Source organism: Schistocerca gregaria, unplaced genomic scaffold, assembly GCF_023897955.1.
Source record: "Schistocerca gregaria isolate iqSchGreg1 unplaced genomic scaffold, iqSchGreg1.2 ptg000169l, whole genome shotgun sequence".
In the NCBI taxonomy this organism is placed as follows: Eukaryota; Metazoa; Arthropoda; class Insecta; order Orthoptera; family Acrididae; genus Schistocerca; species Schistocerca gregaria.
Window position 1 is genome coordinate 7500734 of NW_026061724.1, and position 278148 is coordinate 7778881.

At 27.0% G+C, this 278148-nt stretch overlaps 9 long non-coding RNA genes across 10 annotated transcripts; 4 read left to right on the top strand and 5 right to left on the bottom strand.

Annotated features, from left to right (window-relative positions):
- Positions 1 to 60779: 60779 nt before the first annotated feature.
- LOC126302196 (uncharacterized) lies at positions 60780 to 214240 on the bottom strand. The gene is made up of 2 exons (XR_007553112.1): positions 213360 to 214240; positions 60780 to 61047 (listed from the first exon to the last, which is right to left on the bottom strand). It is a non-coding gene; the product is annotated as an uncharacterized LOC126302196 (long non-coding RNA).
- LOC126302202 (uncharacterized) lies at positions 61153 to 201004 on the bottom strand. Its single transcript, XR_007553119.1, has 2 exons — positions 200541 to 201004; positions 61153 to 61464 (listed from the first exon to the last, which is right to left on the bottom strand). It is a non-coding gene; the product is annotated as an uncharacterized LOC126302202 (long non-coding RNA).
- On the top strand, positions 71658 to 196061 carry LOC126302208 (uncharacterized). Its single transcript, XR_007553124.1, has 2 exons — positions 71658 to 71868; positions 195299 to 196061. It is a non-coding gene; the product is annotated as an uncharacterized LOC126302208 (long non-coding RNA).
- LOC126302200 (uncharacterized) lies at positions 75975 to 90129 on the bottom strand. Its single transcript, XR_007553117.1, has 2 exons — positions 90058 to 90129; positions 75975 to 76285 (listed from the first exon to the last, which is right to left on the bottom strand). It is a non-coding gene; the product is annotated as an uncharacterized LOC126302200 (long non-coding RNA).
- LOC126302199 (uncharacterized) lies at positions 76084 to 90527 on the top strand. Its single transcript, XR_007553116.1, has 2 exons — positions 76084 to 76139; positions 89911 to 90527. It is a non-coding gene; the product is annotated as an uncharacterized LOC126302199 (long non-coding RNA).
- Positions 94181 to 125455, top strand: LOC126302197 (uncharacterized). Of its 2 annotated transcripts, none has more exons than XR_007553114.1 (2): positions 94181 to 94845; positions 125376 to 125455. It is a non-coding gene; the product is annotated as an uncharacterized LOC126302197 (long non-coding RNA). The 2 variants fall into 2 exon arrangements; XR_007553113.1 differs by lacking the exon at positions 94181 to 94845 and adding an exon at positions 109301 to 110439.
- On the bottom strand, positions 129513 to 144999 carry LOC126302203 (uncharacterized). Its single transcript, XR_007553120.1, has 2 exons — positions 144902 to 144999; positions 129513 to 130258 (listed from the first exon to the last, which is right to left on the bottom strand). It is a non-coding gene; the product is annotated as an uncharacterized LOC126302203 (long non-coding RNA).
- Positions 134508 to 150031, top strand: LOC126302207 (uncharacterized). Its single transcript, XR_007553123.1, has 2 exons — positions 134508 to 134648; positions 149948 to 150031. It is a non-coding gene; the product is annotated as an uncharacterized LOC126302207 (long non-coding RNA).
- On the bottom strand, positions 168591 to 185357 carry LOC126302201 (uncharacterized). The gene is made up of 2 exons (XR_007553118.1): positions 184666 to 185357; positions 168591 to 169050 (listed from the first exon to the last, which is right to left on the bottom strand). It is a non-coding gene; the product is annotated as an uncharacterized LOC126302201 (long non-coding RNA).
- Positions 214241 to 278148: the final 63908 nt, after the last annotated feature.

The following is a 278148-nucleotide window of genomic DNA, read 5'->3' on the forward strand; positions in this document are numbered from 1 at the left end:
ATCTGGAAGACCAGTAGTAGTTTCCGATGCACATCTGGTGGCATTCTGTATTCTGTGGACTATCAGAGTGTTGATGAAACACAGAAATTGCATCGGTATTGAATACAACAGGCACCATGCTCACTTTCCTCCACAGGATTAATGTCTCAAACAGTCTACGCTTTGATCGTTCCCTGGAAGACCAGTAGTAGTTTCCGATGCACATCTGGTGGCATTCTGTTATCTGTGGACTATCTGAGTGTTGATGAAACACAGATATTGCATCGGGATTGAATACAACAGTCACCATCCACACTTTCCGCCATGGGAGTAATGTCTGAAACAGTCCTCGCTTTAATCGTTTCCTGGAAGACCAGTAGTAGTTTCCGATGCACATCTGGTGGCATTCTGTAATCTGTGGGCTATCAGAGTGTTGATGAAACACAGAAATTGCATCGGGATTGAATACAACAGTCACCATGAGCACTTTCCTCCAAGGGAGTAATGTCTCAAACAATTTACGCTTTGATCGTTCCCTGGAAGACCAGTAGTAGTTTCCGATGCACATCTGGTTTCATTCTGTAATATGTGGACTGTCAGAGTGTTGATGAAACACAGAAATTGCATCGGGATTGAAAACAGTCAGCATCCGCACTTTCCTCCATGGGAGGAATGTCTCAAACGGTCTACGCGTTGATCGGTCCCAGGAAGACCAGTAGTACATACCGATGCACATCTGGAGACAATCTGTAATCTGTGGACTATCTGAGTGTTGATGAAACACAGAAATTGCATCGGGATTGAATACAACAATTCCCATGGTCACTTTCGTCAATGTGAGTAATGTCTCAAACAGTCTACTCTTTTATCGATCCCTAGAAGACCTGTAGTAGTTTCCGATGCACATCTGGAGGCATTCTGTAATCTGTGGACTATCAGAGTGTTGTTGAAACACAGAAATTGCATCAGGATTGAATACAACAGTCACAATCCGCACTTTTCTCCATGGGAATAATGTCTAAAACAGTCTACGCTTTGATCGTTCCCTGGAAGACCAGTAGTAGTTACTGATGCTCATCTGGAGGCATTCTGTAATCTGTGGACCCTCAAAGTGTTGATGAAACACAGAAATTGCATCGGGATTGAATACAACAGTCACCATGCACACTTTCCTCCAAGTGAATAATGTCTCAAACATTCTAAGATTTGATCGATCCCAGGAAGACCAGTAGTAGTTTTCGAAGCACTTATGGAGGCAATCTGTTATCTGTTTACTATCAGAGTGTTGATGAAACACAGAAATTGCATCGAGGTTGAATACAACAGTCACCATGCACACTCTCCTCCATGGGAGTAATGTCTCTAACAGTCTACGCTTTGATCGTTCCCTGGAAGACCAGTAGTAGTTTCCGATGCACATCCGGAGGCATTCTGTAATCTGTGGACTATCAGAGTGTTGATGAAACACAGAAATTGCATAGGGATTCAATACAACAGTCACCATGTGCGCCTTCCTCCATGGGAGTAATGTCTCAAACAGTCTACGCTTTGATCGTTCGCTGGAAGACCAGCAGTAGTTTCCAATGTACATCTTTAGGCATTCTGTTAACTGTGGTCTATCAGAATGTTGTTGAAACACTGAAATTGCATTGGGATTTAATACAACAGTCACCATGCGCACTTTCCTCCATGGGAGTAATGTCTCAAACAGTCTACGCTTTGATCGTTCCCTGGAAGACCAGTAGTAGTTTCGATTCACATCTGGAGGCATTCTGTAATCTGTGGTTCTTCAAAGTGTTGATGAAACACAGAAATTGCATCGGGATTGAATCCAATAGTCACCATGGGCACTTTCCTCCATGGGAGTAATGTCTGAAACAGTCTACACTTTTATCGTTCCCTGGAAGACCAGTAGTAGTTTCCATTGCACATCTGGTGGCATTCTGTAATCTGTGGACTATCAGAGAGTTGATGAAACACAGAAATTGCATCGGGATTAAATACAACAGTCACAATCCGCACTTTTCTCCATGGGAATAATGTCTAAAACAGTCTACGCTTTGATCGTTCCCTGGAAGACCAGTAGTAGTTTCCGATGCACATCTGGAGGCATTCTGTAATCTGTGGACCTTCTAAGTGTTGATGAAACACAGAAATTGCATCGGGAGTGAATACAACTGTCACAATCCGCACTTTCCTCAATGGGAGTAATGTCTGGTACTGTCTACGCTTTGATCGTACCCAAGAAGACCAGTAGTAGTTTCCGATGCACATCTGGAGACAATCTGTATTCTGTGGACTATCAGAGTGTTGATGAAACACAGAAATTGCATCGGGATTGAATACAACAGTCACCATCCGCACTTTCCTCCATGGGAGGAATGTCTCAAACGCTCTACGCGTTGATCGGTCCCAGGAAGACCAGTAGTACATTCCGATGCACATCTGGAGACAATCTGTAATCTGTGGACTATCAGAGTGTTGATGAAACACAGAAATTGCATCGGGATTGAATACAACAGTCACCATCCGCACATTCCTCCATGGGAGTAATGTCTCAAACAGTCAACGCTTTGATCGTTCCCAGGAAGGCCAAGAGTAGTTTTCGATGCACTTCTGGAGGCAATCTGTTATCTGTGGACTATCAGAGTGTTGATGAAACTAAGAAATTGCATCGGGATTGAATACAACAGTCACCATGCACACTTTCTTCCATGGGAGTAATGTCTCTAACAGTCTACGCTTTGATAGTTCGCTTTAACACCAGTAGTAGTTTCCGATGCACATCTGGATTCATTCTGTAATCTGTGGACTATCAGAGTGTTGATGAAACACAGAAATTGCATCGGGATTCAATACAACTGTCACCATGTGCACCTTCCTCCATGGGAATAATGTCTCAAACAGTCTACGCTTTGATCGTTCCCTGGAAGACCAGTAGTAGTTTCGATTCGCATCTGGAGGCATTCTGTAATCTGCGGTTCTTCAAAGTGTTGATGGAACACAGAAATTGCATCGGGATTAAATACAACAGTCACCATGGGCACTTTCCTCCATGTGAGTTATGTCTCAAACAGTGTACTCTTTTATCTTTCCCTGGAAGACCAGTAGCAGTTTCCGATGCACATCTGGAGGCATTCTGTAATCTGTGGACTATCAGAGAGTTGATGAAACACAGAATTTGCATCGGGATTAAATACAACAGTCACAATCCGCACTTTTCTCCATGGGAATAATGTCTAAAACAGTCTACGCTTTGATCGTTCCCTGGAAGACCAGTAGTAGTTTCCGATGCACATCTGGAGGCATTCCGTAATCTGTGGACCTTCAAAGTGTTGATGAAACACAGAAATTGCATCGGGAGTGAATACAACTGTCACAATCCGCACTTTCCTCAATTGGAGTAATGTCTGGTACAGTCTACGCTTTGATCGTACCCAAGAAGACCAGTAGTAGTTTCCGATGCACATCTGGAGACAATCTGTATTCTGTGGACTATCAGAGTGTTGATGAAACACAGAAATTGCATCGGGATTGAATACAACAGTCACCATCCGCAATTTCCTCCATGGGAGTTACGTCTGAAACAGTCTACGCTTTGATCGTTCCATGGAAGACCAGTAGTAGTTTCCGATGCACATCTGGAGGCATTCTGTAATCTGTGGACTATCAGAGTGTTGATGAAACACAGAAATTGCATCGGGAATGAATACAACAGTCACCATGCGCACTTTGCTCCACGGGAGTAATGTCTCAAACAGTCTATGCTTTGATCGTTCCCTGGAAGACCAGTAGTAGTTTCCGATGCACATCAGGTGGCATTCTGTTATCTGTGGACTATCTGAGTGTTGATGAAACACAGAAATTGCATCGGGATTGAATACAACAGTCACCATCCACAATTTCCGCCATGGGAGTAATGTCTGAAACAGTCCTCGCTTTAATCGTTTCCTGGAAGACCAGTAGTAGTTTCCGATGCACATCTGGTGGCATTCTGTAATCTGTGGGCTATCAGAGTGTTGATGAAACACACAAATTGCATCGGGATTGAATACAACAGTCACCATGAGCACTTTCCTCCAAGGGAGTAATGTCTCAAACAGTCTACGCTTTGATCGTTCCCTGGATGACCAGTAGTAGTTTCCGATCCACATCTGGAGTCAATCTGTATTCTGTGGACAATCAGAGTGTTGATGAAACACAGAAATTGCATCGGGATTGAATACAACAGTCACCATCAGCAATTTCCTCCATGGGAGTAACGTCTGAACAGTCTACGCTTTGATCGTTCCCTGCATGACCAGTAGTAGTTTCCGATGCACATCTGGAGGCATTCTGTAATCTGTGGATCATCAGAGTGTTGTTGAAACACAGAAATTGCATCTGGATTGAATACAACAGTCACCATGCGCACTTTCCTACATGGGAGTAATGTCTTAAACAGTCTATGCTTTGACCGTTCATAGGAAGACCAGTAGTAGTTTCTGATGCATATCTGGAGGAAATCTGTAATCTGTGGACTATCAGAGTGTTGATGAAACACAGAAATTGCATTGGGATTGAATACAACAGTCACCATCCGCAGTTTCCACCACGGGAGTAATGTCTCAAACAGTCTACGCTTTGATCGTTCCCTGGAAGACCAGTAGTAGTTTCCGATGCACATCTGGAGGCATTCTGTAATCTGTTGACCTTCAAAGTGTTGATGAAACGCAGAAATTGCATTGGGATTGAATACAACAGTCACCATGCGCACTTTCCTCAACGTGAGTAATGTCTCAAACAGTCTACGCTTTGATCGTTCCCTGGAAGACCAGTAGTAGTTTCCGATGCACATCTGGTGGCATTCTATAATCTTTGGACTATCAGAGTGTTGATGAAACATAGAAATTGCATCGGGATTGAATACAACAGTCACCATGCGCACTTTTCTCAACGGGAATAATGTCTCAAACAGTCTACGCTTTGATCGTTCCCTAGAAGACCAGTAGTAGTTTCCGATGCACATCTGGTGGCATTCTGCATTCTGTGGACTATCAGAGTGTTGATGAAACACAGAAATTACATCGGGATTGAATACAATAGGCACCATGTGCAATTTCCTCCACAGGAGTAATGTCTCAAAGAGTCTACGCTTTGATCGTTCCCTGGAAGACCAGTAGTAGTTTCCGATGCACATCTGGTGGCATTCTGTAATATGTGGACTATCAGAGAGTTGATTAAACACAGAAATTGCATCGGGATTGAATACAACAGTCACCACGCTCACTTCCCTCCATGGGAGTAATGTCTCAAACAGTCACGCTTTGATCGTTCCCTGGAAGACCAGTAGTAGTTTCCGATGCACATCTGGTATGATTCTGTAATCTGCGGAATATCAGAGTGTTAATGAAACACAGAAATTGCATCGGGATTGAATACAACAGTCACCATCCGCAATTTCCGCCATGGGAGTAATGTCTAAAACAATTAATATAGTAATGAGCTTTATATCAAAAGAATTAGAAATAAAATCATAATAATAAATATAATTTCAACCACCAAAATTTAACATTCATGCAATAGAAATTAAAATAGCAACATCACCAATACGATTAGAAAGTGCAGTTAATATACCAGCACTATAAGATTTTACATTTTGATAATATATAACTAAACAATAAGAAACTAAACCTAAAACATCTCAACCTAATAAAATTCTAATTAAATTAGGACTAATAATTAAAGGGGATATTTGAGGGATTTGGATATAATTTCCCCATCAGAAGTAGTCGTTAATTTACTATTATTTGGTTTAAGAGACCATTACTTACTTTCAGTCATCTGATGAATTTCAAGGTGTACTAATTTTTTTTAGTTACTTTAGATTGACCCTCTAATGTTATTTATTTTAACTAACTCCTTAAATTATCTTAGATAATCACTTAATAAATAAATTTACTGAAGTTCTTTCAATTACAATTGGTATAAATCTGTGGTTTGCTCCACAGATTTCTGAGCATTGTCCAAAGAATAATCCAGGTCGATTTATTGTGAATGTTCCTTGATTTAACCGACCTGGCGTTGCATCAATTTTAACCCCTAATGCAGGAACTGCTCATGAGTGTAGAACATCTGATGCTCTTGTTAATACTCGTACTTCTGTATTTATTGGTAGGATTGTTCGGTTATCTACATCTAGTAGTCGGAATCCATCATTTTCTAGGTCTTGTTCTGGTGTTATATAAGTGTCAAATTCTACGTCTATGAAGTCTGAATATTCATATCTTCAATATCATTGTCGTCCAATGGTTTTAATTGTAATTATTGCATCTACTGAATCATCAAGTAAATATAATAGTCGTAATGATGGAAGGGCAATAAAAATTAATGTAATTGCTGGTAAAGCTGATCAGATTGTTTCAATTAAATGTCCATGAAGTATATTACGGTTAGTATAGGCAATAAATAATATATAACTTAGGGCATAACCTACAATTACTGTAATTAATAATAATACGACCATAGTATGATCATGAAAGAATGATAATTGCTCCATTAATGGTGAAGCTCCATCTTGAAGAGATAAATTTGATCATGTTGCCATTAATAAATATTTTCTAATAAAAGGTCAAACCTTTATTTGTAGAGCTTAAATCTACTGCACTAATCTGCCATATTAGAATCTAGAGATTAATGGTAATTCTGAGTAACTATGTTCTGCAGGAGGGTTATTTTGTAGTCATTCTGTTGATCTTCTTATGTTAGCTCTAAATATAATTGCTCGGTTTGTAATCATTCTTTCTCATATAATTACAATGAATATAATGATTCCTACAATAGAAATTGTAGACCCAATTCTTGATACTACGTTTCATGATGTATATGCGTCTGGGTAGTCAGAGTATCGTCGAGGTATTCCTGCTAATCCTAGGAAGTGTTGAGGAAAGAATGTTAAATTTACTCCAATGAATATAATTGTAAATTGGATTTTTAATCATGTATTATTTATAGTTAATCCTGTAAATAGTGGATATCATTGAATGACACCTCCTATAATTGCAAATACTGCTCCTATAGATAATACATAATGAAAGTGGGCTACTACATAATATGTATCATGTAATACAATATCAAGTGATGAATTTGCTAATACTAATCCTGTTAATCCACCAATTGTAAATAGGAAAATAAATCCTAGAGCTCATAATAATGGTGGATTGAACTTGAATTTAGTTCCATATAATGTAGCTAATCATCTAAATACCTTAATTCCTGTAGGTACAGCAATAATTATTGTTGCTGATGTAAAATATGCTCGTGTGTCAACATCCATTCCTACTGTAAAAATATGATGTGCTCATACAATAAATCCTATTAGTCCAATTGATAGTATAGCATAAATTATACCTAATGTTCCAAATGATTCAATTTTTCCTCTTTCTTGACATACAATATGTGAAATAATTCCGAACCCCGGTAGAATTAAAATATAAACTTCTGGGTGTCCAAAGAATCAAAATAGATGTTGATATAGAATTGGGTCACCCCCTCCTGCAGGGTCAAAGAATGATGTATTTAAATTTCGATCTGTTAATAATATAGTAATAGCTCCTGCTAAAACTGGAAGTGAAAGAAGGAGAAGTAATGCTGTAATAGCTACAGATCATACAAATAAAGGTGTTTGATCTAAAGTTATACTTTCTGATCGTATATTAATTGCTGTTGTAATGAAATTCACTGCACCAAGAATAGATGATACACCTGCTAAGTGCAGTGAAAAAATAGCTAGATCTACAGATGCACCCCCGTGTGCAATAGCTCCTGCTAGAGGAGGGTAAACTGTTCATCCTGTACCAGCACCATTATCTACTATAGAAGATGTAAGAAGAAGGGTTAGTGAAGGTGGTAGTAATCAAAAACTTATATTATTTATTCGTGGAAATGCTATATCTGGTGCACCAATTATTAGTGGAACAGGTCAATTACCAAATCCACCAATTATAATAGGTATTACTATAAAGAAAATTATTACGAATGCGTGAGCTGTAATAATAACATTATAAATCTGGTCATCCCCAATTAGAGATCCGGGTTGGCCAAGTTCAGCACGAATAAGTATTCTTATTGATGTTCCTACTATTCCTGCTCATGTTCCAAATATGAAGTATAAAGTACCAATGTCCTTATGGTTTGTTGAGAATAATCATTTTTGCGGTAAGATGGCTGAATTTTAGGTGGTAGACTGTAAATCTACTTATGAGATGTTTTCTCTCTTATCATATTTAGGTCTTATATTCAATTATGATTCTAGACTGCAATTCTAGAGGTGTAAAATTTTACTAAGGCCTAAAAGATTATTCTTTTAATTATAACTTTGAAGGTTATTAGTTTGATTAACTTAAGTCCTTAGTATAATGAAATTAAGGTTGATGTTGAAATCAATCCTATTGTTGAAATTATTACTGTTATAGGAAGAATGATTCTTGATTTTTGGGACTTTATCTTTATAGATCACAAATTTTCTGTGTATGATATAATTAGAGCTGAGAATCTAATACGTATATAGTAGTAGAGTGTAATTGTAGTTAATACAACTATAATAGTTATAATAGTTGTTATATTGTTTTCTATTAATGATTGTATTACAATTCATTTTGGTAAGAATCCAAGGAATGGTGGTAGTCCACCTAAAGATAATAAAGATAAGAATATTATGAATTTAATTTCGGTTTTTATATTTCTGGCTGAATAAATTTGATTTATGAAAAATAAATTTATTTGCTTAAATAATAAAACTATAATTAATCTTAATAGTGAGTAAATAATGAAGTATAGTTCTCAGATGTTTTCTCTGACTGTTAATGATCTAATTATTCAACCTAGATGTCTGATTGATGAATATGCTAAAAGTTGTCGTAAGGATGTTTGATTTAAACCTCCTATTGCCCCAATAATAATTCTTAAGATAATAATTGTTCAAATAAAAGTTCTTAATTGAATACAATAAGATAAGACCATTATTGGGGCGATTTTTTGTCATGTTATTAATGTTAAACAATTATTTCATCTTGATGCTCCTATAACTTCTGGAAATCAGAAATGGAAAGGTGCAGCTCCAATCTTTAATAATAGTCTAGATCTAATTATTATTGATGGGATAAATTCTGTTTCCCATCCCATGGGATATTTTATTTGAATCAGCAAAATTGAAAATAATAATATTGTCGATGCTATTGCTTGGACAATAAAATATTTAATTGATGATTCATTTATTATTATATTTTTATTTCTTGTTAGGAGCGGAATAAATGAAAGTAAGTTGATCTCAAGTCCTATTCAAACCCCAAATCAGGAATTTGATGAAATGGACAGGATCGTTCCTATCATTAATGTTGATAGGAAGAGAAGTTTTGTAGAGTTGTTGGTCATTAAAAAGGAGAGGATTGATACCTCTATAAATGGGGTATGAACCCATTAGCTTGTTTAGCTTACCTTTTTACATTAAGGTGTATGATGCACGTTAGTTTTTGATACTAAAGGAGGTAGTTTAATTCTATCTTATGTAATTTTAATTAAGGTAATTTTATTTACTTTATTTACCCTATCAAGGTAACCCTTTAATCAGGCACTTCATTTATTTTATATATATAAATCGAAAGTTTTTTTTTGAAATTCTTTTATGTATTATTTTGTTTAATTAGGATTAATTTATCCTGCTCATTTTATTTTTTTATATATATATATATAATAAATAATTTATATTAATATATTACATTTAATTGAAATTAAAGTATTATAAGTTCATCTTACCATTATCAATTGATTATTTTAATGCAATTATTTACCTAGGATTATAGCTACTAATGTTTTTAGCTTAAAATAGGTTATTATAATATAATATATATAATAATATGTAATTTAATATTTAATATTATTATAATTGGATATAATAAATAAAATTATTAATTTAAATATAAAATATTATAATTAATATAAATAATTATATTAATTATAATAATATAATTATGTAAATTATCTATAATTAGATTATTTAACTAATATATATGAAAGTTAACTTAATATAAAAAAAAGAATTCATATTAATAACATATTATATTAAATTACATAATTGTATAAAATATATTTATTATATTATTTAATCTTTCTTTATTTATTAGTGAAAAGAAAGATTAAATAAGAAAGAATATAATACATTTATTGCTATACATGTTCCATATTAATCTTTAATTATATATAATAGAGAAGTTGTTGTGGTCATACATAGGGGCGTTTCTTTTTTTTTTTTGTTAATGTTTGTGGTTTTTTTCTTTTTTTTCTTTAAATATTTGAATCTTTTATTTTTTCCTGAATTAATAGATTTAAAATTTTCTTATTTTTTATTTTTAAAAGTTTTATTCTTGCTTGTTTATTCACTTTTTCTTTGTATTATATGTAAGTTTTGTTAGACTAAATGTTCTTTTTGCAGTAATTTGATTTAATTATCAAGTGATTTTGGATTTAGCAATTGATTTAGTATCGGCATAATTCGTGCCAGCAGCCGCGGTTATACGATTGATACAAGTGAATATTATTGGTTAAAACAGTTGTTTATATTATTAGGGTTGAAATATAAAATTGTAAGGTGAAATGTTAAAATTTATTTGTGGCCCTTTTTATGAATCTGTGAAATTTAAATAATAAACTAAGATTAGATACCCTATTATTTTAAATGTTAATTATATTTACCAGGGTACTATTAGTTAAGGTCTTTAAACCCAAAGAATTTGGCGGTATCTCATTCCATTCAGAGGAACCTACCCCATGATTGATAATACACGATTTACTCTACTTAATTTATTTGTTTGTATATCTCCGTTATCAGAGAATCTTTTTACAGTTATAATTCTCAAGATTTATAATTATAAAATATTTCAGGTCAAGGTGCAGCTTATAGTTAAGAGGAGGTGGGTTACAATAGATTTTTGTTTATAACGGATTTGATAGTGAAATACTGTTAATGAAGGTGGATTTGATAGTAATTTAATTTATTTAATTTAACTGATATTGGCTCTGAGATGTGTACACATCGCCTGTCGCTCTCATTATTGATTATTCTATTTTATTTTAAAGTAGCTTCAATTTAGATGAGATAAGTCGTAACATAGTAGATGTACTGGAAAGTGTATCTAGGAAGAGTTTCAAGATATAACTTATTAGTAAAATGTTTCATTTACACTGAAAATTTTTCTGTGCAAATCAGGATATCTTGATTATTTATTTTATTATATTTATTTTTTGTTTATTTAATTATTTAATATAAATAATTTTATTGAATTTTTTCTTAGTATATTTTATAGAATTGATTTTTTAAATTATAGTTTATTGGTAATGTAAGTGTTTTATGAAATATTATTTTAAATTTTTTTAAGTAGATTTTATTTATTGTACCTTTTGTATCAGGGTTTATCACAATTTTAGTATTTATTTTACTTGTCTCGATTTGGGTTGATTTATAAATAATTTATAGTTAATGTATCATAATTATTATTAAATTATTTATAGAAATGAGATGTTAATCGTTTCCCAAGATATCTAGTTTCTTAAGAAAAAATTTAATTTTTTAAAGTTATTTGTTTTTATTTAATTTTTTAAGTAAAAATATTAACTTATTTATTCTTTAAGGGATAAGCTTTGAAGTTAATAACCTATAATTTATTTTATAGAAATATAATAGTAAGCTTTAAACCAGCTATCTTTAAGATTACGTTTTAGTTCATTATTTTTTATTTTGATTTTATAAATATTTTAGGTTTTTTATTAAGATTATTAATTTAATTTTAAAATTTTTGTAATAATGATAGAATTAGTATATTTATTTGTATGAAATTTTTACCTTGTGAACTTATTATAAGGAACTAGGCAAAATTGATTTCCGCCTGTTTATCAAAAACATGTCCTCTTGTTTATATTTTGAGGTCTGGCCTGCTCACTGAGCGTATTTTTAAAGAGCCGCGGTATTTTGACCGTGCAAAGGTAGCATAATCATTAGTCTCTTAATTAGTGGCTGGAATGAATGGCTTGATGAGAAATCAACTGTCTCTTAATAAATTTTTGAATTTAACTTTTGAGTCAAAAGGCTTAAATTCTTCTTTAGGACGAGAAGACCCTATAGAGCTTGACATTTTACTTTTATATAGTTTTTTGTTTGTCTTTCTATATTTATTGATGATGTTTTGTTGGGGTGACATGAAGAATAGATAAACTCTTCATTATTATATCATTTATTTATGTTTGTTATTTTGATCCATAATTTATGATCATAAGATTAAGTTACCTTAGGGATAACAGCGTAATTGTTTTTGAGAGCTCATATCGACAAAGCAGATTGCGACCTCGATGTTGGATTAAGAAAAATTTTGGGTGCAGGAGCCCAATGATTAGGTCAGTTCGACCATTAAATTCTTACATAATCTGAGTTCAGACCGGCGTGAGCCAGGTCGGTTTCTATCCTAAGATTGTTAATCCATATTAGTACGAAAGGACCATATGGTTAAAATATTTTTTCTTATATTGATTAATATTAATTTATTTACTATTTTGACAGATTAATGTGTTGAAATTAGAATTCATTTATGTAGATTTTTTCTACAAATAGTATTGATACTTTATGATTTATTTATATTTATTTTGAATTTTCTTTTTTTGGTTATTTGTGTTTTAATTAGTGTTGCCTTTTTAACTTTATTAGAGCGTAAGGTTGTAGGTTATATTCAGATTCGAAAGGGTCCAAATAAGGTAGGTTTTGTTGGAATTCCTCAGCCATTTAGAGATGCTATTAAGTTAATTTGTAAGGAGCAGCCAATTCCTATTATATCTAATTACCTACTTTATTATTTTTCCCCTGTTTTTAATTTAATGATTTCTTTAGCCGTTTGAGTAATTTTTCCTTATTTAACTTATATGTGTTCTTTTTCTTATGGATTTTTATTTTTTTTATGTTGTACTAGATTAGGTGTTTATACTGTTATAATTGCTGGTTGATCTTCTAATTCAAATTATTCATTATTAGGTTCTCTTCGTTCTGTTGCTCAAACAATTTCTTATGAAGTAAGTTTAGCTTTAATTTTATTGTCTTTAATTATTTTAATTGGTAGTTTTAATATGTTTGATTTTATAAACTATCAGCTTTATTGTTGATTTATTATTATTTCTTTTCCTTTAGCTTTAGCTTGTTTTGCTTCTTGCTTAGCTGAAACTAATCGTACTCCTTTTGATTTTGCTGAAGGGGAATCTGAGTTAGTTTCAGGATTTAATATTGAGTATGGTGCGGGTGGTTTTACTTTAATTTTTTTAGCTGAATATACTAGAATTGTCTTCATAAGAATGTTATTGGCTTTAATTTTTTTGGGCGGTGATTTTTATTCTTTTATATTTTTTATTAAGCTTGCTATTATATCTTTTGGTTTTATTTGGGTTCGTGGAACATTACCACGGTTCCGTTATGATAAATTAATGTACTTAGCTTGAAAAAGTTTTTTACCTTTATCTTTGATTTTTTTTATTTTCTTTGTTGGTTTAAAGATTTTATTTATCTCATTTGTTTAGTGAAATTTTTTGAGAAAAGTTAATAGAAGAGTTAAACTTCTAATTTTATGTTTCCAAAACATATGCTTTTCCTAAGCTAATTAACTTTATTCCTTAATTAATTTATCTCATGCGTTTGCGACATGGACATTAATTAAGAAATATGTGAAGTAAATAATTGTTAAGATTTGACCTGTTATAATATAAGGTTCTTCAACAGGTCGTTTACCAATTCACGTTAGTAAGCATACAACAACTACTATAATTCAGAATAAAATTTGATTAATAGGGTAAAATTGAATGCCTCGGAATGGTGTTTTATTATAAAATGGTAAAATTATTAAGATTCTAATTGATAAAAATAATGCAATAACACCTCCTAACTTATTAGGGATAGATCGTAGAATTGCATATGCAAATAGGAAATATCATTCTGGTTGAATGTGAACTGGTGTTACTAATGGGTTGGCAGGTACAAAGTTATCTGGATCTCCTAATAGGTAAGGATTAATTAAACATAGTATAATTAATAATGATGTTATTATTACAAATGTAATAGAATCCTTAAAGGTAAAGTATGGATGGAATGGAATTTTTTCAATATCTCCATTTAGTCCAAGAGGATTATTAGAACCTGTTTGGTGAAGAAAAAATAAATGAATTGCTGCTATAGCAGCAATAATAAATGGTAATACAAAATGGAATGTGAAGAATCGATTTAATGTTGCATTATCAACAGCGAATCCTCCTCATACTCATTGGACTAAATCTGTTCCTAAGTATGGGATTGCTGATAATAAATTAGTAATTACTGTTGCACCTCAAAAAGATATTTGGCCTCAGGGTAAGACATATCCTATAAATGCAGTTGCTATAACTAAAAATAAAATCACTGTACCAATTATTCAGGTATGTATATATATATAAGATCCATAGTAAATTCCCCGTCCTACATGTAAGTAAATACAAATAAAAAATATAGATGCTCCATTTGCGTGTAAGGTTCGGATAATTCAACCATTATTTACGTCTCGGCAGATGTGTACTACACTACTGAATGCTATTTCAATATTTGATGTATAATGTATAGCTAAAAATAGTCCAGTTACGATTTGAATTACCAAACATAACCCTAATAGGGATCCAAAATTTCATCAAAATGAAATATTTGTTGGGGCAGGTAAGTCAATTAAAGAGTTATTAATAATTTTAATTAAAGGATGTCTTAATCGTAAGGGTTTATTCATTAGTAATTATCTTATTTTACGAATAGGTCCCTGATTAATATTGGTGATTTTAACAACTGCTAGTAGTGCTAAAAATAAATAAATTATTATTATTATTGTAATAATGAATGTTGGTCAATTATATAATTTTTCTAAAGATATTGTTATTTCTTGATAATTGATTGAATTATCAATATTTATAGTTTCGGTGTTTTTGAAAAAGTCTATAAATATAGATATATCTAGAATAATTAATATTAATATGATAAATACTCACATTATTAATGTAATAATTATAGTGATTGATTTAGGCTGAAATATTTCGTTTGATGCAATTCTTGTAATGTAAATAAATAATACTAGTATACCACCAAGAAATGTTAAAAATAAAATATATGATAATCAATATCTTTATATTATTGTTCCTGTTATTAATCCAACTAGGAAGGTTTGAAGGATAATAAAAAGCATTATTGATATTGGGTGTCTTAATTTAATAAAATTAATATTTATTACATTTGATAATGATATAATTATTATTTTGATCATTTCAGGGGTTAGTTTATTTAAAATACCGGTTTTGGGGAGCTTTGGAAGCTTTTCCACCTCTGAAGTTTTAAAAGTGGGGGCTGGACTTATTTCCGGTTTACAAGACCGGCGTTTTTTTTAAACTATTAAAACTAATGTTTATATTCTCTATTTTTACTTCTTTATTGATTTATTTTGCTGGTGTTTATGTTTTTTCTTCTAAACGTAAACATTTATTAATGGTTCTTTTGAGATTAGAATATATTGTTCTTTCTTTATTTATGTTAGTTATTGTTTTTCTTATTGAGTTTGATTATGATTATTTTTTTCCTGTTATTTTTTTAGTTTTTTCTGTTTGTGAGGATGCTTTAGGTCTTTCTATTTTAGTTTCAATAATTCGTTCTCATGGTAATGATTTTTTTAATTCTTTTGGTTTATCTTTATGTTAAAGTATTTATTTATAACTATTTTTTGATCCCTCTTTGTTTATTAAATAATTGTTGATGGTTGGTTCATTCTTTAATGTTTCTGTCGGGTTTTGTTTTTATAATTTGTGTTTATTCATATGCTGATTTGAATATAATTAGATATTATTTTGGTATTGATTATTTTTCTTTTAGTTTAATTTTACTTAGTTTTTGGATTTGTTCTTTAATAATCACTGCTAGAGGTTCAGTTTATTTAAGTTCATATCATTCTAATTTTTTTGTTTTTATGGTTTTGATTTTAATAATTATGCTTTATTGTTCATTTGCTAGATTAAGTCTTCTTTCTTTTTATATTTTTTTTGAGGCTAGATTAGTTCCTACTTTACTTTTAATTTTGGGTTGGGGTTATCAACCTGAGCGTTTGCAGGCTGGTGTTTATTTAATTTTTTATACTTTGGTTGCTAGATTACCTTTATTATTAGTTTTATTTAAGGTTTATGATTTTTCTAATACTTTATATTTTCCTTTATTGGTTGATTTTGGTTCTTATTATTTTATGTTTTATGTATTTATAATTTTGGCTTTTTTAGTTAAGATACCTATGTTTTTGGTTCATTTATGACTTCCTAAGGCTCATGTAGAGGCCCCTATTTCAGGTAGAATAATTCTTGCTGGTGTTTTATTAAAGTTAGGTGGTTATGGTATTTTTCGTGTTATAAAGGTTATTTCTTATTTGGGTTTAAAGTTTAATTATTTTTGATTGTCTTTAGGTTTATCTGGGGGTGTTATTGTAAGATTTATTTGTTTTCGTCAGGTTGATTTAAAGTCTTTAATTGCATATTCTTCTGTTGCTCATATAAGAATGGTTATTGGTGGATTGATGACTATGAATTGATGGAGTTGTGTAGGTTCCCTTTCTCTAATGGTTGGTCATGGTTTATGTTCTTCTGGTTTATTTTGTTTATCTAATATTATTTATGAAAATTTAGGTAGACGAAGATTATTAATTAACAAGGGTATAATTAATTTGATGCCAAGAATGGCTTTATGATGATTTCTTTTAAGATCATCAAATATGGCTGCTCCTCCTTCTTTAAATTTGGTAGGTGAAATTAGATTATTAAATAGAATTATATCTTGATCTTCTTTTAGATTCTTTGCTTTGATTTTTTTATCTTTTTTTAGAGCTGTTTATACTTTGTATATATATTCTTATTCTCAGCATGGGAATTATTATTCTGGTGTTTATACTTGTTCTCTTGGTTATTTTCGTGAATATCATCTTTTACTTTTACATTGATTGCCTTTAAATATTCTCTGTTTAAAGGGTGAATATTTCTTTGTTTAGTTTGCTTAAGTATTTTAATTAAAAATATTGTTTTGTGGAATCAATGATATGAAGTGTTTCATCTTAGGCCATGAATTTATTTTCTATTTGTTCTTTGAGTTTTTTTTCTTTGTTTATTTCGAGAACTATAATTTTTATTTTAGGTATTTATTATTTAATAATTGATTATAGAGTTTTTGTTGAGTGAGAGCTTTTCAATTTAAATGGTTCTATAGTTGTTATAACTTTAATTTTGGATTGAATATCTCTTATTTTTATATCTTTTGTTATATATATTTCTTCTTTGGTTATTTATTATAGAGAGGATTATATATCTGGTGAAAAGAATATAAATCGTTTTATTATTATTGTTTTAATATTTATTCTTTCTATAGGTTTTTTAATTATTAGTCCTAATTTAATTAGAATTTTATTAGGTTGAGATGGTTTAGGTTTAGTTTCTTATTGTTTAGTTATTTATTATCAAAATGTAAAATCTTATAGTGCTGGTATATTAACTGAACTTTCTAATCGTATTGGTGATGTTGCTATTTTAATTTCTATTGCATGAATGTTAAATTTTGGTGGTTGAAATTATATTTATTATTATGATTTTATTTCTAATTCTTTTGAAATAAAGCTCATTACTATATTAATTGTTTTAGCAGCTATAACTAAGAGAGCTCAGATTCCTTTCTCTTGATGACTTCCTGCTGCTATAGCAGCTCCTACTCCTGTTTCTGCTTTAGTTCATTCTTCTACTCTTGTTACTGCTGGTGTTTATTTATTAATTCGTTTTAGACCAATATTGGATACTTATAATTGTGGTTGATTTTTACTTTTAATTGGTTGTATAACTATATTTATGGCTGGATTGGGCGCTAATTTTGAGTTTGATTTAAAGAAGATTATTGCTCTTTCTACTTTAAGACAACTTGGTTTAATAATAAGAATTTTGGCTATAGGTTATCCAAAGCTTGCATTTTTTCATTTATTGGCTCATGCTTTATTTAAGGCATTATTATTTATATGTGCAGGTTCAATAATTCATAATTTGAAGGATTCTCAGGATATTCGTTTTATAGGATCAATTGTTAATTTCATACCTTTAACTTCAGTTTGTTTTAATGTTTCTAGTTTATCTTTGTGTGGAATACCTTTTTTAGCGGGATTTTATTCAAAGGATTTAATTCTTGAGATGGTTTGTTTAAGATGAATTAATTGTTTAATTTTTTTTCTTTATTTTTTTCTACTGGTTTAACTGCTTCTTATTCTTTTCGTTTGTTTTATTATTCAATATCTGGTGATAATAATTTTTATTCTAGATTTTCTTTTGATGATAAGGGTTATTATATTTCATTTGGAATAATTGGTCTATTGTTTGTTGCTGTTTTTGGTGGTAGTCTTTTATCTTGATTAATTTTTCCTATTCCTCATGTGATTGCTTTACCTTATTATTTAAAGTTTTTAACTATTACAGTTGTTATTTTAGGTGCTTATTTAGGTTATCTTATTTCTAATTTTGATTTTTCTCACAATTTATTTTCTTTAAGTATACTTTCTTTTGTTAGATTTGCTGGTTCTATATGATTTATACCTTTTCTTTCAACTAAGTTTATTAGATATATTCCTTTAAAAATAGGTTATTATTCATCTAAGTCATTTGATTATGGTTGAGGTGAATTACTTGGTGGTCAAGGTTTATATAGATTATTTATTTATTTAATTGGTTATATTCAAGGTTGATATGATTCTAATTTCAAGATTTATCTTTTAACTTTTATTTTTTGAATATTTATTTTGGTAATATTGTTTTTCGTTTACTTAAATAGCTTATAATTAGAGCGTGACACTGAAGATGTTAAGGAAGTATTTTTACTTTTAAGTATTTATAAATATAGATATATTATTTTTACAGTGAAAATGTAATGTTTTATTTAAACTATATAAATTTTAGAAATGTTAACGGAGTTTAACAGCTAATATAAAAAGTTAGCAGCTTTCATATTGGCTTTACATTTCCTTAATTGGAACTATTATAGTTCAATTATATTATTAACAGTAATACGCCTCTTTTTGGCTTCAATTAATAAGATTAAGGGTAGTACATACCAATCTTCCAGGTCGAAACTGACTGCAATATTTCGCTTCTTATTCTATTTAAGGTTGATTGATAATATCAATACTTTTTGAATGCAACCCAAATGTTATATTTAACTACAACCCTTTATTCTGCTCATTGTAATGCTCCTTGGTTTCATTCATGGTATAGTCCTCCTAATAGAACTAGAATAAAAAATATTGTTGATACTGTTCAGATTATAATGTCTGAAGTTTTAAAAATAATTACAATTGGTAGAATTAGTGCAATTTCTACATCAAAAATTAAAAAGATTACTGCGATTAGGAAGAATCGTATTGAGAATGGTATTCGTGCTGATCTTTTTGGATCAAACCCACATTCAAATGGTGATCTTTTTTCTCGATCATTAATTAATTTTTTTGATAGTGTTGTTGCCAGGATTATAACAATTATTGGAATAATAAATCTAATGAAAACTCTTGTTGATAGAATTAGAATTGTTTTTCTTGATTTATATCAAGCTTTCTGATTGGAAGTCAAATGTACTATTTATACTAGAAAAACAATTATCTACCTCATCAATAAATAGAGATATATAAGAATAATCATACTACGTCTACGAAGTGTCAGTATCATGCTGCTGCTTCAAATCCAAAGTGATGTCTTGGTGAAAATTGATTTATTGAGTGTCGAAGTAGACATGTTGATAAAAAGATTGTTCCAATAATTACGTGTAAACCATGGAATCCTGTTGCAACAAAGAATGTTGATCCATAAACTGCATCTGCAATGGTAAAAGGTGCTTCTCAATATTCATATGCTTGAAGTATTGTAAAGTATAGTCCTAATAACACTGTGAAGAATAATCCTTGTAGTGCTTGAGTATGATTAGATTCCATTAAACTATGATGTGCTCATGTTACTGTTACTCCTGATGCTAAAAGAATAGCTGTATTAAGTAATGGAATTTGTATAGGGTTAAAGGGTTGAATTCCTATTGGAGGTCATAGTATTCCTAGTTCAATAGTTGGTGCTAATCTTCTTCTAAAGAATGCTCAAAAAAAGAAACGAAAAATAATACCTCTGATGCAATAAATAAAATTATTCCTCATCGTAATCCAATTGATACAAATCCTGTATGTAATCCTTGATATGTTCCTTCTCGTACTACATCTCGTCATCATTGAATTATAGTTAGTAGGGTAATTCCAAATCCAATTATGAATAAGTTAATATTAAATAGGTGGAATCATTTTGCTAGTCCTGATACTAAGACTATTGCTCCAATTGCTCCTGTTAATGGTCAAGGTCTATAGTCTACTAAGTGGAATGGGTGGTTTGAGTGAGTTGTTAACATAGGTTTAATATACTTCTCTAGAATATAGAGTTCTTAGAATTGAGAAAACATAGGCTTGAATTATTGCTACTGCTGATTCTAGAATTAATAGAAGTATTTGTCCAATAATTAGTAATGAGATTAAGTTTATTGCTATAGATGGTCCTGTGTTTCCTAATAAGGTTAATAATAAGTGTCCTGCAATTATATTTGCTGCCAACCGTACTGCTAATGTACCTGGTCGAATAACATTACTAATTGTTTCAATTAGTACTATAAATGATATTAATGCAGGCGGTGTACCTTGTGGTACAAGGTGTGTAAATATATGATTAGTATGGTTAATTCATCCAAATAATATAAATCTTAGCCATATAGGTAGGGCAATTGCAAATGTTAATGCTAAATGTCTTGTTCTAGTAAAAATATAAGGGAATAATCCTATGAAATTGTTAAATAATATTATAATAAAAATTGAGATGAAAATGAATGTGGTTCCATTAAATGATTTTGGTCCAAGAAGTGTTTTAAATTCATTATGTAAGGTTAAATTTAGTTTATTTCAGATAATGTTAATTCGTGATGGTGTAAGTCAAAATAGTGATGGGATTAATAATAGTCCTAGAAATGTTCTAGTTCAATTTAATGATAAATTAAAGATGTTAGTTGATGGGTCAAATGTTGAGAATAGATTTGTTATCATTTTCAATTTAAGTTTTTTATTTCAATTGTTCCTTTTTCTGCTCTTTTAATAAGGTTAGGTTTAAATGAGAAGAAGTTTATTTGATTAAACAAGATTAATGTAGCTGAAAATATAATGAATAGTGAGAATCATATAAGAGGGGATATTTGAGGGATTTGGATATAATTTCCCCATCAGAAGTAGTCGTTAATTTACTATTATTTGGTTTAAGAGACCATTACTTACTTTCAGTCATCTGATGAATTTCAAGGTGTACTAATTTTTTTTAGTTACTTTAGATTGACACTCTAATGTTATTTATTTTAACTAACTCCTTAAATTATCTTAGATAATCACTTAATAAATAAATTTACTGAAGTTCTTTCAATTACAATTGGTATAAATCTGTGGTTTGCTCCACAGATTTCTGAGCATTGTCCAAAGAATAATCCAGGTCGATTTATTGTGAATGTTCCTTGATTTAACCGACCTGGCGTTGCATCAATTTTAACCCCTAATGCAGGAACTGCTCATGAGTGTAGAACATCTGATGCTCTTGTTAATACTCGTACTTCTGTATTTATTGGTAGGATTGTTCGGTTATCTACATCTAGTAGTCGGAATCCATCATTTTCTAGGTCTTGTTTTGGTGTTATATAAGTGTCACATTCTACGTCTATGAAGTCTGAATATTCATATCTTCAATATCATTGTCGTCCAATGGTTTTAATTGTAATTATTGCATCTACTGAATCATCAAGTAAATATAATAGTCGTAATGATGGAAGGGCAATAAAAATTAATGTAATTGCTGGTAAAGCTGTTCAGATTGTTTCAATTAAATGTCCATGAAGTATATTACGGTTAGTATAGGCAATAAATAATATATAACTTAGGGCATAACCTACAATTACTGTAATTAATAATAATACGACCATAGTATGATCATGAAAGAATGATAATTGCTCCATTAATGGTGAAGCTCCATCTTGAAGAGATAAATTTGATCATGTTGCCATTAATAAATATTTTCTAATAAAAGGTCAAACCTTTATTTGTAGAGCTTAAATCTACTGCACTAATCTGCCATATTAGAATCTAGAGATTAATGGTCATTCTGAGTAACTATGTTCTGCCGGAGGGTTATTTTGTAGTCATTCTGTTGATCTTCTTATGTTAGCTCTAAATATAATTGCTCGGTTTGTAATCATTCTTTCTCATATAATTACAATGAATATAATGATTCCTACAATAGAAATTGTAGACCCAATTCTTGATACTACGTTTCATGATGTATATGCGTCTGGGTAGTCAGAGTATCGTCGAGGTATTCCTGCTAATCCTAGGAAGTGTTGAGGAAAGAATGTTAAATTTACTCCAATGAATATAATTGTAAATTGGATTTTTAATCATGTATTATTTATAGTTAATCCTGTAAATAGTGGATATCATTGAATGACACCTCCTATAATTGTAAATACTGCTCCTATAGATAATACATAATGAAAGTGGGCTACTACATAATATGTATCATGTAATACAATATCAAGTGATGAATTTGCTAATACTAATCCTGTTAATCCACCAATTGTAAATAGGAAAATAAATCCTAGAGCTCATAATAATGGTGGATTGAACTTGAATTTAGTTCCATATAATGTAGCTAATCATCTAAATACCTTAAGTCCTGTAGGTACAGCAATAATTATTGTTGCTGATGTAAAATATGCTCGTGTGTCAACATCCATTCCTACTGTAAATATATGATGTGCTCATACAATAAATCCTATTAGTCCAATTGATAGTATAGCATAAATTATACCTAATGTTCCAAATGATTCAATTTTTCCTCTTTCTTGACATACAATATGTGAAATAATTCCGAACCCCGGTAGAATTAAAATATAAACTTCTGGGTGTCCAAAGAATCAAAATAGATGTTGATATAGAATTGGGTCACCCCCTCCTGCAGGGTCAAAGAATGATGTATTTAAATTTCGATCTGTTAATAATATAGTAATAGCTCCTGCTAAAACTGGAAGTGAAAGAAGGAGAAGTAATGCTGTAATATCTACAGATCATACAAATAAAGGTGTTTGATCTAAAGTTATACTTTCTGATCGTATATTAATTGCTGTTGTAATGAAATTCACTGCACCAAGAATAGATGATACACCTGCTAAGTGCAGTGAAAAAATAGCTAGATCTACAGATGCACCCCCGTGTGCAATAGCTCCTGCTAGAGGAGGGTAAACTGTTCATCCTGTACCAGCACCATTATCTACTATAGAAGATGTAAGAAGAAGGGTTAGTGAAGGTGGTAGTAATCAAAAACTTATATTATTTATTCGTGGAAATGCTATATCTGGTGCACCAATTATTAGTGGAACAAGTCAATTACCAAATCCACCAATTATAATAGGTATTACTATAAAGAAAATTATTATGAATGCGTGAGCTGTAATAATAACATTATAAATCTGGTCATCCCCAATTAGAGATCCGGGTTGGCCAAGTTCAGCACGAATAAGTATTCTTATTGATGTTCCTACTATTCCTGCTCATGCTCCAAATATGAAGTATAAAGTACCAATGTCCTTATGGTTTGTTGAGAATTATCATTTTTGCGGTAAGATGGCTGAATTTTAGGTGGTAGACTGTAAATCTACTTATGAGATGTTTTCTCTCTTATCATATTTAGGTCTTATATTCAATTATGATTCTAGACTGCAATTCTAGAGGTGTAAAATTTTACTAAGGCCTAAAAGATTATTCTTTTAATTATAACTTTGAAGGTTATTAGTTTGATTAACTTAAGTCCTTAGTATAATGAAATTAAGGTTGATGTTGAAATCAATCCTATTGTTGAAATTATTACTGTTATAGGAAGAATGATTCTTGATTTTTGGGACTTTATCTTTATAGATCACGAATTTTCTGTGTATGATATAATTAGAGCTGAGAATCTAATACGTATATAGTAGTAGAGTGTAATTGTAGTTAATACAACTATAATAGTTATAATAGTTGTTATATTGTTTTCTATTAATGATTGTATTACAATTCATTTTGGTAAGAATCTAAAAGAAGATCAAGATATAATTCTATTTAATAATCTAATTTCACCTACCAAATTTAAAGAAGGAGGAGCAGCCATATTTGATGATCTTAAAAGAAATCATCATAAAGCCATTCTTGGCATCAAATTAATTATACCCTTGTTAATTAATAATCTTCGTCTACCTAAACGTTCATAAATAATATTAGATAAACAAAATAAACCAGAAGAACATAAACCATGACCAACCATTAGAGAAAGAGAACCTACACAACCTCATCAATTCATAGTCATCAATCCACCAATAACCATTCTTATATGAGCAACAGAAGAATATGCAATTAAAGACTTTAAATCAACCTGACGAAAACAAATAAATCTTACAATAACACCCCCAGATAAACCTAAAGACAATCAAAAATAATTAAACTTTAAACCCAAATAAGAAATAACCTTTATAACACGAAAAATACCATAACCACCTAACTTTAATAAAACACCAGCAAGAATTATTCTACCTGAAATAGGGGCCTCTACATGAGCCTTAGGAAGTTATAAATGAACCAAAAACATAGGTATCTTAACTAAAAAAGCCAAAATTATAAATACATAAAACATAAAATAATAAGAACCAAAATCAACCAATAAAGGAAAATATAAAGTATTAGAAAAATCATAAACCTTAAATAAAACTAATAATAAAGGTAATCTAGCAACCAAAGTATAAAAAATTAAATAAACACCAGCCTGCAAACGCTCAGGTTGATAACCCCAACCCAAAATTAAAAGTAAAGTAGGAACTAATCTAGCCTCAAAAAAAATATAAAAAGAAAGAAGACTTAATCTAGCAAATGAACAATAAAGCATAATTATTAAAATCAAAACCATAAAAACAAAAAAATTAGAATGATATGAACTTAAATAAACTGAACCTCTAGCAGTGATTATTAAAGAACAAATCCAAAAACTAAGTAAAATTAAACTAAAAGAAAAATAATCAATACCAAAATAATATCTAATTATATTCAAATCAGCATATGAATAAACACAAATTATAAAAACAAAACCCGACAGAAACATTAAAGAATGAACCAACCATCAACAATTATTTAATAAACAAAGAGGGATCAAAAAAATAGTTATAAATAAATACTTTAACATAAAGATAAACCAAAAGAATTAAAAAAATCATTACCATGAGAACGAATTATTGAAACTAAAATAGAAAGACCTAAAGCACCCTCACAAACAGAAAAAACTAAAAAAATAACAGGAAAAAAATAATCATAATCAAACTCAATAAGAAAAACAATAACTAACATAAATAAAGAAAGAACAATATATTCTAATCTCAAAAGAACCATTAATAAATGTTTACGTTTAGAAGAAAAAACATAAACACCAGCAAAATAAATCAATAAAGAAGTAAAAATAGAGAATATAAACATTAGTTTTAATAGTTTAAAAAAAACGCCGGTCTTGTAAACCGGAAATAAGTCCAGCCCCCACTTTTAAAACTTCAGAGGTGGAAAAGCTTCCAAAGCTCCCCAAAACCGGTATTTTAAATAAACTAACCCCTGAAATGATCAAAATAATAATTATATCATTATCAAATGTAATAAATATTAATTTTATTAAATTAAGACACCCAATATCAATAATGCTTTTTATTATCCTTCAAACCTTCCTAGTTGGATTAATAACAGGAACAATAATAGAAAGATATTGATTATCATATATTTTATTTTTAACATTTCTTGGTGGTATACTAGTATTATTTATTTACATTACAAGAATTGCATCAAACGAAATATTTCAGCCTAAATCAATCACTATAATTATTACATTAATAATGTGAGTATTTATCATATTAATATTAATTATTCTAGATATATCTATATTTATAGACTTTTTCAAAAACACCGAAACTATAAATATTGATAATTCAATCAATTATCAAGAAATAACAATATCTTTAGAAAAATTATATAATAGACCTACATTCATTATTACAATAATAATAATAATTTATTTATTTTTAGCACTACTAGCAGTTGTTAAAATCACCAATATTAATCAGGGACCTATTCGTAAAATAAGATAATTACTAATGAATAAACCCTTACGATTAAGACATCCTTTAATTAAAATTATTAATAACTCTTTAATTGACTTACCTGCCCCAACAAATATTTCATTTTGATGAAATTTTGGATCCCTATTAGGGTTATGTTTGGTAATTCAAATCGTAACTGGACTATTTTTAGCTACACATTATACATCAAATATTGAAATAGCATTCAGTAGTGTAGTACACATCTGCCGAGACGTAAATAATGGTTGAATTATCCGAACCTTACACGCAAATGGAGCATCTATATTTTTTATTTGTATTTACTTACATGTAGGACGGGGAATTTACTATGGATCTTATATGTATATATACATACCTGAATAATTGGTACAGTGATTTTATTTTTAGTTATAGCAACTGCATTTATAGGATATGTCTTACCCTGAGGCCAAATATCTTTTTGAGGTGCAACAGTAATTACTAATTTATTATCAGCAATCCCATACTTAGGAACAGATTTAGTCCAATGAGTATGAGGAGGATTCGCTGTTGATAATGCAACATTAAATCGATTCTTCACATTCCATTTTGTATTACCATTTATTATTGCTGCTATAGCAGCAATTCATTTATTTTTTCTTCACCAAACAGGATCTAATAATCCTCTTGGACTAAATGGAGATATTGAAAAAATTCCATTCCATCCATACTTTACCTTTAAGGATTCTATTACATTTGTAATAATAACATCATTATTAATTATACTATGTTTAATTAATCCTTACCTATTAGGAGATCCAGATAACTTTGTACCTGCCAACCCATTAGTAACACCAGTTCACATTCAACCAGAATGATATTTCCTATTTGCATATGCAATTCTACGATCTATCCCTAATAAGTTAGGAGGTGTTATTGCATTATTTTTATCAATTAGAATCTTAATAATTTTACCATTTTATAATAAAACACCATTCCGAGGCATTCAATTTTACCCTATTAATCAAATTTTATTCTGAATTATAGTAGTTGTTGTATGCTTACTAACGTGAATTGGTAAACGACCTGTTGAAGAACCTTATATTATAACAGGTCAAATCTTAACAATTATTTACTTCACATATTTCTTAATTAATGTCCATGTCGCAAACGCATGAGATAAATTAATTAAGGAATAAAGTTAATTAGCTTAGGAAAAGCATATGTTTTGGAAACATAAAATTAGAAGTTTAACTCTTCTATTAACTTTTCTCAAAAAATTTCACTAAACAAATGAGATAAATAAAATCTTTAAACCAACAAAGAAAATAAAAAAAATCAAAGATAAAGGTAAAAAACTTTTTCAAGCTAAGTACATTAATTTATCATAACGGAACCGTGGTAATGTTCCACGAACCCAAATAAAACCAAAAGATATAATAGCAAGCTTAATAAAAAATATAAAAGAATAAAAATCACCGCCCAAAAAAATTAAAGCCAATAACATTCTTATGAAGACAATTCTAGTATATTCAGCTAAAAAAATTAAAGTAAAACCACCCGCACCATACTCAATATTAAATCCTGAAACTAACTCAGATTCCCCTTCAGCAAAATCAAAAGGAGTACGATTAGTTTCAGCTAAGCAAGAAGCAAAACAAGCTAAAGCTAAAGGAAAAGAAATAATAATAAATCAACAATAAAGCTGATAGTTTATAAAATCAAACATATTAAAACTACCAATTAAAATAATTAAAGACAATAAAATTAAAGCTAAACTAACTTCATAAGAAATTGTTTGAGCAACAGAACGAAGAGAACCTAATAATGAATAATTTGAATTAGAAGATCAACCAGCAATTATAACAGTATAAACACCTAATCTAGTACAACATAAAAAAATAAAAATCCATAAGAAAAAGAACACATATAAGTTAAATAAGGAAAAATTACTCAAACGGCTAAAGAAATCATTAAATTAAAAACAGGGGAAAATAATAAAGTAGGTGATTAGATATAATAGGAATTGGCTGCTCCTTACAAATTAACTTAATAGCATCTCTAAATGGCTGAGGAATTCCAACAAAACCTACCTTATTTGGACCCTTTCGAATCTGAATATAACCTACAACCTTACGCTCTAATAAAGTTAAAAAGGCAACACTAATTAAAACACAAATAACCAATAAAAGAAAATTCAAAATAAATATAAATAAATCATAAAGTATCAATACTATTTGTAGAAAAAATCTACATAAATGAACTCTAAATTCAACACATTAATCTGTCAAAATAGTAAATAAATTAATATTAATCAATATAACAAAAAATATTTTAACCATATGGTCCTTTCGTACTAATATGGATTAACAATCTTAGGATAGAAACCGACCTGGCTCACGCCGGTCTGAACTCAGATCATGTAAGAATTTAAAGGTCGAACAGACCTAATCATTGGGCTCCTGCACCCAAAATTTTTCTTAATCCAACATCGAGGTCGCAATCTGCTTTGTCGATATGAGCTCTCAAAAACAATTACGCTGTTATCCCTAAGGTAACTTAATCTTATGATCATAAATTATGGATCAAAATAACAAACATAAATAAATGATATAATAATGAAGAGTTTATCTATTCTTCATGTCACCCCAACGAAACATCATCATTAAATATAGAAAGACAAACAAAAAACTATATAAAAGTAAAATGTCAAGCTCTATAGGGTCTTCTCGTCCTAAAGAAGAATTTAAGCCTTTTGACTCAAAAGTTAAATTCAAAAAATTATTAAGAGACAGTTGATTTCTCGTCAAGCCATTCATTCCAGCCACTAATTAAGAGACTAATGATTATGCTACCTTTGCACGGTCAAAATACCGCGGCTCTTTAAAAATACGCTCAGTGAGCAGGCCAGACCTCAAAATATAAACAAGAGGACATGTTTTTGATAAACAGGCGGAAATCAATTTTGCCTAGTTCCTTATAATAAGTTCACAAGGTAAAAATTTCATACAAATAAATATACTAATTCTATCATTTTTACAAAAATTTTAAAATTAAATTAATAATCTTAATAAAAAACCTAAAATATTTATAAAATCAAAATAAAAAATAATGAACTAAAACGTAATCTTAAAGATAGCTGGTTTAAAGCTTACTATTATATTTCTATAAAATAAATTATAGGTTATTAACTTCAAAGCTTATCCCTTAAAGAATAAATAAGTTAATATTTTTACTTAAAAAATTAAATAAAAACAAATAACTTTAAAAAATTAAATTTTTTCTTAAGAAACTAGATATCTTGGGAAACGATTAACATCTCATTTCTATAAATAATTTAATAATAATTATGATACATTAACTATAAATTATTTATAAATCAACCCAAATCGAGACAAGTAAAATAAATACTAAAATTTTGATAAACCCTGATACAAAAGGTACAATAAATAAAATCTACTTAAAAAAATGTAAAATAATATTTCATAAAACACTTACATTACCAATAAACTATAATTTAAAAAATCAATTCTATAAAATATACTAAGACAAAAATACAATAAAATTATTTAAATTAAATAATTAAATAAACAAAAAATTAATATAAGAAAATAAATAATCAAGATATCCTGATTTGCACAGAAAAATTTTCAGTGTAAATGAAACACTTTACTAATAAGTTATATCTTGAAACTCTTCCTAGATACATTTCCCAGTACATCTACTATGTTACGACTTATCTCGTCTAAATTGAAGCTACTTTAAAATAAAATAGAATAATCAATAATGAGAGCGACGGGCGATGTGTACACATCTCAGAGCCAATATCAGTTAAATTAAATAAATTAAATTACTATCAAATCCACCTTCATTAACAGTATTTCACTATCAAATCCGTTATAAACAAAAATCTATTGTAACCCACCTCCTCTTAACTATAAGCTGCACCTTGACCTGAAATATTTTATAATTATAAATCTTGAGAATTATAACTCTAAAAAGATTCTCTGATAACGGAGATATACAAACAAATAAATTAAGTAGAGTAAATCGTGTATTATCAATCATGGGGTAGGTTCCTCTGAATGGAATGAGATACCGCCAAATTCTTTGGGTTTAAAGACCTTAACTAATAGTACCCTGGTAAATATAATTAACATTTAAAATAATAGGGTATCTAATCCTAGTTTATTATTTAAATTTCACAGATTCATAAAAAGGGCCACAAATAAATTTTAACATTTCACCTTACAAATTTATATTTCAACCCTAATAATATAAACAACTGTTTTAACCAATAATATTCACTTGTATCAATCGTATAACCGCGGCTGCTGGCACGAATTATGCCGATACTAAATCAATTGCTAAATCCAAAATCACTTGATAATTAAATCAAATTACTGCAAAAAGAACATTTAGTCTAACAAAACTTACATATAATACAAAGAAAAAGTGAATAAACAAGCAAGAATAAAACTTTTAAAAATAAAAAATAAGAAAATTTTAAATCTATTAATTCAGGAAAAAATAAAAGATTCAAATATTTAAAGAAAAAAAAAGAAAAAACCACAAACATTAACAAAAAAAAAAAGAAACGCCCCTATGTATGACCACAACAACTTCTCTATTATATATAATTAAAGATTAATATGGAACATGTATAGCAATAAATGTATTATATTCTTTCTTATTTAATCTTTCTTTTCACTAATAAATAAAGAAAGATTAAATAATATAATAAATATATTTTATACAATTATGTAATTTAATATAATATGTTATTAATATGAATTCTTTTTTTTATATTAAGTTAACTTTCATATATATTAGTTAAATAATCTAACTATAGATAATTTACATAATTATATTATTATAATTAATATAATTATTTATATTAATTATAATATTTTATATCTAAATTAATAATTTTATTTATTATATCCAATTATTATAATATTAAATATTAAATTACATATTATTATATATATTATATTATAATAACCTATTTTAAGCTAAAAACATAAGTAGCTATAATCCTAGGTAAATAATTGCATTAAAATAATCAATTGATAATGGTAAGATGAACTTATAATACTTTAATTTCAATTAAATGTAATATATTAATATAAATTATTTATTATATATATATATATATAAAAAATAAAATGAGCAGGATAAATTAATCCTAATTAAACAAAATAATACATAAAAGAATTTCAAAAAAAAACTTTCGATTTATATATATAAAATAAATGAAGTGCCTGATTAAAGGGTTACCTTGATAGGGTAAATAAAGTAAATAAAATTACCTTAATTAAAATTACATAAGATAGAATTAAACTACCTCCTTTAGTATCAAAAACTAACGTGCATCATACACCTTAATGTAAAAAGGTAAGCTAAACAAGCTAATGGGTTCATACCCCATTTATAGAGGTATCAATCCTCTCCTTTTTAATGACCAACAACTCTACAAAACTTCTCTTCCTATCAACATTAATGATAGGAACGATCCTGTCCATTTCATCAAATTCCTGATTTGGGGTTTGAATAGGACTTGAGATCAACTTACTTTCATTTATTCCGCTCCTAACAAGAAATAAAAATATAATAATAAATGAATCATCAATTAAATATTTTATTGTCCAAGCAATAGCATCGACAATATTATTATTTTCAATTTTGCTGATTCAAATAAAATATCCCATGGGATGGGAAACAGAATTTATCCCATCAATAATAATTAGATCTAGACTATTATTAAAGATTGGAGCTGCACCTTTCCATTTCTGATTTCCAGAAGTTATAGGAGCATCAAGATGAAATAATTGTTTAACATTAATAACATGACAAAAAATCGCCCCAATAATGGTCTTATCTTATTGTATTCAATTAAGAACTTTTATTTGAACAATTATTATCTTAAGAATTATTATTGGGGCAATAGGAGGTTTAAATCAAACATCCTTACGACAACTTTTAGCATATTCATCAATCAGACATCTAGGTTGAACAATTAGATCATTAACAGTCAGAGAAAACATCTGAGAACTATACTTCATTATTTACTCACTATTAAGATTAATTATAGTTTTATTATTTAAGCAAATAAATTTATTTTTCATAAATCAAATTTATTCAGCCAGAAATATAAAAACCGAAATTAAATTCATAATATTCTTATCTTTATTATCTTTAGGTGGACTACCACCATTCCTTGGATTCTTACCAAAATGAATTGTAATACAATCATTAATAGAAAACAATATAACAACTATTATAACTATTATAGTTGTATTTACTACAATTACACTCTACTACTATATACGTATTAGATTCTCAGCTCTAATTATATCATACACAGAAAATTCGTGATCTATAAAGATAAAGTCCCAAAAATCAAGAATCATTCTTCCTATAACAGTAATAATTTCAACAATAGGATTGATTTCAACATCAACCTTAATTTCATTATACTAAGGACTTAAGTTAATCAAACTAATAACCTTCAAAGTTATAATTAAAAGAATAATCTTTTAGGCCTTAGTAAAATTTTACACCTCTAGAATTGCAGTCTAGAATCATAATTGAATATAAGACCTAAATATGATAAGAGAGAAAACATCTCATAAGTAGATTTACAGTCTACCACCTAAAATTCAGCCATCTTACCGCAGAAATGATAATTCTCAACAAACCATAAGGACATTGGTACTTTATACTTCATATTTGGAGCATGAGCAGGAATAGTAGGAACATCAATAAGAATACTTATTCGTGCTGAACTTGGCCAACCCGGATCTCTAATTGGGGATGACCAGATTTATAATGTTATTATTACAGCTCACGCATTCATAATAATTTTCTTTATAGTAATACCTATTATAATTGGTGGATTTGGTAATTGACTTGTTCCACTAATAATTGGTGCACCAGATATAGCATTTCCACGATTAAATAATATAAGTTTTTGATTACTACCACCTTCACTAACCCTTCTTCTTACATCTTCTATAGTAGATAATGGTGCTGGTACAGGATGAACAGTTTACCCTCCTCTAGCAGGAGCTATTGCACACGGGGGTGCATCTGTAGATCTAGCTATTTTTTCACTGCACTTAGCAGGTGTATCATCTATTCTTGGTGCAGTGAATTTCATTACAACAGCAATTAATATACGATCAGAAAGTATAACTTTAGATCAAACACCTTTATTTGTATGATCTGTAGCTATTACAGCATTACTTCTCCTTCTTTCACTTCCAGTTTTAGCAGGAGCTATTACTATATTATTAACAGATCGAAATTTAAATACATCATTCTTTGACCCTGCAGGAGGGGGTGACCCAATTCTATATCAACATCTATTTTGATTCTTTGGACACCCAGAAGTTTATATTTTAATTCTACCGGGGTTCGGAATTATTTCACATATTGTATGTCAAGAAAGAGGAAAAATTGAATCATTTGGAACATTGGGTATAATTTATGCTATACTATCAATTGGACTAATAGGATTTATTGTATGAGCACATCATATATTTACAGTAGGAATGGATGTTGACACACGAGCATATTTTACATCAGCAACAATAATTATTGCTGTACCTACAGGAATTAAGGTATTTAGATGATTAGCTACATTATATGGAACTAAATTCAAGTTCAATCCACCATTATTATGAGCTCTAGGATTTATTTTCCTATTTACAATTGGTGGATTAACAGGATTAGTATTAGCAAATTCATCACTTGATATTGTATTACATGATACATATTATGTTGTAGCCCACTTTCATTATGTATTATCTATAGGAGCAGTATTTGCAATTATAGGAGGTGTCATTCAATGATATCCACTATTTACAGGATTAACTATAAATAATACATGATTAAAAATCCAATTTACAATTATATTCATTGGAGTAAATTTAACATTCTTTCCTCAACACTTCCTAGGATTAGCAGGAATACCTCGACGATACTCTGACTACCCAGACGCATATACATCATGAAACGTAGTATCAAGAATTGGGTCTACAATTTCTATTGTAGGAATCATTATATTCATTGTAATTATATGAGAAAGAATGATTACAAACCGAGCAATTATATTTAGAGCTAACATAAGAAGATCAACAGAATGACTACAAAATAACCCTCCTGCAGAACATAGTTACTCAGAATTACCATTAATCTCTAGATTCTAATATGGCAGATTAGTGCAGTAGATTTAAGCTCTACAAATAAAGGTTTGACTTTTTATTAGAAAATATTTATTAATGGCAACATGATCAAATTTATCTCTTCAAGATGGAGCTTCACCATTAATGGAGCAATTATCATTCTTTCATGATCATACTATGGTCGTATTATTATTAATTACAGTAATTGTAGGTTATGCCCTAAGTTATATATTATTTATTGCCTATACTAACCGTAATATACTTCATGGACATTTAATTGAAACAATCTGAACAGCTTTACCAGCAATTACATTAATTTTTATTGCCCTTCCATCATTACGACTATTATATTTACTTGATGATTCAGTAGATGCAATAATTACAATTAAAACCATTGGACGACAATGATATTGAAGATATGAATATTCAGACTTCATAGACGTAGAATGTGACACTTATATAACACCAAAACAAGACCTAGAAAATGATGGATTCCGACTACTAGATGTAGATAACCGAACAATCCTACCAATAAATACAGAAGTACGAGTATTAACAAGAGCATCAGATGTTCTACACTCATGAGCAGTTCCTGCATTAGGGGTTAAAATTGATGCAACGCCAGGTCGGTTAAATCAAGGAACATTCACAATAAATCGACCTGGATTATTCTTTGGACAATGCTCAGAAATCTGTGGAGCAAACCACAGATTTATACCAATTGTAATTGAAAGAACTTCAGTAAATTTATTTATTAAGTGATTATCTAAGATAATTTAAGGAGTTAGTTAAAATAAATAACATTAGAGTGTCAATCTAAAGTAACTAAAAAAAATTAGTACACCTTGAAATTCATCAGATGACTGAAAGTAAGTAATGGTCTCTTAAACCAAATAATAGTAAATTAACGACTACTTCTGATGGGGAAATTATATCCAAATCCCTCAAATATCCCCTCTTATATGATTCTCACTATTCATTATATTTTCAGCTACATTAATCTTGTTTAATCAAATAAACTTCTTCTCATTTAAACCTAACCTTATTAAAAGAGCAGAAAAAGGAACAATTGAAATAAAAAACTTAAATTGAAAATGATAACAAATCTATTCTCAACATTTGACCCATCAACTAACATCTTTAATTTATCATTAAATTGAACTAGAACATTTCTAGGACTATTATTAATCCCATCACTATTTTGACTTACACCATCACGAATTAACATTATCTGAAATAAACTAAATTTAACCTTACATAATGAATTTAAAACACTTCTTGGACCAAAATCATTTAATGGAACCACATTCATTTTCATCTCAATTTTTATTATAATATTATTTAACAATTTCATAGGATTATTCCCTTATATTTTTACTAGAACAAGACATTTAGCATTAACATTTGCAATTGCCCTACCTATATGGCTAAGATTTATATTATTTGGATGAATTAACCATACTAATCATATATTTACACACCTTGTACCACAAGGTACACCGCCTGCATTAATATCATTTATAGTACTAATTGAAACAATTAGTAATGTTATTCGACCAGGTACATTAGCAGTACGGTTGGCAGCAAATATAATTGCAGGACACTTATTATTAACCTTATTAGGAAACACAGGACCATCTATAGCAATAAACTTAATCTCATTACTAATTATTGGACAAATACTTCTATTAATTCTAGAATCAGCAGTAGCAATAATTCAAGCCTATGTTTTCTCAATTCTAAGAACTCTATATACTAGAGAAGTATATTAAACCTATGTTAACAACTCACTCAAACCACCCATTCCACTTAGTAGACTATAGACCTTGACCATTAACAGGAGCAATTGGAGCAATAGTCCTAGTATCAGGACTAGCAAAATGATTCCACCTATTTAATATTAACTTATTCATAATTGGATTTGGAATTACCCTACTAACTATAATTCAATGATGACGAGATGTAGTACGAGAAGGAACATATCAAGGATTACATACAGGATTTGTATCAATTGGATTACGATGAGGAATAATTTTATTTATTGCATACACACGCGAGACAGATTTTCTTTTTTTTGAGCATTCTTTAGAAGAAGATTAGCACCAACAATTGAACTAGGAATACTATGACCTCCAATAGGAATTCAACCCTTTAACCCTATACAAATTCCATTACTTAATACAGCTATTCTTTTAGCATCAGGAGTAACAGTAACATGAGCACATCATAGTTTAATGGAATCTAATCATACTCAAGCACTACAAGGATTATTCTTCACAGTGTTATTAGGACTATACTTTACAATACTTCAAGCATATGAATATTGAGAAGCACCTTTTACCATTGCAGATGCAGTTTATGGATCAACATTCTTTGTTGCAACAGGATTCCATGGTTTACACGTAATTATTGGAACAATCTTTTTATCAACATGTCTACTTCGACACTCAATAAATCAATTTTCACCAAGACATCACTTTGGATTTGAAGCAGCAGCATGATACTGACACTTCGTAGACGTAGTATGATTATTCTTATATATCTCTATTTATTGATGAGGTAGATAATTGTTTTTCTAGTATAAATAGTACATTTGACTTCCAATCAGAAAGCTTGATATAAATCAAGAAAAACAATTCTAATTCTATCAACAAGAGTTTTCATTAGATTTATTATTCCAATAATTGTTATAATCCTGGCAACAACACTATCAAAAAAATTAATTAATGATCGAGAAAAAAGATCACCATTTGAATGTGGGTTTGATCCAAAAAGATCAGCACGAATACCATTCTCAATACGATTCTTCCTAATCGCAGTAATCTTTTTAATTTTTGATGTAGAAATTGCACTAATTCTACCAATTGTAATTATTTTTAAAACTTCAGACATTATAATCTGAACAGTATCAACAATATTTTGTATTCTAGTTCTATTAGGAGGACTATACCATGAATGAAACCAAGGAGCATTACAATGAGCAGAATAAAGGGTTGTAGTTAAATATAACATTTGGGTTGCATTCAAAAAGTATTGATATTATCAATCAACCTTAAATAGAATAAGAAGCGAAATATTGCAGTCAGTCTCGACCTGGAAGATTGGTATGTACTACCCTTATTCTTATTAATTGAAGCCAAAAAGAGGCGTATTACTGTTAATAATATAATTGAACTATAATAGTTCCAATTAAGGAAATGTAAAGCCAATATGAAAGCTGCTAACTTTTTATATTAGCGGTTAAACTCCGTTAACATTTCTAAAATTTATATAGTTTAAATAAAACATTACATTTTCACTGTAAAAAATAATATATCTATATTTATAAATACTTAAAAGTAAAAATACTTCCTTAACATCTTCAGTGTCACGCTCTAATTATAAGCTATTTAAGTAAACGAAAAACAATATTACCAAAATAAATATTCAAAAAATAAAAGTTAAAAGATAATTCTTGAAATTAGAATCATATCAACCTTGAATATAACCAATTAAATAAATAAATAATCTATATAAACCTTGACCACCAAGTAATTCACCTCAACCATAATCAAAAGACTTAGATGAATAATAACCTATTTTTAAAGGAATATATCTAATAAACTTAGTTGAAAGAAAAGGTATAAATCATATAGAACCAGCAAATCTAACAAAAGAAAGTATACTTAAAGAAAATAAATTATGAGAAAAATCAAAATTAGAAATAAGATAACCTAAATAAGCACCTAAAATAACAACTGTAATAGTTAAAAACTTTAAATAATAAGGTAAAGCAATCACATGAGGAATAGGAAAAATTAATCAAGATAAAAGACTACCACCAAAAACAGCAACAAACAATAGACCAATTATTCCAAATGAAATATAATAACCCTTATCATCAAAAGAAAATCTAGAATAAAAATTATTATCACCAGATATTGAATAATAAAACAAACGAAAAGAATAAGAAGCAGTTAAACCAGTAGAAAAAAAATAAAGAAAAAAATTAAACAATTAATTCATCTTAAACAAACCATCTCAAGAATTAAATCCTTTGAATAAAATCCCGCTAAAAAAGGTATTCCACACAAAGATAAACTAGAAACATTAAAACAAACTGAAGTTAAAGGTATGAAATTAACAATTGATCCTATAAAACGAATATCCTGAGAATCCTTCAAATTATGAATTATTGAACCTGCACATATAAATAATAATGCCTTAAATAAAGCATGAGCCAATAAATGAAAAAATGCAAGCTTTGGATAACCTATAGCCAAAATTCTTATTATTAAACCAAGTTGTCTTAAAGTAGAAAGAGCAATAATCTTCTTTAAATCAAACTCAAAATTAGCCCCCAATCCAGCCATAAATATAGTTATACAACCAATTAAAAGTAAAAATCAACCACAATTATAAGTATCCAATATTGGTCTAAAACGAATTAATAAATAAACACCAGCAGTAACAAGAGTAGAAGAATGAACTAAAGCAGAAACAGGAGTAGGAGCTGCTATAGCAGCAGGAAGTCATCAAGAGAAAGGAATCTGAGCTCTCTTAGTTATAGCTGCTAAAACAATTAATATAGTAATGAGCTTTATTTCAAAAGAATTAGAAATAAAATCATAATAATAAATATAATTTCAACCACCAAAATTTAACATTCATGCAATAGAAATTAAAATAGCAACATCACCAATACGATTAGAAAGTGCAGTTAATATACCAGCACTATAAGATTTTACATTTTGATAATAAATAACTAAACAATAAGAAACTAAACCTAAACCATCTCAACCTAATAAAATTCTAATTAAGTTAGGACTAATAATTAAAAAACCTATAGAAAGAATAAATATTAAAACAATAATAATAAAACGATTTATATTCTTTTCACCAGATATATAATCCTCTCTATAATAAATAACCAAAGAAGAAATATATATAACAAAAGATATAAAAATAAGAGATATTCAATCCAAAATTAAAGTTATAACAACTATAGAACCATTTAAATTGAAAAGCTCTCACTCAACAAAAACTCTATAATCAATTATTAAATAATAAATACCTAAAATAAAAATTATAGTTCTCGAAATAAACAAAGAAAAAAAACTCAAAGAACAAATAGAAAATAAATTCACGGCCTAAGATGAAACACTTCATATCATTGATTCCACAAAACAATATTTTTAATTAAAATACTTAAGCAAACTAAACAAAGAAATATTCACCCTTTAAACAGAGAATATTTAAAGGCAATCAATGTAAAAGTAAAAGATGATATTCACGAAAATAACCAAGAGAACAAGTATAAACACCAGAATAATAATTCCCATGCTGAGAATAAGAATATATATACAAAGTATAAACAGCTCTAAAAAAAGATAAAAAAATCAAAGCAAAGAATCTAAAAGAAGATCAAGATATAATTCTATTTAATAATCTAATTTCACCTACCAAATTTAAAGAAGGAGGAGCAGCCATATTTGATGATCTTAAAAGAAATCATCATAAAGCCATTCTTGGCATCAAATTAATTATACCCTTGTTAATTAATAATCTTCGTCTACCTAAACGTTCATAAATAATATTAGATAAACAAAATAAACCAGAAGAACATAAACCATGACCAACCATTAGAGAAAGGGAACCTACACATTCTCATCAATTCATAGTCATCGATCCACCAATAACCATTCTTATATGAGCAACAGAAGAATATGCAATTAAAGACTTTAAATCAACCTGACGAAAACAAATAAATCTTACAATAACACCCCCAGATAAACCTAAAGACAATCAAAAATAATTAAACTTTAAACCCAAATAAGAAATAACCTTTATAACACGAAAAATACCATAACCACCTAACTTTAATAAAACACCAGCAAGAATTATTCTACCTGAAATAGGGGCCTCTACATGAACCTTAGGAAGTCATAAATGAACCAAAAACATAGGTATCTTAACTAAAAAAGCCAAAATTATAAATACATAAAACATAAAATAATAAGAACCAAAATCAACCAATAAAGGAAAATATAAAGTATTAGAAAAATCATAAACCTTAAATAAAACTAATAATAAAGGTAATCTAGCAACCAAAGTATAAAAAATTAAATAAACACCAGCCTGCAAACGCTCAGGTTGATAACCCCAACCCAAAATTAAAAGTAAAGTAGGAACTAATCTAGCCTCAAAAAAATTATAAAAAGAAAGAAGACTTAATCTAGCAAATGAACAATAAAGCATAATTATTAAAATCAAAACCATAAAAACAAAAAAATTAGAATGATATGAACTTAAATAAACTGAACCTCTAGCAGTGATTATTAAAGAACAAATCCAAAAACTAAGTAAAATTAAACTAAAAGAAAAATAATCAATACCAAAATAATATCTAATTATATTCAAATCAGCATATGAATAAACACAAATTATAAAAACAAAACCCGACAGAAACATTAAAGAATGAACCAACCATCAACAATTATTTAATAAACAAAGAGGGATCAAAAAATAGTTATAAATAAATACTTTAACATAAAGATAAACCAAAAGAATTAAAAAAATCATTACCATGAGAACGAATTATTGAAACTAAAATAGAAAGACCTAAAGCACCCTCACAAACAGAAAAAACTAAAAAAATAACAGGAAAAAAATAATCATAATCAAACTCAATAAGAAAAACAAAACTAACATAAATAAAGAAAGAACAATATATTCTAATCTCAAAAGAACCATTAATAAATGTTTACGTTTAGAAGAAAAAACATAAACACCAGCAAAATAAATCAATAAAGAAGTAAAAATAGAGAATATAAACATTAGTTTTAATAGTTTAAAAAAAACGCCGGTCTTGTAAACCGGAAATAAGTCCAGCCCCCACTTTTAAAACTTCAGAGGTGGAAAAGCTTCCATCATCGGTCCCCAAAACCGGTATTTTAAATAAACTAACCCCTGAAATGATCAAAATAATAATTATATCATTATCAAATGTAATAAATATTAATTTTATTAAATTAAGACACCCAATATCAATAATGCTTTTTATTATCCTTCAAACCTTCCTAGTTGGATTAATAACAGGAACAATAATAGAAAGATATTGATTATCATATATTTTATTTTTAACATTTCTTGGTGGTATACTAGTATTATTTATTTACATTACAAGAATTGCATCAAACGAAATATTTCAGCCCAAATCAATCACTATAATTATTACATTAATAATGTGAGTATTTATCATATTAATATTAATTATTCTAGATATATCTATATTTATAGACTTTTTCAAAAACACCGAAACTATAAATATTGATAATTCAATCAATTATCAAGAAATAACAATATCTTTAGAAAAATTATATAATAGACCAACATTCATTATTACAATAATAATAATAATTTATTTATTTTTAGCACTACTAGCAGTTGTTAAAATCACCAATATTAATCTGGGACCTATTCGTAAAATAAGATAATTACTAATGAATAAACCCTTACGATTAAGACATCCTTTAATTAAAATTATTAATAACTCTTTAATTGACTTACCTGCCCCAACAAATATTTCATTTTGATGAAATTTTGGATCCCTATTAGGGTTATGTTTGGTAATTCAAATCGTAACTGGACTATTTTTAGCTATACATTATACATCGAATATTGAAATAGCATTCAGTAGTGTAGTACACATCTGCCGAGACGTAAATAATGGTTGAATTATCCGAACCTTACACGCAAATGGAGCATCTATATTTTTTATTTGTATTTACTTACATGTAGGACGGGGAATTTACTATGGATCTTATATATATATACATACCTGAATAATTGGTACAGTGATTTTATTTTTAGTTATAGCAACTGCATTTATAGGATATGTCTTACCCTGAGGCCAAATATCTTTTTGAGGTGCAACAGTAATTACTAATTTATTATCAGCAATCCCATACTTAGGAACAGATTTAGTCCAATGAGTATGAGGAGGATTCGCTGTTGATAATGCAACATTAAATAGATTCTTCACATTCCATTTTGTATTACCATTTATTATTGCTGCTATAGCAGCAATTCATTTATTTTTTCTTCACCAAACAGGATCTAATAATCCTCTTGGACTAAATGGAGATATTGAAAAAATTCCATTCCATCCATACTTTACCTTTAAGGTTTCTATTACATTTGTAATAATAACATCATTATTAATTATACTATGTTTAATTAATCCTTACCTATTAGGAGATCCAGATAACTTTGTACCTGCCAACCCATTAGTAACACCAGTTCACATTCAACCAGAATGATATTTCCTATTTGCATATGCAATTCTACGATCTATCCCTAATAAGTTAGGAGGTGTTATTGCATTATTTTTATCAATTAGAATCTTAATAATTTTACCATTTTATAATAAAACACCATTCCGAGGCATTCAATTTTACCCTATTAATCAAATTTTATTCTGAATTATAGTAGTTGTTGTATGCTTACTAACGTGAATTGGTAAACGACCTGTTGAAGAACCTTATATTATAACAGGTCAAATCTTAACAATTATTTACTTCACATATTTCTTAATTAATGTCCATGTCGCAAACGCATGAGATAAATTAATTAAGGAATAAAGTTAATTAGCTTAGGAAAAGCATATGTTTTGAAAACATAAAATTAGAAGTTTAACTCTTCTATTAACTTTTCTCAAAAAATTTCACTAAACAAATGAGATAAATAAAATCTTTAAACCAACAAAGAAAATAAAAAAATTCAAAGATAAAGGTAAAAAACTTTTTCAAGCTAAGTACATTAATTTATCATAACGGAACCGTGGTAATGTTCCACGAACCCAAATAAAACCAAAAGATATAATAGCAAGCTTAATAAAAAATATAAAAGAATAAAAATCACCGCCCAAAAAAATTAAAGCCAATAACATTCTTATGAAGACAATTCTAGTATATTCAGCTAAAAAAATTAAAGTAAAACCACCCGCACCATACTCAATATTAAATCCTGAAACTAACTCAGATTCCCCTTCAGCAAAATCAAAAGGAGTACGATTAGTTTCAGCTAAGCAAGAAGCAAAACAAGCTAAAGCTAAAGGAAAAGAAATAATAATAAATCAACAATAAAGCTGATAGTTTATAAAATCAAACATATTAAAACTACCAATTAAAATAATTAAAGACAATAAAATTAAATCTAAACTAACTTCATAAGAAATTGTTTGAGCAACAGAACGAAGAGAACCTAATAATGAATAATTTGAATTAGAAGATCAACCAGCAATTATAACAGTATAAACACCTAATCTAGTACAACATAAAAAAAATAAAAATCCATAAGAAAAAGAACACATATAAGTTAAATAAGGAAAAATTACTCAAACGGCTAAAGAAATCATTAAATTAAAAACAGGGGAAAAATAATAAAGTAGGTAATTAGATATAATAATAATTGGCTGCTCCTTACAAATTAACTTAATAGCATCTCTAAATGGCTGAGGAATTCCAACAAAACCTACCTTATTTGGACCCTTTCGAATCTGAATATAACCTACAACCTTACGCTCTAATAAAGTTCAAAAGGCAACACTAATTAAAACACAAATAACCAATAAAAGAAAATTCAAAATAAATATAAATAAATCTTAAAGTATCAATACTATTTGTAGAAAAAATCTACATAAATGATTTCTAAATTCAACACATTAATCTGTCAAAATAGTAAATAAATTAATATTAATCAATATAACAAAAAATATTTTAACCATATGGTCCTTTCGTACTAATATGGATTAACAATCTTAGGATAGAAACCGACCTGGCTCACGCCGGTCTGAACTCAGATCATGTAAGAATTTAAAGGTCGAACAGACCTAATCATTGGGCTCCTGCACCCAAAATTTTTCTTAATCCAACATCGAGGTCGCAATCTGCTTTGTCGATATGAGCTCTCAAAAACAATTACGCTGTTATCCCTAAGGTAACTTAATCTTATGATCATAAATTATGGATCAAAATAACAAACATAAATAAATGATATAATAATGAAGAGTTTATCTATTCTTCATGTCACCCCAACAAAACATCATCATTAAATATAGAAAGACAAACAAAAAACTATATAAAAGTAAAATGTCAAGCTCTATAGGGTCTTCTCGTCCTAAAGAAGAATTTAAGCCTTTTGACTCAAAAGTTAAATTCAAAAATTTATTAAGAGACAGTTGATTTCTCGTCAAGCCATTCATTCCAGCCACTAATTAAGAGACTAATGATTATGCTACCTTTGCACGGTCAAAATACCGCGGCTCTTTAAAAATACGCTCAGTGAGCAGGCCAGACCTCAAAATATAAACAAGAGGACATGTTTTTGATAAACAGGTGGAAATCAATTTTGCCTAGTTCCTTATAATAAGATCACAAGGTAAAAATTTCAAACAAATAAATATACTAATTCTATCATTATTACAAAAATTTTAGAATTAAATTAATAATCTTAATAAAAAACCTAAAATATTTATAAAATCAAAATAAAAAATAATGAACTAAAACGTAATCTTAAAGATAGCTGGTTTAAAGCTTACTATTATATTTTTATAAAATAAATTATAGGTTATTAACTTCAAAGCTTATCCCTTAAAGAATAAATAAGTTAATATTTTTACTTAAAAAATTAAATAAAAACAAATAACTTTAAAAAATTAAATTTTTTCTTAAGAAACTAGATATCTTGGGAAACGATTAACATCTCATTTCTATAAATAATTTAATAATAATTATGATACATTAACTATAAATTATTTATAAATCAACCCAAATCGAGACAAGTAAAATAAATACTAAAATTTTGATAAACCCTGATACAAAAGGTACAATAAATAAAATCTACTTAAAAAAATTTAAAATAATATTTCATAAAACACTTACATTACCAATAAACTATAATTTAAAAAATCAATTCTATAAAATATATTAAGACAAAAATACAATAAAATTATTTATATTAAATAATTAAATAAACAAAAAATAAATATAATAAAATAAATAATCAAGATATCCTGATTTGCACAGAAAAATTTTCAGTGTAAATGAAACACTTTACTAATAAGTTATATCTTGAAACTCTTCCTAGATACACTTTCCAGTACATCTACTATGTTACGACTTATCTCATCTAAATTGAAGCTACTTTAAAATAAAATAGAATAATCAATAATGAGAGCGACGGGCGATGTGTACACATCTCAGAGCCAATATCAGTTAAATTAAATAAATTAAATTACTATCAAATCCACCTTCATTAACAGTATTTCACTATCAAATCCGTTATAAACAAAAATCTATTGTAACCCACCTCCTCTTAACTATAAGCTGCACCTTGACCTGAAATATTTTATAATTATAAATCTTGAGAATTATAACTCTAAAAAGATTCTCTGATAACGGAGATATACAAACAAATAAATTAAGTAGAGTAAATCGTGTATTATCAATCATGGGGTAGGTTCCTCTGAATGGAATGAGATACCGCCAAATTCTTTGGGTTTAAAGACCTTAACTAATAGTACCCTGGTAAATATAATTAACATTTAAAATAATAGGGTATCTAATCCTAGTTTATTATTTAAATTTCACAGATTCATAAAAAGGGCCACAAATAAATTTTAACATTTCACCTTACAAATTTATATTTCAACCCTAATAATATAAACAACTGTTTTAACCAATAATATTCACTTGTATCAATCGTATAACCGCGGCTGCTGGCACGAATTATGCCGATACTAAATCAATTGCTAAATCCAAAATCACTTGATAATTAAATCAAATTACTGCAAAAAGAACATTTAGTCTAACAAAACTTACATATAATACAAAGAAAAAGTGAATAAACAAGCAAGAATAAAACTTTTAAAAATAAAAAATAAGAAAATTTTAAATCTATTAATTCAGGAAAAAATAAAAGATTCAAATATTTAAAGAAAAAAAAGAAAAAAACCACAAACATTAACAAAAAAAAAGAAACGCCCCTATGTATGACCACAACAACTTCTCTATTATATATAATTAAAGATTAATATGGAACATGTATAGCAATAAATGTATTATATTCTTTCTTATTTAATCTTTCTTTTCACTAATAAATAAAGAAAGATTAAATTATATAATAAATATATTTTATACAATTATGTAATTTAATATAATATGTTATTAATATGAATTCTTTTTTTTATATTAAGTTAACTTTCATATATATTAGTTAAATAATCTAACTATAGATAATTTACATAATTATATTATTATAATTAATATAATTATTTATATTAATTATAATATTTTATATCTAAATTAATAATTTTATTTATTATATCCAATTATTATAATATTAAATATTAAATTACATATTATTATATATATTATATTATAATAACCTATTTTAAGCTAAAAACATAAGTAGCTATAATCCTAGGTAAATAATTGCATTAAAATAATCAATTGATAATGGTAAGATGAACTTATAATACTTTAATTTCAATTAAATGTAATATATTAATATAAATTATTTATTATATATATATATATATATATATATATAAAATAAAATGAGCAGGATAAATTAATCCTAATTAAACAAAATAATACATAAAAGAATTTCAAAAAAAAACTTTCGATTTATATATATAAAATAAATGAAGTGCCTGATTAAAGGGTTACCTTGATAGGGTAAATAAAGTAAATAAAATTACCTTAATTAAAATTACATAAGATAGAATTAAACTACCTCCTTTAGTATCAAAAACTAACGTGCATCATACACCTTAATGTAAAAAGGTAAGCTAAACAAGCTAATGGGTTCATACCCCATTTATAGAGGTATCAATCCTCTCCTTTTTAATGACCAACAACTCTACAAAACTTCTCTTCCTATCAACATTAATGATAGGAACGATCCTGTCCATTTCATCAAATTCCTGATTTGGGGTTTGAATAGGACTTGAGATCAACTTACTTTCATTTATTCCGCTCCTAACAAGAAATAAAAATATAATAATAAATGAATCATCAATTAAATATTTTATTGTCCAAGCAATAGCATCGACAATATTATTATTTTCAATTTTGCTGATTCAAATAAAATATCCCATGGGATGGGAAACAGAATTTATCCCATCAATAATAATTAGATCTAGACTATTATTAAAGATTGGAGCTGCACCTTTCCATTTCTGATTTCCAGAAGTTATAGGAGCATCAAGATGAAATAATTGTTTAACATTAATAACATGACAAAAAATCGCCCCAATAATGGTCTTATCTTATTGTATTCAATTAAGAACTTTTATTTGAACAATTATTATCTTAAGAATTATTATTGGGGCAATAGGAGGTTTAAATCAAACATCCTTACGACAACTTTTAGCATATTCATCAATCAGACATCTAGGTTGAATAATTAGATCATTAACAGTCAGAGAAAACATCTGACAACTATACTTCATTATTTACTCACTATTAAGATTAATTATAGTTTTATTATTTAAGCAAATAAATTTATTTTTCATAAATCAAATTTATTCAGCCAGAAATATAAAAACCGAAATTAAATTCATAATATTCTTATCTTTATTATCTTTAGGTGGACTACCACCATTCCTTGGATTCTTACCAAAATGAATTGTAATACAATCATTAATAGAAAACAATATAACAACTATTATAACTATTATAGTTGTATTTACTACAATTACACTCTACTACTATATACGTATCAGATTCTCAGCTCTAATTATATCATACACAGAAAATTCGTGATCTATAAAGATAAAGTCCCAAAAATCAAGAATCATTCTTCCTATAACAGTAATAATTTCAACAATAGGATTGATTTCAACATCAACCTTAATTTCATTATACTAAGGACTTAAGTTAATCAAACTAATAACCTTCAAAGTTATAATTAAAAGAATAATCTTTTAGGCCTTAGTAAAATTTTACACCTCTAGAATTGCAGTCTAGAATCATAATTGAATATAAGACCTAAATATGATAAGAGAGAAAACATCTCATAAGTAGATTTACAGTCTACCACCTAAAATTCAGCCATCTTACCGCAAAAATGATTATTCTCAACAAACCATAAGGACATTGGTACTTTATACTTCATATTTGGAGCATGAGCAGGAATAGTAGGAACATCAATAAGAATACTTATTCGTGCTGAACTTGGCCAACCCGGATCTCTAATTGGGGATGACCAGATTTATAATGTTATTATTACAGCTCACGCATTCATAATAATTTTCTTTATAGTAATACCTATTATAATTGGTGGATTTGGTAATTGACTTGTTCCACTAATAATTGGTGCACCAGATATAGCATTTCCACGAATAAATAATATAAGTTTTTGATTACTACCACCTTCACTAACCCTTCTTCTTACATCTTCTATAGTAGATAATGGTGCTGGTACAGGATGAACAGTTTACCCTCCTCTAGCAGGAGCTATTGCACACGGGGGTGCATCTGTAGATCTAGCTATTTTTTCACTGCACTTAGCAGGTGTATCATCTATTCTTGGTGCAGTGAATTTCATTACAACAGCAATTAATATACGATCAGAAAGTATAACTTTAGATCAAACACCTTTATTTGTATGATCTGTAGCTATTACAGCATTACTTCTCCTTCTTTCACTTCCAGTTTTAGCAGGAGCTATTACTATATTATTAACAGATCGAAATTTAAATACATCATTCTTTGACCCTGCAGGAGGGGGTGACCCAATTCTATATCAACATCTATTTTGATTCTTTGGACACCCAGAAGTTTATATTTTAATTCTACCGGGGTTCGGAATTATTTCACATATTGTATGTCAAGAAAGAGGAAAAATTGAATCATTTGGAACATTGGGTATAATTTATGCTATACTATCAATTGGACTAATAGGATTTATTGTATGAGCACATCATATATTTACAGTAGGAATGGATGTTGACACACGAGCATATTTTACATCAGCAACAATAATTATTGCTGTACCTACAGGAATTAAGGTATTTAGATGATTAGCTACATTATATGGAACTAAATTCAAGTTCAATCCACCATTATTATGAGCTCTAGGATTTATTTTCCTATTTACAATTGGTGGATTAACAGGATTAGTATTAGCAAATTCATCACTTGATATTGTATTACATGATACATATTATGTTGTAGCCCACTTTCATTATGTATTATCTATAGGAGCAGTATTTGCAATTATAGGAGGTGTCATTCAATGATATCCACTATTTACAGGATTAACTATAAATAATACATGATTAAAAATCCAATTTACAATTATATTCATTGGAGTAAATTTAACATTCTTTCCTCAACACTTCCTAGGATTAGCAGGAATACCTCGACGATACTCTGACTACCCAGACGCATATACATCATGAAACGTAGTATCAAGAATTGGGTCTACAATTTCTATTGTAGGAATCATTATATTCATTGTAATTATATGAGAAAGAATGATTACAAACCGAGCAATTATATTTAGAGCTAACATAAGAAGATCAACAGAATGACTACAAAATAACCCTCCTGCAGAACATAGTTACTCAGAATTACCATTAATCTCTAGATTCTAATATGGCAGATTAGTGCAGTAGATTTAAGCTCTACAAATAAAGGTTTGACCTTTTATTAGAAAATATTTATTAATGGCAACATGATCAAATTGATCTCTTCAAGATGGAGCTTCACCATTAATGGAGCAATTATCATTCTTTCATGATCATACTATGGTCGTATTATTATTAATTACAGTAATTGTAGGTTATGTCCTAAGTTATATATTATTTATTGCCTATACTAACCGTAATATACTTCATGGACATTTAATTGAAACAATCTGAACAGCTTTACCAGCAATTACATTAATTTTTATTGCCCTCCCATCTTTACGACTATTATATTTACTTGATGATTCAGTAGATGCAATAATTACAATTAAAACCATTGGACGACAATGATATTGAAGATATGAATATTCAGACTTCATAGACGTAGAATTTGACACTTATATAACACCAGAACAAGACCTAGAAAATGATGGATTCCGACTACTAGATGTAGATAACCGAACAATCCTACCAATAAATACAGAAGTACGAGTATTAACAAGAGCATCAGATGTTCTACACTCATGAGCAGTTCCTGCATTAGGGGTTAAAATTGATGCAACGCCAGGTCGGTTAAATCAAGGAACATTCACAATAAATCGACCTGGATTATTCTTTGGACAATGCTCAGAAATCTGTGGAGCAAACCACAGATTTATACCAATTGTAATTGAAAGAACTTCAGTAAATTTATTTATTAAGTGATTATCTAAGATAATTTAAGGAGTTACTTAAAATAAATAACATTAGAGTGTCAATCTAAAGTAACTAAAAAAAATTAGTACACCTTGAAATTCATCAGATGACTGAAAGTAAGTAATGGTCTCTTAAACCAAATAATAGTAAATTAACGACTACTTCTGATGGGGAAATTATATCCAAATCCCTCAAATATCCCCTCTTATATGATTCTCACTATTCATTATATTTTCAGCTACATTAATCTTGTTTAATCAAATAAACTTCTTCTCATTTAAACCTAACCTTATTAAAAGAGCAGAAAAAGGAACAATTGAAATAAAAAACTTAAATTGAAAATGATAACAAATCTATTCTCAACATTTGACCCATCAACTAACATCTTTAATTTATCATTAAATTGAACTAGAACATTTCTAGGACTATTATTAATCCCATCACTATTTTGACTTACACAATCACGAATTAACATTATCTGAAATAAACTAAATTTAACCTTACATAATGAATTTAAAACACTTCTTGGACCAAAATCATTTAATGGAACCACATTCATTTTCATCTCAATTTTTATTATAATATTATTTAACAATTTCATAGGATTATTCCCTTATATTTTTACTAGAACAAGACATTTAGCATTAACATTTGCAATTGCCCTACCTATATGGCTAAGATTTATATTATTTGGATGAATTAACCATACTAATCATATATTTACACACCTTGTACCACAAGGTACACCGCCTGCATTAATATCATTTATAGTACTAATTGAAACAATTAGTAATGTTATTCGACCAGGTACATTAGCAGTACGGTTGGCAGCAAATATAATTGCAGGACACTTATTATTAACCTTATTAGGAAACACAGGACCATCTATAGCAATAAACTTAATCTCATTACTAATTATTGGACAAATACTTCTATTAATTCTAGAATCAGCAGTAGCAATAATTCAAGCCTATGTTTTCTCAATTCTAAGAACTCTATATTCTAGAGAAGTATATTAAACCTATGTTAACAACTCACTCAAACCACCCATTCCACTTAGTAGACTATAGACCTTGACCATTAACAGGAGCAATTGGAGCAATAGTCCTAGTATCAGGACTAGCAAAATGATTCCACCTATTTAATATTAACTTATTCATAATTGGATTTGGAATTACCCTACTAACTATAATTCAATGATGACGAGATGTAGTACGAGAAGGAACATATCAAGGATTACATACAGGATTTGTATCAATTGGATTACGATGAGGAATAATTTTATTTATTGCATCAGAGGTATTATTTTTCGTTTCTTTTTTTTGAGCATTCTTTAGAAGAAGATTAGCACCAACAATTGAACTAGGAATACTATGACCTCCAATAGGAATTCAACCCTTTAACCCTATACAAATTCCATTACTTAATACAGCTATTCTTTTAGCATCAGGAGTAACAGTAACATGAGCACATCATAGTTTAATGGAATCTAATCATACTCAAGCACTACAAGGATTATTCTTCACAGTGTTATTAGGACTATACTTTACAATACTTCAAGCATATGAATATTGAGAAGCACCTTTTACCATTGCAGATGCAGTTTATGGATCAACATTCTTTGTTGCAACAGGATTCCATGGTTTACACGTAATTATTGGAACAATCTTTTTATCAACATGTCTACTTCGACACTCAATAAATCAATTTTCACCAAGACATCACTTTGGATTTGAAGCAGCAGCATGATACTGACACTTCGTAGACGTAGTATGATTATTCTTATATATCTCTATTTATTGATGAGGTAGATAATTGTTTTTCTAGTATAAATAGTACATTTGACTTCCAATCAGAAAGCTTGATATAAATCAAGAAAAACAATTCTAATTCTATCAACAAGAGTTTTCATTAGATTTATTATTCCAATAATTGTTATAATCCTGGCAACAACACTATCAAAAAAATTAATTAATGATCGAGAAAAAAGATCACCATTTGAATGTGGGTTTGATCCAAAAAGATCAGCACGAATACCATTCTCAATACGATTCTTCCTAATCGCAGTAATCTTTTTAATTTTTGATGTAGAAATTGCACTAATTCTACCAATTGTAATTATTTTTAAAACTTCAGACATTATAATCTGAACAGTATCAACAATATTTTTTATTCTAGTTCTATTAGGAGGACTATACCATGAATGAAACCAAGGAGCATTACAATGAGCAGAATAAAGGGTTGTAGTTAAATATAACATTTGGGTTGCATTCAAAAAGTTTTGATATTATCAATCAACCTTAAATAGAATAAGAAGCGAAATATTGCAGTCAGTTTCGACCTGGAAGGTATGTACTACCCTTATTCTTATTAATTGAAGCCAAAAAGAGGCGTATTACTGTTAATAATATAATTGAACTATAATAGTTCCAATTAAGGAAATGTAAAGCCAATATGAAAGCTGCTAACTTTTTATATTAGCGGTTAAACTCCGTTAACATTTCTAAAATTTATATAGTTTAAATAAAACATTACATTTTCACTGTAAAAATAATATATCTATATTTATAAATACTTAAAAGTAAAAATACTTCCTTAACATCTTCAGTGTCACACTCTAATTATAAGCTATTTAAGTAAACGAAAAACAATATTACCAAAATAAATATTCAAAAAATAAAAGTTAAAAGATAAATCTTGAAATTAGAATCATATCAACCTTGAATATAACCAATTAAATAAATAAATAATCTATATAAACCTTGACCACCAAGTAATTCACCTCAACCATAATCAAATGACTTAGATGAATAATAACCTATTTTTAAAGGAATATATCTAATAAACTTAGTTGAAAGAAAAGGTATAAATCATATAGAACCAGCAAATCTAACAAAAGAAAGTATACTTAAAGAAAATAAATTATGAGAAAAATCAAAATTAGAAATAAGATAACCTAAATAAGCACCTAAAATAACAACTGTAATAGTTAAAAACTTTAAATAATAAGGTAAAGCAATCACATGAGGAATAGGAAAAATTAATCAAGATAAAAGACTACCACCAAAAACAGCAACAAACAATAGACCAATTATTCCAAATGAAATATAATAACCCTTATCATCAAAAGAAAATCTAGAATAAAAATTATTATCACCAGATATTGAATAATAAAACAAACGAAAAGAATAAGAAGCAGTTAAACCAGTAGAAAAAAAATAAAGAAAAAAAATTAAACAATTAATTCATCTTAAACAAACCATCTCAAGAATTAAATCCTTTGAATAAAATCCCGCTAAAAAAGGTATTCCACACAAAGATAAACTAGAAACATTAAAACAAACTGAAGTTAAAGGTATGAAATTAACAATTGATCCTATAAAACGAATATCCTGAGAATCCTTCAAATTATGAATTATTGAACCTGCACATATAAATAATAATGCCTTAAATAAAGCATGAGCCAATAAATGAAAAAATGCAAGCTTTGGATAACCTATAGCCAAAATTCTTATTATTAAACCAAGTTGTCTTAAAGTAGAAAGAGCAATAATCTTCTTTAAATCAAACTCAAAATTAGCGCCCAATCCAGCCATAAATATAGTTATACAACCAATTAAAAGTAAAAATCAACCACAGTTATAAGTATCCAATATTGGTCTAAAACGAATTAATAAATAAACACCAGCAGTAACAAGAGTAGAAGAATGAACTAAAGCAGAAACAGGAGTAGGAGCTGCTATAGCAGCAGGAAGTCATGAAGAGAAAGGAATCTGAGCTCTCTTAGTTATAGCTGCTAAAACAATTAATATAGTAATGAGCTTTATTTCAAAAGAATTAGAAATAAAATCATAATAATAAATATAATTTCAACCACCAAAATTTAACATTCATGCAATAGAAATTAAAATAGCAACATCACCAATACGATTAGAAAGTGCAGTTAATATACCAGCACTATAAGATTTTACATTTTGATAATAAATAACTAAACAATAAGAAACTAAACCTAAACCATCTCAACCTAATAAAATTCTAATTAAATTAGGACTAATAATTAAAAAACCTATAGAAAGAATAAATATTAAAACAATAATAATAAAACGATTTATATTCTTTTCACCAGATATATAATCCTCTCTATAATAAATAACCAAAGAAGAAATATATATAACAAAAGATATAAATATAAGAGATATTCAATCCAAAATTAAAGTTATAACAACTATAGAACCATTTAAATTGAAAAGCTCTCACTCAACAAAAACTCTATAGTCAATTATTAAATAATAAATACCTAAAATAAAAATTATAGTTCTCGAAATAAACAAAGAAAAAAAACTCAAAGAACAAATAGAAAATAAATTCACGGCCTAAGATGAAAAACTTCATATCATTGATTCCACAAAACAATATTTTTAATTAAAATACTTAAGCAAACTAAACAAAGAAATATTCACCCTTTAAACAGAGAATATTTAAAGGCAATCAATGTAAAAGTAAAAGATGATATTCACGAAAATAACCAAGAGAACAAGTATAAACACCAGAATAATAATTCCCATGCTGAGAATAAGAATATATATACAAAGTATAAACAGCTCTAAAAAAAGATAAAAAAATCAAAGCAAAGAATCTAAAAGAAGATCAAGATATAATTCTATTTAATAATCTAATTTCACCTACCAAATTTAAAGAAGGAGGAGCAGCCATATTTGATGATCTTAAAAGAAATCATCATAAAGCCATTCTTGGCATCAAATTAATTATACCCTTGTTAATTAATAATCTTCGTCTACCTAAACGTTCATAAATAATATTAGATAAACAAAATAAACCAGAAGAACATAAACCATTAGAGAAAGAGAACCTACACAACCTCATCAATTCATAGTCATCAATCCACCAATAACCATTCTAATATGAGCAACAGAAGAATATGCAATTAAAGACTTTAAATCAACCTGACAAAAACAAATAAATCTTACAATAACACCCCCAGATAAACCTAAAGACAATCAAAAATAATTAAACTTTAAACCCAAATAAGAAATAACCTTTATAACATGAAAAATACCATAACCACCTAACTTTAATAAAACACCAGCAAGAATTATTCTACCTGAAATAGGGGCCTCTACATGAACCTTAGGAAGTCATAAATGAACCAAAAACATAGGTATCTTAACTAAAAAAGCCAAAATTATAAATACATAAAACATAAAATAATAAGAACCAAAATCAACCAATAAAGGAAAATATAAAGTATTAGAAAAATCATAAACCTTAAATAAAACTAATAATAAAGGTAATCTAGCAACCAAAGTATAAAAAATTAAATAAACACCAGCCTGCAAACGCTCAGGTTGATAACCCCAACCCAAAATTAAAAGTAAAGTAGGAACTAATCTAGCCTCAAAAAAAATATAAAAAGAAAGAAGACTTAATCTAGCAAATGAACAATAAAGCATAATTATTAAAATCAAAACCATAAAAACAAAAAAATTAGAATGATATGAACTTAAATAAACTGAACCTCTAGCAGTGATTATTAAAGAACAAATCCAAAAACTAAGTAAAATTAAACTAAAAGAAAAATAATCAATACCAAAATAATATCTAATTATATTCAAATCAGCATATGAATAAACACAAATTATAAAAACAAAACCCGACAGAAACATTAAAGAATGAACCAACCATCAACAATTATTTAATAAACAAAGAGGGATCAAAAAATAGTTATAAATAAATACTTTAACAGGAAAAAAATAATCATAATCAAACTCAATAAGAAAAACAATAACTAACATAAATAAAGAAAGAACAATATATTCTAATCTCAAAAGAACCATTAATAAATGTTTACGTTTAGAAGAAAAAACATAAACACCAGCAAAATAAATCAATAAAGAAGTAAAAATAGAGAATATAAACATTAGTTTTAATAGTTTAAAAAAAACGCCGGTCTTGTAAACCTTCAAACCTTCCTAGTTGGATTAATAACAGGAACAATAATAGAAAGATATTGATTATCATATATTTTATTTTTAACATTTCTTGGTGGTATACTAGTATTATTTATTTACATTACAAGAATTGCATCAAACGAAATATTTCAGCCTAAATCAATCACTATAATTATTACATTAATAATGTGAGTATTTATCATATTAATATTAATTATTCTAGATATATCTATATTTATAGACTTTTTCAAAAACACCGAAACTATAAATATTGATAATTCAATCAATTATCAAGAAATAACAATATCTTTAGAAAAATTATATAATAGACCAACATTCATTATTACAATAATAATAATAATTTATTTATTTTTAGCACTACTAGCAGTTGTTAAAATCACCAATATTAATCAGGGACCTATTCGTAAAGTAAGATAATTACTAATGAATAAACCCTTATGATTAAGACATCCTTTAATTAAAATTATTAATATCTCTTTAATTGACTTACCTGCCCCAACAAATATTTCATTTTGATGAAATTTTGGATCCCTATTAGGGTTATGTTTGGTAATTCAAATCGTAACTGGACTACTTTTAGCTATACATTATACATCAAATATTGAAATAGCATTCAGTAGTGTAGTACACATCTGCCGAGACGTAAATAATGGTTGAATTATCCGAACCTTACACGCAAATGGAGCATCTATATTTTTTATTTGTATTTACTTACATGTAGGACGGGGAATTTACTATGGATCTTATATATATATATATACATACCTGAATAATTGGTACAGTGATTTTATTTTTAGTTATAGCAACTGCATTTATAGGATATGTCTTACCCTGAGGCCAAATATCTTTTTGAGGTGCAACAGTAATTACTAATTTATTATCAGCAATCCCATACTTAGGAACAGATTTAGTCCAATGAGTATGAGGAGGATTCGCTGTTGATAATGCAACATTAAATCGATTCTTCACATTCCATTTTGTATTACCATTTATTATTGCTGCTATAGCAGCAATTCATTTATTTTTTCTTCACCAAACAGGATCTAATAATCCTCTTGGACTAAATGGAGATATTGAAAAAATTCCATTCCATCCATACTTTACCTTTAAGGTTTCTATTACATTTGTAATAATAACATCATTATTAATTATACTATGTTTAATTAATCCTTACCTATTAGGAGATCCAGATAACTTTGTACCTGCCAACCCATTAGTAACACCAGTTCACATTCAACCAGAATGATATTTCCTATTTGCATATGCAATTCTACGATCTATCCCTAATAAGTTAGGAGGTGTTATTGCATTATTTTTATCAATTAGAATCTTAATAATTTTACCATTTTATAATAAAACACCATTCCGAGGCATTCAATTTTACCCTATTAATCAAATTTTATTCTGAATTATAGTAGTTGTTGTATGCTTACTAACGTGAAGTGGTAAACGACCTGTTGAAGAACCTTATATTATAACAGGTCAAATCTTAACAATTATTTACTTCACATATTTCTTAATTAATGTCCATGTCGCAAACGCATGAGATAAATTAATTAAGGAATAAAGTTAATTAGCTTAGGAAAAGCATATGTTTTGAAAACATAAAATTAGAAGTTTAACTCTTCTATTAACTTTTCTCAAAAAATTTCACTAAACAAATGAGATAAATAAAATCTTTAAACCAACAAAGAAAATAAAAAAATTCAAAGATAAAGGTAAAAAACTTTTTCAAGCTAAGTACATTAATTTATCATAACGGAACCGTGGTAATGTTCCACGAACCCAAATAAAACCAAAAGATATAATAGCAAGCTTAATAAAAAATATAAAAGAATAAAAATCACCGCCCAAAAAAATTAAAGCCAATAACATTCTTATGAAGGCAATTCTAGTATATTCAGCTAAAAAAATTAAAGTAAAACCACCCGCACCATACTCAATATTAAATCCTGAAACTAACTCAGATTCCCCTTCAGCAAAATCAAAAGGAGTACGATTAGTTTCAGCTAAGCAAGAAGCAAAACAAGCTAAAGCTAAAGGAAAAGAAATAATAATAAATCAACAATAAAGCTGATAGTTTATAAAATCAAACATATTAAAACTACCAATTAAAATAATTAAAGACAATAAAATTAAAGCTAAACTAACTTCATAAGAAATTGTTTGAGCAACAGAACGAAGAGAACCTAATAATGAATAATTTGAATTAGAAGATCAACCAGCAATTATAACAGTATAAACACCTAATCTAGTACAACATAAAAAAATAAAAATCCATAAGAAAAAGAACACATATAAGTTAAATAAGGAAAAATTACTCAAACGGCTAAAGAAATCATTAAACTAAAAACAGGGGAAAAATAATAAAGTAGGTAATTAGATATAATAGGAATTGGCTGCTCCTTACAAATTAACTTAATAGCATCTCTAAATGGCTGAGGAATTCCAACAAAACCTACCTTATTTGGACCCTTTCGAATCTGAATATAACCTAAAACCTTACGCTCTAATAAAGTTAAAAAGGCAACACTAATTAAAACACAAATAACCAATAAAAGAAAATTCAAAATAAATATAAATAAATCATAAAGTATCAATACTATTTGTAGAAAAAATCTACATAAATGAATTCTAAATTCATAATATTCTTATCTTTATTATCTTTAGGTGGACTACCACCATTCCTTGGATTCTTACCAAAATGAAATGTAATACAATCATTAATAGAAAACAATATAACAACTATTATAACTGTATTAATCTTTAATTATATATAATAGAGAAGTTGTTGTGGTCATACATAGGGACGTTTCTTTTTTTTTTTTTGTTAATGTTTGTGGTTTTTTTCTTTTTTTTTCTTTAAATATTTGAATCTTTTATTTTTTCCTGAATTAATAGATTTAAAATTTTCTTATTTTTTATTTTTAAAAGTTTTATTCTTGCTTGTTTATTCACTTTTTCTTTGTATTATATGTAAGTTTTGTTAGACTAAATGTTCTTTTTGCAGTAATTTGATTTAATTATCAAGTGATTTTGGATTTAGCAATTGATTTAGTATCGGCATAATTCGTGCCAGCAGCCGCGGTTATACGATTGATACAAGTGAATATTATTGGTTAAAACAGTTGTTTATATTATTAGGGTTGAAATATAAATTTGTAAGGTGAAATGTTAAAATTTATTTGTGGCCCTTTTTATGAATCTGTGAAATTTAAATAATAAACTAGGATTAGATACCCTATTATTTTAAATGTTAATTATATTTACCAGGGTACTATTAGTTAAGGTCTTTAAACCCAAAGAATTTGGCGGTATCTCATTCCATTCAGAGGAACCTACCCCATGATTGATAATACACGATTTACTCTACTTAATTTATTTGTTTGTATATCTCCGTTATCAGAGAATCTTTTTAGAGTTATAATTCTCAAGATTTATAATTATAAAATATTTCAGGTCAAGGTGCAGCTTATAGTTAAGAGGAGGTGGGTTACAATAGATTTTTGTTTATAACGGATTTGATAGTGAAATACTGTTAATGAAGGTGGATTTGATAGTAATTTAATTTATTTAATTTAACTGATATTGGCTCTGAGATGTGTACACATCGCCCGTCGCTCTCATTATTGATTATTCTATTTTATTTTAAAGTAGCTTCAATTTAGATGAGATAAGTCGTAACATAGTAGATGTACTGGAAAGTGTATCTAGGAAGAGTTTCAAGATATAACTTATTAGTAAAGTGTTTCATTTACACTGAAAATTTTTCTGTGCAAATCAGGATATCTTGATTATTTATTTTATTATATTTATTTTTTGTTTATTTAATTATTTAATATAAATAATTTTATTGTATTTTTGTCTTAGTATATTTTATAGAATTGATTTTTTAAATTATAGTTTATTGGTAATGTAAGTGTTTTATGAAATATTATTTTACATTTTTTTAAGTAGATTTTATTTATTGTACCTTTTGTATCAGGGTTTATCAAAATTTTAGTATTTATTTTACTTGTCTCGATTTGGGTTGATTTATAAATAATTTATAGTTAATGTATCATAATTATTATTAAATTATTTATAGAAATGAGATGTTAATCGTTTCCCAAGATATCTAGTTTCTTAAGAAAAAATTTAATTTTTTAAAGTTATTTGTTTTTATTTAATTTTTTAAGTAAAAATATTAACTTATTTATTCTTTAAGGGATAAGCTTTGAAGTTAATAACCTATAATTTATTTTATAGAAATATATTAGTAAGCTTTAAGCCAGCTGTCTTTAAGATTACGTTTTAGTTCATTATTTTTTATTTTGATTTTATAAATATTTTAGGTTTTTTATTAAGATTATTAATTTAATTTTAAAATTTTTGTAATAATGATAGAATTAGTATATTTATTTGTATGAAATTTTTACCTTGTGAACTTATTATAAGGAACTAGGCAAAATTGATTTCCGCCTGTTTATCAAAAACATGTCCTCTTGTTTATATTTTGAGGTCTGGCCTGCTCACTGAGCGTATTTTTAAAGAGCCGCGGTATTTTGACCGTGCAAAGGTAGCATAATCATTAGTCTCTTAATTAGTGGCTGGAATGAATGGCTTGACGAGAAATCAACTGTCTCTTAATAAATTTTTGAATTTAACCTTTGAGTCAAAAGGCTTAAATTCTTCTTTAGGACGAGAAGACCCTATAGAGCTTGACATTTTACTTTTATATAGTTTTTTGTTTGTCTTTCTATATTTAATGATGATGTTTTGTTGGGGTGACATGAAGAATAGATAAACTCTTCATTATTATATCATTTATTTATGTTTGTTATTTTGATCCATAATTTATGATCATAAGATTAAGTTACCTTAGGGATAACAGCGTAATTGTTTTTGAGAGCTCATATCGACAAAGCAGATTGCGACCTCGATGTTGGATTAAGAAAAATTTTGGGTGCAGGAGCCCAATGATTAGGTCTGTTCGACCTTTAAATTCTTACATGATCTGAGTTCAGACCGGCGTGAGCCAGGTCGGTTTCTATCCTAAGATTGTTAATCCATATTAGTACGAAAGGACCATATGGTTAAAATATTTTTTGTTATATTGATTAATATTAATTTATTTACTATTTTGACAGATTAATGTGTTGAATTTAGAATTCATTTATGTAGATTTTTTCTACAAATAGTATTGATACTTTATGATTTATTTATATTTATTTTGAATTTTATTTTATTGGTTATTTGTGTTTTAATTAGTGTTGCCTTTTTAACTTTATTAGAGCGTAAGGTTTTAGGTTATATTCAGATTCGAAAGGGTCCAAATAAGGTAGGTTTTGTTGGAATTCCTCAGCCATTTAGAGATGCTATTAAGTTAATTTGTAAGGAGCAGCCAATTCCTATTATATCTAATTACCTACTTTATTATTTTTCCCCTGTTTTTAATTTAATGATTTCTTTAGCCGTTTGAGTAATTTTTCCTTATTTAACTTATATGTGTTCTTTTTCTTATGGATTTTTATTTTTTTTATGTTGTACTAGATTAGGTGTTTATACTGTTATAATTGCTGGTTGATCTTCTAATTCAAATTATTCATTATTAGGTTCTCTTCGTTCTGTTGCTCAAACAATTTCTTATGAAGTTAGTTTAGCTTTAATTTTATTGTCTTTAATTATTTTAATTGGTAGTTTTAATATGTTTGATTTTATAAACTATCAGTTTTATTGTTGATTTATTATTATTTCTTTTCCTTTAGCTTTAGCTTGTTTTGCTTCTTGCTTAGCTGAAATTAATCGTACTCCTTTTGATTTTGCTGAAGGGGAATCTGAGTTAGTTTCAGGATTTAATATTGAGTATGGTGCGGGTGGTTTTACTTTAATTTTTTTAGCTGAATATACTAGAATTGTCTTCATAAGAATGTTATTGGCTTTAATTTTTTTGGGCGGTAATTTTTATTCTTTTATATTTTTTATTAAGCTTGCTATTATATCTTTTTGTTTTATTTGGGTTCGTGGAACATTACCACGGTTCCGTTATGATAAATTAATGTACTTAGCTTGAAAAAGTTTTTTACCTTTATCTTTGAATTTTTTAATTTTCTTTGTTGGTTTAAAGATTTTATTTATCTCATTTGTTTAGTGAAATTTTTTGAGAAAAGTTAATAGAAGAGTTAAACTTCTAATTTTATGTTTTCAAAACATATGCTTTTCCTAAGCTAATTAACTTTATTCCTTAATTAATTTATCTCATGCGTTTGCGACATGGACATTAATTAAGAAATATGTGAAGTAAATAATTGTTAAGATTTGACCTGTTATAATATAAGGTTCTTCAACAGGTCGTTTACCAATTCACGTTAGTAAGCATACAACAACTATTATAATTCAGAATAAAATTTGATTAATAGGGTAAAATTGAATGCCTCGGAATGGTGTTTTATTATAAAATGGTAAAATTATTAAGATTCTAATTGATAAAAATAATGCAATAACACCTCCTAACTCATTAGGGATAGATCGTAGAATTGCATATGCAAATAGGAAATATCATTCTGGTTGAATGTGAACTGGTGTTACTAATGGGTTGGCAGGTACAAAGTTATCTGGATCTCCTAATAGGTAAGGATTAATTAAACATAGTATAATTAATAATGATGTTATTATTACAAATGTAATAGAATCCTTAAAGCTAAAGTATGGATGGAATGGAATTTTTTCAATATCTCCATTTAGTCCAAGAGGATTATTAGATCCTGTTTGGTGAAGAAAAAATAAATGAATTGCTGCTATAGCAGCAATAATAAATGGTAATACAAAATGGAATTTGAAGAATCGATGTAATGTTGCATTATCAACAGCGAATCCTCTTCATACTCATTGGACTAAATCTGTTCCTAAGTATGGGATTGCTGATAATAAATTAGTAATTACTGTTGCACCTCAAAAAGATATTTGGCCTCAGGGTAAGACATATCCTATAAATGCAGTTGCTATAACTAAAAATAAAATCACTGTACCAATTATTCAGGTATGTATATATATATAAGATCCATAGTAAATTCCCCGTCCTACATGTAAGTAAATACAAATAAAAAATATAGATGCTCCATTTGCGTGTAAGGTTCGGATAATTCAACCATTATTTACGTCTCGGCAGATGTGTACTACACTACTGAATGCTATTTCAATATTTGATGTATAATGTATAGCTAAAAATAGTCCAGTTACGATTTGAATTACCAAACATAACCCTAATAGGGATCCAAAATTTCATCAAAATGAAATATTTGTTGGGGCAGGTAAGTCAATTAAAGAGATATTAATAATTTTAATTAAAGGATGTCTTAATCGTAAGGGTTTATTCATTAGTAATTATCTTATTTTACGAATAGGTCCCTGATTAATATTGGTGATTTTAACAACTGCTAGTAGTGCTAAAAATAAATAAATTATTATTATTATTGTAATAATGAATGTTGGTCTATTATATAATTTTTCTAAAAATATTGTTATTTCTTGATAATTGATTGAATTATCAATATTTATAGTTTCGGTGTTTTTGAAAAAGTCTATAAATATAGATATATCTAGAATAATTAATATTAATATGATAAATACTCACATTATTAATGTAATAATTATAGTGATTGATTTAGGCTGAAATATTTCGTTTGATGCAATTCTTGTAATGTAAATAAATAATACTAGTATACCACCAAGAAATGTTAAAAATAAAATATATGATAATCAATATCTTTCTATTATTGTTCCTGTTATTAATCCAACTAGGAAGGTTTGAAGGATAATAAAAAGCATTATTGATATTGGGTGTCTTAATTTAATAAAATTAATATTTATTACATTTGATAATGATATAATTATTATTTTGATCATTTCAGGGGTTAGTTTATTTAAAATACCGGTTTTGGGGACCGATGATGGAAGCTTTTCCACCTCTGAAGTTTTAAAAGTGGGGGCTGGACTTATTTCCGGTTTACAAGACCGGCGTTTTTTTTAAACTATTAAAACTAATGTTTATATTCTCTATTTTTACTTCTTTATTGATTTATTTTGCTGGTGTTTATGTTTTTTCTTCTAAACATAAACATTTATTAATGGTTCTTTTGAGATTAGAATATATTGTTCTTTCTTTATTTATGTTAGTTATTGTTTTTCTTATTGAGTTTGATTATGATTATTTTTTTCCTGTTATTTTTTTAGTTTTTTCTGTTTGTGAGGGTGCTTTAGGTCTTTCTATTTTAGTTTCAATAATTCGTTCTCATGGTAATGATTTTTTTAATTCTTTTGGTTTATCTTTATGTTAAAGTATTTATTTATAACTATTTTTTGATCCCTCTTTGTTTATTAAATAATTGTTGATGGTTGGTTCATTCTTTAATGTTTCTGTCGGGTTTTGTTTTTATAAATTGTGTTTATTCATATGCTGATTTGAATATAATTAGATATTATTTTGGTATTGATTATTTTTCTTTTAGTTTAATTTTACTTATTTTTTGGATTTGTTCTTTAATAATCACTGCTAGAGGTTCAGTTTATTTAAGTTCATATCATTCTAATTTTTTTGTTTTTATGGTTTTAATTTTAATAATTATGCTTTATTGTTCATTTGCTAGATTAAGTCTTCTTTCTTTTTATAATTTTTTTGAGGCTAGATTAGTTCCTACTTTACTTGTAATTTTGGGTTGGGGTTATCAACCTGAGCGTTTGCAGGCTGGTGTTTATTTAATTATTTATACTTTGGTTGCTAGATTACCTTTATTATTAGTTTTATTTAAGGTTTATGATTTTTCTAATACTTAATATTTTCCTTTATTGGTTGATTTTGGTTCTTATTATTTTATGTTTTATGTATTTATAATTTTGGCTTTTTTAGTTAAGATACCTATGTTTTTGGTTCATTTATGACTTCCTAAGGCTCATGTAGAGGCCCCTATTTCAGGTAGAATAATTCTTGCTGGTGTTTTATTAAAGTTAGGTGGTTATGGTATTTTTCGTGTTATAAAGGTTTTTTCTTATTTGGGTTTAAAGTTTAATTATTTTTGATTGTCTTTAGGTTTATCTGGGGGTGTTATTGTAAGATTTATTTGTTTTCGTCAGGTTGATTTAAAGTCTTTAATTGCATATTCTTCTGTTGCTCATATAAGAATGGTTATTGGTGGATTGATGACTATGAATTGATGAGGTTGTGTAGGTTCTCTTTCTCTAATGGTTGGTCATGGTTTATGTTCTTCTGGTTTATTTTGTTTATCTAATATTATTTATGAACGTTTAGGTAGACGAAGATTATTAATTAACAAGGGTATAATTAATTTGATGCCAAGAATGGCTTTATGATGATTTCTTTTAAGATCATCAAATATGGCTGCTCCTCCTTCTTTAAATTTGGTAGGTGAAATTAGATTATTAAATAGAATTATATCTTGATCTTCTTTTAGATTCTTTGCTTTGATTTTTTTATCTTTTTTTAGAGCTGTTTATACTTTGTATATATATTCTTATTCTCAGCATGGGAATTATTATTCTGGTGTTTATACTTGTTCTCTTGGTTATTTTCGTGAATATCATCTTTTACTTTTACATTGATTGCCTTTAAATATTCTCTGTTTAAAGGGTGAATATTTCTTTGTTTAGTTTGCTTAAGTATTTTAATTAAAAATATTGTTTTGTGGAATCAATGATATGAAGTTTTTCATCTTAGGCCGTGAATTTATTTTCTATTTGTTCTTTGAGTTTTTTTTCTTTGTTTATTTCGAGAACTATAATTTTTATTTTAGGTATTTATTATTTAATAATTGATTATAGAGTTTTTGTTGAGTGAGAGCTTTTCAATTTAAATGGTTCTATAGTTGTTATAACTTTAATTTTGGATTGAATATCTCTTATTTTTATATCTTTTGTTATATATATTTCTTCTTTGGTTATTTATTATAGAGAGGATTATATATCTGGTGAAAAGAATATAAATCGTTTTATTATTATTGTTTTAATATTTATTCTTTCTATAGGTTTTTTAATTATTAGTCCTAATTTAATTAGAATTTTATTAGGTTGAGATGGTTTAGGTTTAGTTTCTTATTGTTTAGTTATTTATTATCAAAATGTAAAATCTTATAGTGCTGGTATATTAACTGCACTTTCTAATCGTATTGGTGATGTTGCTATTTTAATTTCTATTGCATGAATGTTAAATTTTGGTGGTTGAAATTATATTTATTATTATGATTTTATTTCTAATTCTTTTGAAATAAAGCTCATTACTATATTAATTGTTTTAGCAGCTATAACTAAGAGAGCTCAGATTCCTTTCTCTTCATGACTTCCTGCTGCTATAGCAGCTCCTACTCCTGTTTCTGCTTTAGTTCATTCTTCTACTCTTGTTACTGCTGGTGTTTATTTATTAATTCGTTTTAGACCAATATTGGATACTTATAATTGTGGTTGATTTTTAATTTTAATTGGTTGTATAACTATATTTATGGCTGGATTGGGCGCTAATTTTGAGTTTGATTTAAAGAAGATTATTGCTCTTTCTACTTTAAGACAACTTGGTTTAATGATAAGAATTTTGGCTATAGGTTATCCAAAGCTTGCATTTTTTCATTTATTGGCTCATGCTTTATTTAAGGCATTATTATTTATATGTGCAGGTTCAATAATTCATAATTTGAAGGATTCTCAGGATATTCGTTTTATAGGATCAATTGTTAATTTCATACCTTTAACTTCAGTTTGTTTTAATGTTTCTAGTTTATCTTTGTGTGGAATACCTTTTTTAGCGGGATTTTATTCAAAGGATTTAATTCTTGAGATGGTTTGTTTAAGATGAATTAATTGTTTAATTTTTTTTCTTTATTTTTTTTCTACTGGTTTAACTGCTTCTTATTCTTTTCGTTTGTTTTATTATTCAATATCTGGTGATAATAATTTTTATTCTAGATTTTCTTTTGATGATAAGGGTTATTATATTTCATTTGGAATAATTGGTCTATTGTTTGTTGCTGTTTTTGGTGGTAGTCTTTTATCTTGATTAATTTTTCCTATTCCTCATGTGATTGCTTTACCTTATTATTTAAAGTTTTTAACTATTACAGTTGTTATTTTAGGTGCTTATTTAGGTTATCTTATTTCTAATTTTGATTTTTCTCATAATTTATTTTCTTTAAGTATACTTTCTTTTGTTAGATTTGCTGGTTCTATATGATTTATACCTTTTCTTTCAACTAAGTTTATTAGATATATTCCTTTAAAAATAGGTTATTATTCATCTAAGTCATTTGATTATGGTTGAGGTGAATTACTTGGTGGTCAAGGTTTATATAGATTATTTATTTATTTAATTGGTTATATTCAAGGTTGATATGATTCTAATTTCAAGATTTATCTTTTAACTTTTATTTTTTGAATATTTATTTTGGTAATATTGTTTTTCGTTTACTTAAATAGCTTATAATTAGAGCGTGACACTGAAGATGTTAAGGAAGTATTTTTACTTTTAAGTATTTATAAATATAGATATATTATTTTTACAGTGAAAATGTAATGTTTTATTTAAACTATATAAATTTTAGAAATGTTAACGGAGTTTAACCGCTAATATAAAAAGTTAGCAGCTTTCATATTGGCTTTACATTTCCTTAATTGGAACTATTATAGTTCAATTATATTATTAACAGTAATACGCCTCTTTTTGGCATCAATTAATAAGAATAAGGGTAGTACATACCAATCTTCCAGGTCGAAACTGACTGCAATATTTCGCTTCTTATTCTATTTAAGGTTGATTGATAATATCAAAACTTTTTGAATGCAACCCAAATGTTATATTTAACTACAACCCTTTATTCTGCTCATTGTAATGCTCCTTGGTTTCATTCATGGTATAGTCCTCCTAATAGAACTAGAATAAAAAATATTGTTGATGCTGTTCAGATTATAATGTCTGAAGTTTTAAAAATAATTACAATTGGTAGAATTAGTGCAATTTCTACATCAAAAATTAAAAAGATTACTGCGATTAGGAAGAATCGTATTGAGAATGGTATTCGTGCTGATCTTTTTGGATCAAACCCACATTCAAATGGTGATCTTTTTTCTCGATCACTAATTAATTTTTTTGATAGTGTTGTTGCCAGGATTATAACAATTATTGGAATAATAAATCTAATGAAAACTCTTGTTGATAGAATTAGAATTGTTTTTCTTGATTTATATCAAGCTTTCTGATTGGAAGTCAAATGTAATATTTATACTAGAAAAACAATTATCTACCTCATCAATAAATAGAGATATATAAGAATAATCATACTACGTGTACGAAGTGTCAGTATCATGCTGCTGCTTCAAATCCAAAGTGATGTCTTGGTGAAAATTGATGTATTGAGTGTCGAAGTAGACATGTTGATAAAAAGATTGTTCCAATAATTACGTGTAAACCATGGAATCCTGTTGCAACAAAGAATGTTGATCCATAAACTGCATCTGCAATGGTAAAAGGTGCTTCTCAATATTCATATGCTTGAAGTATTGTAAAGTATAGTCCTAATAACACTGTGAAGAATAATCCTTGTAGTGCTTGAGTATGATTAGATTCCATTAAACTATGATGTGCTCATGTTACTGTTACTCCTGATGCTAAAAGAATAGCTGTATTAAGTAATGGAATTTGTATAGGGTTAAAGGGTTGAATTCCTATTGGAGGTCATAGTATTCCTAGTTCAACTGTTGGTGCTAATCTTCTTCTAAAGAATGCTCAAAAAAAAGAAACGAAAAATAATACCTCTGATGCAATAAATAAAATTATTCCTCATCGTAATCCAATTGATACAAATCCTGTATGTAATCCTTGATATGTTCCTTCTCGTACTACATCTCGTCATCATTGAATTATAGTTAGTAGGGTAATTCCAAATCCAATTATGAATAAGTTAATATTAAATAGGTGGAATCATTTTGCTAGTCCTGATACTAGGACTATTGCTCCAATTGCTCCTGTTAATGGTCAAGGTCTATAGTCTACTAAGTGGAATGGGTGGTTTGAGTGAGTTGTTAACATAGGTTTAATATACTTCTCTAGAATATAGAGTTCTTAGAATTGAGAAAACATAGGCTTGAATTATTGCTACTGCTGATTCTAGAATTAATAGAAGTATTTGTCCAATAATTAGTAATGAGATTAAGTTTATTGCTATAGATGGTCCTGTGTTTCCTAATAAGGTTAATAATAAGTGTCCTGCAATTATATTTGCTGCCAACCGTACTGCTAATGTACCTGGTCGAATAACATTACTAATTGTTTCAATTAGTACTATAAATAATATTAATGCAGGCAGTGTACCTTGTGGTACAAGGTGTGTAAATATATGATTAGTATGGTTAATTCATCCAAATAATATAAATCTTAGCCATATAGGTAGGGCAATTGCAAATGTTAATGCTAAATGTCTTGTTCTAGTAAAAATATAAGGGAATAATCCTATGAAATTGTTAAATAATATTATAATAAAAATTGAGATTAAAATGAATGTTGTTCCATTAAATGATTTTGGTCCAAGAAGTGTTTTAAATTCATTATGTAAGGTTAAATTTAGTTTATTTCAGATAATGTTAATTCGTGATGGTGTAAGTCAAAATAGTGATGGGATTAATAATAGTCCTAGAAATGTTCTAGTTCAATTTAATGATAAATTAAAGATGTTAGTTGATGGGTCAAATGTTGAGAATAGATTTGTTATCATTTTCAATTTAAGTTTTTTATTTCAATTGTTCCTTTTTCTGCTCTTTTAATAAGGTTAGGTTTAAATGAGAAGAAGTTTATTTGATTAAACAAGATTAATGTAGCTGAAAATATAATGAATAGTGAGAATCATATAAGAGGGGATATTTGAGGGATTTGGATATAATTTCCCCATCAGAAGTAGTCGTTAATTTACTATTATTTGGTTTAAGAGACCATTACTTACTTTCAGTCATCTGATGAATTTCAAGGTGTACTAATTTTTTTTAGTTACTTTAGATTGACACTCTAATGTTATTTATTTTAAGTAACTCCTTAAATTATCTTAGATAATCACTTAATAAATAAATTTACTGAAGTTCTTTCAATTACAATTGGTATAAATCTGTGGTTTGCTCCACAGATTTCTGAGCATTGTCCAAAGAATAATCCAGGTCGATTTATTGTGAATGTTCCTTGATTTAACCGACCTGGCGTTGCATCAATTTTAACCCCTAATGCAGGAACTGCTCATGAGTGTAGAACATCTGATGCTCTTGTTAATACTCGTACTTCTGTATTTATTGGTAGGATTGTTCGGTTATCTACATCTAGTAGTCGGAATCCATCATTTTCTAGGTCTTGTTCTGGTGTTATATAAGTGTCAAATTCTACGTCTATGAAGTCTGAATATTCATATCTTGAATATCATTGTCGTCCAATGGTTTTAATTGTAATTATTGCATCTACTGAATCATCAAGTAAATATAATAGTCGTAATGATGGAAGGGCAATAAAAATTAATGTAATTGCTGGTAAAGCTGTTCAGATTGTTTCAATTAAATGTCCATGAAGTATATTACGGTTAGTATAGGCAATAAATAATATATAACTTAGGGCATAACCTACAATTACTGTAATTAATAATAATACGACCATAGTATGATCATGAAAGAATGATAATTGCTCCATTAATGGTGAAGCTCCATCTTGAAGAGATAAATTTGATCATGTTGCCATTAATAAATATTTTCTAATAAAAGGTCAAACCTTTATTTGTAGAGCTTAAATCTACTGCACTAATCTGCCATATTAGAATCTAGAGATTAATGGTAATTCTGAGTAACTATGTTCTGCAGGAGGGTCATTTTGTAGTCATTCTGTTGATCTTCTTATGTTAGCTCTAAATATAATTGCTCGGTTTGTAATCATTCTTTCACATATAATTACAATGAATATAATGATTCCTACAATAGAAATTGTAGACCCAATTCTTGATACTACGTTTCATGATGTATATGCGTCTGGGTAGTCAGAGTATCGTCGAGGTCAAAGAATGATGTATTTAAATTTCGATCTGTTAATAATATAGTAATAGCTCCTGCTGAAACTGGAAGTGAAAGAAGGAGAAGTAATGCTGTAATAGCTACAGATCATACAAATAAAGGTGTTTGATCTAAAGTTATACTTTCTGATCGTATATTAATTGCTGTTGTAATGAAATTCACTGCACCAAGAATAGATGATACACCTGCTAAGTGCAGTGAAAAAATAGCTAGATCTACAGATGCACCCCCGTGTGCAATAGCTCCTGCTAGAGGAGGGTAAACTGTTCATCCTGTACCAGCACCATTATCTACTATAGAAGATGTAAGAAGAAGGGTTAGTGAAGGTGGTAGTAATCAAAAACTTATATTATTTATTTGTGGAAATGCTATATCTGGTGCACCAATTATGAGTGGAACAAGTCAATTACCAAATCCACCAATTATAATAGGTATTACAATAAAGAAAATTATTACAAATGCGTGAGCTGTAATAATAACATTATAAATCTGGTCATCCCCAATTAGAGATCCGGGTTGGCCAAGTTCAGCACGAATAAGTATTCTTATTGATGTTCCTACTATTCCTGCTCATGCTCCAAATATGAAGTATAAAGTACCAATGTCCTTATGGTTTGTTGAGAATAATCATTTTTGCGGTAAGATGGCTGAATTTTAGGTGGTAGACTGTAAATCTACTTATGAGATGTTTTCTCTCTTATCATATTTAGGTCTTATATTCAATTATGATTCTAGACTGCAATTCTAGAGGTGTAAAATTTTACTAAGGCCTAAAAGATTATTCTTTTAATTATAACTTTGAAGGTTATTAGTTTGATTAACTTAAGTCCTTAGTATAATGAAATTAAGGTTGATGTTGAAATCAATCCTATTGTTGAAATTATTACTGTTATAGGAAGAATGATTCTTGATTTTTGGGACTTTATCTTTATAGATCACGAATTTTCTGTGTATGATATAATTAGAGCTGAGAATCTAATACGTATATAGTAGTAGAGTGTAATTGTAGTAAATACAACTATAATAGTTATAATAGTTGTTATATTGTTTTCTATTAATGATTGTATTACAATTCATTTTGGTAAGAATCCAAGGAATGGTGGTAGTCCACCTAAAGATAATAAAGATAAGAATATTATGAATTTAATTTCGGTTTTTATATTTCTGGCTGAATAAATTTGATTTATGAAAAATAAATTTATTTGCTTAAATAATAAAACTATAATTAATCTTAATAGTGAGTAAATAATGAAGTATAGTTCTCAGATGTTTTCTCTGACTGTTAATGATCTAATTGTTCAACCTAGATGTCTGATTGATGAATATGCTAAAAGTTGTCGTAAGGATGTTTGATTTAAACCTCCTATTGCCCCAATAATAATTCTTAAGATAATAATTGTTCAAATAAAAGTTCTTAATTGAATACAATAAGATAAGACCATTATTGGGGCGATTTTTTGTCATGTTATTAATGTTAAACAATTATTTCATCTTGATGCTCCTATAACTTCTGGAAATCAGATGCTATTGCTTGGACAATAAAATATTTAATTGATGATTCATTTATTATTATATTTTTATTTCTTGTTAGGAGCGGAATAAATGAAAGTAAGTTGATCTCATGTCCTATTCAAACCCCAAATCAGGAATTTGATGAAATGGACAGGATCGTTCCCATCATTAATGTTGATAGGAAGAGAAGTTTTGTAGAGTTGTTGGTCATTAAAAAGGAGAGGATTGATACCTCTATAAATGGGGTATGAACCCATTAGCTTGTTTAGCTTACCTTTTTAAATTAAGGTGTATGATGCACGTTAGTTTTTGATACTAAAGGAGGTAGTTTAATTCTATCTTATGTAATTTTAATGAAGGTAATTTTATTTACTTTATTTACCCAATCAAGGTAACCCTTTAATCAGGCACTTCATTTATTTAATATATAAATCGAAAGTTTTTTTTTGAAATTCTTTTATGTATTATTTTGTTTAATTAGGATTAATTTATCCTGCTCATTTTATTTTTTTATATTTATATATAATAGATAATTTATATTAATATATTACATTTAATAGAAATTAAAGTATTATAAGTTCATCTTACCATTATCAATTGATTATTTTAATGCAATTATTTACCTAGGATTATAGCTACTTATGTTTTTAGCTTAAAATAGGTTATTATAATATAATATATATAATAATATGTAATTTAATATTTAATATTATTATAATTGGATATAATAACTAAAATTAAAAATTTAAATATAAAATATTATAATTAATATAAATAATTATATTAATTATAATAATATAATTATGTAAATTATCTATAATTAGATTATTTAACTAATATATATGAAAGTTAACTTAATATAAAAAAGAATTCATATTAATAACATATTATATTAAATTACATAATTGTATAAAATATATTTATTATATTATTTAATCTTTCTTTATTTATTAGTGAAAAGAAAGATTAAATAAGAAAGAATATAATACATTTATTGCTATACATGTTCCATATTAATCTTTAATTATATATAATAGAGAAGTTGTTGTGGTCATACATAGGGGCGTTTCTTTTTTTTTGTTTGTGGTTTTTTCTTTTTTTTCTTTAAATATTTGAATCTTTTATTTTTTCCTGAATTAATAGATTTAAAATTTTCTTATTTTTTATTTTTAAAAGTTTTATTCTTGCTTGTTTATTCACTTTTTCTTTGTATTATATGTAAGTTTTGTTAGACTAAATGTTCTTTTTGCAGTAATTTGATTTAATTATCAAGTGATTTTGGATTTAGCAATTGATTTAGTATCGGCATAATTCGTGCCAGCAGCCGCGGTTATACGATTTATACAAGTGAATATTATTGGTTAAAACAGTTGTTTATATTATTAGGGTTGAAATATAAATTTGTAAGGTGAAATGTTAAAATTTATTTGTGGCCCTTTTTATGAATCTGTGAAATTTAAATAATAAACTAGGATTAGATACCCTATTATTTTAAATGTTAATTATATTTACCAGGGTACTATTAGTTAAGGTCTTTAAACCCAAAGAATTTGGCGGTATCTCATTCCATTCAGAGGAACCTACCCCATGATTGATAATACACGATTTACTCTACTTAATTTATTTGTTTGTATATCTCCGTTATCAGAGAATCTTTTTAGAGTTATAATTCTCAAGATTTATAATTATAAAATATTTCAGGTCAAGGTGCAGCTTATAGTTAAGAGGAGGTGGGTTACAATAGATTTTTGTTTATAACGGATTTGATAGTGAAATACTGTTAATGAAGGTGGATTTGATAGTAATTTAATTTATTTAATTTAACTGATATTGGCTCTGAGATGTGTACACATCGCCCGTCGCTCTCATTATTGATTATTCTATTTTATTTTAAAGTAGCTTCAATTTAGATGAGATAAGTCGTAACATAGTAGATGTACTGGAAAGTGTATCTAGGAAGAGTTTCAAGATATAACTTATTAGTAAAGTGTTTCATATAAACTGAAAATTTTTCTGTGCAAATCAGGATATCTTGATTATTTATTTTATTATATTTATTTTTTGTTTATTTAATTATTTAATATAAATAATTTTATTGTATTTTTGTCTTAGTATATTTTATAGAATTGATTTTTTAAATTATAGTTTATTGGTAATGTAAGTGTTTTATGAAATATTATTTTAAATTTTTTTAAGTAGATTTTATTTATTGTACCTTTTGTATCAGGGTTTATCAAAATTTTAGTATTTATTTTACTTGTCTCGATTTGGGTTGATTTATAAATAATTTATAGTTAATGTATCATAATTATTATTAAATTATTTATAGAAATGAGATGTTAATCGTTTCCCAAGATATCTAGTTTCTTATGAAAAAATTTAATTTTTTAAAGTTATTTGTTTTTATTTAATTTTTTAAGTAAAAATATTAACTTATTTATTCTTTAAGGGATAAGCTTTGAAGTTAATAACCTATAATTTATTTTATAGAAATATAATAGTAAGCTTTAAACCAGCTATCTTTAAGATTACGTTTAGTTCATTATTTTTTATTTTGATTTTATAAATATTTTAGGTTTTTTATTAAGATTATTAATTTAATTTTAAAATTTTTGTAATAATGATAGAATTAGTATATTTATTTGTATGAAATTTTTACCTTGTGAACTTATTATAAGGAACTAGGCAAAATTGATTTCCGCCTGTTTATCAAAAACATGTCCTCTTGTTTATATTTTGAGGTCTGGCCTGCTCACTGAGCGTATTTTTAAAGAGCCGCGGTATTTTGACCGTGCAAAGGTAGCATAATCATTAGTCTCTTAATTAGTGGCTGGAATGAATGGCTTGACGAGAAATCAACTGTCTCTTAATAAATTTTTGAATTTAACTTTTGAGTCAAAAGGCTTAAATTCTTCTTTAGGACGAGAAGACCCTATAGAGCTTGACATTTTGCTTTTATATAGTTTTTTGTTTGTCTTTCTATATTTAATGATGATGTTTTGTTGGGGTGACATGAAGAATAGATAAACTCTTCATTATTATATCATTTATTTATGTTTGTTATTTTGATCCATAATTTATGATCATAAGATTAAGTTACCTTAGGGATAACAGCGTAATTGTTTTTGAGAGCTCATATCGACAAAGCAGATTGCGACCTTGATGTTGGATTAAGAAAAATTTTGGGTGCAGGAGCCCAATGATTAGGTCTGTTCGACCTTTAAATTCTTACATGATCTGAGTTCAGACCGGCGTGAGCCAGGTCGGTTTCTATCCTAAGATTGTTAATCCATATTAGTACGAAAGGACCATATGGTTAAAATATTTTTTGTTATATTGATTAATATTAATTTATTTACTATTTTGACAGATTAATGTGTTGAATTTAGAATTCATTTATGTAGATTTTTTCTACAAATAGTATTGATACTTTATGATTTATTTATATTTATTTTGAATTTTCTTTTATTGGTTATTTGTGTTTTAATTAGTGTTGCCTTTTTAACTTTATTAGAGCGTAAGGTTTTAGGTTATATTCAGATTCGAAAGGGTCCAAATAAGGTAGGTTTTGTTGGAATTCCTCAGCCATTTAGAGATGCTATTAAGTTAATTTGTAAGGAGCAGCCAATTCCTATTATATCTAATTACCTACTTTATTATTTTTCCCCTGTTTTTAATTTAATGATTTCTTTAGCCGTTTGAGTAATTTTTCCTTATTTAACTTATATGTGTTCTTTTTCTTATGGATTTTTATTTTTTTATGTTGTACTAGATTAGGTGTTTATACTGTTATAATTGCTGGTTGATCTTCTAATTCAAATTATTCATTATTAGGTTCTCTTCGTTCTGTTGCTCAAACAATTTCTTATGAAGTTAGTTTAGCTTTAATTTTATTGTCTTTAATTATTTTAATTGGTAGTTTTAATATGTTTGATTTTATAAACTATCAGCTTTATTGTTGATTTATTATTATTTCTTTTCCTTTAGCTTTAGCTTATTTTGCTTCTTGCTTAGCTGAAACTAATCGTACTCCTTTTGATTTTGCTGAAGGGGAATCTGATTTAGTTTCAGGATTTAATATTGAGTATGGTGCGGGTGGTTTTACTTTAATTTTTTTAGCTGAAAATACTAGAATTGTCTTCATAGGAATGTTATTGGCTTTAATTTTTTTGGGCGGTGATTTTTATTCTTTTATATTTTTTATTAAGCTTGCTATTATATCTTTTGGTTTTATTTGGGTTCGTGGAACATTACCACGGTTCCGTTATGATAAATTAATGTACTTAGCTTGAAAAAGTTTTTTACCTTTATCTTTGAATTTTTTTATTTTCTTTGTTGGTTTAAAGATTTTATTTATCTCATTTGTTTAGTGAAATTTTTTGAGAAAAGTTAATAGAAGAGTTAAACTTCTAATTTTATGTTTTCAAAACATATGCTTTTCCTAAGCTAATTAACTTTATTCCTTAATTAATTTATCTCATGCGTTTGCGACATGGACATTAATTAAGAAATATGTGAAGTAAATAATTGTTAAGATTTGACCTGTTACAATATAAGGTTCTTCAACAGGTCGTTTACCAATTCACGTTAGTAAGCATACAACAACTACTATAATTCAGAATAAAATTTGATTAATAGGGTAAAATTGAATGCCTCGGAATGGTGTTTTATTATAAAATGGTAAAATTATTAAGATTCTAATTGATAAAAATAATGCAATAACACCTCCTAACTTATTAGGGATAGATCGTAGAATTGCATATGCAAATAGGAAATATCATTCTGGTTGAATGTGAATTGGTGTTACTAATGGGTTGGCAGGTACAAAGTTATCTGGATCTCCTAATAGGTAAGGATTAATTAAACATAGTATAATTAATAGTGATGTTATTATTACAAATGTAATAGAATCCTTAAAGGTAAAGTATGGATGGAATGGAATTTTTTCAATATCTCCATTTAGTCCAAGAGGATTATTAGATCCTGTTTGGTGAAGAAAAAATAAATGAATTGCTGCTATAGCAGCAATAATAAATGGTAATACAAAATGGAATGTGAAGAATCGATTTAATGTTGCATTATCAACAGCGAATCCTCCTCATACTCATTGGACTAAATCTGTTCCTAAGTATGGGATTGCTGATAATAAATTAGTAATTACTGTTGCACCTCAAAAAGATATTTGGCCTCAGGGTAAGACATATCCTATAAATGCAGTTGCTATAACTAAAAATAAAATCACTGTACCAATTATTCAGGTATGTATATATATATAAGATCCATAGTAAATTCCCCGTCCTACATGTAAGTAAATACAAATAAAAAATATAGATGCTCCATTTGCGTGTAAGGTTCGGATAATTCAACCATTATTTACGTCTCGGCAGATGTGTACTACACTACTGAATGCTATTTCAATATTTGATGTATAATGTATAGCTAAAAATAGTCCAGTTACGATTTGAATTACCAAACATAACCCTAATAGGGATCCAAAATTTCATCAAAATGAAATATTTGTTGGGGCAGGTAAGTCAATTAAAGAGTTATTAATAATTTTAATTAAAGGATGTCTTAATCGTAAGGGTTTATTCATTAGTAATTATCTTATTTTACGAATAGGTCCCTGATTAATATTGGTGATTTTAACAACTGCTAGTAGTGCTAAAAATAAATAAATTATTATTATTATTGTAATAATGAATGTTGGTCTATTATATAATTTTTCTAAAGATATTGTTATTTCTTGATAATTGATTGAATTATCAATATTTATAGTTTCGGTGCTTTTGAAAAAGTCTATAAATATAGATATATCTAGAATAATTAATATTAATATGATAAATACTCACATTATTAATGTAATAATTATAGTGTTTGATTTAGGCTGAAATATTTCGTTTGATGCAATTCTTGTAATGTAAATAAATAATACTAGTATACCACCAAGAAATGTTAAAAATAAAATATATGATAATCAATATCTTTCTATTATTGTTCCTGTTATTAATCCAACTAGGAAGGTTTGAAGGATAATAAAAAGCATTATTGATATTGGGTGTCTTAATTTAATAAAATTAATATTTATTACATTTGATAATGATATAATTATTATTTTGATCATTTCAGGGGTTAGTTTATTTAAAATACCGGTTTTGGGGACCGATGGTGGAAGCTTTTCCACCTCTGAAGTTTTAAAAGTGGGGGCTGGACTTATTTCCGGTTTACAAGACCGGCGTTTTTTTTAAACTATTAAAACTAATGTTTATATTCTCTATTTTTACTTCTTTATTGATTTATTTTGCTGGTGTTTATGTTTTTTCTTCTAAACGTAAACATTTATTAATGGTTCTTTTGAGATTAGAATATATTGTTCTTTCTTTATTTATGTTAGTTATTGTTTTTCTTATTGAGTTTGATTATATTTATTTTTTTCCTGTTATTTTTTTAGTTTTTTCTGTTTGTGAGGGTGCTTTAGGTCTTTCTATTTAGTTTCAATAATTCGTTCTCATGGTAATGATTTTTTTAATTCTTTTGGTTTATCTTTATGTTAAAGTATTTATTTATAACTATTTTTTGATCCCTCTTTGTTTATTAAATAATTGTTGATGGTTGGTTCATTCTTTAATGTTTCTGTCGGGTTTTGTTTTTATAATTTGTGTTTATTCATATGCTGATTTGAATATAATTAGATATTATTTTGGTATTGATTATTTTTCTTTTAGTTTAATTTTACTTAGTTTTTGGATTTGTTCTTTAATAATCACTGCTAGAGGTTCAGTTTATTTAAGTTCATATCATTCTAATTTTTTTGTTTTTATGGTTTTGATTTTAATAATTACGCTTTATTGTTCATTTGCTAGATTGTCTTCTTTCTTTTTATATTTTTTTTGAGGCTAGATTAGTTCCTACTTTACTTTTAATTTTGGGTTGGGGTTATCAACCTGAGCGTTTGCAGGCTGGTGTTTATTTAATTTTTTATACTTTGGTTGCTAGATTACCTTTATTATTAGTTTTATTTAAGGTTTATGATTTTTCTAATACTTTATATTTTCCTTTATTGGTTGATTTTGGTTCTTATTATTTTATGTTTTATGTATTTATAATTTTGGCTTTTTTAGTTAAGATACCTATGTTTTGGTTCATTTATGACTTCCTAAGGCTCATGTAGAGGCCCCTATTTCAGGTAGAATAATTCTTGCTGGTGTTTTATTAAAGTTAGGTGGTTATGCTATTTTTCGTGTTATAAAGGTTATTTCTTATTTGGGTTTAAAGTTTAATTATTTTTGATTGTCTTTAGGTTTATCTGGGGGTGTTATTGTAAGATTTATTTGTTTTCGTCAGGTTGATTTAAAGTCTTTAATTGCATATTCTTCTGTTGCTCATATAAGAATGGTTATTGGTGGATTGATGACTATGAATTGATGAGGTTGTGTAGGTTCTCTTTCTCTAATGGTTGGTCATGGTTTATGTTCTTCTGGTTTATTTTGTTTATCTAATATTATTTATGAACGTTTAGGTAGACGAAGATTATTAATTAACAAGGGTATAATTAATTTGATGCCAAGAATGGCTTTATGATGATTTCTTTTAAGATCATCAAATATGGCTGCTCCTCCTTCTTTAAATTTGGTAGGTGAAATTAGATTATTAAATAGAATTATATCTTGATCTTCTTTTAGATTCTTTACTTTGATTTTTTTATCTTTTTTTAGAGCTGTTTATACTTTGTATATATATTCTTATTCTCAGCATGGGAATTATTATTCTGGTGTTTATACTTGTTCTCTTGGTTATTTTCGTGAATATCATCTTTTACTTTTACATTGATTGCCTTTAAATATTCTCTGTTTGAAGGATGAATATTTCTTTGTTTAGTTTGCTTAAGTATTTTAATTAAAAATATTGTTTTGTGGAATCAATGATATGAAGTTTTTCATCTTAGGCCGTGAATTTATTTTCTATTTGTTCTTTGAGTTTTTTTTCTTTGTTTATTTCGAGAACTATAATTTTTATTTTAGGCATTTATTATTTAATAATTGATTATAGAGTTTTTGTTGAGTGAGAGCTTTTCAATTTAAATGGTTCTATAGTTGTTATAACTTTAATTTTGGATTGAATATCTCTTATTTTTATATCTTTTGTTATATATATTTCTTCTTTGGTTATTTATTATAGAGAGGATTATATATCTGGTGAAAAGAATATAAATCGTTTTATTATTATTGTTTTAATATTTATTCTTTCTATAGGTTTTTTAATTATTAGTCCTAACTTAATTAGAATTTTATTAGGTTGAGATGGTTTAGGTTTAGTTTCGTATTGTTTAGTTATTTATTATCAAAATGTAAAATCTTATAGTGCTGGTATATTAACTGCACTTTCTAATCGTATTGGTGATGTTGCTATTTTAATTTCTATTGCATGAATGTTAAATTTTGGTGGTTGAAATTATATTTATTATTATGATTTTATTTCTAATTCTTTTGAAATAAAGCTCATTACTATATTAATTGTTTTAGCAGCTATAACTAAGAGAGCTCAGATTCCTTTCTCTTCATGACTTCCTGCTGCTATAGCAGCTCCTACTCCTGTTTCTGCTTTAGTTCATTCTTCTACTCTTGTTACTGCTGGTGTTTATTTATTAATTCGTTTTAGACCAATATTGGATACTTATAATTGTGGTTGATTTTTACTTTTAATTGGTTGTATAACTATATTTATGGCTGGATTGGGCGCTAATTTTGAGTTTGATTTAAAGAAGATTATTGCTCTTTCTACTTTAAGACAACTTGGTTTAATAATAAGAATTTTGGCTATAGGTTATCCAAAGCTTTTATTTTTTCATTTATTGGCTCATGCTTTATTTAAGGCATTATTATTTATATGTGCAGGTTCAATAATTCATAATTTGAAGGATTCTCAGGATATTCGTTTTATAGGATCAATTGTTAATTTCATACCTTTAACTTCAGTTTGTTTTAATGTTTCTAGTTTATCTTTGTGTGGAATACCTTTTTTAGCGGGATTTTATTCAAAGGATTTAATTCTTGAGATGGTTTGTTTAAGATGAATTAATTGTTTAATTTTTTTTCTTTATTTTTTTTCTACTGGTTTAACTGCTTCTTATTCTTTTCGTTTGTTTTATTATTCAATATTTGGTGATAATAATTTTTATTCTAGATTTTCTTTTGATGATAAGGGTTATTATATTTCATTTGGAATAATTGGTCTATTGTTTGTTGCTGTTTTTGGTGGTAGTCTTTTATCTTGATTAATTTTTCCTATTCCTCATGTGATAGCTTTACCTTATTATTTAAAGTTTTTAACTATTACAGTTATTTTAGGTGCTTATTTAGGTTATCTTATTTCTAATTTTGATTTTTCTCATAATTTATTTTCTTTAAGTATACTTTCTTTTGTTAGATTTGCTGGTTCTATATGATTTATACCTTTTCTTTCAACTAAGTTTATTAGATATATTCCTTTAAAAATAGGTTATTATTCATCTAAGTCATTTGATTATGGTTGAGGTGAATTACTTGGTGGTCAAGGTTTATATAGATTATTTATTTATTTAATTGGTTATATTCAAGGTTGATATGATTCTAATTTCAAGATTTATCTTTTAACTTTTATTTTTTGAATATTTATTTTGGTAATATTGTTTTTCGTTTACTTAAATAGCTTATAATTAGAGCGTGACACTGAAGATGTTAAGGAAGTATTTTTACTTTTAAGTATTTATAAATATAGATATATTATTTTTACAGTGAAAATGTAATGTTTTATTTAAACTATATAAATTTTAGAAATGTTAACGGAGTTTAACCGCTAATATAATAAGTTAGCAGCTTTCATATTGGCTTTACATTTCCTTAATTGGAACTATTATAGTTCAATTATATTATTAACAGTAATACGCCTCTTTTTGGCTTCAATTAATAAGAATAAGGGTAGTACATACCAATCTTCCAGGTCGAAACTGACTGCAATATTTCGCTTCTTATTCTATTTAAGGTTGATTGATAATATCAATACTTTTTGAATGCAACCCAAATGTTATATTTAACTACAACCCTTTATTCTGCTCATTGTAATGCTCCTTGGTTTCATTCATGGTATAGTCCTCCTAATAGAACTAGAATAAAAAATATTGTTGATACTGTTCAGATTATAATGTCTGAAGTTTTAAAAATAATTACAATTGGTAGAATTAGTGCCATTTTTCTACATCAAAAATTAAAAAGATTACTGCGATTAGGAAGAATCGTATTGAGAATGGTATTCGTGCTGATCTTTTTGGATCAAACCCACATTCAAATGGTGATCTTTTTTCTCGATCATTAATTAATTTTTTTGATAGTGTTGTTGCCAGGATTATAACAATTATTGGAATAATAAATCTAATGAAAACTCTTGTTGATAGAATTAGAATTGTTTTTCTTGATTTATATCAAGCTTTCTGATTGGAAGTCAAATGTACTATTTATACTAGAAAAACAATTATCTACCTCATCAATAAATAGAGATATATAAGAATAATCATACTACGTCTACGAAGTGTCAGTATCATGCTGCTGCTTCAAATCCAAAGTGATGTCTTGGTGAAAATTGATTTATTGAGTGTCGAAGTGGACATGTTGATAAAAAGATTGTTCCAATAATTACGTGTAAACCATGGAATCCTGTTGCAACAAAGAATGTTGATCCATAAACTGCATCTGCAATGGTAAAAGGTGCTTCTCAATATTCATATGCTTGAAGTATTGTAAAGTATAGTCCTAATAACACTGTGAAGAATAATCCTTGTAGTGCTTGAGTATGATTAGATTCCATTAAACTATGATGTGCTCATGTTACTGTTACTCCTGATGCTAAAAGAATAGCTGTATTAAGTAATGGAATTTGTATAGGGTTAAAGGGTTGAATTCCTATTGGAGGTCATAGTATTCCTAGTTCAATTGTTGGTGCTAATCTTCTTCTAAAGAATGCTCAAAAAAAAGAAACGAAAAATAATACCTCTGATGCCATAAATAAAATTATTCCTCATCGTAATCCAATTGATACAAATCCTGTATGTAATCCTTGATATGTTCCTTCTCGTACTACATCTCGTCATCATTGAATTATAGTTAGTAGGGTAATTCCAAATCCAATTATGAATAAGTTAATATTAAATAGGTGGAATCATTTTGCTAGTCCTGATACTAGGACTATTGCTCCAATTGCTCCTGTTAATGGTCAAGGTCTATAGTCTACTAAGTGGAATGGGTGGTTTGAGTGAGTTGTTAACATAGGTTTAATATACTTCTCTAGAATATAGAGTTCTTAGAATTGAGAAAACATAGGCTTGAATTATTGCTACTGCTGATTCTAGAATTAATAGAAGTATTTGTCCAATAATTAGTAATGAGATTAAGTTTATTGCTATAGATGGTCCTGTGTTTCCTAATAAGGTTAATAATAAGTGTCCTGCAATTATATTTGCTGCCAACCGTACTGCTAATGTACCTGGTCGAATAACATTACTAACTGTTTCAATTAGTACTATAAATGATATTAATGCAGGCGGTGTACCTTGTGGTACAAGGTGTGTAAATATATGATTAGTATGGTTAATTCATCCAAATAATATAAATCTTAGCCATATAGGTAGGGCAATTGCAAATGTTAATGCTAAATGTCTTGTTCTAGTAAAAATATAAGGGAATAATCCTATGAAATTGTTAAATAATATTATAATAAAAATTGAGATGAAAATGAATGTTGTTCCATTAAATGATTTTGGTCCAAGAAGTGTTTTAAATTCATTATGTAAGGTTAAATTTAGTTTATTTCAGATAATGTTAATTCGTGATGGTGTAAGTCAAAATTGTGATGGGATTAATAATAGTCCTAGAAATGTTCTAGTTCAATTTAATGATAAATTAAAGATGTTAGTTGGTGGGTCAAATGTTGAGAATAGATTTGTTATCATTTTCAATTTAAGTTTTTTATTTCAATTGTTCCTTTTTCTGCTCTTTTAATAAGGTTAGGTTTAAATGAGAAGAAGTTTATTTGATTAAACAAGATTAATGTAGCTGAAAATATAATGAATAGTGAGAATCATATAAGAGGGGATATTTGAGGGATTTGGATATAATTTCCCCATCAGAAGTAGTCGTTAATTTACTATTATTTGGTTTAAGAGACCATTACTTACTTTCAGTCATCTGATGAATTTCAAGGTGTACTAATTTTTTTTGGTTACTTTAGGTTGACACTCTAATGTTATTTATTTAAACTAACTCCTTAAATTATCTTAGATAATCACTTAATAAATAAATTTACTGAAGTTCTTTCAATTACAATTGGTATAAATCCGTGGTTTGCTCCACAGATTTCTGAGCATTGTCCAAAGAATAATCCAGGTCGATTTATTGTGAATGTTCCTTGATTTAACCGACCTGGCGTTGCATCAATTTTAACCCCTAATGCAGGAACTGCTCATGAGTGTAGAGCATCTGATGCTCTTGTTAATACTCGTACTTCTGTATTTATTGGTAGGATTGTTCGGTTATCTACATCTAGTAGTCGGAATCCATCATTTTCTAGGTCTTGTTCTGGGTTGGCCAAGTTCAGCACGAATAAGTATTCTTATTGATGTTCCTACTATTCCTGCTCATGCTCCAAATATGAAGTATAAAGTACCAATGTCCTTATGGTTTGTTGAGAATAATCATTTTTGCGGTAAGATGGCTGAATTTTAGGTGGTAGACTGTAAATCTACTTATGAGATGTTTTCTCTCTTATCATATTTAGGTCTTATATTCAATTATGATTCTAGACTGCAATTCTAGAGGTGTAAAATTTTACTAAGGCCTAAAAGATTATTCTTTTAATTATAACTTTGAAGGTTATTAGTTTGATTAACTTAAGTCCTTAGTATAATGAAATTAAGGTTGATGTTGAAATCAATCCTATTGTTGAAATTATTACTGTTATAGGAAGAATGATTCTTGATTTTTGGGACTTTATCTTTATAGATCACGAATTTTCTGTGTATGATATAATTAGAGCTGAGAATCTAATACGTATATAGTAGTAGAGTGTAATTGTAGTTAATACAACTATAATAGTTATAATAGTTGTTATATTGTTTTCTATTAATGATTGTATTACAATTCATTTTGGTAAGAATCCAAGGAATGGTGGTAGTCCACCTAAAGATAATAAAGATAAGAATATTATAAATTTAATTTCGGTTTTTATATTTCTGGCTGAATAAATTTGATTTATGAAAAATAAATTTATTTGCTTAAATAATAAAACTATAATTAATCTTAATAGTGAGTAAGTAATGAAGTATAGTTCTCAGATGTTTTCTCTGACTGTTAATGATCTAATTATTCAACCTAGATGTCTGATTGATGAATATGCTAAAAGTTGTCGTAAGGATGTTTGATTTAACCCTCCTATTGCCCCAATAATAATTCCTAAGATAATAATTGTTCAAATAAAAGTTCTTAATTGAATACAATAAGATAAGACCTTTATTGGGGCGATTTTTTGTCATGTTATTAATGTTAAACAACTATTTCATCTTGATGCTCCTATAACTTCTGGAAATCAGAAATGGAAAGGTGCAGCACCAATCTTTAATAATAGTCTAGATCTAATTATTATTGATGGGATAAATTCTGTTTCCCATCCCATGGGATATTTTATTTGAATCAGCAAAATTGAAAATAATAATATTGTCGATGCTATTGCTTGGACAATAAAATATTTAATTGACGATTCATTTATTATTATATTTTTATTTCTTGTTAGGAGCGGAATAAATGAAAGTAAGTTGATCTCAAGTCCTATTCAAACCCCAAATCAGGAATTTGATGAAATGGACAGGATCGTTCCTATCATTAATGTTGATAGGAAGAGAAGTTTTGTAGAGTTGTTGGTCATTAAAAAGGAGAGGATTGATACCTCTATAAATGGGGTATGAACCCATTAGCTTGTTTAGCTTACCTTTTTACATTAAGGTGTATGATGCACGTTAGTTTTTGATACTAAAGGAGGTAGTTTAATTCTATCTTATGTAATTTTAATGAAGGTAATTTTATTTACTTTATTTACCCAATCAAGGTAACCCTTTAATCAGGCACTTCATTTATTTAATATATAAATCGAAAGTTTTTTTTTGAAATTCTTTTATGTATTATTTTGTTTAATTAGGATTAATTGATCCTGCTCATTTTATTTTTATATATATATATATATATATATATATATATATATATATATATATATATATATATATATATAATAGATAATTTATATTAATATATTACATTTAATTGAAATTAAAGTATTATAAGTTCATCTTACCATTATCAATTGATTATTTTAATGCAATTATTTACCTAGGATTTTAGCTACTTATGTTTTTAGCTTAAAATAGGTTATTATAATATAATATATATAATAATATGTAATTTAATATTTAATATTATTATAATTGGATATAATAAATAAAATTATTAATTTAAATATAAAATATTATAATTAATATAAATAATTATATTAATTATAATAATATAATTATGTAAATTATCTATAATTAGATTATTTAACTAATATATATGAAAGTTAACTTAATATAAAAAAAGAATTCATATTAATAACATATTATATTAAATTACATAATTGTATAAATTATATTTATTATATTATTTAATCTTTCTTTATTTATTAGTGAAAAGAAAGATTAAATAAGAAAGAATATAATACATTTATTGCTGTACATGTTCCATATTAATCCTTAATTATATATAATAGAGAAGTTGTTGTGGTCATACATAGGGGCGTTTCTTTTTTTTTTGTTTGTGGTTTTTTTCTTTTTTTTTTCTTTAAATATTTGAATCTTTTATTTTTTCCTGAATTAATAGATTTAAAATTTTCTTATTTTTTATTTTTAAAAGTTTTATTCTTGCTTGTTTATTCACTTTTTCTTTGTATTATATGTAAGTTTTGTTAGACTAAATGTTCTTTTTGCAGTAATTTGATTTAATTATCAAGTGATTTTGGATTTAGCAATTGATTTAGTATCGGCATAATTCGTGCCAGCAGCCGCGGTTATACGATTGATACAAGTGAATATTATTGGTTAAAACAGTTGTTTATATTATTAGGGTTGAAATATAAATTTGTAAGGTGAAATGTTAAAATTTATTTGTGGCCCTTTTTATGAATCTGTGAAATTTAAATAATAAACTAGGATTAGATACCCTATTATTTTAAATGTTAACTATTAGTTAAGGTCTTTAAACCCAAAGAATTTGGCGGTATCTCATTCCATTCAGAGGAACCTACCCCATGATTGATAATACACGATTTACTCTACTTAATTTATTTGTTTGTATATCTCCGTTATCAGAGAATCTTTTTAGAGTTATAATTCTCAAGATTTATAATTATAAAATATTTCAGGTCAAGGTGCAGATTATAGTTAAGAGGAGGTGGGTTACAATAGATTTTTGTTTATAACGGATTTGATAGTGAAATACTGTTAATGAAGGTGGATTTGATAGTAATTTAATTTATTTAATTTAACTGATATTGGCTCTGAGATGTGTACACATCGCCCGTCGCTCTCATTATTGATTATTCTATTTTATTTTAAAGTAGCTTCAATTTAGATGAGATAAGTCGTAACATAGTAGATGTACTGGAAAGTGTATCTAGGAAGAGTTTCAAGATATAACTTATTAGTAAAGTGTTTCATTTACACTGAAAATTTTTCTGTGCAAATCAGGATATCTTGATTATTTATTTTATTATATTTATTTTTTGTTTATTTAATTATTTAATATAAATAATTTTATTGTATTTTTGTCTTAGTATATTTTATAGAATTGATTTTTTAAATTATAGTTTATTGGTAATGTAAGTGTTTTATGAAATATTATTTTAAATTTTTTTAAGTAGATTTTATTTATTGTACCTTTTGTATCAGGGTTTATCAAAATTTTAGTATTTATTTTACTTGTCTCGATTTGGGTTGATTTATAAATAATTTATAGTTAATGTATCATAATTATTATTAAATTATTTATAGAAATGAGATGTTAATCGTTTCCCAAGATATCTAGTTTCTTAAGAAAAAATTTAATTTTTTGAAGTTATTTGTTTTTATTTAATTTTTTAAGTAAAAATATTAACTTATTTATTCTTTAAGGGATAAGCTTTGAAGTTAATAACCTATAATTTATTTTATAGAAATATAATAGTAAGCTTTAAACCAGCTATCTTTAAGATTACGTTTTAGTTCATTATTTTTTATTTTGATTTTATAAATATTTTAGGTTTTTTATTAAGATTATTAATTTAATTTTAAAATTTTTGTAATAATGATAGAATTAGTATATTTATTTGTATGAAATTTTTACCTTGTGAACTTATTATAAGGAACTAGGCAAAATTGATTTCCGCCTGTTTATCAAAAACATGTCCTCTTGTTTATAATTTGAGGTCTGGCCTGCTCACTGAGCGTATTTTTAAAGAGCCGAGGTATTTTGACCGTGCAAAGGTAGCATAATCATTAGTCTCTTAATTAGTGGCTGGAATGAATGGCTTGACGAGAAATCAACTGTCTCTTAATAAATTTTTGAATTTAACTTTTGAGTCAAAAGGCTTAAATTCTTCTTTAGGACGAGAAGACCCTATAGAGCTTGACATTTTACTTTTATATAGTTTTTTGTTTGTCTTTCTATATTTAATGATGATGTTTTGTTGGGGTGACATGAAGAATAGATAAACTCTTCATTATTATATCATTTATTTATGTTTGTTATTTTGATCCATAATTTATGATCATAAGATTAAGTTACCTTAGGGATAACAGCGTAATTGTTTTTGAGAGCTCATATCGACAAAGCAGATTGCGACCTCGATGTTGGATTAAGAAAAATTTTGGGTGCAGGAGCCCAATGATTAGGTCTGTTCGACCTTTAAATTCTTACATGATCTGAGTTCAGACCGGCGTGAGCCAGGTCGGTTTCTATCCTAAGATTGTTAATCCATATTAGTACGAAAGGACCATATGGTTAAAATATTTTTTGTTATATTGATTAATATTAATTTATTTACTATTTTGACAGATTAATGTGTTGAATTTAGAATTCATTTATGTAGATTTTTTCTACAAATAGTATTGATACTTTATGATTTATTTATATTTATTTTGAATTTTCTTTTATTGGTTATTTGTGTTTTAATTAGTGTTGCCTTTTTAACTTTATTAGAGTGTAAGGTTTTAGGTTATATTCAGATTCGAAAGGGTCCAAATAAGGTAGGTTTTGTTGGAATTCCTCAGCCATTTAGAGATGCTATTAAGTTAATTTGTAAGGAGCAGCCAATTCCTATTATATCTAATTACCTACTTTATTATTTTTCCCCTGTTTTTAATTTAATGATTTCTTTAGCCGTTTGAGTAATTTTTCCTTATTTAACTTATATGTGTTCTTTTTCTTATGGATTTTTATTTTTTTATGTTGTACTAGATTAGGTGTTTATACTGTTATAATTGCTGGTTGATCTTCTAATTCAAATTATTCATTATTAGGTTCTCTTCGTTCTGTTGCTCAAACAATTTCTTATGAAGTTAGTTTAGCTTTAATTTTATTGTCTTTAATTATTTTAATTGGTAGTTTTAATATGTTTGATTTTATAAACTATCAGCTTTATTGTTGATTTATTATTATTTCTTTTCCTTTAGCTTTAGCTTGTTTTGCTTCTTGCTTAGCTGAAACTAATCGTACTCCTTTTGATTTTGCTGAAGGGGAATCTGAGTTAGTTTCAGGATTTAATATTGAGTATGGTGCGGGTGGTTTTACTTTAATTTTTTTAGCTGAATATACTAGAATTGCCTTCATAAGAATGTTATTGGCTTTAATTTTTTTGGGCGGTGATTTTTATTCTTTTATATTTTTTATTAAGCTTGCTATTATATCTTTTGGTTTTATTTGGGTTCGTGGAACATTACCACGGTTCCGTTATGATAAATTAATGTACTTAGCTTGAAAAAGTTTTTTACCTTTATCTTTGAATTTTTTTATTTTCTTTGTTGGTTTAAAGATTTTATTTATCTCATTTGTTTAGTGAAATTTTTTGAGAAAAGTTAATAGAAGAGTTAAACTTCTAATTTTATGTTTTCAAAACATATGCTTTTCCTAAGCTAATTAACTTTATTCCTTAATTAATTTATCTCATGCGTTTGCGACATGGACATTAATTAAGAAATATGTGAAGTAAATAATTGTTAAGATTTGACCTGTTATAATATAAGGTTCTTCAACAGGTCGTTTACCACTTCACGTTAGTAAGCATACAACAACTACTATAATTCAGAATAAAATTTGATTAATAGGGTAAAATTGAATGCCTCGGAATGGTGTTTTATTATAAAATGGTAAAATTATTAAGATTCTAATTGATAAAAATAATGCAATAACACCTCCTAACTTATTAGGGATAGATCGTAGAATTGCATATGCAAATAGGAAATATCATTCTGGTTGAATGTGAACTGGTGTTACTAATGGGTTGGCAGGTACAAAGTTATCTGGATCTCCTAATAGGTAAGGATTAATTAAACATAGTATAATTAATAATGATGTTATTATTACAAATGTAATAGAAACCTTAAAGGTAAAGTATGGATGGAATGGAATTTTTTCAATATCTCCATTTAGTCCAAGAGGATTATTAGATCCTGTTTGGTGAAGAAAAAATAAATGAATTGCTGCTATAGCAGCAATAATAAATGGTAATACAAAATGGAATGTGAAGAATCGATTTAATGTTGCATTATCAACAGCGAATCCTCCTCATACTCATTGGACTAAATCTGTTCCTAAGTATGGGATTGCTGATAATAAATTAGTAATTACTGTTGCACCTCAAAAAGATATTTGGCCTCAGGGTAAGACATATCCTATAAATGCAGTTGCTATAACTAAAAATAAAATCACTGTACCAATTATTCAGGTATGTATATATATATAAGATCCATAGTAAATTCCCCGTCCTACATGTAAGTAAATACAAATAAAAAATATAGATGCTCCATTTGCGTGTAAGGTTCGGATAATTCAACCATTATTTACGTCTCGGCAGATGTGTACTACACTACTGAATGCTATTTCAATATTTGATGTATAATGTATAGCTAAAAATAGTCCAGTTACGATTTGAATTACCAAACATAACCCTAATAGGGATCCAAAATTTCATCAAAATGAAATATTTGTTGGGGCAGGTAAGTCAATTAAAGAGTTATTAATAATTTTAATTAAAGGATGTCTTAATCGTAAGGGTTTATTCATTAGTAATTATCTTATTTTACGAATAGGTCCCTGATTAATATTGGTGATTTTAACAACTGCTAGTAGTGCTAAAAATAAATAAATTATTATTATTATTGTAATAATGAATGTTGGTCTATTATATAATTATTCTAAAGATATTGTTATTTCTTGATAATTGATTGAATTATCAATATTTATAGTTTCGGTGTTTTTGAAAAAGTCTATAAATATAGATATATCTAGAATAATTAATATTAATATGATAAATACTCACATTATTAATGTAATAATTATAGTGATTGATTTGGGCTGAAATATTTCGTTTGATGCAATTCTTGTAATGTAAATAAATAATACTAGTATACCACCAAGAAATTTTAAAAATAAAATATATGATAATCAATATCTTTCTATTATTGTTCCTGTTATTAATCCAACTAGGAAGGTTTGAAGGATAATAAAAAGCATTATTGATATTGGGTGTCTTAATTTAATAAAATTAATATTTATTACATTTGATAATGATATAATTATTATTTTGATCATTTCAGGGGTTAGTTTATTTAAAATACCGGTTTTGGGGACCGATGATGGAAGCTTTTCCACCTCTGAAGTTTTAAAAGTGGGGGCTGGACTTATTTCCGGTTTACAAGACCGGCGTTTTCTTTAAACTATTAAAACTAATGTTTATATTCTCTATTTTTACTTCTTTATTGATTTATTTTGCTGGTGTTTATGTTTTTTCTTCTAAACGTAAACATTTATTAATGGTTCTTTTGAGATTAGAATATATTGTTCTTTCTTTATTTATGTTAGTTTTGTTTTTCTTATTGAGTTTGATTATGATTATTTTTTTCCTGTTATTTTTTTAGTTTTTTCTGTTTGTGAGGGTGCTTTAGGTCTTTCTATTTTAGTTTCAATAATTCGTTCTCATGGTAATGATTTTTTTAATTCTTTTGGTTTATCTTTATGTTAAAGTATTTATTTATAACTATTTTTTGATCCCTCTTTGTTTATTAAATAATTGTTGATGGTTGGTTCATTCTTTAATGTTTCTGTCGGGTTTTGTTTTTATAATTTGTGTTTATTCATATGCTGATTTGAATATAATTAGATATTATTTTGGTATTGATTATTTTTCTTTTAGTTTAATTTTACTTAGTTTTTGGATTTGTTCTTTAATAATCACTGCTAGAGGTTCAGTTTATTTAAGTTCATATCATTCTAATTTTTTTGTTTTTATGGTTTTGATTTTAATAATTATGCTTTATTGTTCATTTGCTAGATTAAGTCTTCTTTCTTTTTATAATTTTTTTGAGGCTAGATTAGTTCCTACTTTACTTTTAATTTTGGGTTGGGGTTATCAACCTGAGCGTTTGCAGGCTGGTGTTTATTTAATTTTTTATACTTTGGTTGCTAGATTACCTTTATTATTAGTTTTATTAAGAGACAGTTGATTTCTCGTCAAGCCATTCATTCCAGCCACTAATTAAGAGACTAATGATTATGCTACCTTTGCACGGTCAAAATACCGCGGCTCTTTAAAAATACGCTCAGTGAGCAGGCCAGACCTCAAAATATAAACAAGAGGACATGTTTTTGATAAACAGGCGGAAATCAATTTTGCCTAGTTCCTTATAATAAGTTCACAAGGTAAAAATTTCATACAAATAAATATACTAATTCTATCATTATTACAAAAATTTTAAAATTAAATTAATAATCTTAATAAAAAACCTAAAATATTTATAAAATCAAAATAAAAAATAATGAACTAAAACGTAATCTTAAAGATAGCTGGTTTAAAGCTTACTATTATATTTCTATAAAATAAATTATAGGTTATTAACTTCAAAGCTTATCCCTTAAAGAATAAATAAGTTAATATTTTTACTTAAAAAATTAAATAAAAACAAATAACTTTAAAAAATTAAATTGTTTCTTAAGAAACTAGATATCTCGGGAAACGATTAACATCTCATTTCTATAAATAATTTAATAATAATTATGATACATTAACTATAAATTATTTATAAATCAACCCAAATAGAGACAAGTAAAATAAATACTAAAATTTTGATAAACACTGATACAAAAGGTACAATAAATAAAATCAACTTAAAAAAATTTAAAATAATATTTCATAAAACACTTTCATTACCAATAAACTATAATTTAAAAAATCAATTCTATAAAATATACTAAGACAAAAATACAATAAAATTATTTATATTAAATAAACAAAAAATAAATATAATAAAATAAATAATCAAGATATCCTGATTTGCACAGAAAAATTTTCAGTGTAAATGAAACACTTTACTAATAAGTTATATCTTGAAACTCTTCCTAGATACACTTTCCAGTACATCTACTATGTTACGACTTATCTCATCTAAATTGAAGCTACTTTAAAATAAAATAGAATAATCAATAATGAGAGCGATGGGCGATGTGTACACATCTCAGAGCCAATATCAGTTAAATTAAATAAATTAAATTACTATCAAATCCACCTTCATTAACAGTATTTCACTATCAAATCCGTTATAAACAGAAATCTATTGTAACCCACCTCCTCTTAACTATAAGCTGCACCTTGACCTGAAATATTTTATAATTATAAATCTTGAGAATTATAACTCTAAAAAGATTCTCTGATAACGGAGATATACAAACAAATAAATTAAGTAGAGTAAATCGTGTATTATCAATCATGGGGTAGGTTCCTCTGAATGGAATGAGATACCGCCAAATTCTTTGGGTTTAAAGACCTTAACTAATAGTACCCTGGAAAATATAATTAACATTTAAAATAATAGGGTATCTAATCCTAGTTTATTATTTAAATTTCACAGATTCATAAAAAGGGCCACAAATAAATTTTAACATTTCACCTTACAAATTTATATTTCAACCCTAATAATATAAACAACTGTTTTAACCAATAATATTCACTTGTATCAATCGTATAACCGCGGCTGCTGGCACGAATTATGCCGATACTAAATCAATTGCTAAATCCAAAATCACTTGATAATTAAATCAAATTACTGCAAAAAGAACATTTAGTCTAACAAAACTTACATATAATACAAAGAAAAAGTGAATAAACAAGCAAGAATAAAACTTTTAAAAATAAAAAATAAGAAAATTTTAAATCTATTAATTCAGGAAAAAATAAAAGATTCAAATATTTAAAGAAAAAAAAAGAAAAAACCACAAACAAAAAAAAAAGAAACGCCCCTATGTATGACCACAACAACTTCTCTATTATATATAATTAAAGATTAATATGGAACATGTATAGCAATAAATGTATTATATTCTTTCTTATTTAATCTTTCTTTTCACTAATAAATAAAGAAAGATTAAATAATATAATAAATATATTTTATACAATTATGTAATTTAATATAATATGTTATTAATATGAATTCTTTTTTATATTAAGTTAACTTTCATATATATTAGTTAAATAATCTAATTATAGATAATTTACATAATTATATTATTATAATTATTATAATTATTTATATTAATTATAATATTTTATATTTAAATTTTTAATTTTAGTTATTATATCCAATTATAATAATATTAAATATTAAATTACATATTATTATATATATTATATTATAATAACCTATTTTAAGCTAAAAACATAAGTAGCTATAATCCTAGGTAAATAATTGCATTAAAATAATCAATTGATAATGGTAAGATGAACTTATAATACTTTAATTTCTATTAAATGTAATATATTAATATAAATTATCTATTATATATAAATATAAAAAAATAAAATGAGCAGGATAAATTAATCCTAATTAAACAAAATAATACATAAAAGAATTTCAAAAAAAAACTTTCGATTTATATATTAAATAAATGAAGTGCCTGATTAAAGGGTTACCTTGATTGGGTAAATAAAGTAAATAAAAGTACCTTCATTAAAATTACATAAGATAGAATTAAACTACCTCCTTTAGTATCAAAAACTAACGTGCATCATACACCTTAATGTAAAAAGGTAAGCTAAACAAGCTAATGGGTTCATACCCCATTTATAGAGGTATCAATCCTCTCCTTTTTAATGACCAACAACTCTACAAAACTTCTCTTCCTATCAACATTAATGATAGGAACGATCCTGTCCATTTCATCAAATTCCTGATTTGGGGTTTGAATAGGACTTGAGATCAACTTACTTTCATTTATTCCGCTCCTAACAAGAAATAAAAATATAATAATAAATGAATCATCAATTAAATATTTTATTGTCCAAGCAATAGCATCGACAATATTATTATTTTCAATTTTGCTGATACAAATAAAATATCCCATGGGATGGGAAACAGAATTTATCCCATCAATAATAATTAGATCTAGACTATTATTAAAGATTGGAGCTGCACCTTTCCATTTCTGATTTCCAGAAGTTATAGGAGCATCAAGATGAAATAGTTGTTTAACATTAATAACATGACAAAAAATCGCCCCAATAATGGTCTTATCTTATTGTATTCAATTAAGAACTTTTATTTGAACTATTATTATCTTAAGAATTATTATTGGGGCAATAGGAGGTTTAAATCAAACATCCTTACGACAACTTTTAGCATATTCATCAATCAGACATCTAGGTTGAATAATTAGATCATTAACAGTCAGAGAAAACATCTGAGAACTATACTTCATTATTTACTCACTATTAAGATTAATTATAGTTTTATTATTTAAGCAAATAAATTTATTTTTCATAAATCAAATTTATTCAGCCAGAAATATAAAAACCGAAATTAAATTCATAATATTCTTATCTTTATTATCTTTAGGTGGACTACCACCATTCCTTGGATTCTTACCAAAATGAATTGTAATACAATCATTAATAGAAAACAATATAACAACTATTATAACTATTATAGTTGTATTAACTACAATTACACTCTACTACTATATACGTATTAGATTCTCAGCTCTAATTATATCATACACAGAAAATTCGTGATCTATAAAGATAAAGTCCCAAAAATCAAGAATCATTCTTCCTATAACAGTAATAATTTCAACAATAGGATTGATTTCAACATCAACCTTAATTTCATTATACTAAGGACTTAAGTTAATCAAACTAATAACCTTCAAAGTTATAATTAAAAGAATAATCTTTTAGGCCTTAGTAAAATTTTACACCTCTAGAATTGCAGTCTAGAATCATAATTGAATATAAGACCTAAATATGATAACAGAGAAAACATCTCATAAGTAGATTTACAGTCTACCACCTAAAATTCAGCCATGTTACCGCAAAAATGATTATTCTCAACAAACCATAAGGACATTGGTACTTTATACTTCATATTTGGAGCATGAGCAGGAATAGTAGGAACATCAATAAGAATACTTATTCGTGCTGAACTTGGCCAACCCGGATCTCTAATTGGGGATGACCAGATTTATAATGTTATTATTACAGCTCACGCATTCGTAATAATTTTCTTTATAGTAATACCTATTATAATTGGTGGATTTGGTAATTGACTTGTTCCACTAATAATTGGTGCACCAGATATAGCATTTCCACGAATAAATAATATAAGTTTTTGATTACTACCACCTTCACTAACCCTTCTTCTTACATCTTCTATAGTAGATAATGGTGCTGGTACAGGATGAACAGTTTACCCTCCTCTAGCAGGAGCTATTGCACACGGGGGTGCATCTGTAGATCTAGCTATTTTTTCACTGCACTTAGCAGGTGTATCATCTATTCTTGGTGCAGTGAATTTCATTACAACAGCAATTAATATACGATCAGAAAGTATAACTTTAGATCAAACACCTTTATTTGTATGATCTGTAGCTATTACAGCATTACTTCTCCTTCTTTCACTTCCAGTTTCAGCAGGAGCTATTACTATATTATTAACAGATCGAAATTTAAATACATCATTCTTTGACCCTGCAGGAGGGGGTGACCCAATTCTATATCAACATCTATTTTGATTCTTTGGACACCCAGAAGTTAATATTTTAATTCTACCGGGGTTCGGAATTATTTCACATATTGTATGTCAAGAAAGAGGAAAAATTGAATCATTTGGAACATTAGGTATAATTTATGCTATACTATCAATTGGACTAATAGGATTTATTGTATGAGCACATCATATATTTACAGTAGGAATGGATGTTGACACACGAGCATATTTTACATCAGCAACAATAATTATTGCTGTACCTACAGGAATTAAGGTATTTAGATGATTAGCTACATTATATGGAACTAAATTCAAGTTCAATCCACCATTATTATGAGCTCTAGGATTTATTTTCCTATTTACAATTGGTGTATTAACAGGATTAGTATTAGCAAATTCATCACTTGTTATTGTATTACATGATACATATTATGTAGTAGCCCACTTTCATTATGTATTATCTATAGGAGCAGTATTTGCAATTACAGGAGGTGTCATTCAATGATATCCACTATTTACAGGATTAACTATAAATAATACATGATTAAAAATCCAATTTACAATTATATTCATTGGAGTAAATTTAACATTCTTTCCTCAACACTTCCTAGGATTAGCAGGAATACCTCGACGATACTCTGACTACCCAGACACATATACATCATGAAACGTAGTATCAAGAATTGGGTCTACAATTTCTATTGTAGGAATCATTATATTCATTGTAATTATATGAGAAAGAATGATTACAAACCGAGCAATTATATTTAGAGCTAACATAAGAAGATCAACAGAATGACTACAAAATAACCCTCCTGCAGAACATAGGTACTCAGAATTACCATTAATCTCTAGATTCTAATATGGCAGATTAGTGCAGTAGATTTAAGCTCTACAAATAAAGGTTTGACCTTTTATTAGAAAATATTTATTAATGGCAACATGATCAAATTTATCTCTTCAAGATGGAGCTTCACCATTAATGGAGCAATTATCATTCTTTCATGATCATACTATGGTCGTATTATTATTAATTACAGTAATTGTAGGTTATGCCCTAAGTTATATATTATTTATTGCCTATACTAACCGTAATATACTTCATGGACATTTAATTGAAACAATCTGAACAGCTTTACCAGCAATTACATTAATTTTTATTGCCCTTCCATCATTACGACTATTATATTTACTTGATGATTCAGTAGATGCAATAATTACAATTAAAACCATTGGACGACAATGATATTGAAGATATGAATATTCAGACTTCATAGACGTAGAATTTGACACTTATATAACACCAGAACAAGACCTAGAAAATGATGGATTCCGACTACTAGATGTAGATAACCGAACAATCCTACCAATAAATACAGAAGTACGAGTATTAACAAGAGCATCAGATGTTCTACACTCATGAGCAGTTCCTGCATTAGGGGTTAAAATTGATGCAACGCCAGGTCGGTTAAATAAAGGAACATTCACAATAAATCGACCTGGATTATTCTTTGGACAATGCTCAGAAATCTGTGGAGCAAACCACAGATTTATACCAATTGTAATTGAAAGAACTTCAGTAAATTTATTTATTAAGTGATTATCTAAGATAATTTAAGGAGTTAGTTAAAATAAATAACATTAGAGTGTCAATCTAAAGTAACTAAAAAAATTAGTACACCTTGAAATTCATCAGATGACTGAAAGTAAGTAATGGTCTCTTAAACCAAATAATAGTAAATTAACGACTACTTCTGATGGGGAAATTATATCCAAATCCCTCAAATATCCCCTCTTATATGATTCTCACTATTCATTATATTTTCAGCTACATTAATCTTGTTTAATCAAATAAACTTCTTCTCATTTAAACCTAACCTTATTAAAAGAGCAGAAAAAGGAACAATTGAAATAAAAAACTTAAATTGAAAATGATAACAAATCTATTCTCAACATTTGACCCATCAACTAACATCTTTAATTTATCATTAAATTGAACTAGAACATTTCTAGGACTATTATTAATCCCATCACTATTTTGACTTACACCATCACGAATTAACATTATCTGAAATAAACTAAATTTAACCTTACATAATGAATTTAAAACACTTCTTGGACCAAAATCATTTAATGGAACAACATTCATTTTCATCTCAATTTTTATTATAATATTATTTAACAATTTCATAGGATTATTCCCTTATATTTTTACTAGAACAAGACATTTAGCATTAACATTTGCAATTGCCCTACCTATATGGCTAAGATTTATATTATTTGGATGAATTAACCATACTAATCATATATTTACACACCTTGTACCACAAGGTACACCGCCTGCATTAATATCATTTATAGTACTAATTGAAACAATTAGTAATGTTATTCGACCAGGTACATTAGCAGTACGGTTGGCAGCAAATATAATTGCAGGACACTTATTATTAACCTTATTAGGAAACACAGGACCATCTATAGCAATAAACTTAATCTCATTACTAATTATTGGACAAATACTTCTATTAATTCTAGAATCAGCAGTAGCAATAATTCAAGCCTATGTTTTCTCAATTCTAAGAACTCTATATTCTAGAGAAGTATATGAAACCTATGTTAACAACTCACTCAAACCACCCATTCCACTTAGTAGACTATAGACCTTGACCATTAACAGGAGCAATTGGAGCAATAGTCCTAGTATCAGGACTAGCAAAATGATTCCACCTATTTAATATTAACTTATTCATAATTGGATTTGGAATTACCCTACTAACTATAATTCAATGATGACGAGATGTAGTACGAGAAGGAACATATCAAGGATTACATACAGGATTTGTATCAATTGGATTACGATGAGGAATAATTTTATTTATTGCATCAGAGGTATTATTTTTCGTTTCTTTTTTTTGAGCATTCTTTAGAAGAAGATTAGCACCAACAATTGAACTAGGAATACTATGACCTCCAATAGGAATTCAACCCTTTAACCCTACACAAATTCCATTACTTAATACAGCTATTCTTTTAGCATCAGGAGTAACAGTAACATGAGCACATCATAGTTTAATGGAATCTAATCATACTCAAGCACTACAAGGATTATTCTTCACAGTGTTATTAGGACTATACTTTACAATACTTCAAGCATATGAATATTAAGAAGCACCTTTTACCATTGCAGATGCAGTTTATGGATCAACATTCTTTGTTGCAACAGGATTCCATGGTTTACACGTAATTATTGGAACAATCTTTTTATCAACATGTCTACTTCGACACTCAATAAATCAATTTTCACCAAGACATCACTTTGGATTTGAAGCAGCAGCATGATACTGACACTTCGTAGATGTAGTATGATTATTCTTATATATCTCTATTTATTGATGAGGTAGATAATTGTTTTTCTATTATAAATAGTACATTTGACTTCCAATCAGAAAGCTTGATATAAATCAAGAAAAACATTTCTAATTCTATCAACAAGAGTTTTCATTAGATTTATTATTCCAATAATTGTTATAATCCTGGCAACAACACTATCAAAAAAATTAATTAATGATCGAGAAAAGAGATCACCATTTGAATGTGGGTTTGATCCAAAAAGATCAGCACGAATACCATTCTCAATACGATTCTTCCTAATCGCAGTAATCTTTTTAATTTTTGATGTAGAAATTGCACTAATTCTACCAATTGTAATTATTTTTAAAACTTCAGACATTATAATCTGAACAGTATCAACAATATTTTTTATTCTAGTTCTATTAGGAGGACTATACCATGAATGAAACCAAGGAGCATTACAATGAGCAGAATAAAGGGTTGTAGTTAAATATAACATTTGGGTTGCATTCAAAAAGTATTGATATTATCAATCAACCTTAAATAGAATAAGAAGCGAAATATTGCAGTCAGTTTCGACCTGGAAGATTGGTATGTACTACCCTTATTCTTATTAATTGAAGCCAAAAAGAGGCATATTACTGTTAATAATATAATTGAACTATAATAGTTCCAATTAAGGAAATGTAAAGCCAATATGAAAGCTGCTAACTTTTTATATTAGCGGTTAAACTCCGTTAACATTTCTAAAATTTATATAGTTTAAATAAAACATTACATTTTCACTGTAAAAATAATATATCTATATTTATAAATACTTAAAAGTAAAAATACTTCCTTAACATCTTCAGTGTCACACTCTAATTATAAGCTATTTAAGTAAACGAAAAACAATATTACCAAAATAAATATTCAAAAAATAAAAGTTAAAAGATAAATCTTGAAATTAGAATCATATCAACCTTGAATATAACCAATTAAATAAATAAATAATCTATATAAACCTTGACCACCAAGTAATTCACCTCAACCATAATCAAATGACTTAGATGAATAATAACCTATTATTAAAGGAACATATCTAATAAACTTAGTTGAAAGAAAAGGTATAAATCATATAGAACCAGCAAATCTAACAAAAGAAAGTATACTTAAAGAAAATAAATTATGAGAAAAATCAAAATTAGAAATAAGATAACCTAAATAAGCACCTAAAATAACAACTGTAATAGTTAAAAACTTTAAATAATAAGGTAAAGCAATCACATGAGGAATAGGAAAAATTAATCAAGATAAAAGACTACCACCAAAAACAGCAACAAACAATAGACCAATTATTCCAAATGAAATATAATAACCCTTATCATCAAAAGAAAATCTAGAATAAAAATTATTATCACCAGATATTGAATAATAAAACAAACGAAAAAAATAAGAAGCAGTTAAACCAGTAGAAAAAAAATAAAGAAAAAAAATTAAACAATTAATTCATCTTAAACAAACCATCTCAAGAATTAAATCCTTTGAATAAAATCCTGCTAAAAAAGGTATTCCACACAAAGATAAACTAGAAACATTAAAACAAACTGAAGTTAAAGGTATGAAATTAACAATTGATCCTATAAAACGAATATCCTGAGAATCCTTCAAATTATGAATTATTGAACCTGCACATATAAATAATAATGCCTTAAATAAAGCATGAGCCAATAAATGAAAAAATGCAAGCTTTGGATAACCTATAGCCAAAATTCTTATTATTAAACCAAGTTGTCTTAAAGTAGAAAGAGCAATAATCTTCTTTAAATCAAACTCAAAATTAGCGCCCAATCCAGCCATAAATATAGTTATACAACCAATTAAAAGTAAAAATCAACCACAATTATAAGTATCCAATATTGGTCTAAAACGAATTAATAAATAAACACCAGCAGTAACAAGAGTAGAAGAATGAACTAAAGCAGAAACAGGAGTAGGAGCTGCTATAGCAGCAGGAAGTCATGAAGAGAAAGGAATCTGAGCTCTCTTAGTTATAGCTGCTAAAACAATTAATATAGTAATGAGCTTTATTTCAAAAGAATTAGAAATAAAATCATAATAATAAATATAATTTCAACCACCAAAATTTAACATTCATGCAATAGAAATTAAAATAGCAACATCACCAATACGATTAGAAAGTGCAGTTAATATACCAGCACTATAAGATTTTACATTTTGATAATAAATAACTAAACAATAAGAAACTAAACCTTAACCATCTCAACCTAATAAAATTCTAATTAAATTAGGACTAATAATTAAAAAGCCTATAGAAAGAATAAATATTAAAACAATAATAATAAAACGATTTATATCCTTTTCACCAGATATATAATCCTCTCTATAATAAATAACCAAAGAAGAAATATATATAACAAAAGATATAAAAATAAGAGATATTCAATCCAAAATTAAAGTTATAACAACTATAGAACCATTTAAATTGAAAAGCTCTCACTCAACAAAAACTCTATAATCAATTATTAAATAATAAATACCTAAAATAAAAATTATAGTTCTCGAAATAAACAAAGAAAAAAACTCAAAGAACAAATAGAAAATAAATTCACGGCCTAAGATGAAAAACTTCATATCATTGATTCCACAAAACAATATTTTTAATTAAAATACTTAAGCAAACTAAACAAAGAAATATTCACCCTTTAAACAGAGAATATTTAAAGGCAATCAATGTAAAAGTAAAAGATGATATTCACGAAAATAACCAAGAGAACAAGTATAAACACCAGAATAATAATTCCCATGCTGAGAATAAGAATATATATACAAAGTATAAACAGCTCTAAAAAAAGATAAAAAAATCAAAGCAAAGAATCTAAAAGAAGATCAAGATATAATTCTATTTAATAATCTAATTTCACCTACCAAATTTAAAGAAGGAGGAGCAGCCATATTTGATGATCTTAAAAGAAATCATCATAAAGCCATTCTTGGCATCAAATTAATTATACCCTTGTTAATTAATAATCTTCGTCTACCTAAACGTTCATAAATAATATTAGATAAACAAAATAAACCAGAAGAACATAAACCATGACCAACCATTAGAGAAAGAGAACCTACACAACCTCATCAATTCATAGTCATCAATCCACCAATAACCATTCTTATATGAGCAACAGAAGAATATGCAATTAAAGACTTTAAATCAACCTGACGAAAACAAATAAATCTTACAATAACACCCCCAGATAAACCTAAAGACAATCAAAAATAATTAAACTTTAAACCCAAATAAGAAATTACCTTTATAACACGAAAAATACCATAACCACCTAACTTTAATAAAACACCAGCAAGAATTATTCTACCTGAAATAGGGGCCTCTACATGAGCCTTAGGAAGTCATAAATGAACCAAAAACATAGGTATCTTAACTAAAAAAGCCAAAATTATAAATACATAAAACATAAAATAATAAGAACCAAAATCAACCAATAAAGGAAAATATAAAGTATTAGAAAAATCATAAACCTTAAATAAAACTAATAATAAAGGTAATCTAGCAACCAAAGTATAAAAAATTAAATAAACACCAGCCTGCAAACGCTCAGGTTGATAACTCCAACCCAAAATTAAAAGTAAAGTAGGAACTAATCTAGCCTCAAAAAAAATATAAAAAGAAAGAAGACTTAATCTAGCAAATGAACAATAAAGCATAATTATTAAAATCAAAACCATAAAAACAAAAAAATTAGAATGGTTGAACTTAAATAAACTGAACCTCTAGCAGTGATTATTAAAGAACAAATCCAAAAACTAAGTAAAATTAAACTAAAAGAAAAATAATCAATACCAAAATAATATCTAATTATATTCAAATCAGCATATGAATAAACACAAATTATAAAAACAAAACCCGACAGAAACATTAAAGAATGAACCAACCATCAACAATTATTTAATAAACAAAGAGGGATCAAAAAAATAGTTATAAATAAATACTTTAACATAAAGATAAACCAAAAGAATTAAAAAAATCATTACCATGAGAACGAATTATTGAAACTAAAATAGAAAGACCTAAAGCACCCTCACAAACAGAAAAAACTAAAAAAATAACAGGAAAAAAATAATCATAATCAAACTCAATAAGAAAAACAATAACTAACATAAATAAAGAAAGAACAATATATTCTAATCTCAAAAGAACCATTAATAAATGTTTACGTTTAGAAGAAAAAACATAAACACCAGCAAAATAAATCAATAAAGAAGTAAAAATAGAGAATATAAACATTAGTTTTAATAGTTTAAAAAAAACGCCGGTCTTGTAAACCGGAAATAAGTCCAGCCCCCACTTTTAAAACTTCAGAGGTGGAAAAGCTTCCATCATCGGTCCCCAAAACCGGTATTTTAAATAAACTAACCCCTGAAATGATCAAAATAATAATTATATAATTATCAAATGTAATAAATATTAATTTTATTAAATTAAGACACCCAATATCAATAATGCTTTTTATTATCCTTCAAACCTTCCTAGTTGGATTAATAACAGGAACAATAATAGAAAGATATTGATTATCATATATTTTATTTTTAACATTTCTTGGTGGTATACTAGTATTATTTATTTACATTACAAGAATTGCATCAAACGAAATATTTCAGCCTAAATCAATCACTATAATTATTACATTAATAATGTGAGTATTTATCATATTAATATTAACTATTCTAGATATATCTATATTTATAGACTTTTTCAAAAACACCGAAACTATAAATATTGATAATTCAATCAATTATCAAGAAATAACAATATCTTTAGAAAAATTATATAATAGAACAACATTCATTATTACAATAATAATAATAATTTATTTATTTTTAGCACTACTAGCAGTTGTTAAAATCACCAATATTAATCAGGGACCTATTCGTAAAATAAGATAATTACTAATGAATAAACCCTTACGATTAAGACATCCTTTAATTAAAATTATTAATAACTCTTTAATTGACTTACCTGCCCCAACAAATATTTCATTTTGATGAAATTTTGGATCCCTATTAGGGTTATGTTTGGTAATTCAAATCGTAACTGGACTATTTTTAGCTATACATTATACATCAAATATTGAAATAGCATTCAGTAGTGTAGTACACATCTGCCGAGACGTAAGTAATGGTTGAATTATCCGAACCTTACACGCAAATGGAGCATCTATATTTTTTATTTGTATTTACTTACATGTAGGACGGGGAATTTACTATGGATCTTATATATATATATACATACCTGAATAATTGGTACAGTGATTTTATTTTTAGTTATAGCAACTGCATTTATAGGATATGTCTTACCCTGAGGCCAAATATCTTTTTGAGGTGCAACAGTAATTACTAATTTATTATCAGCAATCCCATACTTAGGAACAGATTTAGTCCAATGAGTATGAGGAGGATTCGCTGTTGATAATGCAACATTAAATCGATTCTTCACATTCCATTTTGTATTACCATTTATTATTGCTGCTATAGCAGCAATTCATTTATTTTTTCTTCACCAAACAGGATCTAATAATCCTCTTGGACTAAATGGAGATATTGAAAAAATTCCATTCCATCCATACTTTACCTTTAAGGATTCTATTACATTTGTAATAATAACATCATTATTAATTATACTATGTTTAATTAATCCTTACCTATTAGGAGATCCAGATAACTTTGTACCTGCCAACCCATTAGTAACACCAGTTCACATTCAACCAGAATGATATTTCCTATTTGCATATGCAATTCTACGATCTATCCCTAATAAGTTAGGAGGTGTTGTTGCATTATTTTTATCAATTAGAATCTTAATAATTTTACCATTTTATAATAAAACACCATTCCGAGGCATTCAATTTTACCCTATTAATCAAATTTTATTCTGAATTATAGTAGTTGTTGTATGCTTACTAACGTGAATTGGTAAACGACCTGTTGAAGAACCTTATATTATAACAGGTCAAATCTTAACAATTATTTACTTCACATATTTCTTAATTAATGTCCATGTCACAAACGCATGAGATAAATTAATTAAGGAATAAAGTTAATTAGCTTAGGAAAAGCATATGTTTTGAAAACATAAAATTAGAAGTTTAACTCTTCTATTAACTTTTCTCAAAAAATTTCACTAAACAAATGAGATAAATAAAATCTTTAAACCAACAAAGAAAATAAAAAAATTCAAAGATAAAGGTAAAAAACTTTTTCAAGCTAAGTACATTAATTTATCATAACGGAACCGTGGTAATGTTCCACGAACCCAAATAAAACCAAAAGATATAATAGCAAGCTTAATAAAAAATATAAAAGAATAAAAATCACCGCCCAAAAAAATTAAAGCTAATAACATTCTTATGAAGACAATTCTAGTATATTCAGCTAAAAAAATTAAAGTAAAACCACCCGCACCATACTCAATATTAAGTCCTGAAACTAACTCAGATTCCCCTTCAGCAAAATCAAAAGGAGTACGATTAGTTTCAGCTAAGCAAGAAGCAAAACAAGCTAAAGCTAAGGGAAAAGAAATAATAATAAATCAACAATAAAGCTGATAGTTTATAAAATCAAACATATTAAAACTACCAATTAAAATAATTAAAGACAATAAAATTAAAGCTAAACTAACTTCATAAGAAATTGTTTGAGCAACAGAACGAAGAGAACCTAATAATGAATAATTTGAATTAGAAGATTAACCAGCAATTATAACAGTATAAACACCTAATCTAGTACAACATAAAAAAAATAAAAATCCATAAGAAAAAGAACACATATAAGTTAAATAAGGAAAAATTACTCAAACGGCTAAAGAAATCATTAAATTAAAAACAGGGGAAAAATAATAAAGTAGGTAATTAGATATAATAGGAATTGGCTGCTCCTTACAAATTAACTTAATAGCATCTCTAAATGGCTGAGGAATTCCAACAAAACCTACCTTATTTGGACCCTTCCGAATCTGAATATAACCTAAAACCTTACGCTCTAATAAAGTTAAAAAGGCAAAACTAATTAAAACACAAATAACCAATAAAAGAAAATTCAAAATAAATATAAATAAATCATAAAGTATCAATACTATTTGTAGAAAAAATCTACATAAATGAATTCTAAATTCAACACATTAATCTGTCAAAATAGTAAATAAATTAATATTAATCAATATAACAAAAAATATTATAACCATATGGTCCTTTCGTACTAATATGGATTAACAATCTTAGGATAGAAACCGACCTGGCTCACGCCGGTCTGAACTCAGATCATGTAAGAATTTAAAGGTCGAACAGACCTAATCATTGGGCTCCTGCACCCAAAATTTTTCTTAATCCAACATCGAGGTCGCAATCTGCTTTGTCGATATGAGCTCTCAAAAACAATTACGCTGTTATCCCTAAGGTAACTTAATCTTATGATCATAAATTATGGATCAAAATAACAAACATAAATAAATGATATAATAATGAAGAGTTTATCTATTCTTCATGTCACCCCAACAAAACATCATCATTAAATATAGAAAGACAAACAAAAAACTATATAAAAGTAAAATGTCAAGCTCTATAGGGTGTTCTCGTCCTAAAGAAGAATTTAAGCCTTTTGACTCAAAAGTTAAATTCAAAAATTTATTAAGAGACAGTTGATTTCTCGTCAAGCCATTCATTCCAGCCACTAATTAAGAGACTAATGATTATGCTACCTTTGCACGGTCAAAATACCGCGGCTCTTTAAAAATACGCTCAGTGAGCAGGCCAGACCTCAAAATATAAACAAGAGGACATGTTTTTGATAATCAGGCGGAAATCAATTTTGCCTAGTTCCCTATAATAAGTTCACAAGGTAAAAATTTCATACAAATAAATATACTAATTCTATCATTATTACAAAAATTTTAAAATTAAATTAATAATCTTAATAAAAAACCTAAAATATTTATAAAATCAAAATAAAAAATAATGAACTAAAACGTAATCTTAAAGATACCTGGTTTAAAGCTTACTATTATATTTCTATAAAATAAATTATAGGTTATTAACTTCAAAGCTTATCCCTTAAAGAATAAATAAGTTAATATTTTTACTTAAAAAAATTAAATAAAAACAAATAACTTTAAAAAATTAAATTTTTTCTTAAGAAACTAGATATCTTGGGAAACGATTAACATCTCATTTCTATAAATAATTTAATAATAATTATGATACATTAACTATAAATTATTTATAAATCAACCCAAATCGAGACAAGAAAAATAAATACTAAAATTTTGATAAACCCTGATACAAAAGGTACAATAAATATAATCTACTTAAAAAAATTTAAAATAATATTTCATAAAACACTTACATTACCAATAAACTATAATTTAAAAAATCAATTCTATAAAATATACTAAGACAGAAATACAATAAAATTATTTATATTAAATAATTAAATAAACAAAAAATAAATATAATAAAATAAATAATCAAGATATCCTGATTTGCACAGAAAAATTTTCAGTGTAAATGAAACACTTTACTAATAAGTTATATCTTGAAACTCTTCCTAGATACACTTTCCAGTACATCTACTATGTTACGACTTACCTCACCTAATTGAAGCTACTTTAAAATAAAATAGAATAAGCAATAATGAGAGCGACGGGCGATGTGTACACATCTCAGAGCCAATATCAGTTAAATTAAATAATTTAAATTACTATCAAATCCACCTTCATTAACAGTATTTCACTATCAAATCCGTTATAAACAAAAATCTATTGTAACCCACCTCCTCTTAACTATAAGCTGCACCTTGACCTGAAATATTTTATAATTATAAATCTTGAGAATTATAACTCTAAAAAGATTCTCTGATAACGGAGATATACAAACAAATAAATTAAGTAGAGTAAATCGTGTATTATCAATCATGGGGTAGGTTCCTCTGAATGGAATGAGATACCGCCAAATTCTTTGGGTTTAAAGACCTTAACTAATAGTACCCTGGTAAATATAATTAACATTTAAAATAATAGGGTATCTAATCCTAGTTTATTATTTAAATTTCACAGATTCATAAAAAGGGCCACAAATAAATTTTAACATTTCACCTTACAAATTTATATTTCAACCCTAATAATATAAACAACTGTTTTAACCAATAATATTCACTTGTATCAATCGTATAACCGCGGCTGCTGGCACGAATTATGCCGATACTAAATCAATTGCTAAATCCAAAATCACTTGATAATTAAATCAAATTACTGCAAAAAGAACATTTAGTCTAACAAAACTTACATATAATACAAAGAGAAAGTGAATAAACAAGCAAGAATAAAACTTTTAAAAATAAAAAATAAGAAAATTTTAAATCTATTAATTCAGGAAAAAATAAAAGATTCAAATATTTAAAGAAAAAAAAAGAAAAAAACCACAAACATTAACAAAAAAAAAGAAACGCCCCTATGTATGACCACAACAACTTCTCTATTATATATAAATAAAGATTAATATGGAACATGTATAGCAATAAATGTATTATATTCTTTCTTATTTAATCTTTCTTTTCACTAATAAATAAAGAAAGATTAAATAATATAATAAATATATTTTATACAATTATGTAATTTAATATAATATGTTATTAATATGAATTCTTTTTTTATATTAAGTTAACTTTCATATATATTAGTTAAATAAACTAATTATAGATAATTTACATAATTATATTATTATAATTAATATAATTATTTATATTAATTATAATATTTTATATCTAAATTAATAATTTTATTTATTATATCCAATTATAATAATATTAAATATTAAATTACATATTATTATATATATTATATTATAATAACCTATTTTAAGCTAAAAACATAAGTAGCTATAATCCTAGGTAAATAATTGCATTAAAATAATCAATTGATAATGGTAAGATGAACTTATAATACTTTAATTTCAATTAAATGTAATATATTAATATAAATTATTTATTATATATATATATATATAAAAAATAAAATGAGCAGGATAAATTAATCCTAATTAAACAAAATAATACATAAAAGAATTTCAAAAAAACTTTCGATTTATATATTAAATAAATGAAGTGCCTGATGAAAGGGATACCTTGATAGGGTAAATAAAGTAAATAAAATTACCTTCATTAAAATTACATAAGATAGAATTAAACTACCTCCTTTAGTATCAAAAACTAACGTGCATCATACACCTTAATGTAAAAAGGTAAGCTAAACAAGCTAATGGGTTCATACCCCATTTATAGAGGTATCAATCCTCTCCTTTTTAATGACCAACAACTCTACAAAACTTCTCTTCCTATCAACATTAATGATAGGAACGATCCTGTCCATTTCATCAAATTCCTGATTTGGGGTTTGAATAGGACTTGAGATCAACTTACTTTCATTTATTCCGCTCCTAACAAGAAATAAAAATATAATAATAAATGAATCATCAATTAAATATTTTATTGTCCAAGCAATAGCATCGACAATATTATTATTTTCAATTTTGCTGATTCAAATAAAATATCCCATGGGATGGGAAACAGAATTTATCCCATCAATAATAATTAGATCTAGACTATTATTAAAGATTGGAGGTGCACCTTTCCATTTCTGATTTCCAGAAGTTATAGGAGCATCAAGAAGAAATAATTGTTTAACATTAATAACATGACAAAAAATCGCCCCAATAATGGTCTTATCTTATTGTATTCAATTAAGAACTTTTATTTGAACAATTATTATCTTAAGAATTATTATTGGGGCAATAGGAGGTTTAAATCAAACATCCTTACGACAACTTTTAGCATATTCATCAATCAGACATCTAGGTTGAATAATTAGATCATTAACAGTCAGAGAAAACATCTGAGAACTATACTTCATTATTTACTCACTATTAAGATTAATTATAGTTTTATTATTTAAGCAAATAAATTTATTTTTCATAAATCAAATTTATTCAGCCAGAAATATAAAAACCGAAATTAAATTCATAATATTCTTATCTTTATTATCTTTAGGTGGACTACCACCATTCCTTGGATTCTTACCAAAATGAATTGTAATACAATCATTAATAGAAAACAATATAACAACTATTATAACTATTATAGTTGTATTAACTACAATTACACTCTACTACTATATACGTATTAGATTCTCAGCTCTAATTATATCATACACAGAAAATTCGTGATCTATAAAGATAAAGTCCCAAAAATCAAGAATCATTCTTCCTATAACAGTAATAATTTCAACAATAGGATTGATTTCAACATCAACCTTAATTTCATTATACTAAGGACTTAAGTTAATCAAACTAATAACCTTCAAAGTTATAATTAAAAGAATAATCTTTTAGGCCTTAGTAAAATTTTACACCTCTAGAATTGCAGTCTAGAATCATAATTGAATATAAGACCTAAATATGATAAGAGAGAAAACATCTCATAAGTAGATTTACAGTCTACCACCTAAAATTCAGCCATCTTACCGCAAAAATGATTATTCTCAACAAACCATAAGGACATTGGTACTTTATACTTCATATTTGGAGCATGATTAGGAATAGTAGGAACATCAATAAGAATACTTATTCGTGCTGAACTTGGCCAACCCGGATCTCTAATTGGGGATGACCAGATTTATAATGTTATTATTACAGCTCACGCATTCGTAATAATTTTCTTTATAGTAATACCTATTATAATTGGTGGATTTGGTAATTGACTTGTTCCACTAATAATTGGTGCACCAGATATAGCATTTCCACGAATAAATAATATAAGTTTTTGATTACTACCACCTTCACTAACCCTTCTTCTTACATCTTCTATAGTAGATAATGGTGCTGGTACAGGATGAACAGTTTACCCTCCTCTAGCAGGAGCTATTGCACACGGGGGTGCATCTGTAGATCTAGCGATTTTTTCACTGCACTTAGCAGGTGTATCATCTATTCTTGGTGCAGTGAATTTCATTACAACAGCAATTAATATACGATCAGAAAGTATAACTTTAGATCAAACACCTTTATTTGTATGATCTGTAGCTATTACAGCATTACTTCTCCTTCTTTCACTTCCAGTTTTAGCAGGAGCTATTACTATATTATTAACGGATCGAAATTTAAATACATCATTCTTTGACCGCGACGATACTCTGACTACCCAGACGCATATACATCATGAAACGTAGTATCCAGAATTGGGTCTACAATTTCTATTGTAGGAATCATTATATTCATTGTAATTATATGAGAAAGAATGATTACAAACCGAGCAATTATATTTAGAGCTAACATAAGAAGATCAACAGAATGACTACAAAATAACCCTCCTGCAGAACATAGTTACTCAGAATTACCATTAATCTCTAGATTCTAATATGGCAGATTAGTGCAGTAGATTTAAGCTCTACAAATAAAGGTTTGACCTCTTATTAGAAAATATTTATTAATGGCAACATGATCAAATTTATCTCTTCAAGATGGAGCTTCACCATGAATGGAGCAATTATCATTCTTTCATGATCATACTATGGTCGTATTATTATTAATTACAGTAATTGTAGGTTATGCCCTAAGTTATATATTATTTATTGCCTATACTAACCGTAATATACTTCATGGACATTTAATTGAAACAATCTGAACAGCGTTACCAGCAATTACATTAATTTTTATTGCCCTTCCATCATTACGACTATTATATTTACTTGATGATTCAGTAGATGCAATAATTACAATTAAAACCATTGGACGACAATGATATTGAAGATATGAATATTCAGACTTCATAGACGTAGAATTTGACACTTATATAACACCAGAACAAGACCTAGAAAATGATGGATTCCGACTACTAGATGTAGATAACCGAACAATCCTACCAATAAATACAGAAGTACGAGTATTAACAAGAGCATCAGATGTTCTACACTCATGAGCAGTTCCTGCATTAGGGGTTAAAATTGATGCAACGCCAGGTCGGTTAAATCAAGGAACATTCACAATAAATCGACCTGGATTATTCTTTGGACAATGCTCAGAAATCTGTGGAGCAAACCACAGATTTATACCAATTGTAATTGAAAGGACTTCAGTAAATTTATTTATTAAGTGATTATCTAACATAATTTAAGGAGTTAGTTAAAATAAATAACATTAGAGTGTCAATCTAAAGTAACTAAAAAAAATTAGTACACCTTGAAATTCATCAGATGACTGAAAGTAAGTAATGGTCTCTTAAACCAAATAATAGTAAATTAACGACTACTTCTGATGGGGAAATTATATCCAAATCCCTCAAATATCCCCTCTTATATGATTCTCACTATTCATTATATTTTCAGCTACATTAATCTTGTTTAATCAAATAAACTTCTTCTCATTTAAACCTAACCTTATTAAAAGAGCAGAAAAAGGAACAATTGAAATAAAAAACTTAAATTGAAAATGATAACAAATCTATTCTCAACATTTGACCCATCAACTAACATCTTTAATTTATCATTAAATTGAACTAGAACATTTCTAGGACTATTATTAATCCCATCACTATTTTGACTTACACCATCACGAATTAACATTATCTGAAATAAACTAAATTTAACCTTACATAATGAATTTAAAACACTTCTTGGACCAAAATCATTTAATGGAACAACATTCATTTTCATCTCAATTTTTATTATAATATTATTTAACAATTTCATAGGATTATTCCCTTATATTTTTACTAGAACAAGACATTTAGCATTAACATTTGCAATTGCCCTACCTATATGGCTAAGATTTATATTATTTGGATGAATTAACCATACTAATCATATATTTACACACCTTGTACCACAAGGTACACCACCTGCATTAATATCATTTATAGTACTAATTGAAACAATTAGTAATGTTATTCGACCAGGTACATTAGCAGTACGGTTGGCAGCAAATATAATTGCAGGACACTTATTATTAACCTTATTAGGAAACACAGGACCATCTATAGCAATAAACTTAATCTCATTACTAATTATTGGACAAATACTTCTATTAATTCTAAAATCAGCAGTAGCAATAATTCAAGCCTATGTTTTCTCAATTCTAAGAACTCTATATTCTAGAGAAGTATATTAAACCTATGTTAACAACTCACTCAAACCACCCATTCCACTTAGTAGACTATAGACCTTGACCATTAACAGGAGCAATTGGAGCAATAGTCCTAGTATCAGGACTAGCAAAATGATTCCACCTATTTAATATTAACTTATTCATAATTGGATTTGGAATTACCCTACTAACTATAATTCAATGATGACGAGATGTAGTACGAGAAGGAACATATCAAGGATTACATACAGGATTTGTATCAATTGGATTACGATGAGGAATAATTTTATTTATTGCATCAGAGGTATTATTTTTCGTTTCTTTTTTTTGAGCATTCTTTAGAAGAAGATTAGCACCAACAATTGAACTAGGAATACTATGACTTCCAATAGGAATTCAACCCTTTAACCCTATACAAATTCCATTACTTAATACAGCTATTCTTTTAGCATCAGGAGTAACTGTAACATGAGCACATCATAGTTTAATGGAATCTAATCATACTCAAGCACTACAAGGATTATTCTTCACAGTGTTATTAGGACTATACTTTACAATACTTCAAGCATATGAATATTGAGAAGCACCTTTTACCATTGCAGATGCAGTTTATGGATCAACATTCTTTGTTGCAACAGGATTCCATGGTTTACACGTAATTATTGGAACAATCTTTTTATCAACATGTCTACTTCGACACTCAATAAATCAATTTTCACCAAGACATCACTTTGGATTTGAAGCAGCAGCATGATACTGACACTTCGTAGACGTAGTATGATTATTCTTATATATCTCTATTTATTGATGAGGTAGATAATTGTTTTTCTAGTATAAATAGTACATTTGACTTCCAATCAGAAAGCTTGATATAAATCAAGAAAAACAATTCTAATTCTATCAACAAGAGTTTTCATTAGATTTATTATTCCAATAATTGTTATAATCCTGGCAACAACACTATCAAAAAAATTAATTAATGATCGAGAAAAAAGATCACCATTTGAATGTGGGTTTGATCCAAAAAGATCAGCACGAATACCATTCTCAATACGATTCTTCCTAATCGCAGTAATCTTTTTAATTTTTGATGTAGAAAAATGGCACTAATTCTACCAATTGTAATTATTTTTAAAACTTCAGACATTATAATCTGAACAGTATCAACAATATTTTTTATTCTAGTTCTATTAGGAGGACTATACCATGAATGAAACCAAGGAGCATTACAATGAGCAGAATAAAGGGTTGTAGTTAAATATAACATTTGGGTTGCATTCAAAAAGTATTGATATTATCAATCAACCTTAAATAGAATAAGAAGCGAAATATTGCAGTCAGTTTCGACCTGGAAGATTGGTATGTACTACCCTTATTCTTATTAATTGAAGCCAAAAAGAGGCGTATTACTGTTAATAATATAATTGAACTATAATAGTTCCAATTAAGGAAATGTAAAGCCAATATGAAAGCTGCTAACTTTTTATATTAGCGGTTAAACTCCGTTAACATTTCTAAAATTTATATAGTTTAAATAAAACATTACATTTTCACTGTAAAAATAATATATCTATATTTATAAATACTTAAAAGTAAAAATACTTCCTTAACATCTTCAGTGTCACGCTCTAATTATAAGCTATTTAAGTAAACGAAAAACAATATTACCAAAATAAATATTCAAAAAATAAAAGTTTAAAGATAAATCTTGAAATTAGAATCATATCAACCTTGAATATAACCAATTAAATAAATAAATAATCTATATAAACCTTGACCACCAAGTAATTCACCTCAACCATAATCAAATGACTTAGATGAATAATAACCTATTTTTAAAGTAATATATCTAACAAACTTAGTTGAAAGAAAAGGTATAAATCATATAGAACCAGCAAATCTAACAAAAGAAAGTATACTTAAAGAAAATAAATTATGAGAAAAATCAAAATTAGAAATAAGATAACCTAAATAAGCACCTAAAATACCAACTGTAATAGTTAAAAACTTTAAATAATAAGGTAAAGCAATCACATGAGGAATAGGAAAAATTAATCAAGATAAAAGACTACCACCAAAAACAGCAACAAACAATAGACCAATTATTCCAAATGAAATATAATAACCCTTATCATCAAAAGAAAATCTAGAATAAAAATTATTATCACCAGATATTGAATAATAAAACAAACGAAAGGAATAAGAAGCAGTTAAACCAGTAGAAAAAAAATAAAGAAAAAAAATTAAACAATTAATTCATCTTAAACAAACCATCTCAAGAATTAAATCCTCTGAATAAAATCCCACTAAAAAAGGTATTCCACACAAAGATATACTAGAAACATTAAAACAAACTGAAGTTAAAGGTATGAAATTAACAATTGATCCTATAAAAAGAATATCCTGAGAATCCTTCAAATTATGAATTATTGAACCTGCACATATAAATAATAATGCCTTAAATAAAGCATGAGCCAATAAATGAAAAAATGCAAGCTTTGGATAACCTATAGCCAAAATTCTTATTATTAAACCAAGTTGTCTTAAAGTAGAAAGAGCAATAATCTTCTTTAAATCAAACTCAAAATTAGCGCCCAATCCAGCCATAAATATAGTTATACAACCAATTAAAAGTAAAAATCAACCACAATTATAAGTATCCAATATTGGTCTAAAACGAATTAATAAATAAACACCAGCAGTAACAAGAGTAGAAGAATGAACTAAAGCAGAAACAGGAGTAGGAGCTGCTATAGCAGCAGGAAGTCATGAAGAGAAAGGAATCTGAGCTCTCTTAGTTATAGCTGCTAAAACAATTAATATAGTAATGAGCTTTATTTCAAAAGAATTAGAAATAAAATCATAATAATAAATATAATTTCAACCACCAAAATTTAACATTCATGCAATAGAAATTAAAATAGCAACATCACCAATACGATTAGAAAGTGCAGTTAATATACCAGCACTATAAGATTTTACATTTTGATAATAAATAACTAAACAATAAGAAACTAAACCTAAACCATCTCAACCTAATAAAATTCTAATTAAATTAGGACTAATAATTAAAAAACCTATAGAACGAATAAATATTAAAACAATAATAATAAAACGATTTATATTCTTTTCACCAGATATATAATCCTCTCTATAATAAATAACCAAAGAAGAATTATATATAACAAAAGATATAAAAATAAGAGATATTCAATCCATAATTAAAGTTATAACAACTATAGAACCATTTAAATTGAAAAGCTCTCATCTCAACAAAAACTCTATAATCAATTATTAAATAATAAATACCTAAAATAAAAATTATAGTTCTCGAAATAAACAAAGAAAAAAAACTCAAAGAACAAATAGAAAATAAATTCACGGCCTAAGATGAAAAACTTCATATCATTGATTCCACAAAACAAAATTTTTTAATTAAAATACTTAAGCAAACTAAACAAAGAAATATTCACCCTTTAAACAGAGAATATTTAAAGGCAATCAATGTAAAAGTAAAAGATGATATTCACGAAAATAACCAAGAGAACAAGTATAAACACCAGAATAATAATTCCCATGCTGAGAATAAGAATATATATACAAAGTATAAACAGCTCTAAAAAAAGATAAAAAAATCAAAGCAAAGAATCTAAAAGAAGATCAAGATATAATTCTATTTAATAATCTAATTTCACCTACCAAATTTAAAGAAGGAGGAGCAGCCATATTTGATGATCTTAAAAGAAATCATCATAAAGCCATTCTTGGCATCAAATTAATTATACCCTTGTTAATTAATAATCTTCGTCTACCTAAACGTTCATAAATAATATTAGATAAACAAAATAAACCAGAAGAACATAAACCATGACCAACCATTAGAGAAAGAGAACCTACACAACCTCATCAATTCATAGTCATCAATCCACCAATAACCATTCTTATATGAGCAACAGAAGAATATGCAATTAAAGACTTTAAATCAACCTGACGAAAACAAATAAATCTTACAATAACACCCCCAGATAAACCTAAAGACAATCAAAAATAATTAAACTTTAAACCCAAATAAGAAATAACCTTTATAACACGAAAAATACCATAACCACCTTACTTTAATAAAACACCAGCAAGAATTATTCTACCTGAAATAGGGGCCTCTACATGAGCCTTAGGAAGTCATAAATGAACCAAAAACATAGGTATCTTAACTAAAAAAGCCAAAATTATAAATACATAAAACATAAAATAATAAGAACCAAAATCAACCAATAAAGGAAAATATAAAGTATTAGAAAAATCATAAACCTTAAATAAAACTAATAATAAAGGTAATCTAGCAACCAAAGTATAAAAAATTAAATAAACACCAGCCTGCAAACGCTCAGGTTGATAACCCCAACCCAAAATTAAAAGTAAAGTAGGAACTAATCTAGCCTCAAAAAAAATATAAAAAGAAAGAAGACTTAATCTAGCAAATGAACAATAAAGCATAATTATTAAAATCGAAACCATAAAAACAAAAAAATTAGAATGATATGAACTTAAATAAACTGAACCTCTAGCAGTGATTATTAAAGAACAAATCCAAAAACTAAGTAAAATTAAACTAAAAGAAAAATAATCAATACCAAAATAATATCTAATTATATTCAAATCAGCATGTGAATAAACACAAATTATAAAAACAAAACCCGACAGAAACATTAAAGAATGAACCAACCATCAACAATTATTTAATAAACAAAGAGGGATCAAAAAAATAGTTATAAATAAATACTTTAACATAAAGATAAACCAAAAGAATTAAAAAAATCATTACCATGAGAACGAATTATTGAAACTAAAATAGAAAGACCTAAAGCACCCTCACAAACAGAAAAAACTAAAAAAATAACAGGAAAAAAATAATCATAATCAAACTCAATAAGAAAAACAATAACTAACATAAATAAAGAAAGAACAATAAATTCTAATCTCAAAAGAACCATTAATAAATGTTTACGTTTAGAAGAAAAAACATAAACACCAGCAAAATAAATCAATAAAGAAGTAAAAATAGAGAATATAAACATTAGTTTTAATAGTTTAAAAAAAACGCCGGTCTTGTAAACCGGAAATAAGTCCAGCCCCCACTTTTAAAACTTCAGAGGTGGAAAAGCTTCCATCATCGGTCCCCAAAACCGGTATTTTAAATAAACTAACCCCTGAAATGATCAAAATAATAATTATATCATTATCAAATGTAATAAATATTAATTTTATTAAATTAAGACACCCAATAACAATAATGCTTTTTATTATCCTTCAAACCTTCCTAGTTGGATTAATAACAGGAACAATAATAGAAAGATATTGATTATCATATATTTTATTTTTAACATTTCTTGGTAGTATACTAGTATTATTTATTTACATTATAAGAATTGCATCAAACGAAATATTTCAGCCTAAATCAATCACTATAATTATTACATTAATAATGTGAGTATTTGTCATATTAATATTAATTATTCTAGATATATCTATATTTATAGACTTTTTCAAAAACACCGAAACTATAAATATTGATAATTCAATCAATTATCAAGAAATAACAATATCTTTAGAAAAATTATATAATAGACCAACATTCATTATTACAATAATAATAATAATTCATTTATTTTTAGCACTACTAGCAGTTGTTAAAATCACCAATATTAATCAGGGACCTATTCGTAAAATAAGATAATTACTAATGAATAAACCCTTACGATTAAGACATCCTTTAATTAAAATTATTAATAACTCTTTAATTGACTTACCTGCCCCAACAAATATTTCATTTTGATGAAATTTTGGATCCCTATTAGGGTTATGTTTGGTAATTCAAATCGTAACTGGACTATTTTTAGCTATACATTATACATCAAATATTGAAATAGCATTCAGTAGTGTAGTACACATCTGCCGAGACGTAAATAATGGTTGAATTATCCGAACCTTACACGCAAATGGAGCATCTATATTTTTTATTTGTATTTACTTACATGTAGGACGGGGAATTTACTATGGATCTTATATATATATATATACATACCTGAATAATTGGTACAGTGATTTTATTTTTAGTTATAGCAACTGCATTTATAGGATATGTCTTACCCTGAGGCCAAATATCTTTTTGAGGTGCAACAGTAATTACTAATTTATTATCAGCAATCCCATACTTAGGAACAGATTTAGTCCAATGAGTATGAGGAGGATTCGCTGTTGATAATGCAACATTAAATCGATTCTTCACATTCCATTTTGTATTACCATTTATTATTGCTGCTATAGCAGCAATTCATTTATTTTTTCTTCACCAAACAGGATCTAATAATCCTCTTGGACTAAATGGAGATATTGAAAAAATTCCATTCCATCCATACTTTACCTTTAAGGATTCTATTACATTTGTAATAATAACATCATTATTAATTATACTATGTGTAATTAATCCTTACCTATTAGGAGATCCAGATAACTTTGTACCTGCCAACCCATTAGTAACACCAGTTCACATTCAACCAGAATGATATTTCCTATTTGCATATGCAATTCTACGATCTATCCCTAATAAGTTAGGAGGTGTTATTGCATTATTTTTATCAATTAGAATCTTAATAATTTTACCATTTTATAATAAAACACCATTCCGAGGCATTCAATTTTACCCTATTAATCAAATTTTATTCTGAATTATAGTAGTTGTTGTATGCTTACTAACGTGAATTGGTAAACGACCTGTTGAAGAACCTTATATTATAACAGGTCAAATCTTAACAATTATTTACTTCACATATTTCTTAATTAATGTCCATGTCGCAAATGCATGAGATAAATTAATTAAGGAATAAAGTTAATTAGCTTAGGAAAAGCATATGTTTTGAAAACATAAAATTAGAAGTTTAACTCTTCCATTAATTTTTCTCAAAAAATTTCACTAAACAAATGAGATAAATAAAATCTTTAAACCAACAAAGAAAATAAAAAAATTCAAAGATAACGGTAAAAAACTTTTTCAAGCTAAGTACATTAATTTATCATAACGGAACCGTGGTAATGTTCCACGAACCCAAATAAAACCAAAAGATATAATAGCAAGCTTAATAAAAAATATAAAAGAATAAAAATCACCGCCCAAAAAAATTAAAGCCAATAACATTCTTATGAAGACAATTCTAGTATATTCAGCTAAAAAAATTAAAGTAAAACCACCCGCACCATACTCAATATTAAATCCTGAAACTAACTCAGATTCCCCTTCAGCAAAATCAAAAGGAGTACGATTAGTTTCAGCTAAGCAAGAAGCAAAACAAGCTAAAGCTAAAGGAAAAGAAATAATAATAAATCAACAATAAAGCTGATAGTTTATAAAATCAAACATATTAAAACTACCAATTAAAATAATTAAAGGCAATAAAATTAAAGCTAAACTAACTTCATAAGAAATTGTTTGAGCAACAGAACGAAGAGAACCTAATAATGAATAATTTGAATTAGAAGATCAACCAGCAATTATAACAGTATAAACACCTAATCTAGTACAACATAAAAAAAATAAAAATCCATAAGAAAAAGAACACATATAAGTTAAATAAGGAAAAATTACTCAAACGGCTAAAGAAATCATTAAATTAAAAACAGGGGAAAAATAATAAAGTAGGTAATTAGATATAATAGGAATTGGCTGCTCCTTACAAATTAACTTAATAGCATCTCTAAATGGCTGAGGAATTCCAACAAAACCTACCTTATTTGGACCCTTTCGAATCTGAATATAACCTAAAACCTTACGCTCTAATAAAGTTAAAAAGGCAACACTAATTAAAACACAAATAACCAATAAAAGAAAATTCAAAATAAATATAAATAAATCATAAAGTATCAATACTATTTGTAGAAAAAATCTACATAAATGAATTCTAAATTCAACACATTAATCTGTCAAAATAGTAAATAAATTAATATTAATCAATATTACAAAAAATATTTTAACCATATGGTCCTTTCGTACTAATATGGATTAACAATCTTAGGATAGAAACCGACCTGGCTCACGCCGGTCTGAACTCAGATCATGTAAGAATTTAAAGGTCGAACAGACCTAATCATTGGGCTCCTGCACCCAAAATTTTTCTTAATCCAACATCGAGGTCGCAATCTGCTTTGTCGATATGAGCTCTCAAAAACAATTACGCTGTTATCCCTAAGGTAACTTAATCTTATGATCATAAATTATGGATCAAAATAACAAACATAAAAAAATGATATAATAATGAGGAGTTTATCTATTCTTCATGTCACCCCAACAAAACATCATCATTAAATATAGAAAGACAAACAAAAAATTATATAAAAGTAAAATGTCAAGCTCTATAGGGTCTTCTCGTCCTAAAGAAAAATTTATTAAGAGACAGTTGATTTCTCGTCAAGCCATTCATTCCAGCCACTAATTAAGAGACTAATGATTATGCTACCTTTGCACGGTCAAAATACCGCGGCTCTTTAAAAATACGCTCAGTGAGCAGGCCAGACCTCAAAATATAAACAAGAGGACATGTTTTTGATAAACAGACGGAAATCAGTTTTGCCTAGTTCCTTATAATAAGTTCACAAGGTAAAAATTTCATACATATAAATATACTAATTCTATCATTATTACAAAAATTTTAAAATTAAATTAATAATCTTAATAAAAAACCTAAAATATTTATAAAATCAAAATAAAAAATAATGAACTAAAACGTAATCTTAAAGATAGCTGGTTTAAAGCTTACTATTATATTTCTATAAAATAAATTATAGGTTATTAACTTCAAAGCTTATCCCTTAAAGAATAAATAAGTTAATATTTTTACTTAAAAAATTAAATAAAAACAAATAACTTTAAAAAATTAAATTTTTTCTTAAGAAACTAGATATCTTGGGAAACGATGAACATCTCATTTCTATAAATAATTTAATAATAATTATGATACATTAACTATAAATTATTTATAAATCAACCCAAATCGAGACAAGTAAAATAAATACTAAAATTTTGATAAACCCTGATACAAAAGGTACAATAAATAAAATCTACTTAAAAAAATTTAAAATAATATTTCATAAAACACTTACATTACCAATAAACTATAATTTAAAGAAATCAATTCTATAAAATATACTAAGACAAAAATACAATAAAATTATTTATATTAAATAATTAAATAAACAAAAAATAAATATAATAAAATAAATAATCAAGATATCCTGATTTGCACAGAAAAATTTTCAGTGTAAATGAAACACTTTGCTAATAAGTTATATCTTGAAACTCTTCCTAGATACACTTTCCAGTACATCTACTATGTTACGACTTATCTCATCTAAATTGAAGCTACTTTAAAATAAAATAGAATAATCAATAATGAGAGCGACGGGCGATGTGTACACATCTCAGAGCCAATATCAGTTAAATTACATAAATTAAATTACTATCAAATCCACCTTCATTAACAGTATTTCACTATCAAATCCGTTATAAACAAAAATCTATTGTAACCCACCTCCTCTTAACTATAAGCTGCACCTTGACCTGAAATATTTTATAATTATAAATCTTGAGAATTATAACTGTAAAAAGATTCTCTGATAACGGAGATATACAAACAAATAAATTAAGTAGAGTAAATCGTGTATTATCAATCATGGGGTAGGTTCCTCTGAATGGAATGAGATACCGCCAAATTCTTTGGGTTTAAAGACCTTAACTAATAGTACCCTGGTAAATATAATTAACATTTAAAATAATAGGGTATCTAATCCTAGTTTATTATTTAAATTTCACAGATTCATAAAAAGGGCCACAAATAAATTTTAACATTTCACCTTACAAATTTATATTTCAACCCTAATAATATAAACAACTGTTTTAACCAATAATATTCACTTGTATCAATCGTATAACCGCGGCTGCTGGCACGAATTATGCCGATACTAAATCAATTGCTAAATCCAAAATCACTTGATAATTAAATCAAATTACTGCAAAAAGAACATTTAGTCTAACAAAACTTACATATAATACAAAGAAAAAGGGAATAAACAAGCAAGAATAAAACTTTTAAAAATAAAAAATAAGAAAATTTTAAATCTATTAATTCAGGAAAAAATAAAAGATTCAAATATTTAAAGAAAAAAAAAGAAAAAAACCACAAACATTAACAAAAAAAAAAAAGAAACGCCCCTATGTATGACCACAACAACTTCTCTATTATATATAATTAAAGATTAATATGGAACATGTATAGCAATAAATGTATTATATTCTTTCTTATTTAATCTTTCTTTTCACTAATAAATAAAGAAAGATTAAATAATATAATAAATATATTTTATACAATTATGTAATTTAATATAATATGTTATTAATATGAATTCTTTTTTTTATATTAAGTTAACTTTCATTTATATTAGTTAAATAATATAATTATAGATTGAATTAAGACACCCAATATCAATAATGCTTTTTATTATCCTTCAAACCTTCCTAGTTGGATTAATAACAGGAACAATAATAGAAAGATATTGATTATCATATATTTTATTTTTAACATTTCTTGGTGGTATACTAGTATTATTTATTTACATTACAAGAATTGCATCAAACGAAATATTTCAGCCTAAATCAATCACTATAATTATTACATTAATAATGTGAGTATTTATTTTATTAATATTAATTATTCTAGATATATCTATATTTATAGACTTTTTCAAAAACACCGAAACTATAAATATTGATAATTCAATCAATTATCAAGAAATAACAATATCTTTAGAAAAATTATATAATAGACCAACATTCATTATTACAATAATAATAATAATTTATTTATTTTTAGCACTACTAGCAGTTGTTAAAATCACCAATATTAATCAGGGACCTATTCGTAAAATAAGATAATTACTAATGAATAAACCCTTACGATTAAGACATCCTTTAATTAAAATTATTAATAACTCTTTAATTGACTTACCTGCCCCAACAAATATTTCATTTTGATGAAATTTTGGATCCCTATTAGGGTTATGTTTGGTAATTCAAATCGTAACTGGACTATTTTTAGCTATACATTATACATCAAATATTGAAATAGCATTCAGTAGTGTAGTACACATCTGCCGAGACGTAAATAATGGTTGAATTATCCGAACCTTACACGCAAATGGAGCATCTATATTTTTTATTTGTATTTACTTACATGTAGGACGGGGAATTTACTATGGATCTTATATATATATATATACATACCTGAATAATTGGTACAGTGATTTTATTTTTAGTTATAGCAACTGCATTTATAGGATATGTCTTACCCTGAGGCCAAATATCTTTTTGAGGTGCAACAGTAATTACTAATTTATTATCAGCAATCCCATACTTAGGAACAGATTTAGTCCAATGAGTATGAGGAGGATTCGCTGTTGATAATGCAACATTAAATCGATTCTTCACATTCCATTTTGTATTACCATTTATTATTGCTGCTATAGCAGCAATTCATTTATTTTTTCTTCACCAAACAGGATCTAATAATCCTCTTGGACTAAATGGAGATATTGAAAAAATTCCATTCCATCCATACTTTACCTTTAAGGATTCTATTACATTTGTAATAATAACATCATTATTAATTATACTATGTGTAATTAATCCTTACCTATTAGGAGATCCAGATAACTTTGTACCTGCCAACCCATTAGTAACACCAGTTCACATTCAACCAGAATGATATTTCCTATTTGCATATGCAATTCTACGATCTATCCCTAATAAGTTAGGAGGTGTTATTGCATTATTTTTATCAATTAGAATCTTAATAATTTTACCATTTTATAATAAAACACCATTCCGAGGCATTCAATTTTACCCTATTAATCAAATTTTATTCTGAATTATAGTAGTTGTTGTATGCTTACTAACGTGAATTGGTAAACGACCTGTTGAAGAACCTTATATTATAACAGGTCAAATCTTAACAATTATTTACTTCACATATTTCTTAATTAATGTCCATGTCGCAAATGCATGAGATAAATTAATTAAGGAATAAAGTTAATTAGCTTAGGAAAAGCATATGTTTTGAAAACATAAAATTAGAAGTTTAACTCTTCCATTAATTTTTCTCAAAAAATTTCACTAAACAAATGAGATAAATAAAATCTTTAAACCAACAAAGAAAATAAAAAAATTCAAAGATAACGGTAAAAAACTTTTTCAAGCTAAGTACATTAATTTATCATAACGGAACCGTGGTAATGTTCCACGAACCCAAATAAAACCAAAAGATATAATAGCAAGCTTAATAAAAAATATAAAAGAATAAAAATCACCGCCCAAAAAAATTAAAGCCATTAACATTCTTATGAAGACAATTCTAGTATATTCAGCCAAAAAAATTAAAGTAAAACCACCCGCACCATACTCAATATTAAATCCTGAAACTAACTCAGATTCCCCTTCAGCAAAATCAAAAGGAGTACGATTAGTTTCAGCTAAGCAAGAAGCAAAACAAGCTAAAGCTAAAGGAAAAGAAATAATAATAAATCAACAATAAAGCTGATAGTTTATAAAATCAAACATATTAAAACTACCAATTAAAATAATTAAAGACAATAAAATTAAAGCTAAACTAACTTCATAAGAAATTGTTTGAGCAACAGAACGAAGAGAACCTAATAATGAATAATTTGAATTAGAAGATCAACCAGTAATTATAACAGTATAAACACCTAATCTAGTACAACATAAAAAAAATTAAAATCCATAAGAAAAAGAACACATATAAGTTAAATAAGGAAAAATTACTCAAACGGCTAAAGAAATCATTAAATTAAAAACAGGGGAAAAATAATAAAGTAGGTAATTAGATATAATAGGAATTGGCTGCTCCTTACAAATTAACTTAATAGCATCTCTAAATGGCTGAGGAATTCCAACAAAACCTACCTTATTTGGACCCTTTCGAATCTGAATATAACCTAAAACCTTACGCTCTAATAAAGTTAAAAAGGCAACACTAATTAAAACACAAATAACCAATAAAAGAAAATTCAAAATAAATATAAATAAATCATAAAGTATCAATACTATTTGTAGAAAAAATCTACATTAATGAATTCTAAATTCAACACATTAATCTGTCAAAATAGTAAATAAATTAATATTAATCAATATAACAAAAAATATTTTAACCATATGGTCCTTTCGTACTAATATGGATTAACAATCTTAGGATAGAAACCGACCTGGCTCACGCCGGTCTGAACTCAGATCATGTAAGAATTTAAAGGTCGAACAGACCTAATCATTGGGCTCCTGCACCCAAAATTTTTCTTAATCCAACATCGAGGTCGCAATCTGCTTTGTCGATATGAGCTCTCAAAAACAATTACGCTGTTATCCCTAAGGTAACTTAATCTTATGATCATAAATTATGGATCAAAATAACAAACATAAATAAATGATATAATAATGAGGAGTTTATCTATTCTTCATGTCACCCCAACAAAACATCATCATTAAATATAGAAAGACAAACAAAAAACTATATAAAAGTAAAATGTCAAGCTCTATAGGGTCTTCTCGTCCTAAAGAAAAATTTATTAAGAGACAGTTGATTTCTCGTCAAGCCATTCATTCCAGCCACTAATTAAGAGACTAATGATTATGCTACCTTTGCACGGTCAAAATACTGCGGCTCTTTAAAAATACGCTCAGTGAGCAGGCCAGACCTCAAAATATAAACAAGAGGACATGTTTTTGATAAACAGGCGGAAATCAATTTTGCCTAGTTCCTTATAATAAGTTCACAAGGTAAAAATTTCATACAAATAAATATACTAATTCTATCATTATTACAAAAATTTTAAAATTAAATTAATAATCTTAATAAAAAACCTAAAATATTTATAAAACCAAAATAAAAAATAATGAACTAAAACGTAATCTTAAAGATAGCTGGTTTAAAGCTTACTATTATATTTTTATAAAATAAATTATAGGGTATTAACTTCAAAGCTTATCCCTTAAAGAATAAATAAGTTAATATTTTTACTTAAAAAATTAAATAAAAACAAATAACTTTAAAAAATTAATTTTTTTCTTAAGAAACTAGATATCTTGGGAAACGATTAACATCTCATTTCTATAAATATTTTAATAATAATTATGATACATTAACTATAAATTATTTATAAATCAACCCAAATCGAGACAAGTAAAATAAATACTAAAATTTTGATAAACCCTGATACAAAAGGTACAATAAATAAAATCTACTTAAAAAAATTTAAAATAATATTTCATAAAACACTTACATTACCAATAAACTATAATTTAAAAAATCTATTCTATAAAATATACTAAGACAAAAATACAATAAAATTATTTGTATTAAATAATTAAATAAACAAAAAATAAATATAATAAAATAAATAATCAAGATATCCTGATTTGCACAGAAAAATTTTCAGTGTAATTGAGACACTTTACTAATAAGTTATACTTGAAACTCTTCCGAGATACACTTTCCAGTACATCTACTATGTTACGACTTATCTCATCTAAATTGAAGCTACTTTAAAATAAAATAGAATAATCAATAATGAGAGCGACGGGCGATGTGTACACATCTCAGAGCCAATATCAGTTAAATTACATAAATTAAATTACTATCAAATCCACCTTCATTAACAGTATTTCACTATCAAATCCGTTATAAACAAAAATCTATTGTAACCCACCTCCTCTTAACTATAAGCTGCACCTTGACCTGAAATATTTTATAATTATAAATCTTGAGAATTATAACTGTAAAAAGATTCTCTGATAACGGAGATATACAAACAAATAAATTAAGTAGAGTAAATCGTGTATTATCAATCATGGGGTAGGTTCCTCTGAATGGAATGAGATACCGCCAAATTCTTTGGGTTTAAAGACCTTAACTAATAGTACCCTGGTAAATATAATTAACATTTAAAATAATAGGGTATCTAATCCTAGTTTATTATTTAAATTTCACAGATTCATAAAAAGGGCCACAAATAAATTTTAACATTTCACCTTACAAATTTATATTTCAACCCTAATAATATAAACAACTGTTTTAACCAATAATATTCACTTGTATCAATCGTATAACCGCTGCTGCTGGCACGAATTATGCCGATACTAAATCAATTGCTAAATCCAAAATCACTTGATAATTAAATCAAATTACTGCAAAAAGAACATTTAGTCTAACAAAACTTACATATAATACAAAGAAAAAGTGAATAAACAAGCAAGAATAAAACTTTTAAAAATAAAAAATAAGAAAATTTTAAATCTATTAATTCAGGAAAAAATAAAAGATTCAAATATTTAAAGAAAAAAAAAAGAAAAAACCACAAACATTAACAAAAAAAAAGAAACGCCCCTATTTATGACCACAACAACTTCTCTATTATATATAATTAAAGATTAATATGGAACATGTATAGCAATAAATGTATTATATTCTTTCTTATTTAATCTTTCTTTTCACTAATAAATAAAGAAAGATTAAATAATATAATTAATATATTTTATACAATTATGTAATTTAATATAATATGTTATTAATATGAATTCTTTTTTTTATAGTAAGTTAACTTTCATATATATTAGTTAAATAATCTAACTATAGTTAATTTACATAATTATATTATTATAATTAATATAATTATTTATATTAATTATAATATTTTATATTTAAATTAATAATTTTATTTATTATATCCAATTATAATAATATTAAATATTAAATTACATATTATTATATATATTATATTATAATAACCTATTTTTAGCTAAAAACATAAGTAGCTATAATCCTAGGTAAATAATTGCATTAAAATAATCAATTGATAATGGTAAGATGAACTTATAATACTTTAATTTCAATTAAATGTAATATATTAATATAAATTATTTATTATATATATATATAAAAAATAAAATGAGCAGGATAAATTAATCCTAATTAAACAAAATAATACATAAAAGAATTTCAAATAAAAACTTTCGATTTATATATTAAATAAATGAAGTGCCTGATTAAAGGGTTACCTTGATAGGGTAAATAAAGTAAATAAAATTACCTTAATTAAAATTACATAAGAATGAATTAAACTACCTCCTTTAGTATCAAAAACTAACGTGCATCATACACCTTAATGTAAAAAGGTAAGCTAAACAAGCTAATGGGTTCATACCCCATTTATAGAGGTATCAATCCTCTCCTTTTTAATGACCAACAACTCTACAAAACTTCTCTTCCTATCAACATTAATGATAGGAACGATCCTGTCCATTTCATCAAATTCCTGATTTGGGGTTTGAATAGGACTTGAGATCAACTTACTTTCATTTATTCCGCTCCTAACAAGAAATAAAAATATAATAATAAATGAATCATCAATTAAATATTTTATTGTCCAAGCAATAGCATCGACAATATTATTATTTTCAATTTTGCTGATTCAAATAAAATATCCCATGGGATGGGAAACAAAATTTATCCCATCAATAATAATTAGATCTAGACTATTATTAAAGATTGGAGCTGCACCTTTCCATTTCTGATTTCCAGAAGTTATAGGAGCATCAAGATGAAATAATTGTTTAACATTAATAACATGACAAAAAATCGCCCCAATAATGGTCTTATCTTATTGTATTCAATTAAGAACTTTTATTTGAACAATTATTATCTTAAGAATTATTATTGGGGCAATAGGAGGTTTAAATCAAACATCCTTACGACAACTTTTAGCATATTCATCAATCAGACAACTAGGTTGAATAATTAGATCATTAACAGTCAGAGAAAACATCTGAGAACTATACTTCATTATTTACTCACTATTAAGATTAATTATAGTTTTATTATTTAAGCAAATAAATTTATTTTTCATAAATCAAATTTATTCAGCCAGAAATATAAAAATCGAAATTAAATTCATAATATTCTTATCTTTATTATCTTTAGGTGGACTACCACCATTCCTTGGATTCTTACCAAAATGAATTGTAATACAATCATTAATAGAAAACAATATAACAACTATTATAACTATTATAGTAGTATTTACTACAATTACACTTACTACTATATACGTATTAGATTCTCAGCTCTAATTATATCATACACAGAAAATTCGTGATCTATAAAGATAAAGTCCCAAAAATCAAGAATCATTCTTCCTATAACAGTAATAATTTCAACAATAGGATTGATTTCAACATCAACCTTAATTTCATTATACTAAGGACTTAAGTTAATCAAACTAATAACCTTCAAAGTTATAATTAAAAGAATAATCTTTTAGGCCTTAGTAAAATTTTACACCTCTAGAATTGCAGTCTAGAATCATAATTGAATATAAGACCTAAATATGATAAGAGAGAAAACATCTCATAAGTAGATTTACAGTCTACCACCTAAAATTCAGCCATCTTACCGCAAAAATGATTATTCTCAACAAACCATAAGGACATTGGTACTTTATACTTCATATTTGGAGCATGAGCAGGAATAGTAGGAACATCAATAAGAATACTTATTCGTGCTGAACTTGGCCAACCCGGATCTCTAATTGGGGATGACCAGATTTATAATGTTATTATTACAGCTCACGCATTCGTAATAATTTTCTTTATAGTAATACCTATTATAATTGGTGGATTTGGTAATTGACTTGTTCCACTAATAATTGGTGCACCAGATATAGCATTTCCACGAATAAATAATATAAGTTTTTGATTACTACCACCTTCACTAACCCTTCTTCTTACATCTTCTATAGTAGATAATGGTGCTGGTACAGGATGAACAGTTTACCCTCCTCTAGCAGGAGCTATTGCACACGGGGGTGCATCTGTAGATCTAGCTATTTTTTCACTGCACTTAGCAGGTGTATCATCTATTCTTGGTGCAGTGAATTTCATTACAACAGCAATTAATATACGATCAGAAAGTATAACTTTAGATCAAACACCTTTATTTGTATGATCTGTAGCTATTACAGCATTACTTCTCCTTCTTTCACTTCCAGTTTTAGCAGGAGCTATTACTATATTATTAACAGATCGAAATTTAAATACATCATTCTTTGACCTCGACGATACTCTGACTACCCAGACGCATATACATCATGAAACGTAGTATCAAGAATTGGGTCTACAATTTCTATTGTAGGAATCATTATATTCATTGTAATTATATGAGAAAGAATGATTACAAGCCGAGCAATTATATTTAGAGGTAACATAAGAAGATCAACAGAATGACTACAAAATAACCCTCCTGCAGAACATAGTTACTCAGAATTACCATTAATCTCTAGATTCTAATATGGCAGATTAGTGCAGTAGATTTAAGCTCTACAAATAAAGGTTTGACCTTTTATTAGAAAATATTTATTAATGGCAACATGATCAAATTTATCTCTTCAAGATGGAGCTTCACCATTAATGGAGCAATTATCATTCCTTCATGATCATACTATGGTCGTATTATTATTAATTACAGTAATTGTAGGTTATGCCCTAAGTTATATATTATTTATTGCCTATACTAACCGTAATATACTTCATGGACATTTAATTGAAACAATCTGAACAGCTTTACCAGCAATTACATTAATTTTTATTGCCCTTCCATCATTAGGACTATTATATTTACTTGATGATTCAGTAGATGCAATAATTATAATTAAAACCATTGGACGACAATGATATTGAAGATATGAATATTCAGACTTCATAGACGTAGAATTTGACACTTATATAACACCAGAACAAGACCTAGAAAATGATGGATTCCGACTACTAGATGTAGATAACCGAACAATCCTACCAATAAATACAGAAGTACGAGTATTAACAAGAGCATCAGATGTTCTACACTCATGAGCAGTTCCTGCATTAGGGGTTAAAATTGATGCAACGCCAGGTCGGTTAAATCAAGGAACATTCACAATAAATCGACCTGGATTATTCTTTGGACAATGCTCAGAAATCTGTGGAGCAAACCACAGATTTATACCAATTGTAATTGAAAGAACTTCAGTAAATTTATTTATTAAGTGATTATCTAAGATAATTTAAGGAGTTAGTTAAAATAAATAACATTAGAGTGTCAATCTAAAGTAACTAAAAAAAATTAGTACACCTTGAAATTCATCAGATGACTGAAAGTAAGTAATGGTCTCTTAAACCAAATAATAGTAAATTAACGACTACTTCTGATGGGGAAATTATATCCAAATCCCTCAAATATCCCCTCTTATATGATTCTCACTATTCATTATATTTTCAGCTACATTAATCTTGTTTAATCAAATACACTTCTTCTCATTTAAACCTAACCTTATTAAAAGAGCAGAAAAAGGAACAATTGAAATAAAAAACTTAAATTGAAAATGATAACAAATCTATTCTCAACATTTGACCCATCAACTAACATCTTTAATTTATCATTAAATTGAACTAGAACATTTCTAGGACTATTATTAATCCCATCACTATTTTGACTTACACCATCACGAATTAACATTATCTGAAATAAACTAAATTTAACCTTACATAATGAATTTAAAACACTTCTTGGACCAAAATCATTTAATGGAACAACATTCATTTTCATCTCAATTTTTATTATAATATTATTTAACAATTTCATAGGATTATTCCCTTATATTTTTACTAGAACAAGACATTTAGCATTAACATTTGCAATTGCCCTACCTATATGGCTAAGATTTATATTATTTGGATGAATTAACCATACTAATCATATATTTACACACCTTGTACCACAAGGTACACCGCCTGCATTAATATCATTTATAGTACTAATTGAAACAATTAGTAATGTTATTCGACCAGGTACATTAGCAGTACGGTTGGCAGCAAATATAATTGCAGGACACTTATTATTAACCTTATTAGGAAACACAGGACCATCTATAGCAATAAACTTAATCTCATTACTAATTATTGGACAAATACTTCTATTAATTCTAGAATCAGCAGTAGCAATAATTCAAGCCTATGTTTTCTCAATTCTAAGAACTCTATATTCTAGAGAAGTATATTAAACGTATGTTAACAACTCACTCAAACCACCCATTCCACTTAGTAGACTATAGACCTTGACCATTAACAGGAGCAATTGGAGCAATAGTCCTAGTATCAGGACTAGCAAAATGATTCCACCTATTTAATATTAACTTATTCATAATTGGATTTGGAATTACCCTAGTAACTATAATTCAATGATGACGAGATGTAGTACGAGAAGGAACATATCAAGGATTACATACAGGATTTGTATCAATTGGATTACGATGAGGAATAATTTTATTTATTGCATCAGAGGTATTATTTTTCGTTCCTTTTTTTTGAGCATTCTTTAGAAGAAGATTAGCACCAACAATTGAACTAGGAATACTATGACCTCCAATAGGAATTCAACCCTTTAACCCTATACAAATTCCATTACTTAATACAGCTATTCTTTTAGCATCAGGAGTAACAGTAACATGAGCACATCATAGTTTAATGGAATCTAATCATACTCAAGCACTACAAGGATTATTCATCACAGTGTTATTAGGACTATACTTTACAATACTTCAAGCATATGAATATTGAGAAGCACCTTTTACCATTGCAGATGCAGTTTATGGATCAACATTCTTTGTAGCAACAGGATTCCATGGTTTACACGTAATTATTGGAACAATCTTTTTATCAACATGTCTACTTCGACACTCAATAAATCAATTTTCACCAAGACATCACTTTGGATTTGAAGCAGCAGCATGATACTGACACTTCGTAGACGTAGTATGATTATTCTTATATATCTCTATTTATTGATGAGGTAGATAATTGTTTTTCTACTATAAATTGTACATTTGACTTCCAATCAGAAAGCTTGATATAAATCAAGAAAAACAATTCTAATTCTATCAACAAGAGTTTTCATTAGATTTATTACTCCAATAACTGTTATAATCCTGGCAACAACACTATCAAAAAAATTAATTAATGATCGAGAAAAAAGATCACCATTTGAATGTGGGTTTGATCCAAAAAGATCAGCACGAATACCATTCTCAATACGATTCTTCCTAATCGCAGTAATCTTTTTAATTTTTGATGTAGAAATTGCACTAATTCTACCAATTGTAATTATTTTTAAAACTTCAGACATTATAATCTGAACAGTATCAACAATATTTTTTATTCTAGTTCTATTAGGAGGACTATACCATGAATGAAACCAAGGAGCATTACAATGAGCAGAATAAAGGGTTGTAGTTAAATATAACATTTGGGTTGCATTCAAAAAGTATTGATATTATCAATCAACCTTAAATAGAATAAGAAGCGAAATATTGCAGTCAGTTTCGACCTGGAAGATTGGTATGTACTACCCTTATTCTTATTAATTGAAGCCAAAAAGAGGCGTATTACTGTTAATAATATAATTGAACTATAATAGTTCCAATTAAGGAAATGTAAAGCCAATATGAAAGCTGCTAACTTTTTATATTAGCGGTTAAACTCCGTTAACATTTCTAGAATTTATATAGTTTAAATAAAACATTACATTTTCACTGTAAAAATAATATATCTATATTTATAAATACTTAAAAGTAAAAATACTTCCTTAACATCTTCAGTGTCACGCTCTAATTATAAGCTATTTAAGTAAACGAAAAACAATATTACCAAAATAAATATTCAAAAAATAAAAGTTAAAAGATAAATCTTGAAATTAGAATCATATCAACCTTGAATATAACCAATTAAATAAATAAATAATCTATATAAACCTTGACCACCAAGTAATTCACCTCAACCATAATCAAATGACTTAGATGAATAATAACCTATTTTTAAAGGAATATATCTAATAAACTTAGTTGAAAGAAAAGGTATAAATCATATAGAAACAGCAAATCTAACAAAAGAAAGTATACTTAAAGAAAATAAATTATGAGAAAAATCAAAATTAGAAATAAGATAACCTAAATAAGCACCTAAAATAACAACTGTAATAGTTAAAAACTTTAAATAATAAGGTAAAGCAATCACATGAGGAATAGGAAAAATTAATCAAGATAAAAGACTACCACCAAAAACAGCAACAAACAATAGACCAATTATTCCAAATGAAATATAATAACCCTTATCATCAAAAGAAAATCTAGAATAAAAATTATTATCACCAGATATTGAATAATAAAACAAACGAAAAGAATAAGAAGCAGTTAAACCAGTAGAAAAAAAATAAAGAAAAAAAATTAAACAATTAATTCATCTTAAACAAACCATCTCAAGAATTAAATCCTTTGAATAAAATCCCGCTAAAAAAGGTATTCCACACAAAGATAAACTAGAAACATTAAAACAAACTGAAGTTAAAGGTATGAAATTAACAATTGATCCTATAAAACGAATATCCTGAGAATCCTTCAAATTATGAATTATTGAACCTGCACATATAAATAATAATGCCTTAAATAAAGCATGAGCCAATAAATGAAAAAATGCAAGCTTTGGATAACCTATAGCCAAAATTCTTATTATTAAACCAAGTTGTCTTAAAGTAGAAAGAGCAATAATCTTCTTTAAATCAAACTCAAAATTAGCGCCCAATCCAGCCATAAATATAGTTATACAACCAATTAAAAGTAAAAATCAACCACAATTATAAGTATCCAATATTGGTCTAAAACGAATTAATAAATAAACACCAGCAGTAACAAGAGTAGAAGAATGAACTAAAGCAGAAACAGGAGTAGGAGCTGCTATAGCAGCAGGAAGTCATGAAGAGAAAGGAATCTGAGCTCTCTTAGTTATAGCTGCTAAAACAATTAATATAGTAATGAGCTTTATTTCAAAAGAATTAGAAATAAAATCATAATAATAAATATAATTTCAACCACCAAAATTTAACATTCATGCAATAGAAATTAAAATAGCAACATCACCAATACGATTAGAAAGTGCAGTTAATATACCAGCACTATAAGATTTTACATTTTGATAATAAATAACTAAACAATAAGAAACTAAACCTAAACCATCTCAACCTAATAAAATTCTAATTAAATTAGGACTAATAATTAAAAAACCTATAGAAAGAATAAATATTAAAACAATAATAATAAAACGATTTATATTCTTTTCACCAGATATATAATCCTCTCTATAATAAATAACCAAAGAAGAAATATATATAACAAAAGATATAAAAATAAGAGATATTCAATCCAAAATTAAAGTTATAACAACTATAGAGCATTTAAATTGAAAAGCTCTCACTCAACAAAAACTCTATAATCAACTATTAAATAATAAATACCTAAAATAAAAATTATAGTTCTCGAAATAAACAAAGAAAAAAACCTCAAAGAACAAATAGAAAATAAATTCACGGCCTAAGATGAAAAACTTCATATCATTGATTCCACAAAACAAAATTTTTTAATTAAAATACTTAAGCAAACTAAACAAAGAAATATTCACCCTTTAAACAGAGAATATTTAAAGGCAATCAATGTAAAAGTAAAAGATGATATTCACGAAAATAACCAAGAGAACAAGTATAAACACCAGAATAATAATTCCCATGCTGAGTATAAGAATATATATACAAAGTATAAACAGCTCTAAAAAAAGATAAAAAAATCAAAGCAAAGAATCTAAAAGAAGATCAAGATATAATTCTATTTAATAATCTAATTTCACCTACCAAATTTAAAGAAGGAGGAGCAGCCATATTTGATGATCTTAAAAGAAATCATCATAAAGCCATTCTTGGCATCAAATTAATTATACCCTTGTTAATTAATAATCTTCGTCTACCTAAACGTTCATAAATAATATTAGATAAACAAAATAAACCAGAAGAACATAAACCATGACCAACCATTAGAGAAAGAGAACCTACACAACCTCATCAATTCATAGTCATCAATCCACCAATAACCATTCTTATATGAGCAACAGAAGAATATGCAATTAAAGACTTTAAATCAACCTGACGAAAACAAATAAATCTTACAACAACACCCCCAGATAAACCTAAAGACAATCAAAAATAATTAAACTTTAAACCCAAATAAGAAATAACCTTTATAGCACGAAAAATACCATAACCACCTAACTTTAATAAAACAAAAGCAAGAATTATTCTACCTGAAATAGGGGCATCGACATGAGCCTTAGGAAGTCATAAATGAACCAAAAACATAGGTATCTTAACTAAAAAAGCCAAAATTATAAATACATAAAACATAAAATAATAAGAACCAAAATCAACCAATAAAGGAAAATATACGGTATTAGAAAAATCATAAACCTTAAATAAAACTAATAATAAAGGTAATCTAGCAACCAAAGTATAAAACGCTCAGGTTGATAACCCCAACCCAAAATTAAAAGTAAAGTAGGAACTAATCTAGCCTCAAAAAAAATATAAAAAGAAAGAAGACTTAATCTAGCAAATGAACAATAAAGCATAATTATTAAAATCAAAACCATAAAAACAAAAAAATTAGAATGATATGAACTTAAATAAACTGAACCTCTAGCAGTGATTATTAAAGAACAAATCCTAAAACTAAGTAAAATTAAACTAAAAGAAAAATAATCAATACCAAAATAATATCTAATTATATTCAAATCAGCATATGAATAAACACAAATTATAAAAACAAAACCCGACAGAAACATTAAAGAATGAACCAACCATCAACAATTATTTAATAAACAAAGAGGGATCAAAAAAATAGTTATAAATAAATACTTTAACATAAAGATAAACCAAAAGAATTAAAAAAATCATTACCATGAGAACGAATTATTGAAACTAAAATAGAAAGACCTAAAGCACCCTCACAAACAGAAAAAACTAAAAAATAACAGGAAAAAAATAATCATAATCAAACTCAATAAGAAAAACAATAACTAACATAAATAAAGAAAGAACAATATATTCTAATCTCAAAAGAACCATTAATAAATGTTTACGTTTAGAAGAAAAAACATAAACACCAGCAAAATAAATCAATAAAGAAGTAAAAATAGAGAATATAAACATTAGTTTTAATAGTTTAAAAAAAACGCCGGTCTTGTAAACCGGAAATAAGTCCAGCCCCCACTTTTAAAACTTCAGAGGTGGAAAAGCTTCCATCATCGGTCCCCAAAACCGGTATTTTAAATAAACTAACCCCTGAAATGATCAAAATAATAATTATATCATTATCAAATGTAATAAATATTAATTTCATTAAATTAAGACACCCAATATCAATAATGCTTTTTATTATCCTTCAAACCTTCCTAGTTGGATTAATAACAGGAACAATAATAGAAAGATATTGATTATCATATATTTTATTTTTAACATTTCTTGGTGGTATACTAGTATTATTTATTTACATTACAAGAATTGCATCAAACGAAATATTTCAGCCTAAATCAATCACTATAATTATTACATTAATAATGTGAGTATTTATCATATTAATATTAACTATTCTAGATATATCTATATTTATAGACTTTTTCAAAAACACCGAAACTATAAATATTGATAATTCAATCAATTATCAAGAAATAACAATATCTTTAGAAAAATTATATAATAGAACAACATTCATTATTACAATAATAATAATAATTTATTTATTTTTAGCACTACTAGCAGTTGCTAAAATCACCAATATTAATCAGGGACCTATTCGTAAAATAAGATAATTACTAATGAATAAACCCTTACGATTAAGACATCCTTTAATTAAAATTATTAATAACTCTTTAATTGACTTACCTGCCCCAACAAATATTTCATTTTGATGAAATTTTGGATCCCTATTAGGGTTATGTTTGGTAATTCAAATCGTAACTGGACTATTTTTAGCTATACATTATACATCAAATATTGAAACAGATTTAGTCCAATGAGTATGAGGAGGATTCGCTGTTGATAATGCAACATTAAATCGATTCTTCACATTCCATTTTGTATTACCATTTATTATTGCTGCTATAGCAGCAATTCATTTATTTTTTCTTCACCAAACAGGATCTAATAATCCTCTTGGACTAAATGGAGATATTGAAAAAATTCCATTCCATCCATACTTTACCTTTAAGGATTCTATTACATTTGTAATAATAACATCATTATTAATTATACTATGTTTAATTAATCCTTACCTATTACGAGATCCAGATAACTTTGTACCTGCCAACCCATTAGTAACACCAGTTCACATTCAACCAGAATGATATTTCCTATTTGCGTATGCAATTCTACGATCTATCCCTAATAAGTTAGGAGGTGTTATTGCATTATTTTTATCAATTAGAATCTTAATAATTTTACCATTTTATAATAAAACACCATTCCGAGGCATTCAATTTTACCCTATTAATCAAATTTTATTCTGAATTATAGTAGTTGTTGTATGCTTACTAACGTGAATTGGTAAACGACCTGTTGAAGAACATTATATTATAACAGGTCAAATCTTAACAATTATTTACTTCACATATTTCTTAATTAATGTCCATGTCGCAAACGCATGAGATAAATTAATTAAGGAATAAAGTTAATTAGCTTAGGAAAAGCATATGTTTTGAAAACATAAAATTAGAAGTTTAACTCTTCTATTAACTTTTCTCAAAAAATTTCACTAAACAAATGAGATAAATAAAATCTTTAAACCAACAAAGAAAATAAAAAAATTCAAAGATGAAGGTAAAAAACTTTTTCAAGCTAAGTACATTAATTTATCATAACGGAACCGTGGTAATGTTCCACGAACCCAAATAAAACCAAAAGATATAATAGCAAGCTTAATAAAAAATATAAAAGAATAAAAATCACCGCCCAAAAAAATTAAAGCCATTAACATTCTTATGAAGACAATTCTAGTATATTCAGCCAAAAAAATTAAAGTAAAACCACCCGCACCATACTCAATATTAAATCCTGAAACTAACTCAGATTCCCCTTCAGCAAAATCAAAAGGAGTACGATTAGTTTCAGCTAAGCAAGAAGCAAAACAAGCTAAAGCTAAAGGAAAAGAAATAATAATAAATCAACAATAAAGCTGATAGTTTATAAAATCAAACATATTAAAACTACCAATTAAAATAATTAAAGACAATAAAATTAAAGCTAAACTAACTTCATAAGAAATTGTTTGAGCAACAGAACGAAGAGAACCTAATAATGAATAATTTGAATTAGAAGATCAACCAGCAATTATAACAGTATAAACACCTAATCTAGTACAACATAAAAAAAATAAAAATCCATAAGAAAAAGAACACATATAAGTTAAATAAGGAAAAATTACTCAAACGGCTAAAGAAATCATTAAATTAAAAACAGGGGAAAAATAATAAAGTAGGTAATTAGATATAATAGGAATTGGCTGCTCCTTACAAATTAACTTAATAGCATCTCTAAATGGCTGAGGAATTCCAACAAAACCTACCTTATTTGGACCCTTTCGAATCTGAATATAACCTAAAACCTTACGCTCTAATAAAGTTAAAAAGGCAACACTAATTGAAACACAAATAACCAATAAAAGGAAATTCAAAATAAATATAAATAAATCATAAAGTATCAATACCATTTGTAGAAAAAATCTACATAAATGAATTCTAAATTCAACACATTAATCTGTCAAAATAGTAATAAATTAATATTAATCAATATAACAAAAAATATTTTAACCATATGGTCCTTTCGTACTAATATGGATTAACAATCTTAGGATAGAAACCGACCTGGCTCACGCCGGTCTGAACTCAGATCATGTAAGAATTTAAAGGTCGAACAGACCTAATCATTGGGCTCCTGCACCCAAAATTTTTCTTAATCCAACATCGAGGTCGCAATCTGCTTTGTCGATATGAGCTCTCAAAAACAATTACGCTGTTATCCCTAAGGTAACTTAATCTTATGATCATAAATTATGGATCAAAATAACAAACATAAATAAATGATATAATAATGAAGAGTTTATCTATTCTTCATGTCACCCCAACAAAACATCATCATTAAATATAGAAAGACAAACAAAAAACTATATAAAAGTAAAATGTCAAGCTCTATAGGGTCTTCTCGTCCTAAAGAAGAATTTAAGCCTTTTGACTCAAAAGTTAAATTCAAAAATTTATTAAGAGACAGTTGATTTCTCGTCAAGCCATTCATTCCAGCCACTAATTAAGAGACTAATGATTATGCTACCTTTGCACGGTCAAAATACCGCGGCTCTTTAAAAATACGCTCAGTGAGCAGGCCAGACCTCAAAATATAAACAAGAGGACATGTTTTTGATAAACAGGTGGAAATCAATTTTGCCTAGTTCCTTATAATAAGATCACAAGGTAAAAATTTCAAACAAATAAATATACTAATTCTATCATTATTACAAAAATTTTAGAATTAAATTAATAATCTTAATAAAAAACCTAAAATATTTATAAAATCAAAATAAAAAATAATGAACTAAAACGTAATCTTAAAGATAGCTGGTTTAAAGCTTACTATTATATTTTTATAAAATAAATTATAGGGTATTAACTTCAATGCTTATCCCTTAAAGAATAAATAAGTTAATATTTTTACTTAAAAAATTAAATAAAAACAAATAACTTTTTAAAAAATTAAATTTTTTCTTAAGAAACTAGATATCTTGGGAAACGATTAACATCTCATTTCTATAAATAATTTAATAATAATTATGATACATTAACTATAAATTATTTATAAATCAACCCAAATCGAGACAAGTAAAATAAATACTAAAATTTTGATAAACCCTGATACAAAAGGTACAATAAATAAAATCTACTTAAAAAAATTTAAAATAATATTTCATAAAACACTTACATTACCAATAAACTATAATTTAAAAAATCAATTCTATAAAATATACTAAGACAAAAATACAATAAAATTATTTATATTAAATAATTAAATAAACAAAAAATAAATATAATAAAATAAATAATCAAGATATCCTGATTTGCACAGAAAAATTTTCAGTGTAAATGAAACACTTTACTAATAAGTTATATCTTGAAACTCTTCCTAGATACACTTTCCAGTACATCTACTATGTTACGACTTATCTCATCTAAATTGAAGCTACTTTAAAATAAAATAGAATAATCAATAATGAGAGCGACGGGCGATGTGTACACATCTCAGAGCCAATATCAGTTAAATTAAATAAATTAAATTACTATCAAATCCACCTTCATTAACAGTATTTCACTATCAAATTCGTTGTAAACAAAAATCTATTGTAACCCACCTCCTCTTAACTATAAGCTGCACCTTGACCTGAAATATTTTATAATTATAAATCTTGAGAATTATAACTGTAAAAAGATTCTCTGATAACGGAGATATACAAACAAATAAATTAAGTAGAGTAAATCGTGTATTATCAATCATGGGGTAGGTTCCTCTGAATGGAATGAGATACCGCCAAATTCTTTGGGTTTAAAGACCTTAACTAATAGTACCCTGGTAAATATAATTAACATTTAAAATAATAGGGTATCTAATCCTAGTTTATTATTTAAATTTCACAGATTCATAAAAAGGGCCACAAATAAATTTTAACATTTCACCTTACAAATTTATATTTCAACCCTAATAATATAAACAACTGTTTTAACCAATAATATTCACTTGTATCAATCGTATAACCGCGGCTGCTGGCACGAATTATGCCGATACTAAATCAATTGCTAAATCCAAAATCACTTGATAATTAAATCAAATTGCTGCAAAAAGAACATTTAGTCTAACAAAACTTACATATAATACAAAGAAAAAGTGAATAAACAAGCAAGAATAAAACTTTTAAAAATAAAAAATTAGAAAATTTTAAATCTATTAATTCAGGAAAAAATAAAAGATTCAAATATTTAAAGAAAAAAAAAGAAAAAAACCACAAACATTAACAAAAAAAAAAGAAACGCCCCTATGTATGACCACAACTACTTCTCTATTATATATAATTGAAGATTAATATGGAACATGTATAGCAATAAATGTATTATATTCTTTCTTATTTAATCTTTCTTTTCACTAATAAATAAAGAAAGATTAAATAATATAATAAATATATTTTATACAATTATGTAATTTAATATAATATGTTATTAATATGAATTCTTTTTTTTATATTAAGTTAACTTTCATATATATTAGTTAAATAATCTAATTATAGATAATTTACATAATTATATTATTATAATTAATATAATTATTTATATTAATTATAATATTTTATATTTAAATTAATAATTTTATTTATTATATCCAATTATAATAATATTAAATATTAAATTACATATTATTATATATATTATATTATAATAACCTATTTTAAGCTAAAAACATAAGTAGCTATAATCCTAGGTAAATAATTGCATTAAAATAATCAATTGATAATGGTAAGATGAACTTATAATACTTTAATTTCAATTAAATGTAATATATTAATATAAATTATTTATTATATATATATATATATATATAAAATAAAATGAGCAGGATAAATTAATCCTAATTAAACAAAATAATACATAAAAGAATTTCAAATAAAAACTTTCGATTTATATATTAAATAAATGAAGTGCCTGATTAAAGGGTTACCTTGATAGGGTAAATAAAGTAAATAAAATTACCTTCATTAAAATTACATAAGATAGAATTAAACTACCTCCTTTAGTATCAAAAACTAACGTGCATCATACACCTTAATGTAAAAAGGTAAGCTAAACAAGCTAATGGGTTCATACCCCATTTATAGAGGTATCAATCCATTCCTTTTTAATGACCAACAACTCTACAAAACTTCTCTTCCTATCAACATTAATGATAGGAACGATCCTGTCCATTTCATCAAATTCCTGATTTGGGGTTTGAATAGGACTTGAGATCAACTTACTTTCATTTATTCCACTCCTAACAAGAAATAAAAATATAATAATAAATGAATCATCAATTAAATATTTTATTGTCCAAGCAATAGCATCGACAATATTATTATTTTCAATTTTGCTGATTCAAATAAAATATCCCATGGGATGGGAAACAGAATTTATCCCATCAATAATAATTAGATCTAGACTATTATTAAAGATTGGAGCTGCACCTTTCCATTTCTGATTTCCAGAAGTTATAGGAGCATCAAGATGAAATAATTGTTTAACATTAATAACATGACAAAAAATCGCCCCAATAATGGTCTTATCTTATTGTATTCAATTAAGAACTTTTATTTGAACAATTATTATCTTAAGAATTATTATTGGGGCAATAGGAGGTTTAAATCAAACATCCTTACGACAACTTTTAGCATATTCATCAATCAGACATCTAGGTTGAATAATTAGATCATTAACAGTCAGAGAAAACATCTGACAACTATACTTCATTATTTACTCACTATTAAGATTAATTATAGTTTTATTATTTAAGCAAATAAATTTATTTTTCATAAATCAAATTTATTCAGCCAGAAATATAAAAACCGAAATTAAATTCATAATATTCTTATCTTTATTATCTTTAGGTGGACTACCACCATTCCTTGGATTCTTACCAAAATGAATTGTAATACAATCATTAATAGAAAACAATATAACAACTATTATAACTATTATAGTTGTATTAACTACAATTACACTCTACTACTATATACGTATTAGATTCTCAGCTCTAATTATATCATACACAGAAAATTCGTGATCTATAAAGATAAAGTCCCAAAAATCAAGAATCATTCTTCCTATAACAGTAATAATTTCAACAATAGGATTGATTTCAACATCAACCTTAATTTCATTATACTAAGGACTTAAGTTAATCAAACTAATAACCTTCAAAGTTATAATTAAAAGAATAATCTTTTAGGCCTTAGTAAAATTTTACACCTCTAGAGTTGCAGTCTAGAATCATAATTGAATATAAGACCTAAATATGATAAGAGAGAAAACATCTCATAAGTAGATTTACAGTCTACCACCTAAAATTCAGCCATCTTACCGCAAAAATGATTATTCTCAACAAACCATAAGGACATTGGTACTTTATACTTCATATTTGGAGCATGAGCAGGAATAGTAGGAACATCAATAAGAATACTTATTCGTGCTGAACTTGGCCAACCCGGATCTCTAATTGGGGATGACCAGATTTATAATGTTATTATTACAGCTCACGCATTCGTAATAATTTTCTTTATAGTAATACCTATTATAATTGGTGGATTTGGTAATTGACTTGTTCCACTAATAATTGGTGCACCAGATATAGCATTTCCACGAATAAATAATATAAGTTTTTGATTACTACCACCTTCACTAACCCTTCTTCTTACATCTTCTATAGTAGATAATGGTGCTGGTACAGGATGAACAGTTTACCCTCCTCTAGCAGGAGCTATTGCACACGGGGTGCATCTGTAGATCTAGCTATTTTTTCACTGCACTTAGCAGGTGTATCATCTATTCTTGGTGCAGTGAATTTCATTACAACAGCAATTAATATACGATCAGAAAGTATAACTTTAGATCAAACACCTTTATTTGTATGATCTGTAGCTATTACAGCATTACTTCTCCTTCTTTCACTTCCAGTTTTAGCAGGAGCTATTACTATATTATTAACAGATCGAAATTTAAATACATCATTCTTTGACCCTGCAGGAGGGGGTGACCCAATTCTATATCAACATCTATTTTGATTCTTTGGACACCCAGAAGTTTATATTTTAATTCTACCGGGGTTCGGAATTATTTCACATATTGTATGTCAAGAAAGAGGAAAAATTGAATCATTTGGAACATTAGGTATAATTTATGCTATACTATCAATTGGACTAATAGGATTTATTGTATGAGCACATCATATATTTACAGTAGGAATGGATGTTGACACACGAGCATATTTTACATCAGCAACAATAATTATTGCTGTACCTACAGGAATTAAGGTATTTAGATGATTAGCTACATTATATGGAACTAAATTCAAGTTCAATCCACCATTATTATGAGCTCTAGGATTTATTTTCCTATTTACAATTGGTGGATTAACAGGATTAGTATTAGCAAATTCATCACTTGATATTGTATTACATGATACATATTATGTTGTAGCCCACTTTCATTATGTATTATCTATAGGAGCAGTATTTGCAATTATAGGAGGTGTCATTCAATGATATCCACTATTTACAGGATTAACTATAAATAATACATGATTAAAAATCCAATTTACAATTATATTCATTGGAGTAAATTTAACATTCTTTCCTCAACACTTCCTAGGATTAGCAGGAATACCTCGACGATACTCTGACTACCCAGACGCATATACATCATGAAACGTAGTATCAAGAATTGGGTCTACAATTTCTATTGTAGGAATCATTATATTCATTGTAATTATATGAGAAAGAATGATTACAAACCGAGCAATTATATTTAGAGCTAACATAAGAAGATCAACAGAATGACTACAAAATAACCCTCCTGCAGAACATAGTTACTCAGAATTACCATTAATCTCTAGATTCTAATATGGCAGATTAGTGCAGTAGATTTAAGCTCTACAAATAAAGGTTTGACCTTTTATTAGAAAATATTTATTAATGGCAACATGATCAAATTTATCTCTTCAAGATGGAGCTTCACCATGAATGGAGCAATTATCATTCTTTCATGATCATACTATGGTCGTATTATTATTAATTACAGTAATTGTAGGTTATGCCCTAAGTTATATATTATTTATTGCCTATACTAACCGTAATATACTTCATGGACATTTAATTGAAACAATCTGAACAGCTTTACCAGCAATTACATTAATTTTTATTGCCCTTCCATCATTACGACTATTATATTTACTTGATGATTCAGTAGATGCAATAATTACAATTAAAACCATTGGACGACAATGATATTCAAGATATGAATATTCAGACTTCATAGACGTAGAATTTGACACTTATATAACACCAGAACAAGACCTAGAAAATGATGGATTCCGACTACTAGATGTAGATAACCGAACAATCCTACCAATAAATACAGAAGTACGAGTATTAACAAGAGCATCAGATGTTCTACACTCATGAGCAGTTCCTGCATTAGGGGTTAAAATTGATGCAACGCCAGGTCGGTTAAATCAAGGAACATTCACAATAAATCGACCTGGATTATTCTTTGGACAATGCTCAGAAATCTGTGGAGCAAACCACAGATTTATACCAATTGTAATTGAAAGAACTTCAGTAAATTTATTTATTAAGTGATTATCTAAGATAATTTAAGGAGTTAGTTAAAATAAATAACATTAGAGTGTCAATCTAAAGTAACTAAAAAAAATTAGTACACCTTGAAATTCATCAGATGACTGAAAGTAAGTAATGGTCTCTTAAACCAAATAATAGTAAATTAACGACTACTTCTGATGGGGAAATTATATCCAAATCCCTCAAATATCCCCTCTTATATGATTCTCACTATTCATTATATTTTCAGCTACATTAATCTTGTTTAATCAAATACACTTCTTCTCATTTAAACCTAACCTTATTAAAAGAGCAGAAAAAGGAACAATTGAAATAAAAAACATAAATTGAAAATGATAACAAATCTATTCTCAACATTTGACCAATCAACTAACATCTTTAATTTATCATTAAATTGAACTAGAACATTTCTAGGACTATTATTAATCCCATCACTATTTTGACTTACACCATCACGAATTAACATTATCTGAAATAAACTAAATTTAACCTTACATAATGAATTTAAAACACTTCTTGGACCAAAATCATTTAATGGAACCACATTCATTTTCATCTCAATTTTTATTATAATATTATTTAACAATTTCATAGGATTATTCCCTTATATTTTTACTAGAACAAGACATTTAGCATTAACATTTGCAATTGCCCTACCTATATGGCTAAGATTTATATTATTTGGATGAATTAACCATACTAATCATATATTTACACACCTTGTACCACAAGGTACATCGCCTGCATTAATATCATTTATAGTACTAATTGAAACAATTAGTAATGTTATTCGACCAGGTACATTAGCAGTACGGTTGGCAGCAAATATAATTGCAGGACACTTATTATTAACCTTATTAGGAAACACAGGACCATCTATAGCAATAAACTTAATCTCATTACTAATTATTGGACAAATACTTCTATTAATTCTAGAATCAGCAGTAGCAATAATTCAAGCCTATGTTTTCTCAATTCTAAGAACTCTATATTCTAGAGAAGTATATTAAACCTATGTTAACAACTCACTCAAACCACCCATTCCACTTAGTAGACTATAGACCTTGACCATTAACAGGAGCAATTGGAGCAATAGTCCTAGTATCAGGACTAGCAAAATGATTCCACCTATTTAATATTAACTTATTCATAATTGGATTTGGAATTACCCTACTAACTATAATTCAATGATGACGAGATGTAGTACGAGAAGGAACATATCAAGGATTACATACAGGATTTGTATCAATTGGATTACGATGAGGAATAATTTTATTTATTGCATCAGAGGTATTATTTTTCGTTTCTTTTTTTTGAGCATTCTTTAGAAGAAGATTAGCACCAACAATTGAACTAGGAATACTATGACCTCCAATAGGAATTCAACCCTTTAACCCTATACAAATTCCATTACTTAATACAGCTATTCTTTTAGCATCAGGAGTAACAGTAACATGAGCACATCATAGTTTAATGGAATCTAATCATACTCAAGCACTACAAGGATTATTCTTCACAGTGTTATTAGGACTATACTTTACAATACTTCAAGCATATGAATATTGAGAAGCACCTTTTACCATTGCAGATGCAGTTTATGGATCAACATTCTTTGTTGCAACAGGATTCCATGGTTTACACGTAATTATTGGAACAATCTTTTTATCAACATGTCTACTTCGACACTCAATAAATCAATTTTCACCAAGACATCACTTTGGATTTGAAGCAGCAGCATGATACTGACACTTCGTAGACGTAGTATGATTATTCTTATATATCTCTATTTATTGATGAGGTAGATAATTGTTTTTCTAGTATAAATAGTACATTTGACTTCCAATCAGAAAGCTTGATATAAATCAAGAAAAACAATTCTAATTCTATCAACAAGAGTTTTCATTAGATTTATTATTCCAATAATTGTTATAATCCTGGCAACAACACTATCAAAAAAATTAATTAATGATCGAGAAAAAAGATCACCATTTGAATGTGGGTTTGATCCAAAAAGATCAGCACGAATACCATTCTCAATACGATTCTTCCTAATCGCAGTAATCTTTTTAATTTTTGATGTAGAAATTGCACTAATTCTACCAATTGTAATTATTTTTAAAACTTCAGACATTATAATCTGAACAGTATCAACAATATTTTTTATTCTAGTTCTATTAGGAGGACTATACCATGAATGAAACCAAGGAGCATTACAATGAGCAGAATAAAGGGTTGTAGTTAAATATAACATTTGGGTTGCATTCAAAAAGTATTGATATTATCAATCAACCTTAAATAGAATAAGAAGCGAAATATTGCAGTCAGTTTCGACCTGGAAGATTGGTATGTACTACCCTTATTCTTATTAATTGAAGCCAAAAAGAGGCGTATTACTGTTAATAATATAATTGAACTATAATAGTTCCAATTAAGGAAATGTAAAGCCAATATGAAAGCTGCTAACTTTTTATATTAGCAGTTAAACTCCGTTAACATTTCTAAAATTTATATAGTTTAAATAAAACATTACATTTTCACTGTAAAAATAATATATCTATATTTATAAATACTTAAAAGTAAAAATACTTCCTTAACATCTTCAGTGTCACGCTCTAATTATAAGCTATTTAAGTAAACGAAAAACAATATTACCAAAATAAATATTCAAAAAATAAAAGTTAAAAGATAAATCTTGAAGTTAGAATCATATCAACCTTGAATATAACCAATTAAATAAATAAATAATCTATATAAACCTTGACCACCAAGTAATTCACCTCAACCATAATCAAATGACTTAGATGAATAATAACCTATTTTTAAAGGAATATATCTAATAAACTTAGTTGAAAGAAAAGGTATAAATCATATAGAACCAGCAAATCTAACAAAAGAAAGTATACTTAAAGAAAATAAATTATGAGAAAAATCAAAATTAGAAATAAGATAACGTAAATAAGCACCTAAAATAACAACTGTAATAGCTAAAAACTTTAAATAATAAGGTAAAGCAATCACATGAGGAATAGGAAAAATTAATCAAGATAAAAGACTACCACCAAAAAGAGCAACAAACAATAGACCAATTTTTCCAAATGAAATATAATAACCCTTATCATCAAAAGAAAATGTAGAATAAAAATTATTATCACCAGAAATTGAATAATAAAACAAACGAAAAGAATAAGAAGCAGTTAAACCAGTAGAAAAAAATAAAGAAAAAAATTAAACAATTAATTCATCTTAAACAAACCATCTCAAGAATTAATCCTTTGAATAAAATCCCGCTAAAAAAGATATTCCACACAAAGATAAACTAGAAACATTAAAACAAACTGAAGTTAAAGGTATGAAATTAACAATTGATCCTATAAAACGAATATCCTGAGAATCCTTCAAATTATGAATTATTGAACCTGCACATATAAATAATAATGCCTTAAATAAAGCATGAGCCAATAAATGAAAAAATGCAAGCTTTGGATAACCTATAGCCAAAATTCTTATTATTAAACCAAGTTGTCTTAAAGTAGAAAGAGCAATAATCTTCTATAAATCAAACTCAAAATTAGCGCCCAATCCATCCATAAATATAGTTATACAACCAATTAAAAGTAAAAATCAACCACAATTATAAGTATCCAATATTGGTCTAAAACGAATTAATAAATAAACACCAGCAGTAACAAGAGTAGAAGAATGAACTAAAGCAGAAACAGGAGTAGGAGCTGCTATAGCAGCAGGAAGTCATGAAGAGAAAGGAATCTGAGCTCTCTTAGTTATAGCTGCTAAAACAATTAATATGGTAATGAGCTTTATTTCAAAAGAATTAGAAATAAAATCATAATAATAAATATAATTTCAACCACCAAAATTTAATATTCATGCAATAGAAATTAAAATAGCAACATCACCAATACGATTAGAAAGTGCAGTTAATATACCAGCACTGTAAGATTTTACATTTTGATAATAAATAACTAAACAATAAGAAACTAAACCTAAACTATCTCAACCTAATAAAATTCTAATTAAATTAGGACTAATAATTAAAAAACCTATAGAAAGAATAAATATTAAAACAATAATAATAAAACGATTTATATTCTTTTCACCAGATATATAATCCTCACTATAATAAATAACCAAAGAAGAAATATATATAACAAAAGATATAAAAATAAGAGATATTCAATCCAAAATTAAAGTTATAACAACTATAGAACCATTTAAATTGAAAAGCTCTCACTCAACAAAAACTCTATAATCAATTATTAAACAATAAATACCTAAAATAAAAATTATAGTTCTCGAAATAAACAAAGAAAAAAAACTCAAAGAACAAATAGAAAATAAATTCACGGCCTAAGATGAAAAACTTCATATCATTGATTCCACAAAACAATATTTTTAATTAAAATACTTAAGCAAACTAAACAAAGAAATATTCACCCTTTAAACAGAGAATATTTAAAGGCAATCAATGTAAAAGTAAAAGATGATATTCACGAAAATAACCAAGAGAACAAGTATAAACACCAGAATAATAATTCCCATGCTGAGAATAAGAATATATATACAAAGTATAAACAGCTCTAAAAAAAGATAAAAAAATCAAAGCAAAGAATCTAAAAGAAGATCAAGATATAATTCTATTTAATAATCTAATTTCACCTACCAAATTTAAAGAAGGAGGAGCAGCCATATTTGATGATCTTTAAAGAAATCATCATAAAGCCATTCTTGGCATCAAATTAATTATACCCTTGTTAATTAATAATCTTCGTCTACCTAAACGTTCATAAATAATATTAGATAAACAAAATAAACCAGAAGAACATAAACCATGACCAACCATTAGAGAAAGAGAACCTACACAACCTCATCAATTCATAGTCATCAATCCACCAATAACCATTCTTATATGAGCAACAGAAGAATATGCAATTAAAGACTTTAAATCAACCTGACGAAAACAAATAAATCTTACAATAACACCACCAGATAAACCTAAAGACAATCAAAAATAATTAAACTTTAAACCCAAATAAGAAATAACCTTTATAACACGAAAAATACCATAACCACCTAACTTTAATAAAACACCAGCAAGAATTATTCTACCTGAAATAGGGGCCTCTACATGAGCCTTAGGAAGTCATAAATGAACCAAAAACATAGGTATCTTAACTAAAAAAGCCAAAATTATAAATACATAAAACATAAAATAATAAGAACCAAAATCAACCAATAAAGGAAAATATAAAGTATTAGAAAAATCATAAACCTTAAATAAAACTAATAATAAAGGCAATCTAGCAACCAAAGTATAAAAAATTAAATAAACACCAGCCTGCAAACGCTCAGGTTGATAACCCCAACCCAAAATTAAAAGTAAAGTAGGAACTAATCTAGCCTCAAAAAAAATATAAAAAGAAAGAAGACTTAATCTAGCAAATGAACAATAAAGCATAATTATTAAAATCAAAACCATAAAAACAAAAAAATTAGAATGATATGAACTTAAATAAACTGAACCTCTAGCAGTGATTATTAAAGAACAAATCCAAAAACTAAGTAAAATTAAACTAAAAGAAAAATAATCAATACCAAAATAATATCTAATTATATTCAAATCAGCATATGAATAAACACAAATTATAAAAACAAAACCCGACAGAAACATTAAAGAATGAACCAACCATCAACAATTATTTAATAAACAAAGAGGGATCAAAAAGATAGTTATAAATAAATACTTTATCATAAAGATAAACCAAAAGAATTAAAAAAATCATTACCATGAGAACGAATTATTGAAACTAAAATAGAAAGACCTAAAGCACCCTCACAAACAGAAAAAACTAAAAAAATAACAGGAAAAAAATAATCATAATCAAACTCAATAAGAAAAACAATAACTAACATAAATAAAGAAAGAACAATATATTCTAATCTCAAAAGAACCATTAATAAATGTTTACGTTTAGAAGAAGAAACATAAACACCAGCAAAATAAATCAATAAAGAAGTAAAAATAGAGAATATAAACATTAGTTTTAATAGTTTAAAAAAAACGCCGGTCTTGTAAACCGGAAATAAGTCCAGCCCCCACTTTTAAAACTTCAGAGGTGGAAAAGCTTCCATCATCGGTCCCCAAAACCGGTATTTTAAATAAACTAACCCCTGAAATGATCAAAATAATAATTATATCATTATCAAATGTAATAAATATTAATTTTATTAAATTAAGACACCCAATATCAATAATGCTTTTTATTATCCTTCAAACCTTCCTAGTTGGATTAATAACAGGAACAATAATAGAAAGATATTGATTATCATATATTTTTTTTTAACATTTCTTGGTGGTATACTAGTATTATTTATTTACATTACAAGAATTGCATCAAACGAAATATTTCAGCCTAAATCAATCACTATAATTATTACATTAATAATGTGAGTATTTATCATATTAATATTAATTATTCTAGATATATCTATATTTATAGACTTTTTCAAAAGCACCGAAACTATAAATATTGATAATTCAATCAATTATCAAGAAATAACAATATCTTTAGAAAAATTATATAATAGACCAACATTCATTATTACAATAATAATAATAATTTATTTATTTTTAGCACTACTAGCAGTTGTTAAAATCACCAATATTAATCAGGGACCTATTCGTAAAATAAGATAATTACTAATGAATAAACCCTTACGCTTAAGACATCCTTTAATTAAAATTATTAATAACTCTTTAATTGACTTACCTGCCCCAACAAATATTTCATTTTGATGAAATTTTGGATCCCTATTAGGGTTATGTTTGGTAATTCAAATCGTAACTGGACTATTTTTAGCTATACATTATACATCAAATATTGAAATAGCATTCAGTAGTGTAGTACACATCTGCCGAGACGTAAATAATGGTTGAATTATCCGAACCTTACACGCAAATGGAGCATCTATATTTTTTATTTGTATTTACTTACATGTAGGACGGGGAATTTACTATGGATCTTATATATATATACATACCTGAATAATTGGTACAGTGATTTTATTTTTAGTTATAGCAACTGCATTTATAGGATATGTCTTACCCTGAGGCCAAATATCTTTTTGAGGTACAACAGTAATTACTAATTTATTATCAGCAATCCCATACTTAGGAACAGATTTAGTCCAATGAGTATGAGGAGGATTCGCTGTTGATAATGCAACATTAAATCGATTCTTCACATTCCATTTTGTATTACCATTTATTATTGCTGCTATAGCAGCAATTCATTTATTTTTTCTTCACCAAACAGGATCTAATAATCCTCTTGGACTAAATGGAGATATTGAAAAAATTCCATTCCATCCATACTTTACCTTTAAGGATTCTATTACATTTGTAATAATAACATCATTATTAATTATACTATGTTTAATTAATCCTTACCAATTAGGAGATCCAGATAACTTTGTACCTGCCAACCCATTCGTAACACCAGTTCACATTCAACCAGAATGATATTTCCTATTTGCATATGCAATTCTACGATCTATCCCTAATAAGTTAGGAGGTGTTATTGCATTATTTTTATCAATTAGAATCTTAATAATTTTACCATTTTATAATAAAACACCATTCCGAGGCATTCAATTTTACCCTATTAATCAAATTTTATTCTGAATTATAGTAGTTGTTGTATGCTTACTAACGTGAATTGGTAAACGACCTGTTGAAGAACCTTATATTATAACAGGTCAAATCTTAACAATTATTTACTTCACATATTTCTTAATTAATGTCCATGTCGCAAACGCATGAGATAAATTAATTAAGGAATAAAGTTAATTAGCTTAGGAAAAGCATATGTTTTGAAAACATAAAATTAGAAGTTTAACTCTTCTATTAACTTTTCTCAAAAAATTTCACTAAACAAATGAGATAAATAAAATCTTTAAACCAACAAAGAAAATAAAAAAATTCAAAGATAAAGGTAAAAAACTTATTCAAGCTAAGTACATTAATTTATCATAACGGAACCGTGGTAATGTTCCACGAACCCAAATAAAACCAAAAGATATAATAGCAAGCTTAATAAAAAATATAAAAGAATAAAAATCACCGCCCAAAAAAATTAAAGCCAATAACATTCTTATGAAGACAATTCTAGTATATTCAGCTAAAAAAATTAAAGTAAAACCACCCGCACCATACTCAATATTAAATCCTGAAACTAACTCAGATTCCCCTTCAGCAAAATCAAAAGGAGTACGATTAGTTTCAGCTAAGCAAGAAGCAAAACAAGCTAAAGCTAAAGGAAAAGAAATAATAATAAATCAACAATAAAGCTGATAGTTTATAAAATCAAACATATTAAAACTACCAATTATAATAATTAAAGACAATAAAATTAAAGCTAAACTAACTTCATAAGAAATTGTTTGAGCAACAGAACGAAGAGAACCTAATAATGAATAATTTGAATTAGAAGATCAACCAGCAATTATAACAGTATAAACACCTAATCTAGTACAACATAAAAAAAATAAAAATCCATAAGAAAAAGAACACATATAAGTTAAATAAGGAAAAATTACTCAAACGGCTAAAGAAATCATTAAATTAAAAACAGGGGAAAAATAATAAAGTAGGTAATTAGATATAATAGGAATTGGCTGCTCCTTACAAATTAACTTAATAGCATCTCTAAATGGCTGAGGAATTCCAACAAAACCTACCTTATTTGGACCCTTTCGAATCTGAATATAACCTAAAACCTTACGCTCTAATAAAGTTAAAAAGGCAACACTAATTGAAACACAAATAACCAATAAAAGGAAATTCAAAATAAATATAAATAAATCATAAAGTATCAATACCGTTTGTAGAAAAAATCTACATAAATGAATTCTAAATTCAACACATTAATCTGTCAAAATAGTAAATAAATTAATATTAATCAATATAACAAAAAATATTTTAACCATATGGTCCTTTCGTACTAATATGGATTAACAATCTTAGGATAGAAACCGACCTGGCTCACGCCGGTCTGAACTCAGATCATGTAAGAATTTAAAGGTCGAACAGACCTAATCATTGGGCTCCTGCACCCAAAATTTTTCTTAATCCAACATCGAGGTCGCAATCTGCTTTGTCGATATGAGCTCTCAAAAACAATTACGCTGTTATCCCTAAGGTAACTTAATCTTATGATCATAAATTATGGATCAAAATAACAAACATAAATAAATGATATAATAATGAAGAGTTTATCTATTCTTCATGTCACCCCAACAAAACATCATCATTAAATATAGAAAGACAAACAAAAAACTATATAAAAGTAAAATGTCAAGCTCTATAGGGTCTTCTCGTCCTAAAGAAGAATTTAAGCCTTTTGACTCAAAAGTTAAATTCAAAAATTTATTAAGAGACAGTTGGTTTCTCGTCAAGCCATTCATTCCAGCCACTAATTAAGAGACTAATGATTATGCTACCTTTGCACGGTCAAAATACCGCGGCTCTTTAAAAATACGCTCAGTGAGCAGGCCAGACCTCAAAATATAAACAAGAGGACATGTTTTTGATAAACAGGCGGATATCAATTTTGCCTAGTTCCTTATAATAAGTTCACAAGGTAAAAATTTCATACAAATAAATATACTAATTCTATCATTATTACAAAAATTTTAAAATTAAATTAATAATCTTAATAAAAAACCTAAAATATTTATAAAATCAAAATAAAAAATAATGAACTAAAACGTAATCTTAAAGATAGCTGGTTTAAAGCTTACTATTATATTTCTATAAAATAAATTATAGGTTATTAACTTCAAAGCTTATCCCTTAAAGAATAAATAAGTTAATATTTTTACTTAAAAAATTAAATAAAAACAAATAACTTTAAAAAATTAAATTTTTTCTTAAGAAACTAGATATCTTGGGAAACGATTAACATCTCATTTCTATAAATAATTTAATAATAATTATGATACATTAACTATAAATTATTTATAAATCAACCCAAATCGAGACAAGTAAAATAAATACTAAAATTTAGATAAACCCTGATACAAAAGGTACAATAAATAAAATCTACTTAAAAAATTTAAAATAATATTTCATAAAACACTTACATTACCAATAAACTATAATTTAAAAAATCAATTCTACAAAATATACTAAGACAAAAATACAATAAAATTATTTATATTAAGTAATTAAATATACAAAAAATAAATATAATAAAATAAATAATCAAGATATCCTGATTTGCACAGAAAAATTTTCAGTGTAAATGAAACACTTTACTAATAAGTTATATCTTGAAACTCTTCCTAGATACACTTTCCAGTACATCTACTATGTTATGACTTATCTCATCTAAATTGAAGCTACTTTAAAATAAAATAGAATAATCAATAATGAGAGCGACGGGCGATGTGTACACATCTCAGAGCCAATATCAGTTAAATTAAATAAATTAAATTACTATAAAAATCCACCTTCATTAACAGTATTTCACAATCAAATCCGTTATAAACAAAAATCTCTTGTAACTCACCTTATCTTAACTATAAGCTGCACCTTGACCTGAAATATTTTATAATTATAAATCTTGAGAATTATAACTCTAAAACAATTCTCTGATAACGGAGATATACAAACAAATAAATTAAGTAGAGTAAATCGTGTATTATCAATCATGGGGTAGGTTCCTCTGAATGGAATGAGATACCGCCAAATTCTTTGGGTTTAAAGACCTTAACTAATAGTACCCTGGTAAATATAATTAACATTTAAAATAATAGGGTATCTAATCCTAGTTTATTATTTAAATTTCACAGATTCATAAAAAGGGCCATAAATAAATTTTAACATTTCACCTTACAAATTTATATTTCAACCCTAATAATATAAACAACTGTTTTAACCAATAATATTTATTATATTTGTATAGGGTTAAAGGGTTGAATTCCTATTGGAGGTCATAGTATTCCTAGTTCAATTGTTGGTGCTAATCTTCTTCTAAAGAATGCTCAAAAAAAAGAAACGAAAAATAATACCTCTGATGCAATAAATAAAATTATTCCTCATCGTAATCCAATTGATACAAATCCTGTATGTAATCCTTGATATGTTCCTTCTCGTACTACATCTCGTCATCATTGAATTATAGTTAGTAGGGTAATTCCAAATCCAATTATGAATAAGTTAATATTAAATAGGTGGAATCATTTTGCTAGTCCTGATACTAGGACTATTGCTCCAATTGCTCCTGTTAATGGTCAAGGTCTATAGTGTACTAAGTGGAATGGGTGGTTTGAGTGAGTTGTTAACATAGGTTTAATATACTTCTCTAGAATATAGAGTTCTTAGAATTGAGAAAACATAGGCTTGAATTATTGCTACTGCTGGTTCTAGAATTAATAGAAGTATTTGTCCAATAATTAGTAATGAGATTAAGTTTATTGCTATAGATGGTCCTGTGTTTCCTAATAAGGTTAATAATAAGTGTCCTGCAATTATATTTGCTGCCAACCGTACTGCTAATGTACCTGGTCGAATAACATTACTAATTGTTTCAATTAGTACTATAAATGATATTAATGCAGGTGGTGTACCTTGTGGTACAAGGTGTGTAAATATATGATTAGTATGGTTAATTCATCCAAATAATATAAATCTTAGCCATATAGGTAGGGCAATTGCAAATGTTAATGCTAAATGTCTTGTTCTAGTAAAAATATAAGGGAATAATCCTATGAAATTGTTAAATAATATTATAATAAAAATTGAGATGAAAATGAATGTTGTTCCATTAAATGATTTTGGTCCAAGAAGTGTTTTAAATTCATTATGTAAGGTTAAATTTAGTTTATTTCAGATAATGTTAATTCGTGATGGTGTAAGTCAAAATAGTGATGGGATTAATAATAGTCCTAGAAATGTTCTAGTTCAATTTAATGATAAATTAAAGATGTTAGTTGATGGGTCAAATGTTGAGAATAGATTTGTTATCATTTTCAATTTAAGTTTTTTATTTCAATTGTTCCTTTTTCTGCTCTTTTAATAAGGTTAGGTTTAAATGAGAAGAAGTTTATTTGATTAAACAAGATTAATGTAGCTGAAAATATAATGAATAGTGAGAATCATATAAGAGGGGATATTTGAGGGATTTGGATATAATTTCCCCATCAGAAGTAGTCGTTAATTTACTATTATTTGGTTTAAGAGACCATTACTTACTTTCAGTCATCTGATGAATTTCAAGGTGTACTAATTTTTTTTAGTTACTTTAGATTGACACTCTAATGTTATTTATTTTAACTAACTCCTTAAATTATCTTAGATAATCACTTAATAAATAAATTTACTGAAGTTCTTTCAATTACAATTGGTATAAATCTGTGGTTTGCTCCACAGATTTCTGAGCATTGTCCAAAGAATAATCCAGGTCGATTTATTGTGAATGTTCCTTGATTTAACCGACCTGGCGTTGCATCAATTTTAACCCCTAATGCAGGAACTGCTCATGAGTGTAGAACATCTGATGCTCTTGTTAATACTCGTACTTCTGTATTTATTGGTAGGATTGTTCGGTTATCTACATCTAGTAGTCAGAATCCATCATTTTCTAGGTCTTGTTCTGGTGTTATATAAGTGTCAAATTCTACGTCTATGAAGTCTGAATATTCATATCTTCAATATCATTGTCGTCCAATGGTTTTAATTGTAATTATTGCATCTACTGAATCATCAAGTAAATATAATAGTCGTAATGATGGAAGGGCAATAAAAATTAATGTAATTGCTGGTAAAGCTGTTCAGATTGTTTCAATTAAATGTCCATGAAGTATATTACGGTTAGTATAGGCAATAAATAATATATAACTTAGGGCATAACCTACAATTACTGTAATTAATAATAATACGACCATAGTATGATCATGAAAGAATGATAATTGCTCCATTAATGGTGAAGCTCCATCTTGAAGAGATAAATTTGATCATGTTGCCATTAATAAATATTTTCTAATAAAAGGTCAAACCTTTATTTGTAGAGCTTAAATCTACTGCACTAATCTGCCATATTAGAATCTAGAGATTAATGGTAATTCTGAGTAACTATGTTCTGCAGGAGGGTTATTTTGTAGTCATTCTGTTGATCTTCTTATGTTAGCTCTAAATATAATTGCTCGGTTTGTAATCATTCTTTCTCATATAATTACAATGAATATAAAGATTCCTACAATAGAAATTGTAGACCCAATTCTTGATACTACGTTTCATGATGTATATGCGTCTGGGTAGTCAGAGTATCGTCGAGGTATTCCTGCTAATCCTAGGAAGTGTTGAGGAAAGAATGTTAAATTTACTCCAATGAATGTAATTGTAAATTGGATTTTTAATTTTGAATTATTTATAGTTAATCCTGTAAATAGTGGATATCATTGAATGACACCTCCTATAATTGCAAATACTGCTCCTATAGATAATACATAATGAAAGTGGGCTACTACATAATATGTATCATGTAATACAATATCAAGTGATGAATTTGCTAATACTAATCCTGTTAATCCACCAATTGTAAATAGGAAAATAAATCCTAGAGCTCATAATAATGGTGGATTGAACTTGAATTTAGTTCCATATAATGTAGCTAATCATCTAAATACCTTAATTCCTGTAGGTACAGCAATAATTATTGTTGCTGATGTAAAATATACTCGTGTGTCAACATCCATTCCTACTGTAAATATATATTGTGCTCATACAATAAATCCTATTAGTCCAATTGATAGTATAGCATAAATTATACCTAATGTTCCAAATGATTCAATTTTTCTAATTCCGAACCCCGGTAGAATTAAAATATAAACTTCTGGGTGTCCAAAGAATCAAAATAGATGTTGATATAGAATTGGGTCACCCCCTTCTGCAGGGTCAAAGAATGATGTATTTAAATTTCGATCTGTTAATAATATAGTAATAGCTCCTGCTAAAACTGGAAGTGAAAGAAGGAGAAGTAATGCTGTAATAGCTACAGATCATACAAATAAAGGTGTTTGATCTAAAGTTATACTTTCTGATCGTATATTAATTGCTGTTGTAATGAAATTCACTGCACCAAGAATAGATGATACACCTGCTAAGTGCAGTGAAAATATAGCTAGATCTACAGATGCACCCCCGTGTGCAATAGCTCCTGCTAGAGGAGGGTAAACTGTTCATCCTGTACCAGCACCATTATCTACTATAGAAGATGTAAGAAGAAGGGTTAGTGAAGGTGGTAGTAATCAAAAACTTATATTATTTATTCGTGGAAATGCTATATCTGGTGCACCAATTATTAGTGGAACAAGTCAATTACCAAATCCACCAATTATAATAGGTATTACTATAAAGAAAATTATTACGAATGCGTGAGCTGTAATAATAACATTATAAATCTGGTCATCCCCAATTAGAGATCCGGGTTGGCCAAGTTCAGCACGAATAAGTATTCTTATTGATGTTCCTACTATTCCTGCTCATGCTCCAAATATGAAGTATAAAGTACCAATGTCCTTATGGTTTGTTGAGAATAATCATTTTTGCGGTAAGATGGCTGAATTTTAGGTGGTAGACTGTAAATCTACTTATGAGATGTTTTCTCTCTTATCATATTTAGGTCTTATATTCAATTATGATTCTAGACTGCAATTCTAGAGGTGTAAAATTTTACTAAGGCCTAAAAGATTATTCTTTTAATTATAACTTTGAAGGTTATTAGTTTGATTAACTTAAGTCCTTAGTATAATGAAATTAAGGTTGATGTTGAAATCAATCCTATTATTGAAATTATTACTGTTATAGGAAGAATGATTCTTGATTTTTGGGACTTTATCTGTATAGATCACGAATTTTCTGTGTATGATATAATTAGAGCTGAGAATCTAATACGTATATAGTAGTAGAGTGTAATTGTAGTTAATACAACTATAATAGTTATAATAGTTGTTATATTGTTTTCTATTAATGATTGTATTACAATTCATTTTGGTAAGAATCCAAGGAATGGTGGTAGTCCACCTAAAGATAATAAAGATAAGAATATTATGAATTTAATTTCGGTTTTTATATTTCTGGCTGAATAAATTTGATTTATGAAAAATAAATTTATTTGCTTAAATAATAAAACTATAATTAATCTTAATAGTGAGTAAATAATGAAGTATAGTTCTCAGATGTTTTCTCTGACTGTTAATGATTTAATTATTCAACCTAGATGTCTGATTGATGAATATGCTAAAAGTTGTCGTAAGGATGTTTGATTTAAACCTCCTATTGCCCCAATAATAATTCTTAAGATAATAATTGTTCAAATAAAAGTTCTTAATTGAATACAATAAGATAAGACCATTATTGGGGCGATTTTTTGTCATGTTATTAATGTTAAACAATTATTTCATCTTGATGCTCCTATAACTTCTGGAAATCAGAAATGGAAAGGTGCAGCTCCAATCTTTAATAATAGTCTAGATCTAATTATTATTGATGGGATAAATTCTGTTTCCCATCCCATGGGATATTTTATTTGAATCAGAAAAATTGAAAATAATAATATTGTCGATGCTATTGCTTGGACAATAAAATATTTAATTGATGATTCATTTATTATTATATTTTTATTTCTTGTTAGGAGCGGAATAAATGAAAGTAAGTTGATCTCAAGTCCTATTCAAACCCCAAATCAGGAATTTGATGAAATGGACAGGATCATTCCTATCATTAATGTTGATAGGAAGAGAAGTTTTGTAGAGTTGTTGGTCATTAAAAAGGAGAGGATTGATACCTCTATAAATGGGGTATGAACCCATTAGCTTGTTTAGCTTACCTTTTTACATTAAGGTGTATGATGCACGTTAGTTTTTGATACTAAAGGAGGTAGTTTAATTCTATCTTATGTAATTTTAATGAAGGTAATTTTATTTACTTTATTTACCCTATCAAGGTAACCCTTTAATCAGGCACTTCATTTATTTAATATATAAATCGAAAGTTTTTTTTTGAAATTCTTTTATGTATTATTTTGTTTAATTAGGATTAATTTATCCTGCTCATTTTATTTTTATATATATATATTACATTCAATTGAAATTAAAGTATTATAAGTTCATTTTACCATTATCAATTGATTATTTTAATGCAATTATTTAACTAGGATTATAGCTACTTATGTTTTTAGCTTAAAATAGGTTATTATATATATAATATATATAATAATATGTAATTTAATATTTAATATTATTATAATTGGATACAATAAATAAAATTATTAATTTAAATATAAAATATTATAATTAATATAAATAATTATATTAATTATAATAATATAATTATGTAAATTATCTATAATTAGATTATTTAACTAATATATATGAAAGTTAACTTAATATAAAAAAAAGAATTCATATTAATAACATATTATATTAAATTAGATACTTGTATAAAATATATTTATTATATTATTTAATCTTTCTTTATTTATTAGTGAAAAGAAAGATTAAATAAGAAAGAATATAATACATTTATTGCTATACATGTTCCATATTAATCTTTAATTATATATAATAGAGAAGTTGTTGTGGTCATACATAGGGGCGTTTCTTTTTTTTTTGTTAATGTTTGTGGTTTTTTCTTTTTTTTTCTTTAAATATTTGAATCTTTTATTTTTTCCTGAATTAATAGATTTAAAATTTTCTTATTTTTTATTTTTAAAAGTTTTATTCTTGCTTGTTTATTCACTTTTTCTTTGTATTATATGTAAGTTTTGTTAGACTAAATGTTCTTTTTGCAGTAATTTGATTTAATTATCAAGTGATTTTGGATTTAGCAATTGATTTAGTATCGGCATAATTCGTGCCAGCAGCCGCGGTTATACGATTGATACAAGTGAATATTATTGGTTAAAACAGTTGTTTATATTATTAGGGTTGAAATATAAATTTGTAAGGTGAAATGTTAAAATTTATTTGTGGCCCTTTTTATGAATCTGTGAAATTTAAATAATAAACTAGGATTAGATACCCTATTATTTTAAATGTTAATTATATTTACCAGGGTACTATTAGTTAAGGTCTTTAAACCCAAAGAATTTGGCGGTATCTCATTCCATTCAGAGGAACCTACCCCATGATTGATAATACACGATTTACTCTACTTAATTTATTTGTTTGTATATCTCCGTTATCAGAGAATCTTTTTAGAGTTATAATTCTCAAGATTTATAATTATAAAATATTTCAGGTCAAGGTGCAGCTTATAGTTAAGAGGAGGTGGGTTACAATAGATTTTTGTTTATAACGGATTTGATAGTGAAATACTGTTAATGAAGGTGGATTTGATAGTAATTTAATTTATTTAATATAACTGATATTGGCTCTGAGATGTGTACACATCGCCCGTCGCTCTCATTATTGATTATTCTATTTTATTTTAAAGTAGCTTCAATTTAGATGAGATAAGTCGTAACATAGTACATGTACTGGAAAGTGTATCTAGGAAGAGTTTCAAGATATAACTTATTAGTAAAGTGTTTCATTTACACTGAAAATTTTTCTGTGCAAATCAGGATATCTTGATTATTTATTTTATTATATTTATTTTTTGTTTATTTAATTATTTAATATAAATAATTTTATTGTATTTTTGTCTTAGTATATTTTATAGAATTGATTTTTTAAATTATAGTTTATTGGTAATGTAAGTGTTTTATGAAATATTATTTTAAATTTTTTTAAGTAGATTTCATTTATTGTACCTTTTGTATCAGGGTTTATCTAAATTTTAGTATTTATTTTACTTGTCTCGATTTGGGTTGATTTATAAATAATTTATAGTTAATGTATCATAATAATTATTAAATTATTTATAGAAATGAGATGTTAATCGTTTCCCAAGATATCTAGTTTCTTAAGAAAAAATTTAATTTTTTAAAGTTATTTGTTTTTATTTAATTTTTTAAGTAAAAATATTAACTTATTTATTCTTTAAGGGATAAGCTTTGAAGTTAATAACCTATAATTTATTTTATAGAAATATAATAGTAAGCTTTAAACCAGCTATCTTTAAGATTACGTTTTAGTTCATTATTTTTTATTTTGATTTTATAAATATTTTAGGTTTTTTATTAAGATTATTAATTTAATTTTAAAATTTTTGTAATAATGATAGAATTAGTATATTTATTTGTATGAAATTTTTACCTTGTGAACCTATTATAAGGAACTAGGCAAAATTGATTTCCGCCTGTTTATCAAAAACATGTCCTCTTGTTTATATTTTGAGGTCTGGCCTGCTCACTGAGCGTATTTTTAAAGAGCCGCGGTATTTTGACCGTGCAAAGGTAGCATAATCATTAGTCTCTTAATTAGTGGCTGGAATGGATGGCTTGACGAGAAATCAACTGTCTCTTAATAAATTTTTGAATTTAACTTTTGAGTCAAAAGGCTTAAATTCTTCTTTAGGACGAGAAGACCCTATAGAGCTTGACATTTTACTTTTATATAGTTTTTTGTTTGTCTTTCTATATTTAATGATGATGTTTTGTTGGGGTGACATGAAGAATAGATAAACTCTTCATTATTATATCATTTATTTATGTTTGTTATTCTGATCCATAATTTATGATCATAAGATTAAGTTACCTTAGGGATAACAGCGTAATTGTTTTTGAGAGCTCATATCGACAAAGCAGATTGCGACCTCGATGTTGGATTAAGAAAAATTTTGGGTGCAGGAGCCCAATGATTAGGTCTGTTCGACCTTTAAATTCTTACATGATCTGAGTTCAGACCGGCTGAGCCAGGTCGGTTTCTATCCTAAGATTGTTAATCCATATTAGTACGAAAGGACCATATGGTTAAAATATTTTTTGTTATATTGATTAATATTAATTTATTTACTATTTTGACAGATTAATGTGTTGAATTTAGAATTCATTTATGTAGATTTTTTCTACAAATAGTATTGATACTTTATGATTTATTTATATTTATTTTGAATTTTCCTTTATTGGTTATTTGTGTTTTAATTAGTGTTGCCTTTTTAACTTTATTAGAGCGTAAGGTTTTAGGTTATATTCAGATTCGAAAGGGTCCAAATAAGGTAGGTTTTGTTGGAATTCCTCAGCCATTTAGAGATGCTATTAAGTTAATTTGTAAGGAGCAGCCAATTCCTATTATATCTAATTACCTACTTTATTATTTTTCCCCTGTTTTTAATTTAATGATTTCTTTAGCCGTTTGAGTAATTTTTCCTTATTTAACTTATATGTGTTCTTTTTCTTATGGATTTTTATTTTTTTTATGTTGTACTAGATTAGGTGTTTATACTGTTATAATTGCTGGTTGATCTTCTAATTCAAATTATTCATTATTAGGTTCTCTTCGTTCTGTTGCTCAAACAATTTCTTATGAAGTTAGTTTAGCTTTAATTTTATTGTCTTTAATTATTTTAATTGGTAGTTTTAATATGTTTGATTTAAACTATCAGCTTTATTGTTGATTTATTATTATTTCTTTTCCTTTAGCTTTAGCTTGTTTTGCTTCTTGCTTAGCTGAAACTAATCGTACTCCTTTTGATTTTGCTGAAGGGGAAACTGAGTTAGTTTCAGGATTTAATATTGAGTATGGTGCGGGTGGTTTTACTTTAATTTTTTTAGCTGAATATACTAGAATTGTCTTCATAAGAATGTTATTGGCTTTAATTTTTTTGGGCGGCGATTTTTATTCTTTTATATTTTTTATTAAGCTTGCTATTATATCTTTTGGTTTTATTTAGGTTCGTGGAACATTACCACGGTTCCGTTATGATAAATTAATGTACTTAGCTTGAAAAAGTTTTTTACCTTTATCTTTGAATTTTTTTATTTTCTTTGTTGGTTTAAAGATTTTATTTATCTCATTTGTTTAGTGAAATTTTTTGAGAAAAGTTAATAGAAGAGTTAAACTTCTAATTTTATGTTTTCAAAACATATGCTTTTCCTAAGCTAATTAACTTTATTCCTTAATTAATTTATCTCATGCGTTTGCGACATGGACATTAATTAAGAAATATGTGAAGTAAATAATTGTTAAGAGTTGACCTGTTATAATATAAGGTTCTTCAACAGGTCGTTTACCAATTCACGTTAGTAGCATACAACAACTACTATAATTCAGAATAAAATTTGATTAATAGGGTAAAATTGAATGCCTCGGAACGGTGTTTTATTATAAAATGGTAAAATTATTAAGATTCTAATTGATAAAAATAATGCAATAACACCTCCTAACTTATTAGGGATAGATCGTAGAATTGCATATGCAAATAGGAAATATCATTCTGGTTGAATGTGAACTGGTGTTACTAATGGGTTGGCAGGTACAAAGTTATCTGGATCTCCTAATAGGTAAGGATTAATTAAACATAGTATAATTAATAATGATGTTATTATTACAAATGTTATTATTACAAATAGAATCCTTAAAGGTAAAGTATGGATGGAATGGAATTTTTTCAATATCTCCATTTAGTCCAAGAGGATTATTAGATCCTGTTTGGTGAAGAAAAAATAAATGAATTGCTGCTATAGCAGCAATAATAAATGGTAATACAAAATGGAATGTGAAGAATCGATTTAATGTTGCATTATCAACAGCGAATCCTCCTCATACTCATTGGACTAAATCTGTTCCTAAGTATGGGATTGCTGATAATAAATTAGTAATTACTGTTGCACCTCAAAAAGATATTTGGCCTCAGGGTAAGACATATCCTATAAATGCAGTTGCTATAACTAAAAATAAAATCACTGTACCAATTATTCAGGTATGTATATATATATAAGATCCATAGTAAATTCCCCGTCCTACATGTAAGTAGATACAAATAAAAAATATAGATGCTCCATTTGCGTGTAAGGTTCGGATAATTCAACCATTATTTACGTCTCGGCAGATGTGTACTACACTACTGAATGCTATTTCAATATTTGATGTATAATGTATAGCTAAAAATAGTCCAGTTACGATTTGAATTACCAAACATATCCCTAATAGGTATCCAAAATTTCATCAAAATGAAATATTTGTTGGGGCAGGTAAGTCAATTAAAGAGTTATTAATAATTTTAATTAAAGGATGTCTTAATCGTAAGGGTTTATTCATTAGTAATTATCTTATTTTACGAATAGGTCCCTGATTAATATTGGTGATTTTAACAACTGCTAGTAGTGCTAAAAATAAATAAATTATTATTATTATTGTAATAATGAATGTTGGTCTATTATATAATTTTTCTAAAGATATTGTTATTTCTTGATAATTGATTGAATTATCAATATTTATAGTTTCGGTGTTTTTGAAAAAGTCTATAAATATAGATATATCTAGAATAATTAATATTAATATGATAAATACTCACATTATTAATGTAATAATTATAGTGATTGATTTAGGCTGAAATATTTCGTTTGATGCAATTCTTGTAATGTAAATAAATAATACTAGTATACCACCAAGAAATGTTAAAAATAAAATATATGATAATCAATATCTTTCTATTATTGTTCCTGTTATTAATCCAACTAGGAAGGTTTGAAGGATAATAAAAAGCATTATTGATATTGGGTGTCTTAATTTAATAAAATTAATATTTATTACATTTGATAATGATATAATTATTATTTTGATCATTTCAGGGGTTAGTTTATTTAAAATACCGGTTTTGGGGACCGATGATGGAAGCTTTTCCACCTCTGAAGTTTTAAAAGTGGGGGCTGGACTTATTTCCGGTTTACAAGACCGGCGTTTTTTTTAAACTATTAAAACTAATGTTTATATTCTCTATTTTTACTTCTTTATTGATTTATTTTGCTGGTGTTTATGTTTTTTCTTCTAAATGTAAACATTTATTAATGGTTCTTTTGAGATTAGAATATATTGTTCTTTCTTTATTTATGTTAGTTATTGTTTTTCTTATTGAGTTTGATTATGATTATTTTTTTCCTGTAATTTTTTTAGTTTTTTCTGTTTGTGAGGGTGCTTTAGGTCTTTCTATTTTAGTTTCAATAATTCGTTCTCATGGTAACGATTTTTTTAATTCTTTTGGTTTATCTTTATGTTAAAGTATTTATTTATAACTATTTTTTTGATCCCTCTTTGATTATTAAATAATTGTTGATGGTTGGTTCATTCTTTAATGTTTCTGTCGGGTTTTGTTTTTATAATTTGTGTTTATTCATATGCTGATTTGAATATAATTAGATATTATTTTGGTACTGATTATTTTTCTTTTAGTTTAATTTTACTTAGTTTTTGGATTTGTTCTTTAATAATCACTGCTAGAGGTTCAGTTTATTTAAGTTCATATCATTCTAATTTTTTTGTTTTTATGGTTTTGATTTTAATAATTATGCTTTATTGTCCATTTGCTAGATTAAGTCTTCTTTCTTTTTATAATTTTTTTGAGGCTAGATTAGTTCCTACTTTACTTTTAATTTTGGGTTGGTGTTATCAACCTGAGCGTTTGCAGGCTGGTGTTTATTTAATTTTTTATACTTTGGTTGCTAGATTACCTTTATTATTAGTTTTATTTAAGGTTTATGATTTTTCTAATACTTTATATTTTCCTTTATTGGTTGATTTTGGTTCTTATTATTTTATGTTTTATGTATTTATAATTTTGGCTTTTTTAGTTAAGATACCTATGTTTTTGGTTCATTTATGACTTCCTAAGGCTCATGTAGAGGCCCCTATTTCAGGTAGAATAATTCTTGCTGGTGTTTTATTAAAGTTAGGTGGTTATGGTATTTTTCGTGTTATAAAGGTTATTTCTTATTTGGGTTTAAAGTTTAATTATTTTTGATTGTCTTTAGGTTTATCTGGGGGTGTTATTGTAAGATTTATTTGTTTTCGTCAGGTTGATTTAAAGTCTTTAATTGCATATTCTTCTGTTGCTCATATAAGAATGGTTATTGGTGGATTGATGACTATGAATTGATGAGGTTGTGTAGGTTCTCTTTCTCTAATGGTTGGTCATGGTTTATGTTCTTCTGGTTTATTTTGTTTATCTAATATTATTTATGAACGTTTAGGTAGACGAAGATTATTAATTAACAAGGGTATAATTAATTTGATGCCAAGAATGGCTTTATGATGATTTCTTTTAAGATCATCAAATATGGCTGCTCCTCCTTCTTTAAATTTGGTAGGTGAAATTAGATTATTAAATAGAATTATATCTTGATCTTCTTTTAGATTCTTTGCTTTGATTTTTTTATCTTTTTTTAGAGCTGTTTATACTTTGTATATATATTCTTATTCTCAGCATGGGAATTATTATTCTGGTGTTTATACTTGTTCTCTTGGTTATTTTCGTGAATATCATCTTTTACTTTTACATTGATTGCCTTTAAATATTCTCTGTTTAAAGGGTGAATATTTCTTTGTTTAGTTTGCTTAAGTATTTTAATTAAAAATATTGTTTTGTGGAATCAATGATATGAAGTTTTTCATCTTAGGCCGTGAATTTATTTTCTATTTGTTCTTTGAGTTTTTTTTCTTTGTTTATTTCGAGAACTATAATTTTTATTTTAGGTATTTATTATTTAATAATTGATTATAGAGTTTTTGTTGAGTGAGAGCTTTTCAATTTAAATGGTTCTATAGTTGTTATAACTTTAATTTTGGATTGAATATCTCTTATTTTTATATCTTTTGTTATATATATTTCTTCTTTGGTTATTTATTATAGAGAGGATTATATATCTGGTGAAAAGAATATAAATCGTTTTATTATTATTGTTTTAATATTTATTCTTTCTATAGGTTTTTTAATTATTAGTCCTAATTTAATTAGAATTTTATTAGGTTGAGATGGTTTAGGTTTAGTTTCTTATTGTTTAGTTATTTATTATCAAAATGTAAAATCTTATAGTGCTGGTATATTAACTGCACTTTCTAATCGTATTGGTGATGTTGCTATTTTAATTTCTATTGCATGAATGTTAAATTTTGGTGGGTGAAATTATATTTATTATTATGATTTTATTTCTAATTCTTTTGAAATAAAGCTCATTACTATATTAATTGTTTTAGCAGCTATAACTAAGAGAGCTCAGATTCCTTTCTCTTCATGACTTCCTGCTGCTATAGCAGCTCCTACTCCTGTTTCTGCTTTAGTTCATTCTTCTACTCTTGTTACTGCTGGTGTTTATTTATTAATTCGTTTTAGACCAATATTGGATACTTATAATTGTGGTTGATTTTTACTTTTAATTGGTTGTATAACTATATTTATGGCTGGATTGGGCGCTAATTTTGAGTTTGATTTAAAGAAGATTATTGCTCTTTCTACTTTAAGACAACTTGGTTTAATAATAAGAATTTTGGCTATAGGTTATCCAAAGCTTGCATTTTTTTCATTTATTGGCTCATGCTTTATTTAAGGCATTATTATTTATATGTGCAGGTTCAATAATTCATAATTTGAAGGATTCTCAGGATATTCGTTTTATAGGATCAATTGTTAATTTCATACCTTTAACTTCAGTTTGTTTTAATGTTTCTAGTTTATCTTTGTGTGGAATACCTTTTTTAGCGGGATTTTATTCAAAGGATTTAATTCTTGAGATGGTTTGTTTAAGATGAATTAATTGTTTAATTTTTTTTCTTTATTTTTTTTCTACTGGTTTAACTGCTTCTTATTCTTTTCGTTTGTTTTATTATTCAATATCTGGTGATAATAATTTTTATTCTAGATTTTCTTTTGATGATAAGGGTTATTATATTTCATTTGGAATAATTGGTCTATTGTTTGTTGCTGTTTTTGGTGGTAGTCTTTTATCTTGATTAATTTTTCCTATTCCTCATGTGATTGCTTTACCTTATTATTTAAAGTTTTTAACTATTACAGTTGTTATTTTAGGTGCTTATTTAGGTTATCTTATTTCTAATTTTGATTTTTCTCATAATTTATTTTCTTTAAGTATACTTTCTTTTGTTAGATTTGCTGGTTCTATATGATTTATACCTTTTCTTTCAACTAAGTTTATTAGATATATTCCTTTAAAAATAGGTTATTATTCATCTAAGTCATTTGATTATGGTTGAGGTGAATTACTTGGTGGTCAAGGTTTATATAGATTATTTATTTATTTAATTGGTTATATTCAAGGTTGATATGATTCTAATTTCAAGATTTATCTTTTAACTTTTATTTTTTGAATATTTATTTTGGTAATATTGTTTTTCGTTTACTTAAATAGCTTATAATTAGAGCGTGACACTGAAGATGTTAAGGAAGTATTTTTACTTTTAAGTATTTATAAATATAGATATATTATTTTTACAGTGAAAATGTAATGTTTTATTTAAACTATATAAATTTTAGAAATGTTAACGGAGTTTAACCGCTAATATAAAAAGTTAGCTGCTTTCATATTGGCTTTACATTTCCTTAATTGGAACTATTATAGTTCAATTATTTTATTAACAGTAATACGCCTCTTTTTGGCTTCAATTAATAAGAATAAGGGTAGTACATACCAATCTTCCAGGTCGAAACTGACTGCAATATTTCGCTTCTTATTCTATTTAAGGTTGATTGATAATATCAATACTTTTTGAATGCAACCCAAATGTTATATTTAACTACAACCCTTTATTCTGCTCATTGTAATGCTCCTTGGTTTCATTCATGGTATAGTCCTCCTAATAGAACTAGAATAAAAAATATTGTTGATACTGTTCAGATTATAATGTCTGAAGTTTTAAAAATAATTACAATTGGTAGAATTAGTGCAATTTCTACATCAAAAATTAAAAAGATTACTGCGATTAGGAAGAATCGTATTGATAATGGTATTCGTGCTGATCTTTTTGGATCAAACCCACATTCAAATGGTGATCTTTTTTCTCGATCATTAATTAATTTTTTTGATAGTGTTGTTGCCAGGATTATAACAATTATTGGAATAATAAATCTAATGAAAACTCTTGTTGATAGAATTAGAATAGTTTTTCTTGATTTATATCAAGCTTTCTGATTGGAAGTCAAATGTACTATTTATACTAGAAAAACAATTATCTACCTCATCAATAAATAGAGATATATAAGAATAATCATACTACGTCTACGAAGTGTCAGTATCATGCTGCTGCTTCAAATCCAAAGTGATGTCTTGGTGAAAATTGATTTATTGAGTGTCGAAGTAGACATGTTGATAAAAAGATTGTTCCAATAATTACGTGTAAACCATGGAATCCTGTTGCAACAAAGAATGTTGATCCATAAACTGCATCTGCAATGGTAAAAGGTGCTTCTCAATATTCATATGCTTGAAGTATTGTAAAGTATAGTCCTAATAACACTGTGAAGAATAATCCTTGTAGTGCTTGAGTATGATTAGATTCCATTAAACTATGATGTGCTCATGTTACTGTTACTCCTGATGCTAAAAGAATAGCTGTATTAAGTAATGGAATTTGTATAGGGTTAAAGGGTTGAATTCCTATTGGAGGTCATAGTATTCCTAGTTCAATTGTTGGTGCTAATCTTCTTCTAAAGAATGCTCAAAAAAAAGAAACGAAAAATAATACCTCTGATGCAATAAATAAAATTATTCCTCATCGTAATCCAATTGATACAAATCCTGTATGTAATCCTTGATATGTTCCTTCTCGTACTACATCTCGTCATCATTGAATTATAGTTACTAGGCTAATTCCAAATCCAATTATGAATAAGTTAATATTAAATAGGTGGAATCATTTTGCTAGTCCTGATACTAGGACTATTGCTCCAATTGCTCCTGTTAATGGTCAAGGTCTATAGTCTACTAAGTGGAATGGGTGGTTTGAGTGAGTTGTTAACATAGGTTTAATATACTTCTCTAGAATATAGAGTTCTTAGAATTGAGAAAACATAGGCTTGAATTATTGCTACTGCTGATTCTAGAATTAATAGAAGTATTTGTCCAATAATTAGTAATGAGATTAAGTTTATTGCTATAGATGGTCCTGTGTTTCCTAATAAGGTTAATAATAAGTGTCCTGCAATTATATTTGCTGCCAACCGTACTGCTAATGTACCTGGTCGAATAACATTACTAATTGTTTCAATTAGTACTATAAATGATATTAATGCAGGCGGTGTACCTTGTGGTACAAGGTGTGTAAATATATGATTAGTATGGTTAATTCATCCAAATAATATAAATCTTAGCCATATAGGTAGGGCAATTGCAAATGTTAATGCTAAATGTCTTGTTCTAGTAAAAATATAAGGGAATAATCCTATGAAATTGTTAAATAATATTATAATAAAAATTGAGATGAAAATGAATGTTGTTCCATTAAATGATTTTGGTCCAAGAAGTGTTTTAAATTCATTATGTAAGGTTAAAATTAGTTTATTTCAGATAATGTTAATTCGTGATGGTGTAAGTCAAAATAGTGATGGGATTAATAATAGTCCTAGAAATGTTCTAGTTCAATTTAATGATAAATTAAAGATGTTAGTTGATGGGTCAAATGTTGAGAATAGATTTGTTATCATTTTCAATTTAAGTTTTTTATTTCAATTGTTCCTTTTTCTGCTCTTTTAATAAGGTTAGGTTTAAATGAAAAGAAGTTTATTTGATTAAACAAGATTAATGTAGCTGAAAATATAATGAATAGTGAGAATCATATAAGAGGGGATATTTGAGGGATTTGGATATAATTTCCCCATCAGAAGTAGTCGTTAATTTACTATTATTTGGTTTAAGAGACCATTACTTACTTTCAGTCATCTGATGAATTTCAAGGTGTACTAATTTTTTTTAGTTACTTTAGATTGACACTCTAATGTTATTTATTTTAACTAACTCCTTAAATTATCTTAGATAATCACTTAATAAATAAATTTACTGAAGTTCTTTCAATTACAATTGGTATAAATCTGTGGTTTGCTCCACAGATTTCTGAGCATTGTCCAAAGAATAATCCAGGTCGATTTATTGTGAATGTTCCTTGATTTAACCGACCTGGCGTTGCATCAATTTTAACCCCTAATGCAGGAACTGCTCATGAGTGTAGAACATCTGATGCTCTTGTTAATACTCGTACTTCTGTATTTATTGGTAGGATTGTTCGGTTATCTACATCTAGTAGTCGGAATCCATCATTTTCTAGGTCTTGTTCTGGTGTTATATAAGTGTCAAATTCTACGTCTATGAAGTCTGAATATTCATATCTTCAATATCATTGTCGTCCAATGGTTTTAATTGTAATTATTGCATCTACTGAATCATCAAGTAAATATAATAGTCGTAATGATGGAAGGGCAATAAAAATTAATGTAATTGCTGGTAAAGCTGTTCAGATTGTTTCAATTAAATGTCCATGAAGTATATTACGGTTAGTATAGGCAATAAATAATATATAACTTAGGGCATAACCTACAATTACTGTAATTAATAATAATACGACCATAGTATGATCATGAAAGAATGATAATTGCTCCATTAATGGTGAAGCTCCATCTTGAAGAGATAAATTTGATCATGTTGCCATTAATAAATATTTTCTAATAAAAGGTCAAACCTTTATTTGTAGAGCTTAAATCTACTGCACTAATCTGCCATATTAGAATCTAGAGATTAATGGTAATTCTGAGTAAATATGTTCTGCAGGAGGGTTATTTTGTAGTCATTCTGTTGATCTTCTTATGTTAGCTCTAAATATAATTACTCGGTTTGTAATCATTCTTTCTCATATAATTACAATGAATATAATGATTCCTACAATAGAAATTGTAGACCCAATTCTTGATACTACGTTTCATGATGTATATGCGTCTGGGTAGTCAGAGTATCGTCGAGGTATTCCTGCTAATCCTAGGAAGTGTTGAGGAAAGAATGTTAAATTTACTCCAATGAATATAATTGTAAATTGGATTTTTAATCATGTATTATTTATAGTTAATCCTGTAAATAGTGGATATCATTGAATGACACCTCCTATAATTGCAAATACTGCTCCTATAGATAATACATAATGAAAGTGGGCTACTACATAATATGTATCATGTAATACAATATCAAGTGATGAATTTGCTAATACTAATCCTGTTAATCCACCAATTGTAAATAGGAAAATACATCCTAGAGCTCATAATAATGGTGGATTGAACTTGAATTTAGTTCCATATAATGTAGCTAATCATCTAAATACCTTAATTCCTGTAGGTACAGCAATAATTATTGTTGCTGATGTAAAATATGCTCGAGTGTCAACATCCATTCCTACTGTAAATATATGATGTGCTCATACAATAAATCCTATTAGTCCAATTGATAGTATAGCATAAATTATACCTAATGTTCCAAATGATTCAATTTTTCCTCTTTCTTGACATACAATATGTGAAATAATTCCGAACCCCGGTAGAATTAAAATATAAACTTCTTGGTGTCCAAAGAATCAAAATAGATGTTGATATAGAATTGGGTCACCCCCTCCTGCAGGGTCAAAGAATGATGTATTTAAATTTCGATCTGTTAATAATATAGTAATAGCTCCTGCTAAAACTGGAAGTGAAAGAAGGAGAAGTAATGCTGTAATAGCTACAGATCATACAAATAATGGTGTTTGATCTAAAGTTATACTTTCTGATCGTATATTAATTGCTGTTGTAATGAAATTCACTGCACCAAGAATAGATGATACACCTGCTAAGTGCAGTGAAAAAATAGCTAGATCTACAGATGCACCCCCGTGTGCAATAGCTCCTGCTAGAGGAGGGTAAACTGTTCATCCTGTACCAGCACCATTATCTACTATAGAAGATGTAAGAAGAAGGGTTAGTGAAGGTGGTAGTAATCAAAAACTTATATTATTTATTCGTGGAAATGCTATATCTGGTGCACCAATTATTAGTGGAACAAGTCAATTACCAAATCCACCAATTATAATAGGTATTACTATAAAGAAAATTATTACGAATGTGTGAGCTGTAATAATAACATTTTAAATCTGGTCATCCCCAATTAGAGATCCGGGTTGGCCAAGTTCAGCACGAATAAGTATTCTTATTGATGTTCCTACTATTCCTGCTCATGCTCCAAATATGAAGTATAAAGTACCAATGTCCTTATGGTTTGTTGAGAATAATCATTTTTGCGGTAAGATGGCTGAATTTTAGGTGGTAGACTGTAAATCTACTTATGAGATGTTTTCTCTCTTATCATATTTAGGTCTTATATTCAATTATGATTCTAGACTGCAATTCTAGAGGTGTAAAATTTTACTAAGGCCTAAAAGATTATTCTTTTAATTATAACTTTGAAGGTTATTAGTTTGATTAACTTAAGTCCTTAGTATAATGAAATTAAGGTTGATGTTGAAATCAATCCTATTGTTGAAATTATTACTGTTATAGGAAGAATGATTCTTGATTTTTGGGACTTTATCTTTATAGATCACGAATTTTCTGTGTATGATATAATTAGAGCTGAGAATCTAATACGTATATAGTAGTAGAGTGTAATTGTAGTTAATACAACTATAATAGTTATAATAGTTGTTATATTGTTTTCTATTAATGATTGTATTACAATTCATTTTGGTAAGAATCCAAGGAATGGTAGTAGTCCACCTTAAGATAATAAAGATAAGAATATTATGAATTTAATTTCGGTTTTTATATTTCTGGCTGAATAAATTTGATTTATGAAAAATAAATTTATTTGCTTAAATAATAAAACTATAATTAATCTTAATAGTGAGTAAATAATGAAGTATAGTTCTCAGATGTTTTCTCTGACTGTTAATGATCTAATTATTCAACCTAGATGTCTGATTGATGAATATGCTAAAAGTTGTCGTAAGGATGTTTGATTTAAACCTCCTATTGCCCCAATAATAATTCTTAAGATAATAATTGTTCAAATAAAAGTTCTTAATTGAATACAATAAGATAAGACCATTATTGGGGCGATTTTTTGTCATGTTATTAATGTTAAACAATTATTTCATCTTGATGCTCCTATAACTTCTGGAAATCAGAAATGGAAAGGTGCAGCTCCAATCTTTAATAATAGTCTAGATCTAATTATTATTGATGGGATAAATTCTGTTTCCCATCCCATGGGATATTTTATTTGAATCAGCAAAATTGAAAATAATAATATTGTCGATGCTATTGCTTGGACAATAAAATATTTAATTGATGATTCATTTATTATTATATTTTTATTTCTTGTTAGGAGCGGAATAAATGAAAGTAAGTTGATCTCAAGTCCTATTCAAACCCCAAATCAGGAATTTGATGAAATGGACAGGATCGTTCCTATCATTAATGTTGATAGGAAGAGAAGTTTTGTATAGTTGTTGGTCATTAAAAAGGAGAGGATTGATACCTCTATAAATGGGGTATGAACCCATTAGCTTGTTTAGCTTACCTTTTTACATTAAGGTGTATGATGCACGTTAGTTTTTGATACTAAAGGAGGTAGTTTAATTCTATCTTATGTAATTTTAATGAAGGTAATTTTATTTACTTTATTTACCCTATCAAGGTAACCCTTTAATCAGGCACTTCATTTATTTAATATATAAATCGAAAGTTTTTTTTTGAAATTCTTTTATGTATTATTTTGTTTAATTAGGATTAATTTATCCTGCTCATTTTATTTTTATATATATATATATAATAAATAATTTATATTAATATATTACATTCAATTGAAATTAAAGTATTATAAGTTCATCTTACCATTATCAATTGATTATTTTAATGCAATTATTTACCTAGGATAATAGCTACTTATGTTTTTAGCTTAAAATAGGTTATTATAATATAATATATATAATAATATGTAATTTAATATTTAATATTATTATAATTGGATATAATAAATAAAATTATTAATTTAAATATAAAATATTATAATTAATATAAATAATTATATTAATTATAATAATATAATTATGTAAATTATCTATAATTAGATTATTTAACTAATATATATGAAAGTTAACTTAATATAAAAAAAAGAATTCATATTAATAACATATTATATTAAATTACATAATTGTATAAAATATATTTATAATATTATTTAATCTTTCTTTATTTATTAGTGAAAAGAAAGATTAAATAAGAAAGAATATAATACATTTATTGCTATACATGTTCCATATTAATCTTTAATTATATATAATAGAGAAGTTGTTGTGGTCATACATAGGGGCGTTTCTTTTTTTTTGTTAATGTTTGTGGTTTTTTTCTTTTTTTTCTTTAAATATTTGAATCTTTTATTTTTTCCTGAATTAATAGATTTAAAATTTTCTTATTTTTTATTGTTAAAAGTTTTATTCTTGCTTGTTTATTCACTTTTTCTTTGTATTATATGTAAGTTTTGTTAGACTAAATGTTCTTTTTGCAGTAATTTGATTTAATTATCAAGTGATTTTGGATTTAGCAATTGATTTAGTATCGGCATAATTCGTGCCAGCAGCCGCAGTTATACGATTGATACAAGTGAATATTATTGGTTAAAACAGTTGTTTATATTATTAGGGTTGAAATATAAATTTGTAAGGTGAAATGTTAAAATTTATTTGTGGCCCTTTTTATGAATCTGTGAAATTTAAATAATAAACTAGGATTAGATACCCTATTATTTTAAATGTTAATTATATTTACCAGGGTACTATTAGTTAAGGTCTTTAAACCCAAAGAATTTGGCGGTATCTCATTCCATTCAGAGGAACCTACCCCATGATTGATAATACACGATTTACTCTACTTAATTTATTTGTTTGTATATCTCCGTTATCAGAGAATCGTTTTAGAGTTATAATTCTCAAGATTTATAATTATAAAATATTTCAGGTCAAGGTGCAGCTTATAGTTAAGAGGAGGTGGGTTACAATAGATTTTTGTTTATAACGGATTTGATAGTGAAATACTGTTAATGAAGGTGGATTTGATAGTAATTTAATTTATTTAATTTAACTGATATTGGCTCTGAGATGTGTACACATCGCCTGTCGCTCTCATTATTGATTATTCTATTTTATTTTAAAGTAGCTTCAATTTAGATGAGATAAGTCGTAACATAGTAGATGTACTGGAAAGTGTATCTAGGATGAGTTTCAAGATATAACTTATTAGTAAAGTGTTTCATTTACACTGAAAATTTTTCTGTGCAAATCAGGATATCTTGATTATTTATTTTATTATATTTATTTTTTGTTTATTTAATTATTTAATATAAATAATTTTATTGTATTTTTGTCTTAGTATATTTTATAGAATTGATTTTTTAAATTATAGTTTATTGGTAATGTAAGTGTTTTATGAAATATTATTTTAAATTTTTTTAAGTAGATTTTATTTATTGTACCTTTTGTATCAGGGTTTATCAAAATTTTAGTATTTATTTTACTTGTCTCGATTTGGGTTGATTTATAAATAATTTATAGTTAATGTATCATAATTATTATTAAATTATTTATAGAAATGAGATGTTAATCGTTTCCCAAGATATCTAGTTTCTTAAGAAAAAATTTAATTTTTTAAAGTTATTTGTTTTTATTTAATTTTTTTAGTAAAAATATTAACTTATTTATTCTTTAAGGGATAAGCTTTGAAGTTAATAACCTATAATTTATTTTATAGAAATATAATAGTAAGCTTTAAACCAGCTATCTTTAAGATTACGTTTTAGTTCATTATTTTTTATTTTGATTTTATAAATATTTTAGGTTTTTTATTAAGATTTTTAATTTAATTTTAAAATTTTTGTAATAATGATAGAATTAATATATTTATTTGTATGAAATTTTTACCTTGTGAACTTATTATAAGGAACTAGGCAAAATTGATTTCCGCCTGTTTATCAAAAAAATATCTCTTGTTTATATTTTGAGGTCTGGCCTGCTCACTGAGCGTATTTTTAAAGAGCCGCGGTATTTTGACCGTGCAAAGGTAGCATAATCATTAGTCACTTAATTAGTGGCTGGAATGAATGGCTTGACGAGAAATCAACTGTCTCTTAATAAATTTTTGAATTTAACTTTTGAGTCAAAAGGCTTAAATTCTTCTTTAGGACGAGAAGACCCTATAGAGCTTGACATTTTACTTTTATATAGTTTTTTGTTTGTCTTTCTATATTTAATGATGATGTTTTGTTGGGGTGACATGAAGAATAGATAAACTCTTCATTATTATATCATTTATTTATGTTTGTTATTCTGATCCATAATTTATGATCATAAGATTAAGTTACCTTAGGGATAACAGCGTAATTGTTTTTGAGAGCTCATATCGACAAAGCAGATTGCGACCTCGATGTTGGATTAAGAAAAATTTTGGGTGCAGGAGCCCAATGATTAGGTCTGTTCGACCTTTAAATTCTTACATGATCTGAGTTCAGACCGGCGTGAGCCAGGTCGGTTTCTATCCTAAGATTGTTAATCCATATTAGTACGAAAGGACCATATGGTTAAAATATTTTTTGTTATATTGATTAATATTAATTTATTTACTATTTTGACAGATTAATGTGTTGAATTTAGAATTCATTTATGTAGATTTTTTCTACAAATAGTATTGATACTTTATGATTTATTTATATTTATTTTGAATTTTCCTTTATTGGTTATTTGTGTTTTAATTAGTGTTGCCTTTTTAACTTTATTAGAGCGTAAGGTTTTAGGTTATATTCAGATTCGAAAGGGTCCAAATAAGGTAGGTTTTGTTGGAATTCCTCAGCCATTTAGAGATGCTATTAAGTTAATTTGTAAGGAGCAGCCAATTCCTATTATATCTAATTACCTACTTTATTATTTTTCCCCTGTTTTTAATTTAATGATTTCTTTAGCCGTTTGAGTAATTTTTCCTTATTTAACTTATATGTGTTCTTTTTCTTATGGATTTTTATTTTTTTTATGTTGTACTAGATTAGGTGTTTATACTGTTATAATTGCTGGTTGATCTTCTAATTCAAATTATTCATTATTAGGTTCTCTTCGTTCTGTTGCTCAAACAATTTCTTATGAAGTTAGTTTAGCTTTAATTTTATTGTCTTTAATTATTTTAATTGGTAGTTTTAATATGTTTGATTTTATAAACTATCAGCTTTATTGTTGATTTATTATTATTTCTTTTCCTTTAGCTTTAGCTTGTTTTGCTTCTTGCTTAGCTGAAACTAATCGTACTCCTTTTGATTTTGCTGAAGGGGAATCTGAGTTAGTTTCAGGATTTAATATTGAGTATGGTGCGGGTGGTTTTACTTTAATTTTTTTAGCTGAATATACTAGAATTGTCTTCATAAGAATGTTATTGGCTTTAATTTTTTTGGGCGGTGATTTTTATTCTTTTATATTTTTTATTAAGCTTGCTATTATATCTTTTGGTTTTATTTGGGTTCGTGGAACATTACCACGGTTCCGTTATGATAAATTAATGTACTTAGCTTGAAAAAGTTTTTTACCTTTATCTTTGAATTTTTTTATTTTCTTTGTTGGTTTAAAGATTTTATTTATCTCATTTGTTTAGTGAAATTTTTTGAGAAAAGTTAATAGAAGAGTTAAACTTCTAATTTTATGTTTTCAAAACATATGCTTTTCCTAAGCTAATTAACTTTATTCCTTAATTAATTTATCTCATGCGTTTGCGACATGGACATTAATTAAGAAATATGTGAAGTAAATAATTGTTAAGATTTGACCTGTTATAATATAAGGTTCTTCAACAGGTCGTTTACCAATTCACGTTAGTAAGCATACAACAACTACTATAATTCAGAATAAAATTTGATTAATAGGGTAAAATTGAATGCCTCGGAATGGTGTTTTATTATAAAATGGTAAAATTATTAAGATTCTAATTGATAAAAATAATGCAATAACACCTCCTAACTTATTAGGGATAGATCGTAGAATTGCATATGCAAATAGGAAATATCATTCTGGTTGAATGTGAACTGGTGTTACTAATGGGTTGGCAGGTACAAAGTTATCTGGATCTCCTAATAGGTAAGGATTAATTAAACATAGTATAATTAATAATGATGTTATTATTACAAATGTAATAGAATCCTTAAAGGTAAAGTATGGATGGAATGGAATTTTTTCAATATCTCCATTTAGTCCAAGAGGATTATTAGATCCTGTTTGGTGAAGAAAAAATAAATGAATTGCTGCTATAGCAGCAATAATAAATGGTAATACAAAATGGAATGTGAAGAATCGATTTAATGTTGCATTATCAACAGCGAATCCTCCTCATACTCATTGGACTAAATCTGTTCCTAAGTATGGGATTGCTGATAATAAATTAGTAATTACTGTTGCACCTCAAAAAGATATTTGGCCTCAGGGTAAGACATATCCTATAAATGCAGTTGCTATAACTAAAAATAAAATCACTGTACCAATTATTCAGGTATGTATATATATATAAGATCCATAGTAAATTCCCCGTCCTACATGTAAGTAAATACAAATAAAAAATATAGATGCTCCATTTGCGTGTAAGGTTCAGATAATTCAACCATTATTTACGTCTCGGCAGATGTGTACTACACTACTGAATGCTATTTCAATATTTGATGTATAATGTATAGCTAAAAATAGTCCAGTTACGATTTGAATTACCAAACATAACCCTAATAGGGATCCAAAATTTCATCAAAATGAAATATTTGTTGGGGCAGGTAAGTCAATTAAAGAGTTATTAATAATTTTAATTAAAGGATGTCTTAATCGTAAGGGTTTATTCATTAGTAATTATCTTATTTTACGAATAGGTCCCTGATTAATATTGGTGATTTTAACAACTGCTAGTAGTGCTAAAAATAAATAAATTATTATTATTATTGTAATAATGAATGTTGGTCTATTATATAATTTTTCTAAAGATATTGTTATTTCTTGATAATTGATTGAATTATCAATATTTATAGTTTCGGTGTTTTTGAAAAAGTCTATAAATATAGATATATCTAGAATAATTAATATTAATATGATAAATACTCACATTATTAATGTAATAATTATAGTGATTGATTTAGGCTGAAATATTTCGTTTGATGCAATTCTTGTAATGTAAATAAATAATACTAGTATACCACCAAGAAATGTTAAAAATAAAATATATGATAATCAATATCTTTCTATTATTGTTCCTGTTATTAATCCAACTAGGAAGGTTTGAAGGATAATAAAAAGCATTATTGATATTGGGTGTCTTAATTTAATAAAATTAATATTTATTACATTTGATAATGATATAATTATTATTTTGATCATTTCAGGGGTTAGTTTATTTAAAATACCGGTTTTGGGGACCGATGATGGAAGCTTTTCCACCTCTGAAGTTTTAAAAGTGGGGGCTGGACTTATTTCCGGTTTACAAGACCGGCGTTTTTTTTAAACTATTAAAACTAATGTTTATATTCTCTATTTTTACTTCTTTATTGATTTATTTTGCTGGTGTTTATGTTTTTTCTTCTAAACGTAAACATTTATTAATGGTTCTTTTGAGATTAGAATATATTGTTCTTTCTTTCTTTATGTTAGTTATTGTTTTTCTTATTGAGTTTGATTATGATTATTTTTTTCCTGTTATTTTTTTAGTTTTTTCTGTTTGTGAGGGTGCTTTAGGTCTTTCTATTTTAGTTTCAATAATTCGTTCTCATGGTAATGATTTTTTTAATTCTTTTGGTTTATCTTTATGTTAAAGTATTTATTTATAACTATTTTTTTGATCCCTCTTTGTTTATTAAATAATTGTTGATGGTTGGTTCATTCTTTAATGTTTCTGTCGGGTTTTGTTTTTATAATTTGTGTTTATTCATATGCTGATTTGAATATAATTAGATATTATTTTGGTATTGATTATTTGTCTTTTAGTTTAATTTTACTTAGTTTTTGGATTTGTTCTTTAATAATCACTGCTAGAGGTTCAGTTTATTTAAGTTCATATCATTCTAATTTTTTTGTTTTTATGGTTTTGATTTTAATAATTATGCTTTATTGTTCATTTGCTAGATTAAGTCTTCTTTCTTTTTATATTTTTTTTGAGGCTAGATTGGTTCCTACTTTACTTTTAATTTTGGGTTGGGGTTATCAACCTGAGCGTTTGCAGGCTGGTGTTTATTTAATTTTTTATACTTTGGTTGCTAGATTACCTTTATTATTAGTTTTATTTAAGGTTTATGATTTTTCTAATACTTTATATTTTCCTTTATTGGTTGATTTTGGTTCTTATTATTTTATGTTTTATGTATTTATAATTTTGGCTTTTTTAGTTAAGATACCTATGTTTTTGGTTCATTTATGACTTCCTAAGGCTCATGTATAGGCCCCTATTTCTGGTAGAATAATTCTTGCTGGTGTTTTATTAAAGTTAGGTGGTTATGGTATTTTTCGTGTTATAAAGGTTATTTCTTATTTGGGTTTAAAGTTTAATTATTTTTGATTGTCTTTAGGTTTATCTGGGGGTGTTATTGTAAGATTTATTTGTTTTCGTCAGGTTGATTTAAAGTCTTTAATTGCATATTCTTCTGTTGCTCATATAAGAATGGTTATTGGTGGATTGATGACTATGAATTGATGAGGTTGTGTAGGTTCTCTTTCTCTAATGGTTGGTCATGGTTTATGTTCTTCTGGTTTATTTTGTTTATCTAATATTATTTATGAACGTTTAGGTAGACGAAGATTATTAATTAACAAGGGTATAATTAATTTGATGCCAAGAATGGCTTTATGATGATTTCTTTTAAGATCATCAAATATGGCTGCTCCTCCTTCTTTAAATTTGGTAGGTGAAATTAGATTATTAAATAGAATTATATCTTGATCTTCTTTTAGATTCTTTGCTTTGATTTTTTTTTCTTTTTTTAGAGCTGTTTATACTTTGTATATATATTCTTATTCTCAGCATGGGAATTATTATTCTGGTGTTTATACTTGTTCTCTTGGTTATTTTCGTGAATATCATCTTTTACTTTTACATTGATTGCCTTTAAATATTCTCTGTTTAAAGGGTGAATATTTCTTTGTTTAGTTTGCTTAAGTATTTTAATTAAAAATATTGTTTTGTGGAATCAATGATATGAAGTTTTTCATCTTAGGCATTGAATTTATTTTCTATTTGTTCTTTGAGTTTTTTTTCTTTGTTTATTTCGAGAACTATAATTTTTATTTTAGGTATTTATTATTTAATAATTGATTATAGAGTTTTTGTTGAGTGAGAGCTTTTCAATTTAAATGGTTCTATAGTTGTTATAACTTTAATTTTGGATTGAATATCTCTTATTTTTATATCTTTTGTTATATATATTTCTTCTTTGGTTATTTATTATAGAGAGGATTATATATCTGGTGAAAAGAATATAAATCGTTTTATTATTATTGTTTTAATATTTATTCTTTCTATAGGTTTTTTAATTATTAGTCCTAATTTAATTAGAATTTTATTAGGTTGAGATGGTTTAGGTTTAGTTTCTTATTGTTTAGTTATTTATTATCAAAATGTAAAATCTTATAGTGCTGGTATATTAACTGCACTTTCTAATCGTATTGGTGATGTTGCTATTTTAATTTCTATTGCATGAATGTTAAATTTTGGTGGGTGAAATTATATTTATTATTATGATTTTATTTCTAATTCTTTTGAAATAAAGCTCATTACTATATTAATTGTTTTAGCAGCTATAACTAAGAGAGCTCAGATTCCTTTCTCTTCATGACTTCCTGCTGCTATAGCAGCTCCTACTCCTGTTTCTGCTTTAGTTCATTCTTCTACTCTTGTTACTGCAGTTGTTTATTTATTAATTCGATTTAGACCAATATTGGATACTTATAATTGTGGTTGATTTTTACTTTTAATTGGTTGTATAACTATATTTATGGCTGGATTGGGTGCTAATTTTGAGTTTGATTTAAAGAAGATTATTGCTCTTTCTACTTTAAGACAACTTGGTTTAATAATAAGAATTTTGGCTATAGGTTATCCAAAGCTTGCATTTTTTCATTTATTGGCTCATGCTTTATTTAAGGCATTATTATTTATATGTGCAGGTTCAATAATTCATAATTTGAAGGATTCTCAGGATATTCGTTTTATAGGATCAATTGTTAATTTCATACCTTTAACTTCAGTTTGTTTTAATGTTTCTAGTTTATCTTTGTGTGGAACACCTTTTTTAGCGGGATTTTATTCAAAGGATTTAATTCTTGAGATGGTTTGTTTAAGATGAATTAATTGTTTAATTTTTTTTCTTTATTTTTTTTCTACTGGTTTAACTGCTTCTTATTCTTTTCGTTTGTTTTATTATTCAATATCTGGTGATAATAATTTTTATTCTAGATTTTCTTTTGATGATAAGGGTTATTATATTTCATTTGGAATAATTGGTCTATTGTTTGTTGCTGTTTTTGGTGGTAGTCTTTTATCTTGATTAATTTTTCCTATTCCTCATGTGATTGCTTTACCTTATTATTTAAAGTTTTTAACTATTACAGTTGTTATTTTAGGTGCTTATTTAGGTTATTTTATTTCTAATTTTGATTTTTCTCATAATTTATTTTCTTTAAGTATACTTTCTTTTGTTAGATTTGCTGGTTCTATATGATTTATACCTTTTCTTTCAACTAAGTTTATTAGATATATTCCTTTAAAAATAGGTTATTATTCATCTAAGTCATTTGATTATGGTTGAGGTGAATTACTTGGTGGTCAAGGTTTATATAGATTATTTATTTATTTAATTGGTTATATTCAAGGTTGATATGATTCTAATTTCAAGATTTATCTTTTAACTTTTATTTTTTGAATATTTATTTTGGTAATATTGTTTTTCATTTACTTAAATAGCTTATAATTAGAGCGTGACACTGAAGATGTTAAGGAAGTATTTTTACTTTTAAGTATTTATAAATATAGATATATTATTTTTACAGTGAAAATGTAATGTTTTATTTAAACTATATAAATTTTAGAAATGTTAACGGAGTTTAACCGCTAATATAAAAAGTTAGCAGCTTTCATATTGGCTTTACATTTCCTTAATTGGAACTATTATAGTTCAATTATATTATTAACAGTAATACGCCTCTTTTTGGCTTCAATTAATAAGAATAAGGGTAGTACATACCAATCTTCCAGGTCGAAACTGACTGCAGTATTTCGCTTCTTATTCTATTTAAGGTTGATTGATAATATCAATACTTTTTGAATGCAACCCAAATGTTATATTTAACTACAACCCTTTATTCTGCTCATTGTAATGCTCCTTGGTTTCATTCATGGTATAGTCCTCCTAATAGAACTAGAATAAAAAATATTGTTGATACTGTTCAGATTATAATGTCTGAAGTTTTAAAAATAATTACAATTGGTAGAATTAGTGCAATTTCTACATCAAAAATTAAAAAGATTACTGCGATTAGGAAGAATCGTATTGAGAATGGTATTCGTGCTGATCTTTTTGGATCAAACCCACATTCAAATGGTGATCTTTTTTCTCGATCATTAATTAATTTTTTTGATAGTGTTGTTGCCAGGATTATAACAATTATTGGAATAATAAATCTAATGAAAACTCTTGTTGATAGAATTAGAATTGTTTTTCTTGATTTATATCAATCTTTCTGATTGGAAGTCAAATGTACTATTTATACTAGAAAAACAATTATCTACCTCATCAATAAATAGAGATATATAAGAATAATCATACTACGTCTACGAAGTGTCAGTATCATGCTGCTGCTTCAAATCCAAAGTGATGTCTTGGTGAAAATTGATTTATTGAGTGTCGAAGTAGACATGTTGATAAAAAGATTGTTCCAATAATTACGTGTAAACCATGGAATCCTGTTGCAACAAAGAATGTTGATCCATAAACTGCATCTGCAATGGTAAAAGGTGCTTCTCAATATTCATATGCTTGAAGTATTGTAAAGTATAGTCCTAATAACACTGTGAAGAATAATCCTTGTAGTGCTTGAGTATGATTAGATTCCATTAAACTATGATGTGCTCATGTTACTGTTACTCCTGATGCTAAAAGAATAGCTGTATTAAGTAATGGAATTTATATAGGGTTAAAGGGTTGAATTCCTATTGGAGGTCATAGTATTCCTAGTTCAATTGTTGGTGCTAATCTTCTTCTAAAGAATGCTCAAAAAAAAGGAACGAAAAATAATACCTCTGATGCAATAAATAAAATTATTCCTCATCGTAATCCAATTGATACAAATCCTGTATGTAATCCTTGATATGTTCCTTCTCGTACTACATCTCGTCATCATTGAATTATAGTTAGTAGGGTAATTCCAAATCCAATTATGAATAAGTTAATATTAAATAGGTGGAATCATTTTGCTAGTCCTGATACTAGGACTATTGCTCCAATTGCTCCTGTTAATGGTCAAGGTCTATAGTCTACTAAGTGGAATGGGTGGTTTGAGTGAGTTGTTAACATAGGTTTAATATACTTCTCTAGAATATAGAGTTCTTAGAATTGAGAAAACATAGGCTTGAATTATTGCTACTGCTGATTCTAGAATTAATAGAAGTATTTGTCCAATAATTAGTAATGAGATTAAGTTTATTGCTATAGATGGTCCTGTGTTTCCTAATAAGGTTAATAATAAGTGTCCTGCAATTATATTTGCTGCCAACCGTACTGCTAATGTACCTGGTCGAATAACATTACTAATTGTTTCAATTAGTACTATAAATGATATTAATGCAGGCGGTGTACCTTGTGGTACAAGGTGTGTAAATATATGATTAGTATGGTTAATTCATCCAAATAATATAAATCTTAGCCATATAGGTAGGGCAATTGCAAATGTTAATGCTAAATGTATTGTTCTAGTAAAAATATAAGGGAATAATCCTATGAAATTGTTAAATAATATTATAATAAAAATTGAGATGAAAATGAATGTTGTTCCATTAAATGATTTTGGTCCAAGAAGTGTTTTAAATTCATTATGTAAGGTTAAATTTAGTTTATTTCAGATAATGTTAATTCGTGATGGTGTAAGTCAAAATAGTGATGGGATTAATAATAGTCCTAGAAATGTTCTAGTTCAATTTAATGATAAATTAAAGATGTTAGTTGATGGGTCAAATGTTGAGAATAGATTTGTTATCATTTTCAATTTAAGTTTTTTATTTCAATTGTTCCTTTTTCTGCTCTTTTAATAAGGTTAGGTTTAAATGAGAAGAAGTTTATTTGATTAAACAAGATTAATGTAGCTGAAAATATAATGAATAGTGAGAATCATATAAGAGGGGATATTTGAGGGATTTGGATATAATTTCCCCATCAGAAGTAGTCGTTAATTTACTATTATTTGGTTTAAGAGACCATTACTTACTTTCAGTCATCTGATGAATTTCAAGGTGTACTAATTTTTTTTAGTTACTTTAGATTGACACTCTAATGTTATTTATTTTAACTAACTCCTTAAATTATCTTAGATAATCACTTAATAAATAAATTTACTGAAGTTCTTTCAATTACAATTGGTATAAATCTGTGGTTTGCTCCACAGATTTCTGAGCATTGTCCAAAGAATAATCCAGGTCGATTTATTGTGAATGTTCCTTGATTTAACCGACCTGGCGTTGCATCAATTTTAACCCCTAATGCAGGAACTGCTCATGAGTGTAGAACATCTGATGCTCTTGTTAATACTCGTACTTCTGTATTTATTGGTAGGATTGTTCGGTTATCTACATCTAGTAGTCGGAATCCATCATTTTCTAGGTCTTGTTCTGGTGTTATATAAGTGTCAAATTCTACGTCTATGAAGTCTGAATATTCATATCTTCAATATCATTGTCGTCCAATGGTTTTAATTGTAATTATTGCATCTACTGAATCATCAAGTAAATATAATAGTCGTAATGATGGAAGGGCAATAAAAATTAATGTAATTGCTGGTAAAGCTGTTCAGATTGTTTCAATTAAATGTCCATGAAGTATATTACGGTTAGTATAGGCAATAAATAATATATAACTTAGGGCATAACCTACAATTACTGTAATTAATAATAATACGACCATAGTATGATCATGAAAGAATGATAATTGCTCCATTAATGGTGAAGCTCCATCTTGAAGAGATAAATTTGATCATGTTGCCATTAATAAATATTTTCTAATAAAAGGTCAAACCTTTATTTGTAGAGCTTAAATCTACTGCACTAATCTGCCATATTAGAATCTAGAGATTAATGGTAATTCTGAGTAACTATGTTCAGCAGGAGGGTTATTTTGTAGTCATTCTGTTGATCTTCTTATGTTAGCTCTAAATATAATTGCTCGGTTTGTAATCATTCTTTCTCATATAATTACAATGAATATAATTATTCCTACAATAGAAATTGTAGACCCAATTCTTGATACTACGTTTCATGATGTATATGCATCTGGGTAGTCAGAGTATCGTCGAGGTATTCCTGCTAATCCTAGGAAGTGTTGAGGAAAGAATGTTAAATTTACTCCAATGAATATAATTGTAAATTGGATTTTTAATCATGTATTATTTATAGTTAATCCTGTAAATAGTGGATATCATTGAATGACACCTCCTATAATTGCAAATACTGCTCCTATAGATAATACATAATGAAAGTGGGCTACTACATAATATGTATCATGTAATACAATATCAAGTGATGAATTTGCTAATACTAATCCTGTTAATCCACCAATTGTAAATAGGAAAATAAATCCTAGAGCTCATAATAATGGTGGATTGAACTTGAATTTAGTTCCATATAATGTAGCTAATCATCTAAATACCTTAATTCCTGTAGGTACAGCAATAATTATTGTTGCTGATGTAAAATATGCTCGTGTGTCAACATCCATTCCTACTGTAAATATATGATGTGCTCATACAATAAATCCTATTAGTCCAATTGATAGTATAGCATAAATTATACCTAATGTTCCAAATGATTCAATTTTTCCTCTTTCTTGACATACAATATGTGAAATAATTCCGAACCCCGGTAGAATTAAAATATAAACTTCTGGGTGTCCAAAGAATCAAAATAGATGTTGATATAGAATTGGGTCACCCCCTCCTGCAGGGTCAAAGAATGATGTATTTAAATTTCGATCTGTTAATAATATAGTAATAGCTCCTGCTAAAACTGGAAGTGAAAGAAGGAGAAGTAATGCTGTAATAGCTACAGATCATACAAATAAAGGTGTTTGATCTAAAGTTATACTTTCTGATCGTATATTAATTGCTGTTGTAATGAAATTCACTGCACCAAGAATAGATGATACACCTGCTAAGTGCAGTGAAAAAATAGCTAGATCTACAGATGCACCCCCGTGTGCAATAGCTCCTGCTAGAGGAGGGTAAACTGTTCATCCTGTACCAGCACCATTATCTACTATAGAAGATGTAAGAAGAAGGGTTAGTGAAGGTGGTAGTAATCAAAAACTTATATTATTTATTCTTGGAAATGCTATATCTGGTGCACCAATTATTAGTGGAACAAGTCAATTACCAAATCCACCAATTATAATAGGTATTACTATAAAGAAAATTATTACGAATGCGTGAGCTGTAATAATAACATTATAAATCTGGTCATCCCCAATTAGAGATCCGGGTTGGCCAAGTTCAGCACGAATAAGTATTCTTATTGATGTTCCTACTATTCCTGCTCATGCTCCAAATATGAAGTATAAAGTACCAATGTCCTTATGGTTTGTTGAGAATAATCATTTTTGCGGTAAGATGGCTGAATTTTAGGTGGTAGACTGTAAATCTACTTATGAGATGTTTTCTCTCTTATCATATTTAGGTCTTATATTCAATTATGATTCTAGACTGCAATTCTAGAGGTGTAAAATTTTACTAAGGCCTAAAAGATTATTCTTTTAATTATAACTTTGAAGGTGATTAGTTTGATTAACTTAAGTCCTTAGTATAATGAAATTAAGGTTGATGTTGAAATCAATCCTATTGTTGAAATTATTACTGTTATAGGAAGAATGATTCTTGATTTTTGGGACTTTATCTTTATAGATCACGAATTTTCTGTGTATGATATAATTAGAGCTGAGAATCTAATACGTATATAGTAGTAGAGTGTAATTGTAGTTAATACAACTATAATAGTTATAATAGTTGTTATATTGTTTTCTATTAATGATTGTATTACAATTCATTTTGGTAAGAATCCAAGGAATGGTGGTAGTCCACCTAAAGATAATAAAGATAAGAATATTATGAATTTAATTTCGGTTTTTATATTTCTGGCTGAATAAATTTGATTTATGAAAAATAAATTTATTTGCTTAAATAATAAAACTATAATTAATCTTAATAGTGAGTAGATAATGAAGTATAGTTCTCAGATGTTTTCTCTGACTGTTAATGATCTAATTATTCAACCTAGATGTCTGATTGATGAATATGCTAAAAGTTGTCGTAAGGATGTTTGATTTAAACCTCCTATTGCCCCAATAATAATTCTTAAGATAATAATTGTTCAAATAAAAGTTCTTAATTGAATACAATAAGATAAGACCATTATTGGGGCGATTTTTTGTCATGTTATTAATGTTAAACAATTATTTCATCTTGATGCTCCTATAACTTCTGGAAATCAGAAATGGAAAGGTGCAGCTCCAATCTTTAATAATAGTCTAGATCTAATTATTATTGATGGGATAAATTCTGTTTCCCATCCCATGGGATATTTTATTTGAATCAGCAAAATTGAAAATAATAATATTGTCGATGCTATTGCTTGGACAATAAAATATTTAATTGATGATTCATTTATTATTATATTTTTATTTCTTGTTAGGAGCGGAATAAATGAAAGTAAGTTGATCTCAAGTCCTATTCAAACCCCAAATCAGGAATTTGATGAAATGGACAGGATCATTCCTATCATTAATGTTGATAGGAAGAGAAGTTTTGTAGAGTTGTTGGTCATTAAAAAGGAGAGGATTGATACCTCTATAAATGGGGTATGAACCCATTAGCTTGTTTAGCTTACCTTTTTACATTAAGGTGTATGATGCACGTTAGTTTTTGATACTAAAGGAGGTATTTTAATTCTATCTTATGTAATTTTAATGAAGGTAATTTTATTTACTTTATTTACCCTATCAAGGTAACCCTTTAATCAGGCACTTCATTTATTTAATATATAAATCGAAAGTTTTTTTTGAAATTCTTTTATGTAGTATTTTGTTTAATTAGGATTAATTTATCCTGCTCATTTTATTTTTATATATATATATATATATATATATATATATATATATATATATATATATATATAATAAATAATTTATATTAATATATTACATTTATTTGAAATTAAAGTATTATAAGTTCATCTTACCATTATCAATTGATTATTTTAATGCAATTATTTACCTAGGATTATAGCTACTTATGTTTTTAGCTTAAAATAGGTTATTATAATATAATATATATAATAATATGTAATTTAATATTTAATATTATTATAATTGGATATAATAAATAAAATTATTAATTTAAATATAAAATAATATAATTAATATAAATAATTATATTAATTATAATAATATAATTATGTTAATTATCTATAATTAGATTATTTAACTAATATATATGAAAGTTAACTTAATATAAAAAAAAGAATTCATATTAATAACATATTATATTAAATTACATAATTGTATAAAATATATTTATTATATTATTTAATCTTTCTTTATTTATTAGTGAAAAGAAAGATTAAATAAGAAAGAATATAATACATTTATTGCTATACATGTTCCATATTAATCTTTAATTATATATAATAGAGAAGTTGTTGTGGTCATACATAGGGGCGTTTCTTTTTTTTTTGTTAATGTTTGTGGTTTTTTTTCTTTTTTTTTCTTTAAATATTTGAATCTTTTATTTTTTCCTGAATTAATAGATTTAAAATTTTCTTATTTTTTATTTTTAAAAGTTTTATTCTTGCTTGTTTATTCACTTTTTCTTTGTATTATATGTAAGTTTTGTTAGACTAAATGTTCTTTTTGCAGTAATTTGATTTAATTATCAAGTGATTTTGGATTTAGCAATTGATTTAGTATCGGCATAATTCGTGCCAGCAGCCGCGGTTATACGATTGATACAAGTGAATATTATTGGTTAAAACAGTTGTTTATATTATTAGGGTTGAAATATAAATTTGTAAGGTGAAATGTTAAAATTTATTTGTGGCCCTTTTTATGAATCTGTGAAATTTAAATAATAAACTAGGATTAGATACCCTATTATTTTAAATGTTAATTATATTTACCAGGGTACTATTAGTTAAGGTCTTTAAACCCAAAGAATTTGGCGGTATCTCATTCCATTCAGAGGAACCTACCCCATGATTGATAATACACGATTTACTCTACTTAATTTATTTGTTTGTATATCTCCGTTATCAGAGAATCTTTTTAGAGTTATAATTCTCAAGATTTATAATTATAAAATATTTCAGGTCAAGGTGCAGCTTATAGTTAAGAGGAGGTGGGTTACAATAGATTTTTGTTTATAACGGATTTGATAGTGAAATACTGTTAATGAAGGGGGATTTGATAGTAATTTAATTTATTTAATTTAACTGATATTGGCTCTGAGATGTGTACACATCGCCCGTCCCTCTCATTATTGATTATTCTATTTTATTTTAAAGTAGCTTCAATTTAGATGAGATAAGTCGTAACATAGTAGATGTACTGGAAAGTGTATCTAGGAAGAGTTTCAAGATATAACTTATTAGTAAAGTGTTTCATTTACACTGAAAATTTTTCTGTGCAAATCAGGATATCTTGATTGTTTATTTTATTATATTTATTTTTTGTTTATTTAATTATTTAATATAAATAATTTTATTGTATTTTTGTCTTAGTATATTTTATAGAATTGATTTTTTAAATTATAGTTTATTGGTAATGTAAGTGTTTTATGAAATATTATTTTAAATTTTTTTAAGTAGATTTTATTTATTGTACCTTTTGTATCAGGGTTTATCAAAATTTTAGTATTTATTTTACTTGTCTCGATTTGGGTTGATTTATAAATAATTTATAGTTAATGTATCATAATTATTATTAAATTATTTATAGAAATGAGATGTTAATCGTTTCCCAAGATATCTAGTTTCTTAAGAAAAAATTTAATTTCTTAAAGTTATTTGTTTTTATTTAATTTTTTAAGTAAAAATATTAACTTATTTATTCTATAAGGGATAAGCTTTGAAGTTAATAACCTATAATTTATTTTATAGAAATATAATAGTAAGCTTTAAACCAGCTATCTTTAAGATTACGTTTTAGTTCATTATTTTTTATTTTGATTTTATAAATATTTTAGGTTTTTTATTAAGATTATTAATTTAATTTTAAAATTTTTGTAATAATGATAGAATTAGTATATTTATTTGTATGAAATTTTTACCTTGAGAACTTATTATAAGGAACTAGGCAAAATTGATTTCCGCCTGTTTATCAAAAACATGTCCTCTTGTTTATATTTTGAGGTCTGGCCTGCTCACTGAGCGTATTTTTAAAGAGCCGCGGTATTTTGACCGTGCAAAGGTAGCATAATCATTAGTCTCTTAATTAGTGGCTGGAATGAATGGCTTGACGAGAAACCAACTGTCTTAATAAATTTTTGAATTTAACTTTTGAGTCAAAAGGCTTAAATTCTTCTTTAGGACGAGAAGACCCTATAGAGCTTGACATTTTACTTTTATATAGTTTTTTGTTTGTCTTTCTATATTTAATGATGATGTTTTGTTGGGGTGACATGAAGAATAGATAAACTCTTCATTATTATATCATTTATTTATGTTTGTTATTTTGATCCATAATTTATGATCATAAGATTAAGTTACCTTAGGGATAACAGCGTAATTGTTTTTGAGAGCTCATATCGACAAAGAAGATTGCGACCTCGATGTTGGATTAAGAAAAATTTTGGGTGCAGGAGCCCAATGATTAGGTCTGTTCGACCTTTAAATTCTTACATGATCTGAGTTCAGACCGGCGTGAGCCAGGTCGGTTTCTATCCTAAGATTGTTAATCCATATTAGTACGAAAGGACCATATGGTTAAAATATTTTTTGTTATATTGATTAATATTAATTTATTTACTATTTTGACAGATTAATGTGTTGAATTTAGAATTCATTTATGTAGATTTTTTCTACAAATAGTATTGATACTTTATGATTTATTTATATTTATTTTGAATTTTCTTTTATTGGTTATTTGTGTTTTAATTAGTGTTGCCTTTTTAACTTTATTAGAGCGTAAGGTTTTAGGTTATATTCAGATTCGAAAGGGTCCAAATAAGGTAGGTTTTGTTGGAATTCCTCAGCCATTTAGAGATGCTATTAAGTTAATTTGTAAGGAGCAGCCAATTCCTATTATATCTAATTACCTACTTTATTATTTTTCCCCTGTTTTTAATTTAATGATTTCTTTAGCCGTTTGAGTAATTTTTCCTTATTTAACTTATATGTGTTCTTTTTCTTATGGATTTTTATTTTTTTATGTTGTACTAGATTAGGTGTTTATACTGTTATAATTGCTGGTTGATCTTCTAATTCAAATTATTCATTATTAGGTTCTCTTCGTTCTGTTGCTCAAACAATTTCTTATGAAGTTAGTTTAGCTTTAATTTTATTGTCCTTAATTATTTTAATTGGTAGTTTTAATATGTTTGATTTTATAAACTATCAGCTTTATTGTTGATTTATTATTATTTCTTTTCCTTTAGCTTTAGCTTGTTTTGCTTCTTGCTTAGCTGAAACTAATCGTACTCCTTTTGATTTTGCTGAAGGGGAATCTGAGTTAGTTTCAGGATTTAATATTGAGTATGGTGCGGGTGGTTTTACTTTAATTTTTTTAGCTGAATATACTAGAATTGTCTTCATAAGAATGTTATTGGCTTTAATTTTTTTGGGCGGTGATTTTTATTCTTTTATATTTTTTATTAAGCTTGCTATTATATCTTTTGGTTTTATTTGGGTTCGTGGAACATTACCACGGTTCCGTTATGATAAATTAATGTACTTGTTCCTGTTATTAATCCAACTAGGACGGTTTGAAGGATAATAAAAAGCATTATTGATATTGGGTGTCTTAATTTAATAAAATTAATATTTATTACATTTGATAATGATATAATTATTATTTTGATCATTTCAGGGGTTAGTTTATTTAAAATACCGGTTTTGGGGATCGATGATGGAAGCTTTTCCACCTCTGAAGTTTTAAAAGTGGGGGCTGGACTTATTTCCGGTTTACAAGACCGGCGTTTTTTTTAAACTATTAAAACTAATGTTTATATTCTCTATTTTTACTTCTTTATTGATGTATTTTGCTGGTGTTTATGTTTTTTCTTCTAAATGTAAACATTTATTAATGGTTCTTTTGAGATTAGAATATATTGTTCTTTCTTTATTTATGTTAGTTATTGTTTTTCTTATTGAGTTTGATTATGATTATTTTTTTCCTGTTATTTTTTTAGTTTTTTCTGTTTGTGAGGGTGCTTTAGGTCTTTCTATTTTAGTTTCAATAATTCGTTCTCATGGTAATGATTTTTTTAATTCTTTTGGTTTATCTTTATGTTAAAGTATTTATTTATAACTATTTTTTTGATCCCTCTTTGTTTATTAAATAATTGTTGATGGTTGGTTCATTCTTTAATGTTTCTGTCGGGTTTTGTTTTTATAATTTGTGTTTATTCATATGCTGATTTGAATATAATTAGATATTATTTTGGTATTGATTATTTTTCTTTTAGTTTAATTTTACTTAGTTTTTGGATTTGTTCTTTAATAATCACTGCTAGAGGTTCAGTTTATTTAAGTTCATATCATTCTAATTTTTTTGTTTTTATGGTTTTGATTTTAATAATTATGCTTTATTGTTCATTTGCTAGATTAAGTCTTCTTTCTTTTTATATTTTTTTTGAGGCTAGATTAGTTCCTACTTTACTTTTAATTTTGGGTTGGGGTTATCAACCTGAGCGTTTGCAGGCTGGTGTTTATTTAATTTTTTATACTTTGGTTGCTAGATTACCTTTATTATTAGTTTTATTTAAGGTTTATGATTTTTCTAATACTTTATATTTTCCTTTATTGGTTGATTTTGGTTCTTATTATTTTATGTTTTATGTATTTATAATTTTGGCTTTTTTAGTTAAGATACCTATGTTTTTGGTTCATTTATGACTTCCTAAGGCTCATGTAGAGGCCCCTATTTCAGGTAGAATAATTCTTGCTGTTGTTTTATTAAAGTAAGGTGGTTATGGTATTTTTCGTGTTATAAAGGTTATTTCTTATTTGGGTTTGAAGTTTAATTATTTTTGATTGTCTTTAGGTTTATCTGGGGGTGTTATTGTAAGATTTATTTGTTTTCATCAGGTTGATTTAAAGTCTTTAATTGCATATTCTTCTGTTGCTCATATAAGAATGGTTATTGGTGGATTGATGACTATGAATTGATGAGGTTGTGTAGGTTCTCTTTCTCTAATGGTTGGTCATGGTTTATGTTCTTCTGGTTTATTTTGTTTATCTAATATTATTTATGAACGTTTAGGTAGACGAAGATTATTAATTAACAAGGGTATAATTAATTTGATGCCAAGAATGGCTTTATGATGATTTCTTTTAAGATCATCAAATATGGCTGCTCCTCCTTCTTTAAATTTGGTAGGTGAAATTAGATTATTAAATAGAATTATATCTTGATCTTCTTTTAGATTCTTTGCTTTGATTTTTTTTTCTTTTTTTAGAGATGTTTATACTTTGTATATATATTCTTATTCTCAGCATGGGAATTATTATTCTGGTGTTTATACTTGTTCTCTTGGTTATTTTCGTGAATATCATCTTTTACTTTTACATTGATTGCCTTTAAATATTCTCTGTTTAAAGGGTGAATATTTCTTTGTTTAGTTTGCTTAAGTATTTTAATTAAAAATATTGTTTTGTGGAATCAATGATATGAAGTTTTTCATCTTAGGCCGTGAATTTATTTTCTATTTGTTCTTTGAGTTTTTTTTCTTTGTTTATTTCGAGAACTATAATTTTTATTTTAGGTATTTATTATTTAATAATTGATTATAGAGTTTTTGTTGAGTGAGAGCTTTTCAATTTAAATGGTTCTATAGTTGTTATAACTTTAATTTTGGATTGAATATCTCTTATTTTTATATCTTTTGTTATATATATTTCTTCTTTGGTTATTTATTATAGAGAGGATTATATATCTGGTGAAAAGAATATAAATCGTTTTATTATTATTGTTTTAATATTTATTCTTTCTATAGGTTTTTTAATTATTAGTCCTAATTTAATTAGAATTTTATTAGGTTGAGATGGTTTAGGTTTAGTTTCTTATTGTTTAGTTATTTATTATCAAAATGTAAAATCTTATAGTGCTGGTATATTAACTGCACTTTCTAATCGTATTGGTGATGTTGCTATTTTAATTTCTATTGCATGAATGTTAAATTTTGGTGGTTGAAATTATATTTATTATTATGATTTTATTTCTAATTCTTTTGAAATAAAGCTCATTACTATATTAATTGTTTTAGCAGCTATAACTAAGAGAGCTCAGATTCCTTTCTCTTCATGACTTCCTGCTGCTATAGCAGCTCCTACTCCTGTTTCTGCTTTAGTTCATTCTTCTACTCTTGTTACTGCTGGTGTTTATTTATTAATTCGTTTTAGACCAATATTGGATACTTATAATTGTGGTTGATTTTTACTTTTAATTGGTTGTATAACTATATTTATGGCTGGATTGGGCGCTAATTTTGAGTTTGATTTAAAGAAGATTATTGCTCTTTCTACTTTAAGACAACTTGGTTTAATAATAAGAATTTTGGCTATAGGTTATCCAAAGCTTGCATTTTTTCATTTATTGGCTCATGCTTTATTTAAGGCATTATTATTTATATGTGCAGGTTCAATAATTCATAATTTGAAGGATTCTCAGGATATTCGTTTTATAGGATCAATTGTTAATTTCATACCTTTAACTTCAGTTTGTTTTAATGTTTCTAGTTTATCTTTGTGTGGAATACCTTTTTTAGCGGGATTTTATTCAAAGGATTTAATTCTTGAGATGGTTTGTTTAAGATGAATTAATTGTTTAATTTTTTTTCTTTATTTTTTTTCTACTGGTTTAACTGCTTCTTATTCTTTTCGTTTGTTTTATTATTCAATATCTGGTGATAATAATTTTTATTCTAGATTTTCTTTTGATGATAAGGGTTATTATATTTCAATTGGAATAATTGGTCTATTGTTTGTTGCTGTTTTTGGTGGTAGTCTTTTATCTTGATTAATTTTTCCTATTCCTCATGTGATTGCTTTACCTTATTATTTAAAGTTTTTAACTATTACAGTTGTTATTTTAGGTGCTTATTTAGGTTATCTTATTTCTAATTTTGATTTTTCTCATAATTTATTTTCTTTAAGTATACTTTCTTTTGTTAGATTTGCTGGTTCTATATGATTTATACCTTTTCTTTCAACTAAGTTTATTAGATATATTCCTTTAAAAATAGGTTATTATTCATCTAAGTCATTTGATTATGGTTGAGGTGAATTACTTGGTGGTCAAGGTTTATATAGATTATTTATTTATTTAATTGGTTATATTCAAGGTTGATATGATTCTAATTTCAAGATTTATCTTTTAACTTTTATTTTTTGAATATTTATTTTGGTAATATTGTTTAGTCGTTTACTTAAATAGCTTATAATTAGAGCGTGACACTGAAGTTGTTAAGGAAGTATTTTTACTTTTAAGTATTTGTAAATATGGATATATTATTTTTACAGTGAAAATGTAATGTTTTATTTAAACTATATAAATTTTAGAAATGTTAACAGAGTTTAACCGCTAATATAAAAAGTTAGCAGGTTTCATATTGGCTTTACATTTCCTTAATTGGAACTATTATAGTTCAATTATATTATTAACAGTAATACGCCTCTTTTTGGCTTCAATTAATAAGAATAAGGGTAGTACATACCAATCTTCCAGGTCGAAACTGACTGCAATATTTCGCTTCTTATTCTATTTAAGGTTGATTGATAATATCAATACTTTTTGAATGCAACCCAAATGTTATATTTAACTACAACCCTTTATTCTGCTCATTGTAATGCTCCTTGGTTTCATTCATGGTATAGTCCTCCTAATAGAACTAGAATAAAAAATATTGTTGATACTGTTCAGATTATAATGTCTGAAGTTTTAAAAATAATTACAATTGGTAGAATTAGTGCAATTTCTACATCAAAAATTAAAAAGATTACTGCGATTAGGAAGAATCGTATTGAGAATGGTATTCGTGCTGATCTTTTTGGATCAAACCCACATTCAAATGGTGATCTTTTTTCTCGATCATTAATTAATTTTTTTGATAGTGTTGTTGCCAGGATTATAACAATTATTGGAATAATAAATCTAATGAAAACTCTTGTTGATAGAATTAGAATTGTTTTTCTTGATTTATATCAAGCTTTCTGATTGGAAGTCAAATGTACTATTTATACTAGAAAAACAATTATCTACCTCATCAATAAATAGAGATATATAAGAATAATCATACTACGTCTACGAAGTGTCAGTATCATGCTGCTGCTTCAAATCCAAAGTGATGTCTGGGTGAAAATTGATTTATTGAGTGTCGAAGTAGACATGTTGATAAAAAGATTGTTCCAATAATTACGTGTAAACCATGGAATCCTGTTGCAACAAAGAATGTTGATCCATAAACTGCATCTGCAATGGTAAAAGGTGCTTCTCAATATTCATATGCTTGAAGTATTGTAAAGTATAGTCCTAATAACACTGTGAAGAATAATCCTTGTAGTGCTTGAGTATGATTAGATTCCATTAAGCTAAGATGTGCTCATGTTACTGTTACTCCTGATGCTAAAAGAATAGCTGTATTAAGTAATGGAATTTGTATAGTGTTAAAGGGTTGAATTCCTATTGGAGGTCATAGTATTCCTAGTTCAATTGTTGGTGCTAATCTTCTTCTAAAGAATGCTCAAAAAAAAGAAACGAAAAATAATACCTCTGATGCCATAAATAAAATTATTCCTCATCGTAATCCAATTGATACAAATCCTGTATGTAATCCTTGATATGTTCCTTCTCCTACTACATCTCGTCATCATTGAATTATAGTTAGTAGGGTAATTCCAAATCCAATTATGAATAAGTTAATATTAAATAGGTGGAATCATTTTGCTAGTCCTGATACTAGGACTATTGCTCCAATTGCTCCTGTTAATGGTCAAGGTCTATAGTCTACTAAGTGGAATGGGTGGTTTGAGTGAGTTGTTAACATAGGTTTAATATACTTCTCTAGAATATAGAGTTCTTAGAATTGAGAAAACATAGGCTTGAATTATTGCTACTGCTGATTCTAGAATTAATAGAAGTATTTGTCCAATAATTAGTAATGAGATTAAGTTTATTGCTATAGATGGTCCTGTGTTTCCTAATAAGGTTAATAATAAGTGTCCTGCAATTATATTTGCTGCCAACCGTACTGCTAATGTACCTGGTCGAATAACATTACTAATTGTTTCAATTAGTACTATAAATGATATTAATGCAGGCGGTGTACCTTGTGGTACAAGGTGTGTAAATATATGATTAGTATGGTTAATTCATCCAAATAATATAAATCTTAGCCATATAGGTAGGGCAATTGCAAATGTTAATGCTAAATGTCTTGTTCTAGTAAAAATATAAGGGAATAATCCTATGAAATTGTTAAATAATATTATAATAAAAATTGAGATGAAAATGAATGTTGTTCCATTAAATGATTTTGGTCCAAGAAGTGTTTTAAATTCATTATGTAAGGTTAAATTTAGTTTATTTCAGATAATGTTAATTCGTGATGGTGTAAGTCAAAATAGTGATGGGATTAATAATAGTCGTAGAAATGTTCTAGTTCAATTTAATGATAAATTAAAGATGTTAGTTGATGGGTCAAATGTTGAGAATAGATTTGTTATCATTTTCAATTTAAGTTTTTTATTTCAATTGTTCCTTTTTCTGCTCTTTTAATAAGGTTAGGTTTAAATGAGAAGAAGTTTATTTGATTAAACAAGATTAATGTAGCTGAAAATATAATGAATAGTGAGAATCATATAAGAGGGGATATTTGAGGGATTTGGATATAATTTCCCCATCAGAAGTAGTCGTTAATTTACTATTATTTGGTTTAAGAGACCATTACTTACTTTCAGTCATCTGATGAATTTCAAGGTGTACTAATTTTTTTTAGTTACTTTAGATTGACACTCTAATGTTATTTATTTTAACTAACTCCTTAAATTATCTTAGATAATCACTTAATAAATAAATTTACTGAAGTTCTTTCAATTACAATTGGTATAAATCTGTGGTTTGCTCCACAGATTTCTGAGCATTGTCCAAAGAATAATCCAGGTCGATTTATTGTGAATGTTCCTTGATTTAACCGACCTGGCGTTGCATCAATTTTAACCCCTAATGCAGGAACTGCTCATGAGTGTAGAACATCTGATGCTCTTGTTAATACTCGTACATCTGTATTTATTGGTAGGATTGTTCGGTTATCTACATCTAGTAGTCGGAATCCATCATTTTCTAGGTCTTGTTCTGGTGTTATATAAGTGTCAAATTCTACGTCTATGAAGTCTGAATATTCATATCTTCAATATCATTGTCGTCCAATGGTTTTAATTGTAATTATTGCATCTACTGAATCATCAAGTAAATATAATAGTCGTAATGATGGAAGGGCAATAAAAATTAATGTAATTGCTGGTAAAGCTGTTCAGATTGTTTCAATTAAATGTCCATGAAGTATATTACGGTTAGTATAGGTAATAAATAATATATAACTTAGGGCATAACCTACAATTACTGTAATTAATAATAATATGACCATAGTATGATCATGAAAGAATGATAATTGCTCCATTAATGGTGAAGCTCCATCTTGAAGAGATAAATTTGATCATGTTGCCATTAATAAATATTTTCTAATAAAAGGTCAAACCTTTATTTGTAGAGCTTAAATCTACTGCACTAATCTGCCATATTAGAATCTAGAGATTAATGGTAATTCTGAGTAACTATGTTCTGCAGGAGGGTTATTTTGTAGTCATTCTGTTGATCTTCTTATGTTAGCTCTAAATACAATTGCTCGGTTTGTAATCATTCTTTCTCATATAATTACAATGAATATAATGATTCCTACAATAGAAATTGTAGACCCAATTCTTGATACTACGTTTCATGATGTATATGCGTCTGGGTAGTCAGAGTACTGTCGAGGTCAAAGAATGATGTATTTAAATTTCGATCTGTTAATAATATAGTAATAGCTCCTGCTAAAACTGGAAGTGAAAGAAGGAGAAGTAATGCTGTAATAGCTACAGATCATACAAATAAAGGTGTTTGATCTAAAGTTATACTTTCTGATCGTATATTAATTGCTGTTGTAATGAAATTCACTGCACCAAGAATAGATGATACACCTGCTAAGTGCAGTGAAAAAATAGCTAGATCTACAGATGCACCCCCGTGTGCAATAGCTCCTGCTAGAGGAGGGTAAACTGTTCATCCTGTACCAGCACCATTATCTACTATAGAAGATGTAAGAAGAAGGGTTAGTGAAGGTGGTAGTAATCAAAAACTTATATTATTTATTCATGGAAATGCTATATCTGGTGCACCAATTATTAGTGGAACAAGTCAATTACCAAATCCACCAATTATAATAGGTATTACTATAAAGAAAGTTATTACGAATGCGTGAGCTGTAATAATAACATTATAAATCTGGTCATCCCCAATTAGAGATCCGGGTTGGCCAAGTTCAGCACGAATAAGTATTCTTATTGATGTTCCTACTATTCCTGCTCATGCTCCAAATATGAAGTATAAAGTACCAATGTCCTTATGGTTTGTTGAGAATAATCATTTTTGCGGTAAGATGGCTGAATTTTAGGTGGTAGACTGTAAATCTACTTATGAGATGTTTTCACTCTTATCATATTTAGGTCTTATATTCAATTATGATTCTAGACTGCAATTCTAGAGGTGTAAAATTTTACTAAGGCCTAAAAGATTATTCTTTTAATTATAACTTTGAAGGTTATTAGTTTGATTAACTTAAGTCCTTAGTATAATGAAATTAAAGTTGATGTTGAAATCAATCCTATTGTTGAAATTATTACTGTTATAGGAAGAATGATTCTTGATTTTTGGGACTTTATCTTTATAGATCACGAATTTTCTGTGTATGATATAATTAGAGCTGAGAATCTAATACGTATATAGTAGTAGAGTGTAATTGTAGTTAATACAACTATAATAGTTATAATAGTTGTTATATTGTTTTCTATTAATGATTGTATTACAATTCATTTTGGTAAGAATCCAAGGAATGGTGGTAGTCCACCTAAAGATAATAAAGATAAGAATATTATGAATTTAATTTCGGTTTTTATATTTCTGGCTGAATAAATTTGATTTATGAAAAATAAATTTATTTGCTTAAATAATAAAACTATAATTAATCTTAATAGTGAGTAAATAATGAAGTATAGTTCTCAGATGTTTTCTCTGACTGTTAATGATCTAATTATTCAACCTAGATGTCTGATTGATGAATATGCTAAAAGTTGTCGTAAGGATGTTTGATTTAAACCTCCTATTGCCCCAATAATAATTCTTAAGATAATAATTGTTCAAATAAAAGTTCTTAATTGAATACAATAAGATAAGACCATTATTGGGGCGATTTTTTGTCATGTTATTAATGTTAAACAATTATTTCATCTTGATGCTCCTATAACTTCTGGAAATCAGAAATGGAAAGGTGCAGCTCCAATCTTTAATAATAGTCTAGATCTAATTATTATTGATGGGATAAATTCTGTTTCCCATCCCATGGGATATTTTATTTGAATCAGCAAAATTGAAAATAATAATATTGTCGATGCTATTGCTTGGACAATAAAATATTTAATTGATGATTCATTTATTATTATATTTTTATTTCTTGTTAGGAGCAGAATAAATGAAAGTAAGTTGATCTCAAGTCCTATTCAAACCCCAAATCAGGAATTTGATGAAATGGACAGGATCGTTCCTATCATTAATGTTGATAGGAAGAGAAGTTTTGTAGAGTAGTTGGTCATTAAAAAGGAGAGGATTGATACCTCTATAAATGGGGTATGAACCCATTAGCTTGTTTAGCTTACCTTTTTACATTAAGGTGTATGATGCACGTTAGTTTTTGATACTAAAGGAGGTAGTTTAATTCTATCTTATGTAATTTTAATGAAGTTATTTTATTTACTTTATTTACCCTATCAAGGTAACCCTTTAATCAGGCACTTCATTTATTTAATATATAAATCGAAAGTTTTTTTTTGAAATTCTTTTATGAATTATTTTGTTTAATTAGGATTAATTTATCCTGCTCATTTTATATATATATATATATATATATATAAAATAAATAATTTATATTAATATATTACATTTAATTGAAATTAAAGTATTATAAGTTCATCTTACCATTATCAATTGATTATTTTAATGCAATTATTTACCTAGGATTATAGCTACTTATGTTTTTAGCTTAAAATAGGTTATTATAATATAATATATATAATAATATGTAATTTAATATTTAATATTATTATAATTGGATATTATAAATAAAATTATTAATTTAAATATAAAATATTATAATTAATATAAATAATTATATTAATTATAATAATATAATTAGATTATTTAACTAATATATATGAAAGTTAACTTAATATAAAAAAAAGAATTCATATTAATAACATATTATATTAAATTACATCATTGTATAAAATATATTTATTATATTATTTAATCTTTCTTTATTTATTAGTGAAAAGAAAGATTAAATAAGAAAGAATATAATACATTTATTGCTATACATGTTCCATATTAATCTTTAATTATATATAATAGAGAAGTTGTTGTGGTCATACATAGGGGCGTTTCTTTTTTTTTGTTAATGTTTGTGGTTTTTTTTTTTTCTTTAAATATTTGAATCTTTTATTTTTTCCTGAATTAATATATTTAAAATTTTCTTATTTTTTATTTTTAAAAGTTTTATTCTTGCTTGTTTATTCACTTTTTCTTTGTATTATATGTAAGTTTTGTTAGACTAAATGTTCTTTTTGCAGTAATTTGATTTAATTATCAAGTGATTTTGGATTTAGCAATTGATTTAGTATCGGCATAATTCGTGCCAGCAGCCGCGGTTATACGATTGATACAAGTGAATATTATTGGTTAAAACAGTTGTTTATATTATTAGGGTTGAAATATAAATTTGTAAGGTGAAATGTTAAAATTTATTTGTGGCCCTTTTTATGAATCTGTGAAATTTAAATAATAAACTAGGATTAGATACCCTATTATTTTAAATGTTAATTATATTTACCAGGGTACTATTAGTTAAGGTCTTTAAACCCAAAGAATTTGGCGGTATCTCATTCCATTCAGAGGAACCTACCCCATGATTGATAATACACGATTTACTCTACTTAATTTATTTGTTTGTATATCTCCGTTATCAGAGAATCTTTTTAGAGTTATAATTCTCAAGATTTATAATTATAAAATATTTCAGGTCAAGGTGCAGCTTATAGTTAAGAGGAGGTGGGTTACAATAGATTTTTGTTTATAACGGATTTGATAGTGAAATACTGTTAATGAAGGTGGATTTGATAGTAATTTAATTTATTTAATTTAACTGATATTGGCTCTGAGATGTGTACACATCGCCCGTCGCTCTCATTATTGATTATTCTATTTTATTTTAAAGTAGCTTCAATTTAGATGAGATAAGTCGTAACATAGTAGATGTACTGGAAAGTGTATCTAGGAAGAGTTTCAAGATATAACTTATTAGTAAAGTGTTTCATTTACACTGAAAATTTTTCTGTGCAAATCAGGATATCTTGATTATTTATTTTATTATATTTATTTTTTGTTTATTTAATTATTTAATATAAATAATTTTATTGTATTTTTGTCTTAGTATATTTTATAGAATTGATTTTTTAAATTATAGTTTATTGGTGTAATGTAAGTGTTTTATGAAATATTATTTTAAATTTTTTTAAGTAGATTTTATTTATTGTACCTTTTGTATCAGGGTTTATCAAAATTTTAGTATTTATTTTACTTGTCTCGATTTGGGTTGATTTATAAATAATTTATAGTTAATGTATCATAATTATTATTAAATTATTTATAGAAATGAGATGTTAATCGTTTCCCAAGATATCTAGTTTCTTAAGAAAAAATTTAATTTTTTAAAGTTATTTGTTTTTATTTAATTTTTTAAGTAAAAATATTAACTTATTTATTCTATAAGGGATAAGCTTTGAAGTTAATAACCTATAATTTATTTTATAGAAATATAATAGTAAGCTTTAAACCAGCTATCTTTAAGATTACGTTTTAGTTCATTATTTTTTATTTTGATTTTATAAATATTTTAGGTTTTTTATTAAGATTATTAATTTAATTTTAAAATTTTTGTAATAATGATAGAATTAGTATATTTATTTGTATGAAATTTTTACCTTGTGAACTTATTATAAGGAACTAGGCAAAATTGATTTCCGCCTGTTTATCAAAAACATGTCCTCTTGTTTATATTTTGAGGTCTGGCCTGCTCACTGAGCGTATTTTTAAAGAGCCGCGGTATTTTGACCGTGCAAAGGTAGCATAATCATTAGTCTCTTAATTAGTGGCTGGAATGAATGGCTTGACGAGAAACCAACTGTCTCTTAATAAATTTTTGAATTTAACTTTTGAGTCAAAAGGCTTAAATTCTTCTTTAGGACGAGAAGACCCTATAGAGCTTGACATTTTACTTTTATATAGTTTTTTGTTTGTCTTTCTATATTTAATGATGATGTTTTGTTGGGGTGACATGAAGAATAGATAAACTCTTCATTATTATATCATTTATTTATGTTTGTTATTTTGATCCATAATTTATGATCATAAGATTAAGTTACCTTAGGGATAACAGCGTAATTGTTTTTGAGAGCTCATATCGACAAAGCAGATTGCGACCTCGATGTTGGATTAAGAAAAATTTTGGGTGCAGGAGCCCAATGATTAGGTCTGTTCGACCTTTAAATTCTTACATGATCTGAGTTCAGACCGGCGTGAGCCAGGTCGGTTTCTGTCCTAAGATTGTTAATCCATATTAGTACGAAAGGACCATATGGTTAAAATATTTTTTGTTATATTGATTAATATTAATTTATTTACTATTTTGACAGATTAATGTGTTGAATTTAGAATTCATTTATGTAGATTTTTTCTACAAATAGTATTGATACTTTATGATTTATTTATATTTATTTTGAATTTTCTTTTATTGGTTATTTGTGTTTTAATTAGTGTTGCCTTTTTAACTTTATTAGAGCGTAAGGTTTTAGGTTATATTCAGATTCGAAAGGGTCCAAATAAGGTAGGTTTTGTTGGAATTCCTCAGCCATTTAGAGATGCTATTAAGTTAATTTGTAAGGAGCAGCCAATTCCTATTATATCTAATTACCTACTTTATTATTTTTCCCCTGTTTTTAATTTAATGATTTCTTTAGCCGTTTGAGTAATTTTTCCTTATTTAACTTATATGTGTTCTTTTTCTTATGGATTTTTATTTTTTTTATGTTGTACTAGATTAGGTGTTTATACTGTTATAATTGCTGGTTGATCTTCTAATTCAAATTATTCATTATTAGGTTCTCTTCGTTCTGTTGCTCAAACAATTTCTTATGAAGTTAGTTTAGATTTAATTTTATTGTCCTTAATTATTTTAATTGGTAGTTTTAATATGTTTGATTTTATAAACTATCAGCTTTATTGTTGATTTATTATTATTTCTTTTCCTTTAGCTTTAGCTTGTTTTGCTTCTTGCTTAGCTGAAACTAATCGTACTCCTTTTGATTTTGCTGAAGGGGAATCTGAGTTAGTTTCAGGATTTAATATTGAGTATGGTGCGGGTGGTTTTACTTTAATTTTTTTAGCTGAATATACTAGAATTGTCTTCATAAGAATGTTATTGGCTTTAATTTTTTTGGGCGGTGATTTTTATTCTTTTATATTTTTTATTAAGCTTGCTATTATATCTTTTGGTTTTATTTGGGTTCGTGGAACATTACCACGGTTCCGTTATGATAAATTAATGTACTTGTTCCTGTTATTAATCCAACTAGGACGGTTTGAAGGATAATAAAAAGCATTATTGATATTGGGTGTCTTAATTTAATAAAATTAATATTTATTACATTTGATAATGATATAATTATTATTTTGATCATTTCAGGGGTTAGTTTATTTAAAATACCGGTTTTGGGGACCGATGATGGAAGCTTTTCCACCTCTGAAGTTTTAAAAGTGGGGGCTGGACTTATTTCCGGTTTACAAGACCGGCGTTTTTTTTAAACTATTAAAACTAATGTTTATATTCTCTATTTTTACTTCTTTATTGATTTATTTTGCTGGTGTTTATGTTTTTTCTTCTAAACGTAAACATTTATTAATGGTTCTTTTGAGATTAGAATATATTGTTCTTTCTTTATTTATGTTAGTTATTGTTTTTCTTATTGAGTTTGATTATGATTATTTTTTTCCTGTTATTTTTTTAGTTTTTTCTGTTTGTGAGGGTGCTTTAGGTCTTTCTATTTTAGTTTCAATAATTCGTTCTCATGGTAATGATTTTTTTAATTCTTTTGGTTTATCTTTATGTTAAAGTATTTATTTATAACTATTTTTTTGATCCCTCTTTGTTTATTAAATAATTGTTGATGGTTGGTTCATTCTTTAATGTTTCTGTCGGGTTTTGTTTTTATAATTTGTGTTTATTCATATGCTGATTTGAATATAATTAGATATTATTTTGGTATTGATTATTTTTCTTTTAGTTTAATTTTACTTAGTTTTTGGATTTGTTCTTTAATAATCACTGCTAGAGGTTCAGTTTATTTAAGTTCATATCATTCTAATTTTTTTGTTTTTATGGTTTTGATTTTAATAATTATGCTTTTTTGTTCATTTGCTAGATTAAGTCTTCTTTCTTTTTATATTTTTTTGAGGCTAGATTAGTTCCTACTTTACTTTTAATTTTGGGTTGGGGTTATCAACCTGAGCGTTTGCAGGCTGGTGTTTATTTAATTTTTTATACTTTGGTTGCTAGATTACCTTTATTATTAGTTTTATTTAAGGTTTATGATTTTTCTAATACTTTATATTTTCCTTTATTGGTTGATTTTGGTTCTTATTATTTTATGTTTTATGTATTTATAATTTTGGCTTTTTTAGTTAAGATACCTATGTTTTTGGTTCATTTATGACTTCCTAAGGCTCATGTAGAGGCCCCTATTTCAGGTAGAATAATTCTTGCTGGTGTTTTATTAAAGTTAGGTGGTTATGGTATTTTTCGTGTTATAAAGGTTATTTCTTATTTGGGTTTGAAGTTTAATTATTTTTGATTGTCTTTAGGTTTATCTGGGGGTGTTATTGTAAGATTTATTTGTTTTCATCAGGTTGATTTAAAGTCTTTAATTGCATATTCTTCTGTTGCTCATATAAGAATGGTTATTGGTGGATTGATGACTATGAATTGATGAGGTTGTGTAGGTTCTCTTTCTCTAATGGTTGGTCATGGTTTATGTTCTTCTGGTTTATTTTGTTTATCTAATATTATTTATGAACGTTTAGGTAGACGAAGATTATTAATTAACAAGGGTATAATTAATTTGATGCCAAGAATGGCTTTATGATGATTTCTTTTAAGATCATCAAATATGGCTGCTCCTCCTTCTTTAAATTTGGTAGGTGAAATTAGATTATTAAATAGAATTATATCTTGATCTTCTTTTAGATTCTTTGCTTTGATTTTTTTATCTTTTTTTAGAGCTGTTTATACTTTGTATATATATTCTTATTCTCAGCATGGGAATTATTATTCTGGTGTTTATACTTGTTCTCTTGGTTATTTTCGTGAATATCATCTTTTACTTTTACATTGATTGCCTTTAAATATTCTCTGTTTAAAGGGTGAATATTTCTTTGTTTAGTTTGCTTAAGTATTTTAATTAAAAATATTGTTTTGTGGAATCAATGATATGAAGTTTTTCATCTTAGGCCGTGAATTTATTTTCTATTTGTTCTTTGAGTTTTTTTTCTTTGTTTATTTCGAGAACTATAATTTTTATTTTAGGTATTTATTATTTAATAATTGATTATAGAGTTTTTGTTGAGTGAGAGCTTTTCAATTTAAATGGTTCTATAGTTGTTATAAGTTTAATTTTGGATTGAATATCTCTTATTTTTATATCTTTTGTTATATATATTTCTTCTTTGGTTATTTATTATAGAGAGGATTATATATCTGGTGAAAAGAATATAAATCGTTTTATTATTATTGTTTTAATATTTATTCTTTCTATAGGTTTTTTAATTATTAGTCCTAATTTAATTAGAATTTTATTAGGTTGAGATGGTTTAGGTTTAGTTTCTTATTGTTTAGTTATTTATTATCAAAATGTAAAATCTTATAGTGCTGGTATATTAACTGCACTTTCTAATCGTATTGGTGATGTTGCTATTTTAATTTCTATTGCATGAATGTTAAATTTTGGTGGTTGAAATTATATTTATTATTATGATTTTATTTCTAATTCTATTGAAATAAAGCTCATTACTATATTAATTGTTTTAGCAGCTATAACTAAGAGAGCTCAGATTCCTTTCTCTTCATGACTTCCTGCTGCTATAGCAGCTCCTACTCCTGTTTCTGCTTTAGTTCATTCTTCTACTCTTGTTACTGCTGGTGTTTATTTATTAATTCGTTTTAGACCAATATTGGATACTTATAATTGTGGTTGATTTTTACTTTTAATTGGTTGTATAACTATATTTATGGCTGGATTGGGCGCTAATTTTGAGTTTGATTTAAAGAAGATTATTGCTCTTTCTACTTTAAGACAACTTGGTTTAATAATAAGAATTTTGGCTATAGGTTATCCAAAGCTTGCATTTTTTCATTTATTGGCTCATGCTTTATTTAAGGCATTATTATTTATATGTGCAGGTTCAATAATTCATAATTTGAAGGATTCTCAGGATATTCGTTTTATAGGATCAATTGTTAATTTCATACCTTTAACTTCAGTTTGTTTTAATGTTTCTAGTTTATCTTTGTGTGGAATACCTTTTTTAGCAGGATTTTATTCAAAGGATTTAATTCTTGAGATGGTTTGTTTAAGATGAATTAATTGTTTAATTTTTTTTCTTTATTTTTTTTCTACTGGTTTAACTGCTTCTTATTCTTTTCGTTTGTTTTATTATTCAATATCTGGTGATAATAATTTTTATTCTAGATTTGCTTTTGATGATAAGGGTTATTATATTTCATTTGGAATAATTGGTCTATTGTTTGTTGCTGTTTTTGGTGGTAGTCTTTTATCTTGATTAATTTTTCCTATTCCTCATGTGATTGCTTTACCTTATTATTTAAAGTTTTTAACTATTACAGTTGTTATTTTAGGTGCTCATTTAGGTTATCTTATTTCTAATTTTGATTTTTCTCATAATTTATTTTCTTTAAGTATACTTTCTTTTGTTAGATTTGCTGGTTCTATATGATTTATACCTTTTCTTTCAACTAAGTTTATTAGATATATTCCTTTAAAAATAGGTTATTATTCATCTAAGTCATTTGATTATGGTTGAGGTGAATTACTTGGTGGTCAAGGTTTATATAGATTATTTATTTATTTAATTGGTTATATTCAAGGTTGATATGATTCTAATTTCAAGATTTATCTTTTAACTTTTATTTTTTGAATATTTATTTTGGTAATATTGTTTAGTCGTTTACTTAAATAGCTTATAATTAGAGCGTGACACTGAAGATGTTAAGGAAGTATTTTTACTTTTAAGTATTTATAAATATAGATATATTATTTTTACAGTGAAAATGTAATGTTTTATTTAAACTATATAAATTTTAGAAATGTTAACAGAGTTTAACCGCTAATATAAAAAGTTAGCAGCTTTCATATTGGCTTTACATTTCCTTAATTGGAACTATTATAGTTCAATTATATTATTAGCAGTAATACGCCTCTTTTTGGCTTCAATTAATAAGAATAAGGGTAGTACATACCAATCTTCCAGGTCGAAACTGACTGCAATATTTCGCTTCTTATTCTATTTAAGGTTGATTGATAATATCAATACTTTTTGAATGCAACCCAAATGTTATATTTAACTACAACCCTTTATTCTGCTCATTGTAATGCTCCTTGGTTTCATTCATGGTATAGTCCTCCTAATAGAACTAGAATAAAAAATATTGTTGATACTGTTCAGATTATAATGTCTGAAGTTTTAAAAATAATTACAATTGGTAGAATTAGTGCAATTTCTACATCAAAAATTAAAAAGATTTCTGCGATTAGGAAGAATCGTATTGAGAATGGTATTCGTGCTGATCTTTTTGGATCAAACCCACATTCAAATGGTGATCTTTTTTCTCGATCATTAATTAATTTTTTTGATAGTGTTGTTGCCAGGATTATAACAATTATTGGAATAATAAATCTAATGAAAACTCTTGTTGATAGAATTAGAATTGTTTTTCTTGATTTATATCAAGCTTTCTGATTGGAAGTCAAATGTACTATTTATACTAGAAAAACAATTATCTACCTCATCAATAAATAGAGATATATAAGAATAATCATACTACGTCTACGAAGTGTCAGTATCATGCTGCTGCTTCAAATCCAAAGTGATGTCTGGGTGAAAATTGATTTATTGAGTGTCGAAGTAGACATGTTGATAAAAAGATTGTTCCAATAATTACGTGTAAACCATGGAATCCTGTTGCAACAAAGAATGTTGATCCATAAACTGCATCTGCAATGGTAAAAGGTGCTTCTCAATATTCATATGCTTGAAGTATTGTAAAGTATAGTCCTAATAACACTGTGAAGAATAATCCTTGTAGTGCTTGAGTATGATTAGATTCCATTAAGCTAAGATGTGCTCATGTTACTGTTACTCCTGATGCTAAAAGAATAGCTGTATTAAGTAATGGAATTTGTATAGGGTTAAAGGGTTGAATTCCTATTGGAGGTCATAGTATTCCTAGTTCAATTGTTGGTGCTAATCTTCTTCTAAAGAATGCTCAAAAAAAAGAAACGAAAAATAATACCTCTGATGCCATAAATAAAATTATTCCTCATCGTAATCCAATTGATACAAATCCTGTATGTAATCCTTGATATGTTCCTTCTCGTACTACATCTCGTCATCATTGAATTATAGTTAGTAGGGTAATTCCAAATCCAATTATGAATAAGTTAATATTAAATAGGTGGAATCATTTTGCTAGTCCTGATACTAGGACTATTGCTCCAATTGCTCCTGTTAATGGTCAAGGTCTATAGTCTACTAAGTGGAATGGGTGGTTTGAGTGAGTTGTTAACATAGGTTTAATATACTTCTCTAGAATATAGAGTTCTTAGAATTGAGAAAACATAGGCTTGAATTATTGCTACTGCTGGTTCTAGAATTAATAGAAGTATTTGTCCAATAATTAGTAATGAGATTAAGTTTATTGCTATAGATGGTCCTGTGTTTCCTAATAAGGTTAATAATAAGTGTCCTGCAATTATATTTGCTGCCAACCGTACTGCTAATGTACCTGGTCGAATAACATTACTAATTGTTTCAATTAGTACTATAAATGATATTAATTCAGGTGGTGTACCTTGTGGTACAAGGTGTGTAAATATATGATTAGTATGGTTAATTCATCCAAATAATATAAATCTTAGCCATATAGGTAGGGCAATTGCAAATGTTAATGCTAAATGTCTTGTTCTAGTAAAAATATAAGGGAATAATCCTATGAAATTGTTAAATAATATTATAATAAAAATTGAGATGAAAATGAATGTTGTTCCATTAAATGATTTTGGTCCAAGAAGTGTTTTAAATTCATTATGTAAGGTTAAATTTAGTTTATTTCAGATAATGTTAATTCGTTATGGTGTAAGTCAAAATAGTGATGGGATTAATAATAGTCCTAGAAATGTTCTAGTTCAATTTAATGATAAATTAAAGATGTTAGTTGATGGGTCAAATGTTGAGAATAGATTTGTTATCATTTTCAATTTAAGTTTTTTATTTCAATTGTTCCTTTTTCTGCTCTTTTAATAAGGTTAGGTTTAAATGGGAAGAAGTTTATTTGATTAAACAAGATTAATGTAGCTGAAAATATAATGAATAGTGAGAATCATATAAGAGGGGATATTTGAGGGATTTGGATATAATTTCCCCATCAGAAGTAGTCGTTAATTTACTATTATTTGGTTTAAGAGACCATTACTTACTTTCAGTCATCTGATGAATTTCAAGGTGTACTAATTTTTTTTAGTTACTTTAGATTGACACTCTAATGTTATTTATTTTAACTAACTCCTTAAATTATCTTAGATAATCACTTAATAAATAAATTTACTGAAGTTCTTTCAATTACAATTGGTATAAATCTGTGGTTTGCTCCACAGATTTCTGAGCATTGTCCAAAGAATAATCCAGGTCGATTTATTGTGAATGTTCCTTGATTTAACCGACCTGGCGTTGCATCAATTTTAACCCCTAATGCAGGAACTGCTCATGAGTGTAGAACATCTGATGCTCTTGTTAATACTCGTACTTCTGTATTTATTGGTAGGATTGTTCGGTTATCTACATCTAGTAGTCGGAATCCATCATTCTCTAGGTCTTGTTCTGGTGTTATATAAGTGTCAAATTCTACGTCTAAAGTCCTTAGTATAATGAAATTAAGGTTGATGTTGAAATCAATCCTATTGTTGAAATTATTACTGTTATAGGAAGAATGATTCTTGATTTTTGGGACTTTATCTTTATAGATCACGAATTTTCTGTGTATGATATAATTAGAGCTGAGAATCTAATACGTATATAGTAGTAGAGTGTAATTGTAGTTAATACAACTATAATAGTTATAATAGTTGTTATATTGTTTTCTATTAATGATTGTATTACAATTCATTTTGGTAAGAATCCAAGGAATGGTGGTAGTCCACCTAAAGATAATAAAGATAAGAATATTATGAATTTAATTTCGGTTTTTATATTTCTGGCTGAATAAATTTGATTTATGAAAAATAAATTTATTTGCTTAAATAATAAAACTATAATTAATCTTAATAGTGAGTAAATAATGAAGTATAGTTCTCAGATGTTTTCTCTGACTGTTAATGATCTAATTATTCAACCTAGATGTCTGATTGATGAATATGCTAAAAGTTGTCGTAAGGATGTTTGATTTAAACCTCCTATTGCCCCAATAATAATTCTTAAGATAATAATTGTTCAAATAAAAGTTCTTAATTGAATACAATAAGATAAGACCATTATTGGGGCGATTTTTTGTCATGTTATTAATGTTAAACAATTATTTCATCTTGATGCTCCTATAACTTCTGGAAATCAGAAATGGAAAGGTGCAGCTCCAATCTTTAATAATAGTCTAGATCTAATTATTATTGATGGGATAAATTCTGTTTCCCATCCCATGGGATATTTTATTTGAATCAGCAAAATTGAAAATAATAATATTGTCGATGCTATTGCTTGGACAATAAAATATTTAATTCATATTCATTTATTATTATATTTTATTATTATTATTATATTTAAAAATTATATTTAAAAATTCTCTGTTTAAAGGGTGAATATTTCTTTGTTTAGTTTGCTTAAGTATTTTAATTAAAAATATTGTTTTGTGGAATCAATGATATGAAGTTTTTCATCTTAGGCCGTGAATTTATTTTCTATTTGTTCTTTGAGTTTTTTTCTTTGTTTATTTCGAGAACTATATTATATTATATATATTATATTATATATTATATTATATATTATATATATATTATATATATTATATATACATATATAAAAAATAAAATGAGCAGGATAAATTAATCCTAATTAAACAAAATAATACATAAAAGAATTTCAAAAAAAAACTTTCGATTTATATATTAAATAAATGAAGTGCCTGATTAAAGCGTTACCTTGATAGGGTAAATAAAGTAAATAAAATTACCTTCATTAAAATTACATAAGATAGAATTAAACTACGTCCTTTAGTATCAAAAACTAACGTGCATCATACACCTTAATGTAAAAAGGTAAGCTAAACAAGCTAATGGGTTCATACCCCATTTATAGAGGTATCAATCCTCTCCTTTTTAATGACCAACAACTCTACAAAACTTCTCTTCCTATCAACATTAATGATAGGAACGATCCTGTCCATTTCATCAAATTCCTGATTTGGGGTTTGAATAGGACTTGAGATCAACTTACTTTCATTTATTCCGCTCCTAACAAGAAATAAAAATATAATAATAAATGAATCATCAATTAAATATTTTATTGTCCAAGCAATAGCATCGACAATATTATTATTTTCAATTTTGCTGATTCAAATAAAATATCCCATGGGATGGGAAACAGAATTTATCCCATCAATAATAATTAGATCTAGACTATTATTAAAGATTGGAGCTGCACCTTTCCATTTCTGATTTCCAGAAGTTATAGGAGCATCAAGATGAAATAATTGTTTAACATTAATAACATGACAAAAAATCGCCCCAATAATGGTCTTATCTTATTGTATTCAATTAAGAACTTTTATTTGAACAATTATTATCTTAAGAATTATTATTGGGGCAATAGGAGGTTTAAATCAAACATCCTTACGACAACTTTTAGCATATTCATCAATCAGACATCTAGGTTGAATAATTAGATCATTAACAGTCAGAGAAAACATCTGAGAACTATACTTCATTATTTACTCACTATTAAGATTAATTATAGTTTTATTATTTAAGCAAATAAATTTATTTTTCATAAATCAAATTTATTCAGCCAGAAATATAAAAACCGAAATTAAATTCATAATATTCTTATCTTTATTATCTTTAGGTGGACTACCACCATTCCTTGGATTCTTACCAAAATGAATTGTAATACAATCATTAATAGAAAACAATATAACAACTATTATAACTATTATAGTTGTATTAACTACAATTACACTCTACTACTATATACGTATTAGATTCTCAGCTCTAATTATATCATACACAGAAAATTCGTGATCTATAAAGATAAAGTCCCAAAAATCAAGAATCATTCTTCCTATAACAGTAATAATTTCAACAATAGGATTGATTTCAACATCAACCTTAATTTCATTATACTAAGGACTTAAGTTAATCAAACTAATAACCTTCAAAGTTATAATTAAAAGAATAATCTTTTAGGCCTTAGTAAAATTTTACACCTCTAGAATTGCAGTCTAGAATCATAATTGAATATAAGACCTAAATATGATAAGAGAGAAAACATCTCATAAGTAGATTTACAGTCTACCACCTAAAATTCAGCCATCTTACCGCAAAAATGATTATTCTCAACAAACCATAAGGACATTGGTACTTTATACTTCATATTTGGAGCATGAGCAGGAATAGTAGGAACATCAATAAGAATACTTATTCGTGCTGAACTTGGCCAACCCGGATCTCTAATTGGGGATGACCAGATTTATAATGTTATTATTACAGCTCACGCATTCGTAATAATTTTCTTTATAGTAATACCTATTATAATTGGTTGATTTGGTAATTGACTTGTTCCACTAATAATTGGTGCACCAGATATAGCATTTCCACGAATAAATAATATAAGTTTTTGATTACTACCACCTTCACTAACCCTTCTTCTTACATCTTCTATAGTAGATAATGGTGCTGGTACAGGATGAACAGTTTACCCTCCTCTAGCAGGAGCTATTGCACACGGGGGTGCATCTGTAGATCTAGCTATTTTTTCACTGCACTTAGCAGGTGTATCATCTATTCTTGGTGCAGTGAATTTCATTACAACAGCAATTAATATACGATCAGAAAGTATAACTTTAGATCAAACACCTTTATTTGTATGATCTGTAGCTATTACAGCATTACTTCTCCTTCTTTCACTTCCAGTTTTAGCAGGAGCTATTACTATATTATTAACAGATCGAAATTTAAATACATCATTCTTTGACCCTGCAGGAGGGGGTGACCCAATTCTATATCAACATCTATTTTGATTCTTTGGACACCTAGAAGTTTATATTTTAATTCTACCGGGGTTCGGAATTATTTCACATATTGTATGTCAAGAAAGAGGAAAAATTGAATCATTTGGAACATTAGGTATAATTTATGCTATACTATCAATTGGACTAATAGGATTTATTGTATGAGCACATCATATATTTACAGTAGGAATGGATGTTGACACACGAGCATATTTTACGTCAGCAACAATAATTATTGCTGTACCTACAGGAATTAAGGTATTTAGATGATTAGCTACATTATATGGAACTAAATTCAAGTTCAATTCACCATTATTATGAGCTCTAGGATTTATTTTCCTATTTACAATTGGTGGATTAACAGGATTAGTATTAGCAAATTCATCACTTGATATTGTATTACATGATACATATTATGTAGTAGCCCACTTTCATTATGTATTATCTATAGGAGCAGTATTTGCAATTATAGGAGGTGTCATTCAATGATATCCACTATTTACAGGATTAACTATAAATAATACATGATTAAAAATCCAATTTACAATTATATTCATTGGAGTAAATTTAACATTCTTTCCTCAACACTTCCCAGGATTAGCAGGAATACCTCGACGATACTCTGAATACCCAGACGCATATACATCATGAAACGTAGTATCAAGAATTGGGTCTACAATTTCTATTGTAGGAATCATTATATTCATTGTAATTATATGAGAAAGAATGATTACAAACCGAGCAATTATATTTAGAGCTAACATAAGAAGATCAACAGAATGACTACAAAATAACCCTCCTGCAGAACATAGTTACTCAGAATTACCATTAATCTCTAGATTCTAATATGGCAGATTAGTGCAGTAGATTTAAGCTCTACAAATAAAGGTTTGACCTTTTATTAGAAAATATTTATTAATGGCAACATGATCAAATTTATCTCTTCAAGATGGAGCTTCACCATTAATGGAGCAATTATCATTCTTTCATGATCATACTATGGTCGTATTATTATTAATTACAGTAATTGTAGGTTATGCCCTAAGTTATATATTATTTATTGCCTATACTAACCGTAATATACTTCATGGACATTTAATTGAAACAATCTGAACAGCTTTACCAGCAATTACATTAATTTTTATTGCCCTTCCATCATTACGACTATTATATTTACTTGATGATTCAGTAGATGCAATAATTACAATTAAAACCATTGGACGACAATGATATTGAAGATATGAATATTCAGACTTCATAGACGTAGAATTTGACACTTATATAACACCAGAACAAGACCTAGAAAATGATGGATTCCGACTACTAGATGTAGATAACCGAACAATCCTACCAATAAATACAGAAGTACGAGTATTAACAAGAGCATCAGATGTTCTACACTCATGAGCAGTTCCTGCATTAGGGGTAAAAATTGATGCAACGCCAGGTCGGTTAAATCAAGGAACATTCACAATAAATCGACCTGGATTATTCTTTGGACAATGCTCAGAAATCTGTGGAGCAAACCACAGATTTATACCAATTGTAATTGAAAGAACTTCAGTAAATTTATTTATTAAGTGATTATCTAAGATAATTTAAGGAGTTAGTTAAAATAAATAACATTAGAGTGTCAATCTAAAGTAACTAAAAAAAATTAGTACACCTTGAAATTCATCAGATGACTGAAAGTAAGTAATGGTCTCTTAAACCAAATAATAGTAAATTAACGACTACTTCTGATGGGGAAATTATATCCAAATCCCTCAAATATCCCCTCTTATATGATTCTCACTATTCATTATATTTTCAGCTACATTAATCTTGTTTAATCAAATAAACTTCTTCTCATTTAAACCTAACCTTATTAAAAGAGCAGAAAAAGGAACAATTGAAATAAAAAACTTAAATTGAAAATGATAACAAATCTATTCTCAACATTTGACCCATCAACTAACATCTTTAATTTATCATTAAATTGAACTAGAACATTTCTAGGACTATTATTAATCCCATCACTATTTTGACTTACACCATCACGAATTAACATTATCTGAAATAAACTAAATTTAACCTTACATAATGAATTTAAAACACTTCTTGGACCAAAATCATTTAATGGAACAACATTCATTTTCATCTCAATTTTTATTATAATATTATTTAACAATTTCATAGGATTATTCCCTTATATTTTTACTAGAACAAGACATTTAGCATTAACATTTGCAATTGCCCTACCTATATGGCTAAGATTTATATTATTTGGATGAATTAACCATACTAATCATATATTTACACACCTTGTACCACAAGGTACACCGCCTGCATTAATATCATTTATAGTACTAATTGAAACAATTAGTAATGTTATTCGACCAGGTACATTAGCAGTACGGTTGGCAGCAAATATAATTGCAGGAGACTTATTATTAACCTTATTAGGAAACACAGGACCATCTATAGCAATAAACTTAATCTCATTACTAATTATTGGACAAATACTTCTATTAATTCTAGAATCAGCAGTAGCAATAATTCAAGCCTATGTTTTCTCAATTCTAAGAACTCTATATTCTAGAGAAGTATATTAAACCTATGTTAACAACTCACTCAAACCACCCATTCCACTTAGTAGACTATAGACCTTGACCATTAACAGGAGCAATTGGAGCAATAGTCCTAGTATCAGGACTAGCAAAATGATTCCACCTATTTAATATTAACTTATTCATAATTGGATTTGGAATTACCCTACGAACTATAATTCAATGATGACGAGATGTAGTACGAGAAGGAACATATCAAGGATTACATACAGGATTTGTATCAATTGGATTACGATGAGGAATAATTTTATTTATTGCATCAGAGGTATTATTTTTCGTTTCTTTTTTTTGAGCATTCTTTAGAAGAAGATTAGCACCAACAATTGAACTAGGAATACTATGACCTCCAATAGGAATTCAACCCTTTAACCCTATACAAATTCCATTACTTAATACAGCTATTCTTTTAGCATCAGGAGTAACAGTAACATGAGCACATCATAGTTTAATGGAATCTAATCATACTCAAGCACTACAAGGATTATTCTTCACAGTGTTATTAGGACTATACTTTACAATACTTCAAGCATATGAATATTGAGAAGCACCTTTTACCATTGCAGATGCAGTTTATGGATCAACATTCTTTGTTGCAACAGGATTCCATGGTTTACACGTAATTATTGGAACAATCTTTTTATCAACATGTCTACTTCGACACTCAATAAATCAATTTTCACCAAGACATCACTTTGGATTTGAAGCAGCAGCATGATACTGACACTTCGTAGACGTAGTATGATTATTCTTATATATCTCTATTTATTGATGAGGTAGATAATTGTTTTTCTAGTATAAATAGTACATTTGACTTCCAATCAGAAAGCTTGATATAAATCAAGAAAAACAATTCTAATTCTATCAACAAGAGTTTTCATTAGATTTATTATTCCAATAATTGTTATAATCCTGGCAACAACACTATCAAAAAAATTAATTAATGATCGAGAAAAAAGATCACCATTTGAATGTGGGTTTGATCCAAAAAGATCAGCACGAATACCATTCTCAATACGATTCTTCCTAATCGCAGTAATCTTTTTAATTTTTGATGTAGAAATTGCACTAATTCTACCAATTGTAATTATTTTTAAAACTTCAGACATTATAATCTGAACAGTATCAACAATATTTTTTATTCTAGTTCTATTAGGACGACTATACCATGAATGAAACCAAGGAGCATTACAATGAGCAGAATAAAGGGTTGTAGTTAAATATAACATTTGGGTTGCATTCAAAAAGTATTGATTTTATCAATCAACCTTAAATAGAATAAGAAGCGAAATATTGCAGTCAGTTTCGACCTGGAAGATTGGTATGTACTACCCTTATTCTTATTAATTGAAGCCAAAAAGAGGCGTATTACTGTTAATAATATAATTGAACTATAATAGTTCCAATTAAGGAAATGTAAAGCCAATATGAAAGCTGCTAACTTTTTATATTAGCGGTTAAACTCCGTTAACATTTCTAAAATTTATATAGTTTAAATAAAACATTACATTTTCACTGTAAAAATAATATATCTATATTTATAAATACTTAAAAGTAAAAATACTTCCTTAACATCTTCAGTGTCACGCTCTAATTATAAGCTATTTAAGTAAACGAAAAACAATATTACCAAAATAAATATTCAAAAAATAAAAGTTAAAAGATAAATCTTGAAATTAGAATCATATCAACCTTGAATATAACCAATTAAATAAATAAATAATCTATATAAACCTTGACCACCAAGTAATTCACCTCAACCATAATCAAATGACTTAGATGAATAATAACCTATTTTTAAAGGAATATATCTAATAAACTTAGTTGAAAGAAAAGGTATAAATCATATAGAACCAGCAAATCTAACAAATGAAAGTATACTTAAAGAAAATAAATTATGAGAAAAATCAAAATTAGAAATAAGATAACCTAAATAAGCACCTAAAATAACAACTGTAATAGTTAAAAACTTTAAATAATAAGGTAAAGCAATCACATGAGGAATAGGAAAAATTAATCAAGATAAAAGACTACCACCAAAAACAGCAACAAACAATAGACCAATTATTCCAAATGAAATATAATAACCCTTATCATCAAAAGAAAATCTAGAATAAAAATTATTATCACCAGATATTGAATAATAAAACAAACGAAAAGAATAAGAAGCAGTTAAACCAGTAGAAAAAAAATAAAGAAAAAAAATTAAACAATTAATTCATCTTAAACAAACCATCAAACCATCATTACGACTATTATATTTACTTGATGATTCAGTAGATGCAATAATTACAATTAAAACCATTGGACGACAATGATATTGAAGATATGAATATTCAGACTTCATAGACGTAGAATTTGACACTTATATAACACCAGAACAAGACCTAGAAAATGATGGATTCCGACTACTAGATGTAGATAACCGAACAATCCTACCAATAAATACAGAAGTATGAGTATTAACAAGAGCATCAGATGTTCTACACTCATGAGCAGTTCCTGCATTAGGGGTTAAAATTGATGCAACGCCAGGTCGGTTAAATCAAGGAACATTCACAATAAATCGACCTGGATTATTCTTTGGACAATGCTCAGAAATCTGTGGAGCAAACCACAGATTTATACCAATTGTAATTGAAAGAACTTCAGTAAATTTATTTATTAAGTGATTATGTAAGATAATTTAAGGAGTTAGTTAAAATAAATAACATTAGAGTGTCAATCTAAAGTAACTAAAAAAAATTAGTACACCTTGAAATTCATCAGATGACTGAAAGTAAGTAATGGTCTCTTAAACCAAATAATAGTAAATTAACGACTACTTCTGATGGGGAAATTATATCCAAATCCCTCAAATATCCCCTCTTATATGATTCTCACTATTCATTATATTTTCAGCTACATTAATCTTGTTTAATCAAATAAACTTCTTCTCATTTAAACCTAACCTTATTAAAAGAGCAGAAAAAGGAACAATTGAAATAAAAAACTTAAATTGAAAATGATAACAAATCTATTCTCAACATTTGACCCATCAACTAACATCTTTAATTTATCATTAAATTGAACTAGAACATTTCTACGACTATTATTAATCCCATCACTATTTTGACTTACACCATCACGAATTAACATTATCTGAAATAAACTAAATTTAACCTTACATAATGAATTTAAAACACTTCTTGGACCAAAATCATTTAATGGAACAACATTCATTTTCATCTCAATTTTTATTATAATATTATTTAACAATTTCATAGGATTATTCCCTTATATTTTTACTAGAACAAGACATTTAGCATTAACATTTGCAATTGCCCTACCTATATGGCTAAGATTTATATTATTTGGATGAATTAACCATGCTAATCATATATTTATCATATTATTTAATCTTTCTTTATTTATTAGTGAAAAGAAAGATTAAATAAGAAAGAATATAATACATTTATTGCTATACATGTTCCATATTAATCTTTAATTATATATAATAGAGAAGTTGTTGTGGTCATACATAGGGGCGTTTCTTTTTTTTTTTGTTAATGTTTGTGGTTTTTTTCTTTTTTTTTCTTTAAATATTTGAATCTTTTATTTTTTCCTGAATTAATAGATTTAAAATTTTCTTATTTTTTATTTTTAAAAGTTTTATTCTTGCTTGTTTATTCACTTTTTCTTTGTATTATATGTAAGTTTTGTTAGACTAAATGTTCTTTTTGCAGTAATTTGATTTAATTATCAAGTGATTTTGGATTTAGCAATTGATTTAGTATCGGCATAATTCGTGCCAGCAGCCGCGGTTATACGATTGATACAAGTGAATATTATTGGTTAAAACAGTTGTTTATATTATTAGGGTTGAAATATAAATTTGTAAGGTGAAATGTTAAAATTTATTTGTGGCCCTTTTTATGAATCTGTGAAATTTAAATAATAAACTAGGATTAGATACCCTATTATTTTAAATGTTAATTATATTTACCAGGGTACTATTAGTTAAGGTCTTTAAACCCAAAGAATTTGGCGGTATCTCATTCCATTCAGAGGAACCTACCCCATGATTGATAATACACGATTTACTCTACTTAATTTATTTGTTTGTATATCTCCGTTATCAGAGAATCTTTTTAGAGTTATAATTCTCAAGATTTTTAATTATAAAATATTTCAGGTCAAGGTGCAGCTTATAGTTAAGAGGAGGTGGGTTACAATAGATTTTTGTTTATAACGGATTTGATAGTGAAATACTGTTAATGAAGGTGGATTTGATAGTAATTTAATTTATTTAATTTAACTGATATTGGCTCTGAGATGTGTACACATCGCCCGTCGCTCTCATTATTGATTATTCTATTTTATTTTAAAGTAGCTTCAATTTAGATGAGATAAGTCGTAACATAGTAGATGTACTGGAAAGTGTATCTAGGAAGAGTTTCAAGATATAACTTATTAGTAAAGTGTTTCATTTACACTGAAAATTTTTCTGTGCAAATCAGGATATCTTGATTATTTATTTTATTATATTAATTTTTTGTTTATTTAATTATTTAATATAAATAATTTAATTGTATTTTTGTCTTAGTATATTTAATAGAATTGATTTTTTAAATTATAGTTTATTGGTAATGTAAGTGTTTTATGAGATATTATTTTAAATTTTTTTAAGTAGATTTTATTTATTGTACCTTTTGTATCAGGGTTTATCAAAATTTTAGTATTTATTTTACTTGTCTCGATTTGGGTTGATTTATAAATAATTTATAGTTAATGTTTCATAATTATTCTTAAATTATTTGTAGAAATGAGATGTTAATCGTTTCCCAAGATATCTAGTTTCTTAAGAAAAAATTTAATTTTTTAAAGTTATTTGTTTTTAATTAATTTTTAAGTAAAAATATTAACTTATTTATTCTTTAAGGGATAAGCTTTGAAGTTAATAACCTATAATTTATTTTATAGAAATATAATAGTAAGCTTTAAACCAGCTATCTTTAAGATTACGTTTTAGTTCATTATTTTTTATTTTGATTTTATAAATATTTTAGGTTTTTTATTAAGATTATTAATTTAATTTTAAAATTTTTGTAATAATGATAGAATTAGTATATTTATTTGTATGAAATTTTTACCTTGTGAACTTATTATAAGGAACTAGGCAAAATTGATTTCCGCCTGTTTATCAAAAACATGTCCTCTTGTTTATATTTTGAGGTCTGGCCTGCTCACTGAGCGTATTTTTAAAGAGCCGCGGTATTTTGACCGTGCAAAGGTAGCATAATCATTAGTCTCTTAATTAGTGGCTGGAATGAATGGCTTGACGAGAAATCAACTGTCTCTTAATAAATTTTTGAATTTAACTTTTGAGTCAAAAGGCTTAAATTCTTCTTTAGGACGAGAAGACCCTATAGAGCTTGACATTTTACTTTTATATAGTTTTTTGTTTGTCTTTCTATATTTAATGATGATGTTTTGTTGGGGTGACATGAAGAATAGATAAACTCTTCATTATTATATCATTTATTTATGTTTGTTATTTTGATCCATAATTTATGATCATAAGATTAAGTTACCTTAGGGATAACAGCGTAATTGTTTTTGAGAGCTCATATCGACAAAGCAGATTGCGACCTCGATGTTGGATTAAGAAAAATTTTGGGTGCAGGAGCCCAATGATTAGGTCTGTTCGACCTTTAAATTCTTACATGATCTGAGTTCAGACCGGCGTGAGCCAGGTCGGTTTCTATCCTAAGATTGTTAATCCATATTAGTACGAAAGGACCATATGGTTAAAATATTTTTTGTTATATTGATTAATATTAATTTATTTACTATTTTGACAGATTAATGTGTTGAATTTAGAATTCATTTATGTAGATTTTTTCTACAAATAGTATTGATACTTTATGATTTATTTATATTTATTTTGAATTTTCTTTTATTGGTTATTTGTGTTTTAATTAGTGTTGCCTTTTTAACTTTATTAGAGCGTAAGGTTTTAGGTTATATTCAGATTCGAAAGGGTCCAAATAAGGTAGGTTTTGTTGGAATTCCTCAGCCATTTAGAGATGCTATTAAGTTAATTTGTAAGGAGCAGCCAATTCCTATTATATCTAATTACCTACTTTATTATTTTTCCCCTGTTTTTAATTTAATGATTTCTTTAGCCGTTTGAGTAATTTTTCCTTATTTAACTTATATGTGTTCTTTTTCTTATGGATTTTTATTTTTTTTATGTTGTACTAGATTAGGTGTTTATACTGTTATACTTGCTGGTTGATCTTCTAATTCAAATTATTCATTATTAGGTTCTCTTCGTTCTGTTGCTCAAACAATTTCTTATGAAGTTAGTTTAGCTTTAATTTTATTGTCTTTAATTATTTTAATTGGTAGTTTTAATATGTTTGATTTTATAAACTATCAGCTTTATTGTTGATTTATTATTATTTCTTTTCCTTTAGCTTTAGCTTGTTTTGCTTCTTGCTTAGCTGAAACTAATCGTACTCCTTTTGATTTTGCTGAAGGGGAATCTGAGTTAGTTTCAGGATTTAATATTGAGTATGGTGCGGGTGGTTTTACTTTAATTTTTTTAGCTGAATATACTAGAATTGTCTTCATAAGAATGTTATTGGCTTTAATTTTTTTGGGCGGTGATTTTTATTCTTTTATATTTTTTATTAAGCTTGCTATTATATCTTTTGGTTTTATTTGGTTTCGTGGAACATTACCACGGTTCCGTTATGATAAATTAATGTACTTAGCTTGAAAAAGTTTTTTACCTTTATCTTTGAATTTTTTTATTTTCTTTGTTGGTTTAAAGATTTTATTTATCTCATTTGTTTAGTGAAATATTTTGAGAAAAGTTAATAGAAGAGTTAAACTTCTAATTTTATGTTTTCAAAACATATGCTTTTCCTAAGCTAATTAACTTTATTCCTTAATTAATTTATCTCATGCGTTTGCAACATGGACATTAATTAAGAAATATGTGAAGTAAATAATTGTTAAGATTTGACCTGTTATAATATAAGGTTCTTCAACAGGTCGTTTACCAATTCACGTTAGTAAGCATACAACAACTACTATAATTCAGAATAAAATTTGATTAATAGGGTAAAATTGAATGCCTCGGAATGGTGTTTTATTATAAAATGGTAAAATTATTAAGATTCTAATTGATAAAAATAATGCAATAACACCTCCTAACTTATTAGGGATAGATCGTAGAATTGCATATGCAAATAGGAAATATCATTCTGGTTGAATGTGAACTGGTGTTACTAATGGGTTGGCAGGTACAAAGTTATCTGGATCTCCTAATAGGTAAGGATTAATTAAACATAGTATAATTAATAATGATGTTATTATTACAAATGTAATAGAATCCTTAAAGGTAAAGTATGGATGGAATGGAATTTTTTCAATATCTCCATTTAGTCCAAGAGGATTATTAGATCCTGTTTGGTGAAGAAAAAATAAATGAATTGCTGCTATAGCAGCAATAATAAATGGTAATACAAAATGGAATGTGAAGAATCGATTTAATGTTGCATTATCAACAGCGAATCCTCCTCATACTCATTGGACTAAATCTGTTCCTAAGTATGGGATTGCTGATAATAAATTAGTAATTACTGTTGCACCTCAAAAAGATATTTGGCCTCAGGGTAAGACATATCCTATAAATGCAGTTGCTATAACTAAAAATAAAATCACTGTACCAATTATTCAGATATGTATATATATATAAGATCCATAGTAAATTCCCCGTCCTACATGTAAGTAATTACAAATAAAAAATATAGATGCTCCATTTGCGTGTAAGGTTCGGATAATTCAACCATTATTTACGTCTCGGCAGATGTGTACTACACTACTGAATGCTATTTCAATATTTGATGTATAATGTATAGCTAAAAATAGTCCAGTTACGATTTGAATTACCAAACATAACCCTAATAGGGATCCAAAATTTCATCAAAATGAAATATTTGTTGGGGCAGGTAAGTCAATTAAAGAGTTATTAATAATTTTAATTAAAGGATGTCTTAATCTTAAGGGTTTATTCATTAGTAATTATCTTATTTTACGAATAGGTCCCTGATTAATATTGGTGATTTTAACAACTGCTAGTAGTGCTAAAAATAAATAAATTATTATTATTATTGTAATAATGAATGTTGGTCTATTATATAATTTTTCTAAAGATATTGTTATTTCTTGATAATTGATTGAATTATCAATATTTATAGTTTCGGTGTTTTTGAAAAAGTCTATAAATATAGATATATCTAGAATAATTAATATTAATATGATAAATACTCACATTATTAATGTAATAATTATAGTGATTGATTTATGCTGAAATATTTCGTTTGATGCAATTCTTGTAATGTAAATAAATAATACTAGTATACCACCAAGAAATGTTAAAAATAAAATATATGATAATCAATATCTTTCTATTATTGTTCCTGTTATTAATCCAACTAGGAAGGTTTGAAGGATAATAAAAAGCATTATTGATATTGGGTGTCTTAATTTAATAAAATTAATATTTATTACATTTGATAATGATATAATTATTATTTTGATCATTTCAGGGGTTAGTTTATTTAAAATACCGGTTTTGGGGACCGATGATGGAAGCTTTTCCACCTCTGAAGTATTAAAAGTGGGGGCTGGACTTATTTCCGGTTTACAAGACCGGCGTTTTTTTAAACTATTAAAACTAATGTTTATATTCTCTATTTTTACTTCTTTATTGATTTATTTTGCTGGTGTTTATGTTTTTTCTTCTAAACGTAAACATTTATTAATGGTTCTTTTGAGATTAGAATATATTGTTCTTTCTTTATTTATGTTAGTTATTGTTTTTCTTATTGAGTTTGATTATGATTATTTTTTTCCTGTTAGTTTTTTAGTTTTTTCTGTTTGTGAGGGTGCTTTAGGTCTTTCTATTTTTGTTTCAATAATTCGTTCTCATGGTAATGATTTTTTTAATTCTTTTGGTTTATCTTTATGTTAAAGTATTTATTTATAACTATTTTTTTGATCCCTCTTTGTTTATTAAATAATTGTTGATGGTTGGTTCATTCTTTAATGTTTCTGTCGGGTTTTGTTTTTATAATTTGTGTTTATTCATATGCTGATTTGAATATAATTAGATATTATTTTGGTATTGATTATTTTTCTTTTAGTTTAATTTTACTTAGTTTTTGGATTTGATCTTTAATAATCACTGCTAGAGGTTCAGTTTATTTAAGTTCATATCATTCAAATTTTTTTGTTTTTATGGTTTTGATTTTAATAATTATGCTTTATTGTTCATTTGCTAGATTAAGTCTTCTTTCTTTTTATATTTTTTTTGAGGCTAGATTAGTTCCTACTTTACTTTTAATTTTGGGTTGGGGTTATCAACCTGAGCGTTTGCAGGCTGGTGTTTATTTAATTTTTTATACTTTGGTTGCTAGATTACCTTTATTATTAGTTTTATTTAAGGTTTATGATTTTTCTAATACTTTATATTTTCCTTTATTGGTTGATTTTGGTTCTTATTATTTTATGTTTTATGTATTTATAATTTTGGCTTTTTTAGTTAAGATACCTATGTTTTTGGTTCATTTATGACTTCCTAAGGCTCATGTAGAGGCCCCTATTTCAGGTAGAATAATTCTTGCTGGTGTTTTATTAAAGTTAGGTGGTTATGGTATTTTTCGTGTTATAAAGGTTATTTCTTATTTGCGTTTAAAGTTTAATTATTTTTGATTGTCTTTAGGTTTTTCTGGGGGTGTTATTGTAAGATTTATTTGTTTTCGTCAGGTTGATTTAAAGTCTTTAATTGCATATTCTTCTGTTGCTCATATAAGAATGGTTATTGGTGGATTGATGACTATGAATTGATGAGGTTGTGTAGGTTCTCTTTCTCTAATGGTTGGTCATGGTTTATGTTCTTCTGGTTTATTTTGTTTATCTAATATTATTTATGAACGTTTAGGTAGACGAAGATTATTAATTAACAAGGGTATAATTAATTTGATGCCAAGAATGGCTTTATGATGATTTCTTTTAAGATCATCAAATATGGCTGCTCCTCCTTCTTTAAATTTGGTAGGTGAAATTAGATTATTAAATAGAATTATATCTTGATCTTCTTTTAGATTCTTTGCTTTGATTTTTTTATCTTTTTTTAGAGCTGTTTATACTTTGTATATATATTCTTATTCTCAGCATGGGAATTATTATTCTGGTGTTTATACTTGTTCTCTTGGTTATTTTCGTGAATATCATCTTTTACTTTTACATTGATTGCCTTTAAATATTCTCTGTTTAAAGGGTGAATATTTCTTTGTTTAGTTTGCTTAAGTATTTTAATTAAAAATATTGTTTTGTGGAATCAATGATATGAAGTTTTTCATCTTAGGCCGTGAATTTATTTTCTATTTGTTCTTTGAGTTTTTTTTCTTTGTTTATTTCGAGAACAATAATTTTTATTTTAGGTATTTATTATTTAATAATTGATTATAGAGTTTTTGTTGAGTGAGAGCTTTTCAATTTAAATGGTGCTATAGTTGTTATAACTTTAATTTTGGATTGAATATCTCTTATTTTTATATCTTATGTTATATATATTTCTTCTTTGGTTATTTATTATAGAGAGGATTATATATCTGGTGAAAAGAATATAAATCGTTTTATTATTATTGTTTTATTATTTATTCTTTCTATAGGTTTTTTAATTATTAGTCCTAATTTAATTAGAATTTTATTAGGTTGAGATGGTTTAGGTTTAGTTTCTTATTGTTTAGTTATTTATTATCAAAATGTAAAATCTTATAGTGCTGGTATATTAACTGCACTTTCTAATCGTATTGGTGATGTTGCTATTTTAATTTCTATTGCATGAATGTTAAATTTTGGTGGTTGAAATTATATTTATTATTATGATTTTATTTCTAATTCTTTTGAAATAAAGCTCATTACTATATTAATTGTTTTAGCAGCTATAACTAAGAGAGCTCAGATTCCTTTCTCTTCATGACTTCCTGCTGCTATAGCAGCTCCTACTCCTGTTTCTGCTTTAGTTCATTCTTCTACTCTTGTTACTGCTGGTGTTTATTTATTAATTCGTTTTAGACCAATATTGGATACTTATAATTGTGGTTGATTTTTACTTTTAATTGGTTGTATAACTATATTTATGGCTGGATTGGGCGCTAATTTTGAGTTTGATTTAAAGAAGATTATTGCTCTTTCTACTTTAAGACAACTTGGTTTAATAATAAGAATTTTGGCTATAGGTTATCCAAAACTTGCATTTTTTCATTTATTGGCTCATGCTTTATTTAAGGCATTATTATTTATATGTGCAGGTTCAATAATTCATAATTTGAAGGATTCTCAGGATATTCGTTTTATAGGATCAATTGTTAATTTCATACCTTTAACTTCAGTTTGTTTTAATGTTTCTAGTTTATCTTTGTGTGGAATACCTTTTTTAGCGGGATTTTATTCAAAGGATTTAATTCTTGAGATGGTTTGTTTAAGATGAATTAATTGTTTAATTTTTTTTCTTTATTTTTTTCTACTGGTTTAACTGCTTCTTATTCTTTTCGTTTGTTTTATTATTCAATATCTGGTGATAATAATTTTTATTCTAGATTTTCTTTTGATGATAAGGGTTATTATATTTCATTTGGAATAATTGGTCTATTGTTTGTTGCTGTTTTTGGTGGTAGTCTTTTATCTTGATTAATTTTTCCTATTCCTCATGTGATTGCTTTACCTTATTATTTAAAGTTTTTAACTATTACAGTTGTTATTTTAGGTGCTTATTTAGGTTATCTTATTTCTAATTTTGATTTTTCTCATAATTTATTTTCTTTAAGTATACTTTCTTTTGTTAGATTTGCTGGTTCTATATGATTTATACCTTTTCTTTCAACTAAGTTTATTAGATATATTCCTTTAAAAATAGGTTATTATTCATCTAAGTCATTTGATTATGGTTGAGGTGAATTACTTGGTGGTCAAGGTTTATATAGATTATTTATTTATTTAATTGGTTATATTCAAGGTTGATATGATTCTAATTTCAAGATTTATCTTTTAACTTTTATTTTTTGAATATTTATTTTGGTAATATTGTTTTTCGTTTACTTAAATAGCTTATAATTAGAGCGTGACACTGAAGATGTTAAGGAAGTATTTTTACTTTTAAGTATTTATAAATATAGATATATTATTTTTACAGTGAAAATGTAATGTTTTATTTAAACTATATAAATTTTAGAAATGTTAACGGAGTTTAACCGCTAATATAAAAAGTTAGCAGCTTTCATATTGGCTTTACATTTCCTTAATTGGAACTATTATAGTTCAATTATATTATTAACAGTAATACGCCTCTTTTTGGCTTCAAATAATAAGAATAAGGGTAGTACATACCAATCTTCCAGGTCGAAACTGACTGCAATATTTCGCTTCTTATTCTATTTAAGGTTGATTGATAATATCAATACTTTTTGAATGCAACCCAAATGTTATATTTAACTACAACCCTTTATTCTGCTCATTGTAATGCTCCTTGGTTTCATTCATGGTATAGTCCTCCTAATAGAACTAGAATAAAAAATATTGTTGATACTGTTCAGATTATAATGTCTGAAGTTTTAAAAATAATTACAATTGGTAGAATTAGTGCAATTTCTACATCAAAAATTAAAAAGATTACTGCGATTAGGAAGAATCGTATTGAGAATGGTATTCGTGCTGATCTTTTTGGATCAAACCCACATTCAAATGGTGATCTTTTTTCTCGATCATTAATTAATTTTTTTGATAGTGTTGTTGCCAGGATTATAACAATTATTGGAATAATAAATCTAATGAAAACTCTTGTTGATAGAATTAGAATTGTTTTTCTTGATTTATATCAAGCTTTCTGATTGGAAGTCAAATGTACTATTTATACTAGAAAAACAATTATCTACCTCATCAATTAATAGAGATATATAAGAATAATCATACTACGTCTACGAAGTGTCAGTATCATGCTGCTGCTTCAAATCCAAAGTGATGTCTTGGTGAAAATTGATTTATTGAGTGTCGAAGTAGACATGTTGATAAAAAGATTGTTCCAATAATTACGTGTAAACCATGGAATCCTGTTGCAACAAAGAATGTTGATCCATAAACTGCATCTGCAATGGTAAAAGGTGCTTCTCAATATTCATATGCTTGAAGTATTGTAAAGTATAGTCCTAATAACACTGTGAAGAATAATCCTTGTAGTGCTTGAGTATGATTAGATTCCATTAAACTATGATGTGCTCATGTTACTGTTACTCCTGATGCTAAAAGAATAGTTGTATTAAGTAATGGAATTTGTATAGGGTTAAAGGGTTGAATTCCTATTGGAGGTCATAGTATTCCTAGTTCAATTGTTGGTGCTAATCTTCTTCTAAAGAATGCTCAAAAAAAAGAAACGAAAAATAATACCTCTGATGCAATAAATAAAATTATTCCTCATCGTAATCCAATTGATACAAATCCTATATGTAATCCTTGATATGTTCCTTCTCGTACTACATCTCGTCATCATTGAATTATAGTTAGTAGGGTAATTCCAAATCCAATTATGAATAAGTTAATATTGAATAGGTGGAATCATTTTGATAGTCCTGATACTAGGACTATTGCTCCAATTGCTCCTGTTAATGGTCAAGGTCTATAGTCTACTAAGTGGAATGGGTGGTTTGAGTGAGTTGTTAACATAGGTTTAATATACTTCTCTAGAATATAGAGTTCTTAGAATTGAGAAAACATAGGCTTGAATTATTGCTACTGCTGATTCTAGAATTAATAGAAGTATTTGTCCAATAATTAGTAATGAGATTAAGTTTATTGCTATAGATGGTCCTGTGTTTCCTAATAAGGTTAATAATAAGTCTCCTGCAATTATATTTGCTGCCAACCGTACTGCTAATGTACCTGGTCGAATAACATTACTAATTGTTTCAATTAGTACTATAAATGATATTAATGCAGGCGGTGTACCTTGTGGTACAAGGTGTGTAAATATATGATTAGTATGGTTAATTCATCCAAATAATATAAATCTTAGCCATATAGGTAGGGCAATTGCAAATGTTAATGCTAAATGTCTTGTTCTAGTAAAAATATAAGGGAATAATCCTATGAAATTGTTAAATAATATTATAATAAAAATTGAGATGAAAATGAATGTTGTTCCATTAAATGATTTTGGTCCAAGAAGTGTTTTAAATTCATTATGTAAGGTTAAATTTAGTTTATTTCAGATAATGTTAATTCGTGATGGTGTAAGTCAAAATAGTGATGGGATTAATAATAGTCCTAGAAATGTTCTAGTTCAATTTAATGATAAATTAAAGATGTTAGTTGATGGGTCAAATGTTGAGAATAGATTTGTTATCATTTTCAATTTAAGTTTTTTATTTCAATTGTTCCTTTTTCTGCTCTTTTAATAAGGTTAGGTTTAAATGAGAAGAAGTTTATTTGATTAAACAAGATTAATGTAGCTGAAAATATAATGAATAGTGAGAATCATATAAGAGGGGATATTTGAGGGATTTGGATATAATTTCCCCATCAGAAGTAGTCGTTAATTTACTATTATTTGGTTTAAGAGACCATTACTTACTTTCAGTCATCTGATGAATTTCAAGGTGTACTAATTTTTTTTAGTTACTTTAGATTGACACTCTAATGTTATTTATTTTAACTAACTCCTTAAATTATCTTAGATAATCACTTAATAAATAAATTTACTGAAGTTCTTTCAATTACAATTGGTATAAATCTGTGGTTTGCTCCACAGATTTCTGAGCATTGTCCAAAGAATAATCCAGGTCGATTTATTGTGAATGTTCCTTGATTTAACCGACCTGGCGTTGCATCAATTTTAACCCCTAATGCAGGAACTGCTCATGAGTGTAGAACATCTGATGCTCTTGTTAATACTCGTACTTCTGTATTTATTGGTAGGATTGTTCGGTTATCTACATCTAGTAGTCGGAATCCATCATTTTCTAGGTCTTGTTCTGGTGTTATATAAGTGTCAAATTCTACGTCTATGAAGTCTGAATATTCATATCTTCAATATCATTGTCGTCCAATGGTTTTAATTGTAATTATTGCATCTACTGAATCATCAAGTAAATATAATAGTCGTAATGATGGAAGGGCAATAAAAATTAATGTAATTGCTGGTAAAGCTGTTCAGATTGTTTCAATTAAATGTCCATGAAGTATATTACGGTTAGTATAGGCAATAAATAATATATAACTTAGGGCATAACCTACAATTACTGTAATTAATAATAATACGACCATAGTATGATCATGAAAGAATGATAATTGCTCCATTAATGGTGAAGCTCCATCTTGAAGAGATAAATTTGATCATGTTGCCATTAATAAATATTTTCTAATAAAAGGTCAAACCTTTATTTGTAGAGCTTAAATCTACTGCACTAATCTGCCATATTAGAATCTAGAGATTAATGGTAATTCTGAGTAACTATGTTCTGCAGGAGGGTTATTTTGTAGTCATTCTGTTGATCTTCTTATGTTAGCTCTAAATATAATTGCTCGGTTTGTAATCATTCTTTCTCATATAATTACAATGAATATAATGATTCCTACAATAGAAATTGTAGACCCAATTCTTGATACTACGTTTCATGATGTATATGCGTCTGGGTAGTCAGAGTATCGTCGAGGTATTCCTGCTAATCCTAGGAAGTGTTGAGGAAAGAATGTTAAATTTACTCCAATGAATATAATTGTAAATTGGATTTTTAATCATGTATTATTTATAGTTAATCCTGTAAATAGTGGATATCATTGAATGACACCTCCTATAATTGCAAATACTGCTCCTATAGATAATACATAATATTAGATAAACAAAATAAACCAGAAGAACATAAACCATGACCAACCATTAGAGAAAGAGAACCTACACAACCTCATCAATTCATAGTCATCAATCCACCAATAACCATTCTTATATGAGCAACAGAAGAATATGCAATTAAAGACTTTAATCAACCTGACGAAAACAAATAAATCTTACAATAACACCCCCAGATAAACCTAAAGACAATCAAAAATAATTAAACTTTAAACCCAAATAAGAAATAACCTTTATAACACGAAAAATACCATAACCACCTAACTTTAATAAAACACCAGCAAGAATTATTCTACCTGAAATAGGGGCCTCTACATGAGCCTTAGGAAGTCATAAATGAACCAAAAACATAGGTATCTTAACTAAAAAAGCCAAAATTATAAATACATAAAACATAAAATAAAAAGAACCAAAATCAACCAATAAAGGAAAATATAAAGTATTAGAAAAATCATAAACCTTAAATAAAACTAATAATAAAGGTAATCTAGCAACCAAAGTATAAAAAATTAAATAAACACCAGCCTGCAAACGCTCAGGTTGATAACCCCAACCCAAAATTAAAAGTAAAGTAGGAACTAATCTAGCCTCAAAAAAAATATAAAAAGAAAGAAGACTTAATCTAGCAAATGAACAATAAAGCATAATTATTAAAATCAAAACCATAAAAACAAAAAAATTTGAATGATATGAACTTAAATAAACTGAACCTCTAGCAGTGATTATTAAAGAACAAATCCAAAAACTAAGTAAAATTAAACTAAAAGAAAAATAATCAATACCAAAATAATATCTAATTATATTCAAATCAGCATATGAATAAACACAAATTATAAAAACAAAACCCGACAGAAACATTAAAGAATGAACCAACCATCAACAATTATTTAATAAACAAAGAGGGATCAAAAAAATAGTTATAAATATATACTTTAACATAAAGATAAACCAAAAGAATTAAAAAAATCATTACCATGAGAACGAATTATTGAAACTAAAATAGAAAGACCTAAAGCACCCTCACAAACAGAAAAAACTAAAAAAATAACAGGAAACAAATAATCATAATCAAACTCAATAAGAAAAACAATAACTAACATAAATAAAGAAAGAACAATATATTCTAATCTCAAAAGAACCATTAATAAATGTTTACGTTTAGAAGAAAAAACATAAACACCAGCAAAATAAATCAATAAAGAAGTCAAAATAGAGAATATAAACATTAGTTTTAATAGTTTAAAAAAAACGCCGGTCTTGTAAACCGGAAATAAGTCCAGCCCCCACTTTTAAAACTTCAGAGGTGGAAAAGCTTCCATCATCGGTCCCCAAAACCGGTATTTTAAATAAACTAACCCCTGAAATGATCAAAATAATAATTATATCATTATCAAATGTAATAAATATTAATTTTATTAAATTAAGACACCCAATATCAATAATGCTTTTTATTATCCTTCAAACCTTCCTAGTTGGATTAATAACAGGAACAATAATAGAAAGATATTGATTATCATATATTTTATTTTTAACATTTCTTGGTGGTATACTAGTATTATTTACTTACATTACAAGAATTGCATCAAACGAAATATTTCAGCCTAAATCAATCACTATAATTATTACATTAATAAAGTGAGTATTTATCATATTAATATTAATTATTCTAGATATATCTATATTTATAGACTTTTTCAAAAACACTGAAACTATAAATATTGATAATTCAATCAATTATCAAGAAATAACAATATCTTTAGAAAAATTATATAATAGACCAACATTCATTATTACAATAATAATAATAATTTATTTATTTTTAGCACTACTAGCAGTTGTTAAAATCACCAATATTAATCAATTCGTAAAATAAGATAATTACTAATGAATAAACCCTTACGATTAAGACATCCTTTAATTAAAATTATTAATAACTCTTTAATTGACTTACCTGCCCCAACAAATATTTCATTTTGATGAAATTTTGGATCCCTATTAGGGTTATGTTTGGTAATTCAAATCGTAACTGGACTATTTTTAGCTATACATTATACATCAAATATTGAAATAGCATTCAGTAGTGTAGTACACATCTGCCGAGACGTAAATAATGGTTGAATTATCCGAACCTTACACGCAAATGGAGCATCTATATTTTTTATTTGTATTTACTTACATGTAGGACGGGGAATTTACTATGGATCTTATATATATATACATACCTGAATAATTGGTACAGTGATTTTATTTTTAGTTATAGCAACTGTATTTATAGGATATGTCTTACCCTGAGGCCAAATATCTTTTTGAGGTGAAACAGTAATTACTAATTTATTATCAGCAATCCCATACTTAGGAACAGATTTAGTCCAATGAGTATGAGGAGGATTCGCTGTTGATAATGCAACATTAAATCGATTCTTCACATTCCATTTTGTATTACCATTTATTATTGCTGCTATAGCAGCAATTCATTTATTTTTTCTTCACCAAACAGGATCTAATAATCCTCTTGGACTAAATGGAGATATTGAAAAAATTCCATTCCATCCATACTTTACCTTTAAGGATTCTATTACATTTGTAATAATAACATCATTATTAATTATACTATGTTTAATTAATCCTTACCTATTAGGAGATCCAGATAACTTTGTACCTGCCAACCCATTAGTAACACCAGTTCACATTCAACCAGAATGATATTTCCTATTTGCATATGCAATTCTACGATCTATCCCTAATAAGTTAGGAGGTGTTATTGCATTATTTTTATCAATTAGAATCTTAATAATTTTACCATTTTATAATAAAACACCATTCCGAGGCATTCAATTTTACCCTATTAATCAAATTTTATTCTGAATTATAGTAGTTGTTGTATGCTAACTAACGTGAATTGGTAAACGACCTGTTGAAGAACCTTATATTATAACAGGTCAAATCTTAACAATTATTTACTTCACATATTTCTTAATTAATGTCCATGTCGCAAACGCATGAGATAAATTAATTAAGGAATAAAGTTAATTAGCTTAGGAAAAGCATATGTTTTGAAAACATAAAATTAGAAGTTTAACTCTTCTATTAACTTTTCTCAAAAAATTTCACTAAACAAATGAGATAAATAAAATCTTTAAACCAACAAAGAAAATAAAAAAATTCAAAGATAAAGGTAAAAAACTTTTTCAAGCTAAGTACATTAATTTATCATAACGGAACCGTGGTAATGTTCCACGAACCCAAATAAAACCAAAAGATATAATAGCAAGCTTAATAAAAAATATAAAAGAATAAAAATCACCGCCCAAAAAAATTAAAGCCAATAACATTCTTATGAAGACAATTCTAGTAAATTCAGCTAAAAAAATTAAAGTAAAACCACCCGCACCATACTCAATATTAAATCCTGAAACTAACTCAGATTCCCCTTCAGCAAAATCAAAAGGAGTACGATTAGTTTCAGCTAAGCAAGAAGCAAAACAAGCTACAGCTAAAGGAAAAGAAATAATAATAAATCAACAATAAAGCTGATAGTTTATAAAATCAAACATATTAAAACTACCAATTAAAATAATTAAAGACAATAAAATTAAAGCTAAACTAACTTCATAAGAAATTGTTTGAGCAACAGAACGAAGAGAACCTAATAATGAATAATTTGAATTAGAAGATCAACCAGCAATTATAACAGTATAAACACCTAATCTAGTACAACATAAAAAAAATAAAAATCCATAAGAAAAAGAACACATATAAGTTAAATAAGGAAAAATTACTCAAACGGCTAAAGAAATCATTAAATTAAAAACAGGGGAAAAATAATAAAGTAGGTAATTAGATATAATAGGAATTGGCTGCTCCTTACAAATTAACTTAATAGCATCTCTAAATGGCTGAGGAATTCCAACAAAACCTACCTTATTTGGACCCTTTCGAATCTGAATATAACCTAAAACCTTACGCTCTAATAAAGTTAAAAAGGCAACACTAATTAAAACACAAATAACCAATAAAAGAAAATTCAAAATAAATATAAATAAATCATAAAGTATCAATACTATTTGTAGAAAAAATCTACATAAATGAATTCTAAATTCAACACATTAATCTGTCAAAATATAAATAAATTAATATTAATCAATATAACAAAAAATATTTTAACCATATGGTCCTTTCGTACTAATATGGATTAACAATCTTAGGATAGAAACCGACCTGGCTCACGCCGGTCTGAACTCAGATCATGTAAGAATTTAAAGGTCGAACAGACCTAATCATTGGGCTCATGCACCCAAAATTTTTCTTAATCCAACATCGAGGTCGCAATCTGCTTTGTCGATATGAGCTCTCAAAAACAATTACGCTGTTATCCCTAAGGTAACTTAATCTTATGATCATAAATTATGGATCAAAATAACAAACATAAATAAATGATATAATAATGAAGAGTTTATCTATTCTTCATTTCACCCCAACAAAACATCATCATTAAATATAGAAAGACAAACAAAAAACTATATAAAAGTAAAATGTCAAGCTCTATAGGGTCTTCTCGTCCTAAAGAAGAATTTAAGCCTTTTGACTCAAAAGTTAAATTCAAAAATTTATTAAGAGACAGTTGATTTCTCGTCAAGCCATTCATTCCAGCCACTAATTAAGAGACTAATGATTATGCTACCTTTGCACGGTCAAAATACCGCGGCTCTTTAAAAATACGCTCAGTGAGCAGGCCAGACCTCAAAATATAAACAAGAGGACATGTTTTTGATAAACAGGCGGAAATCAATTTTGCCTAGTTCCTTATAATAAGTTCACAAGGTAAAAATTTCATACAAATAAATATACTAATTCTATCATTATTACAAAAATTTTAAAATTAAATTAATAATCTTAATAAAAAACCTAAAATATTTATAAAATCAAAATAAAAAATAATGAACTAAAACGTAATCTTAAAGATAGCTGGTTTAAAGCTTACTATTATATTTCTATAAAATAAATTATAGGTTATTAACTTCAAAGCTTATCCCTTAAAGAATAAATAAGTTAATATTTTTACTTAAAAAATTAAATAAAAACAAATAACTTTAAAAAATTAAATTTTTTCTTAAGAAACTAGATATCTTGGGAAACGATTAACATCTCATTTCTATAAATAATTTAATAATAATTATGATACATTGTCTATAAATTATTTATAAATCAACCCAAATCGAGACAAGTAAAATAAATACTAAAATTTTGATAAACCCTGATACAAAAGGTACAATAAATAAAATCTACTTAAAAAAATTTAAAATAATATTTCATAAAACACTTACATTACCAATAAACTATAATTTAAAAAATCAATTCTATAAAATATACTAAGACAAAAATACAATAAAATTATTTATATTAAATAATTAAATAAACAAAAAATAAATATAATAAAATAAATAATCAAGATATCCTGATTTGCACAGAAAAATTTTCAGTGTAAATGAAACACTTTACTAATAAGTTATATCTTGAAACTCTTCCTAGATACACTTTCCAGTACATCTACTATGTTACGACTTATCTCATCTAAATTGAAGCTACTTTAAAATAAAATAGAATAATCAATAATGAGAGCGACGGGCGATGTGTACACATCTCAGAGCCAATATCAGTTAAATTAAATAAATTAAATTACTATCAAATCCACCTTCATTAACAGTATTTCACTATCAAATCCCTTATAAACAAAAATCTATTGTAACCCACCTCCTCTTAACTATAAGCTGCACCTTGACCTGAAATATTTTATAATTATAAATCTTGAGAATTATAACTCTAAAAAGATTCTCTGATAATGGAGATATACAAACAAATAAATTAAGTAGAGTAAATCGTGTATTATCAATCATGGGGTAGGTTCCTCTGAATGGAATGAGATACCGCCAAATTCTTTGGGTTTAAAGACCTTAACTAATAGTACCCTGGTAAATATAATTAACATTTAAAATAATAGGGTATCTAATCCTAGTTTATTATTTAAATTTCACAGATTCATAAAAAGGGCCACAAATAAATTTTAACATTTCACCTTACAAATTTATATTTCAACCCTAATAATATAAACAACTGTTTTAACCAATAATAATCACTTGTATAAATCGTATAACCGCGGCTGCTGGCACGAATTATGCCGATACTAAATCAATTGCTAAATCCAAAATCACTTGATAATTAAATCAGATTACTACTAAAAGAACATTTAGTCTAACAAAACTTACATATAATACAAAGAAAAAGTGAATAAACAAGCAAGAATAAAACTTTTAAAAATAAAAAATAAGAAAATTTTAAATCTATTAATTCAGGAAAAAATAAAAGATTCAAATATTTAAAGAAAAAAAAAAGAAAAAACCACAACCATTAACAAAAAAAAGAAACGCCCCTATGTATGACCACAACAACTTCTCTATTATATATAATTAAAGATTAATATGGAACATGTATAGCAATAAATGTATTATATTCTTTCTTATTTAATCTTTCTTTTCACTAATAAATAAAGAAAGATTAAATAATATAATAAATATATTTTATACAATTATGTAATTTAATATAATATGTTATTAATATGAATTCTTTTTTTTATATTAAGTTAACTTTCATATATATTAGTTAAATAAACTAATTATAGATAATTTACATAATTATATTATTATAATTAATATAATTATTTATATTAATTATAATATTTTATATTTAAATTAAAAATTTTATTTATTATATCGAATTATAATAATATTAAATATTAAATTACATATTATTATATATATTATATTATAATAACCTATTTTAAGCTAAAACATAAGTAGCTATAATCCTAGGTAAATAATTGCATTAAAATAATCAATTGATAATGTTAAGATGAACTTATAATACTTTAATTTCAATTAAATGTAATATATTAATATAAATTATTTATTATATATATATATATATATAAAAATAAAATGAGCAGGATAAATTAATCCTAATTAAACAAAATAATACATAAAAGAATTTCAAAAAAAAACTTTCGATTTATATATTAAATAAATGAAGTGCCTGATTCAAGGGTTACCTTGAGAGGGTAAATAATGTAAATAAAATTACCTTCATTAAAATTACATAAGATAGAATTAAACTACCTCCTTTAGTATCAGAAACTAACGTGCATCATACACCTTAATGTAAAAAGGTAAGCTAAACAAGCTAATGGGTTCATACCCCATTTATAGAGGTATCAATCCTCTCCTTTTTAATGACCAACAACTCTACAAAACTTCTCTTCCTATCAACATTAATGATAGGAACGATCCTGTCCATTTAATCAAATTCCTGATTTGGGGTTTGAATAGGACTTGAGATCAACTTACTTTCATTTATTCCGCTCCTAAAAAGAAATAAAAATATAATAATAAATGAATCATCAATTAAATATTTTATTGTCCAAGCAATAGCATCGACAATATTATTATTTTCAATTTTGCTGATTCAAATAAAATATCCCATGGGATGGGAAACAGAATTTATCCCATCAATAATAATTAGATCTAGACTATTATTAAAGATTGGAGCTGCACCTTTCCATTTCTGATTTCCAGAAGTTATAGGAGCATCAAGATGAAATAATTGTTTAACATTAATAACATGACAAAAAATCGCCCCAATAATGGTCTTATCTTATTGTATTCAATTAAGAACTTTTATTTGAACAATTATTATCTTAAGAATTATTATTGGGGCAATAGGAGGTTTAAATCAAACATCCTTACGACAACTTTTAGCATATTCATCAATCAGACATCTAGGTTGAATAATTAGATCATTAACAGTCAGAGAAAACATCTGAGAACTATACTTCATTATTTACTCACTATTAAGATTAATTATAGTTTTATTATTTAAGCAAATAAATTTATTTTTCATAAATCAAATTTATTCAGCCAGAAATATAAAAACCGAAATTAAATTCATAATATTCTTATCTTTATTATCTTTAGGTGGACTACCACCATTCCTTGGATTCTTACCAAAATGAATTGTAACACAATCATTAATAGAAAACAATATAACAACTATTATAACTATTATAGTTGTATTAACTACAATTACACTCTACTACTATATACGTATTAGATTCTCAGCTCTAATTATATCATACACAGAACATTCGTGATCTATAAAGATAAAGTCCCAAAAATCAAGAATCATTCTTCCTATAACAGTAATAATTTCAACAATAGGATTGATTTCAACATCAACCTTAATTTCATTATACTAAGGACTTAAGTTAATCAAACTAATAACCTTCAAAGTTATAATTAAAAGAATAATCTTTTAGGCCTTAGTAAAATTTTATACCTCTAGAATTGCAGTCTAGAATCATAATTGAATATAAGACCTAAATATGATAAGAGAGAAAACATCTCATAAGTAGATTTACAGTCTACCACCTAAAATTCAGCCATCTTACCGCAAAAATGATTATTCTCAACAAACCATAAGGACATTGGTACTTTATACTTCATATTTGGAGCATGAGCAGGAATAGTAGGAACATCAATAAGAATACTTATTCGTGCTGAACTTGGCCAACCCGGATCTCTAATTGGGGATGACCAGATTTATAATGTTATTATTACAGCTCACGCATTCGTAATAATTTTCTTTATAGTAATACCTATTATAATTGGTGGATTTGGTAATTGACTTGTTCCACTAATAATTGGTGCACCAGATATAGCATTTCCACGAATAAATAATATAAGTTTTTGATTACTACCACCTTCACTAACCCTTCTTCTTACATCTTCTATAGTAGATAATGGTGCTGGTACAGGATGAACAGTTTACCCTCCTCTAGCAGGAGCTATTGCACACGGGGTGCATCTGTAGATCTAGCTATTTTTTCACTGCACTTAGCAGGTGTATCATCTATTCTTGGTGCAGTGAATTTCATTACAACAGCAATTAATATACGATCAGAAAGTATAACTTTAGATCAAACACCTTTATTTGTATGATCTGTAGCTATTACAGCATTACTTCTCCTTCTTTCACTTCCAGTTTTAGCAGGAGCTATTACTATATTATTAACAGATCGAAATTTAAATACATCATTCTTTGACCCTGCAGGAGGGGGTGACCCAATTCTATATCAACATCTATTTTGATTCTTTGGACACCCAGAAGTTTATATTTTAATTCTACCGGGGTTCGGAATTATTTCACATATTGTATGTCAAGAAAGAGGAAAAATTGAATCATTTGGAACATTAGGTATAATTTATGCTATACTATCAATTGGACTAATAGGATTTATTGTATGAGCACATCATATATTTACAGTAGGAATGGATGTTGACACACGAGCATATTTTACATCAGCAACAATAATTATTGCTGTACCTACAGGAATTAAGGTATTTAGATGATTAGCTACATTATATGGAACTAAATTCAAGTTCAATCCACCATTATTATGAGCTCTAGGATTTATTTTCCTATTTACAATTGGTGGATTAACAGGATTAGTATTAGCAAATTCATCACTTGATATTGTATTACATGATACATATTATGTAGTAGCCCACTTTCATTATGTATTATCTATAGGAGCAGTATTTGCAATTATAGGAGGTGTCATTCAATGATATCCACTATTTACAGGATTAACTATAAATAATACATGATTAAAAATCCAATTTACAATTATATTCATTGGAGTAAATTTAACATTCTTTCCTCAACACTTCCTAGGATTAGCAGGAATACCTCGACGATACTCTGACTACCCAGACGCATATACATCATGAAACGTAGTATCAAGAATTGGGTCTACAATTTCTATTGTAGGAATCATTATATTCATTGTAATTATATGAGAAAGAATGATTACAAACCGAGCAATTATATTTAGAGCTAACATAAGAAGATCAACAGAATGACTACAAAATAACCCTCCTGCAGAACATAGTTACTCAGAATTACCATTAATCTCTAGATTCTAATATGGCAGATTAGTGCAGTAGATTTAAGCTCTACAAATAAAGGTTTGACCTTTTATTAGAAAATATTTATTAATGGCAACATGATCAAATTTATCTCTTCAAGATGGAGCTTCACCATTAATGGAGCAATTATCATTCTTTCATGATCATACTATGGTCGTATTATTATTAATTACAGTAATTGTAGGTTATGCCCTAAGTTATATATTATTTATTGCCTATACTAACCGTAATATACTTCATGGACATTTAATTGAAACAATCTGAACAGCTTTACCAGCAATTACATTAATTTTTATTGCCCTTCCATCATTACGACTATTATATTTACTTGATGATTCAGTAGATGCAATAATTACAATTAAAACCATTGGACGACAATGATATTGAAGATATGAATATTCAGACTTCATAGACGTAGAATTTGACACTTATATAACACCAGAACAAGACCTAGAAAATGATGGATTCCGACTACTAGATGTAGATAACCGAACAATCCTACCAATAAATACAGAAGTACGAGTATTAACAAGAGCATCAGATGTTCTACACTAATGAGCAGTTCCTGCATTAGGGGTTAAAATTGATGCAACGCCAGGTCGGTTAAATCAAGGAACATTCACAATAAATCGACCTGGATTATTCTTTGGACAATGCTCAGAAATCTGTGGAGCAAAGCACAGATTTATACCAATTGTAATTGAAAGAACTTCAGTAAATTTATTTATTAAGTGATTATCTAAGATAATTTAAGGAGTTAGTTAAAATAAATAACATTAGAGTGTCAATCTAAAGTAACTAAAAAAAATTAGTACACCTTGAAATTCATCAGATGACTGAAAGTAAGTAATGGTCTCTTAAACCAAATAATAGTAAATTAACGACTACTTCTGATGGGGAAATTATATCCAAATCCCTCAAATATCCCCTCTTATATGATTCTCACTATTCATTATATTTTCAGCTACATTAATCTTGTTTAATCAAATAAACTTCTTCTCATTTAAACCTAACCTTATTAAAAGAGCAGAAAAAGGAATAATTGAAATAAAAAAGTTAAATTGAAAATGATAACAAATCTATTCTCAACATTTGACCCATCAACTAACATCTTTAATTTATCATTAAATTGAACTAGAACATTTCTAGGACTATTATTAATCCCATCACTATTTTGACTTACACCATCACGAATTAACATTATCTGAAATAAACTAAATTTAACCTTACATAATGAATTTAAAACACTTCTTGGACCAAAATCATTTAATGGAACAACATTCATTTTCATCTCAATTTTTATTATAATATTATTTAACAATTTCATAGGATTATTCCCTTATATTTTTACTAGAACAAGACATTTAGCATTAACATTTGCAATTGCCCTACCTATATGGCTAACATTTATATTATTTGGATGAATTAACCATACTAATCATATATTTACACACCTTGTACCACAAGGTACACCACCTGCATTAATATCATTTATAGTACTAATTGAAACAATTAGTAATGTTATTCGACCAGGTACATTAGCAGTACGGTTGGCAGCAAATATAATTGCAGGACACTTATTATTAACCTTATTAGGAAACACAGGACCATCTATAGCAATAAACTTAATCTCATTACTAATTATTGGACAAATACTTCTATTAATTCTAGAATCAGCAGTAGCAATAATTCAACCTATGTTTTCTCAATTCTAAGAACTCTATATTCTAGAGAAGTATATTAAACCTATGTTAACAACTCACTCAAACCACCCATTCCACTTAGTAGACTATAGACCTTGACCATTAACAGGAGCAATTGGAGCAATAGTCCTAGTATCAGGACTAGCAAAATGATTCCACCTATTTAATATTAACTTATTCATAATTGGATTTGGAATTACCCTACTAACTATAATTCAATGATGACGAGATGTAGTACGAGAAGGAACATATCAAGGATTACATACAGGATTTGTATCAATTGGATTACGATGAGGAATAATTTTATTTATTGCATCAGAGGTATTATTTTTCGTTTCTTTTTTTTGAGCATTCTTTAGAAGAAGATTAGCACCAACAATTGAACTAGAAATACTATGACCTCCAATAGGAATTCAACCCTTTAACCCTATACAAATTCCATTACTTAATACAGCTATTCTTTTAGCATCAGGAGTAACAGTAACATGAGCACATCATAGTTTAATGGAATCTAATCATACTCAAGCACTACAAGGATTATTCTTCACAGTGTTATTAGGACTATACTTTACAATACTTCAAGCATATGAATATTGAGAAGCACCTTTTACCATTGCAGATGCAGTTTATGGATCAACATTCTTTGTTGCAACAGGATTCCATGGTTTACACGTAATTATTGGAACAATCTTTTTATCAACATGTCTACTTCGACACTCAATAAATCAATTTTCACCAAGACATCACTTTGGATTTGAAGCAGCAGCATGATACTGACACTTCGTAGACGTAGTATGATTATTCTTATATATCTCTATTTATTGATGAGGTTGATAATTGTTTTTCTAGTATAAATAGTACATTTGACTTCCAATCAGAAAGCTTGATATAAATCAAGAAAAACAATTCTAATTTTATCAACAAGAGTTTTCATTAGATTTATTATTCCAATAATTGTTATAATCCTGGCAACAACACTATCAAAAAAATTAATTAATGATCGAGGAAAAAGATCACCATTTGAATGTGGGTTTGATCCAAAAAGATCAGCACGAATACCATTCTCAATACGATTCTTCCTAATCGCAGTAATCTTTTTAATTTTTGATGTAGAAATTGCACTAATTCTACCAATTGTAATTATTTTTAAAACTTCAGACATTATAATCTGAACAGTATCAACAATATTTTTTATTCTAGTTCTATTAGGAGGACTATACCATGAATGAAACCAAGGAGCATTACAATGAGCAGAAAAAAAGGGTTGTAGTTAAATATAACATTTGGGTTGCATTCAAAAAGTATTGATATTATCAATCAACCTTAAATAGAATAAGAAGCGAAATATTGCAGTCAGTTTCGACCTGGAAGATTGGTATGTACTACCCTTATTCTTATTAATTGAAGCCAAAAAGAGGCGTATTACTGTTAATAATATAATTGAACTATAATAGTTCCAATTAAGGAAATGTAAAGCCAATATGAAAGCTGCAAACTTTTTATATTAGCGGTTAAACTCCGTTAACATTTCTAAAATTTATATAGTTTAAATAAAACATTACATTTTCACTGTAAAAATAATATATCTATATTTATAAATACTTAAAAGTAAAAATACTTCCTTAACATCTTCAGTGTCACGCTCTAATTATAAGCTATTTAAGTAAACGAAAAACAATATTACCAAAATAAATATTCAAAAAATAAAAGTTAAAAGATAAATCTTGAAACTAGAATCATGTCAACCTTGAATATAACCAATTAAATAAATAAATAATCTATATAAACCTTGACCACCAAGTAATTCACCTCAACCATAATCAAATGACTTAGATGAATAATAACCTATTTTTAAAGGAATATATCTAATAAACTTAGTTGAAAGAAAAGGTATAAATCATATAGAACCAGCAAATCTAACAAAAGAAAGTATACTTAAAGAAAATAAATTATGAGAAAAATCAAAATTAGAAATAAGATAACCTAAATAAGCACCTAAAATAACAACTGTAATAGTTAAAAACTTTAAATAATAAGGTAAAGCAATCACATGAGGAATAGGAAAAATTAATCAAGATAAAAGACTACCACCAAAAACAGCAACAAACAATAGACCAATTATTCCAAATGAAATATAATAACCCTTATCATCAAAAGAAAATCTAGAATAAAAATTATTATCACCAGATATTGAATAATAAAACAAACGAAAAGAATAAGAAGCAGTTAAACCAGTAGAAAAAAAATAAAGAAAAAAAATTAAACAATTAATTCATCTTAAACAAACCATCTCAAGAATTAAATCCTTTGAATAAAATCCCGCTAAAAAAGGTATTCCACACAAAGATAAACTAGAAACATTAAAACAAACTGAAGTTAAAGGTATGAAATTAACAATTGATCCTATAAAACGAATATCCTGAGAATCCTTCAAATTATGAATTATTGAACCTGCACATATAAATAATAATGCCTTAAATAAAGCATGAGCCAGTAAATGAAAAAATGCAAGCTTTGGATAACCTATAGCCAAAATTCTTATTATTAAACCAAGTTGTCTTAAAGTAGAAAGAGCAATAATCTTCTTTAAATCAAACTCAAAATTAGCGCCCAATCCAGCCATAAATATAGTTATACAACCAATTAAAAGTAAAAATCAACCACAATTATAAGTATCCAATATTGGTCTAAAACGAATTAATAAATAAACACCAGCAGTAACAAGAGTAGAAGAATGAACTAAAGAAGAAACAGGAGTAGGAGCTGCTATAGCAGCAGGAAGTCATGAAGAGAAAGGAATCTGAGCTCTCTTAGTTATAGCTGCTAAAACAATTAATATAGTAATGAGCTTTATTTCAAAAGAATTAGAAATAAAATCATAATAATAAATATAATTTCAACCACCAAAATTTAACATTCATGCAATAGAAATTAAAATAGCAACATCACCAATACGATTAGAAAGTGCAGTTAATATACCAGCACTATAAGATTTTACATTTTGATAATAAATAACTAAACAATAAGAAACTAAACCTAAACCATCTCAACCTAATAAAATTCTAATTAAATTAGGACTAATAATTAAAAAACCTATAGAACGAATAAATATTAAAACAATAATAATAAAACGATTTATATTCTTTTCACCAGATATATAATCCTCTCTATAATAAATAACCAAAGAAGAATTATATATAACAAAAGATATAAAAATAAGAGATATTCAATCCATAATTAAAGTTATAACAACTATAGAACCATTTAAATTGAAAAGCTCTCATCTCAACAAAAACTCTATAATCAATTATTAAATAATAAATACCTAAAATAAAAATTATAGTTCTCGAAATAAACAAAGAAAAAAAACTCAAAGAACAAATAGAAAATAAATTCACGGCCTAAGATGAAAAACTTCATATCATTGATTCCACAAAACAAAATTTTTTAATTAAAATACTTAAGCAAACTAAACAAAGAAATATTCACCCTTTAAACAGAGAATATTTAAAGGCAATCAATGTAAAAGTAAAAGATGATATTCACGAAAATAACCAAGAGAACAAGTATAAACACCAGAATAATAATTCCCATGCTGAGAATAAGAATATATATACAAAGTATAAACAGCTCTAAAAAAAGATAAAAAAATCAAAGCAAAGAATCTAAAAGAAGATCAAGATATAATTCTATTTAATAATCTAATTTCACCTACCAAATTTAAAGAAGGAGGAGCAGCCATATTTGATGATCTTAAAAGAAATCATCATAAAGCCATTCTTGGCATCAAATTAATTATACCCTTGTTAATTAATAATCTTCGTCTACCTAAACGTTCATAAATAATATTAGATAAACAAAATAAACCAGAAGAACATAAACCATGACCAACCATTAGAGAAAGAGAACCTACACAACCTCATCAATTCATAGTCATCAATCCACCAATAACCATTCTTATATGAGCAACAGAAGAATATGCAATTAAAGACTTTAAATCAACCTGACGAAAACAAATAAATCTTACAATAACACCCCCAGATAAACCTAAAGACAATCAAAAATAATTAAACTTTAAACCCAAATAAGAAATAACCTTTATAACACGAAAAATACCATAACCACCTAACTTTAATAAAACACCAGCAAGAATTATTCTACCTGAAATAGGGGCCTCTACATGAGCCTTAGGAAGTCATAAATGAACCAAAAACATAGGTATCTTAACTAAAAAAGCCAAAATTATAAATACATAAAACATAAAATAATAAGAACCAAAATCAACCAATAAAGGAAAATATAAAGTATTAGAAAAATCATAAACCTTAAATAAAACTAATAATAAAGGTAATCTAGCAACCAAAGTATAAAAAATTAAATAAACACCAGCCTGCAAACGCTCAGGTTGATAACCCCAACCCAAAATTAAAAGTAAAGTAGGAACTAATCTAGCCTCAAAAAAATATAAAAAGAAAGAAGACTTAATCTAGCAAATGAACAATAAAGCATAATTATTAAAATCGAAACCATAAAAACAAAAAAATTAGAATGATATGAACTTAAATAAACTGAACCTCTAGCAGTGATTATTAAAGAACAAATCCAAAAACTAAGTAAAATTAAACTAAAAGAAAAATAATCAATACCAAAATAATATCTAATTATATTCAAATCAGCATATGAATAAACACAAACTATAAAAACAAAACCCGACAGAAACATTAAAGAATGAACCAACCATCAACAATTATTTAATAAACAAAGAGGGATCAAAAAAATAGTTATAAATAAATACTTTATCATAAAGATAAACCAAAAGAATTAAAAAAATCATTACCATGAGAACGAATTATTGAAACTAAAATAGAAAGACCTAAAGCACCCTCACAAACAGAAAAAACTAAAAAAATAACAGGAAAAAAATAATCATAATCAAACTCAATAAGAAAAACAATAACTAACATAAATAAAGAAAGAACAATAAATTCAAATCTCAAAAGAACCATTAATAAATGTTTACGTTTAGGAGAAAAAACATAAACACCAGCAAAATAAATCAATAAAGAAGTAAAAATAGAGAATATAAACATTAGTTTTAATAGTTTAAAAAAAAACGCCGGTCTTGTAAACCGGAAATAAGTCCAGCCCCCACTTTTAAAACTTCAGAGGTGGAAAAGCTTCCATCAACGGTCCCCAAAACCGGTATTTTAAATAAACTAACCCCTGAAATGATCAAAATAATAATTATATCATTATCAAATGTAATAAATATTAATTTTATTAAATTAAGACACCCAATATCAATAATGCTTTTTATTATCCTTCAAACCTTCCTAGTTGGATTAATAACAGGAACAATAATAGAAAGATATTGATTATCATATATTTTATTTTTAACATTTCTTGGTGGTATACTAGTATTATTTATTTACATTACAAGAATTGCATCAAACGAAATATTTCAGCCTAAATCAATCACTATAATTATTACATTAATAATGTGAGTATTTATCATATTAATATTAATTATTCTAGATATATCTATATTTATAGACTTTTTCAAAAACACCGAAACTATAAATATTGATAATTCAATCAATTATCAAGAAATAACAATATCTTTAGAAAAATTATATAATAGACCAACATTCATTATTACAATAATAATAATAATTTATTTATTTTTAGCACTACTAGCAGTTGTTAAAATCACCAATATTAATCAATTCGTAAAATAAGATAATTACTAATGAATAAACCCTTACGATTAAGACATCCTTTAATTAAAATTATTAATAACTCTTTAATTGACTTACCTGCCCCAACAAATATTTCATTTTGATGAAATTTTGGATCCCTATTAGGGTTATGTTTGGTAATTCAAATCGTAACAAGACTATTTTTAGCTATACATTATACATCAAATATTGAAATAGCATTCAGTAGTGTAGTACACATCTGCCGAGACGTAAATAATGGTTGAATTATCCGAACCTTACACGCAAATGGAGCATCTATATTTTTTATTTGTATTTACTTACATGTAGGACGGGGAATTTACTATGGATCTTATATATATATACATACCTGAATAATTGGTACAGTGATTTTATTATTGCTGCTATAGCAGCAATTCATTTATTTTTTCTTCACCAAACAGGATCTAATAATCCTCTTGGACTAAATGGAGATATTGAAAAAATTCCATTCCATCCATACTTTACCTTTAAGGATTCTATTACATTTGTAATAATAACATCATTATTAATTATACTATGTTTAATTAATCCTTACCTATTAGGAGATCCAGATAACTTTGTACCTGCCAACCCATTAGTAACACCAGTTCACATTCAACCAGAATGATATTTCCTATTTGCATATGCAATTCTACGATCTATCCCTAATAAGTTAGGAGGTGTTATTGCATTATTTTTATCAATTAGAATCTTAATAATTTTACCATTTTATAATAAAACACCATTCCGAGGCATTCAATTTTACCCTATTAATCAAATTTTATTCTGAATTATAGTAGTTGTTGTATGCTTACTAACGTGAATTGGTAAACGACCTGTTGAAGAACCTTATATTATAACAGGTCAAATCTTAACAATTATTTACCAAAAGATATAATAGCAAGCTTAATAAAAAATATAAAAGAATAAAAATCACCGCCCAAAAAAATTAAAGCCAATAACATTCTTATGAAGACAATTCTAGTATATTCAGCTAAAAAAATTAAAGTAAAACCACCCGCACCATACTCAATATTAAATCCTGAAACTAACTCAGATTCCCCTTCAGCAAAATCAAAAGGAGTACGATTAGTTTCAGCTAAGCAAGAAGCAAAACAAGCTAAAGCTAAAGGAAAAGAAATAATAATAAATCAACAATAAAGCTGATAGTTTATAAAATCAAACATATTAAAACTACCAATTAAAATAATTAAAGACAATAAAATTAAAGCTAAACTAACTTCATAAGAAATTGTTTGAGCAACAGAACGAAGAGAACCTAATAATGAATAATTTGAATTAGAAGATCAACCAGCAATTATAACAGTATAAACACCTAATCTAGTACAACATAAAAAAAATAAAAATCCATAAGAAAAAGAACACATATAAGTTAAATAAGGAAAAATTACTCAATTATAATTGGATATAATAAATAAAATTATTAATTTAAATATATAATATTATAATTAATATAAATAATTATATTAATTATAATAATATAATTATGTAAATTATCTATAATTAGATTATTTAACTAATATATATGAAAGTTAACTTAATATAAAAAAAAGAATTCATATTAATAACATATTATATTAAATTACATAATTGTATAAAATATATTTATTATATTATTTAATCTTTCTTTATTTATTAGTGAAAAGAAAGAATAAATAAGAAAGAATATAATACATTTATTGCTATACATGTTCCATATTAATCTTTAATTATATATAATAGAGAAGTTGTTGTGGTCATACATAGGGGCGTTTCTTTTTTTTTGGTAATGTTTGTGGTTTTTTTCTTTTTTTTTTAAATATTTGAATCTTTTATCTTTTCCTGAATTAATAGATTTAAAATTTTCTTATTTTTTATTTTTAAAAGTTTTATTCTTGCTTGTTTATTCACTTTTTCTTTGTATTATATGTAAGTTTTGTTAGACTAAATGTTCTTTTTGCAGTAATTTGATTTAATTATCAAGTGATTTTGGATTTAGCAATTGATTTAGTATCGGCATAATTCGTGCCAGCAGCCGCGGTTATACGATTGATACAAGTGAATATTATTGGTTAAAACAGTTGTTTATATTATTAGGGTTGAAATATAAATTTGTAAGGTGAAATGTTAAAATTTATTTGTGGCCCTTTTTATGAATCTGTGAAATTTAAATAATAAACTAGGATTAGATACCCTATTATTTTAAATGTTAATTATATTTACCAGGGTACTATTAGTTAAGGTCTTTAAAACCAAAGAATTTGGCGGTATCTCATTCCATTCAGAGGAACCTACCCCATGATTGATAATACACGATTTACTCTACTTAATTTATTTGTTTGTATATCTCCGTTATCAGAGAATCTTTTTAGAGTTATAATTCTCAAGATTTATAATTATAAAATATTTCAGGTCAAGGTGCAGCTTATAGTTAAGAGGAGGTGGGTTACAATAGATTTTTGTTTATAACGGATTTGATAGTGAAATACTGTTAATGAAGGTGGATTTGATAGTAATTTAATTTATTTAATTTAACTGATATTGGCTCTGAGATGTGTACACATCGCCCGTCGCTCTCATTATTGATTATTCTATTTTATTTTAAAGTAGCTTCAATTTAGATGAGATAAGTCGTAACATAGTAGATGTACTGGAAAGTGTATCTAGGAAGAGTTTCAAGATATAACTTATTAGTAAAGTGTTTCATTTACACTGAAAATTTTTCTGTGCAAATCAGGATATCTTGATTATTTATTTTATTATATTTATTTTTTGTTTATTTAATTATTTAATATAAATAATTTTATTGTATTTTTGTCTTAGTATATTTTATAGAATTGATTTTTTTAATTATAGTTTATTGGTGTAATGTAAGTGTTTTATGAAATATTATTTTACATTTTTTTAAGTAGATTTTATTTATTGTACCTTTTGTATCAGGGTTTATCAAAATTTTAGTATTTATATTACTTGTCTCGATTTGGGTTGATTTATAAATAATTTATAGTTAATGTATCATAATTATTATTAAATTATTTATAGAAATGAGATGTTAATCGTTTCCCAAGATATCTAGTTTCTTAAGAAAAAATTTAATTTTTTAAAGTTATTTGTTTTTATTTAATTTTTTAAGTAAAAATATTAACTTATTTATTCTTTAAGGGATAAGCTTTGAAGTTAATAACCTATAATTTATTTTATAGAAATATAATAGTAAGCTTTAAACCAGCTATCTTTAAGATTACGTTTTAGTTCATTATTTTTTATTTTGATTTTATAAATATTTTAGGTTTTTTATTAAGATTATTAATTTAATTTTAAAATTTTTGTAATAATGATAGAATTAGTATATTTATTTGTATGAAATTTTTACCTTGTGAACTTATTATAAGGAACTAGGCAAAATTGATTTCCGCCTGTTTATCAAAAACATGTCCTCTTGTTTATATTTTGAGGTCTGGCCTGCTCACTGAGCGTATTTTTAAAGAGCCGCGGTATTTTGACCGTGCAAAGGTAGCATAATCATTAGTCTCTTAATTAGTGGCTGGAATGAATGGCTTGACGAGAAATCAACTGTCTCTTAATAAATTTTTGAATTTAACTTTTGAGTCAAAAGGCTTAAATTCTTCTTTAGGACGAGAAGACCCTATAGAGCTTGACATTTTACTTTTATATAGTTTTTTGTTTGTCTTTCTATATTTAATGATGATGTTTTGTTGGGGTGACATGAAGAATAGATAAACTCTTCATTATTATATCATTTATTTATGTTTGTTATTTTGATCCATAATTTATGATCATAAGATTAAGTTACCTTAGGGATAACAGCGTAATTGTTTTTGAGAGCTCATATCGACAAAGCAGATTGCGACCTCGATGTTGGATTAAGAAAAATTTTGGGTGCAGGAGCCCAATGATTAGGTCTGTTCGACCTTTAAATTCTTACATGATCTGAGTTCAGACCGGCGTGAGCCAGGTCGGTTTCTATCCTAAGATTGTTAATCCATATTAGTACGAAAGGACCATATGGTTAAAATATTTTTTGTTATATTGATTAATATTAATTTATTTACTATTTTGACAGATTAATGTGTTGAATTTAGAATTCATTTATGTAGATTTTTTCTACAAATAGTATTGATACTTTATGATTTATTTATATTTATTTTGAATTTTATTTTATTGGTTATTTGTGTTTTAATTAGTGTTGCCTTTTTAACTTTATTAGAGCGTAAGGTTTTAGGTTATATTCAGATTCGAAAGGGTCCAAATAAGGTAGGTTTTGTTGGAATTCCTCAGCCATTTAGAGATGCTATTAAGTTAATTTGTAAGGAGCAGCCAATTCCTATTATATCTAATTACCTACTTTATTATTTTTCCCCTGTTTTTAATTTAATGATTTCTTTAGCCGTTTGAGTAATTTTTCCTTATTTAACTTATATGTGTTCTTTTTCTTATGGATTTTTATTTTTTTTATGTTGTACTAGATTAGGTGTTTATACTGTTATAATTGCTGGTTGATCTTCTAATTCAAATTATTCATTATTAGGTTCTCTTCGTTCTGTTGCTCAAACAATTTCTTATGAAGTTAGTTTAGCTTTAATTTTATTGTCTTTAATTATTTTAATTGGTAGTTTTAATATGTTTGATTTTATAAACTATCAGCTTTATTGTTGATTTATTATTATTTCTTTTCCTTTAGCTTTAGCTTGTTATGCTTCTTGCTTAGCTGAAACTAATCGTACTCCTTTTGATTTTGCTGAAGGGGAATCTGAGTTAGTTTCAGGACTTAATATTGAGTATGGTGCGGGTGGTTTTACTTTAATTTTTTTAGCTGAATATACTAGAATTGTCTTCATAAGAATGTTATTGGCTTTAATTTTTTTGGGCGGTGATTTTTATTCTTTTATATTTTTTATTAAGCTTGCTATTATATCTTTTGGTTTTATTTGGGTTCGTGGAACATTACCACAGTTCCGTTATGATAAATTAATGTACTTAGCTTGAAAAAGTTTTTTACCTTTATCTTTGAATTTTTTTATTTTCTTTGTTGGTTTAAAGATTTTATTTATCTCATTTGTTTAGTGAAATTTTTTGAGAAAAGTTAATAGAAGAGTTAAACTTCTAATTTTATGTCTTCAAAACATATGCTTTTCCTAAGCTAATTAACTTTATTCCTTAATTAATTTATCTCATGTGTTTGCGACATGGACATTAATTAAGAAATATGTGAAGTAAATAATTGTTAAGATTTGACCTGTTATAATATAAGGTTCTTCAACAGGTCGTTTACCAATTCACGTTAGTAAGCATACAACAACTACTATAATTCAGAATAAAATTTGATTAATAGGGTAAAATTGAATGCCTCGGAATGGTGTTTTATTATAAAATGGTAAAATTATTAAGATTCTAATTGATAAAAATAATGCAATAACACCTCCTAACTTATTAGGGATAGATCGTAGAATTGCATATGCAAATAGGAAATATCATTCTGGTTGAATGTGAACTGGTGTTACTAATGGGTTGGCAGGTACAAAGTTATCTGGATCTCCTAATAGGTAAGGATTAATTAAACATAGTATAATTAATAATGATGTTATTATTACAAATGTAATAGAATCCTTAAAGGTAAAGTATGGATGGAATGGAATTTTTTCAATATCTCCATTTAGTCCAAGAGGATTATTAGATCCTGTTTGGTGAAGAAAAAATAAATGAATTGCTGCTATAGCAGCAATTATAAATGGTAATACAAAATGGAATGTGAAGAATCGATTTAATGTTGCATTATCAACAGCGAATCCTCCTCATACTCATTGGACTAAATCTGTTCCTAAGTATGGGATTGCTGATAATAAATTAGTAATTACTGTTGCACCTCAAAAAGTTATTTGGCCTCAGGGTAAGACATATCCTATAAATGCAGTTGCTATAACTAAAAATAAAATCACTGTACCAATTATTCAGGTATGTATATATATATAAGATCCATAGTAAATTCCCCGTCCTACATGTAAGTAAATACAAATAAAAAATATAGATGCTCCATTTGCGTGTAAGGTTCGGATAATTCAACCATTATTTACGTCTCGGCAGATGTGTACTACACTACTGAATGCTATTTCAATATTTGATGTATAATGTATAGCTAAAAATAGTCCAGTTACGATTTGAATTACCAAACATAACCCTAATAGGGATCCAAAATTTCATCAAAATGAAATATTTGTTGGGGCAGGTAAGTCAATTAAAGAGTTATTAATAATTTTAATTAAAGGATGTCTTAATCGTAAGGGTTTATTCATTAGTAATTATCTTATTTTACGAATAGGTCCCTGATTAATATTGGTGATTTTAACAACTGCTAGTAGTGCTAAAAGTAAATAAATTATTATTATTATTGTAATAATGAATGTTGGTCTATTATATAATTTTTCTAAAGATATTGTTATTTCTTGATAATTGATTGAATTATCAATATTTATAGTTTCGGTGTTTTTGAAAAAGTCTATAAATATAGATATATCTAGAATAATTAATATTAATATGATAAATACTCACATTATTAATGTAATAATTATAGTGATTGATTTAGGCTGAAATATTTCGTTTGATGCAATTCTTGTAATGTAAATAAATAATACTAGTATACCACCAAGAAATGTTAAAAATAAAATATATGATAATCAATATCTTTCTATTATTGTTCCTGTTATTAATCCAACTAGGAAGGTTTGAAGGGTAATAAAAAGCATTATTGATATTGGGTGTCTTAATTTAATAAAATTAATATTTATTACATTTGATAATGATATAATTATTATTTTGATCATTTCAGGGGTTAGTTTATTTAAAATACCGGTTTTGGGGACCGATGATGGAAGCTTTTCCACCTCTGAAGTTTTAAAAGTGGGGGCTGGACTTATTTCCGGTTTACAAGACCGGCGTTTTTTTTAAACTATTAAAACTAATGTTTATATTCTCTATTTTTACTCCTTTATTGATTTATTTTGCTGGTGTTTATGTTTTTTCTTCTAAACGTAAACATTTATTAATGGTTCTTTTGAGATTAGAATATATTGTTCTTTCTTTATTTATGTTAGTTATTGTTTTTCTTATTGAGTTTGATTATGATTATTTGTTTCCTGTTATTTTTTTAGTTTTTTCTGTTTGTGAGGGTGCTTTAGGTCTTTCTATTTTAGTTTCAATAATTCGTTCTCATGGTAATGATTTTTTATTTCTTTTGGTTTATCTTTATGTTAAAGTATTTATTTATAACTACTTTTTTGATCCCTCTTTGTTTATTAAATAATTGTTGATGGTTGGTTCATTCTTTAATGTTTCTGTCGGGTTTTGTTTTTATAATTTGTGTTTATTCATATGCTGATTTGAATATAATTAGATATTATTTTGGTATTGATTATTTTTCTTTTAGTTTAATTTTACTTAGTTTTTGGATTTGTTCTTTAATAATCACTGCTAGAGGTTCAGTTTATTTAAGTTCATATCATTCAAATTATTTTGTTTTTATGGTTTTGATTTTAATAATTATGCTTTATTGTTCATTTGCTAGATTAAGTCTTCTTTCTTTTTAAATTTTTTTTGAGGCTAGATTAGTTCCTACTTTACTTTTAATTTTCGGTTGGGGTTATCAACCTGAGCGTTTGCAGGCTGGTGTTTATTTAATTTTTTATACTTTGGTTGCTAGATTACCTTTATTATTAGTTTTATTTAAGGTTTATGATTTTTCTAATACTTTATATTTTCCTTTATTGGTTGATTTTGGTTCTTATTATTTTATGTTTTATGTATTTATAATTTTGGCTTTTTTAGTTAAGATACCTATGTTTTTGGTTCATTTATGACTTCCTAAGGCTCATGTAGAGGCCCCTATTTCAGGTAGAATAATTCTTGCTGGTGTTTTATTAAAGTTAGGTGGTTATGGTATTTTTCGTGTTATAAAGGTTATTTCTTATTTGGGTTTAAAGTTTAATTATTTTTGATTGTCTTTAGGTTTATCTGGGGGTGTCATTGTAAGATTTATTTGTTTTCGTCAGGTTGATTTAAAGTCTTTAATTGCATATTCTTCTGTTGCTCATATAAGAATGGTTATTGGTTGATTGATGACTATGAATTGATGAGGTTGTGTAGGTTCTCTTTCTCTAATGGTTGGTCATGGTTTATGTTCTTCTGGTTTATTTTGTTTATCTAATATTATTTATGAACGTTTAGGTAGACGAAGATTATTAATTAACAAGGGTATAATTAATTTGATGCCAAGAATGGCTTTATGATGATTTCTTTTAAGATCATCAAATATAGCTGCTCCTCCTTCTTTAAATTTGGTAGGTGAAATTAGATTATTAAATAGAATTATATCTTGATCTTCTTTTAGATTCTTTGCTTTGATTTTTTTATCTTTTTTTAGAGCTGTTTATACTTTGTATATATATTCTTATTCTCAGCATGGGAATTATTATTCTGGTGTTTATACTTGTTCTCTTGGTTATTTTCGTGAATAACATCTTTTACTTTTACATTGATTGCCTTTAAATATTCTCTGTTTAAAGGGTGAATATTTCTTTGTTTAGTTTGCTTAAGTATTTTAATTAAAAATATTGTTTTGTGGAATCAATGATATGAAGTTTTTCATCTTAGGCCGTGAATTTATTTTCTATTTGTTCTTTGAGTTTTTTTTCTTTGTTTATTTCGAGAACTATAATTTTTATTTTAGGTATTTATTATTTAATAATTGATTATAGAGTTTTTGTTGAGTGAGAGCTTTTCAATTTAAATGGTTCTATAGTTGTTATAACTTTAATTTTGGATTGAATATCTCTTATTTTTATATCTTTTGTTATATATTTCTTCTTTGGTTATTTATTATATAGAGGATTATATATCTGGTGAAAAGAATATAAATCGTTTTATTATTATTGTTTTAATATTTATTCTTTCTATAGGTTTTTTAATTATTAGTCCTAATTTAATTAGAATTTTATTAGGTTGAGATGGTTTAGGTTTAGTTTCTTATTGTTTAGTTATTTATTATCAAAATGTAAAATCTTATAGTGCTGGTATATTAACTACACTTTCTAATCATATTGGTGATGTTGCTATTTTAATTTCTATTGCATGAATGTTAAATTTTGGTGGTTGAAATTATATTTATTATTATGATTTTATTTCTAATTCTTTTGAAATACAGCTCATTACTATATTAATTGTTTTAGCAGCTATAACTAAGAGAGCTCAGATTCCTTTCTCTTGATGACTTCCTGCTGCTATAGCAGCTCCTACTCCTGTTTCTGCTTTAGTTCATTCTTCTACTCTTGTTACTGCTGGTGTTTATTTATTAATTCGTTTTAGACCAATATTGGATACTTATAATTGTGGTTGATTTTTACTTTTAATTGGTTGTATAACTATATTTAAGGCTGGATTGGGCGCTAATTTTGAGTTTGATTTAAAGAAGATTATTGCTCTTTCTACTTTAAGACAACTTGGTTTAATAATAAGAATTTTGGCTATAGGTTATCCAAAGCTTGCATTTTTTCATTTATTGGCTCATGCTTTATTTAAGGCATTATTATTTATATGTGCAGGTTCAATAATTCATAATTTGAAGGATTCTCAGGATATTCGTTTTATAGGATCAATTGTTAATTTCATACCTTTAACTTCAGTTTGTTTTAATGTTTCTAGTTTATCTTTGTGTGGAATACCTTTTTTAGCGGGATTTTATTCAAAGGATTTAATTCTTGAGATGGTTTGTTTAAGATGAATTAATTGTTTAATTTTTTTTCTTTATTTTTTTTCTACTGGTTTAACTGCTTCTTATTCTTTTCGTTTGTTTTATTATTCAATATCTGGTGATAATAATTTTTATTCTAGATTTTCTTTTGATGATAAGGGTTATTATATTTCATTTGGAATAATTGGTCTATTGTTTGTTGCTGTTTTTGGTGGTAGTCTTTTATCTTGATTAATTTTTCCTATTCCTCATGTGATTGCTTTACCTTATTATTTAAAGTTTTTAACTATTACAGTTGTTATTTTAGGTGCTTATTTAGGTTATCTTATTTCTAATTTTGATTTTTCTCATAATTTATTTTCTTTAAGTATACTTTCTTTTGTTAGATTTGCTGGTTCTATATGATTTATACCTTTTCTTTCAACTAAGTTTATTAGATATATTCCTTTAAAAATAGGTTATTATTCATCTAAGTCATTTGATTATGGTTGAGGTGAATTACTTGGTGGTCAAGGTTTATATAGATTATTTATTTATTTAATTGGTTATATTCAAGGTTGATATGATTCTAATTTCAAGATTTATCTTTTAACTTTTATTTTTTGAATATTTATTTTGGTAATATTGTTTTTCGTTTACTTAAATAGCTTATAATTAGAGCGTGACACTGAAGATGTTAAGGAAGTATTTTTACTTTTAAGTATTTATAAATATAGATATATTATTTTTACAGTGAAAATGTAATGTTTTATTTAAACTATATAAATTTTAGAAATGTTAACGGAGTTTAACCGCTAATATAAAAAGTTAGCAGCTTTCATATTGGCTTTACATTTCCTTAATTGGAACTATTATAGTTCAATTATATTATTAACAGTAATACGCCTCTTTTTGGCTTCAATTAATAAGAATAAGGGTAGTACATACCAATCTTCCACGTCGAAACTGACTGCAATATTTCGCTTCTTATTCTATTTAAGGTTGATTGATAATATCAATACTTTTTGAATGCAACCCAAATGTTATATTTAACTACAACCCTTTATTCTACTCATTGTAATGCTCCTTGGTTTCATTCATGGTATAGTCCTCCTAATAGAACTAGAATAAAAAATATTGTTGATACTGTTCAGATTATAATGTCTGAAGTTTTAAAAATAATTACAATTGGTAGAATTAGTGCAATTTCTACATCAAAAATTAAAAAGATTACTGCGATTAGGAAGAATCGTATTGAGAATGGTATTCGTGCTGATCTTTTTGGATCAAACCCACATTCAAATGGTGATCTTTTTTCTCGATCATTAATTAATTTTTTTGATAGTGTTGTTGCCAGGATTATAACAATTATTGGAATAATCAATCTAATGAAAACTCTTGTTGATAGAATTAGAATTGTTTTTCTTGATTTATATCAAGCTTTCTGATTGGAAGTCAAATGTACTATTTATACTAGAAAAACAATTATCTACCTCATCAATAAATAGAGATATATAAGAATAATCATACTACGTCTACGAAGTGTCAGTATCATGCTGCTGCTTCAAATCCAAAGTGATGTCTTGGTGAAAATTGATTTATTGAGTGTCGAAGTAGACATGTTGATAAAAAGATTGTTCCAATAATTACGTGTAAACCATGGAATCCTGTTGCAACAAAGAATGTTGATCCATAAACTGCATCTGCAATGGTAAAAGGTGCTTCTCAATATTCATATGCTTGAAGTATTGTAAAGTATAGTCCTAATAACACTGTGAAGAATAATCCTTGTAGTGCTTGAGTATGATTAGATTCCATTAAACTATGATGTGCTCAAGTTACTGTTACTCCTGATGCTAAAAGAATAGCTGTATTAAGTAATGGAATTTGTATAGGGTTAAAGGGTTGAATTCCTATGGGAGGTCATAGTATTCCTAGTTCAATTGTTGGTGCTAATCTTCTTCTAAAGAATGCTCAAAAAAAAGAAACGAAAAATAATACCTCTGATGCAATAAATAAAATTATTCCTCATCGTAATCCAATTGATACAAATCCTGTATGTAATCCTTGATATGTTCCTTCTCGTACTACATCTCGTCATCATTGAATTATAGTTAGTAGGGTAATTCCAAATCCAATTATGAATAAGTTAATATTAAATAGGTGGAATCATTTTGCTAGTCCTGATACTAGGACTATTGCTCCAATTGCTCCTGTTAATGGTCAAGGTCTATAGTCTACTAAGTGGAATGGGTGGTTTGAGTGAGTTGTTAACATAGGTTTAATATACTTCTCTAGAATATAGAGTTCTTAGAATTGAGAAAACATAGGCTTGAATTATTACTACTGCTGATTCTAGAATTAATAGAAGTATTTGTCCAATAATTAGTAATGAGATTAAGTTTATTGCTATAGATGGTCCTGTGTTTCCTAATAAGGTTAATAATAAGTGTCCTGCAATTATATTTGCTGCCAACCGTACTGCTAATGTACCTGGTCGAATAACATTACTAATTGTTTCAATTAGTACTATAAATGATATTAATGCAGGCGGTGTACCTTGTGGTACAAGGTGTGTAAATATATGATTAGTATGGTTAATTCATCCAAATAATATAAATCTTAGCCATATAGGTAGGGCAATTGCAAATGTTAATGCTAAATGTCTTGTTCTAGTAAAAATATAAGGGAATAATCCTATGAAATTGTTAAATAATATTATAATAAAAATTGAGATGAAAATGAATGTTGTTCCATTAAATGATTTTGGTCCAAGAAGTGTTTTAAATTCATTATGTAAGGTTAAATTTAGTTTATTTCAGATAATGTTAATTCGTGATGGTGTAAGTCAAAATAGTGATGGGATTAATAATAGTCCTAGAAATGTTCTAGTTCAATTTAATGATAAATTAAAGATGTTAGTTGATGGGTCAAATGTTGAGAATAGATTTGTTATCATTTTCAATTTAAGTTTTTTATTTCAATTGTTCCTTTTTCTGCTCTTTTAATAAGGTTAGGTTTAAATGAGAAGAAGTTTATTTGATTAAACAAGATTAATGTAGCTGAAAATATAATGAATAGTGAGAATCATATAAGAGGGGATATTTGAGGGATTTGGATATAATTTCCCCATCAGAAGTAGTCGTTAATTTACTATTATTTGGTTTAAGAGACCATTACTTACTTTCAGTCATCTGATGAATTTCAAGGTGTACTAATTTTTTTTAGTTACTTTAGATTGACACTCTAATGTTATTTATTTTAACTAACTCCTTAAATTATCTTAGATAATCACTTAATAAATAAATTTACTGAAGTTCTTTCAATTACAATTGGTATAAATCTGTGCTTTGCTCCACAGATTTCTGAGCATTGTCCAAAGAATAATCCAGGTCGATTTATTGTGAATGTTCCTTGATTTAACCGACCTGGCGTTGCATCAATTTTAACCCCTAATGCAGGAACTGCTCATTAGTGTAGAACATCTGATGCTCTTGTTAATACTCGTACTTCTGTATTTATTGGTAGGATTGTTCGGTTATCTACATCTAGTAGTCGGAATCCATCATTTTCTAGGTCTTGTTCTGGTGTTATATAAGTGTCAAATTCTACGTCTATGAAGTCTGAATATTCATATCTTCAATATCATTGTCGTCCAATGGTTTTAATTGTAATTATTGCATCTACTGAATCATCAAGTAAATATAATAGTCGTAATGATGGAAGGGCAATAAAAATTAATGTAATTGCTGGTAAAGCTGTTCAGATTGTTTCAATTAAATGTCCATGAAGTATATTACGGTTAGTATAGGCAATAAATAATATATAACTTAGGGCATAACCTACAATTACTGTAATTAATAATAATACGACCATAGTATGATCATGAAAGAATGATAATTGCTCCATTAATGGTAAAGCTCCATCTTGAAGAGATAAATTTGATCATGTTGCCATTAATAAATATTTTCTAATAAAAGGTCAAACCTTTATTTGTAGAGCTTAAATCTACTGCACTAATCTGCCATATTAGAATCTAGAGATTAATGGTAATTCTGAGTAACTATGTTCTGCAGGAGGGTTATTTTGTAGTCATTCTGTTGATCTTCTTATGTTAGCTCTAAATATAATTGCTCGGTTTGTAATCATTCTTTCTCATATAATTACAATGAATATAATGATTCCTACAATAGAAATTGTAGACCCAATTCTTGATACTACGTTTCATGATGTATATGCGTCTGGGTAGTCAGAGTATCGTCGAGGTATTCCTGCTAATCCTAGGAAGTGTTGAGGAAAGAATGTTAAATTTACTCCAATGAATATAATTGTAAATTGGATTTTTAATCATGTATTATTTATAGTTAATCCTGTAAATAGTGGATATCATTGAATGACACCTCCTATAATTGCAAATACTGCTCCTATAGATAATACATAATGAAAGTGGGCTACTACATAATATGTATCATGTAATACAATATCAAGTGATGAATTTGCTAATACTAATCCTGTTAATCCACCAATTGTAAATAGGAAAATAAATCCTAGAGCTAATAATAATGGTGGATTGAACTTGAATTTAGTTCCATATAATGTAGCTAATCATTTAAATACCTTAATTCCTGTAGGTACAGCAATAATTATTGTTGCTGATGTAAAATATGCTCGTGTGTCAACATCCATTCCTACTGTAAATATATGATGTGCTCATACAATAAATCCTATTAGTCCAATTGATAGTATAGCATAAATTATACCTAATGTTCCAAATGATTCAATTTTTCCTCTTTCTTGACATACAATATGTGAAATAATTCCGAACCCCGGTAGAATTAAAATATAAACTTCTGGGTGTCCAAAGAATCAAAATAGATGTTGATATAGAATTGGGTCACCCCCTCCTGCAGGGTCAAAGAATGATGTATTTAAATTTCGATCTGTTAATAATATAGTAATAGCTCCTGCTGAAACTGGAAGTGAAAGAAGGAGAAGTAATGCTGTAATAGCTACAGATCATACAAATAAAGGTGTTTGATCTAAAGTTATACTTTCTGATCGTATATTAATTGCTGTTGTAATGAAATTCACTGCACCAAGAATAGATGATACACCTGCTAAGTGCAGTGAAAAAATAGCTAGATCTACAGATGCACCCCCGTGTGCAATAGCTCCTGCTAGAGGAGGGTAAACTGTTCATCCTGTACCAGCACCATTATCTACTATAGAAGATGTAAGAAGAAGGGTTAGTGAAGGTGGTAGTAATCAAAAACTTATATTATTTATTCGTGGAAATGCTATATCTGGTGCACCAATTATTAGTGGAACAAGTCAATTACCAAATCCACCAATTATAATAGGTATTACTATAAAGAAAATTATTACGAATGCGTGAGCTGTAATAATAACATTATAAATCTGGTCATCCCCAATTAGAGATCCGGGTTGGCCAAGTTCAGCACGAATAAGTATTCTTATTGATGTTCCTACTATTCCTGCTCATGCTCCAAATATGAAGTATAAAGTACCAATGTCCTTATGGTTTGTTGAGAATAATCATTTTTGCGGTAAGATGGCTGAATTTTAGGTGGTAGACTGTAAATCTACTTATGAGATGTTTTCTCTCTTATCATATTTAGGTCTTATATTCAATTATGATTCTAGACTGCAATTCTAGAGGTGTAAAATTTTACTAAGGCCTAAAAGATTATTCTTTTAATTATAACTTTGAAGGTTATTAGTTTGATTAACTTAAGTCCTTAGTATAATGAAATTAAGGTTGATGTTGAAATCAATCCTATTGTTGAAATTATTACTGTTATAGGAAGAATGATTCTTGATTTTTGGGACTTTATCTTTATAGATCACGAATTTTCTGTGTATGATATAATTAGAGCTGAGAATCTAATACGTATATAGTAGTAGAGTGTAATTGTAGTTAATACAACTATAATAGTTATAATGGTTGTTATATTGTTTTCTATTAATGATTGTATTACAATTCATTTTGGTAAGAATCCAAGGAATGGTGGTAGTCCACCTAAAGATAATAAAGATAAGAATATTATGAATTTAATTTCGGTTTTTATATTTCTGGCTGAATAAATTTGATTTATGAAAAATAAATTTATTTGCTTAAATAATAAAACTATAATTAATCTTAATAGTGAGTAAATAATGAAGTATAGTTCTCAGATGTTTTCTCTGACTGTTAATGAACTAATTATTCAACCTAGATGTCGGATTGATGAATATGCTAAAAGTTGTCGTAAGGATGTGTGATTTAAACCTCCTATTGCCCCAATAATAATTCTTAAGATAATAATTGTTCAAATAAAAGTTCTTAATTGAATACAATAAGATAAGACCATTATTGGGGCGATTTTTTGTCATGTTATTAATGTTAAACAATTATTTCATCTTGATGCTCCTATAACTTCTGGAAATCAGAAATGGAAAGGTGCAGCTCCAATCTTTAATAATAGTCTAGATCTAATTATTATTGATGGGATAAATTCTGTTTCCCATCCCATGGGATATTTTATTTGAATCAGCAAAATTGAAAATAATAATATTGTCGATGCTATTGCTTGGACAATAAAATATTTAATTGATGATACATTTATTATTATATTTTTATTTCTTGTTAGGAGCGGAATAAATGAAAGTAAGTTGATCTCAAGTCCTATTCAAACCCCAAATCAGGAATTTGATGAAATGGACAGGATCGTTCCTATCATTAATGTTGATAGGAAGAGAAGTTTTGTAGAGTTGTTGGTCATTAAAAAGGAGAGGATTGATACCTCTATAAATGGGGTATGAACCCATTAGCTTGTTTAGCTTACCTTTTTACATTAAGGTGTATGATGCACGTTAGTTTTTGATACTAAAGGAGGTAGTTTAATTCTATCTTATGTAATTTTAATGAAGGTAATTTTATTTACTTTATTTACCCTATCAAGGTAACCCTTTAATCAGGCACTTCATTTATTTAATATATAAATCGAAAGTTTTTTTTGAAATTCTTTTATGTATTATTTTGTTTAATTAGGATTAATTTATCCTGCTCATTTTTTTTATATATATATATAATAAATAATTTATATTAATATATTACATTTAATTGAAATTAAAGTATTATAAGTTCATCTTACCATTATCAATTGATTATTTTAATGCAA